The sequence below is a fragment of the Lissotriton helveticus genome, chromosome 3_1 (genome assembly GCF_964261635.1).
Source record: "Lissotriton helveticus chromosome 3_1, aLisHel1.1, whole genome shotgun sequence".
NCBI classification, from domain to species: domain Eukaryota; kingdom Metazoa; phylum Chordata; class Amphibia; order Caudata; family Salamandridae; genus Lissotriton; species Lissotriton helveticus.
In genome coordinates this window covers 1,536,201,295-1,536,449,912 of record NC_136061.1, presented here as the reverse complement: position 1 = coordinate 1,536,449,912, position 248,618 = coordinate 1,536,201,295, and the positions used below count along the sequence as shown (strand labels likewise).

The window sequence follows — 248,618 nt, the reverse complement described above, 5'->3', positions numbered from 1 at the left end:
CATGAAATTATCTCATAAGCCCCTTCCCCCTGCGCTCATTCCCGCCACTCCACTCGCCAGTCATTGTCAGAGTTCTGAAAGGGGGGCCCAACTTTAAAATATTTTGGTTTGGAGGGCCAGCCTGGAGAATATGTGGGATGAAATGTGGGTCACTAAACCACGTATGCATACTTTTCCCTTTAACCCTTTCACTCAAACGAGCCATCCTCAAACCTTCATCTAAGCTACAACTGAAGGGGGGCGTGGTCAAGATGGCAGCCGGAGCGGACGTCTAAACAAGTGTATCCTCGTCCCGGACCCCTTAACGCCCCTTACAGCTAGCTGAACGCCCCACTTGCCCTGGTGAGCGGCATTTCCTGGGGCAGCAAGTACGGGGCTCCGCCTGTGGTGTGCAGACTGCAGCAAGCGAGGCGCCTGGGACCCCCGCCGGCGACGTGTGTGCGCTGAGCTGGAGCCCGCCGACATAGACCCATCTGCGGTGTAGTGAGGAGCGGCCCCGGAGCACTAATCGAGGCCCCGGCACAGGCCTACACCCACGAGCCCTCCAGCAAGCAGCACAGCCACCCAACGATAGTGAGCCGATCGCCCAGGGGGGGCCATCACAGAGGTGAGGAGCGAGGAGTGAGGCAGTCTCGGGGGGCCGGGAGATCGTGCCCCCGGCGGGAGGAGTAGAGAGCCCCTCTAGGCGCCAGTCCTAGAGCGACTCTGCGAGTCAGTAACGGGCAGCTGGCAGCAACGGAGGTCCGCATTACCAATGAAAGAGCCCGGGAACATTGAGAGACTAGGCCACACTGGGCCTTCGCGAAGCCCCATGGCGGAGTTTGGGGCCCTGCTCGAGGGAGTAGCTCGGGGGGCATAAATCGAGCCCCCGGCGCGAGGACTAGCAGGGCCTGCCCGGCTCCGACCACCACAGGCCTAGGGCGGCGCATCGAGCCAGAACCGGGAGGCTGCAGAAGCACCAACAACAGGGGGGCCCAGAGACATTTGAGGGCCGAGGCCACACTGAGCCTCCACGGGACCCCGGGGCAGGGTTGGGAGATCTGCCCACGGGGGTAGCACGGATTCGGGGGTCGGAAATCGAGCCCCCGGCGCGAGGCATAGACAGGCATGCTCGGCCCTGATCACCAGAGCCCCACCACACACGAGGCGAGGGTACGGGAGCGGTCATGGGGCCCATTGCCAGCACAAAGGCACAGAATCCAGAGCAGTACGCCCAAGGGCGCAAGCCGCGGCCCGACGGAGAGGAGAAAGGGCTAGGGGGGTGATTGTCGAGGCCCCCCCGGGGGACTCTGCGGAGACCGGCCCGTCAGCATCAGGAAAGCTCAGACCTTTGATATAGCCGGCGACAAGGGGCGAGGTGTCCCCACATCAGCTGCAAGAGCGGAGCCTAGGGGCTGTGGAACACACCGGCGGAGCTCGCGGAGTTGCCAGATTACAAGGTTGGCGAGCACCCTGCATGGAGCCACGTGCCTCTCGCCCGGCTTAGACTCGGTCCGGGAGAGGGGCCGGGGCGGGGTTCTGCTGCCCCCTCACACACGTCGGGCCCCCCAACACCGACACTGAGCAGCCTCCTGGGCAGGGGACGCCGCGGCCATCTTGCGCAGGGGTCACGACATGGCGAACCGCAAGGGAGGACGCACAATCCCCGACATGCTGGCCAGGGGCACCCCCAAAGGGGCGAAGAGCCCGGAACAGGGGCAGCCGGCGGAACATCCCAAAACACAGCCAGAAGGGGAGATCCCCATCACGAGGGCCTTCATGGAGACCCTCTTCAGCTCCCACAGAGAAGATTCAGACATTTAAGCAGGAAATGGCCGGGGAGCACAGGGAGCTCAGGCGCGACGTTGACGGCCTTGGAGAACGTGTGGCTGCGGTGGAGGACTCGGTAAACAGGAGCGGGGAGATGGAACTCTTGCAACATGAGATCGTCAGACTACAGGACCAACAAACAGACCTGCAGGCGCACGCTGAGGACCTTGAGAACCGCTCTCGTCGCAACAACATACGGGCTCGAGGGGTGCAGTCTAAATCAGAGGGGAGCGACGTGATGGCCTTCCTGCAAGAGCTGTTCCGCGACATACTGGGGGAATCAGAAGAATTCGAAGTCCGGATAGACCGAGCACACAGGGTGGGCCTAGCTCGCCGGGCTCCTGCTCCGCCGCCTGACATCCTGGCCTTTCTGCCTGACTACCCACTAAAAGAGCGCATTCTGAAAATGTCAAGGCAGAAACAACCTCTTCAATTCCGGGGCTATGCGGTGGCGCTCTTTCAGGACTTGTCGGCTATCACATTACAGAAAAGGAAAGCGTTCAGAGTAGTCACAACCTTCTTAACGGACAAAGGGGTTCCCTACTCTTGGGGACACCCCTTCAGGCTCATCTTCAAATGGAAGGGGACCCTCCATCAACTACGATCTCGCGGGACACTTGTGCGCTGCTGGGCATCACCCTAGGGGCCGACGACGAAGAGGAGAGCCCATCCCCGCGGTCCTCCCCGGCGAATTCTCAGTCGAGGGCGAGCGACGGCTGGCAGCGTGTACGACGGCGGCGCTCCCCCAAAAGCACTCTCAAGCCGGACCCCACCACTATGGCTCAAGAACACGCGGCAGCGATCCAGGAAGTCACCAAGGACACTTCCGCTGGACCATGATGTCACACTGTTGGGGGTTCTGAATGAACGCATCTTCCCAGCATGGGGCGGGGGGGGGGGGGGAGTGGGACAGGGGCCACCGAGGTTCTCTTGGTCACACGTTTCCTCACTTCGAAAGACACCACGGGCCTGAAAAGAGACTGCACAGATCCGGGACAATGATTCCTAGTTTGGGGTTTGACTTTAGTAGGGAGTTACTGGTTGGGGTTAGGGAGGGATCCAGGTGGGACCTGGGGAGCGGGAGGGGGAACGGGAGGGGGAACGGGAGGGGGAACGGGAGGGGGAACGGGAGGGGGAACGGGAGGGGGAACGGGAGGGGGAACGGGAGGGGGAACGGGAGGGGGAAACAGGAGGGATCCGGGAGGGGGAACAGGAGGGATCCGGGAGGGGGAACAGGAGGGATCCGGGAGGGGGAACAGGAGGGATCCGGGAGGGGGAACAGGAGGGATCCGGGAGGGGGAACAGGAGGGATCCGGGAGGGGGAACAGGAGGGATCCGGGAGGGGGAACAGGAGGGATCCGGGAGGGGGAACAGGAGGGATCCGGGAGGGGGAACAGGAGGGATCCGGGAGGGGGAACAGGAGGGATCCGGGAGGGGGAACAGGAGGGATCCGGGAGGGGGAACAGGAGGGATCCGGGAGGGGGAACAGGAGGGATCCGGGAGGGGGAACAGGAGGGAGGGTGCCCTCCTTGTCCAAGGTCCTTTTCTTTTGAAGTCCTACGTACTGCCACACAAGAAGCGCCGCGTAGCACAGGCCCGACTACCCGCTTAAGATGTCCCGTCCACTGAAAATACTTTCCCTCAATGTGCGAGGGCTTAATCCCAATAAGCGCAGGGCGATACTCTACCTCCTGGAACATACCGCAGCTGAGCTATGCCTCCTACAGGAGACGCATTTGCTGCCAAAGGATCATCGCCGCCTTAAATCTCGGTCCTTCCCCCTGCAATTTTTTTCTTCGGCAGCTAAGAATGTGGCAGGAGTAGCAATCTTAGTATCCAAATCCTTTCAGGGACAGGCCCTACAGAAGGAAGCAGAGATTAAAGGCAGGCTGCTCGTACACCGCTTCATGGTTGGGGGACACACACTACTAGTGGGTTCCATTTACGCACCTAACAAGAGACAGGAGAAATTCCTCCACACAGCACTAGAGACAGCCACAGCCAACACGCACCCACACCTACTCCTGGGAGGGGATCTCAACAGTGTTCCACAACACGGCAGATCGCAATACCCAACGTTACGGGCAAGTAGGGGCACTTTCTAAAGCAGGTCACACCCATCTCTCAGACCTAGGCCTGGCTGACCTATGGAGACATTTTCATCCACAAGCCACGGCATACACCCACTACTCGGCAGCACATAAATCTTATGCACGGCTTGATTTTCTATGCTCTCCGCAACTAGTCCTCCGCGCACAAGAGGTGGACATCCTCCCGACCTCCCTGTCGGATCATTCCCCGATGCTGGCATCTTTCCTCTTCCAGAGTATGCCCGGTCCGCAACGGCATTGGCGCTTACGGGACACCCTGCTCCAGAGCCCTACTATAGTGGAGCGGATTGGGACCGCCATCACTCAATTTCTCACTCAACGCCAATACGGATACTACTAAGGCCACCCAATGGGCTGCACTCAAGGCAGTCCTCCGGGGAGAATTCATCTCCATAGCGTCGGCTAATAACAGAACGTGCTCAGAAAAGAGCAGAAATAGCCCAACATGTCAGAGCTCGAGCAGATGCATCAGCGCACGGGAGCGGCACGAGCATGGCGCCAACTCTGCCCAGAGAGGAAAATGCTGGCAGCCATAGACCAGGACGTGGAGGAGTACGCCGCCATACGTCTCCGGCATGCCTACTATACCGGGGAGATCGGTGAGGGAAGCTTTTGGCGAGTAAACTACGTGAGCAACGTCAAAGGCAGGGCATTCGCACTATTAGGTCCAATCGAGGTGAGCAGATCACGGATGATGCGGCTATTGGTGCAGCATTCGGAGACTTCTACGCCGACTTATATGCAGCGGACACTCTTGACGTACTAGCAAGCCAGGCATATTTGGAGAGTGCGTCCCTCCCGTCCCTAAACGAGGCGCAAGCAGAGTTCCTCGATCGGCCTATTGGGCTAGATGAGGTGATATCGGAGATATCCCGCCTCAAACTAGGGAAATCGCCAGGCCCTGACGGCTACTCAGCGCCTTCTACAAAACATTCTGCCACCAGGTGGCCCCGATTCTACGAGACCTCTTCAACACCTTTGACCAACCAGGTGCAATCCCTGCAGACCTATTGGAAGCGGCGATATCGGTTCTACCTAAACCGGGCCATGACCACATACAGTGTAGCTCCTACGGACCGATCTCCCTTCTAAATATTGATCTTAAGCTCTATACTGGAATTCTGGCAAACAGATTGGCATCGTACATGCAGCAGTTAGTGGAACCTGACCAGGCGGGCTTCATCCCCCAACGACAGACCAGCGACAACACCAAAGGAGTCCTCCATCTCATAGAGGTAGGGTCTCGGACGAGGCCAGGCTGCATGTTGCTCACCATCGATGCCGAGAAGGCCTTCGATAGGGTACATTGGCCCTATCTAGAACTCATGCTGCGGCGATTCGGTATAGGGGAGACTCTCTGCAACCGCATACTGAATTGCTATCGCCAGCCTAACACTACGGTTCGGGTTAACGGGCACACCTCCCCGCCTTTTCCAATAGGCAGGGGCACCAGACAAGGGTGTCCTCTCTCCCCAATCTGGTTTGCGCTCTACATGGAGCCGTTGGCGTAGCGGATCCGGCAGCATGACCTCATTAAAGGGATCAAATTCGGAGGAGACATACACAAGATTAGCTTGTATGCAGATGACATTCTGCTCTCCCGGACAGAACCGATGCAATCTCTTAGGGCCCTCTTTATTGAGCTCCGTACCTTCGCGATAGCATCCGGTTTTAAAATTAATATAGAGAAATCAGAGGCCCTGAACCTATCTTTGTCAGCGGAGGTGCTCGCCGAAGCCAAGGATGAGTTTGATCTGAAATGGTCAGACTCCACGATCCCATACCTGGGAGTCCTATTAGCCCTGACCTTGCAGGCTACCGCAGACACCAACTATACCAGGCTCCGCTCCCGCCTCAACGAGGACCTCAGGAGATGGAAGCGGCACTCACTCTCCTGGCTAGGCCGGATTGCTGCCGTCAAGATGACCCTGCTGCCGCAATTCCTTTACGTGTTCCAGACCCTCCCGCTACGCCCCCCCAATGGGTTGGCTCCAACGAGCGCAGTCTGATTTGGCACGCTTCGTCTGGAACGGTCGCCGTCCGCACTTCAGGCATGCGATCGCAACCCCCCCCCCCCCCCCGAACACGGCGGGGTAGGGGTACCTGATCTTACTTTATATTACCAAGCAACACAACTTCGCACCCTGGTAGAATGGCACCAACTAGAGTCAGGTAAAAATTGGCTCTTTCAGGACCAGGCAGTGGCTGCCAGACCCCTCCAGGTAATCCCGTTCCTGCCTCGTTGCCATAGGCCCCCCAACATATATGCGTCACAAATCACAAGCACGGTCCTGGAGGTGTGGGACAGGGTGGCGGTCAAACATGGCCTTACTTCGTTCCCCTCCCCGATGACCCCGCTCTTCGATAACCCCGATTTTTCTCCAGGCCTGGATCCCAAGGTGTTTGCAGCCTGGAGGCGCACGCCCTGCAGGGACTTGGGGGATCTGTTCGACCTGAACGGGATCCTTCCCTTTCACAAAGTGAAGGAGAACTATGGCATATCGGAAGCGGATCACCTACCCTACCTGCAAGCTAGACACTGGGCACTACAGCCAACAATCAGACCAGGCGCACAACGCTTTCTCACCTCATACGAAGAGTGGTTATGGACGCGCACCTCAGATAAGAAACTGATTTCAGACCTATACCAACAACTCCTCCTCACCAATAAATACACATACAACGCAGGGAGGGTCAGGTGGGAGAGAGACTTTGGGAGACAACTTACACATAAAGAATGGGGAGGCATATACCACAGGGCCAGGCACTCGGCCTATCACACCAGGCTCACAGAGACCCTGACCAAAGTGGCCACCTAGTGGTACCACACACCAGAACGCTTACACCACTGGGATCCCAACGTAAGTGACCGTTGCTGGAGGGGCTGTGGAGAACTCGGCACGTTAGAACACTTGTTATGGAGTTGTGACCACCTGCAGCCCTACTGGAATTCCATCCTGGATGAGATAGACTCCCATTTAGACACTCAGCTTCCCAGCCTATGTTCTCCTCGGGCTTCCCAACACACTAATGTATCCCTTAAAATCCAGGAGGGGAAGACTTATCGCGATAGCATTAGGGGCAGCTGTCCAGAACATTGTGGCGCACTGGAGGACCACACAGCCCCCCCCCCCATACTCCGGCTGGTTACACAGATTGTGGATGATACTAGGGATGGAGAAGTTATCACTGGCAAAGGCGGGACGAGGAGAGGAGTTTGCTGCACTCTGGCGGCCGTTTCTGACCTTACTCACGGGAGAATTCAGGGAACTAAGCTGTCCCCGGAAACCTGCGCTTACTGCGTCTAGCAGACGCTCCAATTGAAGAACCCAAAACTCAGCCTCGCAAGCGAAAGACCCAAACTGAGGTTTAACGTGCATCCTCACATCTGGGACCGAGGGCTGTCTTATCACACTTTGTTTTTCTTTCTTCTTGCTTTGCTTAAATGGACAAGGAGGGGGCGGGGTGGGACGGGTGGGGGGAGGAGGGGGGAGAATTCGAGACCTATATTCCCTGCGGCTGGAACCCTATCCAACGGACACTGATCACATTTCTACTGCCTCACACTTGATGGGGGTTCCTTGCAAGTGGCTCAGCACTGATGTACCGAATGACGAAAGGTCTCTTTGTTTTTCCTGTTTTGATGAAAATAATAAAAGATTTAAACCATAAGCTACAACTGAAAGTTCAGCACATGCTGAGAACTAAAGTGAGAAGACAGAAGGACAGCTGGAACAGGGCTTTGCGATGCATTGCGCCAGCAACTCAGGCTCCAAGTTAAGACTAAGTCATTTGCAAGGTACAGTCTTAATTGGTCATCACCCAAATCACTAAGGAAAATGAAAGGCTAAGACTAGAGTAACCATTATAGCCAGCTCATTTTAACAGTGTGAAGGTAAGTTCGGCAGAGTCTGACACCACATTCAGTTGCTTTTTCAAGCTGTGTATGTAAAGAGTGTAAATGAAATAAAGCACCTTGGTAAAAATACACAGAAACATGTAAGACTGTCCAGTGGGTTTTTATTGAGCAAACAATCAAATAAATTCAAGTTTTTATCATTCATTTCTGCAACTCATTCTTCACGTGGCTACCTGCTTTCAGAAGCACACAAGATGGACAAAACCCCAAAAGAAAACTCCACCACACTGGACTAAGTAGCCAATTGTTAATTAGCAGAAGGCCAATTCTTTGTTGCCAGTTTCACCCTCTCCCTTGATCCCCACCCTACCCACCCCACGACCCTTTGTTTCAGACTTGGTGTCATACCTGTACTCTTTAATGACACTGGTGGCACAGGTTATTCCCAAATGTCAGACTTATCAGTTTCATTTTACTATTATTAGGGTTGAACTTTTTTCTTTAACGTGCCAATTAGCCAAACAATTAAAAAAATGGAACAGGGCTTGTCCCAATCTGGGGTTAATGCTACTTTTGAGTTATTTCCTTCCCATACCACCCCCCAATCCCAACCCTACCCCACACAGCTGGTTAAAATACAGTGTCTGTATCTCAGTTCAATCCCCACCACCCCACCCTACCCTTAAACCTTTGCCCGCACAAAGATCCATTAGCTATCCAAGCAACTGACATTTATGGTAATCTGGATTTCAGAAATTGAATGTTAACTATTTAAGCGGCACCACAATCTTTGGCTTCCGTGGCACTAACTTTGAAAGTATGCTTTCTAGTGGGGCAAATGTTGACTACGGTCAGCTGTGCAAGTGCCCATCAAGATACAGAAAGGCCACAAAACAGGATAGGAAACCAGTCAATCCTGTTTAAAAATATGCAACTTTCGAGGAAAAGTCTAGGAATTTTAAACAGGTTTGAAATTTGGTGGCATTACTTGTCTTGATCTTCAAAAATGGTCAATAATAAAATTTGTGTATGTTCGTGTTGACCAAAGCAGAGTTCAGGCTGGTGCAGGAAAAAGCCCCTCATTAAATTTAGCCTATTACTTGAACAGTTAATTACTACTTTGTGCGAGCCCCTCCCACCAAATAAAAAGGCAGAATGAGATGATTCAACACAAACTATCCATATGCTAGTAGACTGATGTTAAAAACCACAGCTGGTCAGTTCTACAAAGCATAGATAACAAAAAACAAAAAGTAGCTGCAAAGCAAAGATGCTCCCATCTCATTCTAACATTATAAAATATAATACCCAACCACCCACCACCCTGCCAGGGCATTCGCCTAATTAGTGGAATTAGATTCCAAATTTTGAGAGGTTTTGATCAGCCATTTCAACTGTTGGTTGTAGACAGCCAACAGTTTGGAATCAAAGAACCCATTGTGAAAATCACAGATGCAATGTGTTTGACGATAATTCACATTTTTGGCCGGCACCTTCATGTACCAGTGAAAGACCAAGGTTAAACCAACTGCACTGGCCACTGGGTCCTGTAAATTAGCATTTTAAAGGGCTGAAACTGGAGAACATGAAATAAAGAGTAAATATGGCTGAACGGGAATAAAAAATAAAATAGACCAGGGTAATCCCAAGTCAGTTTAGAGCATCTTTTTGTTTGCAGCTAGAACAATTAAGACAGGCCTCGGCCCCAGAGATTCCTGCCCTCAGAATATTAAACCATTTCAATGGTGGACTGGGTTAATAACAATCGGAGGCCTAGCTAAAGTAATACTTCAATATAGTTTAGATTTCTGGTCAGTTCTGTGCTTGAAGAGCATCGGAGAATGGCACCAGATAAGCTTCAGTTCCAACAAACTGCACACAATGCCTGTTGGCAGCCTCCAATGCCTTCCCAAACAGACCATGCGCACAGTCACAAAAGGTACAACAACTTTTTAACTATGATCATTCCTCTTTGAACACCACAATTTAAATAAATCGGCCGCAGCACTAGAATATTCTAATTTTGGTCAAATAATTCACTGCTGAGAATACCCCACCCACCCTCCGGCCACACAACAAAAGATAATTTAGTACCTGCCATATTTCAATCCTGCAGCCCTACTAATGCTTGTGTACAGCTTACATTTTTACTTGAGCAGCGTTTCAGAACACATTCTTTGCACGCTGAAATGTCTTGTCAAGAGGCACCCATTATTTTGCACATTTTTTTTGAGGTCTGCATTTTTTGCGCGCCTCTTAAAATGTAAAAGGCATAAACAAAAAAAGAACAAAGGGAGAACAGAAAGAAGCATGCCTTATTAGGGTAAGTGCATACTGTGCACCAGTATTTGCAGACTGCTTTATCGAGGTGCCTCTGGAGAGACAGCAGTTGACCAGGGAAAATGGGGGAACACCAATAGAATTTTTGTCTCACTCTTGTTGCCTGTACATCAGGCCAAACTTCGAGCATGTTGGGAGGGATACAGTGTAATGCAACACAAACGCACAAAAAGCTATTTAGTATGGGAGGCAAAGCAACAACGCAGCTCAAAGAATAATGAAACTTTTGTGGAACTGCTGGTGCTGGCAGGGACAAGAGGCACACCCACTAAGTAAATCCCTGCTTCAATCAACATTTTAAAGTTTGACGAGCGTATAATGGTTGCAGTTAAGTTTAATCGAGCAAAACTTTGGTTTAAATATGCTTCGTGAATAAGCTAGAATTGGGCAGGCATGCCTCGCCACTGCAGCAAAAGGAGTTAGATGCAACTGCAGCAAATGTGTTCGCCTCACTTGTTTCAATGTAGATGCCACAACCTTGTTGCAAAGTTACCCATCTTTCGGCAGTCTGGCTTTCTCCACAAAATTGCATTTTAAGAATAAACACAGCACATACTTTAAACGTGGATTTGGGCTTCTACGTAGGACCTGCTTTCACCATTTACCAGTATGCCCCCAAACACTTCTTTGGCAGTCTCACTACCAGCCCACCCCTGGCAATAACCTTAAAAATCAAGCCACAGCTTTAAACCATGTTTTCCAATGTTGGAGAGCATTTGTGCGTCTAGTGTTGCAAAAAACTGAGCCCCTCTCATTTGGGGCTGCTGACAATCCTTTCATAATTCTCCACCCCCAACGTATACAAATCTAGGAAAAACTCAAAATGGGGGCTGGGGCAAGAAAATATAGCCAAATATTTACAAAGTTTACAAGTATACACATTGACGTTTGTTTTCTCCTGGTGGGAACTTGCCAGAAGAGGGAAAAAACGTGCCATGGCTGCATTTGAAGACTAATGCAAGTGCTTGAGCCGATAATCCAAGGCGGACGCAAGTCAGTCTTTAGTGTTCCGCATAAGGGTCCTAACAGCTCCTTCTCAAAAACAAAAAACAAAAAATTGAAAGTTATGATGTCCTTTCAGATCTGGAGTACTGTTTTAATGAGCTGAGATGTGCTGAAGTGGATTTCTGGTAATAAGTACATGAATTTATTTACACAGCACGTGCAACACGCAGCATAACATCAACTCCTCCTCAAACCGGGAGCATGGGCAGGAACAAAATTAAAAACTCCTGTTGGACAGATGTGTCAGACTAACCCTGGTCTTGGACCATTTCAGGGGAGGCAGACATGAATCTACCTGAAACGTGCAAGACAAGTTGCTGAAGCTCAAGGGAGTACATCCGTAGGGTGATCTTGCATGATATCATGGCATAAGGCACTTTGCACGAAGTAACAAGCTCTAAAGCTTTATTTAAAAATAAAATTAACCAGAGGAGAGGTTGATGCACACCAAGTTTGCTGCTTGCGAACACAGATGCTGCTTTCGCGATGAAAAGCTGTGCTGATAGTCTTTTGTCCAAGAATTTTTTCCCCCTCTTCCTTCCGGCAAATAGGTTTCCATAAAAAAGCAGTTAGTGCAACTAATGTTCAGTCAGCACACAGTGCAAACGAGAGTTGGGACAAAGCAAAGATATTCCTTCTGTGAAAAATCCAGGACTTCAGATTCATGTCCCAGATTAAAAAAAAAAAACATCTTCAAAGTTCGAAACCGACAAGGAGACTAAACCCCGCAGAGAGAAAACTGCAGTCAAAGAAACAAGGAGTCGGACAGTGAGCAAAAGACTTCAGCTTCGGTGGTATCGAATCTGCCTGCAAGATAGAAAGGTGTTGGTAAATCACCCAAATCAGATAAAATGACACAAAAATTCAACGCCATTTATAGAACAAGAATCCAGTATCAACGTCCAATATTAGCTTGCCAATTTCTTTTTTTAAACGGATAGAGGTAAGTAGTGAAAAACATAGTAACATGAAACATTTACCTTTATCGAAACTATCGCATTTAGTGAATCTTGGGACATGTTACAGCCCAATTAAAACCAACCGTTACAGCCCAACTGAAAGACAACGAGCACAATTATTTCTCACAATGGGTAGGGCTAGATCAGAAGTAAAAACTATTCAAGTAGGGTCTTTACTTGCATTGTCACATCTGTCCAAAACATTTGTAATAGGACAATACATTAGTCAGTCTTTAGAGGAGATGGGTTTAGAAAACTCCAGACCCTCCGGTCAAACGTAAGCACTACACCCACTATAAACCCTGTTCTAGCTCAGACAAGCCAACAATCTCACCTGGTGGCTATGGTTTCTCCTCATCCACAGGTTCACTATGATATTCAGCCACATACAGGCTCTTGTCTATGCTGCCGGGGATGGGCTTGATTTCTGTTCCCAGTTGCTCTTCAATACTTTTCAGGTTGAACCGATCATCATATGTGATCAAGTTGATGGCAAGCCCAAGGTGACCAAAACGACCTATAATAGAGAAAAAAATAAAAATCAAGATGGTGGAAACAGAGCACTCAGGTTGGTTCAGTGACCAAACAAGAGCAAGAATTAACGCTATGAAAAATAGATGTAATGAAAACATTCACTCTTATTCGTCGAGGGTATCCAGCCTAAAATAGTAGCATTCATGGCCTCTTCTGAAAGAAAATCTTCGGTAGTCCAAAAGGAAACATCCCAGGGCACATTGTGCAAAAGAGATTGTAAGAAGGTTTATAATTTGCAATACAAAGTTTAGGAGTTTGCGTTCACTACAGCTGTGAACCTATAGAAAAAGCTAGAGCATTTACAGGTCATTAACTTTCATCAGCAACATCTCTTTAAAGTCAAGAACGTGGGGAATGGTTAAATGCTTAATCTGGTATTTACTTGAAGCAGCATTTCGCTTCTTTTGCCTGCTATGCCACTCTAGACTGACTTGCTACATGCAAAGCAACCCCAGTAGAACACTACAGTCCAAACTGTCTGGTCATGGCATCTCCAGATGGCAACAGAAGCAATTCAAGACCAGTCTTGGACTGATTAAGCTTAGTCAGTGAGGTATAGTTCGATTCTTTTGGCACTGAATATGGGATCCAAGTCTGCATACTTACTGGAACATGGGTCCTGTGCTGCGTCATTGTAATCAAGCTATGCCTCGCTGATTAGGCCTAAATAGGCTAAAACCGGTCTGGGTCACTAGTGCCAACATCTGTAGGCAAACTGGTGAACAGTTCAGGCTGGACTTTCTACTGGGGCCGGGTTTCCACCTTCATTGTACGGATGTCCTTAATACAGTTTTATGTATAGAGGAAAGATTAATAGGAGCTTTTACATAACAGTGCTCCATCTCGAATATCTTTAGATGCAGTCGAGAGCTTCTCACTCAAGGGATCTTCAGTTATATGCTTTTAGAGAATGTGCATCACTGAGGACAGATAAGGGACCACCAGAAAAGCTGTCTGCGAATATCCAAGTAGCAAGGCCTATTTGTGAACCAGCATTCACGTTGCAGCATTTGTGAAAGATGTATATTGCTTTATGCCAGTGGAATCGTTCCATAAACAGTATGGCAGGAGCCTTTCCTCTCGCAAATTGTTAGATAACCAGTCAAATGAACAGACTCGAGAGAAGCTCCAATCAGACTGGCAAGCATTGAATATGCTACTTACCAGTATGCATCTGTTCTTGGCATGTAGGGCTGCTGACATTCATATCTATAGCATAGATCGCCGCCTAGTGTTGGGTCCGGATGATTGCACATTGTTGTCCTGGAAGAGTCTTCGAAGTATCACAAGATAGGTGGCTCCTCCCCTGGACTACAGTGCGCATGGGCATCGACTCCATCCCCAGATTGTTTTTAGCCATTGTGGCGAAGATGGAGTGTAACAGTGTGAGCGATGACCATGCTAAGAGTAAGTTTGAATTCTGCTAAGAGTAAGTTTGAATTCTGCAGCCGCTACAGGCGCCGGGGAGGAGGGCGGGCAATATGAATGTCAGCAGCCCTACATGCCAAGAACAGATGCATACTGGTAAGTAGCATATTCAGTTCGAGGCATGTGGGCTGCTGAATTCATATCTATAGCATAGAATGTATAGCAGTCCCTCCATTAACGGCGGCCGCCTGTGCCAGCTGCAGACGTTTGAAAAAGTGTCTTAAGAACAGCCTGCCCCACAGCTGCTTGCTGCTTGGAGTGCTTAGTGTTTAGTAAATGTGTGTGGTGTAGACCATGTGGCTGCTCTACAAATGTCTTCCAAAGGGATATTACCAAGGAAAGCCATGGAGGCCCCCAACTTGCGGGTGGAGTGGGCTCTGGGGGGGGACCGTTAAAGTGCGCTTAGCCTTGTGATAGCAAATTTGAATACACTTAACGATCCACCTGGCTATACCTGCTTTGGAAATGGGGTTGCCTTTGTGCTGGGCCGAAAAAGGCAACAAAGAGTTGTTGTCTTCCTAAAATCCTTGGTCCTATCGATGTAGTACATCAAAGCTCGTTTGACGTCAAGAGTGTGGAGCATTCTTTCGGCTACAGTCTCTGGGTTTTGAAAGAACGCGGGCAGTTCAATTGTCTGATTGACATGGAACTGTAAAACCACCTTAGGAAGAAATTTAGGGTTAGTGCGCAGCACCACCCTGTTCGAGTGAATTTGTATGAATGGCTCTTGGACAGTGAGCGCCTGGAGCTCACTAACACGGCGCAGAGATGTAATGGCTATTAGAAAAGCCACTTTCCATGTTAAAAACTGAACCTCGCATGAATGCAGAGGCTCAAAAGGTGGGCCCATGAGCCTGGTGAGGACCACATTAAGGTTCCATACAGGAGCTGGCGGGGTCCTGGGAGGGATGACCCGTTTCAGTCCTTCCAGGAAGGCTTTAATGGCAGGCACTGAAAACGGAGAGATGCTGCCTGTTTTGGAGATAAGCTGCTATGGCGGATAAGTGTATCCGAATGGAAGCATATGCCAGCTTGCATTTGTAAAGATGTACCAAATAACAGATGATGTTGTGAGTGGATGCATCTAGTGGGCTGATGTTGTGTTCTGTATAGTAAATGACAAACCGCTTCCATTTTGCTGCATAGCAAGCTCTGGTGGTGGGCTTTCTTGCCTCCCGTATGATATCCATGCAGTCGGGAGGCAAGTTACGGTAGCCAAATTCTAAGACTTCAGGAGCCAGATCGCCAGGTTGAGCTGTTGCGGGTCTGGGTGCTGAATGTCGCCATGGCTCTGCGTCAAAAGTCTGGGCGTGAGGTGCAGCCTTTGATGCGGTACCACGGAGAGTTCTAGAAACGTGGTGTACCATGGTTGGCGTGCCCACGTTGGAGCAACCAGGATGAGTGTTGCTTTAGCTTTCGTGCCACCAGCAGTATGAGAGGTGCTGGGGGAAAAGCGTACGCAAATCTGCCTGACCAGTTCATCCATATCGCATAGCCCATCGACTGTGGGTGAGGGAACCTGGCGGTAAAGTGTTGGCATTTTGCGTTTTCCCTTGTGGCGAACAGGTCTATCTGTGGATGACCCCACTGCTGGAAGTACGGGTGGAGTACTGATGGCTGTATCTCCCACTTGTGCATATGGTGGCTGTACCTGCTGAGCAGATCCGCCATCTGATTGTCCTTGCCCGGGAGGTGTTCCGCCATGAGGAAGATGTTTCTCTGAATGGCCCACTTCCACATGCTCTGAGCCAGATGAGACAACTGTGGAGTGTGTGTACCTCCCTGCTTCTGAATGTAGTACATGGCTGTCATGTTGTCCGTCCGGATCAACACGACTTTGTTGCACAGATGTACTCTGAATGCCTTCATCGCTATGAAGATGGCCATCAGCTCTAGGTGGTTGATGTGCATCTTTCGTTGCTGCGGTGTCGACTGAGCCGTGGCCGCCAGAGTATCTATCGTCGCGCCCAGATACTGCCGCACATGGGCTGGCTGAAGTTGCGATTTGGGATAATTCAGTGAGAATCCCAGACTGTGAAGAAGGTGAATGGTGTGGGACATGTTGGCGGCGCACAGCTGGGCCGACTTTGCTTGGACAAGCCAGTCGTCCAGATAAGGGTAAACGGGAACGTTCTGCCTTCTGAGGTGCGCAGCCACTGTCGCCAGGCATTTTGTGAACACCCTGGGCGCCGTGGTCACTCCGAAAGGAAGGACCTTGAACTGATAATGCCGACCCTGAATGGTGAATCTGAGGTATTTTCGGTGTGATGGATGCAGTGGAATGTGAAAGTATGCATCCTTGAGATCCAAGGTTGCGAGGAAGTCTCCCTGGTTGAGCAACGGAAGAACTTGCTGCAGCGTCAGCATGTGAAAGTGTTCTGAGAGAATATACTGGTCTAGGGGTCTGAGGTCCAGAATGGGTCTGAGGGACCCGTCCTTCGGGATTAAGTACAGGGAATACACTCCTGTGCCTTCTTCCTCCATCGGCACGAGCTCGATTGCCCCTTTTTGCAGCATGACAAGTACCTCCTGCTGCAATAAGTGCAAATGCTCTGTGGACATAGGACGGTGTTTTGGTGGCATGTTGGGTGGAGTGGATGTTAACTCTAGACAATAAATGAACTGGATAAGTTTCCTGACCCACCTGTCTGTGGTGATGGATTTCCAGACTGGCAGGAACTGCTGGAGTCTCCCCCCGACAGGTGTTGTGTGGTCGGGGGGCAGGGGCAGGGCGTCACTGTTTGGTGGTGGCAGAGGAACGGGAGTTGTTATTTCCACGGCCTCTGCCTTTGGCACTGTTGCCCCGATAGCCGCCTCTACTCTGCTTGGTGTAAGAGGACTGCGCCCCACTTTTAGTGTATTGCGTTTGCTGGGACATCTGGTCTCTGGAAACACCTCTATTGCCTGAGCGACGAAAAGTACTGCCCCGAAACTGTTGGGACTGGAGAGCTCCCATGGACTTTGCAGTCTCTGTATCCTTCTTTATTTTTTCCACTGAGGTATCCACCTCAGGACCAAACAACCTATCAGGGTTGACCGGCTGATTGAGGATGGTGGTTTGTATCTCCGGCTTGAAACCGGAGATTCTGAGCCATGCCTGACGTCTCAACATCACACTGGTGTTAATGGCCCTGGCCAAGGTGTCCGCCACGTCCAGTGCACATTTAATAGAAGCGTTGGAGATGAGCTTCCCGTCCTGAATGAGCATTTCCGCCGCCTCTTTATACTGATCGGGTAGATGTTGTAGCAGGGTCTCTAGTGTCATAGTGCGCCCTGTCATATCTGGCCAAAAGTGCCTGAGTGTTTGAGATATGCCAGATATTGGCTGCTTGAGCCGCCACCCTTTTCCCGGATACCTCCAGCACTTTAGATTCCTTGTCTGGGGGAGGAGTATCACCAGTGGTTTGCGAATTCGCCCTCTTCCGGGCATTAGAAACGACCAGAGAGTCCAATGGCAACTGGCCCTTGATGTAGGTCGGGTCGCCAGGTGCCGGCTTATATTCTTTTTCAATTCTAGGGTTGACCACCCTGGCACGTGTGGGTTCTTTAAAGATGTCTGCAGCATGTTTGAGAACCCCTTTCAACATTGGGAGAGTTTTGACAGTTTTTTCTGCTGTGGAAAAGGTATCAAAAAGGAAGTCCACGTCAACAGGGTCAGCGTGCAGCTGGACGTCGTGGTTTGTAGCTGCCCTCTCAATGAGAGCATTAAATGCCGCAGAATCCTCAGTAGGAGAGGTTTTGACATTATACACCTGAGTGTCCGGGGCAGTTAGCGGATCCCCCTGGGTCCCCTGCATCTGCCCAAGAGTCCTGGTGATCCGCAGGATCAGTGTTGGCAGGAAAGTTATACTGTTCGTCATCACCTTCCCAAGCCTCCACATCTGAGTAAGTGGGTGAGGGTGTAGCAACTCTTGGAGTCTGTGGAGCAAGTGGCTCAACCAGAGCCGGGTAATCCGTAGAAGGCTTTTTGCGCTTCAAAGGAATCGTGTAGGACTCCAAAGGCTGCGTCGCCGTGATCTTTCTTTTGTAGAGGGTAAGTTTACCGGTGTCGGCGTCGATAAAGTGTTCCGACTGCTACTCCATCAAGGGTTGTCGATGCTTCAAGCTCCCACGCTGCGGAGAAGGCTTCGACCCAGCAGACCCTTGCACGGGCGCGTTGGTGACCGACCGTGGTGCGAAGGCCTTCGGTGCCACCTTAGGCGGCAACGTAAACAGGAGTGGCGTGGAAGACGTTGGCGTTTTGGCAGCCTGCTTCGAAGTAGAAGCATCCTTCGGATCGACCGCGGAAGCCTTGTTCCTCGTGCGTTGCAGTGAGTCCGACACCTGCTTTGTAAAGGAAGCGTACGGTTTCGTCAACCCGACAGACGTCCTCGGTCCACCAGCGTGTGAAGACTCGAGCGTCGATGTCTTGGACTTGCCCGGGTGAGGTACAGGAGCAGCTTTCTTAGGTGCGCAGTGTCCTCCCTCCACGCCGACGGCCTTCTGCGCTGACTACTTCGGGTCGGCGGCCTTGACTCCCGGGGTTGGGGCCCCAGTCTTCGGCTTGACGCCCTTGTTCGATTTTGGATCGACGCCCTTGACCGACTTTGGCTCGACGCCCTTGGTCAATTTCACCGGGTCGACAGCCTTCTTCGGCTTCGGCTGCCCCGACATAGCGGAAGACGAGGAGGCGGCCAGAGGGACAGACGTCTTCTGTTTCGTTGGCGTTTCAATCACTTTCGGTTTCGTCGACACCGAGGGTTTCACTTTCGGTTTCATTTTGACCACCGGCGGCTCCGCAGAAGTGTCCGTAGCAGGGCCCGTAGGCGAGGCCGTGGATTTGGGTGCAAGGTCTTGGGTAAGGTCGTGTGGCGATCCCGCGACCTGAGCCTTAGTGATTGTTCGAACAGGGCATAGCTCTTCGCCTGAGCTATCTTCCACCGCCCCATAGGCCTCATTGTCGTCTCCTACCTCGTCGACGACTTCTTCTGCATCGAGCGCTTCGACGTCCGCGTCGTAGTCGATCTCCTCCGCAGGAGGTGAAATTTGCAGATTAACTTCTTGGTCGTCTGAGTCTTCTCTCTCGAAGATATCCACCGGTGCCGACTGCTGGGCCTCCAGGCGCGCCACGCGCCGAAGTCGAATCGTCTTCTTCGATCGAAAACGGGAACAAGCCATACAGTTGGCTTCCTCGTGGTCTGGTGACAGGCACTTGTTGCACACTGGGTGGACGTCGATGTGGGGATACTTCGATCCACACACGGGACATTTCTTGAACGGGCTCCGTTCCATGATGTGTCGTTGAAAGTCTTGTTGCGTCGACTGGGCCCCGAGCACCAAAGAGTCACGCGACTCCTCGGGATGTCCGACTCGGGAACTGAGCCGGAACAGAGTTGGGCACAGAGCGCAAAAATACCGACGGTATAGGAAAAGGCCTTAAGAAAAGTTTATATCGATTCCGAACTGGAGATAACGAATATACATCGAATATACATCCGAACCCAATGGCGGAAAAAAACAATCTGGGGATGGAGTCGATGCCCATGCGCACTGTAGTCCAGGGGAGGAGCCACCTATCTCTTGATACTTCGAAGACTCTTCCAGGACAACAATGTGCAATCATCCGGACCCAACACTAGGCGGCGATCTATGCTATAGATATGAATTCAGCAGCCCACATGCCTCGAACACATGTTTTCCAAAGAAAAATAAATGAGCCGTTAATATTCAGGGTTAGATATTTTACGAGAACCCGACAGAGGACATAAAGGGAAAATCTTTTGGACAGGGCCAAAAAACTGCCATAAACATTGTGCAGAAGGATGTGCAAGTTAAAGCAAAATCATGAAGTTCTGTCTTACTGCGTCGGAAACGCTGAGGACATTGTAGGAATTAGTGTGCTTAAACATAAGCATAGATTACCAGAGATGGGAAACCATGCCTTGGAGAATTGACATTCTAAAGATCACACCAAGCAAAATGACAGAGGTTCCATTAATAGTTCGTAATGTTCTTCGGCTTTAAGAGGTTTAGGGAAGTGGATTATTTGGTGTGGACAAGTGTCCACCTCAAAGGACAAGGCCACCACTTGCTGGATGTCACTATATAAATCTGTCCTCAATCCCTGGAAATGTGACAAAGCAGCCAGCAGTGCACACAGCAGAAAGAAAAAAAAAACCAGAACCAATTTAAAAATAGAGAAATTATTTATGAGTAAATGATGGTCAGAACAAAAAATCCAGAAAGAGGAACAGGCAATATACATTTTAATGATTTAAGTGAAAATCGCGACAAAAACAATGCGCAATGAGTCTGAGTCTATGGAAGCCGTAGACTGGACCAATTCAGGATTTGGGGATGACCGATTAGGCCCTGGTCTGACAAGTGAATTGGTTCAGGTGAAAGTCAAAAAATACAATTGAAAAGTTTTAGTTCAAAAGCAGAAAGCAATGGTCACTTTTTGAGAAGAAAAACCCTCCTTGCAAGAGCCGCTGTTATGGAACCAAAGGCCAAATGAGGGTTGGTCCTATTGGAGCCTTTTTGTTGAAAATTTTCCAATTCCCACACAAACCTACTTAAGTCTTTCAAAATTTACTGAAAGCCTAGACTGACTAAGCAGAAATTCAACCAAACGCAGTGGAACTGCTGGTTGAATACACCACCACCCACAAATCACTCTAGAGGAAGAAAAAAAATGTCAAGTCCCCAAACTTTCTTCTGGTGCCGTAATAGCCAAATGAGTACACTTCTAAGGCCCCAGGACTTCAGGAAAGAGCACTTAGACTCAGGGCACCAGGGAGAGGCTCACAGCAAAGTTTAGTCTAGGTCTATTTGCCATTGATCAGCTGAGCATTTCCAGGAAAAGGCCTTTTGCAGCTTATTTATTTTTATATATTTATTTATTCAAAGTTTTATATAGCGCGAACAAGATCCTTACAGATATCAGAGCGCTTCACAAAGACAGGGTAGGGGCAATAGGAATGAACAGAGAAACTGGAAGCAGTATAATAGTCACTGACGTGGTAGGATAATAGTAACATACATAATACATATCAATATACAACAGGTAAACCAGTAATATAAGACGGCACCAGTTATTGATCCCACTACAGAGGTGTTCAGGTACACCTTGGGTGTGTGGATGGCTTATACCAATGTCTTAGTGTAGAGAGAACACTGAGTGGGGGCATCGGGAGAGTGAATCAGAAAACCAAAGTGTATCGTATATTGGTCGGTATTAAGAGTAGCGTAATAGCGACCCCCATCAAGTAGAAGTATAGTGTCAGAGGACAAGGTGAACAGCGATACAGAGCAATGCAGAGTCTCTGATCCAGCACCTATAAGGTTCAGGAGATCTTGGCCAGAAGGATGGTTTTCACCTCTTTCTTGTGTCCCTGAAGCCACAGAGGTCAGCCAACTGACTGCTGGAGTCCACTTTTGTGTCCTGGGTACAAGAGGGAACAGATCCAGTCCTGCATGGCTCCTCTTCAGTCAGAAATCAGGTTAAGTTCTCTTCTGATCTTCTGCATGACCATAAAGGGTTCTGTAGAGGTGCGTTTTACCACATTTATGTTTGGCACCAGCTAGTGGATGGTGAAGACTTACAGGTACTTTAACCAATGAGGTAGAAGTTTCCGGAACAAGCTGAAGCATTTTTTCAGCAGTTCATTTGCCTTACTGTAAACACTCAGTGTCCCCTCGCTCAAAATGAAAGCTGGGAAATCCCTTCTTACGTTGCAAAGCCTGTGCCACCCAGAGATTTAACCAGGGTGAAAAGTACTCTCCTCCTAGGTGGGGACTAAACTGGTTCGGGGGTAGATTTCCTTCCACAGACTCTGGTATCAGCCAGACTACAGGGACAGAGAATGGGGCTTTCAAAGTGTCACCTAATATTTGCTTGCGACAGGGCAGCCCCCTCAACCTCGGAAGTTAATTTCTTGGAACGTCCACACTGAAGACAGTAGAAAGGACATAAGCATTTTAATGAAACAGCAGAATTGCACTAGGATCTTATGATTTACAGCACTGAGGATGCAGGCACCGAGGAATCTTCTGCAAGATACAGAATAGGCTGGAAATAATTACCAAAAGTAATTAACTTCACTGTTAAATATGAACATGACATACTTCGATTATCTCACAATCTGGTTCTAAAGTCTAATAAAATAAGCAAAGCAATAGGTTATGTACAAAACATCAAGTTGTTAAAGATTATTTGCCCAAAATAAACATGAAATTGTTAGAGCAGTCAAAGCCTTGAAACTAAAAAAACAAACATTTGAATTAAGCAGGTTCAGCTGGACAGCAGGGAATTCCTCATACACCTTTCTGGATCCTGATACACAAAGCTAGAAAAGTACCTCAGGGAGCTTCATAACAGCTAAGAATGATCAGGCTGAGCCCAAAACAGCATATTTCCATTTCACAGACTTCACCCAACAGCTGTAAAGAACAATGCACCCAGAGGTAACTGGCCCTGGTTAAAGCCAATCACTCACTCAAAGGGTATGGTGAAATGACTATCCACATACGCCATATTATGAACACATAAAAATCAGTACACCATTAGCCACATGGAAGAAACCCACTTTCCCCTACTTGTAGAATTCAAGCTCAAACATCAAAAAAGTCTTAAAGAACTAATGGAAAAACATGAAGGCTATCATACGAGTTTAATAAGAAACAAATAGTTTACCTGTCGGTGTAGTTTTGCAGCTTTAAGATCTTTCTGGATTCACTATGCTGTGCATTATTCCGCGGTTTAGTAGTTGGGTCCAGAATCGTAGTCTTTTTTTGTAGCCCAGGTGGGCGTTTACGTCCCACCTTTTGATGTACTTCCTGGGACGTCTGCACGCTTCCTGCGGAAGCTCCCACCTTTGGGCGCAATCCTTGGATTCTTTTTTCTTGTTTTAGAGTTCTGTTGGTGAATCCTTTGGCAAGGTTTTCTATTTCTTCCTTCAGTAAGTGATTTTTCCGCTTTGTCCTTTTGAGGTGTCTCTTTCCATATTGACCTTGTATTACCACCTTGTTCTCATGCCTCATTTTTCTGGCGGGGGTGGGTTCGCTAGTGAATCCAGAAAAATCTTCAAGCTGCAAAACTACACCAGGTAAGAAACTATTTGTTTTGCAGCGTGAATCTTTCTGGATTCACTATGCTGTGCATAGACTTTGTAGCGGTTTGTTATGTTTGTGGCGAATGGGTGGAAGATTAGCGTTGGTTGTTGAATATATGTTGAAGCACCTTCTGTCCTACTTGTGCTTCCTTGTTCATTTGTATATCCACACAGTAGTGCTTAGTGAACGTGTGCACTGAAGCCCATGTTGCCGCCAGGCATATGTCTTGAATGGGTGTGTTAGCCAGGAAGGCTACTGTTGCCCCTTCCTTCCTGGTAGAGTGGGCTTGTGCCCCTTCTGCTAGTTCTAGGCCTGCCGGTTTGTGGCACAACTGTATAGTTTGTGCGATCCATCGTGTGATGGTTGCCTTTGTTACTGGTCTACCCAAGAAACGGCTTGCGAAGGACACAAAAAACTGCTTTGTTTTCCTGAGCTATTTAGTTATTTCTATGTAGTGCATTACTGCTCTTCTAGCGTCCAGGGTATGCAGTGCCCTCTGCGCTTGTGGACGGTTTCTGAAAGAAGCTTGGCATTTGTACTGTTTGGATCATGTGGAACCTTGACACCACCTTTGGCATAAAGTGTGGGTCAGTTCTCATTACCACCCTGTCATTTTGTATTTGAATGTAGGGTTCTTGCAGTGTTAGCACCTGTAGTTCGCTTACCCTGTGCAGCAAGGTGATTGCCACCAGAAAGGCTGTCTTCATTTTCAGCATTTGTAGGGAGGCCTTATGGATGGGTTAAAAGGGCGCTTTCATGAGCTCTGTTAGGACTAAATTAAGGTTCCATGCCGGTGGCGGCATCCTCTTAGGTGGTGCGATCCTTTTTGCCCCTTCCAGGAATCTCTTTACTATCTGTGATGTAAAGAAGCTCTTTCCCGTCTCTCCTCTTGTGTAGGCTACTATCGCTGATAGGTGTACTCTTCGCGAGAATGAACTTAGTTTTGCTTTCAGCAGGTGTGTGAGATATCTTAGCACCGTTGATTCCCTTGTCATCTTCTAGTGACGCTTCTTCTTGCTGTACCATTGTGTGAACTTCTTCCATTTTGCCACATAGCACCTTCGTGTGCTAGGTCTCCTTGCCTCCCGTAGCACCTGCAGGGTGCTCTCAGGTAACCTTAGGTGTGCATGTCTTCATGAACAATACCGCTAGGCTGAGGCTCTCCGGCTCTGGGTGTAGTACTTCTCCGTTTTGCATGGAGAGTAAGTCTTTCCTTTTCCCGAACCTGTGGGGTGGTCCTTGTGCGATTTCCATTATCTATGAGCACCAGGTCTGCCTGGCCCACTGGAGGTGCCACCAGGATCAGTTTCATGTTGCTGGATCTGCACTTGAGTACTCTATCAGCGGTATCAGGGGGAAAAGCGTAGGCAAATGTATTCGACCAGCTTATCCATAAGGCCTTTCCCTGTGATCGCTCCTCTGGTTGCCTGGATGCGAAGTGTACGCATTTTGCATTCTGGTGTGTTGCAAATTGGTCTATTGTCGGTGTTCCCCACCTCCTGAATAGCCTTTGCGTTTCTTGTGCATTGAGCTCCACTCGTGGGATGCTGAAGTCTGTCTGCTGAGCCAGTCTGCTTCCACATTGTCCTTCCCTGGTAGGTGTATGGCTAGCAGGTCTATTTTAAGTGGGATGGTCCATCTACATATTTCCTGCGCTAGGTTGGACAGTGCGACTGATTGTGTTCCTCCCCGTTTGTTGATGTAGAACATAGTTGTTGTGTTGTCTGTATCAACACTCGATGTGTCTGACCGCATCTGCTGGAGTCAGACGCATCACTTTGACTTTGTTCATGTGTGCTCCACATCCCTTTTGGGATGAGTCTGTGGCGATGGTCACCGTTGGGGTTGGTGGTGTGAAGGGCTTCCCCCTAGTTATGTTCTCCCTGTTCCACCACGTAATCTCCTCCTGCACTGCGTGCGTTACAACCACTAGATCTTCCCAACTTCCTGTGACCATTGCTGTTGCAGCCATTCCTGGAATGGTCTCATGTGGAGCCGTATATTGGGGACCAGGTGTATGCAGGACGCCATCATCCCCATGATCTTGCTAGCCGTCCTCACTGTCAGAGCTTGCCTCTTCAGGTAGAGGTGTCTCCTTCAGCAGGGTCAGTGTTTTGTCGCTGGGGAGCACCTTGCTCTGAATGGTGTTGATCTGTGCCCCCAGGAAGATCTTCACTTGCTCTGGTTCCATTGAGGATTTTCCCCAGTGTATGGAGAATCCCAGGTCTGACCTGCTGTGCGTGTTCCTTGCATGTCCTGTGTGAACTTGCTTTTATTAGCCAGTCGTCGAGGTAAGGGAATACATGAACCCCTTCTCTGCGCAGGTACGCTGCCACGGCTGCGAGACATTTGGTGAACACCCTTGGTGCGGACTTTAGTCCAAAGGCTAGGGCTGTGAACTGGTAGTGTTCTTTGTCGATTGTAAATCTTAGCAGATGTTTGTGCTGCCTGTTCGTGGGAATGTGCAGGTAGGCATCCTTGAGGTCTATGGTGGACATGATCTGAGGAATGACCTCAGGAATGACCTTTTGGAGGGACGTCATTTTGAACTTGTGTCTTTATGTATTTGTATAGGAACCTTAGATCCATAATGGGTCTTAGCGTTTAGTCCACTTTTGGCACTAGGAAAGAGTACACTCCCTTATTCCTTTCTCTGAATGGAACTGGTTCGATGGCCTCCTTTCGGAGGAGTTCTAGTGATTCCTCTAGGAGTAGCGCTAGTTCTTTTCCTGAATGCGCCTTCCTTTTCGGTTTTCTGTTTGGTGGTTTCTATTCCAGTTCTATGCAGTATCCGAACTGTATGATGTGGAGTATCCATTTGTCTGTAGTGCTCTTCTTCCACTCCTGGAAGAAGTCTTAGCCTGCCTCCTACTGGTGTTACATGTTAGTCTAGGTTTGGTCCGTGTAACTCCCTCTTGTGCTCCACCCTCGTAGGAGTCGTGTGAGTGGGCATGCTTGGCGTGACTGAGTCACTTTGAGGTGGGTTGTTAGCAGACTCTTGTCTGCCCTCGTCCATTTGCCCTCCCGCGAAAGGACTGGCTCGAGGCTGGTACTGCCAGGTTTGCTTTTGTTGCCCCTGCAGGGATTGGTTGTCGCCATGGTGCACCTGCTGGAATGTCTGGTGTGACGTTCCCAGCTGGTTTCTTCCCCTTCTGTTTGGTCTCCGTGTCGGGGTACCCCTTCTCATCCCTCTGAATTGTAAGGCCCCCATGGACCTTGCAGTTTAATTTTCTTTCTTGAGCTGGGTGAGTTTCTCATCCACCGGTGCCCCAAACAGTCTCCATTGAAGGGAGTGCTTAGAATGTGATTCTGCACTTCCGGCTTGAAGCCTGAGATCCTAAGCCAGGCCTGCCTTCTTTCTGTGATTCCTATAATCATAAGTCTGCTGGATGTGTTAGCCCCATCCAAGGAAGTGTTCAGGCAAGCATTTGCTATATTTTTCTCCTCTTCCACCAGGTTTGATGCCCTTTGCTGGTATTCCTCTGGGAGGTGCTTGAGCAGTTGCCCCATCTCGTCCCCATGTTGGTACTGGTGTCTGTTCAGTAGGGCGTTGGAGTTCGCCATGCACCAGTGTACTGCTGCATTTCTCTATCTTTCTCCCAGTTAGGTCCATTCTCCTACTTTTTGTCTGGTGGTGGGCCTGACGTTGTTGGGACGTTTGCCCTCTTCCTGGCGGTTTCCCCAATAATGGAGTCCGCCATGACGGATCCCTGGATGTAGGGAGGATCCTGAGGAGTGTTTGTATTTATCTGTCCTAGGTGTGCCAGACCTGCAGGTTGCCGGATCTTTGAACGCCTCCCTTCCTTGGTCCATGGCACTCTGAAGCATGGGGAGGAACTGACTGAGTGGGGAGCAGGGTCTCTAAAAGGAAACATGCCTTAGGTTTTCCTCCTCCAATTGGACTCCATAGGCCGCTGCCGCGTTCTTGATGACCATGTTATAGGCCCCAATGTCATCTGGTGGCGAAGGCCTCGAAGGATAAGTCTCCACGAGCTCTTCCGGATTTTCGGAGTCGATGTCCTGCCATTCCAGGTCTTGTGTCATCGAGGATGCCGAGCCGAAAGTAGTTCGCTGGTCATAGTCTCCTTCTTCCTCATAGTATGGGCCTTCTTCCTCGAGGTGTTCCGGGGGCTCGGGAGTTTGGCAGCCCTTCGGTGTCGAACTCCTCCTCTTCTATTTTGACGATTGTAGCCGGTGGCTTCAACGGAATCGTGAACTTTTTAATTTGCTCGTCGAACTCTTTCTTCCTTTGCAGGATGTTCTCCATTTCGGCCTCGAGCCTTCTTTTTCCGCTCCATCGTGCAGGCATGCTCAGCGTAGAGTGTTTCGGCCGATCTCTTCGACTTGGTAGTAGACGAAGCGACCTTCAGGTCCTTCTCCTTCGAAGTAGAGCGGTCCTTTTCGGGGACGAGCTTAGACTACCTTGGCTTTGCGAGACTTCGCCGCCTGGGGGTCCTTTTCGAAGGATCCGCTGGGCTGTCTGTCCTTGGGTGCAGCTGCAGCCGTCGAGGTTTGGCGCCAGTGCTCCCTTCGAGGAGAGACTGTTTTTCGAGAATCCAGATCGGGCTTTCGAGAGTGTCGAGGGTTTTGGGGTAGACGTCTCTCCTACCTCTTTAGATGTCTTCGTAACGGTCTCTACGACCGTGTAGTCATCTGGTCCCTCGGCAATGTTGTCCTCTTCGTCGCTGGAGAGGCCCTGGTCCCGAAGCGACGGAGGTTGGCCATTGCCTTGCATGGTGTCATTGGCTCTCCTCTGTCTCTCTAACCCAGAGTGTCTTCGGGGTGAAGGCGGAGCAGGCGTTGCAAATCTTTGCTCTCGTGATCGACCGGTAAGCAGAGGTTGCAGACCGGGTGCTGGTCCTTCTGCGCGTATTTGTGGTGGCAGTTATGGAAGAATTTAAAGGGTTTTATCCATTCCTGCGCTCAGGGGGCCCCCTGTGTGCACATTCTCCGTTGGACGTCGAAGATCTCCAAGTTCTCCTCCTTCATCGTCCCGGCTTGGTGATCATGTTCTTTGGTATCTTCTCCAATCTTTTCTGTGAAAATTGCCTTTTTTTTCTTCTTTCCTCCCAAAACTCTGGAGCCTCTGACGATCCAGACCCAACGGCAGAAAAAAGAATCTGAAGATGGCGCCCAAAGGTGGGAGCTTCCACAGGAAGCGTGTAGACCTCACAGGAAGTACACCAAAAGGTGGGACGTCGAGGCCCACCTGGGCTACAAAAATAAAAATAAAGGACTACGATTTGAGACCCAACCACTAGACCGCGGAATAATGCACAGCATAGTGATTCCAGAAAGATTCATGCTGCAAAAATAAGTTACTTACCTGTAACTTTAGTTATCCAGTATTGCGATCTTTTTTATATATTCACATGCTCGAATGATTCCCCGAAGTGGGAGTCCCACAGTACAAAAATGAAGTAGTATGAGAAATTTATCATAGGCTATAATGACCCTAGGCCATCAGTTTAATAGCATATGTCCTTTAATGAAGTACCAAAATTCAACCATAACTTTTCACTAGCTAGCATCCTCTAGAACACTCCCAAGAGAGGCAGAGTACCTCAGATTCCAGCACAAGTCTGTGTAATATCCATGACATAAGGGATGTCTCTCCGGGGAGGAAGCTGAGTCGCATGTGAATGGCAGATACCAATACTGGATAACTGCAGTTACAGGTAAATAACTTATTTTCTTATCTAGTATTGGTGTATCTTGCATATATTCTCATGCTTGAATCAGAATAGCAAGCAGTATCATGATAAATGTAAATACCTTTAGGGGATGGTGGGTAAAATATACATTTACAGATCATGCATTTCAACAGTAAAAACAGAAATACAAATACACATCTACATATATAAACAGGTTAGAATCGTCATTATCGACAGATGAGCATTTCTATGTAAAACTTTAAATAGGCAAAAGTGAGAGAATGGTTAAGCAGTCGCATACCAACGTTTGGAAACCTTTAACTTCTCAACATAAAGCAAAACATCTACTTAAAGAAGCTCACCTTACTGGAATAAATGGTGTGAGAAAATGGGGTTGGTAGCAGTACCCCACCCCCAAACATTTTTTGCCTTGCTTCTGATGCAACTAACTGTGGAGTACTGGGTCCCTGCTACCCAGGTTTCCAGTACCAATGTTCTTTCCTTAAAACAAATCCACAATTGTCCCTTCAGGTCCCTAAGTCCCTAGTAAAAGGTACATGGGTACCTAGGGCATTGGGCCTGAAGAGGGTCCCCCTAGGGACCCCTCACCTAGGCAAGGCAGACTGCCACTGCTCAAATTCTAGGCAAGTCCCCCTTCTAGCAGGCCTTAACAGCACTAAGGCAGGGTGTACTATATCACAGGTGTGGGCACATCGGCATTAGCAGATATGCCCCTACAGTATTAGGGTCTATTCCCAAATATTTTAAGTGCCAGGGAAGCTATAGAAAGTACATTGCTCCGCCCATCATCTTATTTTATGTGCAATAAAGGTCTTAACACTCCAGTGTTAGGCCTGAGGCTGCTTGCCCACACTCCCACCAATAGAGTACTTTGGGTTTTACATTGAGCCCTGTACACTTTTGGGGAACCCCTGAACTCTGCACGGTATAACCACCTAGTGGCAAACCATATACAGAGCCAGCTTCCTATAGATTGCATAATATCACCTATCCCACGGCTGTCTCACGACGCTGCGTCTATTCCAGGCAGTAGTGCTGCGTGAAGGTGTGGGTGCTCTTCCACGTGCATATTTTCTCCAGTGGAATGCCTGCAAACAGCAGCCAGAGTGGACTGCTAATTGAATAGGCATTACCTTCTCAAAGGTTTGAATTATTTCTGAGATCCATCTTGCAATAGTTGGCTTTGTCACAGCTGTGCCTTGTTCACAGGCTACGCCTTGTTCACAGGCTACAAGTAACTGGTATGTCTTGCAAACGTTTAGTTCTTTCAAAGTAAAATTTGAGGCATTGCTTCATGTCCAAAGTGTGAAAAGCCTGTTCAGCCGGTGTGGCTGGTTAGGGGAAAAAGTTTGAAGAATGACCAGCTCATTGAGGTGAAATGGAGAACGAATAGTTTCTTACCTGTCGGTGTAGTTTTGCAGCTTGAAGACCTTTCTGGATTCACTATGCTGTGCATATTCTGCAATCTGGTGGTTGGGTCCGGAATCGTAGTTTTTTTTTGTCGTAGCCCAGGTGGGCGTCGACGTCCCACCATTTGGCGTACCTTCGGTGACGTCGGCGTGCTTCCGGCGGAAGCTACCACCCTTGGGCGCCATCTTCGGATTCTCTTTCGTCTTTTTTCTTTTCTGTCTTTGTAGTGAATCCATGGCTATGTTTGTTAATCGTTTTTTCAATGTAATTCGTTTCACGTATCTTGTAAGCTTCAACTTGCTTTCTTTTCTATGCGTTTCCACCTTCTTCTCCAGCTTCATCTTTCTGGCGGAGGCGGGTGGGTTCGCTAGTGAATCCAGAAAGATCTTCAAGCTGCAAAACTACACCGCAGGTAAGTAACTATTCGTTTTGCAGCGTGAATCTTTCTGGATTCACTATGCTGTGCATAGATTTTGTAGCGGTTTTCGTTACTTTTGTGGCGGTTGGGTGGAAGATGAGCGTTGGTTGTTGAATATATGTTGAAGCACCTTTTGTCCTACTTGTGCTTCTTTGTTCATTTGTGCACCCACGCAATAGTGCTTGGTGAAAGTGTGCACTGAAGCCCATGTTGCCGCCAGGCATATGTCCTGAATTGGTGTGTTGGCCAGAAAGGCAATTGTTGCTCCTTTCTTCCTGGTGGAGTGGGCCTGTGCCCCTCCTGTTAGCTCCTGGCCAGCTTGTTTGTGGCAGAATTGTATTGTCTGTGCGATCCATCGAGCTATGGTGGTTTTAGTCACTGGTTTGCCCATGTAACTGTTTGCGAAGGATACGAAGAACTGTTTTGTTTTCCTGTGTTCCTTCGTCCTTTCAATGTAGTGCATCACAGCCCTTCTTGCGTCTAGGGTGTGGAGCGACCTCTCAGCGCTTGTAGTGGGGTTTTGGAAGAAGCTAGGGATCTGAATACTCTGATTCATGTGGAACCTTGACACCACCTTTGGCATGAAGTGTGGGTCTGTTCTCATCACGACCCTGTCACTGTATCTGGATGTAGGGTTCCTGCAGCGTGAATGCCTGCAGTTCGCTCACCCTTCGTAGTGAGGTGATTGCTACCAGAAAGGCCGTCTTCATCGTCAGCATTTGCAGTGATGCTTTGTGGATGGGTTCGAAAGGTGCTTTCATGAGCTCCGTCAGTACCTCATTTAGGTTCCAGGCCGGTGGCGGCATTCTCTTTGGTTGCGCTATTCTTTTAGCCCCTTCTAGGAATCTTTTTACGACTTGGGACGTAAAGAAGCTTCTCCCTGTTTCTCCTCTTGTGTATGCCACAATCGCTGCCAGGTGCACCCTCAGCAAGGATGAGCTTAGCTTAGCCTTAATTAGGTGCGTGAGGTACCTTAGCACCGTGGATTCCTTGGTCAGTTTCCTATGGAGTTTTTTTCTTGCAACACCATTGAGTGAATCTTTTCCATTTCTCCCCATAGCACTTGCGTGTGCTGGGCCTTCTTGCCTCTCGCAGCACCCGCAGGGTGGTCTCTGGTAATTTTAGGTGTGCGAACTCTAAGTCGTCAGGAGCCAGGCTGAGAGGTTGAGGCTCTCCGGCTCTGGGTGTAGAACTTCTCCGTTTTCCATGGAGAGTAGGTCTCTTCTTTTTGAGAACTTGTGGGGTGGCCCCTGCGCCATCTCCATTATCTGAGAATACCAGGTCTGTCTGGCCCATTGTGGTGCCACAAGGATGAGCGTCATGTTGCTCTTCATGCATTTGTTGAGAACCCTGGGGATCAGTGGTATCGGGGGAAAAGCGTAGGCAAATGTTTTTGACCAGCTTATCCATAGGGCATTCCCCTGTGACAGTGCCTCTGGTTGCCTGGATGCAAAGTATTGTCATTTTGCATTCCAGCGTGTTGCAAACAGGTCTATTGTTGGCGTGCCCCATTTCCTGAATAGTCTCTCTGTTCCCTGACTGTTGAGTTCCCACTCGCGGGACGCTGAAGTCTGCCTACTGAGCCAATCCGCTTCTACATTGTCCTTCCCTGGCAGGTGTAAGGCTAGCAGGTCTATTTTTAGTGGTATAGCCCATTTCCAGATTTCCTGTGCCAAGCTTGACAGAGGGAACGATTGAGTTCCCCCCCTGTTTGTTAATGTAAAACATCGCTGTGGTGTTGTCTGTTTGTATTAGCACCTTCTGGTTGTACAGGTGTTTCTGAAAAGCCTTGAGGGCTAGCAACACAGTTTTCAGTTCCAGGTAATGTGTCTGACTGCATCTGTAGGGCTCCACAGACCCCTCACTCTGAGCCTGTTCATGTGTGCGCCCCATCCCTTCTGGGATGAGTCTGTGGTGATGGTCACTGTTGGGTCCGGTGGTGTTAGAGGTTTCCCTTCTGTTATTCTCTCCTTGGTCCACCACCTTATGTCTTCCTGCACCCTGTGCTTTACAACCACTAGATCCTCCTAACTTCCTGTAGCTTGTGACCATTGCTGTTGCAGCCACTCTTGGAGTGGTCTCATTTGTAGGCGTACATTGGGGACCAGGTGTATGCATGACTCCATCATCCCCAAGATCTTGCTCACAGTCCTCACTGTCAGAGCTCGCCCCTTCTGGTAGTGACGTTTCTCCCTCAGTAGGCTGAGGGTTCTCTTTTCGCTGGGTAACACCCTGCATTGGACGGTGTCGATCTGGGCTCCCAGGAAGATCTTCACTTGCTCTGGTTCCATCGAGCATTTGCCCCAGTGTATGGAGAACCCCAGGCTTGCTAGCGTTCTTGTCACTTGTTCTGCATGGTCTTTGCATGTCCTGTAAGCTTGCCTTTGCGAGCCAGTCGTCGAGGTAGGGGTACACGTGTATCCCCCTCAGATGTGCGGCCACTGCCGCGAGGCATTTGGTGAACACCTTTGGTGCGGATTTTAGTCCGAAAGCCAGGGTCGTGATTTGGTAGTGATCCTTGTTCACTGTGAATCTTAGCATGTGCTTGTGCTGCCTGTTCATGGGGATGTGCAGGTACGCATCTTTGAGGTCTATGGTGGACAAGAAGTCCCCGGCCTTTATCTGTGGGATGACCTCTTGTAGGGACGTCATTTTGAATTTTTGAGTTGACGTATTTGTTTAGGAACCGTAGGTCCGGGATGGGTCTTAGACTTTCGTCCACTTTTGGCACCAGGAAGTAGTTGGAGTACACTCCCTTGTTCCGTTCTTTGAAAGGAACCCGTTCGATGGCCGCCTTGAGGAGGAGTTCTTGAGCTTCCTCTTGCAGTAATTTCAGCTCTCTTCCAGAGTGCTCTCTTTTCTTTGGTTTTCTGTTTGGTGGTCTCTTTCCCAACTCTATGCAGTATCCGCACTGCATAATGTTGAGTATCCACTTTATTTTTTGCCACTCCCGGAGAAAAAATCTCAATCTTCCTCCTACCGGCGTCACATGTTCCTTTGTGTCTTGTCCGTGTAGCCCTCTCCTCTTTCTTTTCCCGTGCTCCTCCCCCGGAGGGTTCGAGTGGGAGAGCACCTTCTTCTGTGTGAAGTCACTTAGAGGGGGGTTGTTCACCGCCTCTCCTTCTCTGGCCCCGCCCATTTCCTCTTGACCGAAAGGACTGGCCCCTGCTCTTGGCCGAAGACGGCTGTAATGCCAGAAACCGGTCCCCGGAAGCTGGTTTCCTTTCCAGTGAAGAATTGGCTTGGTAGTTTGGTCTGCCCTGTTCCCACGATGCACTGGGCCAGGGACAGACTAATTTGCATATAGCCAGGTTCTGAACTGGGATGGTGCAGTGAGCTAAAAAACGGTGATGGATCAAGCCCTGATCTGTTGACTGGGTAGGAGTGTTCTGATTAACTCAGATGCTCTGTCCATCACCACCCCCTTTTTGTAATTATTTTGGCCACCATGAGTGTGGAAGGGTATGCTCAGACATGAGTCCCTTGCTCATTGCACCATCAGGATTCAAGCAAGCCGGGCCGAAGACGGCTGTAATGCCAGAAACCGGTCCCCGGAAGCTTGTTTCCTTTCCAGTGAAGAATTGGCTTGGTAGTTTGGTCTGCCCTGTTCCCACGATGGACTGGGCCAGGGACAGACTAATTTGCATATAGCCAGGTTCTGAACTGGGATGGTGCAGTGAGCTAAAAAACGGTGATGGATCAAGCCCTGATCTGTTGACTGGGTAGGAGTGTTCTGATTAACTCAGATGCTCTGTCCATCACCACCCCCTTTTTGTAATTATCCTGCTCTGGTAGTTTCAGCTTTACCTCTACTGGCCCTGGTGTCCTTGGTTGTCACTGTTGCCCCTGGTGGAAACTCTGGTGTGAATCTGCTCGCTGACTTCCACCTCTGCCGTTCGGCCTCCGTGTAGGAGTGCCCCTCATCCCCCTGAATTGCAGGGCCCCCATGGACCTTGCCGTCTTGTTGTCCTTCAGTTGGGTGAGCTTTTCATCAACTGGGGCTCCGAACAGTGTTTCACCGTTGAAAGGTGTGTTCAGGATGTTGTTCTGCACCTCAGCCTTGAAGCCTGAGATCCTGAGCCAGGCTTGCCTTCTCTCTGTGATGCCTATAGCCATCAGTCTGCTGGATGTTTCTGCCCCATCCAAGGCTGTCTTTAGGCACGAGTTGGCGATGCTTTTCCCCTCTTCCACAAGGTGTGATGCCCTTTCACGGTATTGTTCCGGGAGGTGCTTGAGCAATTGGCCCATCTCATCCCAATGCTGGTATTGATGTCTATTCAGGAGGGCGTTGGGAGTTCACCATCCGCCAGTGCGTTGCGGCGTTCCTCTCAATTGTCCTGCCAGTTAGATCCATCCTCCTGCTTTCCTTGTCAGGTGGAGGTCCAGATGTTGTTGGGACGTTTGCCCTTTTCCTCGCCGTTGCAGCGATTATTGAATCTGCTGTGACGGATCCCTTGATGTAAGCTGGGTCTTGGGAGGAGAATTTGTATTTCCTCTCCGTCCTCTGCGTTACTGATCTGCATGTAGCCGGGTCCTTGAAGGCTTCCTTCCCCTGGTCTGTGATACTCTGGAGCATGGGCAAGAACTGGCATCTTGTCTGTATGGGGAGCAATGTCTCGAGCACAAAGTCTGCTTTTGGCTTCTCTTCCAGCTTTACTCCATAAGCTGCTGCCGCCTTCCTGACCACCTCATTGTATGCCCCAATGTCATCCGGTGGCGAAGGCCTCGAGGGGTATGTTTCCACAGCCGCCTCCGGGTTTTCGGCCTCGATGTCCTGCCATTCCTGGTCTTGGGCCGTCGAGGAACCTGAGCCGTAGCTTGACTGCTGTTCCCCGTAATCCCCTTCTGTGTAGTAGAGGTCTTCTTCCTCTTCGTGCTCCGAGGGTTCCGGAGTTTGGCGTCTCTTCGACGTCGAACTCCTCGAGCTCCTGTACCTCAACGACGGCCGGTGCCGGCTTCGAGGGGTTCTTGTAACTTCTCATCTTTTCATCGAAGTCTTTCTTTCTCTGAAGGATGTTCTCCATTTCGGCCTCGAGCCTTCTTTTCTTTCTCTGCATCTCTGCGTCCTGCACGTCGTCGAGCTTCTCGGCTGCTCTTTTCGGCGGCGGCGGCGAAACTTTCTTCGGCTCCTTTTCCTTCGAAGTCGAAGACCCTTTTTCGGGGGCTTGCTTCGATGACCTTTGCTTTTCGCTGGTCTTCGGCCTCCGGGAGTCCTTCTCGGAGGATCCGCTGGGCTCTTTTTCGGAGGATGCAGCTTCGGACGTAGAGTTTTTCGGCGCCGGTGCTCCTTTCGAGGCTCTGGGCTCAGACTTTCGAGAGTCTGCCTCTGGCTTTCGAGACCCTGTGGGGGTTTTCGGGGTCGTAGACTCTCCTACCTTGTCAGGTGTTTTCTTATCGGTCTCTGCGACCGTGAAGTCATCTGGGCCTTCGGCGATGTTGTCCTCGTCGTCGGTGGAGAGGCCCAATTCATAAAGCGTTGGGGCTTGGCCCTTGCCCTGCATCGTGTGGTGAGCTGTCCTCTGTCTCTCTCGAACTCTGAGTGTCTTCGGCTTGAAAACGGAGCAGGCGTTGCAGTCTCTGCTCTCGTGGTCGATTGGCAGGCAGAGGCTGCAGACCGGTTGCTGGTCCTTCTGCGCGAACTTGTGGTGGCAGTTCTTGCAGAATTTAAAGGGTGTCTTGTACATCCCTGCGCTCAGGGGAGCCCCTGTGTGCGCATTCCTCCAAGGACGTCGAAGATTTCGAAGTTCTCTCCTTTCTTCGTCGTCTCTTCTCTGATGGTCTTCTCCCGATCTTCTCAGGTCTTCACCGTTGAAGAGTTGCTGTATTTCCTCCTTTTTTCCTCCAAAACTTCCGGAGCTTCACGCGACGATCCAGACCCAACGGCGGAAAAAAGAATCTGAAGAGGGCGCCCAAGGGTGGTAGCTTCCGCCGGAAGCACGCCGACGTCACCGAAGGTACAACAAATGGTGGGACGTCGACGCCCACCTGGGCTACGACAAAAAAAAAAAAAAAAATGAAAAAAAAAAACTACGATTCCGGACCCAACCACCAGATTGTGGAATATGAACAGCATAGTGAATCCAGAAAGATTCACGCAGCAAAAGGAACATTTGGAATGAATTTCGGGTCTGTTCTAAGAAGCATAAAATCATCTGTGAAGAGCAGAAAAGGTTCTTGCGTCGTAAAAGCCTGCATCTTACTGACCCTTTTAGATGCGAGTGCAAGGAAAAGAGCAACTTTCTATGTGAGAAACTTTAATTCAGCCCTATGAATAGGCTCAAAAAGCTGCTTCATTAGCTGTGAGATTACCACTTTAAGACACTATTCTGCGAGAGGAGCTCGCACCTGAGGGAAGGCCTAGAAGCACCCTTTCATTCATTGTTTTATGAGTTCTCTGGCACAGAGAAAGCTTGTGAAGTGTGTCTGTACTTGAGAGATTGTAGCAAGGTGGAATTTGGCTGATGCATATTCTAGGCCTGACTTGGCCAGGGAGAGAAGGTAAGATCTTGTCAGGAAAAGCATGTAACGGGTACAAGTTATTTTGCCGTCACAAATGACAATCTCCTCCACTTCAACTTGGTGCCTTGAGCTCTAGATCTGGCAAGAATCCCAGCATTACTGTGAGATTTTCAAATTCCGAAATTCGTAGAAATCAGGAGCCATGAGTGCAAGTGGAGTGTTGATGGCATATCTGACCTTTGTTCCATGTCAGGAGAGAGACTGTTGGTAAAAGGCGAATGACTGTCTCTGGCAGGAGAAGCTCTGAAAAGTAGTGCTGTCTGGGTCACTTCGGAGCAATCAACAGGAGACAACCGTGCTAAGACTGAATCAGTGGTATGGGGAGAAATTATGCATAAATTCCAGACCAGCTAATTGATCCTGGGAGAGAAAATCAACCGATGTAGAACTGCCATTTGGTATTGGTTTCCGTTGTGAAGATACAGCGCTGGTTTCACCCACAATGAGAATATCCTGATCCGTTGCTGTAGGTCGAGTTCCCACTTGTGGAAGCTGTCTTTGGTCATGCTTAGCATGTCAGGAAGCGGGTTCTGTCCCGGACAGATAGATGCTCAGGCTTCAAGGATATTTTGTGAGCTGTGAGGCAATCCTAAATCTCTTGGGTTTCCTGAGATAGCATGAGATTGGGTTCCTCCCGGTTTGTTGATATAATACATGCTGGATGTACTGTCATTATGAACCAGCACAGAGAATATTGCAATCTGTAGAGGAAAGCCTGCAAGATCAGAAAAATGGCTGAGCTAAATGGCTGAGTTCCAAGTTGTTGGTGTAGCAAATTGACTGGTAGACCACCTTCTCTGGATCTGAAGGTCTTATAGGTGGCCTCCCCAGCCCTCTATAGAGGCATCCGTAGTGATGATGAAATCTGGCACTAGCAGTAGAAACGTAGGGCCCTTGAGAGGGATGTGGTACGTCAGACTTCTCATCTTGAGGCGAGCCAAGGGGACCAAGTTTATAGCAGAGGAGATCATACTTATGAGCAACTGAACAGTCCCACCAACTGTTTTCCTGCAATGCCTAGTTTGTTTCGGGAGAAGGCTTTGTTCTGTAAGTTGTAGAGGTCGGCTATAAGAAACTACCGTGTGACTGGGAGTGGAGGGTGACTTTCGCCAATTGACAGTGAGGCCCAGTTTGAGAAACAGCGAGAGGCTTTTGTTGCCTTGGCAGCTTTTCCTGGCATTGAGGCTTTTAGCAGCCAGTTGTCTAGGTAAGGGAATACCCAGAAGACCATGCAGCTAGAGTGCTGCTGGTACTGGGGCCATGCACTTAGTGAATATCTGAGATGCCGAATTGAGACTTAAGGGAAGGGCCTTGATTTGGGAATGGCTACCAGCTACCATGAAAAGATATCTGCAGTGTTTGGGATGGATGGATATATGAAAGTAAGCGCTTTCCAGGTCAACAGAGGTCATGAAGGCTCCACTGTTGAGGGGGATTGAGAATGTCGCAGAGTTTTATCACCCAGGATTGCCTGCAGAGCAATTTGTTGAGCTTCCTGAGATACAGAATCTGTCTCCTCTTCCCTCAATTTCTCAATTTCTAGCCGATTAGGGGGAAAAAAAACTGGAGTAAATCTTTTTCCCTTCTGAGCCCCCAGGACCTTCACTATTGCTCTCTTGGAGAGCATTAAGAGCTTCCTTCCGGAAGAGGAGGAGAAGAGGGGCTCTTTGGCCGAGCAGTTGGTGGTCTCTGTAAACATAGGAGAGCAGTCGGAACAGTCTCAACTCATGAGTGAAGAAACCCATCAGCACACCTAATTGGGGAACCTCGTCATCTGGGTTTTGTAGCTACGAATGATGCCCGTAAGGCAACTCCTCAATTAGTTCAATGAGGGTTGTGAAGTGCGGATCATCAAACGCGCAAGAAATAAACCATCACACAGAAGACGGGTATTATGAAGAGCTGATAGGAAAAATGAATATGCTACTTACCAGTATGCATCTGTTCTTGGCATGTAGGGCTGCTAACATTCATATCTTTTGCATAGATCGCCGCCTAGTGTTGGGTCCGGATGATCGCACATTGTTGTCCTGGAAGAGTCTTCGAAGTATCCTGAGATAGGTGGCTCCTCCCCTGGACTACAGTGCGCATGGGCATCGGCTCCATCCCCAGATTGTTTTTAGCCATTGTGGCAGAGATGGAGTGAAAAGTGTAAAGGATGTCCATGCTAATGATTGAATGCAAGAGTGTATCTGCAGCTGCGACAGGCACCGGGGAGGAGGGCGGGCGATATGAATGTTAGCAGCCCTACATGCCAAGAACAGATGCATACTGGTAAGTAGCATATTCAGTTCGAGGCATGTGGGCTGCTAAATTCATATCTTTTGCATAGAATACATAGCAGTCCCTCCATTAACGGCGGTTGCCCGTGCCAGCTGCAGAAACCTGAAAAGGTGTCTTGAGAACAGCCTGTCCTACAGCTGCTTGCTGCTTGGAATGCACATCGACACAGTAGTGTTTGGTAAACGTGTGCGGTGTCACCCATGTGGCTGCTCTGCAAATGTCTTCCAAAGGAATGTTTCCCAGGAAAGCCATGGAGGCCCCCATTTTGCGTGTGGAGTGCGCTCTGGGGGGTATTGTTAAAGTGCGTTTTGCCTTTTGATAACAGATTTGAATGCACTTAACAATCCACCTGGCTATTCCTGCTTTGGAAATAGGGTTGCCTTTGTGCTGTGGTGAGAAGGCAACAAAAAGTTGTTTTGTTTTTCTAAAGTGTTGTGTCCTGTCAATATAGTACATCAACGCCCTCCTAACGTCCAAGGTATGGAGCATTCTTTCCGCTACTGATTGTGGATTTTGAAAGAATGCGGGCAGGTCAATAGTTTGGTTGAGATGAAACTGTGACACCACCTTCGGAAGGAATTTGGGGTTAGTGCGTAGTACCACCCTGTTTGGATGAATTTGTATGAATGGCTCCTGGACTGTGAGCGCTTGCAGCTCACTGACACGCCTTAGTGACGTAATAGCAATGAGAAAAGCCACTTTCCATGTGAGGAACTGGAGTTCACATGAGTGCAGTGGCTCAAAAGGTGGGCCCATCAGCCTGGTGAGGACCACGTTGAGGTTCCACACCGGAGCTGGTGGTGTTCTTGGGGGAATGACTCGTTTCAGACCCTCTAGGAAGGCTTTAATGGCAGGCACCCTGAAAACAGAGATGCTGCCTGTTCTGAAGATAAGCCGCTATGGCGGATAGATGTATCCGAATAGAAGCGTACGCTAGATTGCACTTGTAAAGATGTAACAGATAGCAAATGATGTTAGGAATAGATGCATCTAGCGGGTTGATGTTATTGGCTGTACAGTAAATGACAAAACGCTTCCATTTTGCAGCATAGCATGCTCTGGTAGTGGGCTTCCTTGCCTCTTTGATGATGTCCATGCATTCTGGAGGCAAATGAAGGTAGCCAAACTCTAGGACTTCAGGAGCCAGATCGCCAGGTTGAGCTGTTGCGGATCTGGATGCTGAATGTCGCCATGGTTCTGCGTCAAGAGCCTGGGTGTAAGGCGCAGCCTTTGATGCTGCACCACTGAGAGTTCCAGAAACGTGGTGTACCATGGTTGGCGTGCCCACGTTGGAGCAACTAGGATGAGTGTCATCGAGTGTTGCCTTAGCTTTCTTGCCACCAGCGGTATGAGAGGTGCTGGGGGAAAAGCGTACGCAAATCTGCCTGACCAGTTCATCCATATCGCATTCCCCTGCGACTGTGGGTGAGGGAACCTGGCGGCAAAGTGTTGGCATTTGCGTTTTCCTGTGTGGCAAACAGGTCTATCTCTGGATGACCCCACTGCTGGAAGTACGGGCGGAGTACTGATGGATGTAACTCCCACTCGTGCATCTGGTGGCTGTATCTGCTGAGCAGATCCGCCATCTGATTGTCCTTGCCCGGGATGTGCCCTGCCATGAGGAAAATGTTCCTTTGAATGGCCCACTTCCACATGCTCTGAGCCAGATGAGACAGCTGTGGCGAGTGGGTGCCTCCCTGTTTCTGAATGTAGTACATCGCTGTCATGTTGTCTGTCCATACTAACACGACTTTGTTGCACAGATGTACTTTGAAGGACTTGAGCGCCATGAAGATTGCCATCAGTTCTAGATAGTTGATGTGTATCTTCTGTTGCTGCGTCGTCCATAGTCCCTGCACTGTGTAATTGAGCACATGAGCTCCCCATCCCTGGAGAGATGTGTCCGTTGTTAGGATAATCTGTGGCACCGGCTCCTGGAACGGTCGGCCCTTGCAAAGGTTGTGTGGATTCCACCAATGCAGAGAGTTGTATGCCCGACCGGTAACCAACACTAGGTCTGTTAGTTGTCCCCGAGCTTGTGTCCACTGATTTGCTAAACATTCTTGGAGCGGACGCATATGCAACCTTGCGTGAGGGACTATGAAGATGCAGGAGGCCATCATGCCTATCAACTGCATGAACACTCTCGCTGGAAGGGAGTGTTGCGGTCTGAACTTTTGGATCAGAGACTGGATGCTGTCTATCCTGACCTTGTTTGGCTGAGCCATAGCAGTCAGGGTATTTATTGTTGCACCCAGAAACTGCCGCACATGTGCTGGTTGAAGGTGCGACTTTGGGTAGTTCAACGAGAAGCCCAGACTGTGAAGGAGGTGAATGGTTGCGGACATGTCCGCGGCGCACTGTTGTTCCGACTTCGCTTGAACGAGCCAGTCGTCCAGGTAGGGGTAGACATGTATGTTCTGCCTCCTGAGGTGCGCCGCCACCGTCACCAGACACTTGGTAAACACTCTGGGGGCGGTGGTCACCCCGAAGGGTAGGACTTTGAACTGATAATGCCTGCCATGGATGGTGAACCTGAGATTTTCTGTGGGACGGGTGTAGTGGTATGTGGAAATAGGCATCCTTGAGGTCTAAGGTTGCGAGAAAGTCCCCTTGGTTCAGCAAGGGAAGAATCTGTTGGAGTGTAAGCATATGGAAATGCTCTGACAGAATATACAGGTTGAGGGGGCGCAGGTCCAGAATGGGCCTTAGGGAGCCGTCTTTCTTTGGAATAAGGAAGTACAGTGAATAGACTCCTGTGCCTTCCTCCTCCACTGGCACGAGCTCGATTGCGCCTTTTTGCAGCATCACCACTACTTCCTGCTGCAATAAGTGCAAGTGCTCTGCGGACATAGGACGTTGCCTTGGTGGAATGTTGGGTGGAGTGGATGTCAACTCTAGACAATAACCGTACTGGATAAGTTGTCTTACCCACCTGTCTGTGGTGATGTTTGTCCAGACCGGCAGGAACTGCTGGAGTCTCCCCCCGACAGGTGTAGAATGATCGGGGGGCAGTGACAGGGAGTCACTGTTTGTTTGCGGCAGAGGAACGGGAGTTGTTGTTTCCTCTGCCTCGTCCCCTGGTGCTGTTTCCTCGATAACCCCCTCTATTTTGCTTGGGGTACGAGGACTGTGCGCCGCCCTTAGTGAATTGTGACTGTTGACCCATCTGTCCCCGGGTAACACCGCGTGCACCTGAGCGACGAAAAGTGTTCCCCCTGAACTGTTGTGACTGAAGGGCCCCCAGAGACTTAGCCGTCTCGTTGTCCTTCTTAATCTTCGAGGGTGGTGTCATCAGGACCAAACAGTCTATCAGGATTGACGGGCTGGTTGAGTATGGTTGTTTGAATGTCTGGTTTAAACCCTGATATGCGTAGCCACGCTTGTCGTCTTAGCATGACGCTAGTGTTAATAGCCCTAGCTGCTGTGTCTGCGGCATCAAGTGCGCACTTTATTGCTGCGTTGGAGATGAGTTTTCCCTCCTCTATGAGCAGTTTGGTACCCTCCTGAAACTGCGTAGGTAGGTGTTGAAAAAGTTGCTCTAGGGTGTCGTAATGCGCCCTATCATAATGTGCCAATAGCGCCTGTGTGTTTGCTATACGCCAGAAATTGGCAGCCTGCGCAGCCACTCTTGCCCCCTGCCTCAAGCACTTTTGACTCCTTGTCCGGGGGAGGAGCTTCACCCGTCTGGGAGTTCGCCCGTTTGCGGGCATTTGCGACCACAAGAGAGTCAAGAGGCAACTGTCCCCGAATATATGCTGGGTCTGCAGGTGCCGGCCTGTATTTCTTCTCGATGCGTGGGTTGACCACTCTCGCCCTGGTAGGCTCCTTAAAGATCTCCGCAGCATGTTTAAGGACACCTTTGAGCATAGGAAGTGTCTTAACTGTCTTTTCAGAGACAGAAAAAGTGTCAAACAGAAAATCTTCCTCCACTGGGTCAGCATGCATGTCCACGTCATGATTAGCAGCTGCCCGCTCAATTAGTGCATGAAAACCTGCAGAATCCTCTGTTGGGGATGCACGTGCACTGAAAAGCTGTGGGTCCTGCCCCACTTGTTGGCTTCCCTGGTCACCAGTGTCATCATAGGAATCCTGTTGTGCATCAGGGTCATTGATGGGGAAATTGTACTGGTCATCTTGTCCCCCCTCCTCTCCCCCTGATTGGTCGGGGGAAGGTGTTGGACTCCTCCTAGGCGGAGGCTGGATAGGTTCAACCAGGGCAGGAATGTCCTGTGCAGGCCTTTTCATTTTCAGTGGAATTACATAGGAGTCCACTGGCTGGGAAGTAATTTTCCTCTTATAAAGGGTCAATTTGCCTGTGTCCGCGTCGATATAACGCTCAGATTCTCCCTCTGAGTCGTGTTGCTGAGCCAATTTTCCACCAGACGTTGAAGATTCCGATGTCTTTGGCGCCGACCTTGGTGCAAAGGCTTTTGGTGCCTCTTTAGGTGGCAGAATGTATAGAAGCTTGGCAGCAGGCTTTGCAGGCATGTCTAGCGACTTCTGATGCGACGGCGCGGAAGCCGACGTCGCAGTTGCCTTCTCACGAATCCTTTGCAGTGAACTAGCGATTTGTGATGCGCCACCCGCCGAGGCACCTGGCGCCGACAAGGAGGCCGCCAGCGGGCCGTCGCCCCCGACGTTCTGTGGCTCTTTTGGAGGCTTAGACGTCGATGCCGCAGCTTTAGACACGGAGTCCTTGGACCTATGAGTCGAGCCTCCGCTCTTGGATCCGAGTGATTTTGTAGACTCTGCCTCGACCATGCGTCCGTCTAACGGTGCCCCTGTCGGCACCGAATGTTTGTCGACGACTTTTGTGGACTTCGCCTGCGCCGCCCCGGTCGATCCTTGACGGACGACCTTCTTTGAGGACGCATCCCCCGCCGATGACTTCGGCACTGTCGAGTCGACAGTCCTCTTCGTCTTCGGTAGCCCGGAGGTCGACGGAGCCGATGAGGTAGCAGGCTTTGAAGGTTTAGATGGAACGTCTGCCATCTTAGTCGCGCTCGAATCTGGTAGTTTCGGTTTCGATTTGGCGTCGGCCATTTTAGGCGCAGTCGATTCCGATGGTTTCAGTTTCGGTTTTGATACGTGCTGCGTAGCGCCCGCAGGTATGTCCGTGGCCGGGCCTGAAGGCGGGGCCGTGGCTTGCGGTGCAGGGTCTTGGGTAAGGCAGAGTGGCGATCCCGTGACCTGAGCCTGATCTGTGTAACTGTCGGGGCATAGCTCATCCCCTGAGCTATCTTCCGCGGCCCCATAAACTTCTTCGTCGTCGTCGTCCCCTACCTCGTCGACGTATTCTAGGTTTTGGCCTATGTCCCCGTCGTCTTCTTCGGGATCGGCCTCGACCTCCGCCGCTGGTGGTGAAATTTGAAGATGATGGCTCAGGCCCTCTTCTTCTGGGTCGTCGAAGATGTTATCGGGTGCCGGGGTTCTCGAACAACCATACATACCTAAACATGTTAGCGACATCTCACATTTCCTACTCAGAAAAGAACAGAGATGGGTTTTTAAACTTAAATGTGATACACGGGGGTTGAACGATGATATTCCTTGGGTACAACTCTAAGCCAACCCCAGAGGGTTTGATGAAACTGTCTTGATAATAAGGGTATACATATACTTTTTCTATTCTGTAAATACAATGACCCTTGCCTATAGCTTCTCTGCATAAGTATCTCATTATGAGAGAATTTGAGATACAAATTACAAAATACTAAATTGAAGCATATGTAGACAACCATATCACACTACGGTGAAATGCTTTAGTGATGACAGGTCAATACACTGTTTATCGAGATGCGATCTTTTTCTGCCTTACGCATCTATCTTTAACACACTTTTTCTCGAACAGAATATGAGTCGTTACAGAGTGTTGTAGCTTTTCGCATCTACGTAATAAGTGCTTCAGAATACGTGCCATTGCTCAACATGATAACACAACTAGTCAGAAAGGCTAGAATTAAAATACGGAGACAGTTTTCCTGCATCTGGCTAACTAATGTAACACGCTCAATCCATTGAGTGAATGCTCTTTACATTTTGAATACTTGGTCCCCGCATGAAATACGAGTGTTTATCTTCCCCGGCCGCCTTGCGGTGTCATTGGTAGTCCACTCAACCAATGAGTGAGGAACGTAATAACACACGAACCGGGACTATTTATTTCCTTTTCCGGTCTTGTGCGCCCAATCAGGTGAGCGCTAACATTACTATAGCATTGAAAATACAGCGAGGCACACAGTCCCCGTGTTCATAACTCATTACTGGCTGGGGTCTAGAACTAATGACCAATCGAAATGCAGTCGTTTTTTGCACTAGTTGCCATTTAGGTCCGCCACAGCCCCTTTTAACACGCTTACACACGCAGCCTCACCACCTTCCCCTCGGCTCAGTTAAACGACCGAGGCAACGACGGACAAGTGGGTGAGCGCTGCGCTACTATCTTTGCAAAATAGACTGTTTGGGTCTATATGGGCGGATACATTGAGTAACAGTAAGTCTCTCAATGATATCTGCAATTTGTCTTGATTTAGCTAATTCTGGTTTCATTATTTTCCAGAGACTTTTGCGCCCAGCAAATTACTATTGCTCTGAAACACTTTGTTTTTTAGAAATAGTACTTCATTTTCAGTACTGGGAATAGCATAGGGTCTTGGTAACCAGTTGATCATTCCCTAGGGGTCATATATAAGAGTCTCCTCTCACTAACGCTATGCCCCGCAGTCCTGCCTCGCTTTGTTTGCTTTTTTGCTGTTGGCTCCTCAAAAGTTATATATTCTATGCCTAGAAGTGCAAGTTTATCCCCTCTCTTTTCATTTAGAGCGTGGCCTCTTTCTTCCTGAGCGAGCGCCAGGAGAGGTGAGGCCTTTTCTCCCTTCAATGATGGGTGAGTAGATAATGTATGACTGTAATATGGTATTTACAGTGTTTGGAAATCAGTCTGTACATACTTAGATCTACTAAACTTTTGAGAGACTATTATGTATTGTATATAGACTATTTTTCTCTTTTCTCTTTTTTTGTGTTTTGATTTCACAGGAGAGTTCTTGGACTGAAGAGACCATACCACTGGTAGGTCTTTTTTCACAATTGCAGTAGTGTACTTCATAGGTCCTGACGAAAGCCCGTGAGGGCTGAAACATGTTGACCACTTTATATCTTTGATGGTTAGTAATATTTTTCAAAATACTATACCCACTCTGCTTTTAGAACATACCGTTCTGATGGTCACCCTTAATAAAATTATTTGTTAGTCATCACGACAGGTATTTTTAACCTTTTCACCACTATTGTTTTTCTTTTGGGCACTGCAATTTTTCCTATCAGCTCTTCATAATACCCGTCTTCTGTGTGATGGTTTATTTCTTGCGCGTTTGATGATCCGCACTTCACAACCCTCATTGAACTAATTGAGGAGTTGCATTACGGGCATCATTCGTAGCTACAAAACCCAGATGACGAGGTTCCACCAATTAGGTGTGCTGATGGGTTTCTTCACTCATGAGTTGAGACTGTTCCGACTGCTCTCCTATGTTTTCTCTTGTTTTCTCATATAACCACTAGGTATTAAATGTTCTCTCAGATAACCACTAGGTATCAGATATTTCGTTCTTTTATAATAAGTATTATCTATTATGAGAACTTATTAGACCTATTGTATCTTCCGTGTTTTTTGATAATTAAGTTGGGGGACAAGATACCAATTGGTCTTTAAACTTTTCCCCTAGGACCCCCCTCACTTGTTTGTTTTTTGGTCTCTGTAAACACCAACTTATGCCCATAGGTGAAACAAGTCCAATAGCCATCTGTCGGAGGTTATTTTTTGCCACTGCAGGAGGTGATGGGATATTTGCACACCCAAAAGGGGAAGGATGCCCTAGCGGATACCTGGAGAAGGTTACTGTATGTGAACAGTGTCACAGCTCGGAGGTGGAGGCAGTTTGGAGAAACTAGCCTTTGAGGATTACAGATATAACTGTTGCTGTTATCCGGTCATGTATTGTGACTGGTATTGCTGTGAGCGCTGGTATCCACTCCTATATGAAGAGACACCAGGCCCACCCACTCCTCTAAAAAGGAACCTTGCCGTATTGGGGAGTGCCCAGATATTTAGTGTCTTATTGGCAAGTAAAGCATCATTGGTGTACTTACTAAATAGCGTGTCCCCGTTGTAAGCCATGTCCAATATTTTTGACTGAAACTAGTCTAAATGAGATCACCTTTAGCCACCCTTGGTGCAACAAGACCGATGCGCCAGCTGAGGGCAGCCTGAGATGTCCATGGCACAGTCAATTTCCGCTCTCCAACAAGATCTTCCTTGCTTCAGTCCATCCATCCTCATGGATGAGGTCGATAATGGTACAGATATAAGAACATATCTGTAGTCTTAGTAACCTAGAATGGGGAGAGTTGACTGTGCACCGTAATTGCAGACATGGTTAAAATCCGGACAGCGCCCCTTCTTGTTAGGAGGCACGGAAATGTGAGTAGACTTTTTTTGACCTCCTTTGTGCTGCCTGAGAGATCACAGTTCGGCTTGGAGTGTCCAGTCAAACATGACTTCGTACTAAAGAGCTGTATTTTGTCGATGCATGGAAGGACATTTGCTACAGTGGCTGGGCTTTTCACCTTTACTCTCGAATACCAAATATAGTCTACAACCTGTATAGAGCATACCTATCTCCTGGCCTGCGCTTTGAAATTGTAGAGAAAGCAGTCAAACTGCTTCACCGACACAGGGGGATGAAATATGGCAGCCACTCTTTCCGTGAGGTTATGGAAAGCTCTGATATTTTTCAGGAGACAAACCAACCAGGTGTTGTGGAAGTGGAGACAGTTGGAAGCATGTTGTCCCATTCATCTAGATGTGGATGAATGTCTGGAATTTCACCCTCTTCCCTGACAGAATGACTGATCATCCCTAGGTGGTACTGCTACATGGGATGCAGGTGTCATTCCAGGTGTGGCAGGGGGAGGTGTGGTGAAACCAGAGGGGTAGGAGGTGCTGGAGGCGTAGCAGACTGATTCAGGGGGCTGGGGAAACCACCTCAGACAGTCAGACAGCATGGCCTGGAGATAATGTACCAAAGAAGCAGGAAGATGTGATGAGTCCCACTTAGGCGGAGGGTCGTAATAGTATCCTTTTGGCTTGTAGTACTTTGAAGGTGAAAAATAATATTGTTTGAAGTAATGTCCTTCCTCTTCATACTCTTAATCTTTCGCCTGACACTTCATTTAGCTCCGAAGGGCTATGAGCTGGGCCAAAGAGGCTGCTATCATCCCCCTCATTAATGTCCCGTAGATGGCATGGAGGCAGGGGAGAGGCCTTGCTAGGTGAAGTGGCCTCAGGACAGAGGGAGGTCCTGGAGATCTTAGAATTTTGTGTCATCGATGGAGGTGGAAGAGGCATTATGGCAGACTTAGTCAGCTGGACCACAGTCGCCAGAGCACTCGTCGTAGACGGGGCCGTCGTTGACAGGAGCGTCATCTGAACCATTGACAAAGGCAGTGAAGTAGACTGGCTGGAAGCACAGATGGCTGTTTTCCCCGCTGACAACGGTCTCGACAACAAGACTATCTTGATGTCTGAGAGGGCGTCGTCAAGAGGGATTTTGAAGCGGATTTATACAGACAGGTCAGCCGAGGAGGCATGAGGGCAGTCTCTGTCCCTGGCAGAAGGCGTTGGTGGGCCAGGTAAAAATGTCTGAGGAGAAAGGTATTTTTCTCCTTTTTCTCGAAGCTGTGAGGTTGGTGAGAAGTCTGTAGATTTTCTGTACTTCTCTGAAGCGATCTAGCCCTCTATTCAGACCAGGCAGAGGAATCATTGTCCTCATCAGGTGATGTTGGAGTCTTGGTCTTCAGTAGCAACAGGAGGAGTCTCCCTTCTCTGTCCCTCAGAGTTTGAGAGCGCAGCAAATCTTGTACTCCTTTACCTCATGTTTGGGATGGAGGCTATAAAGGCAGTCCTTGTGTGGATCATCCACATTAACTTTTCTTCCCATGTGTCTTGCAGGGACGGAAAAGGCCTTTGTCGGACTTGACCGAAATATCCAGATGAATAAAACTTTCCAAATAGGAATAGGGAGCAGAGCTAAAGACTCCCTTCACACCAATGTGTGGTGAAAATCTGAGGGACCCAGCCCCTCTTGGGAGTGTTCTAGAGGGAGCTAGAAGCAGACTTGTTATAACTGACGTTTGATCATTTTTAAAGTACATAGATCGGCTATTAAACTGCTGGCATATGGCCATTATAGCCTGATAGTTTTATCAAACTGCTTGATCATGGTACTGTGGTACTCCCACTTTGAGGATGGGAAATGATTCAAGCATGTGAATCTATGAAAGATAACCAAATAATGGATAAGGAAAATGCTACTTACCAGTATGCATCTGTTCTTCGCATGTAGGGCTGCTGACATTCATATCTTAGCATAGATCGCCGCCTAGTGTTGGGTCCGGATGTTTGCACCTTGTTGTCTTGGAAGAGTCTTCGAATTCTCACTAGATAGGAGACTCCTCCCCAGGACTACAGTGAGCATGTAGCTTCAGATGGTTTTTCACCATTGTGGCAAAGATGGTGTAGGAAATTGAATATGCTACTTACCAGTATGCATCTGTTCTTGGCATGTAGGGCTGCTAACATTCATATCTTAGCATTAGATCGCCGCCTAGTGTTGGGCTCGGATGGTTGCACATTGTTGTCCTGGAAGAGTCTTCGAAGTATCCTGAGATAGGTGGCTCCTCCCCTGGACTACAGTGCGCATGGGCATCGGCTCCATCCCCAGATTGTTTTTCGCCATTGTGGCAGGAGATGGAGTGAAAGTGTAAAGGATGTCCATGCTAATGAAATAAATACAATAGTATATCTGCAGCTGCGACAGGCACCGGGGAGGAGGGCGGGCGATATGAATGTTAGCAGCCCTACATGCCAAGAACAGATGCATACTGGTAAGTAGCATATTCAGTTCGAGGCATGTGGGCTGCTAAATTCATATCTTAGCATAGAATACATAGCAGTCCCTCCATCAGCGGCGGTTGCCTGGCCAGCTGCAGAAACCTGAAAAAGTGTCTTGAGAACAGCCTGTCCTACAGCTGCTTGCTGCTTGGAATGCACATCAACACAATAGTGTTTTGTGAAGGTATGTGGTGTGACCCACGTGGCTGCTCTGCAAATATCCTCTAAAGGAATGTTCCCTAGGAAAGCCATGGATGCCCCCAGTTTGCGTGTGGAGTGTGCTCTGGGGGGTACTGTTAAAGTGCGCTTGGCCTTTTGATAACATATCTGGATGCACTTAACAATCCATCTGGCTATGCCTGCTTTGGAAATCGGGTTGCCTTTGTGTTGTGGTGCGAAGGCAACAAAGAGTTGTTTTGTTTTTCTAAAGGGTTGTGTCCTGTCTATGTAGTACATCAACGCCCTCCGTACATCTAAGGTATGGAGCATTCTTTCCGCCACCGTTTGCGGGTTTTGAAAGAATGCTGGTAAGTCGATAGTTTGGTTAAGATGAAACTGTGACACCACCTTAGGGAGGAATTTAGGGTTAGTGCGTAGCACTACCCTATTTGGGTGAATTTGAATGAACGGCTCTTGTATGGTGAGCGCTTGCAACTCACTGACACGCCTCAGAGACGTAATAGCTATCAGAAAGGCCACTTTCCACGTAAGGAATTGGAGCTCACACGAGTGCAGTGGCTCAAATGGTGGCCCCATCAGTCTGGTGAGAACGACGTTGAGGTTCCACACCGGAGCTGGTGGAGTTCTTGGGGGAATGACTCTCTTCAGACCTTCAAGGAAGGCTTTAATGGCGGGCACTCTGAAGATAAGCCGCTATGGCTGAGAGATGTATCCTAATGGAAGTGTACGCCAGATTGCACTTGTAGAGATGTAACAGATAGCAGATGATGTTGGGAATAGATGCATCTAGCGGGTTGATGTCATTGGACGTACAATAGATGACAAAACGCTTCCACTTAGCAGCATAGCATGCTCTAGTAGTAGGTTTCCTCGCCTCCTTGATGATACTCATGCATTCTGGAGGTAGGTTAAGGTATCCAAATTCTAGGACTTCAGGAGCCAGATCGCCAGGTTGAGCTGTCGTGGATCTGGATGCTGAATGTCTCCATGGTTCTGCGTCAAAAGACTGGGTGTGAGGCGCAGTCTTTGATGCGGCACCACTGAGAGTTCGAGGAACGTGGTGTACCAAGCCTGACGTGCCCACGTTGGAGCAACCAGGACGAGAGTCATGGAGTGCTGCCTTAGCTTTCTTGCGACCAGCGGTATTAGAGGGGCTGGCGGAAAAGCGTATGCAAATTTGCCTGACCAGTTCATCCATATCGCATTCCCCTGCGACTGTGGGTGAGGGAACCTGGCGGCAAAGAGTCGGCATTTTGCGTTCTCCTTTGTTGCGAACAGGTCTATCTCCGGATGACCCCACTGCTGGAAGTACGGGTGGAGAACAGAAGAGTGTATCTCCCACTCGTGCATCTGATGGCTGTATCTGCTGAGCAGATCCGCCATCTGATTGTCCTTGCCCGGGAGGTGTTCTGCCATGAGGAAAATGTTCCTCTGAATGGCCCACTTCCACATGCTCTGAGCTAGATGAGACAGCTGTGGCGAGTGGGTGCCCCCCTGTTTCTGAATGTAGTACATCGCGGTCATGTTGTCCGTCCGGACTAGCACGACCTTGTTGCTCAGATGTACAATGAAGGACTTGAGCGCCATGAAGATTGCCATCAGTTCCAGATAGTTGATGTGCATCTTCTGTTGCTGCGTCGTCCATAGTCCCTGCACCGTGTAAGTGAGCACATGTGCTCCCCATCCCTGGAGGGATGCGTCCGTCGTCAGGACAATCTGCGGCACGGGCTCTTGGAACAGGCGGCCCTTGCAAAGGTTGTGTGGAGTCCACCAATGCAGAGAGTCATATGCCCGACTGGTAACCAACACTAGGTCTGTCAATTGCCCACGAGCCTGTGTCCACTGATTCGCTAAGCACTCCTGGAGCGGGCGCATATGTAACCGTGCGTGAGGGACTATGAAGATGCAGGAGGCCATCATGCCGATCAACTGCATGAACACTCTCGCTGGCAGGGAGTGTCTCGGTCGGAATCGTTGTATCAGTGACTGAATGCTGTCGATTCTGACTTGGTTTGGCTGAGCCATGGCTGTCAGGGTGTTGATCGTAGCACCCAAGAACTGCCGGACATGTGCCGGCTGAAGATGGGATTTTGGGTAATTTAGGGAAAAACCCAGATCGTGAAGAAGGTGAATTGTAGTCGACATGTCTGCGGCGCACTGTTGCTCTGACTTGGCTTGTACGAGCCAGTCGTCTAGGTAGGGGTAGACATGGATATTCTGCCTCCTGAGGTGCGCCGCCACTGTCGCTAGACACTTGGTGAACACCCTCGGGGCCGTAGTGACTCCGAAGGGTAGGACCTTGAACTGGTAGTGCCTGCCTTGAATAGTGAATCTTAGGTATTTCCTGTGTGACGGGTGTAGTGGAATGTGGAAATAAGCATCCTTGAGATCTAAGGTCGCTAAGAAGTCTCCCTGGTTTAGCAAGGGAAGAATCTGCTGCAGTGTAAGCATATGGAAATGCTCTGACAGTATGTACAGGTTGAGGGGACGTAGATCGAGAATGGGCCTGAGAGAACCGTCCTTCTTTGGAATAAGGAAGTACAGGGAGTATACCCCTGTGCCTTCCTCCCCCACCGGCACGAGCTCGATTGCGCCTTTTTGCAGCATCGCCACTACTTCCTGCTGCAATAAGTGCAAATGCTCTGCGGACATAGGCCTTTGCCTCGGTGGGATGTTGGGTGGAGTGGATTTCAGCTCTAGGCAATAACCATTTTGGATCAGTTGACGCACCCACCTGTCTGTGGTGATGTTTCTCCAGACGGGCAGGAACTGCTGCAGTCTCCCCCCGACAGGTGTTAGGTGGTCGGGGGGCAGTGACAGAAAGTCACTGTTTGCTTGGAGTCGAGGTGCGGGAGCTGTTGGTTCCTCTGCCGCGACCTCTGTTGCTGTTATTTCTATAACCTCCCTTGTTCTGCTTAGTGAACGAGGATTGCGCCCCACCTTTGGAGAACTGGGATTGTTGACCCATCTGTCCTCTGGTGACTCCACGTGCACCTGAGCGACGAAAATTGCTGCCACGAAACTGTTGGGACTGCAGGGCCCCCATAGACTTAGCAGTTTCCGTGTCCTTCTTTATCTTCTCTAGGGTGGTGTCAACATCCGGACCAAACAGACTATCAGGATTGACTGGCTGATTCAGGATTGTTGTCTGAATATCCTGCTTGAACCCTGAGATGCGGAGCCAGGCTTGTCTTCTCAGCATAACGCTAGTGTTGATAGCCCTAGCAGCTGTGTCCGCAGCGTCAAGTGCACACTTGATGGCTGCGTTTGATATTAGCTTTCCTTCCTCAATAAGCATCTTGGTGCCTTCTTGGAACTGTGGGGGCAGGTGTTGTATAATCTGTTCTAGGGTGTCGTAGTGCGCCCTATCATAACGCGCCAGGAGCGCCTGTGTATTTGCGATGCGCCAAAAGTTTGCCGCCTGTGCAGCCACTCTTTTGCCTCCTGCCTCAAGCACTTTGGACTCTTTATCCGGGGGAGGAGCTTCACCCGTTGTCTGGGAGTTGGCACGTTTCCTGGCATTGGCAACCACAAGAGAGTCCAGTGGCAATTGTCCCCGGATGTAGACGGGGTCCGCAGGAGCAGGCCTGTACTTCTTTTCAATGCGAGGGTTGACCACTCTAGCCCTCGTAGGCTCCTTAAAAATGTCTCCAGCATGTTTGAGAACACCTTTCAGCATAGGAAGTGTCTTTACTGTCCTTTCAGATATGGCAAAGGTGTCAAAAAGGAAGTCTTCCTCAACCGGGTCGGCATGCATGTCCACATCATGATTGGCCGCCGCCCGTTCAATTAGTGCATGAAATCCTGCTGAGTCCTCAGTCGGGGATGCACGTGGATTAAAGGTCTGCGGGTCTTGGCCCGCACCTTGGGTGTTCTGGTCACCAGTGTCGTCGTATGAATCTGGTTGGACATCAGGTTCATCGATGGGGAAATTGTACTGTTCATCCTCATCATCTTCCTCACCCACAGAGTGTTCTGGGGAGGGAGTAGGGCTCCGTCTAGGAGGAGGCTGAATCGGTTCCGTGAGGCCTAAGGCGTCAAGGGGCACCCTCTTCTTCTTCAACGGGATGACGTAGGGGTCCACCGGCTCCGAAGTGATCTTCCGTTTATAGAGTGTCAGCTTGCCAGTGGCAGCATCGATGAAATGCTCTGAATCGTCTTCCGATTCGAGTACACGACGTGGAAGAGGGTCAGGCAGCGAGGAACCCTGTTTCGGAGCCGATTTCGTCGAAAACGCTTTCGGCGCCTCCTTAGGTGGCAAGAGAAAAAGGAGTTTCCCAGAAGGCTTAGCCGGAGCGTCCTTTTGCGGCTGCGGTGATGTGATCGGAGCCGATGGAGCAAAGGCTTTCTCCCTGATTCTCTGCAGTGACTCCACAATGGGGGACGGTACACTGCCAGTGGGTTTCGTCGCCGACAAGGATGCTTTGAGCGGTCCCTCGGATCCGACGTCCTCGCGGGCCTTGTGCGGTTTGGGCGCGGAAACCTTCTTCGGCTCCTCCGAATCTTGAGGCCGGGGCGCAGACTTCTTGGGCGTAGCCTCTTTGGAGCCGACCTTGGCGGGCTTGGACGGCGTCGGAGCCGCTGATCCGTGCCGACCATCTTTCTTGGGGGCCCCTTCCTCGGGCGTCGGCTTCGATTTCGGAGCATCGGAATCGACAGACTTCCTCGGCTTCTGCGGACCGGAGGTCGACGGAGCCGACGGGGTGACGGGCACCGACTTCTTCACAGGCACGGCAGCCATCTTAGGGACACTCGAGTCCTTTGGTTTCAGTTTCGATTTCGGGTCGGCCATTTTAGGTGTTGACGACCCCGACGGTTTCAGTTTCGGTTTCGAAACATCGCGCCCAGCAAGTGAGTCCGTAGCCGGGCCCGAAGGCGGGGCTGTGGCTTGCGGCAACGGGTCCAGGGTAAGGCCGACAGGCGATCCCGTGTCCCGGTCGGTATCCTCGAAACTTTCGGGGCAGAGCTCGTCCGCAGAGCTGTCCGCCGCGGCCCCATAAATCTCATCGTCGTCTCCTACCTCTTCGACGTATTCGAGGACCTGACCCGCGACTCCGTCGTCGTCTCCCGGATCCGCCTCGACCTCCGTCTGTGACGGGGAGATTTGTAGAAGGTGACCCTGGACCTCTTCTTCCTGGTCGCCGAAGATGTTCTCCGGATCTGGGGCCGCTTGCCTAGCTTCCAAGCGCACCGCGCGCCGAAGCTTGAGAGTTTTCTTGGAGCGGAACTGTGCACAGGCCTTGCACTTTCCGTCGTCGTGGTCCGGTGAAAGGCACTTGTTACACACAGGGTGTAGATCGATGTGTGGGTACTTGGACCCACAGAGCGGGCAGTACTTGAACGGGCTCCGCTCCATGTCCGTAAAGGCTTGCAGTCGTGTCGCGATGAGAAGGCCTCAAAGTTTAGAAAGCGAAGAAAACTCCGCTTATTCCGGCTTCAAGAGACGGAAGACTCGAGACCGAGCGCAGACAATACCGACGCAAGAAAATCGAGGCCTTTTGGCCGGTAAAAGATAGTTTTACTTGGTTCCGACAGTAAGACGTCGAGACCACATCCGAACCCAATGGCGGAAAAAAACAATCTGGGGATGGAGCCGATGCCCATGCGCACTGTAGTCCAGGGGAGGAGCCACCTATCTCAGGATACTTCGAAGACTCTTCCAGGACAACAATGTGCAACCATCCGAGCCCAACACTAGGCGGCGATCTAATGCTAAGATATGAATTTAGCAGCCCACATGCCTCGAACTAAGAGATGACCATGTAAATGTATGTAAAGAAGGTAGCCATGCAGCTGTGACAGGCACTGGGGAGGAGGGTGAACAATATGAATGTCAGCAGCCCTACATGCCAAGAACAGATGCATACTGGTAAGTAGCATTTTCCGTTCGAGGCATGTGAGATGCTGAATTCATATCTTAGCATAGACTGTATAGCAGTTTCTCCTCTAGCGGTGGTTGCCTGTATCAGCTGCAGTGGCTTGAAATAGAGTTTTAAGGACAGCCTGGCCTACAGCAGCTTGTTTAGCTTGCACGTCAATACAGTAGTGTTTTGTGAAAGTGTGTATGGTAGACCATGTAGCTGCCCTACATATGTCTAAGGGAATGTTTCCTAGGAAAGCCATGGATGCCCCCATTTTACACGTTGTGTGCTTTGGGGGGGAACGGTTAAGTGCGCTTTGCTTTTTGATAGCATATTTGAATGCATTTAACTATCCATCTGGCTATCCCTGCTTTGGAAATGGGATTTCCCTTATGTTGTGGTGAAAAAGCGACAAATAGTTGCTTTGTTTTCCTGAAGGATTTGGTTCTGTCAACATAATATAAGAGCTCTCTTAATGTCTAGTGTGTGTAGAGCTCTTTCAGCTACAGGTTGCGGGTTTTGAAAGAAAACTGGCAACTCTATGGACTGATTGATGTGGAAAGTGGATATTACTTTTGGCATAAATTTAGGGTTTGAACGCAGCACTACTTTATTGTGGTGAATGTAGGAAGGTAGATCCCAGACTATGGTTGCCCCAACTTTTTGCCTGGTGTTTTGCTGGTTTTCTGACTTAGTTGACCTGGGGCCCTGCTATTCAGGACCCCAGGCCTACTGCTCTCTCTGTAAAATGGATTCCATGTACCTTAGGTACATATCTAATTGGATACTGAGTCACCTTATCAGTCCCTGTACAGTGTACCTTAGGTGCCCAGGGCATAGGTGTACCCAGGGCCTACCAGGGGCTGCAGCATGTATTATGCCACCCCTGGCTGGCCATCCAAATCTGACACAACTGGCTGCTTGACAGCTGGGGCAAAGTGGTGTACTCACCCTCTGCTGTAGATATAGTATTCCTATATCTAAACCTAAATGGGCACACAGATCTCCTATCAGTCACTCCTATGGCAGGCCTTAACAATCCTGAAGGCAGAGTGCTTGGAATCGTGTGAGATAGTGCTCTGGCATGAGCTGAGCCTGTCTGCGGCTTTCGGGATCCATCCCTTAGCCGTTTCCATGATATCGCATACCAAGTGCATTATAATCCTCGCGGTTATGTGCCAACTCTGGTATCGCTTTATCAAAACATGTCGAGTAAGGTGTCATACGAATTGGAATACTAACCCCTCGCCAATTCTGGCGACTGGGTTAGCATTCCACCCTTCTAGAGGGACACGACATGTATGTAACCTGTAACCCCGGTTAAAGTTAGACAGAGCCTTAGCTCCACAAAATGGATGCTGCCACCGAGACACAAGTCTGCCCTCCTGCTGCTGGGAGTCCTCCCAGCCCAGGAGGCAAGGACAAAGGGTTTCCTGCCAGGGGCGGTGCCAGCACCGTCCCAGACAGGATTTTGTGTATCCTAGGTAGGCAGGGCTTTAGAGGAAGGTGACTGCAAGTGGCACCCCGGTGCTCACTATGCATAGGCCGGCTTGAACCAGTTCCAGGGGCACTCCAGCCCCTGATCTGGGGAAAGCCCGCCAAAGGAGAGGGGTGTAACCACCCCCCTCCTAGTCCCACCCATAGGGCAGGACTTAGTCGCGTGCCAGCCCCTTTTTGCAGGATAAAGGTAGGAACTGGCCCCCTTCCAAATTAGATCAATCTTTGAATCCTGAACCGACCTTCTACACGAAGAACTCAAGACTCTTCCCAAGATTTCTCCCTTGTGACTAAGGAGTAGTCACCCTGCAGCAGCAGGCACCAACCAAGTATCGCGGTTTGTTGCCAGTCTCTCCTCCGGATCAAGACTGCTCCAGCACGACGAGAACCGGCTTCCCTGGCACCTCTGACCTCAACCTACATCATCAGCCCAGCTGTGATCCGTGGATGCGACGAGACCGAGGGACCGGCCATCTTCAGAACTGCACGACGCTTGTCCAGCACGACCACCGAGTGACCCTCGACTGAGTGCTTTGGGGTAAGAGAAGCCCCGACCCTGAGCAGCTCCAGCACCGAAGTTCAGCCCCCCTGCATCCACGAGATCTGCGTGGGGCCCTTCTGCTTTTTGCTGCTCACCGCGTTGTCCAGGTCACTTGCCCGTTGGCTAGTGACCCTCTGACGACGAACTCTAACGACAAACACCGCTGGTCTGGTTGCTCCAGACTGGCCCTTGCTTCCCTTCTTCAGAGAAGCACCCTGGAACCTCCTGGTCCACTCAAGACGCCATTTTAGGTCCACCGCGTGGGCCTTGCATTTGCCAAGACTTGTTGCCCCAATCCTGGGTCCAGCGACGTCGACAGCAGAGACCTTCGTGGGACAGCTCGCACCTCCATCCTGGTCGCCGACAACGCCTCCTGGTCCGAGAGACTGCAGAGCCCAGCAGCGCCCACTCACCTGGCTGAGGTGACTTCGTCCGATGCCATCCTGGTGCCCACCTAAATCACTGGCTAGTGATTCAGAACTTGGTCCCCTCTGCTTACAGGTTTCTTCTTCCCTGATCCAGGCTTGGATCACCACGAACTCCTTCACTGGCCGCCTGCCAGCAACTTCTTTCTTCAGGCTCCTGGATCTTCAACGAGGGTTTCCGACGCAACTTGAACCCTATGCAGCCGCAGCCCCTGGGCTAGGTAAACTGAGTACTCCGGTGCTCCAGCATAGTCCAACACCCTAAGTGTTCGGATCCACCCTTGTTTTCGACCCACCTAGTCGGGTTCGCCCGAGAACAGTAACTTTGTGAAGTGCTAGTATCCATAGACTTGTTCCCGCATTACGCGTGAGAGTTCCCACTCTGCACACGGCGTCCCTAGGCCTCCTGCTTCTAATCTAAGGGTTCAGCATTGTAGGCCTAGCGTTTCTACAGTCTAGAAAAGTATTACTTACCTGCTAGTAACTTCGCATTCCACTTCTTGTGTATATGGTTTTTCGTGCCCCTCGGGCATTTGTGTAAATTGTGCGACTTTCAGTAATTCTTTATGAGTTTTGTTGTGTGCTTAGCTCCCTGTCTCATAAAGAGCCAGGGTAGACTTGTTATAAATAAATATACTTTATTTTTGATAACTTGTGTGGTGTCCTTTCACTTGGTGTTCAAGGGGTAATGTGATGGTAAAACAGCTGGCTTAACACGCCCTCTAGAGTCTTAGCCTTAGACTGCTCGTATCCATGCTACTAGGATAGCTGGTCTATAAGGTTGACTTACAACCAATCAATAAGGGTTGTTTGGACTGATACAAAGTGCTCACTAGAATAGTGAACATTATATATCAGGCCAACTTCTCACAGTGAATTTGCATGAAAGGTTCCTGAATGGTTAGTGCCTGTAGCTCACTCACTCGCCTAAATGCCACCTTCCATGTTAAGAATTGCAGTTCACATGAATTAAGTGGTTCGAAGGGAGGTCCCATGAGTCTGGTAAGTACTATGTTGTTCCAGACTGGAGAAGGTGGATGCTTTGGAGGGATAATTCTTTTTAAGTCCCTCCATAAAAGCTTTGATAGGTGTGATTCTGAATAGGGACACGTGTTGTCTGTTTTGAAGATAAGCTGCTATAGCAGCGAGGTGTAACCTTATGGATGAAGATGCTAGGTTACATCTCTGAAGATGTAACAAGTAACAGATTAAGTTTTGGATGGAGGCATCCGATGGATTGATTTGGTTATTACAGTAAATAACAAATCTTTTCAATTTAGCTGCGTAACATGCGCTGGTAGTGGGACGCCTTGCTTCCTGGATAATGTTCATACAATCTGGAGGCAAGTTAAGATATCCGAACTCTAAGACCTCAGGAGCCAGATCGCTAGGTTCATCTGATTTGGGATCTGGGTGTCTGATTTCTCCATGGTTCTGTGTTGGCAGTTGTGGCGAGAGGCACAGTCTTTGGTGAGGAACTACTGAGTTCTAGAAGCGTTGTGCACCATGGCTGTCTTGCCCATGTGGGAGCAACCAGGATCATTGGGAGTGACTGTTGCCTTAGCTTGCGTGCCACTAATGGAATCATTGGGGTTGGTGGAAAAGCGTACGCAAATCTGCCTGACCAGTTCATCCATATCGCATTGCCTTGTGACAACTAGTGTGGGAACCTGGCGGCGAAGAATGGGCATTTTGAGTTTGTTTGTGGCAAACAGATATATGTCTGGATGTCCCCACTTTTGGAAGAATGGTTGGAGAACTTGAGGATGAATCTCCCATTTGTGTATTTGTTGACTGTCTGCTTAGTAGGTCTGCTATCTGGTTGTCTGTCCCTGGGAGGTGTTCTGCCAGGAGATAGATGTTCTGAGGAATCACCCACTTCCATATGCTTTGTGCTAGGTGAGATAGTTGGAGAGAGTGGGTGCCACACTGTTTCTGGATGTAGTACATTGCAGTCATGTTGTCCGTCCGGATCAACACAGTCTTGTTGCACAAGTATTTCTGAAAAGCTTTCATTGCTAGGAATACTGCCAGTAACTCCAAGTGGTTTATATGTAGAGTCTTTTGTTTGACTGTCCAGAGACCTTGGACTGTATATTGAAGGAGATGGGCTCCCCAACCTGTCAGTGATGCGTCCGCTGTTAATACTACCTGTGGAACCGAATCTTGGAACAGTCGCCCCTTGGAAAGGTTTTGTGGGTTCCAACACTGCAGAGAGCGGTAAGTCTACCAACACTAGATCTTTTAGTTGTCCTTTAGCTTGGTTCCACTGGAGTGCTAGGCATTCCTGTAAGGGACGCATTTGAAGCCGGGTATGAGGGATGATGAATAGGCAAGAGGACATTATACCTATGAGCTGCATGAACACTCGAGCTGGCAGTGAGTGCTGTGGCTGAAATTTTTGTATGAGAGATTGTATGTTGGCTATCCTGGCTGGGTTTGAATATGCTTTTGCTACAGAGTGGTCTATTGTTGCTCCCAGATATTGCTGTATGTGGAAGGGTTGCCGATGTGATTTTGGGTAATTTATTGAAAAACCAAGATTGTGCAGTAGCTGAATTGTCTGAGGTATGGCTGGCACACTATGTACGAATTGGCTTTTATGAGCAATCGTCTAGGTAGGGGAACACATGGATGTGTTGCCTTCTGATGTGTGCTGCCACTACTGCTAGGCATTTTGCAAACACCCTTGGTGCTGTAGTTACCCCGAAGCGGAGGACTTTGAATTGAAAGTGCTGACCTTCTATTGTGAACCTGAGGTATTTCCTGTGAGCTGGATCTCTGGGTATGTGAAAATATGCATTCTTGAGGTATAATGTTGCGAGAAAGTCGCCTTGCTGGAGTAGTGGGAGTACCTATTGAAGAGTGATCATATGGAAATGATCTGAGTGAATGTATTGGTTCAAAGGTCTGAGGTCCAATATTGGTCTGAGGGAGCAGTCTTTTTTGGGAATGAGGAAGTATAGAGAGTACACCCCTGTCCCTTGATGATGTAATGGGACTGCCTCTATGGCACCCTTTTCTAGCATGGATTTCACCTCCTGTTGTAACAGCGTGATGTGTTCTTTGGACATTGGATGGTGTTTGGGTGGCATATTGGGTGGAGTAGATTTGAGTTCCAGGCAGTAACCATACTGGATAATTTGTCTCACCCACCTGTCTGTAGTAATGGTATTCCAGAGTGGTAGGAATTGTGTTAATCTTCCTCCGACTGGTGTTAAATGGTCTGGAGGGAGTGTGAGAAAGTCACGGTTTGTTGGCGGTGGAGGCTCGGGTGTTACCATGTCCTCTGCCCTTGTTATTGTTTTCTCTATAAACTCCTCTATTGGAGTTTTTATTAAAGGTGCCCTGTGTAGTGCTTTCAAATGAGGAGGCTGTTTGTGATGTGTTGCCTCTGCCTGAGCCTCGAAAGGAGCGACGAAAGGAGCTCCTAGACTGTTGGAATTGAAGTGCACCCATGGACTTAGCAGTGTCAGTGTCTTTTTTCATTTTTTCTAAGATGGTATCCACTGCAGGTCCAAATCAGAAATCTTGATTAATAGGTTGATTAAGTATGGTAGATTGCACTTTATTTTTAAAACCTGACATGCGAAGCCAGGCATGGCGGCGTAGCAACACACTAGTGTTGACAGACCTAGCGGCTCTATCAGCTACATCAAGGGCGTATTTAATGGATGAGTTACTAATGAATTTCCCTTTTTGTATTAGGTCATTAGCCTTTGCTTTATAGGGTTAATCCTTCCAGTTCTTCATAGTGCGCTCTGTCATATCGTGCTAGGAGAGCTTGTGTATTAGCAATCCTCCAGGTATTTGCTGCCTGAGAGGCCACTCTTACCTGATGCTTCTAGAATTTTTGACTTTGTCAGTAGGGGGAGCATCACCGTTTTTTGAGTTTGCGCTCTTCCTAGCGTTAGACACGACTAGGGAGTCTAGTGGCAGTTGAGACCTGATGTAAGAGGGGTCTGTAGGGGCCGGTTTATATTCCTTTTCAATCCTTGGGTTGAGGACACATGCCCTGGCTGGGTCTTTAAAGAAGTCTGGTGCGTGCTTTAGTACCCCTTTTAGCATAGGGAGTACATGTAGACTTTTCTCAATGTCCGGAAGGTGTTAAATAGGAAATCCTCCTCTATAGGTCAGTGTGCATGTGTACACCATGATACTGAGCTGTTCTGTCCACTAGTTGGTTAAAAGCGACAGTGTCAGTAGGAGACTGCTTTGTGGGGTATGGTGTGGGATCGGGTATGGGCTGTGTGTAATCTGTGTCATCAGGGTCATTATGATCACTCCATGTGTCATCTGGGTTCCCTGGATCGTCAGGTGGTATAAAATTATCCCGAGGATCTTCCCCCATGTTTTCTTCCTGATCATAATCTACAATTGAAGGAGAATATGGCACATAAGGCATGTTGGGAGCAAAAGGAGGATTGTAAGGTCTTGAAGGGGATGACCCAAAGTACTTTTTCTTAGGAGGAACAGAAGGGCCTTCAGTGTCCAGTCTTTTATGTTTATTATAGACTATATGTCCTGTTTCAGGGTCTATATACAGTCTTTGTTGTGGATCTGGGTGAAAGTTCTTCCTCCTCTGTCCTTGGCTGTGGCGCTGAAGATTTTGCTTTTTTCGGGTCGAGTGTCTCTTTAGGCTGGACTTTATGCTGTGAAGCCTCCTTCGGCTCGACGGCCTCCTTCGGCTCGACTACTTTACTGGGGTCGACGACCTTTTGAGGTTGGGTGGCTTTGTTCGGTCCTGGGGTACCAGAAGACTTGGGTGTGGTCTTCGGAGCCGAGCTGGAAGGCGGGGCTTCTGAAGCGGCGTTTCGGTCATGGCTAAGGCTTTTAGGCGGTGCTTTGACCGGAGCCTTGTGTGGAGGCGGGGAGGGGCTTTGGTACTCACGGTTTGCCCTGGTGTGATCTGGTCATCGGAGTACGACTGGTCCTCTACGGTGACTATTTCAAGATCTGAGCCTTCCGCCTCTGGGAGTTCATGTTAGTCGTCGAAAAGGTTTCCTGGTTCTGGTGCCTGCCGCTGCATTTCTAGACTAGCAGCTCTTCGGTTCCGGATAGTCTTTCTGGACCGGAACAGAGCACACGCTGGACAGTTTTCTTCGTTGTGCTCCGGAGATAGGCACCTGTTGCATACTCTATGCTTGTCGCTGTGTGGAAATTTGGCTCCACACTCTGGGCATTTTTTAAACGGGGTCCTTTCCATCAGTAGAAGGTCCACGTGGCGTCAAAAAGGCCCAACGGCCCGCGTCGACGACCAGAGAGAAAAGGAAGTTTTGTCGAGTCTAGGAATACCGAGCGGAAACAATACCGTCGAAAGTATAAAGTTTTAGCGTTCGAAAGTTGGAAAACTTCGGTCTCGAAGTTGGAGTTGTCGAAGTGCATCCAAACCCAATGGCGGAAAAAAACAACCTGAAGATGCCCATGCGCACTGTAGTCCTGGGGAGGAGTCACCTATCTCGGGAGACTTCGAAGACTCTTCCAAGACAACAAGGTGCAAACATCCGGACCCAACACTAGGTGGCGATCTATGCAAAGATATGAATTCAGCAGCCCACATGCCTTGAACGTATGGTTTCAAAATAAACCTCACCCCACCACCACCGCAAGGACACCACAGGATTCACTGGAACAAATGTAAATGACTGATTTGGACAGGTTTTTTTCCTTACCGGATCTGCCAATACGATGGAGATAAGTCTCTGCAAGCTTTGGGAAGTCAAAGTTGATCACCACATTCACAGCTTGGATATCAATACCTCTGGTAAACAGATCTGCAAAGGAGAATCACAGTTCAAGGTGGAGAAACACCATGCTACACAACTGGTGGAACTACATTCACCAATGGTTGATTTAATTATATGCTTGTGATTTGCAAAAAAAATAAAGACGATAATAAATTAAAGTTTAAGCCACATAACCTAACAAATAGGGCTAGGCAGCCTTTGTACATAGCTCTCTTCGCATTACAAACCTATGAACTACTCCTGGGGAGTTGGGTGGGGCAGACATCTGATATGTGAAGTGTGGAAGGCAAAAGTTAGACTAAATCTCTTCACCAGTCAGCATTTCTCACATGTAAAGTTTCAACGTGGCTCTTGCCTGGAAACACCCAACACATCGGGTAAAAGACCCAACCAACATTCTACTCACTTGACCAGGCATGCTGTTGCCTGCAAGCTGTTGATCGCTTAGCCAGGTAGATCAGACTGAATGGTACAAAGGGCACAGCTGCAAGGAGCTTAGCCAGCTAATATGATCTGGAAGTAGCACTTAGAATGCAAGGCTAGTGAAAGTTGTGGCCACAAAAAGTGTATTGTACAAACTTTAGGTAATTAGTGTTTAAATGCTCACTGACATTGATGGACTGGGCAGGCATACCTGCAAAAACACCTTGTATGAGTTAATCTGAGCTTACGGTACACATGAAGCACACAAAGGCTGGGGTTTAGCGTTTGCATTGGTTCTGCAATGCAAGCAGGTTTGCGGTTAGTCTATTTTTCTGCCACCTGAGGTTTTCTGTTAGGCGATCCAGTTGTAGATTTACACCCCTGACAAGAGGGAAATAAGAGTCAGAACTAAACTGTACAAGCCTTCAAGTGTACATAAGAGGGAATCATCCCTCACCTGGTTTGTGAACATAGAAGACCAGGCTAACTATTAAATGCAACAATGCAGTAAAGAGGTTAGGGAGCTGGCTCTGTATATGGTATTCCCCCATAAGTGTAAAGGTCTCCATGCAAACCCCAAAGTGCTCTATTTATGGTAGTGTGGGTGAGCAGCCTTAGGCCTAACAGAAGAGTACAAGACATTTGTTGTGCCCACAATTTCCAATACATGACAACTCAAAAATATATCCACACCAATTTTAGAAAAATAAGCTTTGCTCAATGTAGTAAAGTGTCTTTTTGCAAGGTTGCCCCAGCCCCCCTTCCCCCCCCCCTGAAACTTCAATGAACAAAGTGAAGTTTCGGCATGAGCCCTGTACCCCTACCCCCTGCAACATGTATTCAAGAGTTGGAACCGGTGAAGACTGACGTGTGGCTGATGTGAAGTCTCAACAGTTGAGGGGCATCGTATGTCCTGATGAAATGCCATTGGGCTTCCTGTGAAATTGATGCCTTGATTAAACAATCATATTATGGGGATAGAGTGAAGATTTAGTGCCACCTGAGATGAGCAGAAGGAATATGCTACTTACCAGTATGCATCTGTTCTTGGCATAGAGGGCTGCAGAGTGGTACATTTATGAATAGATCGCCATCTGGTGTTGGGCTCGGATGATTGCACTTGTTTTTCTTCTGGAGAAGTCTTTGTCGTCATCGATGACTCCTCCTCTAGGTGTTAGTGCGCATGGGCATCGGCTCCAACCTTAGATTGTTTTGCCATAGTAGGGTTAGATGGAGTAGTGTAGTATAATACATAAAGATATGCCCATGTAAGTGTATCTAAATAAGATAATGTTGGGACAGACACTGGTTTCCGGGGAGGCAGGGAGGGCATGTACCACTCTGCAGCCCTCTATGCCAAGAACAGATGCATACTGGTAAGTAGCATATTCCGTTCGAGGCATATGGGCTGCAGAGGGTACATTTATGAATAGATTATACAGCAGTTACCTCCCTAGCGGTGGTCACCCGTGTCTGTCGCAACTGTTTGAAATAGAGTTTTTAATACAGCTTGGCCCACTCTGGCTTGTTGTGTAGCCTGCACATCAACACAGTAGTGCTTTGTAAAGGTATGTGGTGTAGACCAAGTTGCTGCTCTACATATGTCATCTAGGGGAATGTTTCCTAAGAATGCCATAGATGCTCCTAGCTTACGTGTAGAATGAGCTCTAGGAGGAACAGTTAATGTTCTTTGCTTTTATGTAACATATTTGTATACATCTTACAATCCATCTAGCGATGCCTGCTTTAGAGATAGGATTGCCCTTATGTGTTGGGGAAAATGCTACAAATAGTTGTTTAGTTTTCCTGAAATTTTGTGTCCTTTCTATGTAGTACAAAATGGCCCTTTTGACATCTAGTGTATGTAGGGCCCTTTCTGCTACCGTCTGTGGCTTTGGGAAAAAGACTGGTAGTTCCACCGGTTGATTGATGTGAAATGCTGAAATTACTTTAGGCAAGAACTTTGGGTTTGTTCTAAGAACCACTTTATTCTGATGTAATTGTAGGAATGGTTCTTGTATTGTCAGTGCCTGTAATTCACTTACTCTCCTGAGTGAGGTAATGGCTATAAGAAAGGCCACCTTCCATGTAAGGAATTGTATTTCACACCTATGCATAGGTTCGAAAGGTGGTCCCATTAGTCTGGTGAGTACTACGTTGAGGTTCCAGACCGGGGAAGGTGGTAATCTTGGTGGAATGACTCTTAAGGCCTTCCATGAAGGCTTTTATCGCTGGCACTCTAAACAGGGATATGTGCTGCCTGTTTTGTAGGTACGCTGCTATAGCTGCTAGATGTACTCTGATAGATGTGTACGCGAGATTACATTGCTGTAAGTGTAGTAAGTAGCAAATAATCTCCTTTGTTGATACGTCCAGAGGGTTGATATTATTAGTGGTACAGTATATAGCAAACCTCTTCCACTTAGCTGCGTAGCATGCTCTGGTGGTGGGACGTCGCGCTTGCTTAATTATCTCCATGCAATTTGGGGGTAGATCCAAGTACCCAAATTCTAGGATTTCAGGAGCCAGATCGCTAGGTTCAGTTGTGTGGGATCTGGGTGCATTATTTCTCCATGGTTCTGTGTAAGGTGCATGGGTAGAATTCTTAGCTTTTGGTGTGGCACTTGTGAGAGTTGCAAGAGCGTGGTGAACCACGGTTGTCGTGCCCACGTGGGTGCTACTAGTATCATGGTCATTGAGTGTTGTTGCAGCTTTCTGACCACTAATGGGATTAGTGGGAGAGGGGGAAAAGCGTATGCAAATTTGTTGGACCAATTTATCCATAACGCATTGCCCTGCGACAGGTGGTGTGGGTACCTGGACACGAAGCTTTGGCATTTTGCGTTCTGATGAGTGGCAAAGAGGTCTATGTCTGGTTGTCCCCATCTTTGGAAGAATGGTTGCAGTATTTGTTGGTGCAGTTCCCATTCGTGTATTTGTTCCGACTGTCTGCTATCTGGTTTTGAACTCCTGGTAGGTGTTCTGCTAACAGATAGATGTTTTGAGGAATGGCCCATCTCCAAATTTCCTGTGCTAGTCTGGATAGTTGGAGAGAGTGCGTCCCCCCCCTGTTTTTGAATATAATACATTGCTGTCATGTTGTCTGTTCTGATCAGGACTGCTTTGTTGGTAACATGCATTTGAAAGGCTTTCAATGCTAGAAACACTGCTAGTAGTTCTGGATGATTGATGTGCAGCCTTCTTTCCTGCACACTCCATCTTCCTTGTACTGTATATTTCTCCATATGCGCTCCCCATCCCGTGAGCGATGCGTCCGCTGTTATCGTCACCTGTGGAATTGGTTCTAGGAACGACCGCCCCTTGGCAATGTTTGTTGTGTTCCACCACTTCAGAGAGCGGTGTGTGCGGTCGTCTACCAACACCAGATCTGTAATCTGTCCTTGAGCCTGATTCCACTGTGTCGCTAAACATTCTTGTAGCGGACGCATTTGTAGTTTGGCATATGGTATTAGCAGTATGCAGGATGACATCATCCCTAATAGCTGCATGAACACTCTTGCTGTTAATGAGTGTTGTGGCTGAAAATTTTTAATGATTGTAAGCATTGTCTGGATCCTGACTGGATTGGGGTATACTTTGGCTTTTTCTGTGTCTATAGTAGCCCCTAAATATTGTTGAACCTTGCTTGGTTGCAGGTGTGACTTTGTGTAGTTCACAGTGAACCCTAGTTGGTGCAGCATGTGAATTGTCTTCTGTGTGTTCTGAAGACATTCTTCTTGTGACTTGGCCTTTATTAGCCAGTCGTCCAAGTATGGGAAGACATGTATTTGTTGTCTTCTTAGGTGGGCTGCAACCACTGCTAGGCATTTTGTGAACACCCTTGGTGCCGTCGTGACACCAAACGGAAGGACTTTGAACTGATATTGTTGTCCTTCTACCACAAACCTTAGATATTTCCTGTGGGCTTTGTGAATCGGGATATGAAAGTAAGCGTCTTTTAGATCCAGTGTAGAAAGAAAGTCCCCTTTCTTCAGTAAAGGAAGTACTTGTTGGAGCGTGACCATGTGGAAATGTTCCGAATTTATGTATGCGTTGAGAGGTCTTAGGTCTAGTATTGGCCTTAGAGACCCATCCTTTTTGGGAATTAGGAAGTATAGGGCGTATACTCGTTCCTTGTTGCTTTGGAACCTTCTCTATGGCATGCTTTTGTAGCAGAGATAGTACTTCTTGTTTTAACAGTTAAGTGATCTTGTTTCATTGGACGCTGTTTGGGGGGGATGTTTGGTGGGGTAGATGTGAGTTCCAGGCAATAACCATGTTGGATAATGAATATGCTACTTACCAGTATGCATCTGTTCTTGGCATGTAGGGCTGCTAACATTCATATCTTAGCATTAGATCGCCGCCTAGTGTTGGGTCCGGATGATCGCACATTGTTGTCCTGGAAGAGTCTTCGAAGTATCCTGAGATAGGTGGCTCCTCCCCTGGACTACAGTGCGCATGGGCATCGGCTCCATCCCCAGATTGTTTTTCGCCATTGTGGCAGAAGATGGAGTGAAAAGTGTAAAGGATGTCCATGCTAATGACTGAATACAATAGTATATCTGCAGCTGCGACAGGCACCGGGGAGGAGGGTGGGCGATATGAATGTTAGCAGCCCTACATGCCAAGAACAGATGCATACTGGTAAGTAGCATATTCAGTTCGAGGCATGTGGGCTGCTAAATTCATATCTTAGCATAGAATACATAGCAGTCCCTCCATCAGCGGCGATTGCCCGTGCCAGCTGCAGAAACCTGAAAGAGTGTCTTGAGAACAGCCTGTCCTACAGCAGCTTGCTGCTTGGAATGTACATCAACACAGTAGTGTTTGGTAAAGGTATGTGGTGTAACCCACGTGGCTGCTCTGCAAATGTCCTCTAAAGGAATGTTCCCTAGGAAAGCCATGGATGCCCCCAATTTGCGTGTGGAGTGCGCCCTTGGGGGTATGGTTAGAGTGCGCTTGGCCTTTTGATAACATATTTGGATGCACTTAACAATCCACCTGGCTATTCCTGCTTTTGAAATGGGGTTGCCTTTGTGTTGTGGTGCGAAGGCAACAAAAAGTTGTTTTGTCTTTCTAAAGGGTTGTGTCCTGTCTATGTAGTACATCAACGCCCTCCGTACATCTAATGTATGGAGCATTCTTTCCGCTACCGTTTGTGGGTTTTGGAAGAATGCCGGCAAGTCAATAGTTTGGTTGAGATGAAACTGTGACACCACCTTCGGAAGGAATTTGGGGTTAGTGCGTAGCACTACCCTATTTGGATGAATCTGAATGAAAGGCTCTTGGATTGTGAGCGCTTGTAGCTCACTAACACGCCTCAGTGACGTAATAGCTATTAGGAAAGCTACTTTCCACGTTAGGAACTGGAGTTCACACGAGTGCAGTGGCTCAAAAGGTGGTCCCATCAGTCTGGTGAGGACCACATTGAGGTTCCACACCGGAGCTGGTGGTGTTCTTGGGGGAATGACTCGTTTCAGACCTTCAAGGAAAGCTTTAATGGCAGGCACTCTGAAGACAGAGATGCTGCCTGTTTTGAAGATAAGCCGCTATGGCGGATAGATGTATCCGAATGAAAGTGTACGCTAGATTGCACTTGTAAAGATGCAACAGATAACAAATGATGTTAGGGATAGATGCGTCTAGCGGGTTGATGTCATTAGCAGTACAGTAAATGACAAAACGCTTCCATTTTGCAGCATAGCATGCTCTGGTAGTTGGCTTTCTTGCCTCCTTGATGATGTTCATGCATTCTGGAGGCAGGTTAAGGTATCCGAACTCTAGGACTTCAGGAGCCAGATCGCCAGGTTGAGCTGTTGCGGATCTGGATGCTGAATTTCTCCATGGTTCTGCGTCAAAAGTCTGGGCGTGAGGCGCAGTCTTTGATGCGGCACCACTGAGAGTTCGAGGAACGTGGTGTACCATGCTTGGCGCGCCCACGTTGGAGCAACCAGGATGAGAGTCATCGCGTGCTGCCTTAGCTTTCTTGCCACCAGCGGTATCAGAGGGGCTGGCGGAAAAGCGTACGCAAATTTGCCTGACCAGTTCATCCATATCGCATTCCCCTGCGACTGTGGGTGAGGGAACCTGGCGGCAAAGTATTGGCATTTTGCGTTTTCTTTTGTTGCAAACAGGTCTATCTCCGGATGACCCCACTGCTGGAAGTACGGGTGGAGTACAGATGGGTGTAACTCCCACTCGTGCATTTGATGGCTGTATCTGCTGAGCAGATCCGCCATCTGATTGTCCTTGCCCGGGAGGTGTTCTGCCATGAGGAAAATGTTCCTTTGAATGGCCCACTTCCACCTGCTCTGAGCCAGATGAGACAGCTGTGGCGAGTGGGTGCCTCCCTGCTTTTGAATGTAGTACATCGCGGTCATGTTGTCCGTCCGGACTAACACTACCTTGTTGCACAGATGTACAATGAAGGACTTGATCGCCATGAAGATTGCCATCAGTTCCAGATAGTTGATGTGCATCTTCTGTTGCTGCGTCGTCCATAGTCCCTGCACTGTGTAAGTGAGCAGATGAGCTCCCCAACCCTGGAGAGATGCGTCCGTCGTCAGGATAATCTGTGGCACTGGCTCCTGGAACAGTCAGCCCTTGCAAAGGTTGTGTGGAGTCCACCAATGCAGAGAGTCGTATGCCCGACTGGTAACCAACACTAGGTCTGTTAAATTTCCCTGAGCCTGTGTCCACTGATTTGCTAAGCACTCTTGGAGCGGGCGCATATGTAACCGTGCGTGAGGGACTATGAAGATGCAGGAGGCCATCATGCCTATCAACTGCATGAACACTCTGGCTGGAAGCGAGTGTTGTGGTCTGAACTTCTGGATTAGAGACTGCATGCTGTCTATCCTGACTTGGTTTGGTTGAGCCATGGCCGTCAGGGTATTGATCGTCGCACCTAGAAACTGCCGGACATGTGCCGGCTGAAGATGCGACTTTGGGTAGTTCAACGAGAAACCTAGATTGTGAAGGAGGTGAATGGTAGTCGACATATCCGCGGCGCACTGTAGTTCCGACTTGGCTTGAACGAGCCAGTCGTCCAGGTAGGGGTAGACATGGATGTTCTGCCTCCTGAGGTGCGCTGCTACTGTCGCCAGACACTTGGTAAACATCCTCGGGGCTGTGGTGACTCCGAAGGGTAGGACCTTGAACTGGTAATGCTTGCCTTGGATAGTGAACCTGAGGTATTTCCTGTGGGACGGGTGTAGTGGAATGTGGAAATAAGCATCCTTGAGATCTAAGGTTGCTAAGAAGTCCCCTTGGTTTAACAAGGGAAGAATCTGTTGCAGTGTAAGCATATGGAAATGTTCCGACAGTATGTACAGGTTGAGGGGACGTAGATCTAGAATGGGCCTGAGAGATCCGTCCTTCTTTGGAATAAGGAAGTACAGGGAATATACCCCTGTTCCTTCCTCTCCCACTGGCACGAGCTCGATTGCGCCTTTTTGCAGCATCGCCACTACTTCCTGCTGCAATAAGTGCAAATGCTCTGCGGACATAGGCCGTTGCCTTGGTGGAATGTTGGGTGGAGTGGACTTTAACTCTAGACAATAACCGTACTGGACAAGTTGTAGCACCCACCTGTCTGTGGTGATGTTTCTCCAGACGGGCAGGAACTGCTGCAGTCTCCCCCCGACAGGTGTTAAGTGGTCGGGGGGCAGTGACAGAGAGTCACTGTTTGCTTGGGGTAGAGGAGCGGGAGTTGTTGTTTGCTCTGCCGCGACCTCTGTTGCTGTTATTTCTGTAACCTCCCTTGTTCTGTTTTGTGAACGAGGATTGTGCTCCACCTCTTGAGAATTGCGATTGCTGACCCATTTGTCCTCTGGTGACTCCACATGCACCTGAGCGACGAAAATTATTGCCACGAAACTGTTGTGATTGTAGGGCCCCCATAGATTTAGCAGTTTCCGTGTCCTTCTTTATCTTTGAGGGTGGTGTCAACATCTGGACCAAACAGTCTATCAGGATTGACTGGCTGATTAAGTATGGTTGTCTGAATATCAGGTTTAAACCCTGATATGCGGAGCCAAGCTTGTCGTCTCAGCATGACGCTAGTGTTGATCGCCCTAGCTGCTGTGTCTGCGGCGTCAAGTGCACACTTGATGGCTGCGTTGGAGATCAGTTTCCCTTCCTCAATAAGCAGTTTGGTGCCTTCTTGAAACTGTGGAGGCAGGTGTTGTACAATCTGCTCTAGGGTGTCGTAATGCGCCCTATCGTAACGTGCTAAGAGTGCTTGTGTATTTGCAATACGCCAAAAGTTGGCAGCTTGTGCCGCCACTCTTTTGCCCCCTGCCTCTAGCACTTTGGACTCCTTGTCTGGGGGAGGAGCTTCGCCCGTTGTCTGGGAGTTGGCCCGTTTCCTGGCATTTGCGACCACAAGAGAGTCTAGTGGCAACTGTCCCCGAATGTATGCAGGGTCTGCAGGTGCTGGTCTGTACTTTTTCTCGATACGTGGATTGACCACTCTCGCTCTGGTAGGTTCTTTAAAGATGTCAGCTGCATGCTTGAGGACTCCCTTGAGCATAGGCAGCGTTTTCACAGTTCTTTCAGAGACTGAAAAAGTGTCAAAAAGAAAGTCCTCTTCTACTGGGTCAGCATGCATGTCCACATCATGATTAGCAGCTGCCCTCTCAATGAGTGCATGAAAACCTGCAGAATCCTCTGTTGGGGATGCACGTGCACTGAAAGGCTGTGGGTCTTGCCCCACACTTTGGGTGCCTTGGTCACCAATGTCATCATATGCATCTGGATGTGCATCTGGTTCATTGATGGGGAAGGTGTATTGGTCCTCCTCATGATATCCCTCACCCTCAGAGTGTTCTGGTGAGGGAGTAGGGCTTCTTCTTGGAGGAGGCTGGATAGGTTCTATGAGGCCAGAAGCGTCCAGAGGAACCCTTTTTTTCTTTAGTGGGATGACATATGAGTCCAGAGGCTCAGAAGTAATCCTCCTTTTGTATAGGGTTAATTTGCCAGTGTTGGCGTCGATGAAATGCTCAGAATCGTCCTCTGATTCGGGTTCTCCACCTGAAGGTACCCCCGCCGTAGAAGAATCCGACTTCTTTGGCGTCGATTTCGTCGAAAAGGCCTTCGGAGCCTCTTTCGGCGGCAGAAGGAAGAGAAGCTTACTCTTAGGCTTTGCCGGCGTGTCCTTTGGCGTCTGAGGCGACGGTAACGGAGCCGACGTAGCAGCGGCCTTGTCCCTGATTCTCTGCAGCGAAGCGGCGATGGGGGACACTTCACTCACAGTGGCTTTTGGCGCTGACGAGGATGTCTTGACCTTCCCCTCGGATCCGACGTCATGGTGGCCTTTCGGAGTCTTGGACGCCGATGCAGTTGCCGTTGACCCAGAGTCCTTGGATCGATGCGCAGATGTGCCAACCTCCGACTCCACTACGCGTCCGACGGACGGAGTCCCAGTCGGAACCGGAGCCGTGCCGCTGGCCTTGGCGTGCTTAGACGTTGTCGCAGCGGTTAATCCTTGCCGACCACCCTTCTTAGAGGATCCCTCCTCTGGCGCCGATTTTGACCCTGTGGAATCGACCGACTTCTTAGACTTCTGCGGGCCGGAGGTCGACGGAGCCGATGCGGCGGCGGGTGCAGTAGCTTTCTGTTGGCCGGCCGCCATTTTAGGGACGCTCGAGTCCTTAAGTTTGTTTCGTTTTCGGGTCGGCCATTTTAGGCCGAGTCGATACCGTCGGTTTCGATCCGGCCTGCCCAGCAAGTATGTCCGTGGCCGGGCCTGAAGGCGGGGCCGTGGCTTGCGGTACGGGGTCTTGGGTAAGGCCAACTGGCGATCCCGTGACCCGATCGTGATCTTCGAAACCTTCGGGGCATAGCTCGTCCCCTGAGCTATCTGCCGCGGCCCCATAAATCTCTTCGACGTCCCCTACCTCGTCGACGTATTCAAGGCCTTGATCCACGACTCCGTCGTCGTCTTCCGGATCCGCCTCGACCTCCGTTTCGGGTGGGGATATTTGGAGATGATGACCCTGTTCATCTTCTTCTTGGTCGCCGAAGATGTTTTCTGGATCGGGGGCCGCTTGTCTGGCCTCCAGGCGCACCGCGCGCCGAAGCTTGAGAGTCTTTTTCGACCTGAATTGAGCGCAAGCCTTACACTTGCCGTCGTCATGGTCCGGTGAAAGGCATTTGTTACAGACCGGGTGCAGGTCTATATGTGGGTACTTGGACCCACAGAGCGGACAGTACTTAAACGGACTCCGCTCCATGCTGGAAATTCGTGGTCGTGTCGCGATGAGAAGGCCTCGATGTCCGAAGAGTGAAAAAACTCCGCTGAATCCGACTTCAAGAGTTGGAAGAACTCGAGACCGTGCGCAAACAATACCGACGCTATAAATACAAGGCCTTTTGGCCTTAAAAAGTTAGTGTTACTCGGTTCCGACAGAGAGAAGCCGAGACCGCATCCGAACCCAATGGCGGAAAAAAACAATCTGGGGATGGAGCCGATGCCCATGCGCACTGTAGTCCAGGGGAGGAGCCACCTATCTCAGGATACTTCGAAGACTCTTCCAGGACAACAATGTGCGATCATCCGGACCCAACACTAGGCGGCGATCTAATGCGAAGATATGAATTTAGCAGCCCACATGCCTCGAACTTTGTCTCACCCACCTGTCTGATGTGATGTTTTCCCAGACAGGTAGGAACTGTGATAGGCGTCCCCCGACCGGTGTTATATGGTCTGGGGGGAGCTGTATGAAGTCACTGCTTTGGGGTTGGAGAGTTGCGGTTGTTGTTTCCGCGTCCTCTACCCTTGCTGTTACCTCTGTAACTACCTCTAGAATTACCTCTGGGTGATGTCGGTGTAAAAGAGGTTTGTTGCTGGCTTGTACCTGTATTTTTGGATCCTCCTCCATAGGTGGACCTACGAAAGGAACCTCTTTGGGTCGGCTGTTGCAATGCTCCCATTGATTTAGCCGTTTCCGTATCCTTTTTCATCTTTTCTAAGGCCTCATCTGTCCCTCTGCCGAAAAGTGTTTTCTCATCAAAAGGTTGGTTCAGTAATGAAGTTTGCACCTCTTGTTTGAACCCTGAAACCCTGAGCCATGCATGTCTCCTTAACATGATGCTTGTGTTTATGGATCTTGCTGCAGTGTCTGCCGCGTCTAGGGCGCACTTGATTGAAGTGTTAGTAATTAACTTCCCTTACTGTATGAGTTGATCTGCCCTCTTTTGATGTTCTTTAGGGAGATGTGTGATGAGTTTTTCTAACTCATCATAATGCGCTCTGTCATACCTTGCAAGTAGTGCTTGTGTATTAGCTATGCGCCAGCTGTTTGCCGCTTGAGATGCTACTCTCTTGCCAGAGGCATCTATTAGCTTAGACTCTTTGTCAGGAGGTGGAGCTTCTCCTGTAGATAAAGAGTTTGCTCTCTTACGAGCGTTTGTGACCACTAGTGAGTCTAGAGGAATTTGTCCCTTGATGAATATTGGGTCTTTTGGAGCTGCCCTATATTTCTTATCAATTCTTGGGTTCAGTACCCTAGCTCTTACCGTGTCTTTGAATATCTCTGATGTGTGATTGAGAAGGCCCTTAAGCATTGGTAGTGTTCCTGATGTTCTTTGTGCAGCAGGTAGTGTTTCTAATAGGAAATCCTCTATTTGAGGTTCTGCATGTAGTTCTACCTTGTGGTATTTTGCTGCTCTATTAATGAGTTGCGCACAACCAGTATTATCATCAGGAGGTGAAGGTTTTGACGGATACAATTCAGGGTCGTTATCGTTATCTGACCCTACATTGTACTGTTCCCATGGGTCTGCCTCCTCTGGGATTGTGTCTTCATCATCCCCAGGATGTTCTCCCTCCCCTGTGTCACTTTCTACATCTGTTGTAGGTGTAGATGGTCGTGTGGGAGGAATAGTTGGCCTATTGTGAGGAATAGGAGAAGAGGGTGTGTCTCTAGGATGTGGAGAAGGGGGAGGAGTTGTATTTGTCCCCATTGTTCTCTTCTTCGGAGGAGTTTTGTCGTCCGATTGTTCACTTTTCCTCTTTTTGGGTAGTTCTGTGACTACCTTGCCAGTTTGTGGATCAATAAACAGAGTCTTTTGTTTAGGATCGGTTTTATATTCCTGTGGCGGTACCGCAGTTTTCGGGTCCGAAAGGTGTTTTTTCTTTTGACTGTCCATTTGTATTTTCGGCACCGAGATTTTATTCGGATCCAATGTTTTCGGTGTCGAGGGTGTCTTCGGTGTCGAGGTTGTTTGACGTCGAAGCGTGTTTCGGTGTCGACATGGACTGTTTCGACTTCAAGCTTTCCTTGATATGGAGCTTGATTGTCGATGTCGGGGTGGGTCGTTTATCGGAACCACCATGATGGGAGACCGAGGGTTTCGGTGCCGGGCCCGAAGGCGGGGTGTCGGAAACTTTTTTCGGTTGTCTGACCGGGCTCGAGGGCGGGGTCGACACCGTGCGGGGTCTGTTCTTTGGTAAAGGGACGTCGTCACTCATGGTTTGTTGGACGTCGATTTCCTCGACGTCGGACTCGTCCACTTGTGACCCCGCCTCGTCGCCCTCTTCTTACTCTTCTGGGTGCTGGTCCTCGAACAGCTCCGGGATTGCTTGTGAGTGTATTCTCGATACCTCGTGTCTTCGGGCTCGACGGTTTTTTTAATCGTCGATTTTGAGAAAAATGCTGCACAGGCCTCACAGTCCCTGGATTCGTGTTCAGGGGACAAGCAGAGGTTGCACACCTCATGTAGGTCCTTGTGTGGGAACTTAGCACCACACGATGGACATTTTTTGAATGGAGTCCTTTCCATGGACTCCGGGCTGGACTACGTCGAGCTGGTCTTCTCGTAGTCGTCGTTCTTCGAAACGCGTCGAGATGGAAGTGTAGTCGCGTTCGATAACCAATACCGTCGAATTGGAAAGGGTTACGCGCCGAATATAACTTTCATTATCGAAGTCGATCCGGAGCGCTTCGATCCTCATCCGAACCCGATGGCGGAAAAAAACAATCTAAGGATGGAGCCGATGCCCATGCGCACTAACACCTAGAGGAGGAGTCATCGATGACGACAAAGACTTCTCCAGAAGAAAAACAAGTGCAATCATCCGAGCCCAACACCAGATGGCGATCTATTCATAAATGTACCATCTGCAGCCCATATGCCTCGAACACTACTGCATGCATTTCTTAGAAGGTTCTGGGAGTGGACTGACTTTGGGCCGAATGGAATGACTTGGTATTGATAATAGTCCTGCTCCACTACAGACCAAGACCTTTTTCTTCATGATGGGCACCTGAAAATAAGAGTCTTCGAGGTCTATGGAAGAGACAATTCCCTGATGTAGTTGGCGATAGATCTGTGTAATGTAATGCCAGCATCCGAAACTTCTTGCCGAATCCAGTTGCTGGCTACTTTAAAGTTGAGAATGGGTCTGAAATGGTCTTTTGTTTTCTTCACCAGAAAGTAACTGGAGTAAAAGCCTGTATCCTGTTTGTGGGAGACTACCTCGACTTTATGCTTCTGTAGCAAGATTTTGACTTCTACCCAAAGCATGTGCTGATTGGTTTTGGTGGAATGGTTGGAGGACTGGCGAGTCAGAAAGCCATTTTAAATAATATTCAGAACCCAGGCATCTTGTGAATTTTTGCCACTGCCAGAAAGTGTGTAAGGCTTTCTCCTACCGGAACGGGTAACAGAAAGGAGGCATGGGTAATTCAGGGTTTTGCACCAGTTGTGAGTTTGCCCTTGGGTGGATTGTTGGGAAGAGCACTTTAGATTGTGGTCGCTGCTGTTACAGCGGTTGATGCCTGGCACCAATAAGGGGTTGAACACTCAAGAGTAAAACCAGCGCTGGAATGGCTTGAAGGAACGCCTTTGCTCTTTTGGTCTTTCTGGGCAGACAGCTTCAAGATTCTCAATTTCAGACTTCATGTAAGCAATCTGTCAGTGTGGCTGCCGATGAACGTAGACCTGAAACACTTAAAATCCTTTGCTGTGACTCTTGCTCCAGAGACTAGGCGAAGCCAGGAGTGCCACCTTAAGGCAATGCCATGGCAATATTCATGTGAATCAATCGTCGGGGTCCGGTTGTGAGGATAAGCTAGGTGCTAATGCGGGCAGCGAACGTTGAGGGCGATGTGCCAGTTACGTTCCTACCCCCCTCCCGAGACCCATGGTGCAGTTAGCGCCAAAAATTTAAGTGCAGAAACTCTCCTAATTTAGGAGTCATGGAATGAGCAATCAGCTCTTCCTTTTTTTGTTTTGCACTTTCACGTTTAAATCTTTTTTCACTTTCACGTCCCCAGGCCAGGGTGGACGATTAGAGAGTCCATACCGCCGGGGTTACACTAGTCCTGATGAATGCCTAGGTAAACTAACACCAATTAAAAGGCTGAAACATGTTGACTGACTTAACTCTATTGCTGAATTAACCCAAAACATTACCTTTGGCTGTAATAATTCAGACACATAGTACTCTTTTAACAGTGTCATAGGGATCTACGAATAAAAAAAAATTCAGATACTCTTTAGACACTTTTTAGTTATACCCCTCACTACACACCTATTCACACAACCAGCTCCGCAGTCTTGTGGCGTCGCAGCACACCACAGAGGCATTCGGCCTCTGCGGTGGGGCCCAGTGATGAAGCATGACACTGATAGGTCGGTGTGTGAGGGCCTTCTTACGCACCCAAGTCGGGTGTTAAAAAATGAAAAATTTTCTCTGACATAGCTCCCTCTCTGTGGCTATTGAGATATAAGTAACCTCTCTTTCTTTGGTTTTTTGTGATTGATTTGGGGACGAAGAGAGGGTTCCTCACTTTCCCTGCCTCTCCCTTTGATTTATCAATATTCATGTGAAGCCAACAGGAAGGAGTCTGCTGCGGTGCTGAGGACTTGAAATGAGGCCTTCGTTCAAATCTCTAGAAGTCCTCCCTTTTGTCTCTTGGAAGGTAGTCTACTAAGCACTGGATAAAGATCCAGAGTGCACCATCATATCTACCCAGGAGGCAGTAGCACGGATCACTTTCATGGTGGTTGTGACCGTTTAACAAACTTTGCAACCCAGAGTCCAGTTTTTTGCTCTATCAGGAGGGGCTGAAGCAGGGGGTGGTAGCATGATGCTTCTAGACAGCCAGATTAACAGTCAGGAGGCATATCTGCTCTGAGAAAAAGAGGATATTGCTCAGGAAGTTAATATTTTTCTGTAGCCTCTAAAGAAAGGTTTTGGTTGAGCCTGAAATAAGAAATAGTTCCATCGATTGCTCCAAAAGGCCGGTAACCAATGGAAGCAGACGTCTTGAAGGTGACCGCAGGTGTAGTGTTTCAAAGATGACATATGTGGTAGGTGTGTGGACCAGAACCTGAATATTTAGCTTTACAGCAGCTCTCACCACAACCTGCAGGAACGTAGTGATGTCATCCACCGGAGAGATGAGGTGGTTGAGAATCAGATCGGGTTGGTGAATGCCATCCTGTTGATAAAGGATGTTGTGTGCTTTGGTCGATGTCTGGGTGACATACATGTCCAGGACTGATTTATGGCTCCAATGCGAGAGCACCTAGAGGATGAATGCCTTGAATGATGCCTGTGATGGCATAACCGATGAAGCACTCTAGAGCGTGATCTAAGCCTTGCCGGTGCTACAGGAGGCAAGGGTGATAGAAGAGCAGGTGCCGAAGGAGGCAGAGCTGGAGAATCTGGAAGTACTATCTGGGAAGCAGGGGAGTAAGCTCTGTAGTACTTCAAATCAGGTGACAGATTTGCATCCTTTTTCTCCTCTTTTTATGTGTCCAACGTAGAGTTGGATTTCGCAATCTACCTTAGGCTGATCGTTTCACACTTCGACATCAAACCACTTCTTGGAGTCAATGATCACCACACCGTCTATATGCTCCTAGATGTCTATGTTACAGGACGCGTTAATAGTACATGAAATCTACCTTGCACAGACGCCTATCTGCATCTCTTCGACAGTGATACAGTCCTGTAAGGTGAGCAAGTCTGAACCATACTTGATCTCAAAGTGGAGGCGCTTGACATTGACGTGAAAATATGCTGTTTTCTGGCTGGCACTCTGTTTGTACCAAACTAATTTCAATAAACCCACACCGATTCCAGTATGGGATTTATTGTACCATGTAACCGGAGGGCACCTCAGATGTGCCCCCCTGAATCCTTACCAACCCTAGTGTGGTCTGACCAGCTGTAGGCAGCTAGCGATCACTAGACAGGTTTCTCGTCACCTGGGTAGAAAGTGCCTGCTCTGAGACCACAAACATTGCACATCCTGGGCAGAGGTGTCATGTCTCCTCCCCCAGGATGGACCAGTGCTCGAAGAAGGGAAGCTTAAAATGCCTGCCACCTTTGCAATGCAACCCCAGCCTCTGTTGCCAAAAGCAGATGGCAGCCCCTGGTTTACACCCCACTTTGGGCGGGAAAACTTGGATAGGTGTATCCAACTCTGCCAACACCACCCCTAAGGTGGGGGAAGAGAGGTGAAGCACAACTTTGTAGATGCCATCTTAAAGACAGGGAACCCCTCCAATCAGGACTAGGTCTATGCCCACTCCCATAGGAGGGTGGCATAATAGAGGGTGTAGCTACCCCAGGTTAGATGCCCTTTGGCCCTACCTGCTACGTCCCTAAAATGACTCAAATTTAGTATTTAGGTGGCTGCCCAGATCACAGATATGAGATTGAAGGACAACCTGCAGCAGAAGCCAGAAGACAACTTCCTTGGCCCCAGCCCTACCGGCTGGTCTCTAGCTTCAATGACCCTGCGACCGGTTTTGCAACAATCTCCAAAACCCATGGGAGGACTGTTTCTTTTAATGAAGACTCCAATCTGAGGACTGTGGACCTGTCCAGGAGAAACAGACTCCAAATCCAGGCAGATCCGCATCACCTGCCCACTCTGCACCAGACATCCACGGCCAGAGTCAGAGTGGCTCACCTGTGCAGTAAAGACCGCCTGGCAATCCTAACCTAGTGTCCAGCGCTGGCTGACCTACCCTGCCGCCCACAGCGGCACCTGCAGTGTGAATACAGAGGCTGCCCCCAGCTGCAACTGGTTTTGGTGAGAAGATTCCCACATCCAAAGGCACCGGGTGAGCTGAACCGACAACTGACCCCTACGATCCTCTACATCCCAACTTACTTCGGTTGGTTTTCCTCCGACCTCTGGTGCCACGCCTGCAGTCAAGTAAAAAAAAAAAAATATATATATATATATAAAAATTGAAAAGCATTGGGCGCCCGATGTCGAATTTGCACCATGCTGCCCCTGTGCTGCACGTAGTGCACGTTTGATGCTGCTTTGTGCCCCGTGCTTGTTCAATCCCCCAAAGCTTGGTCCCTGTCACGGATTCTTAGCTGTAAGCAGTGTGGCTCCAGGCACCCACTGCTTCCATTGGAAAGCATTGGGTCGAACTCGGATTTTGAAGGCGCTGGTGGTGCAGTTTTGGTACCTACCTGACCCCTGCCGACTCTTGGCTCCCAAAACTAAAACATAAGTTCCATACTTACCCGTTGTAAGAAAGTGCCCTCTTTTTGCATGGTTTCCCCCACTTTTTCCTACCTGTTTATGGACTTTGACAGTGTGCCCTGGGCTCCTGCCAAACAGGGAACCAGGGCCTATGTTCTTTACCTGAACAGCGTTCAAAACAAATTGGCACTCTTTGGCCAGAGGTCAGTCCTTTGTAAATGGTCCCACAGGTACCAAGGGCATTGTGGACAGGGAGAGCCTCAAAGAGATGCAGCACTTATTGTGTCACTCAGAGGTCCTGCATCTTTACACACACTGCCTTTGCTGGCTGCATATTGGTGCATAAAGTGAAGAGTCCACATGGCACATCCCTGTGTACCATGCCTACACCCCACTGCCCTGGCATAGGTCAGCCACCACTCTAGCTGGGTGCACTATACCAGTAATGAGTACAGGTGCATGAGCCTTGTACCCCTACAGTGTCTAAGCCAATTCTTATACATAAGTGCAGTAATGCCATTAAAAGTATATGGTGCTGGGAGTCTGTCATTACAAACTCCACAGTACCATAATGGCTTTACTGAAAACTGGGAAGTTTGGTATCAAACTTCACAGCACAATAAACCCACACTGTGTGCATTTTTCATTAAATCCCACACTGATGTCAGAGTACATCTTAGAGATGCCCCCTGAAATACAATCCAACACTAGTGGCCAGGATGAGCGGCTTCCCGCCAGCTGCCACCACCAGACATTTATGGACCCCTGGGTTGAGAGCCTGCTCCTCTCGAGCGTCTAAAACAATCCACATCTTGGGATGAGGTGCCAAGCCTCCTCCCCCAGTATAGGCAGGATCCACGAAGGGGAAGGCTTGCTGCCTTAGTGAGCATCCCCAGGCCTTTGCTGCTTCCACTAACTGGCCCCCACCGGTTCGGACACCCACTGTGGGTGGGAGAATCTGCAGGAAAACCAGGTGAGGAAGGGAGGTGCACCCACCTTTGCCAACCCCACCCCTCAAGTGGGAAAGGCGATGTGAACCACAACTCAGTCCCAGCCATCTTGCAGATGAGGGGACCCAGCCAAACAGGGAGGCATATGTCCCCCCCCCTCCCAAAGGAGGGTTGTATAATAGGGGGTGTACCCACCCCAATGAAGGGACCCGTTGGTCCCAACCTTTACTTACCTGTAATGCCCCTAAATTTAGTATTTAGGGGCAACCCTGAACCTTGCCTCCTCAAACCAGAACCAACCAAGATGATAAGGACCGAAGAAGCTGTGCTAAAGCTAAGGAGGAGGACACCAAATAACTAAGCCCCAACCCTACCAGCCTGTCCCCACCTCAAACCTGCATAAGTGAAATCCCAGTGTTTCCTGCAGCCAGCAACCAAGAACCCATAGGACCTGCCCTGTCGTCCACAAGTAAGACTTTGTCTCCCATGTTCACTGGATTTGTTTACCTAGAGACTGGCTTAGACCAAATCTGTGCGTCTTCAACACACTGCACCAGACGCCTATGGCCTGAGTGGCCCACCACAAAAAGGTCAGCGAAACTGACTTGAGATCTGGGACCTGCCTCAAATCTCCAAGCAAAGCCTGCAGCCTCTTTCTGGAGGATCTCCCAGACCAGAGTTGGTAAGGAAAACCAGATGCCTAAAGACAACTGTGCACCGAAAGTCCCACGACCTGAGGATTCCTAGCCGATGGTGTCCCAGCATCCCAACTTGCCTCTCCAACCTGTGGTCAACTCCAGAAGATCTTCGTACCCAGAGCCTGCAGTCTTTGTTGTAACTGGAAAAATCACCACTGAAAACAGGCCACACAATGTCAAAACAGCAGCTGCACCCAGCTGCCCCTGCGCTGCTGCGGGTGTACTTTGGGTGCTAACTCGGATCCCCTTTGCCATGAGCCTAACACCAGGAGCTTTGCTCCCACAACCCTGTTGCCTGCTCGCGAGTAGCCACCAACCAGAGGCACCCTAACATCCATTGGATAACATTGGGCCTCAGCACCCTGCACCCGACCGCCCTAGTGCCTGAGAGGGTGTTTCAAGGGTGCATCCTTGACCACGGAAGAACCCTGGTTCTTACCCCAGAATACTAACTCCCACAAATAACTACATACCTGTAAACAGAGAACTATTTTTCTCCATAGGATTGCATTGGCTGCTTTTTTCCTAAAACCTGGTGTGTGGAGTTGGTTTGTATGAAACATTGACAAAACTGCAATTGTACTAAAAGTGATTTACTGACCTTTTGTCTAGGAGATGTCTGTGCGATATCTAGGCATATCACACTGATTAGCAAAAGTAATCTGAAAAGAAATCCAGAATGTAAAGTAATTTACAAAGTAACTGAAAGTAATTTCAAAACAGTAACCTACCTGTAATTCATTCAACTGCATTTGAACCTGTATTTAATAGTAAAACAGTGCATAAGATTTTGCAAAGCATTTATTTCACTTACCTGCACCAGACTTGGTTCTAGAAATAAAATAACTAAATATTTGTATACAAATCAAATAAGTCGGAGTTCAGTCTGAGTGTGACATTTGCTGATTGTGTACAACAAATGCTGAAACGTTCTCTCTACTTTTACCTCTGCCTACATTTGGTGTTCCACTGGACTCTGTATATAAAATACCAACATAAGGTAGTGTGCAGAGCCAGCTTTCTACACCTGTTTAACCACAAATGTTGTTTTCCGCTGAGGAGAACATTGGGCAGATCGAAAAAGTTTCCAAGTGTCGATTTTTGAAAGTAGGTTTTTAATTTAAATCCTTCTTATCGGATAACAAAGACCTGGGTCTTAAAATAAAGTACAAAGTAAAATGTTATAAAATTGGTCTGCATCTCCTCAAGTTGTGCGTCCTTTATTGATCGTGTGTGTGCAATAAATGTCACACTCCTTTGTGTTGGTCCTAAGGCTGCTCTCACACACTACCACTAATAGAGCACTTTGTGTTTTGCATTGAGCCCTGTACACTTGGGGAACCCCTGGACTGTGCACGGAATGACCACCTAGTGAGAATAGACAGAACCAGCTTCCAACAGATTTATTCATCTCCATAAATTCAAATGGTTTTTAAACATGGAATTGGAGTGTAAAAAATGGATTTGCCTTTGCCAAGCCCAAGAAGTTATTAACGTTTGCTCTATACTGAAGTGGAGCTTCAACTGGGGCACCTGCTGTGTTTATATTTGTAAGTTCTTACCGTTGAAGTTTAACTTCTGTGAAATGCACACCAGGGCCAGATTAGAACCTCATTCCTCCATTCCATACCCCCCTCCCTAGTGACCAGTTTTGCTGAAAATCTCTGCACAACTAGAGTATTTTCAGCTGGTTAATTAGTAAGAGCTACCTCGTTGGGAAAATCCCTTGCATATTCTGCACTACAGCTGCGTAAAGGATCACAGGGTAACGTCTCAGTGACCTTGTGTGCATGCAATTTCAATGAGATTGTTCCTCAAGCATCTTCAGCAAAATATCTGATAGTGGGAACCCTCGTCAAGAGAAGACAGAACCGAACTAGATTTTGCAGGGGTCAATGCCAGACCACCCGAGCGCATCTAATCCTTCTGATTAGAGGGTATATCTCACAGTCATCAAGGCTAAGCTGGATGATGCCCCCCAAGCGACTTCTGATGGCACGGCTGGCCGCCTTTCTAGCACAAATGGGATGTGATCTCACTCCACGGTAAAAGAGACCGTACAATACCCCTCACATATGAGTTTTCCCCTCCCGCTGCTGGCCAGATTGTGCTTACCCTTTCGAACACGGATATAAATACACCAGGTATATATGGACCCATCCAACACAAACCCCTAGCAGCTGTTTGATATGAATTGTGGCAATTTAACTGCAATACAGGACATGCAAAGCTGGTTAAAGCAGAGACTACACCCTCATTGTTATTTTTCCTTATTGTTAATGTCTTTTTCTGTTATTACTTGGGTTTCTCTTAAGTAGGGCGCCGAATGTAACTAGTACTCAAGTCTGAGATCCAAAAACAGTTTGCAGAGATGCTACACATTGTACAGTAATTGTATTAGTAATTTGTACAGATGTAACTTGAAACAGTATGCTGAGTTGATGTGATCTATTCCTAAGTCTCACTGAAAGTATATTGTACCAGTTGTATCTTGCAGAACTCCTAGAAATAACCCCCCCCTTTTACCCCCATCCCCCAAAAATAAACAGACTACAAAGAGATTAATCTCTACCAAAGAGGGGTACTTCTTGAATAAATGAAGTGTTTATTTGGTGAAGAGGTCTTCGTATTATCCGGCATCAATAATGTATCACCAAAATCGACTGGCAATGCACTGTAAGACCTTTTGTTAAGTGGTCAATCAAAGTGGGAAAAGGCAGGGTGACCTTTGCATACTACCAAGTAAAATGGGGAGGGGGCAAATTTTGGGCCCAGAGCTCCCATCACCCTGGGTGCTCTGGTCCCAGTTGGCTCTTCGCCTCCTTCAGGAGCCGGAATTGCTCTTGCACAGAGGGAGCTGCTGGATATGCAGCTTCCCATGTGAGTGTAATACTTTAATCTTTCCCTGACTGCATATCTGTGGGGGAGGGGCCCTCGCCGTATTTAAACAAGCATTGGGATAGCCAATAGGTCTCGCCTTTGGAACCTTGTAAGTGTTTAGTTATCCAGCACAATATCCTTGGTGTAACATTAACTGTTGCATGGCTAAACACTTATTAGGTCCTGAAGGAGAGACCTATCTTCACATTCACGTTGTTTTCATACTAAACTACAAGTCCCAGAGTGCTAAGCGGTTTGGTGAGCAATGCATGCTTCTCTAGCTACAAATCATACTTCTAAATGTTCTAATGCTTATATGAGTGTTAAAGATGTTTTTCGGGCAGTACAGTGACCCGGTATTGCACTTTGTTTTTAGATTGGTGTGGAGGGGGGGGGGTCACAGGCAAAGCACACGGTAGCACAACTGCACTGCTCCCGAAAGCCAGAATTATCACCAATATCGGAAACAAAACTTGAGACGATGAGGCATTACGATCGAGCTATTGAGAACTGTGGAGCCAGGCTCAAGTCTCAGCGCGGGTCTACAGCCTGTGATTCTGGTCACATCATATAATTTCAACGTTACAGCCAAGACAAGAGCATGAACACTGGGATAGGTGCATACATTTCACGTGCAGGTAGGAAGGGGGCGCACACACCTCGTGAACAGCTAAAGTGGAACCACACAGTGCTGTGATGTATTCCTATAGGTTCTGTATCGATCCCCCTATTCCTGACCCTATTCTGGTTAACAAACTAACAAGTTAACTAGCAGCCATCCCATGAGGCAGAAAAACCCCCATGATGCAGGAACCGTTATCTGATAAAGCCACACTACGGCACAGGAGCGTGTTATCTGATTAGGTCATAACACTTGCCATCTAATTAGACAAGCGATATTCCTCCAGCCCCTGATAAGGCATACGGAGTTCTCAAAACAAATCAAACCTATGACAACCTGGGAAAAACCCTGCGGCCATTGTTTTGATTTCACCGAGAACTTCAGCAAAAGAATGTGCTAACGACCTGGTCGTATGACATCCTTATTGACGTATCTATGTCCATCCTTACGTCAATCTCGGCACCTTAAAGGTATAAATATTACCGATATTGCCCTATGCAAACACACGCGGTGGTGACGAGATCGGAGCAGCCAGACTTGCCGAAGCCCAGAGCAGAGCAGACCCCGCTGGCGCAGCCCCGCCTTTCCTGACGCGCTGAGAACGAGACGCTGCTTTCTCCTGCCGAGAAATCCAGCTCCGGCGCTTCCGGGTAGCCCTCGCAGGCAGCCTGGAATATCGAGACCAGAGACGAGAGATACCATCCCTCATCCATCCTAGATTCCAGGTACAGAACTGAATAACCCCTCACAGAGAATTCTTTAGTCAGTCACTTGGCAAAACAAACTTAACTTAAACTGTAACTTTCTATTCCCGCCCACGCATTAGACTTAGGTCAGGTACACGGGGTAGGCGTAGTTAGAAACACCAGTTGAGTACGATTAGTCAAATGTATATGTGTATGTAATATATCTTATTCATTTTAAACCTTCATATGGCTTAGAAACCATATCAATGTTTTTACAGTATTATTTTATACTTCTGCTTTTAATGTATGCACTTTACTTAACCATAAGTATTGCAATAATATCGATCCATTTCTCTTGTATGAGAAAAGAGACTGATCAATAAATAACATCTTTTATTGAACACGCCCGTCTCTTCCTTTTCTCTACAATCTGATGAGACTAAGAATGCACGTACTGACTGAGTAAAATAAATTGCCTTTTGTTTTCACACGACTCTCGAGATACACTCTTGATTAGGGTAGAGCAAAGTTGTCATGTTCTATGGTTGTCAGAAACTAAATCCCTTCTTGTCTATCCAGGGAGGTTCAACTCCTCCTTGCCTATTCGAGAAAGTTTCTAGTGAACTCTGAGCTAGCTGGCAAACCCAAAACTTTAAGTCTAATATCGACAGTAGTAGACCTAGTTAACGTCTGGTCTAGGCCTATACTATTGAAGGTATTATTCCAATGCGCAGAGCCTATTGGGATAATAGGAACTACACTACATGGCGCCCAACGCATTTGGAAGGGCGATAAAATTAACGTAAGACATTTAGAGTAACTCAGTCGTGCTTTCTCACTCAGACCCCTTTTCCCATAATACTCCAAAGACGTCTGGAGTGGGCGAAAGGTAATATCCGCCAAACCTCGCAGGAGGAAACTCCTATGTATGGTACTTGGTTTAGTCAACGTTGAAGGATAAACCGTTCCAAAATATTGTGCATCTAATCTTTGTTTCCACAAGAAACCTGATCTGCAAACAAACAAAGTAACCATCCTGTCGGTAAAATGGTAGACAGTGATGATAAAGAGGCAGTTAGATTAGCAACTGAACTCGCAGCAGATGATACTGCCCTGCAAGAAGCAGACCAGGATATAATACTCATCCCGGTCATCAAAAGGAAATCTATAACCTTAAAACTTATAGAAAATGGACTGACACCTAGAGGTGGTACAGTCATATTCGTAATTGAGGCACACGAATATCGGCAGACAGAGGTATACTATTCATGGATACATTTTCCAGCAGCAAATGCTGTAACAAAGTACTTCCACTATTACAAAACAGAGGAACCTCCTAATGAGTACACTCCTTTCGAGGAGGTGGCAGTACCACTTAAATTTCAAGAGCACCTGCTCTTATTTAATGGCGCCCTAAAACATAATAATCACATCACCAGGCTCGGTCCCTTAGGGAGACCAGGAGCAACGTGGCCGGTCCTAGCAGGATACACACCACATCCAGAGTTCGAAAGAATGCCTGCAGCAGATCTTTTAGTACACCTAAAACAATTAATAAAGATAGACAATTAGTCCAATATGTGATGCGGACTTCAACCAGCAATTAAAATTCCACAGCTGACCCCTCACCAGGGGAACACAAATAAAATTACACCACAGAACATACAATCCTGCCTAGGTAAAGTACCAGCTAAACGGGAACAAATACCATTCTGGTTAGCACAAAAAAATCACCCAAATAGAGGCTGTGTTTCCAGACACCACCCAGTTAGAAAAACACAGGATTCTGACTATCTGTCTTCCAATGGGAATCGCACCACACATTGAGGACTGTGACACTTGGGGTACAGTCTTTGCTTCCATCTACACAAAAACGCACGGTGTTCCATCCATTTCGGTAACACCAGAGGTGCTAAAACAAATTCAAGACGAATATGGTCCAGAGCCCGCTTTAACTCTTGGTATGAAATTACTAAAAGACTTCAAGCAGGTCTCGGCTATATTATTAGCCAACATAAAGGGAGAAGCAGCAAACGTGGCGATCCGCCAGAGGTTAAAGGAGACAGATATAGCAGACCAACCAGCTGAAATTGGCAGAATTATAGAAAAATCCTATGAGGAACTAGGTAGAGATAGTTTAGGTGGAATACCAGTAAAACCACAACTGATTGAAAGTCCTGAAAAAATATTTTTTAATAATAATTCATCACAAAAAAAGAGCTGGGATGGAAACAAACAATCCAATCCTAAAGAAAAGAAATTCCAGTCCAGAGGAAGGTCTCCTAGGCGAAGAGAAAAATCTCCGAACCAAAGACACAGGTCACCCCAAAGTGACCCCTCTGGGAAAAGATATAACCTTAGAAATAGGGATAATATAAAGAAGCCTGATAGATATCAAGACATTGATACACGTCCCTCTCAATCTTTTCAGACTTCCTCGCAGAAATCGGAAAGAGGACGATCAGAACAAAGAGAAGAGCACGCCAAGTCCAAAGACAAGGAACCTGCTCAGCTAAAAAAGAAATTACAATTTCCAAAAAAGAAGGTAGCTAGTATCAAGGTAGTCAACAATGCCGAGAATACTGAGGACACAACTGAAAAACGGAGAATGGGCTCAGACAATGCTAGACAGCGCAGCAGAAGTGAGCATAGCTCGCAAAGTCCTTATGAATCATCTGGAGACAGTGGACACGAATGAATATCTTCAAGTGGAAACTGCAGACACCAGAGTTAGCAAACCTCACAAAATATATGAAATAACTTTACGTATAGAAGGGGATAAGACTAGAAAAATAAGGGGACTATTTTGGGATAATCTCTCCAAGGGCTATGACCTCCTTCTAGCTGAAAAAGACTGGCCACCAGAGTTGGTCAGGGAGTGCCCTCATGGCGAAGAAATAATTATGCCTGCCTTCTCAAATCATATCCCAATTCATAAAAAATACACACTTGCCAGAAAGTGGGCAGTAGCTCAAGCTCCTGCTTTATATAAAAATCATGTAGGATGGGATGAGGACTCTCCTCCTCACAAAATCCAGTTAAAATCGCAACCTACTGCACAAAGGCAGTACCCAATTAAGCAAGAAGCTAAAAAACAGGTAAAAGAAATCCTAGATCAGCTAGAATACCAGGGGGTGATTGAAACTTGCACCTCACAAATGAACAACCCTTTGTTTCCGGTCTCCAAACCAGACAATTCATATCGTCTAGTTTTGGATTACCGACACCTTAACTCATGTTGCAAAACTTTTGCAGTGCAAAACTCGCATAGTGCTGCACTAATGAATAACGGTGCGCAAAAAATACAAAACAACATTAGACATCTCTAATGGATTCTTTTGTCAAAACATAGCACCAGAGAGCAGATATTTGTCTGCATTCTCAATAAATGGCACTCAAAAACAATTCTGTCGGTTAGCCCAGGGGTACAAGAACAGCCCGGGAGTATTCTCAGCGAGAGTAACAGAATTACTACAAACATATGACGACGAAGCATTATCTTATGTCGACGACATATACTTAACAGATGATGACTTGGAGACTCACTTGAAGAGAGTGAACACCATAATACTTGGGTTCGCAGCAGAGGGTTACAAATTCAACTTTAAAAAATCCAGAATTGCCCATCTGACAGTCCTGTTCTTAGGATATGAATTATCAAGTGAAGGCAAAAGCCTGGCTGACAATTTCCTAGAGAAATGTGCCGTACTCCAAGCACCTAGAACACTAAAAAACCTACAGTCAATTCTAGGCTTCCTAAATTTCGGAAGAACATACATTGCAAATTACGCAGAAAGGGTCAAACCCCTTTATGATCTAATAAAACCAGATTGAAAAAAAAAACCAATTGGACTCAAATACACAGAAATTTTGAGATCCTTACAAACAGACATGTTAATTAAAACAAAATTAGAAACACATAACACACGCAATCTTGTGATTCGAGTCATCCCAGGAAGATGCGGATTCACATACCTGACCTCTAATGAGGGAGAAAAGGTACCAATTGCATTCAAATCACACTTGTACACAGAAGCTGAACAGAAATTCAGCATTAAAGAAAAAATTATTCATGCAGTTCAAACCGCAATAGCTAGAGAAAAAGATCAAGCGGACGGTAGACACATCACAGTCAGAACAGCGGAATCAGCCTTTGAGGCATTAACAACACCGTGTAATTTACCAACAACAACATTGAATCTGGAATGGATACAATGGGTGAATTCAATTACAACGGACAAAGTATACTACTACTTTGATCCAGAACTAAAGGAATTGAAAAATCTAGAATATGAAAAAACATTCCCTCTGCCTATCGACATTCTGCCCTTACGACAATACGCTTGTGTAATCTATACAGACTGACATGCTCAACCCTCCGTTTGGGGAGAACAAGCATACAACCCCACATGTGAGATTACAAAAGAAGTGTGGCGCGGAGGTAAACTAAGACCTCTATTAACAAAAACACACTCAGTAGAAACTAATTCAGAACAGACTGAAATAATAGCATTGAAAATGGCGCTAGATAATGCGGATCGCGAATTGCCGACACTTATAGTGTCCGATTCATATTACTGCGTCAAATCATATAACAACGATTTGCAGACATGGATTCAAAACGGTTACAAAGATGACACAGGTGCAACAATAAACCAGAAACTGCTCTGGGAACAAATAGCTCTTTTACAAAAAGAACTACCAAAGACTCACGTGACACTCACTGAGTCATCAGCGTGATGGCGTTCACGTTGCAGGGAATTCATTGGCTGAAACAGCCACAGCGGTAGCAACTAAATCGGCTTCCGTAGCTCGAAAAAAGCGTACAGTGAAGTATATTGACGGTGAAACAGTGCTGGCAGTGAAAACGTCATCAAAAGGCGACTCCTCAGCGCTACCGATCAACTTTCCACTCAATTATACATACATAATCGATGCAAACTCCGTCCCTTTTGCTCGAATCCCTGGAGTGGGGGATAGAGTGATTCCAAACATGGACAGGAGAAACTTGTTAATCGCAGACGCACATATGGGCGAGGGTCTCAGACACCTCAAACTAAAAGATTCTCTGGAAGAATTACAATCAAGGTACTGGTGGCCAGGCATGAGCCTGCATCACACCATGTTTGTAAAAAAGTGCCCAAACTGCAACAGGAATCGCAGTGGTGAGAGAAACGGTGTAATACAGTGTTATTTCACTCCAGAAAAATCAACAGTAAAAAGCAAGGCTTGCGATTAACATACAGGCTAGTTTCCACTTATAATGTAGATCACCAGCACTCGGCTGACGTCTGGACTGTTATACAAAGATTTGCGAGTCTAAATGGCATATACGCTAAGAGCATGCTACGTTTGACCATTGTTTTCACTCAAGCCCTCCAGCCTGAGGGGAAACATGGCCAAATGAGCATAGCACAGCGGGAATCTTCTCACTTCCTTCCTGAGGGATACGGGATGGTGTAAAGAAAAAACCAAGGCATAAAGCAATCTATAACGGAAAGGTATTAGGTTCGGGAGCTGGGTGGGTCAAACATCTAATAAGTGTCCAACGTAGTCTAAATAACCTGCCAAGAAATTCTCTGAAGGGATTCAGTCCGCACAAATTATTATTTGGAACTAGGATGTTAATCTCTGACCTTGACAGTCAGACTTCAGTGGTAAAGGAAAAAAGCTTTGATATCAAAGATCGTTTGGCTATTTTACAGGACTTAAACGAAACAAGAAAAGACCTGAGCAACATAAAGTTGAAACAGCAGCCAACAACCACTGAAGAACCACCACCTGTCCCAGCAAGACCTGTCTGGATTCCAAAAGTCTGGGATCTAGTCAGAGAAAAGATCGCGGTAAAGAAGGAATTTGGGCCTTCTTACAGAAAAGCAGTTCCTGTCTTGTCTGTCAACGGGACAAGATCAGTTGTACTACCGCCGCTTGCTGGTAAAAAGGAGAACCGAGTTGTATCCATCGACCTGGTAAAACCACAATCATGTGGCCGATAACAAATAGTAGGCCAAGTGGACTCCCCATAAGTAGCAGAACACCAAGGTTTGCTACCAGTACAGAGGTCCTAACAAAGAGGCTAATCACATTCGAAACGCCTAAAGAAGAACGACAAGGACTATGCAACAATGCAATGGAACTTCGACCTCTGAAAACCCAAATAAAAACATTTAGCAGAGACACACCAACCTATAATGAAGTAACAAACGACTATGCAAGAAACAGTAATCCTGAAGCAATTGGAACAATTGACAGAACTGCATCCGGCTACTTCATAAACTTTGATGATTCCTCCGAGGACTTCACTGAATCAAAAACACAGCCATCAACAAAAACCTTTAAAGATAAAGCTAAAGAACTTTTGAAACAACTGAAAGAAACATATCTAATTTCTCCATGGATTGAATTTTGGGTGGGTTTTGGTGCATTTATCCTCATACTTTGGCTCATCATGATACTAACTTTGGGACGCTTCATTGAGGGAAAATATGCTAAAATGGACACAGCAAGTCAGAAAATCAACTTGATCCTCAAACCACACACATCTTCACACGTCGAGAAAAGAGAACTTTCTTCAGTCAACTTCACAGCCAATCCTATACCGGGTGGGGTAGCATGGGACAACACGGACTACGAAATCTATGGTCCGGTTGAAATCCTGAAATATCCACACCAAATTAAAATCTCATTGAGTGACTTCATAAAACCAAGCACATTTGCTGATGATTGGGACTTTGAAAGTATAAACAATATGATGTCTGACTTAGTGATGTCTGCTAAATTTACCAAACATGATTATTTGCAGGGTTCGACAAATTATGATAGTATGTACTGTTATAACCACTATGGTAACCATTTTCTACATAGATCTGCACAACCTAGAAATGTTTTAAATTATAATCAATGGGAACATTGTGCAACCCCTCCAAAAGGAAGCTCAAGAACCGTTTACGACAAATATTCATACTTTTCAGGTTTTAACATAAGTAATGCTGAAACATTTTATTTCAAATTGTCAAATAAGACAGGGACAAAGACCATGATAACCAACACAAAATTGATATATTCAGACTCATTCTTTGAACAAATGAATACTTTTGGTTTTGATTATTGGGACAAAAATGTTGAATTGAAAAGTGTTTGGGGCACAAAAGAATGGCAAGTACAGGGTATAGAATCTTTGTTTAGAGCCTGCATGATCCCAGAACAAATTATTTGTAAATGACACTGTTCAACAAACTACCTGTCTTGGCTTAGCCAAAATCAAAGACTTAAATAAACCGTCTATTCCAAAACCAACATTGAACAGCAATAGCTCCACAGACGAAGAGATAGACGTAAATTATGTATTAAAGCAAAACAGAACACATCCTGATTGGAAACAGTGGTTGATCTGGCCCACAGATACCAATAACTGTCAAGACAGATTCCTGAACAAAACACAGGGGTTCAAAATGACCAGGCCAGACCCTAGATATTCCCAGGGACAACACCCAGGAATAATAACCACCTACAGTGTGGGCAAATTATGCCTTCAATGGCTACAGACTTCCACACTGGCAGAAATTAAGCAACACCTAACTTTACTTACTGATGGTGCTGACTTGCGTGATTTCATTATGGGACCGCGCAAACAGCGTCAGAAACGTTTCATAGCAGCCTCTGTATATGCAGCATACAACGAGGCCTGGAAGGTTACTCAAATTGAGACAGCAGAAAGAATACGGGAAATTGACCGTATTAATTTGGAAAAATCACTTTCTGTAGTGGACAATGGGTTAATGACTGTCCTCCAGAATTTTTTCTCTGGACAGCATTGTGTCTTCAGCAATCGACATAATATCGCAAGACTTACTGTTGTTACAACACGGTCAGTCAATTGCGTTCTATTGTACAGTTTGGCTGGACGTTACAAAATCTGCGTTCAGGCTAGGTGCCTTGGCGTTTAATCAACACAACGTCACTTTTCAATATCTTTAACCTTACTGATAAACAAATCAGTATGGCCCAGAAGGGTGCTGATTATACAATCCTGAGCATTGAGAAACTCGAAAGATTACCAGTGACAATGTCAGAACGACCCGTCAGTGAATGGATAATACATGGGATAATTAATATTCCAATCTCAACCTTCAGGTTTCAATACTGCCAAAAATATATACAGGCTGGCATGTACGAAAAATTGGGAAAAGGGTACATTAAAACAACATGGAACCTGCCCTATTCACATGCATGTGTCAGTAATAAAGGACAGAAAGTGTTCCTTAGTGGCGATAATTGTGCGATGTCACTAAGCGGTACACTTCTGTGTAACGGAATTAGTTTGCATGGAGCCTGTGAAGGGAACTCAAATAACCTTTCAAGTCACCAGCTAGGCACACCTGCTACAGAGATAGAACCATTCTTTCAAAGACTCTATAATGGGAGTTACATTCTAATTGTGGACCGCAGATGCTGTAGTCTTATGCCCGGGACTCCTTATCTCGTAACTACGACGGCGAAGGTCAAGTGCTGTGGACGCTTATTGTTCCCCAGCTCCTTTCCAGACAGGGAGGCAAGGGCATGGCCCAACTTGAAAATTACTTCTATTCGAATAGATACTTTAAGCAGAATAAAAACAGGGCTTCTTCAGACGCCGACAAGGCTCACGTCATCAAAAGAAACGTATGATCTCCTAGTCGCAAGGACGACTGCAGAGATACATTCATTGTTATCGACTAATTCCCCCATACATTTCGCAGAAATCCTGAATGAAATCTTAAATATTTCTGATACCAGTGGAGTCTCAAAAGTATTTAAGACAGTATTTTCGATGGCATTAACACCATTCAAAGCCATACTGGGTATTTTTCCAGATTTCGTCCATTCGATTTTTGGCGGACTTCCCCTCATTTTAGGACTAATTGCAGGAATCCTATTCTTAGTCCTTATATTTCGTTATGGCAAACCATGTCACAGACAAAACACCTGCGACAAGGGAAGAAACAATCCTAGCCATTGGATACCGGGACCGGATATCAAAAATCCTGGGACTACCCCGGCTTAGAGACCTGAACATGACTTGGTTTCTTTCATTTCGACCAATGTGGCATCGATGTGTTTTACCTGTATTAAGGTGCCTGCTATGCGGAGAAGAATGCGTGTTAGACACCTGTCTGACGCTACAATCTGATGCGCCAATGGATGCAGAAACATTGTTGAGTCCAACAAAGGCTCATGCTTTGTGCTGCCCTCAACGGCTACCAATCCTGATGACGGCATTCGTGGAAGCTTCACCACTACGATTAAGGGGTAGTGAGGTTCAAAATGAAAGCAGCATCGATCAGGTACGACCTGTCAGCAATCCAAATCAAAATGTCAATGGAGACAATCATTCGCACGAATGCATGGTTACACCTATTTCCGAGTTAGTGGAACTCTCCCAGGAAGCTGTTGACAACTTTTTCGAGAGTCTAAATGATATGATGTTCTCACCAGAGCAGAAATAGAGACTTTTGAGCAAGCTCGTACACGGCGTTCCCTGAATGTGGCCTTCAACTAGAATAGCAAAATACCATGAACAATTTTCCCTCCAGTTCACGGACAGCAAAAATATTTTCACCAGCCCCAAAATATTTTTACACATTTTTCGGGACACCATCTGCTTAAAGTAAGAACTATTCTTAGAGAACTAAGATTTCTACTTTTAGATAGCTTATAGACATTAGCTGCCCGCTGGTATGTTCATAATTATTTTATTCTGTGATGGAATGGTCTCAAACCTTTTTTCTGTATTAAGAGCCATTTCATGTGTAAATTCTCGTATACGAATTAGTGATAATGTATAGATATGCGTGATTACTTTAGCATTATTCTACAGCTTGAGTGCATATATTACATGACTTTTTTCCGTATCTTTGATAATTTCAAAATGCATTTATGTATTTTGGGGTGGTAAGGTATACACGATACTCTACAGTATGTTTTACTATGCATAGATTAGTAAATATGTCCATAGTTAGCGTGGAGTGGGTGTGATGTATTCCTATAGGTTCTGTATCGATCCCCCTATTCCTGACCCTATTCTGGTTAACAAACTAACAAGTTAACTAGCAGCCATCCCATGAGGCAGAAAAACCCCCATGGAACCGTTATCTGATAGCCACACTACGGCACAGGAGCGTGTTATCTGATTAGGTCATAACGCTTGCCATCTAATTAGACAAGCGATATTCCTCCAGCCCCTGATAAGGCATACGGAGTTCTCAAAACAAATCAAACCTATGACAACCTGGGAAAAACCCTGCGGCCATTGTTTTGATTTCACCGAGAACTTCAGCAAAAGAATGTGCTAACGACTTGGTCGTATGACATCCTTATTGACGTATCTATGTCCATCCTTACGTCAATCTCGGCACCTTAAAGGTATAAATATTACCGATATTGCCCTATGCAAACACACGCGGTGGTGACGAGATCGGAGCAGCCAGACTTGCCGAAGCCCAGAGCAGACCCCGCTGGCGCAGCCCCGCCTTTCCTGACGCGCTGAGAACGAGACGCTGCTTTCTCCTGCCGAGAAATCCAGCTCCGGCGCTTCCGGGTAGCCCTCGCAGGCAGCCTGGAATATCGAGACCAGAGACGAGAGATACCATCCCTCATCCATCCTAGATTCCAGGTACAGAACTGAATAACCCCTCACAGAGCATTCTTTAGTCAGTCACTTGGCAAAACAAACTTAACTTAAACTGTAACTTTCTATTCCCGCCCACGCTTTAGACTTAGGTCAGGTACACGGGGTAGGCGTAGTTAGAAACACCAGTTGAGTACGATTAGTCAAATGTATATGTGTATGTAATATATCTTATTCATTTTAAACCTTCATATGGCTTAGAAACCATATCAATGTTTTTACAGTATTATTTTATACTTCTGCTTTTAATGTATGCACTTTACTTAACCATAAGTATTGCAATAATATCGATCCATTTCTCTTGTATGAGAAAAGAGACTGATCAATAAATAACATCTTTTATTGAACACGCCCGTCTCTTCCTTTTCTCTACAATCTGATGAGACTAAGAATGCACGTACTGACTGAGTAAAATAAATTGCCTTTTGTTTTCACACGACTCTCGAGATACACTCTTGATTAGGGGAGAGCAAAGTTGTCATGTTCTATGGTTGTCAGAAACTAAATCCCTTCTTGTCTATCCAGGGAGGTTCAACTCCTCCTTGCCTATTCGAGAAAGTTTCTAGTGAACTCTGAGCTAGCTGGCAAACCCAAAACTTTAAGTCTAATATCGACAGTAGTAGACCTAGTTAACGTCTGGTCTAGGCCTATACTATTGAAGGTATTATTCCAATGCGCAGAGCCTATTGGGATAATAGGAACTACACTACAGTGCATGAGCAGCAACAGTAAAGTATCTCAGTGCCGGCCAATGGGGCATGAAGGTGTTCATAATCTGCGCTTGTGCAGATGGCACTGAGCGCTGGTCCCAATTGGCAGTGATGATTGTTATTTTAGCAAAAGTGTGTGGGGGAGGGGAAGCCTGAGGGGGGGGGGCTCAGAAGAACAGGGAAGGCTGCAAGAGTGGGGGAAAGAGGGGTGTATAGGAGAAAGATATGAAGAGATGATGGCAATGAGTGAAATGAAATGGAGGGATGGAGGAAAGAAATGTACAAGGAAGAGCTAGGCGAGAGAAGAAACCACAGGACACCGTTAAACAGAAGGGATGAGCACAGAAAGCAAGGACCTTGGCAGAGCAGGGTAACGGGGGACATATGTTCTTGGGAGGGTATACCGGCAACCTGGGGCAGTCTGGAGTGAGGACCATTTATTATTTATTTATTTGAAAGTTTTATATAGCGCGGACAAGATCCTTGCGGATATCAGAGCGCTTTACATAGAAGGGATACATGAGGGATCATAGTTCAGAGGGGTAAATCAGATGAGAAAACAATATATCGTCAATCAGAAGAAGCAATCAGTACAATCAGGTAAATCATGCATAGGGTGCAATGTGATCTAACGATCTGTGCATTAAAAACAAGTAGAGGTATAATACTGCAATAAAAGGCATACATTCACTAGTTGATAATAATCTAAATAGGCCATTTCTTAGGGTGCTATATGAGCTAACGATCGGTGCATTATAAACAGATAGAAGTATAGTACTGCAATAAAAGGCATTCACTCGCTAATTAATAGTAGCATTTGCAGCCAGAACGGGAACGCCAGGTTCTCCCAAAACCACACGGGTGAATGCCAGGACAGGAGAGAATAGCAGCTGGCTGTAGAGCAGTAGGCCTTTGCCAAGATAGCTCCCTGTGCGAAAAGAAAGTTGGCACCCTCTCTGCTGGTGCCTAAAACAAGGCAGCAGAGAGCAGCTTTTGTGCTCAGAAGTCAGCCCATGGCTGCCTCAGAGTAGTGACTAGCCTCGGACACCCCCCTGTACCTCCTCCCACCTGATTATGCAGCTTAGTAACTCACGCTGCCGCCAAGAGGTTTGTTGGAGGGATAATAGTGTGAGGCAGCAGGGGGTGAGAGGGGATGGAGAGGCAAGAAAGCAGGCTGATGGAAGTGTTAAAAACAGCGCCCAGAAGGACCACTGAAGCAGGGTGACAGGGACGCTGTCTGCATGACCTGAATGCATCCAGCTCCTAACGCTCCTCTGAAAAATGGCACCCTGAGCATGGGCCTAGTTCAACAGCCAGCCCTGCTGTCAAGCAATGGTTTATGGGGTGGAAGAAGAAACAAGCATTTGCAATGCAATAGGTCTCGCATTAGGAAAGTTTGTGCTATTCTTGTAAATGACAATTTTTTTATTTATGTGTTGGTTTTGAAAATAGCTAAATTAATATCTTTGTCATTTACAATGCCGATAGTTATAACTTTCGCAAATGTGACACCTATAACCTGGGGTGATGCTGGGGTGGCGCCGGGTGATGCTGGGGTGGCGCCGGGTGATGCTGGGGTGGCGCCGGGTGATGCTGGGGTGGCGCCGGGTGATGCTGGGGTGGCGCCGGGTGATGCTGGGGTGGCGCCGGGTGATGCTGGGGTGGCGCCGGGTGATGCTGGGGTGGTGCTGAGTGATAATGTGGTGGTGCTGAGTAATAATGTGGTGGTGCTGAGTAATAATGTGGTGATGCAGAGGGCAGAAAGGCACAAAAAACTAGTCTAAGAGGGCAGAAGGGCAGAAAAACAAGGGAAAAACGAGTCTAACAGAGGGCAGAAAGGCACAAAAAACCGAGTCTTTGATTTAAAAAAAAACTCAGCCATCAGACCAAACCACAAAATGTACCTTCGACTAACATGACAGATGTAGTCTCGATTGAGTGACCTATAATCAGTGTAGCTTCAGCGTCAAATCTTAAGACGTCACCAAGATAGCTTAAACCGAAGCCCAGAAAACCCATCACTGCTGTTGTAGCAGGCTCTTGCGCTGGCTTCACCACAGGAACTGGCCGCAGGAACTCACTTCTTCCGTTAGGAAACTCCATTAAGGATTAGACATCTATGCTCCTGACGTGTCAGATCATCACCCGGGAGGAAGATGTACAAGCCTGACGTTTGTATAGCGAAAAGTTATTGTGAGTTTTCACAGATAGTCACGTAAGCATAAGGCAAATACCAGGTGAAGGAGAGTGCATTTCTGAAGACCTTCTCCAAGTACTTGGGGACAAAAGCGGCAGGCTCACAGTCTCGACACATGCAAAACACAGAGGCACAAAGGCACACAGGAATAAACTTCTTGGCTGCACTGAAGCTGCATGGGACGCTCTGTTACAGCGGTCACAGGAAGCGGGCATTACTGCAGAGATCTGTAGTAAACCCGCAGGCCGCTGGTTGTAACCCATGAAGCAGACATGGCTGCAAGCGCTGCCGTGGGGAATTGTGTAAGGCGCCATCACAGCACGAGTTTGCTTTGTGTGTCTGTTCACTAGCAGAAGTACTACTGTGCTGCACGCTGTAAAAATGAGCAAACATGTTTGCTTTAAGTTTATTGTACGCATGTGAGTGGCTGCACACTCCTGAATCCAGCTCGGGAGGCTCCCACCAAGCAAGTAATGTGGCGGGAGGGGTGAGGAACAGGGCAGGAGCACCGGGCACAAGGGAGTGGGAGGGGCTGTGATGCCTCATGGCTCCACGGAAACCAGGAACAACGTACTATAAAAAGCCGAACAATGTCTAATTAAACTTCGGTGAAAAAATGGGGATGGTTAGAAACAAAAGGACTCATATTAAACAAGCCTGGAGTGCTGCGGGAATGAAGGAGTGCAGTAGCAGCAGGATGCCGAACTTTAGTTACATTTTGATAAGAGCGTCTGTCGCACGGCCCGGCGGCCGTGAAAGTGAAAGTACGGCCGGCCGGCCGTGGGCAGTGAATAATTAGGGGAGGAGAAATGCCTGAGGCAGAGCGCACGCTGGGGGATGCCTGTGGGAGGGAGGCAGATGGCTTTGATGTGCCCGTGCTTTTCACGGGCACTGCATGAAATCGCCCGATTGTTAAGCTCTGGTTAAGCCCCGATATCTCTCGCAAGCTCAATGCGCAAGCGCATTGACAGGCGAGACCTAAAAAGGTGTGGTCGTACAGTTAGAACAGCCGAACAGCAAGGAATTATGGTACGAAAGAAGATGGGATGAGTGGCCTGCAGTGCAGTAAGGGTTTCTGGGATGAAAGTAAAACGGAGGGCAATGCATTCTGAGATGAAACTAGGGAAAAGAGACGGTGGCCCAGCAAGTGATCCTGGAATGCAAGAAGTGGAGAATAGAGGCCGAAATATAAGAAGGGTTTTGGGGATGAAAAAATAAAAATTGAGGTAATTGGTAATACAGCACGGTTTTCTGAGTGGGTGATGGTTCAGAAAATGATTCTGGGATATGAGAAAGGGAAAGGGGCTGGCAGGACAACAAGGGTTTCTGGCTGGGATGAAAGCGTTTGGGATAGGAAAGGAGGTTAAGAGGGAACGGCTGCTGCAGATGACCAATGGCCCCTGCGCGCGCCGCTGTTTAAAACCAACCTAATAGTGGTGCGTGCGCAGTATGCTCTTTTTGGAAGCACATACTCATGCTTGTGGCGCGCTCCTGCTCTCTTGCAAGGTGGACACCGCCACAAACACTAGTATGTGCTTCCAAAAAGAGCAGAGCGACTGCTAAAGGTCCTCCTATGCAGCGCATGCGCGGTGCGTAGGAGACACCTAGAAACAAAGCCCTGGGGACCTTGCCCACAAAGAAGTGCAGGGGCCAGCTATTTTTTATTTTTGCAACAGATTCGTGATGTCATCCAGAACTGGGGGATTAGCGTATCCCTTCCCCGATTGTTTTTTTTTTTTACTTTTAGGGGCTTGGCTGAAGCAGAGTCCCAAGAGGGCTGCCAACACTTCCTGGTTTAAGTGTTGGCAGCCAATCAGATTTCAGCATGGGAACCGTCAGATTCTCTGAGGATTTATTTTAATATCTCAAAAACTACAGTACGGATTTACACCACATCACCAAAAGGTCACTTTCTAGACAAACCGCTACCTTTCTGCCAAATTTGCTGTAATTCACTTCAGCGGTTCAGGCTGTGATGACTACAATTCATAGGAGAAGTAACCTGGGAAATAACATTTTGTTTACCATCCTGCCCCTCCTTTTTCCTCGGCCCCCGCATGCAGGATGGCCAGACACTTACAAAGCACAACTAGAATCACTGGTGCTCTTTCTTGGGAAAATTGCATGTAGATTTATCAAATGGCACCAGAGATATAAGCAAGTCAAAACACGCTCTATAGAAACTAGGTCCTACCCATACCTACTTGCTGGCGACTGCCACATACGCACACAAGCCCATCTCTATAAAATTACTAAAATTGCTGTTTCAACCTGAAAGTGTCCACCATTTAATTTACCCTCTCCTCTCCAGGAAAGTCAAAGAGTTTGGCATGTACTGATTCTAACTGCTACTAAATCACAGAACAAACCATCCCTGACAGGAAGCATTCTGGGAGTGTGGGAGGGGTTGAATGGCTGGGGATTACTAGCCTTTTGACGATAGGGCACAAAAAGAAAAAGATTTGCCTTATGATTGCAGCAAACATGCTAGAGAAACTGAACACCAAATTTCTGCAAGATTGTCGGAGCATTACATAATTAAAGGAAGATGGAAACTTTTGGATACCAAAAAGAAAAACTTTTAACAAAATAACTTAGACAGTACTCACCAGTGCAAACAAGATTTCGGCACAAGCCATTTCTGAAATCATGGAATACGCGATTTCGATGCTCCTAAAGAAAGTTAGAGGTGTAAGAAAGTGTCAAACATCTTCAACTGCACTACAAACATTCCGCAGCAGGAAATACTCAGCATTTTTCAAAATCTCAAATTTCAGACAGTTAAGCTAGAATACATCTTACTATGTTTTCTATAAATATGCCAAGTCCAACCAATATCGAAGGTTCAACGTTTAATGAGTCTTGAAGATTGCTATAGACTGCTATTAATGATTTTTTGATATTAACAAAAATAAAATTAAACTTGAAACTTACCTGTCTCATTTTAGCGTGGATATAGAAGCATGAATATCCAAGCTGTGAGATTTTCTTTGCAAGAAGTTCCACTCGCTGAGAAGAGTTGCAGAAAATGATGGACTGGTTAATCTGGAGCTGCAGACAAACAATTGGTAACGTCATGGGCAATTTCAATTTAACGTTAATCTATTCTCAAACATCACTACTCAAATGTCATAGCTCAATATATTATAAGACATTTACCACTTGACCATACCTATATAGTGCGCATGCACCTTTCAGAAATGTATTCCACTTTACCGCCCAGTTCTCTGCTACATAGAACTACAAAGCGGCGGAAAATCCTCAAAGCCACTTAAGAATCCAAAGACAGCACATGTTAAACACCGTATCAGGAGCCATAGTACTGACCAGACAAGCTGGTCTCCTTACCCTGGAAAAAAGCGTGTTGAGGCAGTGCACTTTCTGGCGCTCAGTCACATATGCGTAGTATTGAGTCACTCCTTTCAATGTCAGCTCCTCCATTAGGTTGATCTCATAAGGTTTCTGCAAATGGGAACTCTGATTTTTGGAAGAGATTGAAAAGAAGGAATTGGTGTTTCACTCCACACGTGCAGATAATAAAAGCTTAGTTTCATACACAAATGTTGCAAACAAACAAACTAAAAGAATGCACATAGGCCTATACCCAACATTGGAAAAACGAAAACTGAATATATATCTTTCTGTAAGCAGAAGTGAACAATTACTGTGTGGCTCAGTTAGGTCACTTTGTAGAAGGGGGTGCAGCAGAAAAGTTTCAAAATTTGAAATGACTAATGAGACAAACCTGTATGTATGCAAAACTTGCTTACAAGAACTCCAGTCAGATCCATGCGACATTCCAGATAAGCCCTGGCAAAGTAAATAGGTCTCATCTTTTGGATCGATTGCCTTTGCCAATTGTGGTTCATGAGGGAAGCACACAAAGGCAAGTGCAACACAAAGCGCAGTGGAGGGCAAGTACATAGAGAAACAGGTATCACATGTAGGTGGGGAAACACGTGTGAGGGGAACACAAATGTGGGTGGAAGAAAACAAGGGAGTAAACAACAGTGTTAAGGTGGTGTTTGGGCAAGCACATGAACACCGGCATTGTGTGGGGTGTTTTGCAGGTGGAAGCAAAAGAAGAAACAATACGGAGCAGGGGAACACAAGGGTTAGCAATACTGAGAACAAGGGGGCATGGCGAGTTTCAAGAGTTCCTAAGCACATGACAGGAAGAGCAACAATAAAGGGACGGGGGTCTGGTCTGTATGAGGAAGAAATGAGAGCAACAGAGAAAGAGGGTAGCAATATTTTGCAGAGAAGTACACAATAGGAGACAACATGAAGCGTCTGGGTAAGAAGCACATGACAGCAACACGGGGGTGGGGTGTTTTGCAGGGGACGCACGAGGGACATCAGAACAGTACTGAATAGGGGATATGGTGGGGAAAGCACACAAGAAGGAATTTTACAACATGCACTCATGTAAGGGTATCACATAAGGAAGAAAAACAATGAGGAGTGATAGCTAATGAATAGAGCAACATGGATCACATGGGTAGAGGCTTGCAAGGGAAGCACATGAGTGATAGCAACACAACAAGGAGGCAGAGTAATTTTCAGGAAAAAAGCCAGAGCAAAGTGAGCGGCCTGGGGTTTGCAGGAGACAAATGCAGCAAAGGGAAAGGAATGTTTTACAGAAGAGAACGATCCAAGCAGAATGCAACACGCACAGGGGCAAGAAAAACCACACAAATGAGCAACAAGGACCAAAGTGTGTTAAGCACACATGCAACACAGAGCAAGGGGTGTTGACACAAACAATTTACAGGGGGCGCACACAATGAGGAGAAACAAATATGAGCGAGAGCAACACGGAGCTGTGTGTTTTGGGGAGAAGCACACAAGGGAGATATGGAGAGGGTAAGCAAACCAGGGAGATGGAAAGCACATGTAGTGAGTGCTTAGCTGGAAAAAAGCACTGGCAAAGGACCTGTAGGCTTTGACAATTCATTTTGGTGATCTCCTACAGTATTAGCAAGGTGCTGTGCAGAATGCCTATAGGCTAAATAAAATCAAGCGTCTAATGACAATATGTCTGGCTTAAAAGGAATGTTTTATAGTAATGGAGCATTACCAGTAAATAGTATGGAAATGGATGAGTAGAAGCTAATAACTTTAGAATACTGATTTAACTTAAAATGTGGGTGACATTTGCACTGTCGAACAACTTACTTACCTTCGGTAACAATATGTCTATAAGAGACAGATCAGTTATTGATTCCCCACCTTAGAATTACTGCCACGCGTCAGACTGGAGCCGGAGATTTTTTTCCTCAGTAGTACCCCTGCGCATAGATAGGTGGCTTCGGGTGACTGCGTTAGTCATTGGCATCGTGGTTGCCCGAATGACGTCACGTTATCTACTCAGATGCCGCCCTTGCGCGCTGAAGTTCTTTACACGACATTCCACGCCAGAAGTGCAGAGCCATGCAAGACACTGACAACTGGTGCACAAACACTAGGGCCCTGAAAGGGAAGTAGCTTACCCTAGAAGTCAGTTCGCAGAACGGGGAGGATGGGTGGTGTGGTGAGGAATCCATAACTAATCTATGACTTACAGATATATCATTAATACTTTAAACAGAGCACAACACCAAAGTACAATTTCAACTGACTTATCTCCCCAAATGCACAAGTTGTCACACAAGCATGGCACTCCTGCAGATTAAAGACTGGATTACTCGTTATAGTAGACTAGAAGAGGCAAAAAGTGAAACCTATGGAGACGGATGTATTTTTGTGACAGTCCGAATAGAAGCTGCTCCCTTTCGTTGAAGTTCAACGAAGGATAGCAGGGAGCATTTGGGAGATAAAACTGGTGCTCACTGGACAAACTTGAAACAGAGTGACATCCTTAAACTCTAGGACTAAAAAGAAAGAGGTGCCTGAATGAATTACTTTTTCTTACATGGATATTCTTACGATTTGAGCCTTGAGAAAGTTGTCTTACGACACGTGTCGGCTGTATGAATGTACACAACTATGTCAAAAAAACAAGAACGGGTCCATTTATGTTATACTTTTACGGAAGTAATTACACCATTTGTTCTATAGCTGCAATTTTTCTAATTAAATGTTACTGACAAAGTCAGTTGAAATTGTACTTTGGAGTTGTGCTCTGTTTAAAGTATTAATGAGTAAGGATTTGGAGAAATTGTTCTCCATTTACTGAGTAACACTGTGGGTGGCAGTGTTTACATTGAGCACGCCCTTACATTAAGTGAATTAATATTGGCAAACAGAACGGAGGTGCTAACTATTTTTCTACCACTGCCATCATTTGTTGTATGTGACATACAGATATATTATTAGCGAAGGTAAGTAACTTGTGCATTTGAAAGGGACAGTTATGGATTCGTCGCCTTTGAATAGATACCCCAGCAATACAGATACCGGTGGTGGGTCTGCAAACCAAGTTCACACCAGAAAGTCCTGGAGAACTGAACGGCCGAAGCAGTCTCTCCGGACTTGGCGGTCCGTTTGGTAAACATGTACAGTGAAGCCCACGTGTACAGTAAGCCCACGTAGCTGCCTGGCTGATGTCAAGGGGGACTTCATGTCCCGACGCATTAGTAGCTGCCGTCGCCCTGGTGGACTGGGTAGGCAACCCCACTGGAAGTTCTTTTTGCGCCAAGGAATAACAGATTTTAATGCAAAGAAAGACCCATCGGGCGATGGTTTGTTTTTGCACAGCCAGACCTTTCTTGGCGCCCACATAACCAACAAAGAGCTGGTCACCCACCTGGAATTGTTTTGTGTGATCCAGATAGAACGAAAGCACACGTTTTGGATCCACACTGTAGGGCCTCTTCTTTAGAAGGATATGCAATGAAGGTGGGCAAAGTGATGGTCTGTCCTATATGGAAAGAGGTAACCACTTTGGGAAGGAAAGGTGGCTTAGTGCGGAGGACAACTTTGTCCGGATGAACAGCCAAGAAAGGAGGCTTAGAAAAAAGGGCTTGTAGCTCATTCACCCTGCGAGCAGAGGTGATGACAACCAGAAAGGCAGTTTTAAGGGTCAGGTGTCTAAGAGGACAGTTGTGTAGCAGTTTGAAAGGAGCACACAAGATAAGAACCAGGTTATAGTCCCACTGGGGCACCACGTAAGGAGTTGGAGGAAACAAGTGAGTAATGCCTTTAAAGAAACGATTTACAATAGGGGACTTGAAGAGAAGGCTGGTCAGGCAGCCGAAGGAAGGCCGAAAGATAGCCTTTGTAAGTGGCCAGAGCAGTACCCTGCAGGGCCAAAAAGAATGGAGGAGAGAACTTCTGAAAAGGGGGGCAGAAAGGGGATCCACAGCCTTTGCTGCACACCATGCCACAAACTTTTCCATCTACAGGCTTATACAGTTTTGGGTGGAAGAACGCCTTGCTGCCAAGATGACATTACAGACTTCGGGAGGAAGGTTGAAAGCTGTCAACGGACGCTGCTCAATCTCCATGCAAGGAGGTGGAGGCTGGACAGGTTCGGGTGGAGTACCGTCCTCTGCTGCTGTGACAAAAGATCCCCACAAAGAGGCAGACTGTTCGGCGGATCGATGGTCATAGCTTGGGATACCAGACTCTTCATGCCCAATCTGGGGCCCCAATAAGAACTTTGGCCTGGTCATGCTTGATCTACAGTACTCTGGGTAGAGGTGGTATAGGAGGAAAGGCATATAGAAGACTGCAACTCCACTCGCGACGAAAAGCGTCGCCTATTGAGGGCCGCCTTGGAAATTCCAATGCGCAGAACTGCTGACATTGTGCGTTCTCTTCTGTGGCGAATAGATCTAACCAAGACTCTACCCACTGCTGAAAGAGACCTTGCACTACCTCAGAGTGAAGACGCCATTAGAACTCTATCATGCACCTGCATCGGAGCTCGTCCGCCCTGGTGTTCAGAGAACCTGCAAGGTGTTTAACCACCTGAGATATGCCCAGATGTTCCAGCCATGTCCAAAGGCTGAGAGCCTCTTGACTTGGGGTCCACACCCCCATCCCGCCCTGTTTGTTGCAGTACCACATGGCGGAGGTGTTGCCTTTTCCCCTGGCAGAGGGAAGGAATGCCTTAGTGCAAGACGCATCGCCCGAAGCTCCAGGAGGTTGATATGGAATCTGGACTCCGCCGGAGACCAGAGGCCTCTGATCTCCACCTCTCCCATGTGGCCACTCCGCCCCAGCAGTGATGCATCTGTCACCGGTGAACTCTGGCTGAGGAAGGGAGATGGATCTGCCGTTTACCCAATCCCAGTTAGTTAGCCACCACTGCAAGTGACCTGCAGTGCCTTCCGAGATCTGGATGCAATCGGAAAGATTCCTCGGATGCTGTGCCCACTGGAACTTCAGGCTCCACAGCAGAGCCTGCATATGCCACCTGGCATAGTTCACCAACAGGATGCAGGAGGCCATGAGGCCCAGAAGACTCAAGGTCATTCTGACCGAAATCTGGGATAGAGGCTGAAAGATTGGAATCATAGCCCGAATATTCCAGACTCAATGCTCGGAAGGATATGCCCGAAACGGCCCTGTGTCCAGAACCGCTCCGATGAAAAGGAGCTTCTGAGAGGGAATAGGTTGTCACTTCAGCACATTGGTGAAACCCAGCAAATGCAAGAGGTCAGCCGCAGTCTGGAGGTGGGAGACAACTGCCTGGGGCGAGCCTGCCTTCAATAGCCAGTCGTCGAGATAGGCGAAGACTGGAACCCCTGATCAATGCAGATGACCACCACCGCCACCACTTTTGTGAACACCCAGCAAGATAAACAAAGTGCTTGTGGCCTACCATGAACCGTAGATAACGTCAATGGGCCAGCAGGACGGGGATGTGAAAATCAGCGTCCTACAAGTCCAACGCTACCACCCAGTCTCGAAGGCCGAGGGCAGACAGAACCTTAGCCAGGGTCAACATTTTGAATGTCTCCTTCCAACACTAGGTCTTTTAGTTGTCCTCGAGCTTGGTTCCATTGCCATGCTAGGCATTCTTGTAATGGGCGCATCTGGAGTCTGGCATGGGGGACAATGAATATGCAGGAGGCAATCATGCCTATGAGCTGCATAAAGATTCGAGCTGGCAGAGTGTTGTGGCAGGAATTTACGAATGAGTATCTGCATGCTGGCTGTCCTTGCTGAGTTTGGATATGCTTTTGCCACTGAGGTATTTATAGTGGCTCCCAGGTACTGCTGTGCGTGGGATGGTTGCAGATGCGATTCTGGGTAGTTGATGGAAAACCCTAGACTGTAGCAACTGAAGTGTTTGAGATGTGTGTGCTGCGCACTGTTGGTACGATTTCGCTTGTATTAGTCAATCATCCAGATAGGGGTACACATGGATGTGTTGCGTTCTGAGATGTGCTACCACCGTCGCTAAGCATTTTGTAAACACTCTTGGAGCCGTGGTAACCCCGAAGGGCAAAACCTTGAATTGGTAGTGTTGACCTATTGTGAACCGGAGGTATTTTCTGTGGGCTGGATGGATGGGTATGTGAAAATACGCATCCTTGAGGTCCAGTGTTGCTAGGAAATCTCCTTGTTGGAGCAACGGGAGCACTTGCTGTAGTGTGATCATATGGAAGTGTTTCGATAGTTATCTTTGATTTAGGGGTCCGAGGTCCAATATTGGACTGAGGGAGCCGTCCTTCTTGGGCATAAGGGAAGTATAGGGAGTATACTCCTGTTCCTTGCTGGTGGAAAGGGACTAGCTCTATGGCCCCCTTTTCCGGCATGCATTTCACCTCTTGTAGGAGCAGGGTGATGTGTTCTGTGGACATAGGACGATGTCTGGGTGGTATGCTTGGTGGTGTAGAAGTCAGTTCTAGGCAATAACCAAACTGGATAACTTCTCTCACCCACCTGTCCGTGGTAATTGCGTGCCAGACAGGTAGGAACTGTTGGAGTCTGCCTCCGACCGGTGTTATGTGGTCTGGAGGCAGCGTAATGAAGTCACTGTTTTGTGGCAGTGGAGGCTCTGGTGTTATTGCCTCCACGTCCTCTTCCCTTATTACTGTTGCCCCTATAACCGCCTCTGTTTGTGTTCTTGTTGAAGGAACCTTGTGTGTTACTTTTGTATGAGGCAGATGTTTGCGAGGTATTTCCTCGTGTAGTTGCCCTGTATGAGGAGCGCCGAAAGGAGCCTCTGTGTTGCTGAAATTGCAATGCCCCCATTGATTTTGCGGTTTGTGTCTTTTTTCATTTTATCCAAAATGGTGTCGACAGCAGGGCCAAATAGAAAATCTTGATTGACAGGTTGGTTAAGAATGGTGGGACTGCACCTCATTCTTAAAACCGGAAATACGCAGCCATACATGGCTGCGTAATAAGGCGCTAGTGTTAATTGACCTAGCTGCGGTGTCTGCTGCGTCAAGCGCGCATTTGATGGAAGCATTTGTTATACATTTTCCCTCTTGTATGAGGTCATCAGCTTGTGCTTTAAAGGGCTCAGGCAGGTGTTGCATTAGGCTTTCGAGTTGATCATAATGCGCCCTGTCGTAACAAGCCAGTAGGGCTTGTGTATTAGCAATCCTCCATGAGTTGGAGGCTTGTGCTGCTAGCCTTTTGCCTGATGCCTCCAGTATTTTTGACTCTTTATCGGGGGGAGGTGCTTCCCCTGTTTGGGAGTCGGCCCGTTTACGTGCATTAGCCACTACCAGTGAGTCTAGTGGTAACTGTCCCCTGATGCAAGTAGGGTCTGTAGGAGCTGCACTATACTTCTTTTCTATTCTGGGGTTGATAACCCGTGCCCTGGCTGTATCCTTAAATATGTCAGGTGCATGTTTCAGAACTCCTTTAAAATGGGAAGTGTTCTAACACTTTTTTCTGAAGTGGGGAAGGTGTCAAATAAGAAGACTTCCTTAACAGGGTCATTATGCATATCTACATTGTGGAATTGTGCTGCCCTGTCTATGAGTTGATTGAAGACTATGGTGTCATCTGTAGGTGACGGCTTAGTAGGATAAGAGGGTACATCAGGGATGGGGTGGGTGTTGTAAGGGTCTGTTGGCTCCTCCCATGGTTCCTCTTGTGGTTGAGGATCTTGTGGGAAATCATATTGAGGTTGTGGCTCATCCCCCATGTTTCCCTCATTGTCCCCGTGGTGAGAAGGAGAGTAAGGAATGTAAGGATTAAAGGGTGTAGTAGGCATGATAGGCTGAAAAGGAATGAAGGGTCTAGAGGGAGAAGTCCCAAAGTCCTTTTTCTTTAATGGAATAGGGGAATGTGAGCCAGAGTCCAAAGGCCTCTTCTTTCTGTGCAGGATGGTAACTTTACCAGTGTCTGGATTGATGTATATTTTAGCTTGGTCGTCTGATGGATCTGGGTGGAAGAGTTCTTCCTCTACAGTCCTGGGTTGAGTGTTAGACTTCTTTGGGTCGGTAATACTTTCCTTTGACAACTTTTGGTGTTTTTTGCTTTTTTTCGGCTCGGGTCCTTGTTCGGGGTAGACGAGAGCTTTCGGGTCGATACGTTTTTTGTGCTCCGTAGCCTTTTTGTGATGAGTGTTCTTTTCAGAGTCGACGTTCTTCTTCAGATCGACTGGTGTCTTTGGAGCACTTAACTTTGGGTTGACAGGTTTTTCCGGCCGTGCTACGGGCTTCGGTACGGCCCCCTTTTTGTCGGCGACCTTTGACGGGTCGATGGATTTTGGACCGTTAGGCTTATTTGGGTCGGCGACCTTCTTCGGTACGGCGCCCTTAGGCTGCGTGCCCCTGTTCGGTTCGACTACCTCTTTGGGGTCGACGTTTTTTGGCTGAGCGGCATTCTTGTGGTAGACAGTCTTTGTGCTCGACGCTTTTTGGCTGTACGGCCTTTTTTGGTTCGACGCCCTTCGGGTCGACGACCTTTTTTGGCTCAGGAACCTTCTTTGGGACGATGTTACTGGGCCCTGGGGTCTCTGAAGGTTTCTGTTTCGATTTCGGAGCCAAGCCAGATGGCCGGGCTGGCAAAACTTTATGATCTTGGCTAAGGCCTTTTGGCGATGCCTTGACCGGAGCCTTCGGTAACGGTCTTATTGGTGTCGGGGGCTGTGTACTCACGATTTGCCCCGGTGGGATCTCGTCATCGGAGTCAGAGTAGTCCTCGACGGTGACGATCTCTAGGTCAGAGTCTTGAGTGTCCGGTAGTTCCTGGTCATCGAAGATGTTGTCCGGTTCAGGTGCCTGTCGCTGCATTTCTTGCCTAAAGGCCCGTCGGATCCGTATGATTTTCTTCGACCGAAACTGGGCGCAGGCCGGGCAGGTTTCTTCCCTATGGTCTGGGGAAAGGCACTTGTTCCATACTGAGTGTTTGTCAGTATGTGGGAACTTGGAGTGGCATTGTGGGCACCTTTTAAAAGGGCTTCTTTCCATCGACGGTCGGCTCACGTGGCGTCGAAAAGGCCCAACGGCCCACGTCGACGACCAATGGGAGATGGAAAGCTGGATCGAGTAGAGAGGTACCGAACGAGAACAATACCGTCGAAGTCGAGGGCCTTTTGGCCTTTAGAAAGTTTTTTTTTTTCGATTCCGAAGTTAGTTTTGGAGTTAGCATCCGAACCCAATGGTGGAAAAAAACAATCTGAGGATGGAGAAGATTCCCATGCGCACTGTAGTCTAGGGGAGGAGTCACCTATCTCGTGATACTTCAAAGACTTCCAAGACAACAAAGTGCAATGATCCGGACCCAACACTAGGCGGCGATCTATGCACAGATATGAATTCAGCAGCCCACATGCCTTGAACAACATCTTCCCAAGATGGTCCAGGTTCTTGGATTCTCGATCAGGTGGTGCGTTAGGTAATGCACCCTTGGAAGTTGAGGCTTGGACTACCAAGCTCTCAGGGTGGGGTGGTGGGAGGAAAATGGGGTAGGTCGGGCAGTGGCTTCTGGCAATCATCCTATCCACAGGAGCCCCTGTGTTGGGCTTGAACCAAGGGCCCAAAAGGATGTCCATGAGGGCATCATTGATGTCCATGAGGGCATCATTGAACGGCAGCAGGGGCTCCGAGGAGGCCACTGCCGGCTGAAGCAAATCAGTCAGAAGGTTAGTCCGAACTGCCACCGTAGGAAGCTAGAGGTTTAAGTCCTCGGCTTCCCTACGCAACACCACTGCATAAGATGCACCCTCCTCCGTAGCCACAGTAGGGGGAGAAAGCATGCGAAGGTCTGGGGAGGTGTCCAGACCCCTGGCATCACCCAACTCTCCTCTCCAGTCCGGTTCCCCTAACTGGTCTGCAAGAGGGTCCACAGACCCCTCCCAGTCCTCATCAGCCTCTCCTGGTAGCCACTCAGGGTGGTAGGTAACATCAGGGGAGAACTGGGGTACAAAAGTACCGATTGGCGCCAGTCCAGACATCGTCCTGCTCAGTGTCCTCATCGAGGGGGAGGCCAGGCCGATGCCGGCTGGGAACACAACTGGGGCGGAGGTGTCGTCACTGGATTTGGCGCTCGAGGAAGTGTCATGAGGTCGACCAGCGCCAATCTGGATCCAGACCTGGATCCTTTGGGGCTCTGCGGCGCCAGAGCAGAAGACGCCGGCATCAAAGGCCTAGAGCTCACAATTGAGTCTGCGGGACCAGAGGGCACGCCGGGCAGCCCCAAGATGAAATGCAAGGCTTTGTAAAAGTTACGAAGCTGGGGAGGGGGCATCCCATAAGATGAAATGCAAGGCTTTGTAAAAGTTACGAAGCTGGGGGATCGCACTGGCTCCAAGAAAGGCTCCACGGGCAGAGGCGGAAGAACACCTTCCACTTCCCGTGCCGGCCGACAGACAGAATGCGAAGAGCGACGATTCGTCACCTACTTGTGCTTAGACTTACCGAAGACTTTGATGACGAGTGGTGGTGATGGTGGCTCCGTGACTGGTCCCGCGACCTCACTCTTGACCGAAGCCTCGAACGGCGGGGAGCAGAGTGCCAGGCCTCGAGAAGCTTTCAGGTCCGCTCCCTCCAAGACTTCGGGTTCACGGCCCAGGACTTGGAGCAAGAATTCAGGTCGTGGTCACACTAAGCACCAAAGGCCCACGAGGTGCGGGTCCGTGACAGACATCAATTTGTGACAGGAATCGCAAGTCTTGAAGCCGGTCTGAAGAGACATCCCTCCGTGCACCAGGGGTCTAACACTTCAAACAAAGAGGTCGACACGTCACAAAAACGGAGTACAAAAAGTGACTCGAGGTACCGCTCTCTCCAGATCTGCACTGGCTGGCGCGGAAAGAGAAAGAACCGACATCACCGCAAAAGGGCGGCATTTAAGTAGATACTGCAACGTCATTCCGGCAACCACGACGCCGACAACTAACGTGGAGTCAACCAACGCCACCTATTGACGCGCAGGGGTACTGAGGAGGAAAAATTCTCTGGATCCAGACTGACGCCTGGGAGTAATTCTAAGGTGAGGAATCCATAACCAATTGTCTCAGATAAGCCAGACCTAAACATTCATGTAGGTTAATGACTGCCCTACTTTCAACTGTGTTGCTGCCAGAGAAAAACACCATAAAATATTTAGCTATCCAAGACATTTTAATAGCATTAAAATGTCATGTGTGCACCCCCAATAGTTCATGCTTAGGCAGCTCGATAAACCAAATGATCAGCTATGTGGCAGGCAAGCACTTTCTTGTGGAAGGATGAAACTACAGCTGAACGAAACATGTACTACTGAATCCCAACGTGGGTGGGTCCAAAGCCCCTCTCTAATGATACTCATTTAATTGTGTGGCGACAGCTGTGCTGCTAGGCCAGACCATAAAAAGCAAACCAGCATTTGCAACCGAATAGGTCCCGCCTTTATAAGAGTTTGAGCTATTGGCATTTTAAATGAAAATACCTTAACTTTTCGCAAATGAGAGACCTATCACATTGCAATTTTTTTTTGTTTATATGCGGCCCTTGCCGCACTCATGTTAGAGGCCGCGCATCTTTTAGAAAAGCCATGTCTAAAGACAGGGGTGCGGTCGCCATTAAAGAGAAAGCTCAGTATGGGGCGCATTTACTAGAAAAAAAAAAAAAGCACTTGGTCAAGTTGGCAATTTTTTTTTGTAAAAGCGCCCCATGCCTCAGTTTCACTTTAATAGCAGCAGCGGACCTTTCTTTAGAAGCAGTTAGACTAAAGAAAGGGGTGTGGACTCCAAAGTAAAAGTGCGGTATGGAGGCTTGCAAACAAAACAATGAATAGCAGAACACAAAAGCATGCGGCTGGGTTAGGCGCTGCAATTGAACTAAAGGCGTGGTCTCCAGTGGGAGTGCTGTGCTATAAAAAAAAGCATTAGGAGAGAACATGTCATTCCAGCAATACCAGGCAGGTGGAAACATTTAAGGAAATCGTGCTTGGAGGCTGTAATTAAAGCCTACCAAGTAACACGTAGGAGGGCCAGTCCTTATGGGAGGTTACAAAATGAGAAAACTTTGCTAAGGAGGGAAAATTGAACAATGAAAAGCTATAGTCTACAAAGGACTGACAACCCAATGAAAACTATGGGCAGCGTTCAAAGAGCAGCACATGCACTGCCCAGGCTAGACCAAAAAAGTAATGTGACATGCCCATGGCACACGCATTACGCATGCCTAGAAAGCAATGCAACACTTTATTTAGCAATTCATGATGAATTTGTAAATAATTTAAAAATGTTGTGCAAATTTTTTTTTTTTTTTTTAGGCAGATGGGCCATACCAATTTGCTAACTGCCCAGATTTTTAAAAAAGTGGGCATGGGGCCAACAAAGAAGCAGCGAGGGAGAAACAATGGGGAGTGGGCCAAAGAAGAGTTTGCAACACCACTAAGGAAACTGCAACACTGAGCACAACAGAAAATGAATATGCTACTTACCAGTATGCATCTGTTCTTGGCATGTAGGGCTGCTGACATTCATATCTATAGCATAGATCGCCGCCTAGTGTTAGGTCCGGATGATTGCACATTGTTGTCCTGGAAGAGTCTTCGAAGTATCACGAGATAGGTGGCTCCTCCCCTGGACTACAGTGCGCATGGGCATCGACTCCATCCTCAGATTGTTTTTAGCCATTGTGGCAAAGATGGAGTGTAACAGTGTAAGCGATGGCCATGCTAAGAGTAAGTGTAAAAAAGTCTGCAGCCGCTACAGGCGCCGGGGAGGAGGGCGGGCGATATGAATGTCAGCAGCCCTACATGCCAAGAACAGATGCATACTGGTAAGTAGCATATTCAGTTCGAGGCATGTGGGCTGCTGAATTCATATCTATAGCATAGAATACATAGCAGTCCCTCCATTAACGGCGGCCGTCTGTGCCAGCTGCAGAAGTCTGAAAAAGTGTTTTAAGAACAGCCTGCCCTACAGCTGCCTGCTGCTTGGAGTGCACATCTGCACAGTAATGTTTAGTAAATGTGTGTGGTGTAGACCATGTGGCTGCTCTACAAATATCTTCCAAAGGGATATTACCAAGGAAAGCCATAGAGGCCCCCAACTTGCGAGTGGAGTGGGCTCTGGGAGGGACCGTCAAAGTGCGCTTAGCCTTGTGATAACAAATCTGAATGCACTTAATCCACCTGGCTATACCTGCTTTGGAAATGGGGTTGCCTTTGTGCTGGGCTGAAAAGGCAACAAAGAGTTGTTGTGTTTTCCTAAAGTCTTTGGTCCTATCGATGTAGTACATACAGCTCGTTTGACATCAAGAGTGTGGAGCATTCTTTCGGCCACTGTCTCTGGGTTTTGAAAGAACGCGGGCAGTTCAATGGTCTGATTGACATGGAACCGCGAAACCACTTTAGGAAGAAATTTAGGGTTAGTGCGCAGCACCACCCTGTTTGAGTGAATCTGTATGAATGGCTCTTGTACAGTGAGCGCCTGCAGCTCACTAACACGTCGTAGAGACGTAATAGCAATGAGAAAAGCCACTTTCCACGTTAAGAACCGAATCTCACATGAATGTAGAGGCTCAAAAGGTGGGCCCATCAACCTGGTGAGGACCACATTGAGGTTCCATACAGGAGCTGGCGGGGTCCTGGGAGAGATGACCCGCTTCAGCCCTTCTAGGAAGGCTTTAATGGCAGGCACCCTGAAAACGGAGAGATGCTGCCTGTTTTGGAGATAAGCCGCTATGGCGGATAAGTGTATCCGAATGGAAGCATATGCAAGATTGCATTTGTAAAGATGCAACAAACATATGATGTTGGGAATGGACGCATCAAGCGGGTTGATGTGGCGTTCAGTACAGTAAATGACAAACCGCTTCCATTTTGCTGCATAGCAGGCTCTAGTGGTGGGCTTTCTTGCCTCCCGAATGATATCCATGCATTCAGGAGGCAAGTCAAGGTAGCCAAACTTTAAGACCTCAGGAGCCAGATCGCCAGATTGAGCTGTTGCGGATCTGGATGCTGAATGTTGCCATGGTTCTGCGTCAAAAGCCTGGGTGTGAGGTGCAGCCGTTGATGCGGTACCACGGAGAGTTCTAGAAACGTGGTGTACCATGGCTGGCGTGCCCACGTTGGAGCAACCAGGATGAGTGTCATCGAGTGTTGCATCAGCTTTCTTGCCACCAGCAGTATGAGAGTTGCTGGGGGAAAAGCATACGCAAATCTGCCTGACCAGTTCATCCATATCGCATTGCCCTGCGACTGTGGGTGAGGGAACCTGGCGGCAAAGCTTTGGCAATTTGCGTTTTCCCTCGTTGCGAATAGGTCTATCTCTGGATGACCCCACTGCTGGAAGTACGGGTGGAGTACTGATGGATGTATCTCCCACTCATGCATTTGGTGGCTATACTTGCTGAGCAGGCCCGCCATCTGATTGTTCGTGCCCGGGAGGTGTTCCGCCATGAGGAAGACGTTCCTCTGAATTGCCCACTTCCACATGCTCTGAGCCAGATGAGACAACTGTGGAGTGTGTGTACCTCCCTGCTTTTGGATGTAGTACATGGCAGTCATGTTGGCCGTCATGTTGTCCGTCATGTTGTCCGTCCGGATCAACACGACCTTGTTGCACAGATGTACTTTGAATGCCTTCAGCGCCATGAAGATTGCCATCAGTTCTAAGTAGTTGATGTGCATCTTCCGTTGCTGCGTTGTCCATAGTCCCTGCACCGTGTAGTGGAGTACATGAGCTCCCCATCCCTGGAGAGATGCGTCCGTCGTCAGGATAATCTGTGGCACAGGCTCCTGGAACGGTCGGCCCTTGCAAAGGTAGTGTGGATTCCACCAATGCAGAGAGTTGTATGCCCGACCGGCCACCAACACTAGGTCGTTCAACTGTCCCTGAGCCCGAGTCCACTGATGCGCCAAGCATTCTTGGAGCGGACGCATATGTAACCTCGCGTACGGGACTATGAAGATGCAGGAGGCCATCATGCCTATCAACTGCATGAACACTCTCGCAGGAAGCGAGTGTTGCAGTCTGAACTTTTGGATTAGCGACTGGATGTTGTTGATCCTCACTGAAGTTGGCTGAGCCGTGGCCGCCAGGGTATCTATCGTCGCGCCGAGATACTGCCGCACATGGGCCGGCTGAAGGTGCGACTTTGGATAGTTTAGTGAGAAGCCCAGGCCGTGAAGAAGGTGAATGGTGTGGAACATGTCGGCGGCGCACTGCTGGGCTGACTTTGCCTGAACCAGCCAGTCGTCCAGATAAGGGTAGACATGTACGTTCTGTCTCCTGAGGTGCGCCGCCACTGTCGCCAGACATTTGGTGAACACTCTGGGGGCCGTGGTCACTCCGAAAGGAAGGACCATGAATTGATAATGCCGATGCTGAATGGTGAATCTGAGGTATTTTTTGTGTGATGGATGGAGTGGAATGTGGAAGTAAGCATCCTTGAGGTCCAGGGTTGCCAGGAAGTCTCCCTGATTGAGTAACGGAAGAACTTGCTGCAGCGTTAGCATGTGGAAGTGTTCTGAGAGAATGTACTGGTTTAGGGGCCTGCGGTCCAGAATAGGCCTGAGGGACCCGTCCTTCGGGATTAAGAAGTACAGGGAGTACACTCCTGTGCCTTCTTCCTCCACTGGCACGAGCTCTATAGCGCCTTTTTGCAGCATGACAAGAACCTCCTGCTGCAATAAGTGCAAATGCTCTGTGGACATAGGACGGTGTTTTGGTGGTATGTTGGGTGGAGTGGATGTGAGCTCCAAACAATAACCGAACTGGATAAGTTTCCTGACCCACCTGTCTGTGGTGATGGATTTCCAGACTGGCAGGAACTGCTGGAGTCTCCCCCCGACAGGTGTGGAATGGTCAAGGGCAGTGACGGGGCGGTGTTTTGGTGGTATGTTGGGTGGAGTGGATGTGAGCTCCAAACAATAACCGAACTGGATAAGTTTCCCGACCCACCTGTCTGTGGTGATGGATTTCCAGACTGGCAGGAACTGCTGGAGTCTCCCCCCGACAGGTGTGGAATGGTCGGGGGCAGTGACAGGGCGGTGTTTTGGTGGTTGGTTGGAGTGGATGTGAGCTCCAAACAATAACCGAACTGGATAAGTTTCCTGACCCACCTGTCTGTGGTGATGGATTTCCAGACTGGCAGGAACTGCTGGAGTCTCCCCCAGACAGGTGTGGAATGGTCGGGGGACAGTGACAGGGCGTCACTGTTTGTTGGAGGCGGAGGAACGGGAGTTGTTGCCCCTGCCTCTGCCCTTGGCGCTGTTTCCCCGATAACCTCCTCTACTTTGCTTGGGGTAAGATTGCGCCCCACCTTTATTGAATTGTGTTTGCTGGGACATCTGGCCTCTGGAAACACCTCTATTGCCTGAGCGACGAAAAGTGCTCCCCCTAAACTGTTGGGACTGGAGTGCTCCCATGGACTTAGCAGTCTCGGTATCTTCTTTATTTTTTCCAAGGTGGTATCCACCTCAGGACCAAATAATCTGTCCGGGTTTACCGGCTGGTTGAGGATGGTAGTTTGGATCTCAGGCTTAAACCCGGAGATTCTGAGCCATGCCTGACGTCTCAACATCACACTGGTGTTAGTAGCCCTGGCTGCAGTGTCCGCAACGTCTAGTGCACACTTAATTGAAGCGTTGGAGATGAGCTTCCCTTCCTGGATAAGCATCTCCGCTGCCTCTTTATATTGGTCTGGGAGATGTTGCAACAGGGTCTCTAGCGTATCGTAGTGTGCCCTGTCGTACCGAGCCAAGAGTGCCTGCGTTTTAGAGATACGCCAGATATTGGCCGCCTGAGCTGCTACTCTTTCCTGATGCCTCCAGCACTTTGGATTCTTTGTCCGGGGGAGGAGCTTCACCAGTGGTCTGCGAATTCGCCCTTTTGCGGGCATTAGAATCGACCAGGGAGTCCAATGGCAACTGGCCCTTGATGTAGGTTGGATCGCCAGGTGCCGGTCGGTATTTTTTTTCAATTCTAGGGTTGGCCACCCTTGATCGCGTGGGTTCCTTAAAGATGTCCGCAGCATGTTTCAGGACCCCCTTTAGCATCGGGAGAGTCTTCACAGTCTTTTCAGCTGTTGAAAAAGTGTCAAAGAGGAAGTCCACCTCCACAGGGTCAGCATGCAGCTCAACGTCGTGGTTCTTTGCCGCCCTCTCGATCAAGGCATTGAATGCCGCAGAATCCTCAGTGGGAGAGGTCTTGACGTTGTAGACCTGAGGATCAAGGGCGGGTTGCTGATCCCCTTGGACTCCTGCCTCCACCCATGAGTCCTGTTCATCAGGATCTGTGTTGGCAGGAAAGTTGTATTCCTCGTCCACATCCCCAGCATCCTCAACATCCGAATAAGTTGGTGAGGATGTGGCAACTCTCGGAGTCCGAGGAGCCAGTGGTTCGACCAAGACCGGTGAATCCGAAGCAGGCTTTTTGCGCTTTAGAGGAATTGTGTATGACTCCAAAGGCTTCGTCGCCGTAATCTTCCGTTTGTAAAGCGTAAGCTTCCCGATGTCTGCATCGATGAAACGCTCCGACTGCTCCTCTACCAATGGTGGTCGATGCTTCAAGCCCCCAGCCGGGTGAGTAGGCTTCGAACCCGCAGAACCCTGAAAGTTCGCTTCGGGCACAGACCGTGGTGCGAAGGCCTTCGGTGCCACCTTCGGCGGCAACGTGAAGAGGATCGGCGTCGATGACTTCGACGTGGGGACTGACTGCTTCGGGGCGGAAGGTGTCTTGGGGTCTTCCGCCGAAGCCTTGTCCCTAATACGTTTCAGGGAGTCCGAGACCTGCTTCGTAAAGGAAGCGGATGGCTTCGTCGACACGACAGATGATCTCGGTCCACCAACGTGTGAAGACTCGAGTGATGACTTGGTCTGTTCCGGCCGAGGCTTTATCGGGTCGGCGGCCTGGGTAACCGTTTTTGGGGCCCCAGTCTTCGGCTCGACGCCCTTGCTGGTCTTCGGCTCGACGCTATTCTTGGACTTCGGCTCAACGCCTTTGCTTGGCTCTGGCTCGACGCCCGTCTTGGACTTCGGCTCGACGCCTTTGCTTGGCTCTGGCTCGACGCCCGTCTTGGACTCTGGCTCGACGCCCTTTCTTGACTCCGGCTCGACGCCCTTCTTGGACTTCTGCTCGACGCCTTTGGTCAATTTTGGCTGGACGCTCTTGCCAGACTTCACCGGGTCGACAGCTTTCTTCGGCCTGGGTTGTCCCGACACCTCGGAAGACGAGGGTGTCGACAGGGGATCAGACGTCTTCGGTTTCAATGGCTTTTCAGCCACTTTCGGTTGTGTTGACACCGAAGGTTTCACTTTCGGTTTCGACAATGGCAGCTCCGCCGAAGTGTCCGTAGCCGGACCTGGAGGCGGGGCCGTGGATCCTGGTGGAAGGTCTTGGGTAAGGCCGAGAGGCGATCCCTCGACCTGAGCCTTTGTAATTGTTCGAACGGGGCATAGCTCTTCCTCTGAGCTATCTTCCATGGCCCCATAGGCCTCATTGTCGTCTCCTACCTCGTCGACGACTTCTTCTACGTCTAGGCCTTCGACATCCACCTTATAGTCGTAGTCGATTTCCTCCGCTGGAGGTGAAATCTGCAGCTGAACTTAGTGTTCGTCTGCTTCCTCGCTGTCGAAGATGACCACCGGTGCCGGGGCCGACTGCCGGGCCTCCATGCGCGCCACGTGCCGAAGCCGAATCGTCTTCTTCGAACGAAACCGTGAACAAGCCATACAGTTGGCTTCATCGTGGTCCGGCGACAGGCACTTGTTGCACACCGGGTGGACGTCAATGTGTGGGTACTTCGATCCGCACATGGGACACTTCTTGAACGGGCTCCGTTCCATGTTGCGTCGTCGAAGGTCTTGCTGCGTTGACTGGGCCTTGATCACCGAAGTCACGCGACTCCCTGGATGTCCAACTCGAGAAGCGAGTGAACAGAACTGGGCACCGAATGCAAACAATACCGACGGTACGAAAAAGGCCTTTTGGCCTCGAAAAAGTTTGTTGATTCCGAACTGGAGATAACGAAATTACATCCGAACCCAATGGCGGAAAAAAACAATCTGAGGATGGAGTTGATGCCCATGCGCACTGTAGTCCAGGGGAGGAGCCACCTATCTCATGATACTTCGAAGAATCTTCCAGGACAACAATGTGCAATCATCCGGACCCAACACTAGGCGGCGATCTATGCTATAGATATGAATTCAGCAGCCCACATGCCTCGAACGTAAACACAGGAGAGCTGGAAAACACAGTACGTGGTTAAGCAAGATGGTAAGCAGTTCCCTAGAAGGGATCAGTGGAAGGATAAACGCAAGCCAATCAGATGATAAAGAGGCTATGCTACAGGGAATGCCAAATATAAGATGGACAAGGATAGTTGCTGTAAAACAAGCCAGCCGATAAGTGAAAGCTGGCCAATACTGAGCAATGGGTAGACTAAGTCGCCGCAAGTTCTTCACAATAGGTATTTCGCAAACAAGACAGTTTGTGCTGTGTGGTATGCTTGGCCTAAAAAAGTTCACTAAAAGTGAATAGTGAAAGAATAAAAGACATCCAAGTAAAAGGACTGAAAAAACGATTGGAATAGCCAATACATTTTGCTTTTGGTACCTTACACGTGCTTAGCCATGCAGCAAATTATCCTGGGAGCTATCCCGCCAGGGATTGAAGAGGCTCCATATAATTGCTACACACTAGGTTATGCAGTCTGATTTTGAAAAATATGCTTGCCTTAGTTAACATTATGGACGCATTCTACGGCTTTAACGCACAGACCGAAAGATAAGTGCATCAATGCAATTAAACAGTACTATTAACATTGTGTGTGGCCATGTTTAAGCAGTTTAAAAAAAGTTTGTTTTAAAAACAGCCATTATAACCTAATTGGGTAACCTAAACGTAGTCCGCGGACCTGTGTATCTAGTGTTATAGAAAAGAGTTGGTCCTAGACTTATTTATCACGCACTAGAGTTGTAGTGATGTTTAGGACTAAAAGTACAAATTAGGCATACATATGATCAGCAAGAGGTAACAAATTCATACAAAGTTCTCAAATGTGCACCTTCACATAAAAATAAACTAGCATTGGCATAGCCAATAGGTCTCACATTTGGGACCTTATAAGTCAGTTAGGTTTTGTTGCACCAAGGCTAGTCTGCTGCATAACTACATACTTATAGGGCCCAAAAAGCGAGACCTATTGGCTAAGCCAATGCTTGATTGTTTTGTTTAAGTTGCCAGATCTACAATAGCTGAACATGGTTTTTGTTAACAGTTCTTTGCATCAAATGAATTGGTTTTCAGTGCTCTGAATGTTGTTTCCATTCTGGTTGTAGGAAGCAGTCATTCCCGGGGGCGTGGGGGCTGCCTAGCTGTGCACATGCGTAGAACTTTGCAAATGAGATAAAGCCTCGTACAGGCGCAATTGGAGTGAGTGAGCCCCAGGCAGCATGACTCACTCACACAGGAGTTCATGCACTGCACCTGCATACTCCGCATGGAGCAAGGAAACTCAACCCACTACTGACTGCTGGTGGTGGTGTGTGTGCCCGGAGGAAGCGTGCACCGACGGCTGGTGGTGTCTGTGCATGGTGGAAGCATGCACTGACAGCTGGTGGTGTGTGTGCATGGTGAAAGCGTGCACTGACGGCTAGTGGGGTGTGCATGCATGGTGAAAGCGTGCACTGAGAGCTCGTGGGGTGTGCATGCATGGTGAAAGCGTGCACTGACGGCTGGTGGGGTGTGCATGTATGGTGAAAGCGTGCACTGACGGCTGGTGGGGTGTGCATGCATGGTGAAAGCGTGCACTGACGGCTGGTGGGGTGTGCATGCATGGTGAAAGCGTGCACTGACGGCTGGTGGTGTGCGTGCATGGTGAAAGCGTGCACTGACGGCTGGTGGTGTGCGTGCATGGTGAAAGCGTGCACTGACGGCTGGTGGTGTGTGTGCATGGTGAAAGCGTGCACTGACGGCTGGTGGTGTGTGTGCATGGTGAAAGCGTGCACTGACGGCTGGTGGTGTGTGTGCATGGTGAAAGCGTGCACTGACGGCTGGTGGTGTGTGCGCATGGTGAAAGCGTGCACTGACGGCTGGTGGTGTGTGCCTGGTGAAAGCGTGCACGGATGACAATGTGTGTGTGCCTGGTGGAAGCAGGAGCATTCACAGTGATCGAAGACAAACAAAACTGACGGAAGGGGAGGAGGAGAATGGAGGGGGTGGGGTGAAGAGTGCGAGCAGAGGAGCAGGATTCACAGCTAGAAGACCCATATGAAGCTGACCAGGAGGGAGGGGGAAAAGGGAGGGAGAAGTGCAAGCAGAGGAGCCAGATTAGAGCAATAAAAACACACATGGCAGCTGTGCACGAGCTCGTGAACGCAAGCTGTAGGCCAGCAAAAGCCTCTGGTGGCACTTTTAAAAGCCACTTACTAAATGTCTAAGAGACAGCACACATGCCATACCACACTCATACATGACACATTACCATACTCCAAGATAGGAGGTTGCTCCAAAAGGCGGTGAAAAGAATTGTGCTTATTTGTAGAATAGTTAAAGTGGAAAAAGAGGGTTTTCAGAGTGAAGATTGGTTCAAAATAAAGAATGATTACATTTATTACACACAGACCTGGTTATAAGTAGCATCAAGATCAGTTAATCAAGACCTGTCCCTCATGAAACTTTTCTATTGTCGTTCGATCATTTAAGAAAACAGAAATATCATCTGTAGGCTGGACAGGGCAGAGGAGGCATAGGGTACTTTTTATACAAAGGGCAGGGGAAACAAAAAATGCTTATCCAGTAATTAAAGGCCACAGTATCATGCCGCAAGTAGACCCAGTCCAGGTGGGCGGGGCCAAAAGTGGACAAGGCGGCAACAGGGAGGGACTAAAAAGCCTCCTTAACAATAGAATTCCAGCGTTTTGCCTAAGCAATGACAAGCCAATGGGAAGAAGGGGAGGGGCCAGGGACATCTTAAGGATTTTGGGGGCCCCTGTTCAGAGCATCTTTCAATTTCTGATCCAATTTGAACCCTTTCCCATGAAGTTTCTGCTTCCTCAGCTGCGCTAGCAATCCATTTTGCATAAGCATTAGCCTATATATTCCCGATGAAATTGGTTTTTAATGCTTTTTAAATGTTATATGTTTGGCTCAATTACTCTGCTTTTTAACATCTTCTCCTACCTATGCACACTTGCACTTTACTTGATTCTCCTTGCCTACACCTCCTTGGCTGCTTCGATTCGCATCTCGCTTTTCCTCCAGTCCTGGTCTGCCGCGGCTGATACGGCAGAGGACTGGGGCTACTATAGGGCTCCTCACTTCCGCCCAGTTTCTGCTTCCTCAGCTGCGTTAGCGACTTAGTTTGCATCATAGGCATTAGCCTATATATTCCTGATGCAAACTGATGCGGGCATGCTGCTGGTATGCCAAAGACAAGCCTGTCTGCGCCCGGAGGCATGCGGCACCGACCATGCTGCAGAGTTCCCCTCCGGTGAGTTTCTTTCACTATAGTACAATAGGAAAAAACTGCTTAGCTAAGTCAGTGTACAGCGGCTGATCTGATCTTGGAGGTAGACTTTCGATGCAATAAGTGCAACTGGTCTCTCCTCCAGCCCAGGAAACTCACACCCAAGACCCTCCAACGCAACAATGTGTAAAAACAAGGAAACAGAGGACTTAAAAGGTCACCCTTTTAAATTGTCACTCTATGCAAAAGCATGAACCACACATTTATGGCCTACTTTTAGACGAACCGCTGGACCTTTATTTCTCTGAGACCTGGCTGTCTGAAGCCTCTAAACCTACTATCACCTCGGCCATCCCTATGGGTTAAAAAATCCATAGGAGGGACCGACCGAGTGGGAAGGGTGGAGGTGTTGCCATAATTTACAATCAAAAACTAGACTGCCCTCCCATCCTGATGGAAAACATAAAGGGTGCAGAGTCCTTAGGCTTCCACTGTACCTTATCCCCCATCATAACATAGCTGTTTTTCTGATTTACAGACTTCCCCATGCAATTGGAAATTTTACTACGCTTAATACAGCCACCACCTCCCTGGCCTTAAAATACAACAACTGCCTTATTCTGGAAGATTTCAATATACATATGGACAATGGAAAAGACCCTCAAACAATTTCCTTGTTGGAGACGCTGCAGGCCTGCAACATGTTACCATCTATTTCTTCGGCCACCCATGAGAAGAGCCATACCCAAGACCAAATCTTTCACAGCTTTGACATATCAGTAAGCCTACCTCTTCCCAATATCTGGTCTGACCACCTCCTATTAAATTTCGCCATTCCCAACTCTGCCACAGCCCCTCTAACGCAGGGCGGAGGGTAATTACAGAACGTTCCATAAAATATCCATCCCGATGTAAGCAGACGCCCTTGGTCGTTCCTCACTGGAGCTGTCTGGCTGCCCTGACTCAGACACCCTCTAAATAGATTCATTGTTCGGAACCAACATTGGTGCAGCGGTACCGGTTGTCTCCCGCTTCTCAGAGTTCAGCCCCACCAGCTCCATAGTTTAACGACGCCCTCAGATCTAGCAAAAGAAATTGTAGAAAAATGGAACGGAAATGGCGTAAATCCTATCTACCGGAGACAGGAAGGTGTATAAAAAAACAACTAAAAAGCTCATTACACTCTCGGGAAGGCAGACAAGAAAAACTGGTTTCAAACCAAGATAGAAAATGCCCAAAATAAGAGTAAGGAATTCTTTAGCATAGTTAAATCTTTACCGCCCCGGCACAAAGGAAGGGCCATGCACAGATGAATGGTCCAAGCAAATCGCTCAATTCTTCCACAAAAAGATCTGTGATGCAACAAGCCTTCACTAACATCTGAGGAAGAACGGACCTTCTACCTTGGTTCTAATAGCAAATTTCACCTCTTGGATCCTCCATCTTTACTAGCATTCCCGGAGTGTCAGCTTTTAGAGTCACTGGCCCTGTCGTGTATTTCTATAGGTTCTGAATCGATCCCCCTATTCCTGACCCTATTCTGGTTAAACTACCTAGCTAGTCAACTAACAGTCAGCCCATGAGGCAAGAAATCCCCCATGATGCAGATACCGTTATCTGACGCAGTCACACTACGGCACAGGAACGTGTTATCTGATTAGGTCATAACGCTTGAGATCTAATTAGACAAGCGACATTCCTCCAGCCCCTGATAAGGCATACGACGTTCTCATAACAAATCAAACCTATGACAACCTGGATAATCCGTGCGGCCATTGTTTTGATTTCACAGAGAACTTTAGTAAAGAATGTGCTAACGAGCAAGTCGTATGACATCTTTATTGACGTACCTATGTCCATCCTTACGTCAATCCCGGCACCTTTAAGGTATAAATATTGCCGACCTTGCCCTATGCAAAGACACGCGTGGTGACAAGACGGAGCAGCCATACTTGCCGAAGCCGAGAGCAGAAGCAGACCCCGCAGGCAGCAGCCCCGCCTTCCTGACGCGCTGAGAGACGCGCTGCTATCTCAAGCCGAGAGACCCAGCACCGGCGCTTCCGGGTAGCCCTCGCAGGCAGCCTGGAATATCGAGAGCAGAGAAAGAGATACCATTCCTCATTCATCCTAACTTCCAGGTACAGAACTGAATCACCCCTCCTAGAGAATTCTTTAGTTATTCACTTGGCAAAAACAAACTTAACTTAAACTGTAACTTTCTATTCCCGCCCACGCATTAGACTTAGGTCAGGTACACGGGGTAGGCGTATTTAGAAACACCAGTTGAGTGCGTTTAGTCAAATGTATATGTGTATGTAAATATATTTTAATCATTTTAAACATCATATGGCTCAGAAACCATATCAATGTTTTTACAGTATTATTTTATACTATTGCTTCTAATGTATGCACTTTACTTAACTATAAGTATCGCAATAATATCGATCCATTTCTCTTGTACGAGAAAAGAGACTGATCAATAAATAACATCTTTTATTGAACACGCCCGTCTCTTCCTTTTCTCTACATTCTGATGAGACTAAGAATGCACGTACTGACTGAGTAAAATAATTGCCTTGTGCTCACACGACTCTTGAGATTGACTCTTGATTAGGGGAGAGCAAAGTTGTCATGTTCTATGGTTGTCAGAAACTAAATCCCTTCTTGTCTAATCAGGGGAGTTAATTCCTTCCTTGAACATTCGAGAAAGTTTCTAGCGAACTCTGAGCTTAGCTGGCAAACCCAAAAATTAAGTCTAGTATCGACAGTAGTAGACCTAGTTAACGTCTGGCCTAGGCCTTTACTGCTGTAGGTACTATTCCAATGCGCAGAGCCTATTGGGAAAATAGGAGCTACACTACATGGCGCCCAACGCGTTTGGAAAGGGCGATAAAACTAACGTAAGACATTTAGAGTAACTCAGTCGTGCTTTCTCACTCAGACCCCTTTTCCCAAATACTCCAAAGACGTCTGGAGTGGGTGAAAGGTTATAATATCCTCCAAAACCTCGCAGGAGGGAACTCCTATGTATGGTTCTTGGTCTAGTCAACGTTGAAGGATAAAACAGTTCCAAAATATTGTGCATCTAATCTCTGTTTCCATAAAGAAACCTGATCTGCAAATAAACATAATACCATCCTGTCAGCAAAATGGACAGCGATGAAGAACGAGAGGTTACTAGATTAGCTACTGAAATAGCAGATGCTGATGCTACCATGCAAGCAGCAGACGCGGATATAATACTCATTCCGGTCGCCAAAAGAAGATCTATAACCTTAAAACTTATAGAAAATGGACTGACACCTAGAGGTGGCACAGTCATATTCGTAATCGAGGCACACGAATATCGGCAGACAGAGGTATACTATACATGGATACATTTTCCAGCAGCTAATACTATAACAAAGTACTTCCACTATTACAAAGTAGAGGAACCTCCTAATGAGTACACTCCTTTCGAGGAAGTGGAAGTACCACTCAAATTCCAAGAGCATTTGCTCTTATTTGATGGCGCCCTAAAACATAATCATCACATTACAAGGCTCGGTCCTTTAGGAAGACCAGGAGCAACGTGGCCGGTCCTAGCCGGATACACACCATATCCAGACATCGAAAGAATGCCTGCAGCAGAGCTGTTAATACAGCTAAAACAACTACTAAAAATTCACAGACAATTAGTTGAGTATGTAATGCGGACTTCAACAATTCAGCCAGCGATTAAACTCCCACAGCTGACCCCTCACCAGGGGAACACAAATAAAATTACACCACAGAACATCCAATCCTGCCTAGGTAAAGTTCCAGCTAAACGGGAACAGATACCATTCTGGTTGGCACAGAAAATTACCCAAATAGAGGCGGTGTTTCCTGACACCACCCCATTAGAAAAACACAGAATTCTGACTATATGTCTCCCAATGGGAATCGCACCACACATTGAGGACTGTGACACTTGGGGTACAGTCTTTGCTTCCATCTACACAAAAACGCACGGTGTTCCATCCATTTCGGTAATACCAGATGTGCTAAAACAAATTCAAGATGAATACGGTCCAGAACCTGCTTTAACTCTTGGTATGAAATTACTAAAAGACTTCAAGCAGGTCTCGGCTATATTACTAGCCAACATAAAGGGTGAAGCAGCAAACGTGGCGATCCGCCAGAGGTTAAAAGAGACAGATATAGCAGACCAACCAGCTGAAATTGCCAGAATCATAGAAAAATCCTATGAAGAACTAGGCAGAGATAGTCTAGGTGGAATACCAGTAAAACCGCAACTGACTACAAGTCCAGAAAAAATATTTTTTAATAATAATAATTCACCAAAAAAGAACTGGGATGGAAACAAACAATCCAATCCTAAAGAAAAGAAATTCCAGTCCAGAGGAAGGTCTCCTAGGCGAAGAGAGAAATCTCCAAACCCGAGACAAAGGTCACCTCAGAGTGAACCCTCTGGGAATAGATATAACCTTAGAAATAGGGATAATATTAAAAAACCTGATAGATATCAAGACATTGATACACGTCCTTCTCAATCTTTTCAGACTTCCTCGCAGAAATCGGAAAGAAGAGGACGATCAGAAGAGCACGCCAAGTCCAAAGACAAGGAACCTGCTCAACTGAAAAAGAAATTACAATTTCCCAAAAAGAAGGTAGCCAGTATCAAGGTAGTTAACAATGCCGAGAATACTGAGGACACAACTGAAAAACGGAGAATGGGCTCAGACAATGCTAGACAGCGCAGCAGAGGTGAGCATAGCTCGCAAAGTCCTGATGGATCATCTGGAGACAGTGGACACAAATGAATACCTTCAAGTGGAAACTGCAGATACCAGAGTTAGCAAGCCCCACAAAATATACGAGATAACATTACGTATAGAGGGAGATAAGACTAGGAAAATAAGGGGACTATTTTGGGATAACCTATCCAAAGGCTATGACATCCTTCTAGCTGAAAAAGACTGGCCACCAGAGTTTGTCAGGGAGTGCCCTCATGGCGAAGAAGTAATTATGCCTGCCTTCTCGAATCAAATACCGATTCATAAAAAATATACACTTGCTAGAAAGTGGGCAGTGGCCTTAGCACCTGCTTTATATAAAAATCATGTAGGATGGGGTGAGGATTCTCCTCCTCACAAAATCCAGTTAAAATCACAACCTACTGCACAAAGGCAGTACCCAATTAAGCAAGAAGCTAAAAAACAAGTAAATGAAATACTAGATCAGCTAGAATACCAGGGGGTGATTGAAACTTGCACCTCACAAATGAACAATCCTTTGTTTCCGGTCTCCAAACCAGACAATTCGTACCGTCTAGTTTTGGATTACCGACACCTTAACACATGTTGCAAAACTTTTGCAGTGCAAAACTCACACAGTGCTGCACTAATGAATAACATAGTGCGCAAAAAATACAAAACAACCTTGGACATCTCCAACGGATTCTTTTGTCAAAACATAGCACCAGAAAGCAGATATTTAACTGCATTCTCAGTAAATGGCACTCAAAAACAATTCTGTCGGTTAGCCCAGGGGTACAAGAACAGCCCGGGGGTATTCTCAGCAAGAGTAACAGAATTACTACAACTATATGATGATGAAGCATTATCTTATGTCGATGACATTTACTTAACAGATGATGACTTGGAAACTCACTTGAAAAGAGTGAACACCATAATACTTGGTTTCGCTGCAGAGGGTTACAAATTCAACTTCAAAAAATCCAGAATTGCCCATCTGAAAATCCAGTACGGAGGATATGAATTATCAAGTATTGCCTGGTTGACAGTCTTTTAAGAACTAGAAGAATTGAAAAATCTAAAATATGAAAAGACGTATCCTCTGCCAATCGACATTCTGCCTCTACGACATTACGCCTGTGTAATATATACAGACGGACATGCTCAACCCTCAGTTTGGGGAGAACATGCATACAATCCCACATGTGAGATTACAAAAGAAGTGTGGCACGGAGGTAAACTAAGACCTCTATTAACAAAATCACACTCAGTAGAAACTAATTCAGAACTACAAACTGAAATATTAGCTTTGAAAATGGCGCTAGATAATGCGGATCGCGAATTCCCGACACTTATAGTGTCAGATTCATATTTCTGCGTCAAAGCATATAACAAGGATTTGCAGACCTGGATTCAGAACGGTTACAAAGATGACACGGATGCACCAATAAAGCAGAGACTGCTCTGGGAACAGGTAGCTCTTTTGAAAAAAGAACTACCAAAGACTCACGTGACACACTCACTGAGTCACCAGCGTGATGGCGTTCACGTTGTAGGGAATTCATTGGCTGAAACAGCCGCAGCGGCAGCCAGTAAACCGGCTCCCGTAGATCGAAAAAAGCGTACATTAAAATACATTGACGGCGAAACATTGCTGGCGGTGAAAACGTCATCAAAAGGCGACTGCTCAGCGTTACCGATCAACTATCCACTCAATTACACATACATCATAGATGCAAACTCCATTCCTTTTGCTCGAATCCCTGGAGTGGGGGATAGAGTGATTCCAAACATGGACAGGAGAAACTTGTTAATCGCAGACGCACACATGGGCGAGGGTCTCAGACACCATAAATTAAAAGATTCTCTGGAAGAATTACAATCACGGTACTGGTGGCCAGGCATGAGCCTGCACTACACCATGTTTGTAAAAAACTGCCCAAACTGCAACAGAGATCGCAGTGGGGAGAGAAGCAGTTTAATACCTTGTCGTAGCAAGGCGGATAATATTACCAACAAAAAGAATGGCTTGCGATTAACATATACAGGCTAGTTTCCACTTATAGTGTAGATCAACAGCACTCGGCTGACGTCCGGACTGTTATACAAGATTTGCGAGTCTAAATGGCATATACGCTAAGAGCATGCTACGTTCGACCATTTTTTTTCTTTTTCTCAGGCAATCCAGCCTGGGGGGGGGAAAGAATGGCCAAATGAGCACAGCCCAGCGGGAATCTTTTCACTTCCTTCCTGAGGGTATGGGATGGTGTAAAGAAAAAACCAAGACAGAAAGCAATCTATAATAGAAAGGATATTAGGTTCGGGAGCTGGGTGGGTCAAACATCTAATAAGTGTCCAACGTAGTCTAAATAACTTGCCAAGAAATTCTCTGAAGGGATTCAGTCCGTACGAATTATTATTCGGAACTAGGATGTTGATCTCTGACCTTGATAGTCAGACTTCAGTGGTAACAGAAAAAAGCTTTGATGTCAAAGACCGTTTGGCTATTTTACAGGACTTAAACAAAACAAGAAAAGACCTGAGCAACATACAGTTGAAACAACAGCCAACGACCACTGAAGATTCACCACCTGTCCCAGCAAGACCTGTCTGGATTCCAAAAGTCGGGGATCTAGTCAGGGAGAAGATCGCGGTAAAGAAGGAATTTGGGCCTTCTTACAGAAAAGCAGTTCCTGTATTGTCTGTCAACGGGACAAGATCAGTTGTACTACCGCCACTTGCTGGAAAAAAGGAGAACCGAGTTGTATCCATCGACCTGGTAAAACCACAACATGTGGCCGATAACCAACGGTAGGCCAAGTGGACTCCCAATAAGTAGCAGAACACCAAGGTTTGCTACCAGTACAGAGGTCCTATCAAAGAGGCTCATCACATTCGAAACGCCTACAGAAGAACAACAAGGACTATGCAACAATGCAATAGAACTAAGACCTCTGAAAACCCAAATAAAGACATTTAGCAGAGACACACCAATCTATACAGAAGTACCAAGTGAAAATGCAAGAAACAAAAATCCTGAACCAATTGGAACAATTGATAGAACTGCATCTGGTTACTTCATCAACTTCGATGATTCCTCTGACGGCTTCAGTGAACAAAAGACACAGCCATCACCAAAATCCTTTAAAGACAAAGCAAAGGAACTTTTGAAACAACTAAAAGAAACATATCTGATTTCTCCATGGATTGAATTTTGGGTGGGTTTTGGTGCATTTATCCTCATACTTTGGCTCATCATGGTATTTACCTTGGGACGCTTCATTGAGGGAAAATATGCTAAAATGGACACAGCAAGTCAGAACATCAACTTGGTCCTCAAACCACACACATCTTCACACGTCGAGAAACGAGAACTTTCTTCAGAACTTTCTTCAGCCAACTTCACAGCAATTCCAATACCTGGTGGGGTAGCCTGGGACAACACTGACTATGAAATTTATGGTCCGGTCGAGATCCTGAAATATCCACACCAAATCAAGATCTCCTTGAGTGACTTTGCAAAACCAAACTCATTTGCTGATGATTGGGACTTTGAAAGTATTAACAATATGATGTCTGACTTAGTAATGTCTGCTAAATTTACAAAACATGATTATTTGCAGGGTTCTACAAATTATGACAGCATGTACTGCTATAACCATTATGGTAACCATTTCTTGCATAAATCTGCACAACCTAGAAATGTTTTAAATTTTAATCAATGGGAACATTGTGCTACACCTCCAAAAGGGAGCTCAAGAACCGTGTATGGCAAATATTCATATTTTTCAGGTTTTAACACAAGTAATGCGGAAACATTTTATTTTAAATTGTCAAACAAGACAGGGACCAAAACCATGATAACCAACACAAAATTGATTTATTCTGACTTATTCTTTGAACAAATGAATACTTTTGGATTTAATTATTGGGACAAAAATGTTGATTTGAAAAGTGTTTGGGGTACATAAGAATGGCAAGTACAGGGTATAGAAGCTTTGTTTAGAGCCTGCATGATCCCAGAACAAATGATATTTTTAAATGACACTGTTCAACAAACCACCTGTCTTGGCTTAGCCAAAATCAAAGATTTAAATAACCTGTCTATTCCAAAGCCAACAATGTTTAGCAATAACTCTGATACAGATGAAGAAATAGACATAAACCATATACTTAACCAAAACAGAACACATCCTGATTGGAAACAATGGTTGATCTGGCCCACAGATACAAATAACTGTCAAGATAGATTCCTGAATAAAACACAGGGTTTCAAAATGACCAGGCCAGACCCTAGATATCCCCAAAGACATCACCCAGGGATAATAACAACCTACAGTGTGGGCAAATTATGCCTTCAATGGCTACAAACTTCCACACTGCCTGAAATTAAGCAACACCTAACTTTACTTACTGATGGTGCTGACTTGCGTGATTTCATACTGGGACCACGCAAACAGCGTCAAAAGCGTTTCATAGCAGCCTCTGTATATGCAGCATACAATGAGGCCTGGAAGGTTACTCAAATTGAGACAGCAGAAAGAATACGGGAAATTGACCGTATTAATTTGGAAAAATCACTTTCTGTAGTGGACAATGGGTTAATGACTCTGTCCTCCAGAATTTTTTCATTGGACAGCATTGTGTCTTCAGCAATCGATATATTATCGCAAGACTTACTGTTATTACAACATGGTCAGTCACAATTGCGTTCTATTGTACAGCTTGGCTGGACGTTACAAAATCTGCGTTCAGGCTACGTGCCTTGGCGTTTAATCAACACAACGTCACTATTCCAAATCTTTAACCTTACTGATAGACAAATCGGTATGGCGCAGAAGGGTGCTGATTATACAATCTTGAGCATTGAAAAACTAGAAAGATTACCAATGACAATGTCAGAACGACCTGTCAGTGAATGGATAATCCGCGGAATCATAAATATTCCAATCTCAACCTTCAGGTTTCAATACTGCCAAAAATATATACAGGCTGGCATGTACGAGAAATTGGGAAAGGGGTACCTTAAAACAACATGGAACCTGCCCTATTCACATGCATGTGTCAGTAATAAAGGACAGAAAGTGTTTCTTAGTGGCAACAATTGTGCTATGTCACTAAGCGGCACGCTTCTATGTAACGGTATTAGTTTGCACGGAGCCTGTGAAGGGAATTCATAGAACCTTTCATGTCACCAGCAAGGCGCACCTGCAACTGAAATAGAACCATTCTTTCAAAGACTCTATAATGGGAGTTACATTCTTATTGTAGACCGCAGATGTTGCAGTCTTATGCCCGGGACTCCTTATCTAGTAACTACAACAGCGAAGGTCAAGTGCTGTGGACGTTCTTTGTTCCCCAGCTCCTTTCCAGACAGGGAGGCGAGGGCATGGCCCAGTTTGAAAATTACTTCTATTCGAATAGACACTTTAAGCAGAATGAAAACAGTGCTTCTTCAGACGCCTACAAGGCTCACGTCATCAAAAGAAACGTATGATCTACAAGTCGCAAGGACGACTGCAGAGATACATACATTATTATCAACCAATTCCCCCGTACATTTCGCGGAAATCCTGAGCGAAATCTTAAATATTTCTGATACCACTGGGGTCTCAAAAGTATTTAAGACAGTATTTTCGATGGCATTAACACCATTCAAAGCCATACTGGGTATTTTTCCAGATTTCGTCCATTCGATTTTTGGCGGACTTCCCCTGATCCTGGGACTAATTGCAGGAATCCTATTCCTAGTCCTTATTTTTCGTTATGGCAACCCATGTCACAGACCAAACTCTGACGACAATGGAAGAAACGATCCTAGCCATTGGATACCGGGACCGGATATCAAAAATCCTGGGACTCTCCCGGCTTAGAGACCTGAACATGACTTGGTTTCTATCATTTCGACCAATGTGGCAAAGGTGTGTTTTACCTGTACTAAGGTGTCTGCTATGCGGAGAAGAATGCGTGTTAGACACCTGTCTGACGCTACAATCGGATGCGCCGGTGGATGCAGATACACTGCTGGTTCCTACCAAGGTTCACGCACTGTGCTGCCCTCAAAGGCTGCCAATTCTGATGACGGCATTCCTGGAATCTTCACCACTGCGATTGAAGAGTAGTGAAGTTCAAGATGAAAGCAGCATCGAACAGGTACGACCTTCTGTCAGCGATGCAAATCAGAATGTCAATGGAGACAATCATGCGCACGAATGCATGGTTACCCCTATTTCCGACTTAGTGGAACTTTCCCATGAAGCTGTAGACAGTTTTTTCGAAAGCCTGAATGATATGATGTTCTCCCTGGAACAGAAATAGAGACTTTTGAGTAAACTCGCACACGGCGTTCCCTGAATTCGGCCTTCAACTTTAACAATAAAGTCACATGAACAATTACAATCCAGTTCACGGACAGCAACTTTTTTCAGCAAGCCCCTAAAATATTTTTCTATATATTTTTTCCCGGGACACTGATCTTCTGCTTAGAGTAAGAAACTATTCCTAGAGAACTAAGATTTCTATTTTTTTAGATACTTTATAGACTTTATATAGACTTTAGCTGCCCGCTGGTATGTTCACAATATATTTTATGTGATGGAATGGTTTCGACTTTTTTTCTGTATAGCCATATTAAGAGCCATTTCATGTGTATTTCTCATATACCAACAAGCAATAATGCATAAAATGCGTGTTTACTTTTGCATTTAATTCATAGCTTAAGTGCATACAATATATATGACTGCAATTTTTCAGTATATTTGAAAATTTCGAAATGCATTTATGTATTTTGGGGTGGTAAGGTATACACTATACTCTATAGTATGTTGTACTATGTTATACTATGCATAGATTAGTAGATATGACCATAGTTAGCGTGGAGTGGGTGTCGTGTATTTCTATAGGTTCTGAATCGATCCCCTATTCCTGACCCTATTCTGGTTAAACTACCTAGCTAGTCAACTAACAGTCAGCCCATGAGGCAAGAAATCCCCCATGATGCAGATACCGTTATCTGACGCAGTCACACTACGGCACAGGAACGTGTTATCTGATTAGGTCATAACGCTTGAGATCTAATTAGACAAGCGACATTCCTCCAGCCCCTGATAAGGCATACGACGTTCTCATAACAAATCAAACCTATGACAACCTGCATAATCCGTGCGGCCATTGTTTTGATTTCACAGAGAACTTTAGTAAAGAATGTGCTAACGAGCAAGTCGTATGACATCTTTATTGACGTACCTATGTCCATCCTTACGTCAATCCCGGCACCTTTAAGGTATAAATATTGCCGACCTTGCCCTATGCAAAGACACGCGTGGTGACAAGACGGAGCAGCCATACTTGCCGAAGCCGAGAGCAGAAGCAGACCCCGCAGGCAGCAGCCCCGCCTTCCTGACGCGCTGAGAGACGCGCTGCTATCTCAAGCCGAGAGACCCAGCACCGGCGCTTCCGGGTAGCCCTCGCAGGCAGCCTGGAATATCGAGAGCAGAGAAAGATACCATTCCTCATTCATCCTAACTTCCAGGTACAGAACTGAATCACCCCTCCTAGAGAATTCTTTAGTTATTCACTTGGCAAAAACAAACTTAACTTAAACTGTAACTTTCTATTCCCGCCCACGCATTAGACTCAGGTCAGGTACACGGGGTAGGCGTATTTAGAAACACCAGTTGAGTGCGTTTAGTCAAATGTATATGTGTATGTAAATATATTTTAATCATTTTAAACATCATATGGCTCAGAAACCATATCAATGTTTTTACAGTATTATTTTATACTATTGCTTCTAATGTATGCACTTTACTTAACTATAAGTATCGCAATAATATCGATCCATTTCTCTTGTACGAGAAAAGAGACTGATCAATAAATAACATCTTTTATTGAACACGCCCGTCTCTTCCTTTTCTCTACATTCTGATGAGACTAAGAATGCACGTACTGACTGAGTAAAATAATTGCCTTGTGCTCACACGACTCTTGAGATTGACTCTTGATTAGGGGAGAGCAAAGTTGTCATGTTCTATGGTTGTCAGAAACTAAATCCCTTCTTGTCTAATCAGGGGAGTTAATTCCTTCCTTGAACATTCGAGAAAGTTTCTAGCGAACTCTGAGCTTAGCTGGCAAACCCAAAAATTAAGTCTAGTATCGACAGTAGTAGACCTAGTTAACGTCTGGCCTAGGCCTTTACTGCTGTAGGTACTATTCCAATGCGCAGAGCCTATTGGGAAAATAGGAGCTACACTACAGCCCTTCTCCAAAGCATTAAGTCTGAATCTCCTACAGACCCATGTCCAGTGAATTGAATATGCTACTTACCAGTATGCATCTGTTCTTGGCATGTAGGGCTGCTAACATTCATATCTTAGCATTAGATCGCCGCCTAGTGTTGGGTCCGGATGATCGCACATTGTTGTCCTGGAAGAGTCTTCGAAGTATCCTGAGATAGGTGGCTCCTCCCCTGGACTACAGTGCGCATGGGCATCGGCTCCATCCCCAGATTGTTTTTCGCCATTGTGGCAGAAGATGGAGTGAAAAGTGTAAAGGATGTCCATGCTAATAAGTGAATACAATAGTATATCTGCAGCTGCGACAGGCACCGGGGAGGAGGGTGGGCGATATGAATGTTAGCAGCCCTACATGCCAAGAACAGATGCATACTGGTAAGTAGCATATTCAGTTCGAGGCATGTGGGCTGCTAAATTCATATCTTAGCATAGAATACATAGCAGTCCCTCCATTAGCGGCGGTTGCCCGTGCCAGCTGCAGAAACCTGAAAGAGTGTCTTGAGAACAGCCTGTCCTACAGCAGCTTGCTGCTTGGAATGTACGTCAACACAGTAGTGTTTTGTAAAGGTATGTGGTGTAACCCACGTGGCTGCTCTGCAAATATCCTCTAAAGGAATGTTCCCTAGGAAAGCCATGGATGCCCCCAGTTTGCATGTGGAGTGCGCCCTTGGGGGTATCGTTAAAGTGCGCTTGGCCTTTTGATAACATATTTGGATGCACTTAACAATCCACCTGGCTATTCCTGCTTTGGAAATAGGGTTGCCTTTGTGTTGTGGTGCGAAGGCAACAAAAAGTTGTTTTGTCTTTCTAAAGGGTTGTGTCCTGTCCATGTAGTACATCAACGCCCTCCGTACGTCTAACGTATGGAGCATTCTTTCCGCCACCGTTTGTGGGTTTTGGAAGAATGCCGGTAAGTCAATAGTTTGGTTGAGATGAAACTGTGACACCACCTTCGGAAGGAATTTGGGGTTAGTACGTAGCACTACCCTATTTGGATGAATCTGAATGAATGGCTCTTGGATTGTGAGCGCTTGCAGCTCACTAACACGCCGTAGCGACGTGATAGCGATTAGGAAAGCTACTTTCCACGTTAGGAACTGGAGTTCACACGAGTGCAGTGGCTCAAAAGGTGGTCCCATTAGTCTGGTGAGGACCACATTGAGGTGCCACACCGGAGCTGGTGGTGTTCTTGGGGGAATGACTCGCTTCAGACCTTCAAGGAAAGCCTTAATGGCAGGCACTCTGAAGACAGAGAGAAGCTGCCTGTTCTGAAGATAAGCCGCTATGGCGGATAGATGTATCCGAATGGAAGTGTACGCTAGATTGCACTTGTAAAGATGCAACAGATAGCAAATGATGTTAGGGATAGATGCATCTAGCGGGTTGATGTCATTGGCTGTACAGTAAATGACAAAACGCTTCCATTTCGCAGCATAGCATGCTCTGGTAGAAGGCTTCCTAGCCTCCTTGATGATGTCCATGCATTCCGGAGGTAGGTTAAGGTAGCCAAACTCTAGGACTTCAGGAGCCAGATTGCCAGGTTGAGCTGTTGCGGATCTGGATGCTGAATTTCTCCATGGTTCTGCGTCAAAAGACTGGGCGTGAGGCGCAGTCTTTGATGCGGCATCACAGAGTTCGAGGAACGTGGTGTACCATGCTTGGCGCGCCCACGTTGGAGCAACTAGGATGAGAGTCATCGCGTGCTGCCTTAGCTTTCTCGCGACCAGCGGCATCAGAGGGGCTGGTGGAAAAGCGTACGCAAATTTGCCTGACCAGTTCATCCATATCGCATTGCCCTGCGACTGTGGGTGAGGGAACCTGGCGGCAAAGTGTTGGCATTTTGCGTTTTCTTTTGTGGCAAACAGGTCTATCCCCGGATGACCCCACTGCTGGAAGTACGGGTGGAGTACAGATGGGTGTAACTCCCACTCGTGCATTTGATGGCTGTATCTGCTGAGCAGATCCGCCATCTGATTGTCCTTGCCCGGGAGGTGTTCCGCCATGAGGAAAATGTTCCTCTGAATGGCCCACTTCCACATGCCCTGAGCCAGATGAGACAGCTGTGGCGAGTGGGTGCCCCCCTGTTTTTGAATGTAGTACATCGCGGTCATGTTGTCCGTCCGGACTAACACTACCTTGTTGCACAGATGTACAATGAAGGACTTGAGCGCCATGAAGATTGCCATCAGTTCCAGATAGTTGATGTGCATCTTCTGTTGCTGCGTCGTCCATAGTCCCTGCACTGTGTAAGTGAGCAGATGAGCTCCCCATCCCTGGAGAGATGCGTCCGTTGTCAGGACAATTTGTGGCACTGGCTCCTGGAACAGTCGGCCCTTGCAAAGGTTGTGTGGAGTCCACCAATGCAGAGAGTCGTATGCCCGACTGGTAACCAACACTAGGTCTGTCAATTGTCCCTGAGCCTGTGTCCACTGATTTGCTAAGCATTCCTGGAGCGGACACACATGCAACCGTGCGTGAGGGACTATGAAGATGCAGGAGGCCATCATGCCAATCAACTGCATGAACACTCTCGCTGGAAGTGAGTGTTGTGGTCTGAACCTTTGGATTAGAGACTGCATGCTGTCTATCCTGACTTGGTTTGGCTGAGCCATGGCCGTCAGGGTATTGATCGTCGCACCTAGAAACTGCCGGACATGTGCCGGCTGAAGATGCGACTTTGGGTAGTTCAACGAGAAGGCCAGATCGTGAAGGAGGTGAATGGTAGTTGACATGTCCGCGGCGCACTGTTGTTCCGACTTGGCCTGAACGAGCCAGTCGTCTAGGTAGGGGTAGACATGAATGTTCTGCCTCCTGAGGTGCGCTGCTACTGTCGCCAGACACTTGGTAAACACTCTTGGGGCTGTGGTCACTCCGAAGGGTAGGACCTTGAACTGATAATGCTTGCCTTGGATAGTGAATCTGAGGTATTTCCTGTGGGACGGGTGTAGTGGAATGTGGAAATAAGCATCCTTGAGATCTAAGGTTGCTAAGAAGTCCCCTTGGTTTAACAAGGGAAGTATTTGTTGCAGTGTAAGCATATGGAAGTGTTCTGATAGTATGTACAGGTTGAGGGGACGTAGATCTAGAATGGGTCTGAGAGATCCGTCCTTCTTTGGAATAAGGAAGTACAGGGAATACACCCCTGTGCCTTCCTCTCCCACCGGCACGAGCTCGATTGCGCCTTTTTGCAGCATCACCACTACTTCCTGCTGCAATAAGTGCAAGTGCTCTGCGGACATAGGCCTTTGCCTTGGCGGGATGTTGGGTGGAGTGGATTTCAACTCTAGGCAATAACCATACTGGACTAGTTGTCGCACCCACCTGTCTGTGGTGATGTTTCTCCAGACGGGCAGGAATTGCTGCAGTCTCCCCCCGACAGGTGTTAAGTGGTCGGGGGGCAGCGACAGAGAGTCACTGTTTGCTTGGGGTAGAGGAGCGGGAGCTGTTGTTTCCTCTGCCGCGACCTCTGTTGCTGTTATTCCTGTAACCTCCCTTGTTCTGTTTTGTGAACGAGGATTGTGCTCCACCTTTTGAGAACTGAGATTGTTGACCCATTTGTCCTCTGGTGACTCCACGTACACCTGAGCGACGAAAATTGCTGCCACGAAACTGTTGTGACTGTAGGGCCCCCATGGACTTAGCAGTTTCTGTGTCTTTTTTTATTTTTTCTAGGGTGGTGTCAACATCTGGACCAAACAGACTATCAGGATTGACTGGCTGATTAAGAATGGTTGTCTGAATATCTGGTTTAAACCCCGAGATGCGGAGCCACGCCTGTCGTCTCAGCATAACGCTAGTGTTGATAGCTCTAGCAGCTGTGTCTGCGGCGTCAAGTGCACACTTGATGGCTGCGTTTGAGATTAGCTTCCCTTCCTCAATAAGCAGTTTGGTGCCTTCTTGGAACTTTGGAGGCAGGTGTTGTATAACCTGTTCTAGGGTGTCGTAATGCGCCCTATCGTAACGTGCTAAGAGTGCTTGTGTATTGGCAATGCGCCAAAAGTTTGCGGCCTGTGCAGCTACTCTTTTGCCCCCTGCCTCTAGCTCTTTGGACTCCTTATCCGGGGGAGGAGCTTCACCCGTCGTCTGGGAGTTGGCACGTTTCCTGGCATTGGCGACCACAAGAGAGTCCAGTGGCAACTGTCCCCGAATGTATGCGGGGTCTGCAGGTGCAGGTCTGTACTTCTTTTCAATGCGTGGATTGACCACTCGTGCTCTGGTAGGCTCCTTAAATATATCCCCAGCATGCTTGAGGACTCCTTTAAGCATAGGCAGCGTCTTTACTGTCCTTTCAGAGACTGAAAATGTGTCGAAAAGGAAGTCTTCTTCTATCGGGTCAGCATGCATGTCCACATCATGATTGGCTGCTGCCCTCTCAATTAGCGCATGAAAACCTGCTGAATCCTCAGTTGGGGATGCACGTGCATTAAAAAGCTGCGGGTCCTGCCCCACACTTTGGGTGCCCTGGTCACCAGTGTCATCATATGAATCCGGTTGCGCATCTGGTTCATTGATAGGGAAATTGTATTGCTCGTCCTCATCATACCCCTCACCCGCAGAGTGTTCTGGTGAGGGAGTAGGGCTCCGTCTCGGAGGAGGCTGGATTGGTTCCATGACGCCTGAAGCGTCAAGGGGCACCCTTTTCTTTTTCAGTGGGATAACATATGAGTCCACTGACTCTGAAGTGATTTTTCTCTTATAGAGGGTCAATTTGCCTGTGTCAGCGTCGATGAAATGCTCTGAATCATCCTCTGATTCGAGTACCCGACGTGGAAGTGGGCCAGCCGTTGAAGAAACCGTCTTCTTCGGTGCCGATTTGGTGGAAAAGGCTTTCGGCGCCTCCTTTGGCGGCAAAATAAAGAGAAGTTTGCCAGAAGGCTTTGCTGGATTGTCCTTTTGCGCCTGCGGCGATGATATCGGAGCCGACGGAGCAGAGGCCTTCTCCCTGATTCTCTGTAGTGATTCGGCGATGAGGGACGTCTCACTCCCAGTGGGTTTTGGCGTCGACGAGGATGTTTTGACCTTTCCCTCGGATCCGACGTCTTTGTGGGCCTTGTGCGCTTTCGACGCGGATCCCGCTGTCACCGACCCCGAGTCCTGGGACCGGTGCGCAGACGTGCCAGTCTTCGATCCGTGCGCCTGCGTAGCCTCCGTGGAGCCGGCTTTGGCGTGCTTGGACGGCGGCGCCGCTGTTGACCTGTGCCGACCATCTTTCTTAGAGGACCCCTCCTCTGGCGTCGATTTTGATTGTGCAGCAGCGGAATCGACGGACTTCTTCGACTTCTGCGGACCGGAGGTCGACGGAGTCGATGGAGTAGCGGGTACAGTCGTTTTCGCCGGCACGGCAGCCATCTTAGGGACACTCGAGTCCTTAAGTTTCGGTTTCGTTTTCGGGTCGGCCATCTTAGATGTAGTCGATCCCGATGCTTTCGGTTTCGGTTTCGATACAGTCTGCTCAGCAAGTAAGTCCGTGGCCGGGCCAGAAGGCGGGGCTGTGGCTTGCGGCATTGGGTCTTGGGTAAGGCCTACAGGCGATCCCGTGACCCGGTCGGTATCCTCGAAACCTTCGGGGCAGAGCTCGTCCCCTGAGCTATCCGCCGCGGCCCCATAAATCTCTTCGTCGTCTCCTACCTCGTCGACGTATTCAAGGCCTTGACCCACGACTCCGTCGTCTACCGGATCCGCCTCGACCTCCGTCTCGGGTGGGGAGATTTGAAGATGATGACCCTGGTCCTCTTCATCTTGGTCGCCGAAGATGTTTTCCGGATCCGGGGCCGCTTGTCTAGCTTCCATGCGCACCGCGCGCCGAAGCTTGAGAGTCTTCTTAGACCGGAACTGTGCACAGGCTTTGCACTTGCCGTCGTCGTGGTCAGGCGAAAGACATTTGTTACAGACGGGGTGTAGATCGATGTGTGGGTACTTGGACCCACAGAGCGGGCAGTACTTAAACGGGCTCCGCTCCATGTTCAGAAAAGTTTTGCAGTCGTGTCGCGATGAGAAGGCCTCAAAGTCCGAAGAGCGAAAGAAAACTCCGCTTATTCCGGCTCCAAGAGACGGAAGACTCAAGACCGTGCGCAGACAATACCGACGCAAAAAAAAGCGAGGCCTTTTGGCCGCTAAAAGTTAGTTTTTCTCGGTTTCGACAGAAAGACGTCGAGACCACATCCGAACCCAATGGCGGAAAAAAACAATCTGGGGATGGAGCCGATGCCCATGCGCACTGTAGTCCAGGGGAGGAGCCACCTATCTCAGGATACTTCGAAGACTCTTCCAGGACAACAATGTGAGATCATCCGGACCCAACACTAGGCGGCGATCTAATGCTAAGATATGAATTTAGCAGCCCACATGCCTCGAACATCCTGTACCTATTAGCTCCCACCATAAACTCCACGATAAACCAGCTCTTTAATGCTACCCTCTCCTCTGGCAACATGTCGAAATTATGGAAGAATGTTAAGATTCTTCCACTGATAAAAATGGCTAACGCCAAACCGACGATCCCTCCCAACTACAGGCTAACCTCCCTTCTCCGGGGCACTCCAAAGTATTAGAGAAGCATGTACACAAGGCCCTCCAAAAACACATTGAAGATTGGAAGCTCCTTCGTGAGTACCAATCTGGTTTTAGGGTTAACTACAGTACGGAGTCCGCTCTGCTGGGAGGGACTAATTTCTCAAGGGTAAGCTGGACCAGAGAGGCAAGGCTGTTCGGATACTGCTTGCTCTGTCGGAGGCCTTTGATACTGTCCCACATGAAAGGCTCCTGGAGAAACTTGCTAACATTGGTCCGGGGGTGGGGGTAGGGGGACGACTGCCCTAACATGGATGTCATCCTTCTTGGCAAATCGATTTCAGGACATCTGGCTCCCCCCTTTCTCATCCCCAGTTCTGGCCATGAATGTAGGTGTCCCTCAGGGCTCCATTCTCAGTCCTACCCTTTTTAATATATATCTATTCCCCCTTACATTTCTGGTAGAGTAAGAGGGCGCCAAAATGGTTTCCTTTGCCGATGACTCGGCTGATTTTTACGTGTGAAAAAGGAACAGACTTTGACAAGGCAATGATTAGGTCTTGCCTCACAAAGTTTTTTAACTGGCTTAAGATTAATCAGGTTAAGTGCAATCCTGACAAAACTGAAGTGGTTTTCTTTGGTAATACAGAAACTCCTGACTGGAGCTCTTGGTGGCCAAAAAATCTGCCGCCCCCACTTGTGGAAAAGAAAAAAAATCGAAAACTTAGGAATGGTCATAGACCGGACAGGACACTCCATGAGATTTCAAATCCAAAATCTAACTGGCGCTTGCTTTGGCATACTCGGATGCTAAAAAATCCTGCCACTGTTACCGCTTGAGAGCAAAAAGATTGTGGTGCAGGCTCTGGGGACATCAAAGCTAGACTTTTGACTATTTCAACAACTTGTACCTCAGTCTTCCCAAATCCATTATCCAGCGCCTACAAGTGGTACAAAACACGGCAGCTAGAGCCATCTTGAGATCTAAACCCAGATCTAGTATGACCCCTATTCTTAAGTCTCGACACTGGCTCTGCATAAAAGACCGGATCGACTTCAAATCGATGACCATCTTCTTTAAAGCTTTCCACGGCTTAGGAGCCAGCTACCTAAATATGCATGTTAATCAATACACAACATCTAGACCCATAAGATCTTAGTATGCCAACCTGGCCATCGTGCCTAAAATATGCTGTGCCCGCACTAGAGGCAGATACCTCGGCTTTCTAGGTGCAAAATTGTGGAATAGCCTACCTTAGTCTGATGCTAACCACAGACCTACTCTTTCAGGAAGAACTTTTAAACCTGGCTTTTTAATAACTGATGGTACTTTTATGCACGTTGTCCTCCCGCTGTCACGCCCCAGGAAACTAGTCCGAGTAGCTGCGCGCTTTATTAAATACACCATTTCATTAGGTCCCTGACAGTGCAAAGGAACACTTTCTAATGGCGTTATTTAGGAGGCCTTGCTTTACTTTTATGCCGCCAGTACATCACTTTGTGTGACGCACCAGCAGCGTAAAAAATGTGCCATGTTACGAACCTATTTACAAAGCATCGCATCTAGGCATATGTGTCACTTTGAAAACCCCTGCACCAAATTATACCTGCCCCAAGTATAATGTATGCAGGGTGTGTGTTGCACCGCAAAAAGCCTTGTAGAAGTGGTGCATTGAAATCTCAGAGTACTCATGCGCCACAAATCTATGAGAACTTATGCGCCACTTCTAGGACGCCATTGAGTCAATATCTTACACCTACCTCACAGCACGTGTAAGACTGATGCAGGCAAACCCGATGTCAAAGTACACATTGCTGGAGTTGCGCCTATTTCCAGACACACCCAAGCAATGCATCACTTTTGCGCCTACGAATCTGTAACTCCTTGCAACATGATGTGTCATACAGTTATATGATGCTTCCATCATGTCGCAAGGAGGGCACACTAAGAAGTGGCGCATCCTTGTTTTCACACAGCGATGCATCACTTATCCTAAATAAGGCCCTAAATGTGTTTACATCTAATATTTAGGGATAGTTGTGTGTTTACAATATTAGAACAGCAGCAGATCACCAATATTACTGCACATAGTGTACATAGCACTGCCTAACCTACATTAGCTTGTTGGTGTGCTAGAACTTCCACACTAATGTTTAGTGAAAGAGTAGACCATGTAACTGCTTTGCATATATCAGCTAGTGGGATGTTATTTAGGAAAGCCACCATAGAAGTTCCTATTTTGCGATTAGTGTGCTTTCGGGGGGGGGGGGGAGGGGGGTGAAGTCCTTTTGGCTCTAACGTAACATGTCTGTATAACTGTATCTGTTCACCTGGCGATGCTCAATTTGGATATGGGTTCGTCTTTATGAAGGGTGAAAAAACAGCAAAGCTAAAGTCTTTAGTACGGTCGTACAAGTTACTTACCTTCGGTAGCGGTGTATCTGGTAGAGACTATTCTAGCCGCAGGTTCCTGAACGTAGAATTATCCATAGGCGTGAGACTGAATCCGGAAAATTCTTTGCCACAGCATCTCCGCGTGTCGGGGTGCAGTACCACGTGACTCCGCCCTGACGCCCAGCAAGGTCACATAAGCCCCACCAGGGCCGGACTGGCCGTTGCAGGCACCAGGCAATCCCTCGGCACGCCACAAGGGTGGGGGCTGGTTTTGGGCCCTGTAACAAAATCTGCCGAAAACCAGCCCGGCGGCACCCCCAACGCTCCCCCCCCCGGTGGCCGAGCACTTTGCCAGGGCCGGTTTTCGTTCCTAGTCCGCCCTGAGCCTCACCCCGGCGCGCTGACAGCAGTTTTCTTTGGAGAACTTTTCCGCGCCACAGCGTGGCGCCATCACAAACAAAAACAGGAATATGGGAACAGTGTGCGAAAAAAATCAGATAAACAAAGGAAAGAAGTGAATGGAGAGTAACAGCGCCATTCGGGGAAGTGCCAGGCACTGTGGCACTGAAAGTCAGAAGGGAAGAGCAGAGCACAGCCACTGCAAAACAATCTTGCAAGCAAATAAGATATCCTCACTGGAGGCAGAGAAGCAGGTAAAAAAAAGTCACAGCAGGCGAAAGAAGCCTGCAACCACAGTATTAACAGTGAAGGACAACAAGGCCAGAAGAGTAACAAATTTCCCCAAGACAACGCCAGCAAGGAGAGGCGCATACCCTGTAAAGAGCTAAGGGCTGAGTCACAGCCAAGAGACCCCAACTCAGAGGACTGCAGAGGAGTCAGAAATTTCAAGCAATGAAAAAGGGTAGAAGATCATGAGTAGGTCCCACACTGAAGACCAGAATGCAGGGATGCAGAAGTACCCATGAACCCACCAACCAATTACCAGAAAGGAAGGAGTGGATCAAACAAAACAAATGCATCCCGCCAGGGAGGAAGTGAAAGAGGGCACTCGCAGAAGACAAAACCATCCAGAGGTAGGCAAGTGCAGAAGACCAAGCTGAAGGTCCTCACAGAACAGGGAGGAAGGACGGGTCGTGAAGAAAACTGCAGCTTGAATTGTCTCTACCAGATGCACAAGTTACTACTTGTGTAACGATATATCTGTAAGAGACATTAGTTCGTGATAGATTCCTTACCTTAGAATATCCCCAGGCGTCAGACTGGATCCGGATATTTTTGCGTAGCAGTACCCTTGCGCGTCGGTAGGCGTCGTCTGAGGCTCCGCGTCCGTCGTCGGCGTCGTGATGACGTCAGTTCTTAGACACAGCTTTTCCGCACCAGAAGCACTGAGCCATGTTAAAAACCAACACTGGTGCCATTGAAACTAGGGCCCTAAAAGGGGATAACCCTAACCGTAGATATGGGTTCGCAGAACGGGTGGGTCGGTAAGGAATCTATCCCTAACTAATGTGTCTTACATAAATATCGTTACACAAGTAGTAACTTGTGCATCTGAAACACACGTTAGTGATAGATTCCTTACCTTAGAATAGATACCCCAGCAATACCAACCCCGGTGGTGGGTCTGCGAACCAATAATCACACCAGAAAGTCCTGGAGGACAGAACGGCCAAAGAAGCCATCCCTCCGGACTTGGCTGTCCAGGCAGTAGTGTCTTGCAAACGTGTGCAGTGATGCCCACGTAGCTGCCTGACAGATGTCTTGTAGGGGCACTCCCCGGCCCAGGGCAGTTGTAGTCGCCGTGGCTCGGGTGGAATGAGCCCGCAATCCAACAGGGGGCTCCTTTTTAGCCGAGGAGTAACATGCCTGGATACACAAGATTATCCACCGGGAGATGGTCCTCTTGTGCACCGCTTTCCCCTTCTTAGCGCCCACGTAACCAACAAAGAGTTGGTCATCCACCCGGAACTGGCGTGTGCGATCCAAGTAAAATGAGAGCGCACGTTTTGGGTCCAGACGGTGGAGCCGCTCTTCCTCTTTAGAGGGGTGCGGAGGCGGAAAGAAGGTTGGCAAGGTGATGGACTGCCCGATGTGGAAGGCTGTGACAACCTTGGGCAGGAAAGATGGCTTAGTACGCAACACAATCTTGTCCGGATGGACAGAAAGGAAAGGAAGAGTACAAGAAAGGGCCTGGAGCTCACTCACTCTCCTGGCATAGGTGATGGCAACCAGGAAAGCAGTCTTCAGAGTTAGAAGGCGGAGAGGACAGTTGTGAAGCGGCTCAAAGGGAGCGCACATCAGAAATGTAAGAACAAGGTTCAAGTCCCACTGAGGCATCACAATCGGAACAGGAGGGAACGTGTGTGTGATGCCCTTTAGAAATCGGTTTACAATAGGGGACTTGAACAAAGAAGGTTGATCAGGCAGCCTCAAAGGCTGAAAGGGCAGAAAGGTAGTCCTTGATAGTGCCCAGAGCAGAGCCCTGCTGGGCAAGAGAAAGAAGGAAGAGAAGAACCTCAGAGAGGGGCAGCAAGAGGATCCACAGCCTTTGCTGTGCACCATGCCACAAATCTGTTCCACCTGCAGTCGTATACAGACTTTGTGGAGGGACGCCTGGCTGCCAGAATGATATTACAGACTTCAGGAGGCAAGTCAAATGGCCTCAACTGTCGCCGCTCAATGTCCAAGCATGGAGGTGGAGACTGGACAGGTTCGGGTGGAGGACCGTCCCCTGCTGCTGCGACAGAATGTCCTCCTGAAGAGGGGGATCGACTGACATACTGAGTAGCTCTGGATACCAGTACCTTCGTGCCCAGTCCGGAGCCACAAGGATGACTTGGGCCCGGTCGCGCTTGATCTTCAGCACCCTGGGCAGAAGTGGTATAGGCGGAAAGGCGTACAACAGACCACAACTCCACTCGCGACGAAAGGCGTCTCCGAGCGAGTGCCGCCTTGGAAATTCCAACGTGCAGAACTGATGACACTGCGCGTTCTCTTCGGTGGCAAATAGATCTTACCAAGGCTCTCCCCATCGCTGAAAGAGGCCTTGCGCCACGTCCGAGTTCAGACGCCATTCGTGATCCATCATGCACCGACTGCTGAGCTCGTCCGCCCAGGCGTTCAGAGAACCTGCCAGGTGTTGAGCCACGAGGGTGAGGGTCACGCCCTGGCGTTCCAGCCACTGCCAGAGGCGCAGAGCCTCCTGGCAAAGGGTCCACGACCCCACCCCACCTTGTTTGTTGCAGTACCACATGGCGGTGGTGTTGTCCGTGAACACCTGCGCTACACTCCCCCGGACAGAGGGGAGGAATGCTTTCAGTGCTAGATGAATAGCCCGCAACTCCAAAAGTTGATGTGGAGCCGGGCCTCCGCCGGAGACCAGAGGCCTCTGATCTCCGCCTCTCCCATGTGGCCTCCCCAGCCCTGGAGGGACGCGTCAGTCACAACTACGTGCTCCGGTTGGGGAAGGGAGAGGGATCTGCCGCTGACACAATCGCGGTCCGTGAGCCACCACTGCAGCTGTCTTGAAGTGCCCTCCGAGATCAGGACGTGGTCGGACAGGTTGCCCTGATGCTGGGCCCACTGAAACTTCAGGTGCCACTGCAGAGCCCGCATCCGCCACCTGGCGTGATGCACCAGTAGGATGCAGGAGGCCATCAGCCCCAGAAGCCGCAGCGTCAACCTGACAGACCCGGGAGAAAGGCTGAAAAATCGGAATCAGAGCCTGAATATCCCAGACCCGCTGTTCGGGTGGATAAACCCGAAACCGCGCCGAGTCTAGAACCGCTCCGATGAAGAGGAGCTTCTGAGAGGGGCACAGGTGTGACTTTGGCACATTGATGGAGAACCCCAGCTGGTGCAGGAGGTCTGCCGTTGTCTGACGACTGTTTGGGGCGAGCCCGCCTTCAACAACCAGTCGTCGAGGTAGGGGAAGACTGAAACCCCTAGCCTGCGCAGATGAGCTGCGACCACCGCCATCACCTTTGTGAACACCCGTGGGGCGCTGGTAAGGCCGAAGGGGAGCACAGTGTACTGCAAGTGCCCGTGGCCAACCGTGAACCGCAGGTAGCGCCGGTGGGCCGGCAGGACAGGGATGTGGAAATAAGCGTCCTGCAAGTTCAACGCTACCATCCAGTCTCCTGGGTCCAGGGCAGCTAAGACCTGAGCCAGAGTCAGCATTTTGAACTTCTCCTTCCGGAGGAATCCGTTGACGTTCCATAGGTCCAAGATAGGGCGTAGGCCCCTTTTGCCCATCTTGGGTACCAGAAAGTAGTGGGAGTAGCAACCACACCCTACTTCTGGCCCAGGAACACGCTCGATGGCCCCCTTGACCAAGAGGGCCGTAACTTCCTCCTGCAGAAGTCGCAAATGATCCCCCGATACACGGTGGTTCTGCGGTGGCATGGCTGGAGTCGCCGCCTCGAAGGGGAGGGAGTAGCCCCTTCAGACGATCTGCAGCACCCACCTGTCCGACGTGACAGTGCGACAGTGGAGGTGGTGATGGCGAACCCTGCCCCCCACTGGCGTCACATGGGCCTGAAAGCATGGACTAGGAGGGTTTTGAGGCGGATGCTGCCGGGGAAGGTGTGGACTGACCTCGCCGTTGACACCGACCGCCGACACGGCGGTTTCCACGGCCGCCACTGCGTTGGGTATTACCCTGCGGAGCGTGGCTGGCAGGACGTGTGGGTACACACCCCTTCCGTGGCCACGAAAGGAGTGAAAGGCAGCCGATTGCTGGCGCGGGGCCGAGAGGCCCAAGGACTTGGCCATAGCCCAGGAGTCCTTAAAGCGCTCAAGCGCATGGTCTGCCTTGTCGCCAAGAAGGCGACGGCCATCAAACGGCATGTCCAGTGTGTTTTGGACATCGGCCGAAAAGTTGGCGGACCTCAACCAGGCGTGACGTCTGACCGCCACTGTCGTTGCCATCGCTCTACCTAGTGAGTCGGTGGTATCCAGCCCACACCGGATAGAATATCTGGCTGCATCCCGGCCCTCCACAAGGGCTTGGCCAAGTTTGGCCCGTACCTCCAACGGACACTCTGGCAGCACTTCCGCAACCGTATCCCACAGAGAGTGGGTGTAGCGGCCCAAGAGGCATGCGGTGTTGGAAGACCGCAGTCCCAGACAAAGGGAGGAGAAGATCTTTTTACCGTACTGCTCGTACCTCTTGGATTCCCTGTCCGGCGGAGCAGACGGGAATGCGTTCTGGGAATTGGAGGCCTGGATGACCAGGCTCTCGGGGGGTGGGGTGGGTGGACAGGAAACATGGGTCACCCGGAGCCGGGCGGTGGCGTCAGGCCACGTTCCTATCTACAGGCGAACCTGTAGCAGGCTTGGACCAAGTGCCCAAAAGAACGTCGGTCAAGGCCTTGTTAAACGGCAGCAGAGGCTCAGCTGAGCATGACTGCGGCTTAAGGACCTCAGTGAGGAGGTTAGTCCTCACGGCCGAGACAGGGAGCTAAAGGCCCAAGGCCTTGGCTGCCCTCAACACAACACAACACTATATGTTGCCCCCTCCTCCGTAGCCACAGTAGGAGGAGAGACAAAGCCAGTGTCGGGTGAAGTGTCCAGACCACTGGCATCCCCAAGTTCACCTGTCCAGTCCTCCTGGGACTGACATTCACATGTCAGAGGGTCCTCAGACCCCTCCCAATACTCCTCATCACCCATCTCCTAATACTCAGGCTCAGAAAATGATGGGGCTGGTTCATGGAAAGTAAACTCTCCGAACGGCGTCTAAAGCGGCGCCGGGTCGAGGGAGGCATCGGGGACGGCGCCTCCCGAGGGCGGCGCCGGGGGTGACACCTTGGGGGGTCGGCGCCGGGGAGGTATTTAAGTCCACCGGCGGCGACCCGGAAGCGGATCCAGTGGGGCCCTGCGGCGTCGGAGCCGAAGCACCCGACTGCGTCGGGACCGAAGCCCCTGACCTGCTAGGCCCACCCAGATGGGTCCGCTGGGCCCGGAGGCGCCGCGGAGCCTCGGAGGGGAGAGGGACCTCATGGCCATGAGGAACCGCTCGATCTCCTCCGGCGCCGCGTTAGGCCCAGGGGCCGGAGGGTATGAGGCCGGATGCAGCGCCTGCGACAGGCGGTGTCACCAGAAGCGACAGGCGGTGTCACCAGAAGCGACAGGCGGTGTCACCAGAAGCGACAGGCGGTGTCACCAGAAGCGACAGGCGGTGTCACCAGAAGCGACAGGCGGTGTCACCAGAAGCGACAGGCGGTGTCACCAGAAGCGACAGGCGGTGTCACCAGAAGCGACAGGCGGTGTCACCAGAAGCGACAGGCGGTGTCACCAGAAGCGACAGGCCGCGTCGCGCGAGCGTCGGGGGGGAGACTTCTTGTGCTTACCTGACGACTTCGACCCGGAGGAGTGATGTCGACTCCCGGAGCTCCGATGGCTCCTCTCCCGCGACCGGTCCCTCGACCTCCGTCCGGACCGGGACCGTTCTCGGCGCGGGGCCGACTGCCGGAGTTAGAGCCGGAGTTAGAGCCGCTTACGGGACCGCTCCCGCCTAGCTTTCGAAGTCAGGGCCCGACAGTCGGAGCAGGTCTTGTCGTCGTGATAGACGCCGAGGCAATGGAGACACCGACTGTGAGGGTCAGTGACCTACAGTCAGTCGCAATCCTCACAGGGCTTGAAACCTGGCATCCCTACCGGCACCGTTCGGAGTCGGAGACTTCGAAAAAGGACAATCAAAAGATCAAAAAAGAAGGTTAGTCAAAAAGTGACTAAGGTACCACTTTTTCCGGATCTGCGCTGCTGGCGCGGAAAAAAGAAGAACTGACGTCAGCACGCGGAGGCCTCGTCTAAGTACTCAGACGACGTCATCACGGCGCCCACGACGCTGACGACGGACGCGGAGCCGCAGACAACCCCTACCGACGCGCAAGGGTACTGCCACGCAAAAAGTTCCGGATCCAGTCTGACGCCTGGGGATATTCTAAGGTAAGGAATCTATCACTAAAGTTGTCTCTTTCAGATACAGTTACCGAAGGCAAGTAACTTGTACATCTGAGAGACTACTAACCGCAGATTGCTTAGCATAGAATAGATACCCTAGCCGTACCCAGAGGGGAGGAGGGCCTGCAAGAGAACTCCCTCTGTAGGAAAAAACACAGCCCCAGCAGGGGACGTGTAAAGGCGACAAGGGCGGGACAGCCCCACCCTCCCCACACGAGCTGAAGCAAGCAAGAAAAAGGCAAAGTGAGGCCAGAAGACCCCAAGCCCAAACAAGGTACCAGGGACATAGCCAGAAGACCCCAGAGTCACAGATAACGCCAGAGGATTACCAAGAAATAAAGAGCCACCTCAAACTCCAAGGAGAAAACAGAGGCAGAGCTCACTGCAGGAGAACACAGTGAAGTGAAAGCTGAACAGGCATCAGCCTTGAGGCAGCGGACAAGTCAGCAACAGCTCCACAAAGCAGGTGGGAGAAGAAAGACAGCCGCACAAAGCTCCAGGATATTAAAAGGCAGGAGCGCAAGGGTAAACGGCAAGGCCCACAGTGGCGAACCAGAAAGAGAGGCATGCGCAGGTGGCAAACACCCTAAAACAGCATGCCCAAAACAAGCCAAGCACAAGACTATGGAAAGGGCACGGGAAATCCAGAACGACCCCAAAGGAAGATCATTCCAGCCACAAACCGACCCACGAAAAGGAGTGGGACCAGCCAGAAGAGAAATACGTAGGACAGACCTAAGCAGTCAGCCAGCAGGCCGAAGCGCCGTGCAAAAAGGCAGAAATACCTCAACGCAAAGCTGTAGACAGCATGCCAAAGCCGGTCCAGCGACATAGCGGATACTGAAAATAACAGAACATGGAGCAGAGCAAGTTGCGCCCAGACAAAGACCAAATAGATCACACAAGTTCCATACTGTGACACCAGGAAAGGCGAGGAACTCGAAAAAGGGGGTCCACACCCTCCCAGCATAGGACAGAGCTATACAATAGCTACAAGTAACCCACTTAGGATATGACACGTCACAAAGAAAACATGGGAACCACTCTTAGGGAAAAATCCCACAGAGGACAAAAACATGAAGGACCTGCGGGTAGAACCACAGACGTCTTATCAATTAGCAAAAAAATACACAATTGCCAGAGGGGCTGTACCAGCAGCCAACAGGAGAGGTGCCAACCTAAGGATCCTGAAGGCACGTCAAACCATACAGAACACAGATGGGCCAACCGAAACACTAAATTCCAGAAAAAAGGTGGGCTAACGCCTCCCATAAAGCACCGGAGGGCCAGCAAGGCATGCTTACGGAGCTGTTGAATGGCGGAGTCCATGTGGGTGTTAAACAAAAGAAACCTATCAAATGGCAGGTCAACCAGACACTCCCTAATATTCTCTGGAAAAACGCTGTCCCGCAACCAATGACAGAACCACAGAGCAGGCCATAGCACGGCCGACAGAATCAGCAACATCAAAGGCCGCACGGAAAATAAATTTGGCCAACTCTCAGCCATCCAACACATGGTGCCACAGATCAGCGCGGGCACCACAAGACAGAAGGTACTCCACGGAATCCCACAGGCTCGAGGTAGCCCTGGCCAACACACAAAGTGTGTTGAGCACTTGCAAAGCAGCACTAGAGGAAGCGAAGAGGTTACGCCCCCATGAATCAAACAACCGGGCCTCCCGCGACGGAGGAAATACTGACGGCAAGGAAGGAAAGGCAGTATGCAGAAGAGGGCCCTGGGTAGAAGGGCAGAAAGAAAGGCAGGCTGGATCGTGCGGAGCAGGACGCCCCCAGAAGAGAATTGTGGAGCAAAGCTTCGAATGGAAGAGGCAGCTTCCGTCCACCAGAGCCCTGGTGGAGAACTTCCAACAGATGATCCGGAATTAATAGGGTGACTGGGTCACCGATTCGCAAAATGCCAGCGGCCGTGGAAATGGCCTGAACAAAAGGTTACACTCTCCTCCGCAGGGCGTCGCGGGGAGTAAGCAATTCCTCTGTGGGCGGCAGCTGTAAACTAAGCTGTCCATCCCCAAGTCCAGCTGGAGGAATAAACGGCAAGCCCCTGAAAAGTGGAAGATCTGCGAACGAGTGGGGGACCTGAGGGGCCTCCGGGAAAGGCAGAGAAGCCGGCGGAGCAACCAACAACGAGCTGCAGAAGGGAGGGTCCAAGGGTTGAGGCTGCAGGGACGGCAAGGAGCCCTCCCTGGAAGACGCCGGTGAAAAAGCAAAGACCCAGCATCCAGTCTCCGGTGAAAAGGAGATGACAAACCTCCGGCGAAGGACATCTGGAGAAGTCTACGACCTGACGCAGGGACGGCGCTGTGGAGTCCGCCACAGGCATCCACGTGCTCCCTAGGAGAATGGAGCGGGCTGGAGCCAGGTAGGCTAAGGAAGGGCGCTGTAAAGGTGACCTCACACGAGGCAGACGCCTGCGAAGAGGACCGAGAGGGACTTGGGAAGGAGCTCCAGGCCCCGGGGCCCGGCTTCCACCCGTGGCACCTCCAGGGGCGGGGAGGAAAGCAGTAGGCGCCAGAAAGGCATTGGCCCAGCCTCTGGTAAGGCAGCTGCCTGCACAGAGGATCGAGGGGGACTTGGGGACGAGCTCAGAGTTCCGGCGATCTCCTGTGACTGTACAGGGAACCCCGCAGAGATTTACGGCGAGGCAAGGACGCTGTGGGTCGAAGAGAAGAACCCCACAGGGCCACACCTAGACACCACACCCCCACAACCTGAAGCCAAACTCGTCGGTGCCGAAGCTCCTAGCGACTCCGCGGAAGGCCCCATGCAAGGCAAGGGATCTGCGGACGTCTCAGGCGGGCCGAAGAAGCCTGCAGAGCCATAGGGTAGGCTTTCATTTGGGCCCTAGTTGCTCCAACCCCAGGAAACGGCAGGTAGGGTGGCGACGGGCAAGAGCGTACGTCCCGAGGGGAACCCGCGCCCTCTGCAGAACGAGGACAAGGCCTCAGAGACAAGGTGCAGGACCTATCGGCTGGCGAGCGATGCCCTTGGAGCTGCAGCAAAGGGCAATGCCGCAGTCTGAATTGGCGGCTCCTGGCTTCAGAGGTAGGGGACGGACACTGTGACAAGACCGACCTGGACAAGCAGGCCAACAGCAATTTCATCCGGCGCTCCAGCTGGGACTTCGGTTTGTGGTGCTGACAAGCATCGGTCTGTAGAGTCATGGTGTTCGCCCAAACACCACGTACAGGTCGGGTGAGGGTATGTCGCCGACATCTGACGCGCACAAGTACACGTCTTGAAGCCTGAAGGCATTTGCACACTGTTCCTCAACGCAAAAGCGTAAAAAGAAGGCCTTAAACAGGTGAGGGACACTATTCGGTTCCTTTAGGGCTGTTACGTGGTAACGCCCCCGGCACGCAGAGATGCTGTGGCAAAGAACATTTTCTGGATCCAGTCTCACGCCTGGGGATAATTCTACGTTAAGGAATCTGCAGCTAGTAGTCTATCAGATAATGTAGTACATAAGATCGCTTAACATCTAATGTATGAAGAACCCTCTCTGCAACAGTCTGAGGAAAGACCGGTAACTCAAACGGATTACGTTGGAAATGAGACCTTTGGAAGGAATTTTGGGCTGGTGCGAAGGACCACCTTATCCTTGTAGAACTGCAAGAAAGGCTAGTGCCTATCTTGAAGCTCTAGGTTCTTGATGGTGAGACCCTGGTGTTTTGGCATCCCAGAGATCCTGGACTGAGATTCTGTAAGTGTGCACCCCAACTTGTCACCGATGCATCTGTTGTCCAGATGATGTGGGAGTAACAGGGTCTAGAAAGGCCGCCCCTTTAAGAGGTTGTTGGTGTTCCACCACTACAGAGAGCAATGAATGCTGCGGTCTATCAACACTAGATCCTCTAAATTACCCTGTGACTGAGACCACTGTTGTGCAAGCAAATCCAGTAATGGACCCTTGTGTAGTCATGCATGGGCCACAAAGGCGATTCATGACAGTTCTGACTGAGCTGTTGACTAGATACATGGTAGTAGCATTGGGAAATTTGGGATTCTTGCTGTATTAGGATAGGCTAATGCTAGTTGTACGTTTTATAGGATAGCCCCCCATATACGGTTGAAACTGTAAAGGTTGAGGATGAGGTTTCTGAAAATTGAGTGTTGCTAGCAGAGGAAGAGTGCTGGCTCTGATAAGGCAGTTGTCGAGTTATGGGAAGATCGGGATGCTTTGTCTGCATAAATGCGCTGCTACCACTGCTAGGCATTTGGTGAACTCATGGCGCAGTTGTCACCCTGACTGAGAGGACTTTGAATTGGTAACGTTTGCCTATCACAAATCTGAGGTATTGGTGATGTGCTAAATGTATGGGAATGCAAAGCAGGCGTTCTTCAAGTCTTTCGCTTTGCTGGAGAAGCGGGATCACATCTTTGAGTGACCATATGGAAATGCTCTGACAGGATGTAATGATTTAAGGGCCATAACTCAGAGTGGCTTAAAGATCATTCAGTTTTGGAGATTAGGAATTACAGGGAGTTTACACCCGATCCCAGATGTTGTAGAGAGATGGGTTCTATAGCTCCTTTAGGCAAGAGAGCTTGAACTTCCTGTTTGAGTAGTGTTTGGTTTTCCAGAGAGCACCACTGAGCGCTAGGTGGAATGTTTGGAGGTGTGGTAATAAGATCCAGATAGTAATCATGTTGGATAATGTCCAACACCCCCTGGTCTGAGATTATCGATTGTCTTATGAGCAGAAAATCCTGTAATCGCCCCCAACCGGTGTTAAATGTTCAGTGAGATGGAAATCAGGTTGGTGCTGGGTGTGGCACCACATGGAAACCCCCTTTTCCTCCATCTTTGGCATTGTTGCCTCTATAGTATCCTCGGGGCGAAGAGTGGTGATCCTGCCCACGTTGGTACAAGGCAGAGTAATCTGAAGAGCTTTTTTTTAACCTGCTCCATAGGTGAAGCAGCAAAAGGAACCACAAGGACTGGCTGTTTGAAGTAAAAAGGAAGTGTCCTTTTTCATTTTTCTAGGGCCAGTTTAATCTGGGGACCGAAAAGATCTTTGTCAAAAGGGACAACAGACTTTGTTGGACCTCTGGCTTCAAGCCAAATATGTGGAGAAAGGCATGGAGCTGCAACACGATACTGGTATCTGCTGAATCTAAGGCACAGAGATGTATTTGAAATAAACTTTCCTACTGATACAAGCCACTGACGCCTTTTCTTATGCTCCTCTGGGAGATATTGGAGAACTTCCCCCATGTCATCCCAGTGGGCATGGCCATACCTTACCAGCAAACCAATTGAATTCGCAATACACCAATAGTTGACAGACTGAGCTGCAACCCTTTTAGCAGAGGTGTCAATTTGTTTACTTTCCTTGCCAGGAGGTGGAGCATTGCTGGCAGCTTGGGAATTAAGTCACTTGCAAGAATTGACTAAGAACAAGCAAGTCCAAAGGAATCGGTCTCCTGACGTAAATGGGTCGGATGGAGGAGCTTTATATTTGTACCCACCCTGGATGCTCAAGCAGGATCTTTGAAAACATCCGAATGAAGTAACATACCCATAACCTTATGGAGGTATTGAGTGGCCCTGTGTGTGGAAGAGCGTGTCAAAGAGGAAATCATTTTCCAGAGGTTTGTGTAGCTCGACCTCATGAAACCGTTGCTATACCAGTAAGGTCCTGGTACGACATGGAGTCATCAGGAAATGGAAGAGTGGGATAGAGATCTGGGTCAGTGTCCACTGGAGGGTCTATATCATGCTGAACAGGTCGTGGTGGTGTATCAAAAGTATCCCTGTCTCATTGCAAAATGGGGATCTCGTTGAGGTATTCTATTTAAGGGGTCCCCATCAGAGGGAGGTGGAGATGATGAATGTGGGGGGAGATGGTGAATGTGGTGGAGATGGTGGTGGAGGAGGCGGGTTGGAGGTGGTGTTGATGGCAGTGGAGCTATAGATGGAAGAGGCAAAGGACTGGTGATTTTGTGCGCCGGTTTCTATTTGGCAGGGACTGGAATAGCAATAGCCGTTCCGAAGGAGAGTGGTCTCTGATGTTGGTGGAGTCGGAACCTAAAGTTTAGCAAAAACACATCCTGTACGTGGCTGGGTGTGCATTTGCTTTTGACAAGCATCCAGTTTCTCTTGTACCTAGTGGAGAATAAGTTTCACAGGTGTGCCAGGATCAGATTTGGGGCTGGTTTCAGAGCCAAGAAGTGTTTGTTTCAGCACGAAGGTCAGTCAGAGCTGAAGATGGAACGGATTGGCTCAGTACTGAAGGTAGACTCAGCACATAAATGAATAATGTAGCTGGCTTAGGTTGGTCTTTCGGTACCAGGCCCGAGGGCAGGCATTAGTCAGTCTTTCGGTGCAGACTATGGCCTAAAGGCAGGGGTGGTCACAGGGTTTTTTGTTCAGGATGAAAGGAATGTCTTGGGTGTTTAGAGACAGGGCTCAGGACCAGAGGCTACAGTACTCAGATTGTTTATGAGTTTGTGTGGGAGAACGATGCAGCAAAATTGATGAAAAGCAATGCATGAACACACTGTTACAATTGGTGTAATGCTGTACTGTTGACACTAATCACCCATCTGTAACATTGGACCTATAGTCATGTCTTATCACAATTATTAACAGTGCACTAGGTATAACACAAGTTTTAAGAAAAGTACACATAACAAAGTGCAGAGTATGCTTATCTAGCTAAGTCCGAATGGCAATATACTACAATGACAATAAATGTGGCAAGGAACCTCTTAACAGAGGCTTGCATAATAAAATAAGTAACCAGACAGCCAACAGCAATGCACTTACCATGAATTTCTGTACACTAAGGGGGAAGGTTGCAGAGTACAGCAGAATCTGCCGGTACTTAGGTAGCGTGTAGATGATTTCTTCCATTATCTGCATGAAATCCTGAGACAGCAGCTTGTCTGCCTATGGAGAAAAATAATTAATTTGGAATTCCTATTCACTACAGCACTTTCTATCAGGAGAGTTTGTTGATGGCTATGAAATTCATAACAGGACGCAGGATACCCACTTGCTCTTTTGTAGGACAAGGCATGGATAGAATTGCTTGGGTTTAAACCTGGAGAATTTGAGCCACAATAAAGTTTGACCATAGATGCACTGGGATAGAAGGCATTGAAGAACCACTTAAACTTCTCAAAGCTGATGGAAGTGGTAAATGGGTGCACTACGTGCAAGGCTCCCACAAAGCACATTACTTCTACCACCAATATGAAAAAGGAATCTGAAAGCACTTGTTTCCGCATGCCAACAGCTTGCTTGTTAAAACCCTGCACAAAGTGAATACCCTTGTGAGCAATGCCCTTGGTTGCCTGTGTCAAAAAATTGCTACAGCAAAACCAGTGTAAATTAAGGTGTGACCCATTACAAAGTGATCTCTACACAAAGTTCTACCCAAACCAACACTACTCTTAGACCAGCTCATTTTGTTCCGTCTAAAAGTAAGTTTTAGAGCTAGCAAAGAAAGTCCTGAACACCTCAGAATATGCCACCTCTGAAAGTCTAGAGGCAGCAGCAAAAAATAACAGCAGTCGATCACCCTGCTCCAATAGCCACCAAGTGCCAGTAGCATATGGAAACTGCACAAGATGCTACCACAATAGAAGTAAAGAATAGAGATGTTACCTCATCCAATACGATCATCTGGGTGTGGTCAACCTTTGCCACTCCCTTCTTTATCAGATCCAGGATTCTCCCAGGGGTTGCAATCACGACATGCACTGAAAAAACAGAATAAAAGCAAATTACAATGAAGACAAAAACACTGCCATGCCTCTTATGTACAATCCTCAGTGACATAGCAAAATGCAGTTTCTTTCAATCGTAATAGTCTGCATACAAACCAACTGCTACAGATAGCTAAAAATAAATCCATATTATGGGAGACCTTTTCATCATTAACCCGTTTGCTGCTTCGAACTTCAGCGCCAGTGCTGAACGTTCGAAGAAACAGGTGCGTTGGACGTGCGCAGCACCAGGGAGGTAGCTCGCGCGGCAGCGAAGGGGTTAGTTAAACAAAGGTTTTTTAAAGACTGCCCCAATATTCCACTATAAATGTATACTCAAATCAAAGCACTGAATTTAAATGTGTTTGGCTTTACATGGAACAAGAGTATTTTGCATTCTGAAATATTCTACTTCGTAAAATATTTAGCAAGATCAGATATGCAAATGAGACTTCAAACCAACACGAAAGCATGAATCCAGGCTCTGCAAAATTAATAGAAAGCAAACGTGTACCTTCCACAATCCAACAAATGCATACCACAAGTATGCGTTAAGAGATTTCTAGGCATTCATGTTGTGTGAAATTTGACAATGTTGGAAAAAATAGAGGTTCTACGGCTTCTAGAAAGCAACACTCTCTAATCCCAATGGCAGGTTCACTATTGGGAAAACAAGTAAATATGTAGTGTGCACTCTTGTTTAAACTTTCTTTAAAAAATATTTATCAGAGTTAACACAATTTGTGCGATACTGAAGCATATGCTGGCAACATATGTAAATTATAAACATCAAACTTAGCCAAGTACCACTGCTTCCTTGGACTCCGTACACTGCTGGAAATTTTATCCTAGAGTATAATTAGGGCTCCCGGTTTCATGGTATTTTTTTGCCATGTCGGTCTGTATTTATCCATATTTATATTTTGCTAACAACATCTGTATATATCCAGATTTATTTTGGATTTTGTGCAAAAATTAAGCTGAAATTAGAATACTTCCACATTTAACTGATAAATATGCACTCATGCTTTAATGTCTGTCAGGTTTCAGTGTTGTGAACACCCGCAGAAAGATAAATCAGGGCATGGATATGAAAATATGCAAATTTCAGTACCAACCATGTGCAAATCTATTGCTGTTGAAGCCTCTTTACTAAAATTCCCTATAACCCCCTTATCAATCCACACAGCTATTGGCCTGGCCGTCATGAAAAGACAGTATTTAAAATTACTCAAAAAGCATAAAATAAATAGGACAAGAAAATTAATGTTTTTGGTTCTGTGTTTATCTGTAAAAATCAGTAAAAACGGAAAACAGAGCCTTAATTATAATACAATATTGCTAGAAATTCTGATTATGACATTTTATATGTATTATGTTATCATTAAATGATGTATTTTTCCTGTAAAATGTTAAACACTTGTTGAACATTTTACAGGATCAATAGTTCCACCAACTTATTAGTGAGTTCATAATGATCATGAAAACGATTGGCACTGTTCATATTAATTGGTGTTTGATGCCTTTATAGTGAGAAGCTTGAGTCCCTATTTTGAACCAAGGTATCCCCCTGTGTGCCCTGAAAAATGAAAGGTGAAGGAAAGAATTAAACAAAATTATAGCTCAAGAATAGACTAACAAAATCATCATGTTGCTTGGAAGGACTCCATGATAGTGCGCTGATAGTGGTCATGCTAGCCAAATTAACAGCTGGAAAAAATGTGAATAAAACCACACTATACATTAAAAACACTCACCGAGCAGAGATAGTGTTAAACTAAATTCCTACAAGTTTAACCTGAAAAACCGCAAAGAAAACATGGTGATTATCGCAACAAGCATGAAGTACTGTATAACACCCATCATATAATAATAATAATAATCCACATTTGTAAAGCGCACAATCACCCGTAAGGGTCTCTAGGCACTGGGGGCCGTCGGGAAGATTAAGCAAGCTATTGCCCAGAGTCACATGGTGCTGGGCTAACCTGCCGCCGGAGCCGGGGATCGAACCCTGATCCCCAGATTCCAGCGTCAGTCGCCCTGGCCGCGGCGCCACACCTCTCCCACCATATACAGTATTTCAATTAAAATTTAGAGTCTCATACCTCCAGGAGTCACCCGGCACCTCAAAGGAACACATCTGCTGTTTTAATCTGTCCCTTACAGACACCATATTCTCCCAACTTCAAAAGTGTATAAGAAAAGTCTGTTAAACTTCATCTGAGCGTTTATGAAGCAAGCAGTGCAACGCTACAATGAAATAATCTACAATTTCCTTACCTTTCAACTAAAAGTTTTTTTTTTAAACTAAGCAATAATCCATTTAGTAGCGAGCAACAATGATTCAAAACTGCAGCTTGATCCGTCTAACTCCTGTGAACAGCAATTCCTGTTAAGCTATAGGCTCCAAGTATCTGTGCTCTGTTGTCCATGTTTTAATGGAGTCTTCTGTATTAGTAACATAGGACTAACGCTCTCAACTCATTCCGTTATGCCCGCCATCTTACAACTGCTAAATAAACAAACTTCTATTGGAGAAATTGCCAGATTTATACAAGAGACTATTCAAACCAAAAATAAAGACCAAGATGAAACCTTTCCAGATTCTTAGGTCGTTGAACTAAAAAATAATGAAAGAATCATAGATTTAGAAAGAAAACATCCCCAGTCACCCCTGTGTATGTACAAACATACAGATATTAACTTTATTCTTGAGGACCTGAATTCTCATTGTGGCTATGTGTGTGTGTAGGCGACAGCTGGTGTTAATAACATGTATTCAAGGTGTGATGTTAAATATGATATATGTAAGGAAGCTATGTACATCTCATGAGAATATAACACTGAATAAATGTTACCAGGTGTTGCATACACAGCCAGAACGAGAATTCAGATACTCAACAATATAGTTAAGTTCCGGATGGTAGTACAGACACATTAGGGGTGATTGGGTATGTGATCTTACTACATCTAGGATGCTTTCATTAGTAATTTAGATCAACCTAATTGTGAAATTTGTTTCATATTGGCCTTTATTTTTATTTTGAATACAGTCTTGTATATATCTGGCAATTTCTCGAATACAGACTTTGGTTTATTTAGCAATTGTAATATGGAGGGCATAACTGAATGAGTTGAGAGCGTTTGTCCTATGTATATTACTAACACAGAAGAAGTCATTAAAACCTGGACAACCATGCACGGAGGTGCAAGGAGCCTATAGCTTAATGGGAATTGTCATTCACGGAAGTTGGACAGATCAATCTGCGGTTTGGAGTCCTGGTTACTCTACTAAATGGAATATTGCGTTTTTTCAAATTCTTTTCTCGAACAATGAAATCGAGAAAGGTAAGGGAAGAAGTGTAGTTTTTCGTTGTAGCGTTGAACTGCTAGCTTCGTAAATGCACAGATGAGGTCGAACATCACGGTCATTTTAGACACTTATGCAGTCTGAGAATACGGTGTCAGTGACTGCATTTATTTGTAGTGCCGGTTGACTCCAGGAGGTGTGAGACTACATTTTAATTGAAAAACTGTATACAATGGTATGAGTTATACACTACTTAATACTTGTTGCGATCACCATGTTTTCTTTGTAGTGTTTCATGTTTAACTTGTAGGTATTTAGTTTACCAGGATCTTTACTTGGTAAGTGATTTTAATGTATAGTGTGGTTTATTCACACTTTTTTCCCCACTTGTTGTAACAATGTAGCTAGCATGGACACGGTTTCAACACAATATTATTGAGTAATTCCAAGCAAAACAATTTAGTTTTTTCCTGAGCAATTATATTTCACTCTTTCCTTCACCTTTCATTTCTCAGGGAGCACAGGGGGATACATTGGTTCAAAACAGGGACTCCAGCATCTCACTAACACATCACACACTAATATTAAGAGTGAACATCATTTTCATGATCATTACGAACTCACTAAGTTGTTGGAACTATCGATTGTGGCTGTAAAATAATAAACGAGCATTTTTGCTTTCATGTGTTCAGAGAAGCCCCTGAAATGCATTGGGCATAACATTCTTGAATGGAACATTATCCAAAGGAGTAATTTTTTTATTGAAGTTTTGTAGTTTATTTTGAGGAGGTGTCTTTGTATTCGAAAAGGAGATGCGTCATTTAATGTTAACAAATCTAAAATGTGAAAATGAAAAAATTTCACAATATTGTATTATACTGTAGGATTAAAATAGTCTGCAGTGCGTACAGAGTCTAAGGAAGTCGGTGGTACTTGCCTAAGTTGGAGGTTCATTCTAGTGCCATAATTTGTCAGTGCCCTACAAGCAGACAACTTGCGGACTCCACTATGCCACCCAGTTCCTTGACATGCACCCCAACCACTACTCCATATTTAGTACAAACAAATACCCAATATTATGACAGGGAAAGTAGGGTTACTCAAAACCCCAGTCGAGACTTCCATCCAGTTTTCCCCCTCACGAATCCTTGCTGTAAGATCGGTCATTCAGTGTCGGAGGTCAACAAAGATATGAGTGCTGAATTATAGGGTTCCGTTATTTGCTGGTAAAACCTCAACACTAAGGGGATACGGTGGCACTGGTTAGTTTACCACTACCACCTTGCTCAAAAATCAAATAGAAGGGGATCCTTTAGGACATCACAAGGTATGAATACAAATGGGGTATACATGGAGTGCAGGGACTTTATATAGACCAGTGAATGTCTCACCTGTATCGTCCAGCCTCATGATGTCATCACGCAGGTTGGTTCCACCTGTGGTTGCCATAACCTTCACTCCACCCATGTGCTTGCTGACCTGGATGCAAATCTGGCTGACCTGCAGGGCAAGTTCTCGAGTGGGTACAATTACCATTGCTGAGAAAGAAGAAAAGGACTTGAAAAAAGTATCAACATTTTCCCCTCACACCCACCTTAAGGCGCAAACACTTGTGTAAATATAGTGCAGTAGTCATGGAGGCGAAAAGCACTACAAATAGAGCACTGCTAGTGTACCTAGTCACAATCCGTAGGTCAAAAGAACACCTACACAGGCTAACCAGGTTGCTACTGCTCACCAGCCAGGAATCGAAGCAGCTCAACTAAGACTAGGCTATATCCAATAGAAATTAGCATGATTGACGTTTTTCTTCAACATAAAGGACAATTTATGAGGTGGCTACACTTAAAGCTGGAAAACATCTACCACACATGCTAAGAAAAGCCTTCATCCACCAAGGCACCTCAGCAACTCCATACCACCATAAAGCCATTTACTTAAAAAGAACCTTCTCTGACCTACCCACTCAACACCTCTGGTGGTAGAAGTAGTTTCTGGGACCCCCAACAAAAACTTGTACATAAAGATAAGGAAGGCCGCCCAAAGACTGAAAAGCTGTGCCCTTCTTCCGAAAGCAGATGCTAGCAGAGGTGGTTTTAAACAAGGCTTTAAGCGTTTGCCTTATGTGTGCTTCTTCCTAGGCATGAATGTCCACACAATGCTTGGTAAACAAGTTGATGATACATGCTCACGTGTCTGCAAGTGGGATTTTACCTAGGAAAGCCATAGCGGCTTTATTTTCATAGGTGGAATACATTCTAGGCAAGGAATGTAGTATGCGTTTGGCGTGGCAAATGTTACAACAATTAGCCCATCTAGCAAAGCTAGAAAATAGGTTCTCAAGTGGGGCTTGCCAAAAGCTACAAAGAGTTACTTTGTCTTTGTAAAGGATTTAGTACGGTCAACATGATAAAGGAAGGCTCTTGACATCTAATGCATACAAGGCTCTTTCCACAACAGATTAAGGGGGAAGAAAGTGGGTAAATCAATTGTATGATCGACATGGAACAGACTACCTTAGTCAGAAAAGGAGGGTTTGTTGTAAGGACAATCCAATTTTTGTTGACTTGAATTAAATGCTTTTGTAAAGTCAGAGCTTGCAGATTACCTTCTACAACATAAAATGATGGTTGTGGGGAAAAGTGAGATTTTTTGGCATTGATCGAACTTATTTGTGGAGGAGAGACCGCTTGTTGAGTGTAAGCAAGGCCCTGCACAGATGCGGTTCTTTACCAGCTAGTAATGCAAGGATTGCATGGCATGAATGGCACTGCAGTAAAGTTGTCCTACCACCACGGCCAGAATTTGTGAATACCAGTGGGGTGGTTGTCCTCCCAAAGGGTAGTACTTTAAACATTGCTTTCCACTATGGGGTAAAAGGTGCAGTCAGTTAGCAGGTACATTAAAGGTGGTGCTGGACTTCGTGATTGGAATCAAGAGATTAAGCCAGGGATTCCACAGGACAACACTGGTGGCAGTTTCACCGGAGACCGTACCTGTACACTTGGCATGTCTAAAGTGGACATTTGATATGACTCACCTTCTGGACAACCTCCTTCCCACTTTCGAGTAAGCATACAGAACACGTTTTACCAGTAGCTCCATCTGCACCCACCGATACCTGTAGTATTGTAAAAGTAGGCATATGAGTTTGCTAATTGCCATTGAGTAGCAGCACTCTTAGCTAGCCTTTGAATAGGAGCATAAATGATGCATTTGTTCCATCAGGCAGTGGGGCACAGTCTGTGCAAAATATTTGCCATATGCACTACCAGCGTGTATGGAGGAACATGGCCCTTGATTTATAAGGAATTCTTAACCACATACTGTGGATTCTTGGTGCAGCCACACTGGTCTTGACAGGGTCCTCAAATGCTTTTAAGAATGGGTAGGTAGTGAACTGAGCACTATGTTAAGAGCTTTTCAATAAGAAAGGGTCTCCCCTTACCTCACAACATGCAGTGTGACCATGGGAAAGTCTACCACACGCTTGACTACTTCAGAATATGCTAGGTGTTATCAGGAAGGAAAAGCTTGACTGGATAAGGTTTTAAGTTCAGGCCTTCTTGGGAATCTACATAGTCTTCTGTCACCATAGGCTCCTCAGTGTTGGGAAAGTCCTAGGTAGAATCAAAACACAAACCCAAAATACATAGTGCGTGAAGGATACAGGAATGTGGAGGTGAATGTGCTGGTGGTTGGCTGTGCTCCCATGGCCTAATATTTTTGGCAAGGAGGCACAGGCTGTGCAGGTCGACTAGTCGTGTTCTGGCGAGAGAGAGGTTGCAAACCTCGTGATGGTCGCTATGAGGGAATTTTGCTCGACATACCAGGCATCTTTTGAATGGAGTTCTGTCCACGAGGCGTAGGCTGTACGGCGCCAATAGGCCCAACGGCCCGCGTCGACGCACCGGGATGTAGCTGGTGATGTCGAAAAGTCTATTCGATGTCAAAAAAGTTTATATAAAGTTTCACGCTTCGAAAATGCAGAAAAAGTGTTTTCTAGCCAGAGCGGAAAACTTTCATCCGAACTAAGTGGTGGAAAAAAACAATGAGGATGGAGTTGATGACCATGCGCAGTATTGTCCAAGGGAGGAGTCACTTATCTCGTGACTACAAAGACTTCTTCCAAGAAGACAACAGCCTGCAATCATCCGAGCCCAACACCAGGTGGCGATCTATTGCTAAGTGTACAATCTGCAGCTCATATGCCTCGAACGCATCTTTTCTTGGTTCGGGGTTGCAGCTACAATGCGCACAATGAATGGGTCTATGCATATCTTCAAGATATCAGGATAATGGTGGGGTCCAACATATGGGCCGATCCCAGGGCTGGTTTCATGGTAGACTTTGGAGTCTACCTCTCCTCTGAAGAAGGCCACTCAGACTCGGTGTAAAAACAGTCTCAACTTCAAGTCTGTCATGTGAAAGGTTTTTTTCTAGGGGCAAAGGACTGCATTCCAATACAGAGCTGGCTCTGGAACAGTGGTTGGTGCAGACTGTAAACGCCTTTTCAGTGGTGGTTTGAGGCTTGAGAGAAGGCAGTTTCTTGACCCGAAGCAGACACTCTGCTTAAGGACAACACCCAGATGGAAGATCCCAAGAAGAGGTTGGATGGGAAACAAAAGGCATAATCTTTGCCCTGGGTGTGGGTTTCATTGGTAGGCCCTGGAGAACAACTGTCTTCAAAGTCAGTCATTAGAAGGAACATTCTCTGGATTCTGCTCCATCAATGCGCCCAAAATACAGGAGGGCCCCCCCCAGAGTGTACCCTGAACATTAGACGCTGGGTATGGAAGGTCTGGAGAACCTTGGCACTGCATTCTGTAAGCTAGCCACCTCCATTCTCGTTGAGAAGAAATGAGTTACTTACCTGTAACCTCTACTTCTCCAATATTGATATCGTTTATATATTCACATGCTTGAATCATCACCTGTTGTCAGGATGGGAGTACCTGGAACATTAAAATAACAGTACACAGAGAAAAATGAGCATACACTCCTACTCCCCAAAGAGGTCACCATAGCTCTGAATTCAAAATACAAGTGCAAACTGAATACAATGAGCTTCTCAGAAGGAGGTAACATCAGCTGACTGAGGGTTGTATTAAGCTCCCATGGAACTGGATGATGGCGAAGAGGTGGAAAAGCTCTGAAAAGACCTTTCATAAACTAATGATTCATTGGGAAAACAGACTAATAGTCCTAAATCTGGAGATAGTAGCCAGATGGACCCGGACTGAATAATATTGGAGACCACTTTCAGTCAAACTTAATATGGCAGATCTGAGAAGGCTTCTTTGATGTGGCTGATAACCATTATTCCTGCGAAAGACAGAAAAGCTTCAACTAAGTGTTTAAAGTTGTATTAGTCGCTGGAGCACGAGCCTGCACCAGAATAGGTTTACACTCCCGTTGGAGAGCCCAATAGCCAGATTCTAATGTGGGTCAGGTACCATGCTGTCAAGTTCAGCAACTTTGGAACGTGGTGAAGAATCTTTCCTTGATGTCAGGACAATATTCTGGAATGCACCTTCAATAGAATGGCTGGATGTACAGTCAAATGCAGCAGCTCGCTGTACAAATTCTGGTGAGGACACGCTGGAGGAATAAGAATCAAAATGCAATGGTCTATCTACTCCCTAAACACCCGGGAGACCAGGGGAAACTCTGGAAAGGAGTAGGCAAATATCTTGACCAACCAATCAAAAAAACATAACATATATAAAATTGGCACTTCTGTCCCATGTAAGTCCCTAATAAGTGATACCATGGGTACCTAGGACCTGGAAGCTGAAGACGGTTCCCTGGGAGCCCCTCATGATCATGGCACTAATTTATGAGGTGAAAAACAGTAGACATGGCACCCTGCCTTGGTGCCATGCCAAGCAGCACTGCCTATAGGTATAGTGAAGTCATTCCTCTAGCAGGCTTTACAGCCCTAAGGAAGGGTGCACTATATCACAGGTGAGGGCATATCTGCATGAGTAGATATAACCCTACAATACTAAAGTCGATTATTAATTATTGTAAGTGCCAGAGGAGCCTTAAAGAGTACATGGGCTGGAAACTCAACTAGTTGCCCAGCACCGTCAAGGCTTCACGGAAACCAGGAGAGTTTGGTACCAAACAGCTCCTTGTAATAAAGCCACACTGGTGCCAGTGTGCGCTTTATTAAAACATGTACTCGGAGGGCACCTCAGAGGTGGCCCCTGATAGCCTAACAACCTTGATGTAGTTACGGACTGGCTTTAGGCAACTTGCCACACAGATGTTTCTGGACTCCCTGGGAGGAGAGGCTCTGCTCGGAGACCAGAAAGAATGCACATCTTGGGTGGAGGAGACGCACCTCCCCCAGGACAGGCCCAGTTCTCGAAGGGAAAGTTTCAAAGGTCTGCCGCCTTTGTAATGCTACCCACAGCCTCTGATACTATCGTCAGATGGCACCCACTCAATCCCCTCCCAAAAACACCACCCGTCCTGTGGCTTGCAACTTCCAGAAACCAGAGGAAGACTGCCTGCACTTCAAAGACCAGATCTCCCAAGGACAGCAGCCCTGTCCTGAAAAATCCACCTACAAAGACGCCGGATCCAGCTGGAACCAGGACTCCTGCCAACTCTGCACTTTACACCCCACAGCCAAACTGAGCAGCTCACCTGTCCAGTGAAGTCTCAACAGGTTTCCTGAGCTAGAGTCCAGCGTTGGCAAACCCCACTCATGGACTCCACGACTACATCTGCAGTCGTAATCCAGAGGCTCCCCTGGCAGCGGATGGAACCAGCAAGGAGACTCCTTAGTCTAACGCCACCCCTGCACCTGCAGCCACTGCACCTTGGTGAGTTGAATACAGTGCCCCTATGATGCCCTACATCTCTACTTACCTTTGCTGTCGCTGGTCACTCTCCTGCAACCTAAGGTGCGGTGCCCGTTTGTTGAAAGCAGAATCCTCATTGAACAGCATTGGGCGCCTTACGCTGAATTTGCATCCAGCCACCTGTCGTGGATGCAGTTTTGGTACTCACCTGACCCTTGCTGACCTTTGGTACCAAAAACTGGAACATTAAGTGTGATTCTTACCTGTATAAACGCATAGTTATCCTCCATAGGTAACATTGAACCACTCAGAAATTTGTCGACGTTTGAAAGTAGAGTAATTTAATTTCAAAACCTACTTACCTTACTGTGAAGATCTTGGTCTTAAAATAAACAAGCTTATTTTTCTAAAATTGGAGGGGGGAGGGATCTCCTTTTTGAGTCGTGTCCCTCGTTGGTCAATGTTGGGCATTAATTGTCTTACCCTCGGTCAGGCCCAAGGCTGCTCACCCACACTACAACTAATAAAGCACTTTGGGTTTTACATTGAGCTCTGTACAATTTTGGGGAACTCTTGAACTCTAAGAAGCTGGCTCTGTATATGGTATGTCACAAAGTGGTTATACCGTGCACAACCACGGATTGAAAAATGCAACCTGCCAGTTTGTTTAATTTCCACGTGTGAACGTCATTTGTTGGAAGAATGAAACTGCCAGATCATTCTGGCATCCACAGCAATATCTATATTGTGAGAAAAGGCCCAGTTCCACTGTAGCTGAGATTCTGTAGGAAGGATCTTGGACCACATCCCTCCCAGTTTGGCTGACTACCCCAGCAATGGTACTCACCGGGCAGCACGGAACGGAAGGCCTCGGACGGGACTGGACTACGACGACGAACTTCGGACTTCGGACTTCAGTTACGGGTGGACCTCCGGATACCTCGGACCTTGGACTCTCGGCTTGGGCTCTGGTCGGGACTCGCCGCGTTCCTCCACCGTCTCGTTCGGATGCTGGACCGCCTCCTCCGTCTCCTCCGTGGGCCTGAGGGATACTTGAAGCAGAAATATCTGCACTTGGCCAGAAGAGTTCCGTCACGACTGCAGGGGGTCAGGGGGTCGGCGTGCTTCACCGACGCGTGGGGAAAGGGCAAGTCCCCTGTTCGGGCGCCATTATGTGGTAAATAAATAAATAATACCCTATTTTTGAGTGCATGAATGAATGAATAACAGATAGCTCAATAAATAAGAGTCAAGATTCGAGGTAGTAGGAGTTTCTGCAGGTTTATTACAGCATAAGGACAGGATCAGGACAACCTGCATAGGGTGACCCAGCAGAACAAAAGGATCCCAGCAGGACAACTGGGACCCAGCAGGGGAAAAAAGGCCCAGCAGCTGCTGGGGCTAGGTCTGGGATGAGCGCGCTAACATTCAATAATAAAACACAGGCATATATACATAGCGCAAACACATAGCATTACATTGCAGTAGGCGTAACAGTGGGTGGAATAGAAGGCGTAACGTGTAACAGTCGCGAGAGATAACAGTAAAAGTGGGTGTAACTGGGAGTTTACATAGACATGTGATGCAAACGTAACAGAATATGTCATGAATGGGCGGAAACATAGGAGGGGGCTACCTAAGGAGCCGGGACCTCTAACCTAATGGTGCGCGAAAACTGGCAATGACGTGTTACTAGGAGAAGCTGGGGGCTACGAACTCTGTGCTAGGAGCAGAGACTAGAGTCTGGAGGGTCGGAGCGACATGTACCTAAACCCTATCTGGTATCTAATGTTTAGGGAACATGTTGATATGAACTAGAAGTCATGAGGGGAAAAGCTAACCTGATTCTAAGACTGGACCATGCATTATTCTACATGTAGTGCGTGAAGAATATTAAATGACCATTAAATACAGTATTTCTCTAACATGGAGACGAGAAGGCTAGACAATGACGGGAACTATTGATGCAGTTCAGTAGCTTAGGAATGCAGAGGAGGAGGACTGAACTGATAGCTGGAACTATAACATACTTTTGGCAGACTCAGAGGCAGAGCCGGGGTGCACCGGGCACTGCAAGGCAGGAAGTAAGTGAAGGGTCGAGGATACAGGTGGGGGCTGTATCGCTCCTCAGCGAGGCTTTCAGGAGACAGGAGCTGAATCTGTGGTCCGGGCCCTTTTGAGGCCTAGAAACGGGGACTTTATAATTGAATAACGTGCACACTGAGAAACGTGGCAACATTACTTACATAGGCCTGATATTCGTAGTATTCACGAGGACTGGAAAATAGCATACCAGAGGTGGACACAACTGTAATTGCGTCTTTAATCAGAAATGGGGAATAACATATGCATATTGGTCATGCATACATAACATATGATGGATGAGGCGTAGGGACACAGAACATGGCAAAATTTACTTTTCCACAAGAACATGGCCATTGTGTGGTCTGTTCCAATTAGGACTGGATGACCTGCCAAGTTGGAGGAATGCTTGTAACCTAGTTTTATGGCACAGAGTTAAAGTGTGGAGTTCAAACACATTGTTGTGGAGCTTTTTCTCTGCATCTTAACAAAGGCCTCCGGTAGAAAAGCAGCAACTGAAGCGAGACATATGAATGTCAGCAGCCCTACATGCCAAGAACGGATGCATACTGGTAAGTAGTATTTTCCGTTCGAGGCATGTGGGCTGCAGAATTCATATCTTTGCATAGACTGTATAGCAGTACCTCCTTTAGCGGTAGTCGCCTGCCCCAGCTGCAGCTGTTTGAAAGAGTTTTGAGGATAGCTTGGCCTACAGCAGCTTGCTGCTTTGATTGCACATCTACACAATACTGTTTAGTGAAAGTGTGTATGGTAGACCATGTAGCTGCTCTACAGATGTCTTCTAGTGGAATGTTTCTCAGGAAAGCCATGGATGCACCCATTTCGCACGTAGAGTGAGCTCTTGGGGGGACGGTTAGAGTGTGTTTAGCTTTGTAGAAGCATATTTGAATGCATTTAACTATCCATCTTGCTATTCCTGATTTTGAGATAGGGTTACCCTTATGTTGTGGTGAAAAGGCGACAAACAACTGTTTGGTTTTCCTGAATGTTTTGGTTCTGTCAACATAGTATAACAGAGCCCTTCTCACATCTAGTGTGTGTAAGCTCTCTCAGCTACTGACAGTTTTGGAAGAAAACTGGCAGTTCAATGGACTGATTGATATGAAAAGTGGATATGACCTTTGGCATGAACTTAGGGTTAGTACGTAGTACCACTTTACTTGCATGTATTTGCATTTAAGGTTCCTGAATTGTTAGAGCCTGTAGCTCACTTACTCGTCTGAGTGAAGTGATGGCGATTAAAAATGCCACCTTCCATGTTAGAAGTTGCAGTTCACATGAGTGGAGTGGTTCAAAAGGAGGTCCCATAAGTCTGGTAAGTACTATATTTAAGTTCCTGACTGGTGAAAGTGGATGTTTGGGAAGGATTATCCTTTTAAGCCCTTCCATGAAAGCCTTGATTGCTGGAACTCTGAACAGAGACAGGTGTTGTCTGTTTTGTAGGTATGCTGCTATAGCTGCAAGTTGAAGTCTTATTGAAGAGTATGCTAGAATGCATCTTTGAAGATGCAACATGTAACAGATAATGTTTTGTATTGAAGCGTCTAATGGATTGATGTGGTTATTGTTGCAATAGATTACAAATATTTTCCATTTGGCTGCATAGCATGCTCTAGTAGTTAGACGTCTCGCCTCTGATAATGCTCATACAATCAGGAGGCAAATTGAGTTATCCAAATGCTAAGACTTCAGGAGCCAGATCGCTAGGTTCAGTTGATTGGGATCTGGGTGCCTGATTTCTCCATGGTTCTGAGTTAGAAGATGTGGCGACAGACGCAGTCTTTGGTGTGGAACAACGGAGAGTTCTAGGAATGTTGTGTACCATGGTCATCTCGCCCATGTTGGAGCAACCAGGATCATTGTCAGTGACTGCTGACGTAGTTTGCGTGCCACAAGTGGAATCAGTGGGGCTGGTGGAAAAGCATACACAAATATGCCTGACCAGTTCATCCATATCGCATTGCCCTGTGACAACGGATGTGGGAACCTGGCGGCAAAGTACTGGCATTGAGTTTGTTTGGGGCAAACAGATCCATGTCTGGATGCCCCCATTTTTGGAAGAATGGCTGGAGAGCTTGAGGGTGAATCTCCCATTCGTGTATCTGTTGGCTGTGTCTACTTAACAGATCCGCTATTGGATTGTCTTTTCCTGGCAGGTGTTGTGCTAGGAGAAATATGTTCTTTGGTATTGCCCATCTCCATATGCTCTGCGCTAGGTGAGAAAGCTGTAAAGAGTGAGTCCCTCCCTGTTTCTGGATGTAATACATGGCTGTCATGTTGTCCGTCTGGATCAACACAGCTTTGTTGTATATATGTTTTTGGAATGCTTTCAGTGCCAGAAATACTGCTAGCAACTCTAAGTGGTTGATATGCAGTTTCTTTTGCTTGGCTGTCCAGAGCCCTTGGACAGTGTATTGATGTAGGTGGGCTCCCCAGCCTGTCAGTGATGCGTCCGCTGTCAATACTACTTGTGGAACTTGCTCTTGGAACAGTCGCCCCTTGGAAAGGTTTTGTGGATTCCACCACTGCAGAGAGTTGCAAGTGCGACGTCTACCAACACTAGGTCTTTTAGTTGTCCTTGAGCTTGGTTCCACTGCCTTGCTAGGCATTCTTGTAATGAACGCATTTGAAGTCTGGCGTGGGTGACAATGAATATGCAGGAGGCCATCATGAACACTCGCGCTGGTAAGGAGTGTTGTGGCTGAAACCTTTGAATCAGAGTCTGCATATTGGCTATCCGGACTGGATTTGGATATGCCTTTGCCACTGATGTATTTATTGTAGCTCCCAGATATTGCTGTATGTGGGAGGGTTGCAGATGAGATTTTGGGTAATTTATGGAAAAACCCAGACTGTGCAGCAGCTGGAGTGTTTGAGACGTGTGACTTGCACATTGGGTGTGTGACTTGGCTTTTATGAGCCAATCGTCGAGATAAGTAAATACGTGAATGTGTTGCCTGCTGAGGTGTGCTGCCACTACAGCTAGGCACTTGGTGAACACCCTTGGAGCTGTAGTTACTCCAAAAGGGAGAACTTTGAACTGGTAGTGTTGTCCTTCTATTGTGAACCTGAGATATTGCCTGTGAGCTGGGTGAATAGGAATGTGGAAGTATGCGTCCTTGAGGTCTAGTGTGGCAAGGAAGTCACCTTGCTGAAGCAATGGGAGTACCTGTTGTAAGGTTATCATATGGAAGGGCTCTGAAAGTATGTATTGGTTCAGAGGTCTGAGGTCTAATATGGGTCTGAGCGACCAGTCCTTTTTGGGAATTAGGAAGTATAGAGAATATACTCCTGTTCCTTGGTGTTCAAAAGGGACTGGCTCTATAGCGATCTTTTGTAGCATGGATTGGACCTCTTGCTGTAACAGTGTTATATGTTCCTTGGACATAGGACGGTGTTTGGGTGGTATGTTGGGTGAAGTAGAAGTGAGTTCCAGGCAATAACCATACTGGATAATTTGTCTCACCCACCTGTCTGTGGTAATTGCGTTCCAGACAGGTAGGAATTTGTTGATTCTGCCTCCGACTGGTGTTATATGGTCTGGAGGGAGAGTGGTGAAGTCACTGTTTGGTGGCAGTGGAGGCTCTGGTGTTATCGCCTCCACATCCTCTGCCCTTATTATTTTTTCCCCTGTAACCTCCTCTATTGGAGCCTTTGTTAAAAGTGCTCTGGGTATTTGACTTGAAGGTAGAGGAGTTTTGCGATGTGTTGCCCCTTCCTGTACCTCTATATGCGGAGCGACGAAAAGACCCCCGGTGTTGTTGGTACTGAAGCGTCCCCATTGACTTGCAGTTTCAGTGTCTTTATTTTATCTAAAATGGTGTCAACTACAGGGCGAAACAGAAAGTCTTGGTTTAATGGCTGATTGAGGATGGTGGATAGCACCTCAGTTTTAAATCCAGATATGCGTAACCATGCGTGTCTGCGCAATAGAACGCTGGTATTGATAGATCTGGCCGATGTATTGGCTGCGTCTAGCGCACATTTAATGGAGGCATTGGTTATGAACTTGCCTTCCTGAATGAGGTCGTTGGCCTGTGCCTTAAAGGGTTCTGGTAGGTGTTGCATTAGAGTTTCGATCTGGTTGTAGTGTGCTCTATCATATATCGCTAATAGGGCTTGTGTATTGCGATCCTCCATGAATTAGCGGCCTGTGAAGCTACTCTTTTTCCCGAGGCTTCTAGGATTTTAGATTCTTTATCAGGAGGGGGAGCATCTCCTGTTGTCTGTGAATTGGCTCTTTTACGAGCATTTGCAACGACTAAAGAATCTAAAGGCAACTGCTGGTTTATATATGTAGGGTCTGCTGGTGCTGCCTTATATTTTCTCTCTATTCTTGGATTTATCACCCGCGCCCTAGCAGGATCTTTATATCAGGCGCGTGCTTGAGGACCCCTTTAAGCATTGGAAGAGTTCTGAAATTTTTCTCAGAAGTGGGGAAAGTTTCAAACAAAAAGTCCTCCTCTATAGGGTCAGTGTGCATATCTATGTTGTGATATTTAGCTGCCCTGTCTATTAGCTGATTAAACAAGATTGTGTCGTCTGTAGGCGACGGTTTTGTAGGGTATGGGGAGGTATCTGGGATGGGCTGCTGTTCATCAGGTCATTTTGATCATCCCATGTATTATCTTGTGGATCAGGATCCCCAGTTTCATCATAGGTGTATTGAGGATCTTCCCCCATGTCCTCTCCCTCATTGTGATCAGTGTGTGGGAGAGTAAGGAACGAAAGACATATCAGGTAGAAAAGGAGGAGGAGTGAAAGGCCTTGAGGGAAATGTGGCAAAGTCTTTTTCTTTGGAGGAACAGGAGAAGGAGTGTCTTGTGGTAAGGCCTCTTCTTTCGGTGGTAAACTACCACGTGTCCAGTTTCTGGATCAATATATAATTTAGGTTGCTCTTCAGTCACCGGATCTGGGTGGCATAGTTCTTCCTCAACAGTCCGTGGCTTTGGCATTGAGGGCTTTGGTCTATGGACTTTCTTCAGAGTTTGTGGCTCGAGGCTTTTTGGTGTTGGAGCTCCCTTGGGCTTGACAGCTTTTTTAGGTTTGATAACCTTTTTCGGTTCGATGTTCGATGTCTTTTTTGTATTTCAAGTCCTTTTTTGGGTCGGCGCCCTTTTTAGGGTTGGCAAATGGTTTTGGATCGACTGGGACTCTTGGTTCGGTATGTTTTTTGTCGGAATCCAGGTGTTTTTTCGGGTCGATTGCCTTCTTTATGTGTTCAGCAGCCTTTTCTGGTTCGTCTGTTTCGGTTGGATCGACAACCTTTTTGGGCTGATTGTTTTCCTTCGGTTCCGATGTCTTCGGTTGCGATGGCTTTTTGGGCTCGACGACACGCTTCGGTGCTAAGCTTTTTGGTGCTGGTGGTTTTTGTGGCTCGACGTGCTTCGGCGTCGAGTGTTTCGGTGTCGAGGGTTGTTTGGCGGCGACAGCCTTTGTTTTAGGGTCGATGTTTTTTGGTTGGACCACCTTTTTGGGTTCAGCACCCTTCGGGTCTACCAGTTTTTTTGGTTCGACGACCTTTGGCCTGGAAACTCGTTTTGGCTCGATGACCTTCTTCGGGCCTGGGCTAACGGAGGGCTTGTGTGTAGGCTTCAGAGCCGAGCCGTGGGGTCTCCGAAGGAATGTCTCGATCTTGGCTAAGGCCTTTCGGCGATGCTTCGACCGGAGCCTTGTTTGTTGGGCTGTGTGGAGTGGGGGGCTGAGTACTCACAGTTTACCCCGGCGTGATTTGGTCATAGGAGTCCGACTGGTCCTCGACAGTGACGATCTCGAGATCGGAGTCAGCAGCTTCGGGGAGATCTTGCTCGTCCTCGAAGATATTCTCCGGCTCAGACATCTGCATCTCTCGTCTGGCAGCCTGTCGATTCTGGATGGTTTTTTGGATCGGAATTGGGCACACGCTGGGCAATCTTCTTTGTGTTCAGGTGACAAACACTTATTGCATACTGTATGTTTGTCAGTATGCAGGAATTTTGAGTGGCATTCTGGGCACCTTCTGAATGGACTCCTTCCCATCGACGGCAGTCGCACGTGGCGTCGATAAGGCCCAACGGCCCGCGTCGACGACCGGATCAAGATGAAAAGTTGGATGGAGTCGAGTTCAAAGGCCTTTTGGCCTTAGAAAGTAGTTAGTTTCGATTCCGAATATGGAGTATTGGAAATGACATCCGAACCCAATGGCGGAAAAAAACAATCTGAGGATGGAGTGGATGCCCATGCGCACTGTAGTCAAAGGGAGGAGTCACCCATCTCGTGATACTTCGAAGACTCTTCCAAGAAAACAAGGAGCAATCATCCAGACCCAACACTAGGCGGCGAACTATGCAAAGATATGAATTCAGCAGCCCACATGCCTCAAACATACTCTTCCTGCATCAAGAGGATTTCTTGCCGAGTAAGCATCCGAAATGACTTTTCAGAAACTTGTTCAGCTCTAAGATCCATTATCAGCCTCCATTGACCTGTCTTTTTTTATTAGGAAGAACCTGGAATAAAAGCCTCAATTCTGTTGGGATTTGGGGGCATTTTCTACGGCTCCCTTGGAAAAAAGCATGAGAATTTCAATTTGCAGCTCCTTCAAATGAAGATTGTTCCTTTCTTGGTGGACAAACCGGGTGTTTGAGTGAACTTCTGTATGGCCTGACTGGACGGTTTGCGATGACTGCTGCTTAAGTGAAAACGCAGGTTGAGGAGGCAGAAGGATGGGAACAGCAGGCAAGCCTATTTTAGGGTTATTAGTTGGTTGCTGTGGTAATAACTTATCCATCATTTGTTGCAAAGTTGATAAGGCCACTGGCACTTGGACCACATCTGGCTCTCCATATTATCTAGGTGGTTGCTGCCTTAAATCCTTTTGAGGGCTTCCAGATTTGTGCTCTTGCTGAGTCACACATGCACTGTAAGACACATCGTCCATTGTGTCCTCTTCAAAATCGAGGACATCTCACATCCAATTGCGGTGGGCTGTAAGCAGTCAGTGAGGCATAATCACTATCCTCTTCTTTCTGGTCTGACTGCAATAATTGTAATGGAGCCACATTTGTGACCCTCAAAAGGTGAATAAACCTTACCTCGTGTTTTTAGTTTATTACATGGTTCCCAACAGTGATGCAGCCATTGGTATGGTCATTGTCGCCGACAGCATGCTTGACACCAGAATGCTCGGCACCAATGACAGAATGCTATGAGTCAAAAAAGTTTTTTTTCTTTTTTTTTTTTTTTTCATATATGGGTGACATTAGCACCCTTATGCAATGGTGACTTTTTGCACCCTGCATTAGGAACAGTGTCCCCTTTTTTGGTAATCAAAGGAATGTGCAACACCAACAAAGGAATGTTAGACGGTGTAGTCAACAGAATGCTCAATGTAGATGGTGTCGTCTGAATACTAGGATTGGACTGTCATCGACTGAATGCTAGACGTGGACGGTGTCGAAGTAAGTTTGATGTAGACGGTCCTGTCATCAAGGTTTCCTTCAAAGACTTTTTGCCATGGGCCAGTCTGTAGTGCTTAGACTTTGGTTTGTCAGCAGAGGAGGTGGCTCAAGTGCTGTACCAAATACACCATGCTCCGGAAACTGTAAAAGTCTTCTCTTCCCCTGAAGAGGGGGCATACAAAGGAAAATCCCTTTGGAAGAAATAATGCCAAACTAATTTCTGTCTTTAAGAGTCTTATTGGAGAATGATTTACAGCTCTTCCAATCCACTGACCTATGTTTATGATAAAGACAATCAAGACACTGAGTGTGGGTCAATGTAAACTTTGCCCCCACATGACAAACAGGTTTTATATCTCTTCTATGTCAGCCATGGTAACAGTTGGTGACAATTGCTTGTCCCACCAAAGAACTCCCTGGTCCCGAAATTGAAACCATCTTCCCCAACTCCCAGTACAGTAAAAAAGAAAGGGCTGGTACAAATCCAGGGCAGACCCAAATGGAAACCATTTCAGGTTCACTGAAAGTCCCTGCCAGAGCTCTGCTCTAACCTATCACATGACGTGCAGTAGCATTTTGAGCTATGGTGGCCTCTAGGGGGGAGATGGGGTGTTTAAGCTCACACCTCATCAGCTGAAATTTAGGTTTTTAGGTCTCGCCTGTCGATGCGCATCGAGCAAGCGAGACTATGGGGGCTTATCCACTCTTTATCCACTGCAAGGAATCGTGGCGATTCCTTGCAGTGCCCGTGACTTTTAAGCTCAATGCGCATGCGCATTGAGCTTAAAAGCGCGTGCACGTCAGTCTTGTTTTACCCGCTCCGCCCCCTCCCCTTCCCGCTGTGTACCATTTCTCCTCCCCCCTCCCCTCTCCTCCGTCCGTCTTGTTTGTTTAATTTAACCCGCTCCGCCCCCTCCCCTTCCCGCCGTGTCGCATTTCTCCTCCCCCCTCCCCTCTCTTCCCTCCGTCTCGTTTGTTTAATTTAACCCGCTCCGCCCCCTCCCCTTCCCGCCGTGTCGCATTTCTCCTCCCCCCTCCCCTCTCTTCCCTCCGTCTCGTTTGTTTATTTTACCCGCTCCGCCCCCTCCCCTGCCCGCCGTGTCGCATTTTTTTTTATTCGAAGCCTAGTTCAAACTATCGAGGTTCCTGCCATTGTGCCGAGGACCGGAGCCGCACACCGTTGCAACCTCCACGAGACTCCTAAGAGGTAAGCCCTTATCATCATGCTGAGCGCACCCTTGTGCTCCCCATGCCTTCTACCTTTCAATGGTAAAGGATGGCACCGCTGACACAACCTACACCCTTTCCCACTCCCCAGCTCCAACAGCAAGAAACCGCTAATCAGCGAGGTTAAGCTGCCCTACCAGCCACTCCGAGCAAATACGAACCATGGAACCACTTCCAAGGACCGCACTGAGCGAAGAAAAGGTAATGCTCAACCCTTGGCTATTCACATTCTTTTCTGACGCCATATGCCCGGCAACCAGCCCTGACATTCATCACTTTCTTTCAAAAGGAATGACGCAGCGCTCTATACACCTTAATCATTCGGATTCAAGCAATATTTCGCTTGAACTAGGGTAAGGCAGTCCATTTACGAAGTTCCGCCCATTCGTTCACTTTACCCTGCCGCCTTGCAAACTTCTCTTCCCACGTCTCGCCACTAAATTAATTGACCCTCCGCATACACTCGATCACCCCCATAAATCCATTAGAACATAAGTATCACCTTCTTGAACACTTGTGAAAACACTTGCACAGTATACCTCGCCACGAATAACACAAAGCTAGCAGTTTTCCTGACATGCACAAGTGCTATCTAGGAGCACACATCTCACAGGTGGCACGAGTACCCGACTCCAACATTGTTTTAACTTATGTTGTCTACAAATATGGTGGCACTTGATCCCTACACCAGTTGTTGACATATTGAAATGCAACTATTACAGTAATTCTGACAGGTCGCTGTTGTCTGTTTTTCCTCCCCCCTTTTTCCTGTTCCTTATCCCAACAGGCTCCAACGATAGACACCAGGCAATTGTATTTAAATTAGTCCTGATGATGATCCCCCTTATCTAGGAGCTAGGGATCGAAACGTCGACTGTTCTAAAACAATGCCACAAACTGACCATTGAGTGACATTATTGTGGACATTGTTTGGCAAAGCTTGCTTTACTAGATTTCAAGTGCAAGCCACCGTGGCTCCAAAGTTATTGCCTGATATTTTGTATGTTTTGCACTACTTAGTTCGTTCAGCTGTTTTGTAACTGAACAATTCTTGCCCCCTTTTGTTTGGAAAAAAAAAGTTTAGAATACAGTTATCTCGCACCGTCTTTAACTGAGTTCTTGCATTGCCTTACTTCTGGGGCACTTTAAAATAGAATTAATGGATGACTCCCAGGGTAGAAACTATATTCATTTTGCCTTCTGGTTTGATGAGCATTCTTTGCAGAGATGGCGTACTTACTCCTGCCTAGCGCCAATGTGACATGTCTGGGAGCACTATTTCGAATTACTGATTCGATTCCCTCTGTTCCAACCCAGCCTCACCTCCTTCGGAGGGCCCAACAAGTAGGGTTGAGTTTGACATAGTAAGGGGCCTTGTAAAGCTCCAGTACGCTTTATAGAAATATAATCTTCGCAGGGCCTGATACACTTTCTCTGACTGTCGCAACTATTCACCCATTTATCTACGCCCGCTGCATACTTCCTGTAAGACAACTGGAGTTCAGTTTTCGAGTGAATGCTGGGCTCACATTGGCAGGTGATCTTCCTCACTCTCACTCATCCTCACTCACCCTCAACCCCTCACCCTCACTCACCCTCAACCCCTCACCCTCACCCACTCACCCTCAACCCCTCACCCCCTCACTCACCCTCACTCTCACTCATCCTCATCCTCACTCAACCACCCTCAACCTCACTCACCCTCAACCCCTCACACTCTCACCCTCACTCACTCACCCTCAACCCCTCACCCTCACTCACTCACCCTCAACCCCTCACCCTCAACCCCTCACCCTCAACCCCTCACCCTCAACCCCTCACCCTCACTCACTCACCCTCACTCACCCTCAACCCCTCCCCCTCGACCCCTCCCCCTCAACCCCTCCCCCTCACCCTCACTCACCCTCCCCCTCAACCCCCACCCTCACTCACCCTCCCCCTCAACCCCTCACCCTCAAACCATCACTCACCCTCAACCCCTCACCCTCAACCCCTCACTCACCCTCAACCCCTCACCCTCACTCACCCTCAACCCCTCACTCTCACTCACTCACCCTCAACCCCTCACCCTCCCCTCACCCTCAACCCCTCACTCACCCTCACTCTCACTCACCCTCACTCAGCCTCAACTACTCCCCCTCACCCTCACTCACCCTCACCCTCTCACCCTCAACACCTCACTCACCCTCACCCTCACTCACCTTCACTCACCCTCAACACCTCACCCTCACCCACCCTCACCCTCAACCCCTCACCCACCCTCAACCCCTCACCCTCACTCACCCTCACTCACCCTCACTCACCCTCACCCTCACACAGTGCAATAGTTCTCAGACCATTTCAGTTAGAGCTTTTAGAAATGTTTATGGCTTTTTTTATTTGTAATACTTTAGCATTGGCTACAGGAAACAAAAATGCTAAACATTTACAAAAAAAACCCATAAACAATTCTAAAAACACTAACTCTAATGGTGCGAGACCTATTGCATTTCCAATGCTTGTTAAATAAGATGGATGCGTTAAACATACTAGGTTTCAAGCCTATGGCCATTTCAAATCTACTGTATGTTGAAGTTTTTTTTACTGTATACTTCTATTTTGATGTGCTGGCCATTGCCAGCATGATGACAGGGAAGGATTGAAGCATGTGAATATATAAAATATCCAATGTTTGAGAACAGGTGTTTTTCTTGTTTTAAGGGCCAGACAGGCCTGACAGATTAACTTCTCAATTTCCCTCAGATGACAGGTTATAGACCACAAATTATCACCTGGGAAATTGCTACAGATAGAATAGATTTGTAAGAGGCACTCTCCATAACCTTCCCCAATGGCACTTCAGTCATTCTCACAATGCTAAATATTTCCCCCACAGCCTGCTATACTTTCTCACTGAACATTGTTCATAAGCATTTAAATAATCATCAAAACAAAACAGTGACAACTATAATTATCTTATTCTTTTATGTTATGTTATCAAAACATTTATTTTCATTGTTTTATTTTATCAAAGAATTTTTTCTATTCTTTTTAAGTTCATATTTTCATTGCATCTTTTTTATATCAAAACACATTATACATATATATGTAGAGGAAAATGAGGAAAATATTTAGCATTGTGTTTACTCCTATCCCCTTTAGACTATTAATAGAGGGGGTCCCTTAACTCTTGCTTTACCTTCAGTCATTCTCATACACCTGGACCAGATATTTTTGGACTGATTCTGTTCCAAAGAGGTTGCTTGTCACAGGCAGACAAAGGTGTGTGCTGCAGATAGAACTCCACCGATCTTATGTTGAAATTTGACTATTTGGTGTGACTGCCAGAGCTCCAAAGACATACATCTGTACCAGTTGGCAAAAAAACAATCTAATGTGGATTCTATACTGTGCTGCTTTATGGGTTCCAGGGAGGGACGACCATTCACCTCAAAACAAATCTACTTTGAAGAAAAATGTGCAGGCCGGATTCCAATACTTGATAGCAACAGTGTTCTAAGCATGTGATCTCCAGCAGCATACACTGCAAACCGATCGGCTCTCCCTGCAAATCCCATAAAGGCAATCAATCCTTTGTGTAATGAAGTACATTGCATTTAAAGGGCCCCTACTGGTATGCCCACTATGGCAGCGACACCCCCATGAAGTACAGAAATCATCAAATGGGTCAACACTGAAAAAAGGAGCAACGACTGCCAGGAGGGATCCTTTTAGAGCACAAATAGGCGCGCGAAGCACACAAAATGGCATCCATTACCTTGTATTCTGTCTTTCTTCAGATCAATTCGTTCAAGTAAGGGAATGAGGTAGGCACCACTCTTGCCCGTTCCGTTCTTTGCGCGAGCCAAAATGTCTCTCCCAGACAATGCAATTGGAATACTTTCCTCCTGTAAGTCAACATGAGGGAGAAGTCAGTGGGGTGCCCAACCGATGAGAATAAAATGTTCCTGGAAATATCTTTCAGCAGATTTCCTTGCAGTGAAGCATAAACAGAGTTTAATAAATTGGATGCTTACACTCTTTCAAAAGTACGCATTTCACGTGTTCAAACACCAGTCAGATCTCCTTGTACTCTGTACTACTACTGATCACTTATTAGTTCATGAACAGATCACTCAAAAGCAGAGGACACTTGACAACATGAGCCAGGAGTTCAAACAGCTGGACATTTTTCTGAAGCTTGAGCTCGGTTTTATGTAGCCCACATGATTGCAAATACAGTAAAGAAAGGCTCTTCTAATTCCTTGTTTTCCATCACATCTACCTTTACTGAATTCATAATTATCTCCATGTAGGTGGATGCCAGAAGTGGACAGACATAACAAGCATTTATGGATTAAGATTCTGTGGTGAGAGATCATTAAAAGTGGACATTGCACAGTAAACATTCTATCACTCGTGCACAAGTTGCAGATTACACCCTGCTCTTCAATGAGAAGTATTAATTAATAATGACCGAGCACCAGACAAAGGTCTTTCTGGAATGGAAAATTGCTTAAAATCTACAAACCCGGTCATATTGGGATTAAAATGAACTTCTCTAGTTACGCCACAATACTCATCTGCCGCCATCTTACACAGAATTTGAAGTACAATACGGTTTAACTTCACAATTTAGGAGCAAAACGATTCAGTAAAATGAGTGGGAACTACTAGGACGAAGCAAATGCCATGCAGTATGCTTAATTTCAGAGCGTAAGATAATACAGAATATGTATTATCAAAGCTAGAAATGCTAGGCCTTCCTTCATTTACAGAAATCAGAACTCCCGAAAGTAATTAGAGCTGTCCCACTTAATGTTAGTCACTTCAGACCCACCTGAATCGGAGACGGTTTCTCCCAGCCCATTTCAAAAATTCCCATTAGCAACTCCCGCTTCAAACAGTAATCTTCAAATTCATTGCCTTTGGTGGAGGTGACGTCCTGTGCAGGTAGGAAAAAGAAAACATGGTTACATGGGGCTTCAGTAGATGCAAAGTCCCTGTCCTTTTCTAGAAGTATTCACCATAGCATTTAGGAACCTATCCATGGCACCATTAGTACATAAACTTATGGCTGTGGTCATAGATTGCCAGTACAGTACTGGTTACCTTACTAGCAGTAAGCAGTTTGGTGTTCTCCAACTCCTCCTTATTTAGCAACGCTAGCAGAAGTAAGCAGCCTATCATCTATTTGCCCCTGGTGAAAGCAAGCAGTCTGGTTCTGGTAAACACTGCAGCAGTTAGTACCGTCTATCTATTTTATACCAATACCAAATATCAATCTACATTACGACTTGGGAAATACACTACGCTTCAGCCAGTATTATGTTAAGCCCAATAATGTCCCTGGGGCTTGTCAAAGACCCCTGCCAGATACAAGGTTAATAACTTATTTCCCAAATAGGTCTAACTCTTTTCTCTGTCCAAGTTTTTTTTCTTAAACTCCTCATAGATGTACATATCTAGTCATTCTAGTTACCATGTCTCAATGCTAGGTTGTTTGGGCTATTTCACTGGCAACAATTGGTAAACAAGTTACTTATAGTAACTTCATTTCTAGATTGCAAGCTAGCAGAAGAGTTCTATAGCTCCCTTGTTAACCAGAGAAGCATGGTACTCCGCAACTAAGATAACTCAGTCATGTCACACTGATTATAAAAGTGAGCTTGACAACATGTGGACGAATGATTAGCATGAAATCAGAAGAAAAGTGTGACCCTTCAGTGTTCAGTAAGAAATTAAATAGGACAACACGGCATAATAGCAATCAGTAGAGCAGGTAGGAGCAGGAAAATAAATCACGATCTATTCAGATTCAGCTTATGTGCCTACCACTGTAAATTCCAGCATTAGGAGATGGAGCAGGAGAGATTTTCTTGAGTCAGACGGAAGTGCCGTTATGCATAGGAATCTCCTAGAGTGTTTAATAGAGGTACTTGTGTTACCACAGGCAGTGGCAGCTGTGAAATGTTCAGCACATACTAACGGGTAGGATTGTGTGTCTTGGGGTAATGCACTAGCTCATTGGGCAGCTAAAGATGCAGCTAGGGCACCCCCTGCCTGTACCATCAGGTTCACATGTCCCTTCTTGGGTAGCTCACACTGCCTCACCAACTGAGTCCTACTACCACAGACATCACGCTTCATTATGCGGAGACAGTGTGTTTGCATCTTAGAGAATTGCACTCCACGAGAGAGTTCTAGGCAGCTAGATGCTGCTACCAGTCAGGGGGTAACCTGATATGTAAACAAATATCTAAAAGTAAATCAGTGATGTCTCAGGCTTTACTTACAACAGTTCTTTGTCAGTTGCATTTACCAGCTCCTATTTAATTAGATCATTTGTCTATGCTAATACAAGACTAGTTGATCCCCAAATTGCAGGAGATGCTTACCATGTACTTTCATACGTTTGCCAACAATTCTCCCCCAACCAACACAGAAAGTGATAAATTCAACAATACCACGACCACAAGGTCTGTTTAAATCTCTACATATTGACTTTGTAGACATGCTAGATAGGTGCAACAATTATCAAGATCTTAGTTTGTCCTTTTTCCCGATGGGTTAAAGGACCATGTATCCAAAGTGATGCCAAGTCAGCTGCTACCGTTCTGATTGAGGTGATTCCAAGCAGGAAAATTCCAGAAGCGATAAGGTGGGAGAACAGCAATGTTAGGGATAAAACAAACTATCCTCTGTTTACCAGCAACTAAAGAATAAGATTAGTTAGCTATGTGCCACGTTGCATAGGAAGTGATAGTATTGCCTCCTGACACCTCTTCAGATAGTGACAGGGAGGCCTATGAATGTACAGATACCTGCCACTAGAAGTAATGTACAGGGAAAAAACAGCAGAATCTTAAATGAAATGCACGTTTACTACTATGAATTAATCAAGGTTCATTTTTAAACCGGTAACCAAAGGGAAGGAGAAGCACGCAACAGCTGAGGTAGACCTCCCAGTTGTGCACATAGACTATTGCCAATGTTCGCAAATGTCACAAATGGAAACGGTCCGATCGACAACTTTTACAGTGACCATGGTGACCCCCCCCCACCCCACCCACTGTCCTCAAGACAGATGGCAGTAAACTTGGATCCACCTGCCCGATCTTTGTCTGAAACCAGCATCACGCCAAGCGTCAATGACAATGTAAATGGAAGAGGGAAGAAGACTATAAAAATACCCCCCCCCCCCGCCGAACGGTCATTATGTATTTTTGTCCTTCAGATCTTAATATCTTTTCCATTACTGCTCTTCAATAGCAACACATCTCCTAGCTCTAATCTCACACACCTACGAAGGCAACTCTATTCATGCCGTGTCCCATAGTGTATATGCCAGATTAGCAGATGTATCAGCATGCTTCAAAGGTTCAGAAAGCACCACTGAATCACGCTTTGTTTGCTCTCCAATTACTCATGCTCAAGCATCAGATAGGCTATATTCAGCTGAAGATTTACCCTGAAGCACAGCTCTAGGTCTATTGCATCTCGGCTTGTGTAGGACTAAGGCCCAAATGCAACTAACATGTCAAAGTAGCAAGTTAGTTTTCCAGTCAAATCCACAAATAGGACTTCAGCAGAAGTTTTATATACCCTTACAGATAGTCAGGACATTAAGGCTCAGACAGCATGCATAAAGAAACTTCGATCAGTTTGTGCCCCTTATCATTGGCATTCGTATATTGAAATTTCATGTAGTCATGTCTTTATGCAGTGGTACGGATGTTAGTAGGGTGCAGTAAGAAATTGTGCGGATATGGCACAACAATATTGCATGTTGCACTTGGATGGATAGTACAGCGAGTCCTAAGCCAGCCATGAGACCAACGCCGTTTTTTGTGTTTCAGAGGAAATGGCGCCGTTCATGTAGGAAACAGTTAACTGTAGAGCCACAATAGATCAAGCCAGCAAGCAAAGGGGGGGGGGGGGCACCTTCAGCCTCATGGACCATTACTGGAGGTGTGGATAAGTGCTGTACACCTAGTTACCACTTAGCTGGAGAGGCCTCCATCTTGCACGCCCCGGTTTTGGTCATTTCTGGAGTTAACATATCAAGTTTACATGAACACCCCTTGAGGTGTCCAACAAGTTTTTCACATCATTGAAGGAAGAACTGCAGAGTATTATGGCACTACTACCTAAACGATGTTCCTCAAGAGTATAGGTTGTTTAATGATGCACAGCTGTTCTTTAGAAGCATTTTGTTTAGGCTAAGGCAACAGCTCGATGGTAGCAGATTACTCGTTGGGAGCTTCTTCAGTGCATCAACACTACAAAAGATAGATTTAATGCCAAAAAGGAAGAACGAGTGATCGGAGAGGGACAATGTAGCACTGTAATGTACTTGACCATATGACAGCCAGGCAAAGAGGGGTATGTGCCAAGATAGGAACTGCTGTTGTACTAATGTACCAGCAAATGATGCGGACAATGGAACTTTGTCAGAGGCCATACGAACACTGTATAATCTACAGAAGAAAATGGAAGATAATTGGCTTACCCAATGGTGTTCTTTTTTTACCATCCTAGATGTTGGCACGGTTGAGCCTTGTTGCCAGCTATTGGGGTCCTACTAGTTGTGTATTAAACTATCCAATGAGTTCTAGCAGGTTGTAGAAGGATTGGTATAACGGCAGGTGGGATGTTTCTAGTTAAGACACGTGTAGTAGATGCTCAGGGAAACACATCACTTAGTGGCAATTGTAGACCGAGGTTTAGAACCAGTAGTTGAAATAACTACAGGAGGGAATGATAATGAAGGAATGAAAAATAAAAAAAACGGCACCACAGTAATCAGTATAGAGCGTCGCACATCTATCTATACTTGTGTAAAGAGCAGTACAGTACAAAAAACTGGTGCTGATAAGTAAAAGGTGAAGAGTTCAATTGAAGACCTCTAAGGTCCTAGTTAAAGAAAATCTTATGTTTAGCAAGCTTGAAGGAATTTATGGCCTTCACATACAGGCACACCGGCACCTATTCTGTGTTTTCAATGGATTGAAACATGTTTAGACAATAGGAGCAGGAGACTGAATTATACAGAAACACAGCTTCTGATAAAGGTCTTAGGAGAAAAATGATAAAGCACATGCACAAATAAATATGCATTCACCACAAATACACATGCATTCAAAAGTAGAATACTTAGTTTGCTAAGCATCGTTAGAACTGCAATAAAGTATGTATAGAAAATGAGGTTAAAGTTTAAGGTGACGGGTAATTTCATATTTTGTAACCAGTGAGTAACTTACTTAATTTTAAAATTTTGTAATAAGCATCGTCTGACTGGGTAGTAAAAAAAGCTGCCAGTGAAGTAGCAAATTGGGGCTGGTTTACCTGTGTAGGGACAGTCGCTCTCCTTGCTGCAACAGTAAAGATCTGGTTTTACATTGCCAAGAGGAGTCTGTTTTTAAGCTACCCTGCAACAAGTGCAATTCATAAAACTGTTCAGAGCCTGCCAAGCTACCCAAGAAAAGGAGGGAATTTGGTCTGAGTAATCTTGTGACTTTCGATCCCACTTAAATCACCAATTCTTCAGTTTAATTTTCAGTGACACCTTTCATACCCCCATTTGGCTATCAAGGAAGGACACGCAGACACTTACAAAGTAAATAAGTTCCATTATTGACTTTCAAGATGGAAACTTTTCTAAAAACCCTGCTATTGGTAGAGGAAACCATGACAATGCCCACACTGAGAACTGGGTGTTTGGAAAGACTAACTAGATTTCCTAAGAAATCTGGATACCCATGTTCAATTCTCAAGTAATAGTTCTACTTGTGTATGAGAGTGAGAAACTTTGTTGGATTAATTAAAATCATTACAATCGTCCGTTTATGGGATCACAGAATATTAAAAGTGGCATTCATCTGAGATTGTTTAAAGGAAGGGAAGAAACAAAAAATTAATTCACATGGTTAAACAACTTATTTATCATACTTCTGTATGATTCTCACACTTTTAGCATCAGAGGATGCACAGGACCTGTAGTTGCAGTCTAACCTGAAGGCATATTTAAAATTTACAATTTGGCTTTGGGAATTTGAAGGAAGACAAGTTTAACATTCCTTCAAAGGTGCAACAAAATTTACCAGCTACTATCTTGGGATATCAGATACTTTATACCTACATTCCTCATCTCATTCCACTTCAGAAGAGATCCTACGCCTAGAGTTGCACTTGGAATGCTCACTGTTACAACAAAAACTATATTCTACGAGCCCTAGTTATCGACCATCTCTGCCACAAGTCACTTGCCAACCCAGGAAGCAAAAGAAGGCACAAGGACCCTTTAAAAGTCATGAATGACTCCACTTTGCACTAAGAGGCAACACAAACCTTCCTATGTGATCTAATACTGCATTTTTAAATGCAATGCTCTCTGGCTAGTTCCCTCAAAACCTTGAGCAGAACAAACATGCTAGTACACAGCAGTAGGCAGCAATTGTCTGTCTGCTATAGATATCAATATAAAACCCACAATTGTTAAGAGATCAGCAAAAAGTTAAAAAGCGTACTGTTTTGTCTGTTCTTCTCGATGTCCCTTTACTTTGGAACGTATTTAAGAGGGCACAGGCCCTTAAATTAGTAAGTTTACAAAGTATTTTACAAACCATGCATATAACTCAGACATAAAAGGTATGTTCTGATAAGTGTAATGTGCATTAGGCAGCCTGGCCTTTAGGAATGCTGGTTGAAACTAACGATTGAACATCCAGAGAGCTGCTGAGCCTATCCTTGACCAAGTGCAAAGACCAGTAAATCACCAGAGGATGAATAAATATTTTTAGTAGATCCAGCAGAAAAATACAATGCTGGGTAGCTGCTAGACCACCATACCTCTTTTAGACAAGGGCAGGTTCTGACTCTGCAGACAAACAGCTCAGCCTCCAAGCTTTTGTTCTCCTCTCAGCAGTATAAAGCTATTTTGGCTATTAATGAAAGCCTTACGAACACACCTCCATTGTCAAACTCCTGTAATTAGCAATGCAATAGGTCTCGCATTAGGAAAGTTTGAGCTATTGGTATTGTAAATGACAATTTTTTTATTTATGTGTTGGTTTTGAAAATAACGAAATTAATAGCTTTGTCATTTACAACGCAAATGTGACACCTATAGCATTTGTAATGCAATATGTGTTGTATTTACGTGACTTAGATGTATTGATATTACAAAAAACAATGGCTTTTAATTTTTTTAAATACTTAAATAAAAGTTGTTGTAATTTAGAATGGCAATAGCTTAAACTTTTGTGAAGATTATGTTCAGTGTATTTTATTATTAAGAAAATCCAAGAACAGAAGTGAAATATTAACATCTTCTTGTGACATTTGTAATAAAGCTTGAAACATTGAGAGAACATTTGAACCAGTTGTTGAATGGTTGCACAGATTGATGCTGTGGTGGCGCAGAGTGATGTGGTGGCGACGAGTGATGCTGTGGCGTTCAGTGATGCTGTGGCGTTCAGTGATGCTGTGGTAGCGTGGTGCCCCTGAGTGATGTGGTGGTGCCGAGTGAAGCTGTGGTGATGCAATAGATAGGAGTCCGATAGATAGATAGATAGGAGTCCGATAGGCGATAGATAGATAGTAGGAGGGCGATAGATAGTAGGAGGGCGATAGATAGATAGTAGGAGGGCGATAGATAGATAGTAGGAGGGCGATAGATAGAAGGAGGGCGATAGATAGATAGGAGGGCGATAGATAGATAGGAGGGCGATAGATAGATAGGAGGGCGATAGATAGATAGGAGGGCGATAGATAGATAGATAGGAGGGCGATAGATAGGAGGGCGATAGATAGAAGGAGGGCGATAGATAGATAGATAGGAGGGCGATAGATAGATAGATAGGAGGGCGATAGATAGGAGGGCGATAGATAGAAGGAGGGCGATAGATAGATAGATAGGAGGGCGATAGATAGATAGATAGGAGGGCGATAGATAGATAGATAGGAGGGCGATAGATAATAGGAGGGCGATAGATAGAAGGAGGGCGATAGATAGATAGGAGTCCGATAGGCGATAGATAGATAGAAGGAGGGCGATAGATAGATAGATAGGAGGGCGATAGATAATAGGAGGGCGATAGATAGATAGAAGGAGGGCGATAGATAGATAGGAGTCCGATAGGCGATAGATAGATGGAAGGAGGGCGATAGATAGATAGGAGTCCGATAGGCGATAGATAGATAGATAGAAGGAGGGCGATAGATAGAAGGAGGGCGATAGATAGAAGGAGGGCGATAGATGATAGATAGAAGGAGGGCGATAGATGATAGATAGAAGGAGGGCGATAGATGATAGATAGAAGGAGGGCGATAGATAGAAGGAGGGCGATAGATAGAAGGAGGGCGATAGAAGGAGGGCGATAGATAGAAGGAGGGCGATAGATAGAAGGAGGGCGATAGATAGAAGGAGGGCGATAGATAGAAGGAGGGCGATAGATAGAAGGAGGGCGATAGATAGAAGGAGGGCGATAGATAGAAGGAGGGCGATAGATAGAAGGAGGGCGATAGATGATAGATAGAAGGAGGGCGATAGATAGAAGGAGGGCGATAGATGGAGGGAGGGCGATAGAGGGAGGGCGATAGACAGAGTGAGGGCAATAGATAGACAGATAGACTGAGGGCGATAGATAGAGTAATTATGTGGCACTGAGTGGTATTTGGAGTGTAGGTTGCGTTGAGTGCAGTGTAATTGTGTAGCATAATTATGTGGCACTGAGTGGTATTGTGTGGAGTGTATGAGGTATTCAGTAGAGTGTAATTGTGTGCAGTGTAATTATGTGGCACTGATTGGAGTGTATGTTGCATTGAGTGCAGTGTAATTATGTAGCATATAGTAATGTGGCACTGAGTGGTATTTGGAGTGTATGTTGCATTGAGTGCAGTGTAATTATGTGGCGTGTAAATATTTGGCACCGAGTGGTATTTTGAGTGTATGTTGCATTGAGTGCAGTGTAATTATGTGGCGTGTAATTATGTGGCACTGAGTGGTATTGTTTGGAGTGTATGTTGCATTGAGTGTAGTGTAATTATGTAGCATATAATTATGTGGCACTGAGTGGTATTGTTTGGAGTGTATGTTGCATTGAGTGTAGTGTAATTATGTAGCATATAATTATGTGGCACTGAGTAGTATTGTGTGGAGTGTGTGTTGCATTCAGTAGAGTGTAAATATGTGGTGTGTAATTGTGTGGCACTGAGTTGGATTTGGAGTGTATGTTGCAATGAGTGCAGTGTAATTATTTGGCGTGTAATTGTGTGGCACTCCGTGGTATTTGGAGTGTATGTTGCATTGAGTGCAGTGTAATTATGTGGTGTGTAATTATGTGGCAACAGAGTGGTATTTGGAGTGTATGTTGCATTTAGAGCTGTGTAATTATGTAGCATATATTTATGTGGCACTGAGTGGTACTGTTTGGAGTGTATGGAGTGTATGTTGCATTGAGTGCAGTGTTCATTGCGCACACATAGCGCCGCTGTTTGGTAAAGTGAAAGCGCCTAGGAGATGTAAAAAGTCACGTACCAGGCGCACACAAACACACAAAGGCGAGATGGCAAGTGTAAAGGATATATATGTGTGTTGAGCACTGGAAGATTAAGTGCTGTGTCTGATTATTTACAAATGATTTATGAACATTGGGAGGCTGATAAACCAAGCGGACTAGCACAAATTTGAGCCTATGACTATTTGGTGTGGCACATATTCCTGCAGTTCGTAGGCACACTAGTACGCTCAGCTATCAAACCAGAATATAAAGCACCGCAATGTACATCATTGGGCACCCATAGCGCCGCGGTTTGGTAAAGTGAAAGCGCCAAGGAGATGTAAAAAGTCACGTACCAGGCGCACACAAACCCACCTCTTTACATTGCTGCCTCTAAAATATTGCAGAAGTGTCCGGGAACGATCGGGCAGATGTGGCCTCTGGCTGGTCCCCCCTGCGTGGTATGGTAATTATTGTATATATCTATACTAGCGCTATCATTGTGCACACATGGCGGTGCGGTTTAAGGAAGTGACCAGTGGCTTGCTCGTATTCCGTCAGAACTTGCATTCCATTTGCCTTTTTGTAGCACCTCCTAGTAAAGAGCTATAATATTTACTGGCTAGCCTATAAAACAAGCAGCGGGTATTCTCGTGCTGTCTAGTCCCAGGCTGCAAGGGCTTCCAGATCACAGTGCTCAGACGCTGGGGCTCGAGCGAGCACTAAAGTGACATGTTTCGGATAGGTGAGCAATAGCATTGAGCTGTGGGGCGCGATAACGAGACAGGGCGACAGTTTCAGCATCCGTGTGACAGACAAGGTTAAAGCAGGACAAGAGCTGCATGTAGCGCTGCATACCGTACAAAGAGCCGTTGCAGGGCATCCGATGCGTGCAGGTTGGCAGCCTAGAAGTGCTCCCAAGCACAACTCCCGGAGGCTGCCGTGGTCTAGAGCGCCACACACATACCATCCCAAGGGTGACGGCAAAGTGAGGGGCGGGTCCGCATCCTTCACTGAGCACCAAGAGTGAGAGGCATGGGATGTGGGTAGAGGGCACGCCTCGGGAGCTGGTGGGCACATGGTGGAGGAGATGCCCACCAGGAGGGATGCCCAGCTGAGGTTGCTGGCAACTGCATTTTCAAGGGGTATGAAAGGTGCTCCCCAGGGAGTTTAATACAAGTTATGCTCTGACACTAATCGTCCCCGCACTCACCTCTCAGCGCTGCCTCTTCTCCCCAGTGATGTATTTCTGAAAGGGGCACCTCGCTGCCCAAGAAGGTGGATGGAGGTGGCCCCTGATTATTCCTGCACTTCCGGTTTGCCCTCTGTGAATGATAGGAGGGAGGGGGCATGCCGCACCAACGCAATTAAAATCGATGTAAGGTTACCGTGGCACAGGGCACAAAGGGGGCATGCCGCAACAACGTGATTAAAAGCGTTTAAAGCTCCCCGGGCATAAACTTGCCTTCTGCTGGGGCGGGACTACATCCCCCAGCATTCCTACACTTCCGGTTTACCCTCAGTGGTGGGGAGGAGGGGCCACGTCGCAAAAACGTGCTTGAAAGCTCTTTAAGCTTTCCGTGGCAGGGACGCTCCTGGGACAAAGGCGGGTCGGTCTTTCGTCTTACGAAGAGATGGCAATAAAAATAAACCAGGAGTCTGGGGAGAGAAGCGGAGGGGGCTCGAGGCACATTGCAGTCGCCTGCCCCCGCCGCCTACCAATCCGTGCAGCCGCCACCACCGCGGGACGAGAGGAGCCCAAGAGACCCGGTGAGTGGGGTCGGGGGGGCTGTGAATGCGCGCGTGAGCCCGTGGGAGAGGTGGGAGTGGGTGTGTGTGTGTGTCTGTGTGCTGTGTGCTGACTTGCTGGGAATCGGAGGCAGGAGATGTGCACGGTGCCGGCCTGGACGTGCGCGTCCACAGAAACCTATCGCCGCGCGTGCCGACCCCCGTCTCAGATTCCCAGGAGACAGGCGACATAAGTTGTCGAGCTGGACGCAATGCTTTGCATTGCTATCTCCAGCTTGACCTAAAAAGGAGATTGTTGCTCGCAGTTTCACTTAAAGGCTTAAAATGGGGACCACTCTAGGGTCATTTTTTCCAACAAAGTGCATCCTATTTACTACTTCAATTCACAGCAATAAGGCAGTCTTGCTTGTTGACCAATATCAGTGTGTGCTGGATCAGAGAAAGCCTCCTCAGTGGGTTACTGAAACTCCCTGCTGGTTCATGTGAACAAAACCCAGTCTCGCTGCTATGACTAGCACCCAAGACAACATAAGAACATTTTGGCAGTGGAGTAGCAGAGTGAGGCACTGTCCAAGAGCTCATGACAAGCTATGGTATGCCAGGAACACATTTCTAGGCTAGAACATGAAGAAAATACAGTAAAGGGACTAGAGGTTTTGCAAGGGCTGTGCATCTTTATTGTAGACCATCAGCTAATTTTTCCAAGAGCTCAACTTGCAAGGTTGAAGCACACTTGCAAGGTTGAAGCACAGACTCCTGGCTTATGGCGAAGTAATCTTGCCTTAAATACTATGAGCTTCAACCTAAGGGCCAGATCAAAGTTACAGCATCCATCTGAAGGGGAGACTGCGTGGCCTTTTGAGGTTTGGGCCACTTTGAGCTGTTACCACATCTCCTCAGAACCCCTTAACCAAGCTCTCCTGCTCAAGAGAAGCCAGCCTTGAGCTATGTGCAGACTCACTTTGTGGATGACCAATGTTGGCAATACAATGTCTACAATTACAGATTTGAGGAAGGGCTAGGAAACATAGCAAGTAGATCAATATACATCAAATGATCCATTCTTCTAAATAGAATAGATTCAGTCTCCTGCCAGCTGTAAGATTGTTATGAAAACTCCACCTGTAAGACTGCAGTATGTTCAAACCTGGCATCCAGAAACAAGGAGTGGAGGCAAGGTTTTGGTCATAAAGTTTCCTATCAGAGCAAACCTATAATACAGGACAACTTCCCTGAAACAAAGCACATAGACTAACTTACTAGAGGTTCCCTATAACAAAGGAAAAGGCTACAAACTCCAGTTATAGCCTTTTTTCTCTCAAAATTACACATTAGTGGATGAATTTAGATTGTATACCAAATTCAACTGTCCATGTATGACTTTACAGCAGAGAGCAAATATAGTCCAAACATTCCACTTAACCTAATTGAGGTTGTATGCACCGAGTGAATAAGACCGGCTTAAGCAAACAATCAGGTCTTCAACTTTTGCCTAAAGACAGCAGGTGATGTGAAAAATCCAATGTTCAGTGTAGAGGTGAGAATCCAGATAGAGCTTCATCTTTTTTTTGCTAAGAGACTTGAAACAGCCTGGTAAAGAGATAATCTGGACCTTGTTGGCAAACATTTTGAAAGACATGCTACAGATCCAGTTAACTTGCGCTTTAATGAGTTGCACATGAGCATATTCACTTTTCTACCCTCCTTCATGGTCACCTGTGATTGACAGATTACCTACAGCATCATTCAAAACTTGTGAAAGCTGCCCAGCCACTGAGGAACAGAGTTATCGACCAACAAAGCCTGCCTTTTACTTTTAAGGATTAGCATCCACAAATACTTCGTGCCTGAAATAAACATATCGAACACATGATCTCCTTAGCAGATTCTTCACCCCAAAGGTAGGTATGCATGTGGCGTTTCTATAGCGCAGACCTAGCCAAAGGGCAGTGGAGTGCTGCAGAGGGGCAAACATAAGCATGAAGTCAAAGTGTGATTGAGGTAGCTGGACTGACTTTTAGTACATTATGATGTAGTGTTCTTTAAGGAGGTGCACATTCAACTCTTTCCTAAATTATAGCAGTGTTGGGGGAACTCCTGATAAATAATAACATATTCCAAACTTGGGGTGCATAGACTGAACGGCTGATTTATTTGTTTTACATTTCTTAGTCTGCAATACAATTGGTGCTCTGGCTAACGGAGAGCCACCAGAGATTGCGAGCTTATGCATAAAATAAGCTGTAATTGCCTTGAACAAGGTGAGGGCCAGCATGGGGAGCTAATGGCGTTCTATCAGGGGTGTGTAGTGATATTTTTTCATGCCTGAATAAGACTTACTGTGGCCATAAATGCCCTTAAGTGGTGCCAGTATGAAGTCTGAGACGCCAAGAAGTAGGAGTTATCACAATCCTGATGCAGAAGTAGGAGGGCTTGAACAGTAGTTCTGAAGTTACTTTCTGGGAGAAACAGTCAATTTCTTTAGAACAGAGCAGATATGTGGCAGTCTTTTGGAAAGGTGTCCCATGACGGTGAAGGCAGCGTCGAGGGGGACTCCAAGTGACTTAGTATTGTTTCTAATTTGGTGTTTGAAGCGGTCTTCGTTCAGGTCATTGAGCTAGGCTTGTTCAGTGCGCTTGGCAATCAGGAATTCATCCAGTTCTGGATGATGTGCAAGTGAAGTTTGAGGCATTGGATGTCTGGAGCACAGATTGCTTTCAAGAGTTGGGCGGTCTTGGCATATTGGTGAATCTCCATACAGGTCTTTTATGGCTCCAAGCAGATCCATGCAGAGGTTACCAGTACCAGGGAAAAGGATTGACAAATCTTTCCTCACAGACTAGATTAACAGTTGCATTTTCATGCTTTCCGCAGTCGAACGTTTTTGAAAAGAAAACCCCCTCCCCAGCCATCTATCGGCGTGCTAGAGGTTAACGCTTAGGTTTCCTACAGTGTAGACTATAGTAACTTGTTATGTTAGTCTGTGTTTCAACCAATGATAAATAGCAGCAATACAGTAAAAATTACAACTAGAAAACAGAATTTCCTGGAGAAAAAAAACGTTCCAATGTACAGTCAAAAAAGGCGAAAGATGAAAGGGAAATGTGTTTAAAGACATCTTAAATACAGGAGAAAAGAAGCCACGGTAATTTGTTTCAGAGCTGAGCTGCACAAACATTTCAATGCCGCAAGTGCGCTCAAAATGCACCTAAAGTCCAAACTGGATTCTTATGAGCCCCATTTACCTTTGTAAAAAAAATATTTCTGGTAAAAAATAATCACTTTATGCACAAAATGGAAATTTGGGCAGAAATATATCAGACTGACCATCAAGTGACTAACTGGAACATAAAATCTCCTGCTGGGGAAGAAAGCACTGATGGCACTAGCAACTTCCCTCCACACAGACAGTGGTAGCAATTACTGCTAGCCACACAGCTGTAGTACTTACACCTCATAACAATTGGTTTTAGTCACGCTTCACAGAAGACTGACATTTCACAGCAAATCCCTATATGGAAAGCTAATTTGCTCATCAAAAAACCATTCCAATGCAAACAAACTATTTTATAGGTTCACTGGTAGAGTCAGACATGAAGTTGGAAAATAGGAAATTTGTATCCACCTGCTACGCAACATTAGCAACCGTCAATTCTCCTACATCTAACACCAATTGTAAATTGTGGGACAGGCAATTTAGAAGTTAATGCACTTTGCAAGCCTTGTCCGCAGTTTATGGCTTTGGTGGAGACCCTTGTTAGAGAACAATGTAACTGCTAGTCACAGCTGCACCCTGCATCAGGTCTAAAATGGTATAAACATTAGTGACATTTTAGCCCTACCTATAGCAACATCACTAAAAGCATGAATTATTAGAAATCACTCCAACTCAATACTATGTTTACACCAAGTAGTCTTACTATATTCATAATAAACATTAAGTCTGCTCTCGGACATAGCTTAGTACCCATACACCTGGGAACAATAAACAGTCTTAGCATAGAATTCGATTCAGTAATAAACACAGATCTTCATGTACATCTGCTGCAAGCTGGTGACTTAAGATATCAACTTTCTAAACCTGATTAATAAAAAACGAGTCTAATTACGGCTTAAGCTGATCTGGCTTTGCTACACAAAAGAAAATACATTTACAAGTCAGGCAAGTGCCCCAACTATCAAAAAATAGAAAATTAACTTCACACATGCTCAATTAGACTTGGGCATGCCAAGAAACAGGTTGTAATTCAAATTCAAATAGCTGATTCCTGTGGAGAATAAAGAACTCAAATGATTTGCAGTCAGTGAAAATCTGCTCATTAACCAGCACACAGATCTTAACCATCAACCATCCATACTTACGGATGTTTTAATACGTAGATCCTTTGGAGGGAGTTTTAAAGTCCTTTTCCAATCATCACCAGGTCTGAAGAGAAAGAAAAAAAAAGTGCCAAGTCAGAAGGTGTAGAAATGTTGTATAGTCATACAAATCTATAATTTGACACCAGCGAACGAAATGTACGCTACGGAACACATTTATATTGCAACCAAAAAGCAAATTGGAGATACTCAATTTATGAACTATAATGCAAATTAAATAGGTGCAAAAAGTATACATAAGGTAAAATGGTAAAAATCAATTGGTTACTTTGCAAATCTATATTCAAAGGCAAGGTAGTTGAATTCGATGTCGGGTAAAGTTAATTTCCCCACTAACATTTTACAATTTTTTAGAGCCTTTCAATCTGAGATGGTTATGGTTCAGTTCCCAAAAACGACTGTACAAGAGGAGACATCTAAAAAGTTTAATTTTGATCAATATTTCAAAGCTACAAAATAAAATTTACAAAGCACGGTCAATTTAGAAAAATGTTTAAGAGCAAGGAATTTCACAATGGCTACACAGAAAGTGAAATAGTAAATTTTGTTTGGTACAGCCCTGTGTGTAAAACAGACACTTCCAAATGTGCCCACTGAACACACGATACAGTTGCTTTGCTGTGCATTGGTTTACCCTCTAGGGAGAGCTGTCCTCATGACCCTTCACTTGACCAGGAAATAATGAAATCAAACAGGCACTCTATGCTGACAGATTACTTGAAATCTGTCAAACTGGCATTTCTAAATAAATTCAAGATGCAGAAAAATAAACCTTGGTGAAATCATGCTTGCAATTCACAATAAAATGTTCTTATGTCTATTGGCACTGCCCAAAAGGTTACGGAGACATAGGATGGGCGTTCTGTAGCCATTCTAGGGTCTGTCCCATATCACTGCTGAATGGGATCCTCCGAGCATACGACAGGTTGCAAATAGTTGCTCCTTACCTGCTCCGAAGTGTCCATTCTTATGGGTCTTTTGTCTGGTGGTCCCAGGTGGACTAGCATAAATTACAGTTGATACGATGCATGACTGCACCTTTAAAAGTAGTGCCCACAAACTCAGGGCAGTTCTCTGTTCCATATAAGTTGCACTTTATATTTCTACATTTCAGGACACTGCAAAGAGGTTAGCCATCTGTCTGCAGAACTGGACCCATTCTCACTTGATCTACATCCACCCTTACCCACAGCTACATGTTTGCTCAACAGAACTAGAGCAGCCTTTAGTAACTGGGCCTAACACCAAAGCACTTCCCACATTGGGACACACTAGTTGTGTACTTTTCAAAAGGATCATGCATTCTAGCTCACTTTTAGACCATGCACTTCAAGGAATAGCAACAAAAGATCACAACGCTGCTCCTCTGCCATGAAGCAACACACCTATGAACTCCACTTTAGACACTCTTCTAAAGCACTGCTGCTGAGCAGCACGCTGGCCCATCTGCCAATGCGCGTTGGTGCCCTTTTCAGGGGCTATTAAGCGCTATATGCATGTGATTACAGTAAGAAAATCCTTCCATCCAGTTCCATACTTCACCATTAATTGTATTACCATTCTATATCCAATAATGCAGTCATTTCCTATTAGTGAATAAAGTCTTCTGAACCTTGAATTACCCCACTACATAACTCTCAAACGTGCTAGCCACCCATTATTAACCCCTTCCCTGGGCGCGTCCGCCATCGCGCGCACTACCTCTGTAGTGCTGTGCACGTCCGTTGGCCGACTCAGCCCCACTCACTCTTCAGAACTCCCGCACAACGGCAGAATTTGCGCAGCGGTTGGGTTAAGGACTCATGGGTTCTATGCATGAAACCAAAGCTACATTGTTAATTACACTCTTTCATTTATCTTTAGGCATATCTAATTTGCTGGTCTTCCCACTCGCATATATACTTTGATTTCACATGGTTACCTGTACTATTTCTATCAACAGTTTTATCCTTGCTGAAGAATTCATGGGGCCTCACAGTATAACCAGCAGGTTGATGGAGGGTGGAAAGGCTTTCAATGCCAATCGGATCACTCAGAGCTCCAACAGTTTGATGGGGAGTCAGGATTCCACCAGAGACCAGAGGGCTCCGATCTCACCTCTCCCAGGTGCCTTCCCAGCCCAGGTGTGACATATGTCACTAAAGTCAGATCTCATTGGAAGGGAGAGGGTCTACCACCGAAGATATTTTGCAGTGCCCTTCAAGATCTGGACCATGTCGGAGAGATTTCTGATGCTGCGCCTACCAAAACATCAGGTCCCACTGCACAGCCCGCTATGCCAGCAGTCATGTGTCACAAGCAGGATGCAGGAGGCCATGAGGACAAGCAGCCTAAGAGTCAGTCTCAATGAAATCTAGGATAGAGGCTGAAACATCTGCATCATAGCCTGAATATTCTGGACTATCTGTTCTGGAGGATAGGCCGAAACTGCACTGTCTAGAACTAATAAAATAAGTCATTTGAAAAGGAGTAAGGTGAGACTTCGGCAAGTTGACAGTAAAACACAGCAAGTGCAGGAGGTCCGCCACAGTCCGGAGGTGGGGGATAACCACTTCGGGCAAGCCCACCTTCAACAGGCAGTCCGAGATAGGGGGTCAAACTGACACCCCTGGTCTCTGCAGATTAGCTATAATCACAGCAATCACCATGGTGAACCCCGGAGAGGCACTGGTAAGGCCAAAGGGGAGCACAGTTAACTGAAAAAGCTCATGGCCTACAGTGAACAGCATGTACTGTCAATAGACAGGCAGGACAGGGAACATGGAAGTATGTGCCCGGCAAGGCCAATGCTACCATCCAGTCTCCCAGATCCTAGGCAGCCAGGACTTGAGCGAGAGGAAGCATTTTAAATGTTTCCTTTTTCAGGAATAAATTGAGGGCGCAGGTCTAGGACAGGACAAAGGCCTTTGTCCTTCTTGGGCACCAACAAGTAGCAGGAACCACCACACCATACTTTTAATGCCACTACGCTCTCCATGGAATACTTCTTGGCAGAGTAAAAACATGTGGTCCTCAATCAGCCTGTGTAGGAAGCTGGCTCTGTAGATACTATACCAAAACGAGCTATAGTGTGAAGAGTCCAGTGGAACCCCAAAGGTAGGCAGAAGTAAAAGTAGATAGCACCTTACTCTAAGATGCCCTTGGACTGCATTTTTCATTAAATCCCACACTAGCATAAGAGTGGGTTTGATGTGCTGAGAAGTTTGATACCAAACTTCCCAGTTTTCACTAAAGCTGTGGGTTCGTAATGACAAACTCCCAGCACCATATACTCTTAATGGCATTACTGCACTTACAATGTCTAAGAATTGGCTTAGACACTATAGGGGTACTGGACTCATGCACCTGTACCCTCACCACTGGTATAGTGCATCTAGCTAGAGGGGTGGCTGACCCATGCCAGGGCAGTGGGTTGTAGGCATGGAGCCCAGGGATGTGTGCCATGTCAACTTCACTTTTTCTGCACCAAAACACGAAGCCTGCAATGGCAGTGTGTGTAAAGGTACAGGGTCTCTAAGGGTGGCACAATACGTGCTGCAGTCCTTAGAGGCCTTTCTTGGCCACAGTGCCCTTGGAACCCATGGTACCTTTAACAGGGGCCTGACATGTAGCCAGGTGCCAATTGGGGGTACGAGGTACCGTTTATGCGAAACACAGGCCCTAGGTACCTGATTTGCAGGAACCCAGGGCACATCAAGTCAAAGTGCATCAGTAGTCTGGCAAAAAGTGGGGGGTTACTGCAACAGAGACCCAGCTTCCTACAGCCTGTCACAAGTGGGGGCATGGGTAGAGGGGTAGTCATGAAGGGGTGAGAGTAGCACCTTCGGACAATCTGGAAAACCCAGCAGTCGGAGGTTATTGACCTCCAGTGGTGCAGGTGATGGCGCATCCTGCAACCTAATGGATACCCATTAGGTTAGAGCAAACTAAAGGGGCTTGGAGGCGGAGGCTGCTGGGGGTTGGACTGGCCAGACCTCCGGCTACCCGACCCCCAAGGTCTGTGGGTACTGTGTCCTCTTCCCACATTCCGTTTCTTTCCTCTTAGTTTTTCACCCGTTCGGTCTCATGAGCAAAAGGAAAAAGCTGAACCTTAGGGACCCATATGCAAACCTTTTGCAATTAAAGCTCTTGAGCCATGAATGCTTTACGCTCCAAGTTGTTTGACCTGTGCATATTTATTGTGTCCCTATATGAGGCGCTAGCTCAAGACTATTGAACAGAAGTAATAGAAATTGTAGAATTTGAGGTCACTGTTTTAGATATCATCCAGGAGGCCTCTAAAATACAATCAAAATGTGAGAATTCATCAATAAGAATCAAATTACTTATGTTACATACTACTCCTCAAGTGCTAAAATTATCAAACTAAACAGAAAAAAAAAAAGTGTGATTTATAGAGAGCTTGCGGTTCAAAAGCAGTACTATGCAAAACTGAAGAAACAAACACCCAAGAGAGTGCTACTTCTTGATTAATACACCACTTTTGATTATAATTATTTTTATTTAGTTTGTGATTTCTTTTTTCGATCTGAACTGATTTTGGACATTGTTCCATTTGTTTTTATTGGCTGTATCAAACAGATTTTAAAAGTGTTAAATCACTATTTGGCCCCGATGAAGCGACATTACTTAGTAGCCAAACACATGTTGGCCTCTTTTCCAAAAGAAGAAAGATTCTGAGTTTTGAATAAAAATGTATGTTTTATAAAAAGTCTCCAGAGTGACATCTACTTAAAAACAAAGTGGTCTCGAATTTTAATGTATAGGAGGATGGAGCAGATGGGCACATTCTTTTTTAAGAGATCGGATTTGTCTGATCTAGAGCCCTTTTCTTTCTTGGTAAGCTCTCAATATAGCAGGCCTGGGGGTAGTTCGCAGAGTTTTGCAACACTGAACTCCGCGAAGTCACACAAAAACTCTGGAGTTCCGCAAGTGGCGGAGTGCAGTGCGAACGCCAATCGCGATGGTCTACCTGCCGCTCAGGTAGAAATTATACCTGAGCAGCAACTCGCGCAAACTTACCGTCGGGCGTAGGGAAAAAACTCTGCTGCATTACATGAAGCAGTTTTCTACACTCTGAACGGAGCTCACCGCCAATGCCTAGGCAGTGTTGGAGACCCCTTAGCAGACCTCCCACACCTCCTCCACAACAAACACTGCATTCCATTTTTATATTTCAGACCACTGGAAAGAGGTTAGCCATCTGTCTGCAGAACTGGACCCATTCTCACTTGATCTACATCCACCCTTACCCACAGCTACATGTTTGCTCAACAGAACTAGAGCAGCCTTCAGTAACTGGGCCGAACACCAAAGCACTTCCCACATTTCATCATTTCATTAGAAAACGGACGTTCACTACAAATTTACATTTTAGAAGTATTCAGCTATGCTGATTAAAATCTAATCCTAAGAGTTGGTCTCCCACCCAACCTTCCCCTCATTTTTTAGGGCCAGATGAGGGGCAATGCCAAACATCTCAATGTGGAGGCCTATACATTTACCACCCTATTTATTACCCTTCAACCAGAAATACTTTTGAAGTACCATTGTGTCAAAAACTAGAGCTAGTGCTGGAGTTATGTCAAATAACCTGAGCAACCAATTCAAACAGTTCTCCAAACAGACTCAACTGAGGTGCCTAAAGTGCTTATATTGTGGTGCCCCCCCAGACATAATACAACAAATTGGGTTAATGATGGGAGCCACAAGGAGGCCTAGGTCATCTTTGTCTGGGCAGGTGAAGACTTCAGCCTTTCACAAATACCCTGCACAAAAAGGTAAGTTGTCCTCAGACGGCATGTGGTATCTAAGCCTCAAGTTAGAGACTATTTAGACCAGTCCTTAACACTTCTTGGCATACCGCCTCCTCAACAATGGGTTTCTCAATCCCAGAGCACATCCCTAGCTCCGGTTAGTAAACTGGATGTGCTGTGCATGGTACGGTTCCTCCTGTGTGGCCACCAATAATCCATCCCTCTGCCCATAACACTCCTACCTACAAGTAGGGCTTCATCAATAGGATTACTCTTCATCAGCCGTGCACTTCGGTCGAGAGCAAGACTTTTCAAAATACATGAAACATCATTCAAGGGCTCATGCTAGAATACTCCCTGGGCAGGATAACTGACTGGGTTCAGCAAGGATGAAAAAACGACCAGCCAAAAGAAGACTTCAAATATTGCAGCAGCTTACTATTAAATACACAAACAGAGAAACACTAATCTTACTCTCCTTTACTCACTACCTTCAATGTGCAAGAAGCAAAGCCTTCTATTGCAGATTTCGTGTTCATTCTTTTCAGTCGGGTATACACCATCTCACCTTTCCTGTGGACTTGGAAGTTAGCAAGAAGCAAAGCATCCCCTTTGCACTGAGAAGAACATTCAGTGACAAGCTTTAAGCAAGTCAGCAGCAGCCACAACAAGCATTTGCAATGCAATAGGTCTCGCATTATGAAAGTTTGAGCTATTGGTCTTGTAAATGACAATTTTTTTTATTTGTGTTGATTTTGAAAATAGCTAAATTAATAGCTTTGTCATTTTCAATGCCAATAGTTATAACTTTCACACATGTGACGACTATAGCATTTGTAATGCAACATGTTTTGTATTTACGTGACTTAGATGTATTGATATTACAAATAGCAACAGCTTTTAATTTTTTTAAATAAATACTTAAATAAAAGTGATTGCAATTTATATTGGCAATAGCTTAAACTTTTGTAAATAACGTTTGTGAAGATTATGTTCAGTGTATTTTATTGTGATGAAAATCCAAGAACAGAAGTGAAATAACATCTTTTTGTGACATTTGTAATAAAGCTTGAAACATTGAGAGAACATAATTGAACCAGTTGTTGAATGGTTGCACAGATTGGTGCTGGGTGGTGCTGTGGTGGTGCTGCTGAGTGCACTCTGCACTTGTGAGCAAGCGCCTTAAGCCATCAGGATGCTACTTCAAGGCACGTAGACAGGGTCGTAATACCCAATGATACTCGTAAAGGTAGCTACAAAAAATGCATGTTAGGTTGTGCACACACCCTGCAAAGATGCGTGTAGCGCCTGAAGTCACAAGTTGAACCTGGTGTTGTTCGCTACAATAGACGATAGTTATCAGTGAGGTTTGTTCCACCATGAAACGAAAGTTGGCTGCCGAGAGTAACAAGGCAGTGCTGGGAGGGGGGCTGCGCACCAACTGAATTGCTCTGGTTGCACGGCCTGCCGCCGTGTGAAGTGATAAGCCTTGAACGGCCTGCGGCCGTGTGAAGTGATAAGCCTTTGAAGTATGGGAGTGTGGGAGGAGTGCTGCTACGGCCTCAGGGAAGCTGGCTGGGGAGGGGGGAGGAGAAATGAATGTAAGGCTGTGGGGAACAGAGTTTATGGCCCAAAAGCGCGTGCCTGTGGCCACGTGAACTTCAAGAAAACTGCAAGGAACGAAGCCCTTGGTTTGACGAGGATTTCGAGCACTTGAATTCTCGATCCCTCAATGCGCTTGCGCGCATTGTAGGTCACGAGACCTAAAAAGGAGGATAAAGCTCAAGGTGTGGGTGCTGCTAGGTCCTGAACTCCATGACCAACAACATGGGTGCCCAAGCAGTGCAGCAAGTCTCAACATGCACTTCGCTTATCTCCAGACAAAAGTAAACCTGAAACCATGCTCATTCTCGTGGCCTCTTCCAGATGGTCAGGTTGCATTTGCATCTTGAGTTAGAGGAACCTTGACAACAGAGTGCTATATTGGGGAAACCAACGAGGTTGCATATCTGTGGCATCTTATGCTCCTATTGATTTCAGTACAAAACTCAAAGCACATTTGGTTCAGCTGATGTCACATTAGATGATGGCCTGGATGCATTGGTCTGATGGTCTGCAGTATGCTCTTAATACCAGGAGAAGTCTCAAAGGAGACCTTCTACAGAAACTCACTGCAACCAAGAGGTGATGACATCATGAGCCCCCAAAAAATGTACAACATTCGAGAACTCACATAAGCAAATAAGCATCTAGAATGCAAAATATTTGGCAAAGTGGTGCAGACACAGCTTAACTTTCAACTTAGGTCAATTACTAATTCAACATAGCAGGACAGCTATAAAAAGCATCCACTAGAAAAGCAGCACGTCACCAGGACAAATGCAAAGGTTTACCTCAAAACACGGCACAGGTCACATGCATCAAGCAACATTTTGAAAAATCATTAGTGAACTTACTACTGACCAGGTTTACACACATTTCCCGGAAAACGTGATGTCTTCAATACAATACACCGGTTTTAGAGTTCCCACCCGCAACAGCAAAACTCAACACCGACCCAGCCGAGACCAGCCTGTCGCCATCAGGCAACCTTCAGAAACCAAAGTCATGGCAAAACCCAGCTTTCATCTGATACTCACTTGATACCGGTGGTCATGCTCTGTGCTTGCTGCTGGGTGCCATTGTTGATTGTGCTGGCGTTCTTCAGATGATTAATTTGCTGAGCGTGCATTCCACCACCTCCTGGCCCGATACTGGGCTTCATGGGGCCCCGTAACTGTCCATTCTGACTGTTCAGACCCATTATAACAGGGTTCTCGGTTCTGGCGGTAGTCATTTTCTGTATAACGTCTTTTCAGAAAGTGTTGCCAGTCCAAACGTTGAAAGTCAGTACAAAAACTGTAATAACAGTTTATTAAGCTCTTCAAAATGAAGAGATAAATAAAAGTTTCGCTCAATAATGAGTCCTTTTATTGCAATGCAGGCAAGCACACTTTTAAGTCTCTAAACGGCTAAGCAGCTCGCTCTGACAATCCGAACAACTTTTTCTTAAAACAAAAAAGCCTTCTAAACAAGAACTATATCCAAATTCAGCCGCTTCAATCTGAAAGAAAGAAAACAGATCACTAGCATCGTTAAACCAATTGTGTAACAAAACCAACAGCTCTAAACAATTTGATTTGGTCCGTAAAAAAAGTGCCACATATCGGATTATAGAGTAATTATGACCAAATAGAACATTTTCAATTAAAAAATGACCAATTTAACGAGATCAAATTTTTACCGCATTTTAGTCTCGAACTAAATTCCTCAGAAACTATTTTCTGGTTGGATCGCTGATTAACAGTAACCAGGCTCTGAATAGCTAATGTAAATATGGGTTTGAAGCCCAAATTAAAATGTGTTATAGAATATGGCATTGATAAATAAACTGTCAACATAGGCCCCCAAATCTACAAACAGATAGTCACCTTGTAGACCATTATGTGAGACCTCGACAAGGAAGCTGATTTTAGCTACTTACCAGCATTGAATATTACTGGGAAATGGTTTCCTAAAACAGTGGTGAGCACCAAAAATTACCTCTTGAAACTGGTCACAAGCCAGGCAAAAATGTACCCTGTGCATCTTGGCTAATCACTAGAAGCAGTACTCCTAAATGACTTCATACAAACTCAGTTTTATTGCCAGATAGTGACAGTCAAACTTTGCAAGATTGCCACAAATCAGCTTAAGTCTAATACTGGGCATGTTAAATACCACAACACGGGCATTTCCTATAATAAATGCCACTTGTAGCCCAAAGTAGGGAAGGGGAAGTATCGCACCACTATTAGATCAGACCGTAGGAAAAGACCAGTGACAAACATAGCACCCCAATAAAACAGAAAGAGTGCAAGCAAGAGACAGGCTGAGGTAGGCAAGATACCAGGGGATTAACAAGGGCAATATAGCAAGAAATACTCTACTTTTATCGCTACTGGTGTGTGACGTCAGCAACAGATGAAGGGGAAAATACAGACATTTGGATTTACTTTGGTCAATGAGAAAGGAAAGTTTAAACTGCCATTACCTAGGAGAAACAGATACACCATCAGATCTCCACACCAGCAGCAGAGCGAATCAACTTCAGTAGTGCTGACAAAACGTTATTTCTTTTCTAACAATTGATACAAGACTTTAGTTCATAATGTTGAAGTCACTAAACAGACAAAGATGTCAAAGTACACCTTCCCTAACTTTCGGGAACTTTTTAAAGTGCAAAAACTTAAGACTTTTTAAATAAAGCAGTGAAGAAAAAAAGTAATTGGAATGGTTTCAGGGAAAGCAAAAGTGTTTGTCTACTCAGACTTTACCGTCAGGACAGACCTGACCAAAAGCCTCCAAGATATAGGTGCACATAAGAGCAGCAGAGACTGCAAAACCTGTTCTCACAGCAGAGGTGGTATTGGAACAGACTACACTAATGTGATGAATTCTTGAAGACAATCCACTCAAAAGTGCTGGTCTGCTAAGCTCTACTCAGCTCCCCAACAAGCAAGAGCAAACTTCAGGTGCTATGAGTGTTGTAGCACTGCTTTTATAGACCAAACGCCAAATCTTTAGCTGGTCTACAAGCAGTTTACCAATTGGAGTATAGGCTGTCAGTGCACCAACGCTGGCTGTGGCACCATGGTCAGCATAACTACCAATGAGTGCCAATCTGAGCACATTAACACTGCAGTGATTCTCCCTGTGGCACTTCAATTATAAAGCACTTGTGCAACGTGGTAATGGTTTGGTAATGATTTTAAGAGTTCTCTTCATAGGTAGTTCCTGAGAGTGTGCCCGGAATTGGCAAGTACGGCCAGGATTTGATCTGCAATCTCCACTTACTATGGCGTAAGGAAGGTGCAGTAAGGGGGGGGGGGGTAAAAACAGGGACCTTCATCATTCTGAAGGCTGTCGAAGCTGAGGGGCAGTGGAAATACCAAAACATGTTGATGAACACAATATTTAGGGGAACAGGGCACTAATGAAATAGGTATACTCAGACTGACATTTTTTTTAACCTTGCCAAGAGAGGCCCAGAATAAAATTAGATGGGCATTCTAAGGTAATTTTAAGGTTTTTGTGTTTGGAGGATCCTAATTTGTAAAGCTATTTTTGCCTTCAGAATCTTTTTTTGCTCTGTGAGCGCTGGTCTGCGCCAGAGTGTTGTAGCACACCCTATGATTATTCATGGTACTATTTAGTGTGCAAGGGCATTTTTTAAAACCTTGAGTGTTTCCTATAAAGAATTGAGGTTGATTTGATTTTTCTCTTCCTTTTTGTGTGGGTTATATATGTGCTTAGGGAGGACAAAGGAAGGGTAATACCTCTCGCCCCCGTTACCGGACGCAAAAATTCAAGGTCAACAACATCCTGTCCAAACCCGTTCGAGTAACGTTAGGAGTCCTGCAAGGATCCTCCCTTTCCCAGACTTTGTTCAATTTATTCATGGAACCACTCACTGTTCTGTTGCAAGCATCCAACGTGCAATATCACATGTACGCAGACACCCAACTATACCTTAAGATACACACCCCTGAAGACATTAAACTGCTCTACGCAACTCTTGGGAACACACAGACATGGCTGGCAGAGTACCATCTCAAATTGAATGCTTTAAAAACAGAATTCTTCCTAATAGCACCACCCGCCAAAGTCCCCATCATGCAGGATTGGCTGAAACATCTTACTGCATTCAACGTTCAACCAACCATTGTGGACTCAGCAAAATCATTAGGTATAACCCTCGACTGCAACCTCAACATGCAGGAACACATTAGTATTGCAACTAAGGGAGCAAACTTCCAGATTAATACTCTGAGGAAGCTGAAACCCTTTATGCCCACCAATGACTATAAGATGGCAGTTCAAGCTCTAGTTATCCCTCGGGTGGATTATAGAAATGTCATTCTGTGGCCTCCCCAAAAAGACAACAGAACCCCTAAGAGCCTCCATCAACGCTGCGAGACTCATCACTGGCTCGGAAAGAAGCTCCCATATCTCTCCAGACTCAATTTTCATGTGAATTCTGGCTTCATATGGTAGCCAGTTCAAGGATTTCATGTATGACGCACAAGGCCATTCATCACAATGCACCCAGATACCACACACAGAAACTTACAATCTCTGGTGGTACCAGATCCACAAGAAGTGCAGACAATCTTCTACAGAAACCACAAAGATTCACCAAGAAAAAACAAACGATCCTTCTCAGGAACAGCGCCCAGAAACCAGACTTTATTTCCTCCACTGCATCCTTCAAAAAGGAAGTAAAATCTATTCTCATGGCAAAATTCACGTGAAAATAGACTAAGGAAATATTGTGAACACTCGCACTGTCGCCAGTATCCTTTCTTTGACAAGGGTCAATCAGACCACCTAGGTACTAAAGTTACCTTTGCCTCGACTCTCTGGGTCATTAGTAGGTTGCGCCGTTTTGGCTCATCGTTGCACAAAATGTTATGTTTGACCGGATCTATTTGCTTTATTGGTATTGTATAATTAACCCATTGTATGGTTAACCTCTATGTTTGTAAAGCGCTCTGATACCCGCGAGGGCCTTGTTCGCACTCTATAAAACTTTCAAAATAAAAAATAAATAAATAAAAGTCTATGGAAGGTTGCACAAATCCATATCGTCCCGAAATAAGGCAGACCAAGGATGCTCTCGTTTTGTAAAACTAATATAAATATAAAAACCCTTCTATTAAATAAATATAAACTAATTTCACCATCCATCAATCACCAAAACCATCCAGCATTACACCAAAACACACAAATCATGTCCATAAAACCTAAGCATCACACAGTACCAAAGTTGCATCACCTCTTTACCGAGAATATTTGTTTCCAAGTATTTCAAACAAAAATCACACCAAATTAATATTCCGAGCTACTAAACACCAGTTTTTACTCAGATTCCATCCTAGCCCTAACACTAACCTTTTAAATGAAACCACTGGAAAGCTTAGAGGAATCAGGGAGTTTGCTTTATGATTAAGCCTGGACAACATATTTACAGACTTGCTTACCGCAGCGCGCTTGTTGTTGCTTACTATTTTAAAAAAAACGTTATACTTATCATTTAATTGCGCCGTATATCTACGCTACATTTTAATTAGATCGCGCTGCATACTTGCGCTTGCTGTAATTCACAGGACTGTCTGGGGCAACATTAGAGCAATAGTTCTTACATGCACTATAATCGTTGGGCTCACCCTGCACTTTGCAGGACTCAGGGCAGCTGGGCACCGACATTCATCGCCTCGCGGCGTTTTAGGCCGCCATCTTGGGAGAGGGCATCTGGGGCTGCCGATTTACGGGCGCCATCTTTGTTGGGGGACTAGTTGCTTCCCTTACACTCCTCCCACGTATAAGGTTATTTAAGATGGGACAGGCAGTCAGCGCGCAGCGATGGCGCGCAGCGGGTGCGCCAGAGGTAAGCCCGTACGCGCCGGTAGGGCTGATTCTTTGCGCTGTTCCGCACCTAATTATTCTCGTGACGATCTATTAAGACTCAACTCTGGCAATATTCCTTGCCACCAGCCTTCTACCATCAGCAGACAGCGAGATTCTCTGTCCTGCGGATTACTAAATGCAAGATCTCTTAGTAAACATTCAGAAGAAATTACGCTACTCATTGAGTCTCATGAGTTAGACGTACTCTTCATGACAGAGACCTGGACTAATGCTAATAGCACGGTGGAGTTAGGACTAGCATGCCCGCCGGGCTATAAGATCAGACAATCCTCGGGTAGGGGCCAGAGGAGGAGGAGTAGGGATGATCTTTAGAAAGACAATAGGTCTTTCCCAGCTTGACATTAAGACAATTCCAGGCTGTGAATTAATGGGCTTCTCAATTAATGGTCAGGGGGGGCGCACTATTCAGGTTTGCTGTGTTATTCTCTTCCCCACTCTGCTTCCAGATGGCTTCTTTCCGAGTGACAATGTAGACGCGACATATGAGACTCTTAGCCAGCGAATCCTAGTGTCATTTGATTCACTAGCACCACTGCGAAAAACTAGAGTCAGAACAAAACATGCAATGCCGGGGTTCTCAGAAGAACTCCATCAGCTCAAACTTCGGTGCAAACGGGCTGAGCGGAACTGGAGAAAGCAGTACCTCAAGGTAGATAGAGCCCTTTTTAAACAGGCACTGGCGACTTATAAAGCCCAGATTAAACAGGCCAAGGCTAGCTTTTTGGAGGAATCATTGCTGTCAGCGGTGAATAAATCCCAGGCCCTATTTAAGATCGTCAAAGATTTGGCATCTCCCGCTTGTACTGTAAAGAACATTCCTGCCTCGCAAACTTTATGTGACTCATTGGCACAGGCCTTTGAGGATAAGATTACAACGATTTTGAACAACCTTGCTACATTGCCAGGTTCTGCCTCTCACATCTCGGGCCATCGTACCTCTACGTATACTTCTGAGAAAGATGCCAGTCTGGCGCAATTGAATAGTTTTCCCCCGCCGTCCTTTGAAGATTTTTGTGTACTGGCAGACGGGGTATCTTCGGGCTCGCCATTTGACCCCCTCCCACCTAAATTTTGGAAACTATTCCGGGAAGAGGTCTTCCCCCCCCCCCCGTTTTCTATCTGCTGTCAGTCCCTCGAGTCTGCACGGGTTCCGGACTGTTGGAAGCTGGCGGTGGTCTCCCCTCTCCTGAAAAAGGACACTTTGGATCCCACCTGTCCAGCAAACTACAGACCCATCTCGTTGCTCCCATTCCCAATTAAAATTCTGGAGAAACTGGTTACTAAACATCTTTCCAGTTTCATGGAGATCAACGCTTGCTTGGACGTGGCCCAATTTGGCTTTAGACCCGCCCATGGGACGGAGTCTGCGCTGGTGACAGTACTAGATGACCTGTGGACGCGTGCCGACCAAGGTCGAGCTGCTTTTTTAGTATTGCTCGGCATGTCGGCCGCGTTCGACACGGTCAACCACACGATCCTGATTGGGAGACTGGAGGAAATAGGGGTGTCGGGATCGGCTCTTGATTGGCTGGTGTCTTATCTTGACAACAGACACCAAATGGTGGCCCTGCCTCCTTTTAAATCCAACACTAGAAGGGATGGGCAGGGCGTGCCCCAGGGATCGGCCATCAGTCCGATCCTGTTTAATCTCTACCTCCGTGCTCTGATCCAACTGATAAAATCATTCGGCATAGCAGTCACCAACTACGCTGATGACACCCAACTTGTCTTCTCGTTTGAGGGCAAGGAGGCCATGTCACAGGAGACTTTATATCAGTGTATGTCCACCACGTCGGAATGGTTGAGCCTTAATTCTTTACAATTCAATGGCTCCAAAACTGAGGTACTACACTGTTCAAGGGATCGTACCCCTAGGCCTCTTCCATTGAACTTTTGGCCTCCGTCTTTTCAGGGTACCAGCCTGCCGGTCGAATCAGTTTGTAACTTGGGGGTGATGTTTGACTCCAGCCTGCAGTTAGACGTGTCGATCAAAACAGTGGCCACCTGTATGACACTGCTGCGGATGTTGCGGAAGATACTACCCATGTTTCCCGCACATACCAGGCCAGAGGTAGTGCGGAGTATCATCTTAAGTAGGCTTGACTACTGTAACTCACTACTTCTGGGGGCACCTATGACCCTGGTGGGAAAATTGCAACGTGTTCAAAAATTTGCCGCCAAATCGGCCCTCTCGCGCCGACGCTCTGATTCATCCACAAAAGCACTCTGGGATCTCCACTGGCTGCCAATCCCCCAGAGGATTGATTTTAAAGCCCTTTGCCTGGTACATAAGGCCCTTCACGGCCAGGGCCCTTCCTCTTTGCAGGACCTGTTTTCCTGGTATGTACCGTCTAGATCTCTCCGCTCGGCCTCAGACCGTCTGGTGGTAGTTCCCAAGATTTTGAGGACCCGGATGGGAGGCCGATCATTTAGGTTTACCACGGCGAGACCCTGGAATTCCTTACCAACATGCTTGCGCGGCATGGATGATTTTATTCCCTTTAAGGCCCTGAAAACTTATTGGTTTCCAAAAACTTTGTAAATTCTCTCTGTAAGCTGCGCAACTGCCCAAACACTGTGTTTGTATCATCCAAGTCGAAGCACCAGGATACCCGATGGGTGACAGTCATTGCGCTATACAAATACACCAATACAATACATACAGGAACATGGCCGCCTGGCAGGAGCTTCCGTGAAGAGCTCCTGGTGCTGGGGATCCCATACTGGGCTTTATCCCGGTTAGCACACTCCAGCTCGCCGGAACGTGAAGCTGAAAAGTAACTGGAGTAAAAGTAATTGGATTGGCAAGTAAGTGGATTGCCCGAGGGGTCCTCTCACGGAGGTTGGAGCCTGAAGCTGCGCCGGCCGAGCCGCCACTGGATTGAAGCCCTCGCGCACCCACCGAGACAGAGTCTGAACTGATTAAGGAGGCCAGACCCTGAGGAGCTGGGAGCCTGTTGAGCCGGCATTTTTCATTGGGGCATGACGACTGAGGAGCCCCCGCGACCTGCCGAGGGACCCGTGCCTCCGGACACCCCATCGCGGCGCAGCTGAAGCCCCGAGGAGCCTACTGAGTCGGCTCTGAGGTCTGTCCCGCGCTCGCACCACCGCAGCAGAGGACTCCAAACTAGTAAACAACAGATCACCCCAGCAGCACCGGGGCCAAAGCGGATCGAGCACCGGACCCCTCCCCCCCTCCCGATCAAAGTCAGATGCTGGCAGCTACTCGGGAACAAGGGAACAACGGTCAACACTCGGAGCACCGCGGGATAGCTGGCACCAGGACGAACACCGGACCCTGCCTCCACACACGAGGTGAAGCAGCGACCCCCCCCACCCAGAAGACGCCGGTCGCACACAGGGACGAGGCCACGACAACACCCCCCCCCCCCTCTCCCGCCCCGCAGTGAAGGAACCCCAGCGGACTGGAGGACTGAGAGGAGCGGGGGACGCCGGCTTGGTAAGCGGATGCAGACACTGGGGAGGCACATTAGCGTGCAGCAGTCACAGGCTCTAATATCAAAAGAAGGTATTTTTGTACATTTTCCCGGTTCTCAGCCCTAAATCTACATTGCACAAAATGGCGGGGGTTTGAAAAACAAAAAACTAAGGCCATAAATCACCTACTGTGCCCATGAGGTTCCCTCGGGATGGGAGTCTTCCTCACAGGGTGAAAACGAAACTGCTCTCCCTGCTCACAAAGCATGAAAATAAAAAGAGGACTAATGTCTCTTTTCCCCCTTTGTGGCGGCCATTTTGGTAAAGTCTCTCTCTCGGATCACCATCTTGGACTAGTCATTGTTGCTGGGCTATCAATTTATCTCACTATCTGGGGTGCATCAAGAACTCACCTTTTTAGGCTAAGCCCAACTACTACCACTACTGTACTCTGAACTACGGATCTGTGATCTATTGCACTCTGATGCACACCTATCTGTGTCATGTAATAGACTGCCTGCAGCTGCATTCGGCTCTACAAGTATTATACTCACTATATATTATTTATAGGTTTACCTGTAAACATAACTACTCCCCAATTGGACACTGCACTACTCTGCACAATCTCCCCTGTTACGCTACCGCATGTATTTTAGGTCTATTTTAGGTCTATAGTTTTTCAGAACTATTCCTCCAATTGTACTCTGCACTACCACTTTACACAATTCTGCAACCGCACTGCATTACCTGTATTCACCTGTATTCACTTTACCTATCCTTCATGTAATGCATCGACTGCACATATGCCTGTCGTCTCACTAGTGTATTTTCTGCCTGCTAGTGCCATCTTTGATCCTGATAACCTGTTGTGTTTGCATGTGCATCTTGCTCCGGCATATCACTAGTGTTCACCAACCCCTGCGCTATACTGCCACCATACCAACATGGAGCTCAGCGGCAAACGCACATATAAAATAAACTACCCTCCCGTGCTCACCAAAAAAGCTACTAAACGTTTTAAACACGACTTCCTTAGGTCCCACCCAGAAACCCCCTTTGCCGACACCTACTTCTCATCGGTCAATGGACCCTTGAACACCGACATCATTTTCCACACCACACGCAGAGCGCAATGGAAAAAAGTGTTCCTCACCCTATTCACCGTCTCCACCTCCAGGAAATCCGCACATGGCCTAACACTCTCCATTACATCGTCCCAACTCCTCCCAGGCAGAACCACCATCACTATATACAACAACGGGATTGTCTTAATTCAAGCGACAGACAGGAACCTGGAACTACTTGACAACATGTTCCCCTCTCTCAAAGAGCACCTTTCCAATCCTCCGACTTACACGCATATCACCCCCTGTCCTACCTCTCCTAACGTCACAGCTCCCACCCTGAACTCTCCTAACCCAGTTCAGCAGCAAGAAGACACGCACCTCACCGTCACACCCTGCTCCACTATCAATCACCTGCCCGTCTCAGCTACCCCTCCCCGCCCCTCATACACAGACATAGACCTGGTCCATCCACACACCACTCGCTTTCCCAGCCCCCCTACTAACCTTCGTACCTCCGCTCATCCTCCTGTCTCCCCCCCCACACTTTGCACTCCTGTACCTTCCCCCGCACATTTTTTCTCAGAGCACCCCTCCTCCCCCAATGGCACCCCACACAACATGACTCTCTCTCCGACTTCCGCCCCCCCCCACACTTAGCACTCCCGCCACGCCTAGCCTGCATCCCTCCTTCAACCTCCCACCCCCCTCGCTCACTCCTCAATATTCCACCTCCTCCCCCACAACAGCCAGCCATCACATCGCCCCCTTATTCCCTTCCCCCCCCAGCACGGATGCGCTTCCCAATAACACCTATCCTCTCGCTAACGCCCCCAACACCCACATCAGCTCCGCCTCTCCACCCGGACTGCCCCCTGTCAACGTAATCGCCGGTTCAGCGCCAGTACCCCCCCCCCCCCAACACCGCGCCCATCATCACCTTAGACATTATGTCCACCCTCCTCCAATTGAAAGAAGAATTTCACTCCATTAAAGAGTTGCTCTTCACACACCCCATCAGACACCCCCCCCCATCACCACCCTTACCACACCTAACACCACGTCCCCCTCACCTCCTACTCGCCCTACCACACAACACCCCACACACCGGACCTCTATCCCCCCTCGCTATACCAACAATCGCAATAACAATTGCAATCTCATTACTACCAAGCGCAATACTCCTCCTTCCTCTACACCTAACACCTCCTCCACACCTCCTACTCGCCTCATCACACATCTTTCCCCACATTGGACGTCTACCCCCTCCTGCAATACCACCAATCGCCCCAGACGCACCACCAACACGATCTCTGACCTTGACGTACACACCCTTCTCCACTCTTACGACCCGGCTCCCCAAAAGCCACTAGCTACCAACAACATGTCCATCCCAACGATTATTTCAAACCACCTCAGGCACCAAAAGGATAACAATAGAGGCGCTGTCCCCAACAACCTCACTAATGTACCCCTCGTTTTGGAATCATCCTCCACCCTTTGCACCCCTAGCCTTAAATGCATACTTCTCAACTGCAGATCGGCCCAAAGACATTCCACGGAGGTCGCCGACCTCATCATGTCCCTGGAACTGGACCTAGACATTCTGACTGAAACATGGCTGTCTGATTCCTCTACACCTCTACTGGATATCCTAGTCCCTCCCAACTACTGTATCATTAGACTTGACAGGGACAAAAAGATAGGCGGTGGAATTGCCTGCATCTACAGAAGCAACCTCTCAATCTCCAAAGTGGCCGTCTCCTCTCTTACTTCCTGTGAATACCTCTGCCTTGATATCATCAGCGAAAGCAAACCGGTATGCTCACTACACATTATATACCACCCACCTGGGGACAATCTCTCCTTCGTCCAACAACTCATGGATACAATTACAGCCAACTCAGGACGGCAGCACACCCAAATTTTCCTTGGCGACTACAATCTCCACTGGAATGACAGCAGTGACAGTGGTAAACAGCCTCAAAAGCTTTCTCAACGCACTTGATCTCAACCAAATATGCAACGGCCCGACCCATAAGAGAGGCTCTACCCTTGACCGTATCATCTCCAAAGAGGGCGCTATTCAACTGGAGTCAATCCAACCTTGTGACTGGTCAGATCACCATATTGTCTCCTTCCTCATCAAGGAAAAAACCAGACTTACCTCAGTTCAACCCCCTAAGCACAAAGTGTGGAAAAGAGACTTGAAGAAACTCAACCCAAACGCCCTACCACCCAACAGCTGCAATCGGCTACTTCCCCCTCCCGGCGATACAGACGTTCAAATTCTGACTGACCACTATCTCAATACTATGTCCACAATAATCGATGAGGTGGCGCCCATGCAACTAAAAAGAGTCTCGTCCAAGAAGACTTCCAACCCATGGTATGACGGAAGCCTCAATGAGGATAGACGGGCGATGCGAATGGCAGAGCGCACCTGGAGGTCAGCCCCCTCTGCAGTGCACCTAAAAAGTCTAAAGAAACAGAGAAACGCCTACTTCAGGAAAATAAAACGCTCAAAAAGAGACTTCTTCAGTCTCCAGCTCGCCCAAGCTAAAAACCGTCCAAGAAAACTGTTTGAGTTAGTCAGAACACAATCTAAAGAGCAAACCCAGACAATCAGCTCCATGGACGTTACTCCTTCCTGCGAAGACTTCTCTGCCTTCTTTATCCAAAAAACTGAGAGAATAAGAAGCGATCTCCTCAATGACGCTATCCTGTACTCCAACCCCCGACACACAGCAGTGCCTCACTGTGGAAAGCTCGGGTTGTCTTGACTCTTCCCAGCATGGATTCAGGAGGGAACATAGCACCGAGTCGGCCCTCACTGTCGTGCTCGATAACATCCGCACGACAGTGGATAGAGGCCAGACCACCCGTCTGGTCCTGTTAGACCCAACTGCGGCCTTTGATACCCTCTCTCCCTCAGTTCTTTCATCTCGTCTGAGGGATGTGGGGGTGAAGGGCGCAGCTCTAGATCTCCTGACTTCCTTCCTTATTGGGAGGGAACAAAGAGTCAAGATGGGTGAGTTTCTATCTCCATCCCGGCCTGTGCTATGTGGGGTCCCACAAGGGTCGGCTCTTAGCCCGACCCTATTTAACATCTATGTGACCCCACTGGCCAGATTAATAAGAACTTTCGGGATGGAGGTAGTTTCCTATGCTGACGACACCCAAATACTAGTCTCTCTCTCCCATTCAGATGTGCAGACCGTCTCCAAATTTAGATCATGTATGGAGGCGGTTGGTCACTGGATGATTCAGAACTCTCTCAAACTGAATGGGGAGAAGACTGAGGTGATGGTGTTTGGTGGGAACGTAAACATCTGGTCTTCTAGCTGGTGGCCTGACTCGCTTGGAGTGTGTTCCTCCCCCACTACATCTGCAAAAAATCTTGGGGTGATGGTAGATCCTGCCCTGGATATGGGCAGACAGGTGAGTAGGACCATTTCCACCTGTTGGGGCCTTATCCATACCCTGCGAAGGATCAGGAAATATCTTTCTGTGCAGTCCAGAAAGCAAATAGCTGTCGCGCTCATTGGCTCTCGCCTGGACTACTGCAATGCGCTGTATGAGGGGCTAAACAAGACCCTCCTGCAGCGCTTGCAGGTAGTCCAGAATGCCGCGGCCAGATTTGTCCTGGATGTTCCTAGACGTTCATCGGCCACCCTGGCCAGAAAAACGTTGCACTGGCTCCCTGTAGAGTACCGAGTACGTTTCAAGGTCTTGTGCATGACATACAGAGCCATTGCAAGAAACTGTGACTCTGGAGTGGGTTCTATTATCTCCCACTACATCCCTGGAAGGAATTTGCGTTCCTCCGGGAAATTGCTTCTGTCAGTCCCTCGTGTGCGAAGAGCTAAATGGGGTGGCAGGGCTTTTTCCACTTTAGCTCCCAAATGGTGGAACGATCTTCCTTTGGACCTTAGGTCCCTACCCTCCCTGCAGACATTCCGCGGTGCCTTAAAGACCCGCCTCTTCCTGAAGGCCTATGTGTAATGATGATTGATTCAGACTTTTGATATTATTGTTAGGCGCCTTGATACCTGCGGGTTATTGTTCTGCGCAATATAAATTTTTATCAATCAATCAATCAATCAACCTCAACCAAAGAACAATGCTACTTGGTCATCCTTTGACACTTACTCCGTAGAAGAAATTGGCAGACTGCTCAGCGCCTTGAAACCTTCCAATCACCTCTCTGACCCCCTTCCTGCTAACGCTGTAAAAGACTTTTCCCCCTGGCTTCTCCCACTCTGGTCTAAGATTATCAATAGCTCTCTTCAACAAGGATCCATCCCCAACGCCCTCAAAGTAGGGCAAGTCACACCGCTACTAAAAAAAACAACAGCAGACCCCACTGATCTAAACAATTACCGCCCTATTACAAACATTCCCACTCTCGCTAAACTGTTGGAAAAATGCGTACAACTACAATTGACTAAACACATAGATAAGTTTGATCTCCTAAACGCTCATCAGTCAGGCTTCCGAGCAGGGCACAGTACCGAAACTGCCATGACTCACATAGTGGACGATGCCCTCCAAATCCTAGACCAAAACGATACCTGTCTCCTCATCCTTCTGGACCTCTCCTCAGCATTCGATACAGTTAAACATGAGAACTTCCTCGAACTGTTAAACACAAGAATGGGCATATCTGGGACTGTTCTAAAGTGGTTCACCTCATTTCTACACAACCGGACACAAAGAATCAAAAGCAACAACCTGCTGTCCTCTCCGGTACCTGTATCGCTAGGCGTCCCTCAAGGATCCTCCCTCTCCCCAACACTGTTCAACCTAGTTATGGAACCTCTCACTACGTTGTTACAGGCTTCTAATGTGCACTTTCACATGTATGCCGACGACACCCAACTTTATCTCAAAATACAATCTCCCAAGGACATCATGCTGCTGAACACCACGATCAGAAACACCCAATCCTGGCTTGCTGAGAATCACCTCAAACTCAATGCTCTGAAGACCGAGTTCCTCCTGATCTCACCTCCCGCTAAAATATCCACGGCTCAAACATGGCTTAAGCAATTAACGGCTCTAAATGTACAGCCCATCGTAGTAGACTCAGCAAAATCTTTAGGCATTACACTTGACACCAATCTCAACATGCAGCAGCACATCAGCAAGGCAACCAAAGGAGCGAACTTCCAAATCAATACCCTGAGAAAACTTAAACCCTTCCTTCCTGCCAAAGACTTCCAAACTGCAGTACAATCTATAGTCATCCCGCACATAGAATACGGTAGCACCGCCCTCTGCGGGCTCCCCCTAACTACAACGGCACCCCTAAGAGCGTCCCTTAACGCCGCAGCGAGACTCGTCACAGGCTCAAAAAAACTCGCATATCTCCCCGGACTTTAAATCACTGAACTGGCTACCTTTTGAAGCCAGAATTCAACTGAAAATCGCATGCATGCATGACACAAGGCTGTGCATCTGAATTCACCCGCCTACCTCACTCAAAAGTTGACAATTTCGGGTGGCTCCCGAACTACTAGAAGCACAAACAACCTTTTGCTGAAACCTCGAAGATTTCGGAAGGAAAAAACGTATAAACGCTCCTTTTCAGGAATGGCACCCAGGATCTGGAACTCACTCCCTCCTGAAACAAGGCTCATCTCCTCCAACACAATCTTTAAGAAAGAAGTTAAAGCGATCCTCATGGCAAAATACACATGACCTATTACTCCGTATCACTCATGAATCTGCCCTGTAAGCCCTGCCCGACCTTGGCCTATTGTACCACCCGTATTATCGAATTACGTAATTGTATACGCTCACTCTTTGTATTTTGTTATAATGTTTGATGCACCTGGTTGATTATGTATATTGTTATATTGTTGACGCACCTGGTTGACTTTGCACACTTTACCCTCTCCACCTCAACGATCCTTACTTCCCTTCTACTGTCGCACCTGTGGGACTATACATCCTGCACACACCCACCTCAACTTGGCCCACCTTTAAACTCTAAATACTCTAAACACGCTTAAGCAAGTATATGCTCCTTGGTATTGCACTTTATGCTATTGACGCAATTGTTTGTCTATTCTCGGAGTGTACCTACACTACCACACCTGTGACCTACCTCATGTCCTTTGACCTACCTATGTAACTAGCACCTTGTACCCAACTACCTCATATATCACTTTGCATATACGCTTTATTACTTTGTATTTTTACTTGTAAAGCGCTCTGATATCTGCAAAGATCTTGTTCGCGCTGTATAAAACTCTCAAAATAAAATAAATAAATACAATACAAGAAAATCGTCTACATTGATGACATGGTAGGTCTACTCCTCAGACGTCCACAAGTAGACCGCGCTACTACGGTCTACTGAGCAGACAGTAGCAATAGACAGTAGCAATGACTTATCAGTTCAACCACAATTCCACAGGCATTCTCTCAACGATTCACTTCATTCAACTACACACCTTTTTTCAGGCATCAAGAAGTTTGGCTTAAATTCCTATCCTAAGTGCCCTTCAAAGTTTAGACACGCTTATACTGGACTGCTTAATATGTAAAAATCCTCACATTCAAACAACCTCTTATTCACGTCACATGCCACCCTTCACAGTATTCCAGCCCCGTACCATCTAACAGCTGCCACAACACCAGCAGCCCTCGCTAATGACCATCCTGCACAGAGCGGAATGCCCAGTGGCGTGCGTGTCAATGCACCTCCCCCAAACACTGCACGTCGCTGAAACGAAGAGTCGGGGGCACCAAGACTGTCAGAGATCATTAAAGGGTCAGAAAAGCCAAGCAACACTCTGAAGAACATACGGTAAAAAAAACAGGAAGGCAAGCACCTTACAGGTACTAAAGAACGGGCAATCACAGAGTTATGGTGCCTACCAGGTCGGAGCAAGTAGAACATTCATCGAAGCTCTCGAATGCAGAAATACTCATCGCATTTCACAGAAGAGGCAGTGCAAGCCCTGTAAGAACCGTAGCATGGGATGTCAAAGACACCTTTTAAACAGCTGGAGACACCTTTTGCGAACGGTCACCCCACCAACTGTAACAGCCAATGAGAGCTTGAAGGATAAAAATCTGTGTCCGCTCTTGGAAAAGAAGAACAGTCACTGTGTGCGAGGGGTGCAATTACCACAGAAGTCTGCAAAATTAAGGGTAACCACTCCTACAACTCTGTAAAAGGGAGAAAACCCTCATATGTGCCAGAAAAAAAAAATGTAAGTGCCCCCAAACAAAGCGTGCGTGAAGGTGGTACCTATCACAACGCGATAAATGGGAGGAGCATTGCAGCTCGTTAAAGGAAGGCATATCTTTCCACGTCACTGCCGGTTGGGAAGTGACAAACACCCACGTCCCAAATCTCGGGAGAGGGGAGCAAAACGTACTGCTGCCAGCCCCTAAAAGTGGGTGTGAGATTCTCCTCCTAATAGGTTTCCAAAAGTAGAGGGCAAACACTATCGAAATGACCGCCGTGGAAGAGGGCAAACTGTCTGTCAAAGCCAAAGGAGAGGGGCAAGCACCATGATAAAGGGGCGGTACGTGTCACAGGACATGATGAAGACTTGCACCCCATTAAGGGGGTACCACATACCTATCGTCGCAGATCCGAAATAGGCTGAGGACAAACATTGCCCGAAAGCTGAGCTAACACCCTGCTAACGACGAAATGAAATGAAACGCAGTAATACTTTGTTAAGTAAGGAAACCTTCATAAGCAACAAAGGGGGCGGGGTGTTTGACACCCTATAAAGCAGTCCTTAGATGGAGGTCAACATTATCACAGAAAGAACACACATCCATGTTACAGCCCAAGAGGAAGTAGGTTCCAACAGCCCCACTCACAGTCAATGTTAGGGATAAGTGGTACATGACACACCACGTCATTGAATGAATTAAGATCACAGCAATCTATTCTCTTCTACATTAGCCTTCCCCGTGGCTAGAGGCCTTACCCATCGCCCCCTTCTCCCAGAGAGATCCCTTTCTGGCCCTGACATCCGCCTTTTCGCGTCCCACCCGACTTCCACCAGCAGTCGCTCAGTGCCCACTTCAACCACCCCTCCCGGGAACTCCCTCACCGCTCCGTGAACACGGCTTCCATCCCTCTTCCCGTCTCTTTATTATTTTCTTTTCGCCCGAAATGGCCGCCTTCCTCTTCCTCCTTTAAACCCTCCCCTCTCTGGAGAACCCTCCGCCGTGAGGAGGTTGTTAGCGCACCGCGCGATCCATCCGCGTTCCGAGAGGGACTACTTTCGCGCCAGGAGCGGGGCGGCTCTGGGTGTCTGCCGCTCCCCGGCTCCTCGTCTTCCGCCCTCGCTCGCGTTGAGCCCTGAGTCTGGGGGAGTCCGAATCCTCGTCGCGCCCCATGTTTGGTCACCGATGGATTCTCGGTTGGGGGGATAGTATGTCAAGCGGGTCGGCGGGGGGACCCCGCTTTTGTTCACCTTCGTCATTGCTTCAGCGTCATACACATACTTTGCTTGTTTTCCTCTTTAACAAGTAATCGGGTTGCGTATTAAGTATGACACGTCACGGTACGCAACTCGAGCCGGAGGCCTACTGAGGGAGGGGCGGTGTAGTGACCTCAATTAGATGTAGAAACAGGAAACGGAGAGTAGTTGTAGGCAGGAGTAAGTATTTAATCGGCAGAGAGAAGAAATGCATGCAGCTCCAGTAAAGGTACATCAAGAATGAATAAAGATCTACCAGTTCCTGTTGCCCAGCACCCAAACATTCCAAATGCAAATATAACGTTCAAATTAAAGGAACATGCCATTACTACACATCCTCCTTCTTAACAAAAGAACAAAAAGAACATAAAAATAACAACATAAAAATCATTGTTAAACTATAAAGAATTCGTAACAGTCCGAACCCAACAATATGCACACTAAAAATTAATTTAATAAATTCCGCATCTTCCTAAGTGAGCAGGACAGAACATGTGAGAACAGAACAAGTGAACACACCCCAAACCATCCCCTTTCCAAAATGCAAAAGAAAAAAAAAAAAAAAAATCAATCATCAATACGTCACCAACATTTGATCATTAAAAAAAAAATCAGATTTCAATGTTCCGAATACAATTAACTTGAGCATCACTATCATCAGACTCAGAAACAGATGCATCACCTTCATATTGAACATAAGAAACTTTTTTCTTAGAAAACTTCTTATTTTTTCGATTGCAAACCCTTGAGAAATGACCCACCAATCCGCACTCTATACACTTTGCATGCTTAGCGGGGCACCTCTCAAAAGTAGCGGCATGTGAGTAACTCCCACACCTAAAACACACCACATCACTAAATTTCTTTCTTTCACCACCCTCACTAAATTTCTTCCTTTCACTGCCTTCCCATTGCTTCCTATCACGAAAATCACCATTTCCTCCCTCCAACTTATCTTTATACCCTGCTTTTTTCTCAAGTACCTTGGCCACTAATTCCTTCTCCACCATGTTATCCTGTGACAAAGTGACTTTTGCACACCGGTCCGAAAGTTCCGCCTTCTTAACCAGAGCCACTATATTTTTAAGACACTTGTCTCCCTCTACCCACAACTTATCCTGTAATACCTTATTCTTAGTATACATCACTACCTGGTCTCGTATAAAGTCATCATGTAACTGAGAAAACTCACACTTTCTGGCCAACTTTTTTAAGGCCGAGACAAATTCTTCTACCGTTTCATTCTTCCCTTGCTTCCTGTGAAAAAATGCATGTCTAGTCACAGCAATTGATACTGAGGGAGAGAAATGATCATCCAAATCCATCAAAGCACATTCAAAAACATCAGAGTCACCTTCCACTCTTTTATGTGAGTGCATATCTTGAAAAATCCGCAAACCCTCCGGACCCAGCGAATATAACAACATCCTCTTCTTTCTTTCCGGCGAGAACGTACCATTTACGTCCTCTAACTTCGCTATATAGTTCAAAAAATAAGCCTTCCAATCCAACCAAGCAATCAATGGTTCTCCAGGAATAGCTAGAAATTCTTTGGGGGAATTGATTTGTAAATTTGAAGTCAAACGTACTCCTGACGAACCCTCGTCCCCAGTACCTGCATTCCCAGCTACCACAGACATACTTAAAAAGGTAAGTTAGTGAAAACGTGAAAGGTAAGTTAGTGAATAAAACCACTTAGTGAATTATGAAACAGCAAATATAGCTACTTCGTGAATAAACTAGTCCCTCTTGAAATTAAAACATCACATGAAATTAATACACTCAAACATCTTGAAATTAAAACACCTCATGAGCTTCGTGAAATTTCTTTTGCTAGCATGACTCTAGTACTTAAAATATTGCCAAGTTAATCAAGATATAAAGAACACATTCCCATGGACATTAACTTTCAGCAAACCAGCACATCAGCACTACCAGAGAAAATTGTAACTTGAATGCTGTGCGCACCAGCGGTGAGCACTTTCCAGCTTGAAGGTTGTCCGTACCGGCGCAAAGTACTTCAGAAATAAGCAGTAAATAAAACCCACTTCAGGAAAAACAAAAGAATCTTTCCTTTTCTTCCAGTAATGTGGACTATATTGTTTGAAGATTGTGCGCACCGGCGCAAAGTACTTCACCTCCGTAGACAAATCCAATGAAAACGATGGAAAGACGGGCTTTGAAATGCTCGGCAATGGTTACTATGGTAACAGAAATGAAAACAAAATTAAGATGGCCGCCCTGCGTGAAGCTAACGTGGTGATGTCACCACGCTACCCAGCATGCCTTGCGCACTGGTGATGACGTTAACTTTGTATACGAGTAGAATCCGAAGGCTTAGGAGATTCCAGAAGCTATGGAGCCGGCGCTCTATGGCTCGAGGCAAGTGTCCACGGGAAAAAGCAGTTGGGCGGTTAAACTTCAAAGGTAAACCCTTCGTACCACCGCTTTACAATACAGTCAAAAAGCCCCGAAAATGCTTCGAAATGTTGCCAGAATTAGTCTCCGTCCCAAAACTGTCCACAAAACTTTCCTCTTCATGTAGTAAATACAAAACGTATACACTGCTTTCTCCGATCCCACAATAAAATTTCCTTTCTTTTCTCCTTCCTCAAAGGCTTCTTCACTGTCCAGTATAGTAAACACACTCCTTTTCGCAGTGAGGTGTAGAAATCACCATCGGGCTTCCATGGTTTCCATGAAAAACATGGACAGCGTCACACATCCGTTTTCTAGGTATTTCTGTGCTTCTCCAACAGGTTCTTTTTCCAATCATATGACGATATGCACACGTAGATTTCGGTAATTGGGCCACAACGATTATCTGGATGCACCAATCCAAAACGTGAATCTCTCTTAGATAGGTTTAAAATAGTCCGGTACTCACGATTGAAAATTCGGTGATTTCAACGATAAGTATTCAAATCGTAGTGTAGAATAAGCGCTGTGCCCAGGCTCGTCGTCAAATCTGTAGTGACCTCAATTAGATGTAGAAACAGGAAACGGAGAGTAGTTGTAGGCAGGAGTAAGTATTTAATCGGCAGAGAGAAGAAATGCATGCAGCTCCAGTAAAGGTACATCAAGAATGAATAAAGATCTACCAGTTCCTGTTGCCCAGCACCCAAACATTCCAAATGCAAATATAACGTTCAAATTAAAGGAACATGCCATTACTACAGGCGGCGTGGCACTGCTTGCTCTGCTGCCACCCCTCCCCCCGCACCATATATAACAAAGGCATTATGCGGGCGGGGGGGGGGTCTTCAAACTTTTTTATTTTTTTTATTTTAACAGAGAACTCCCACCAAAGTTTTTAGGGGTTGGGGCTCCCTGAGCAATATTTTTCGAAGTTGGCTCATTGGCATCACGGTAAAGGGGCCCTAATTATTGTTATTCATTGTGAGGCATCTCCAAAAGTCAGGTTTAACCTGGGGCACAATACCTCAGATGCTTCTGCACTCCCAACGAGTATAACACATGAGTTTTCTCTGATGTGTGTATCAGCCAGCTCTGCTGTTCTCCCTTAAGGAAAGTTTGTGGCGAATGGTCTCGTGTATTTGTGAACCGTCCTTCCATTTCTCGGAGAATAATAGATGCTCATTGTTACCCAAACTCAATGGTGCCCGTTTTTATTTACCCTTCGGATAATGAAGTATCCGCTCAGCCTTTCATTCTTCAAGGGTCGATAAATTCGTTTTATGACCACGGGGTCAAACACTTATCCTGCAGTACAATTGAAAAGGAGCGTCTACTATGTTCATCTATTTCCAGCCGATATTCAGGCAATACAAAAGTCCAGAAACATATCCAACATTAAAAATTCTTTCTTGTGAAAGATGAATAAAATCTGAAAACACAATGGTGTCCAATCTAACTTTTATTAATTTTTCAAAACACAACTTTTTCTTTCAATCAGCCCAGCCAATGCGTTTCGTCCCTTAGGACTTCATCAGGGTTTTATGTTCCAATACTGCAAAATTTAAATGGCGTGAATTGCAACTTCTGGTTTCATATCGTCATAAGGAAGCAGTCTCTTTTCCCGGGTGGTGAAGTACCCCCTGATTCATCTTTCTCCTTCGTGGTTCCGATCAAAATGCATTCATCCATTGAATTAATGACAGACCCATCATGCCAATCTTCACGTTTTTATTTTTTCCCTAGAAGCCTAACCTTATTTATGAGGTCCTCGTTTGTGCTAATAGGCACAATTATCAATTGAGGACCCTTTTTGTTAGGTCTCGCCTGTCAATGCACATGCGCATTGAGCAGAGCGAGACTATAGGGGCTTAAACAGAGCTTACCTAGACTGGCGATTTGATGCAGTGCATGTGTACTTTTAACTCAATGCGCAAGCGCAATTAGTTAAAATGCGCGTGCACAGCATCAAATCGTCAGCTTGGTGCCGCCAGCAGCTCTTCCTGCTCCGCCCCCTGCTGCATCAAAGGCTTTGCGCTCTGCCTCAGCCCAGCCATTCTCCTCCCCTAATTACCCCCTGCTGCATTAAAGGCTTTTTCACGGCCGGCTGGCCGTGCTTTCAGTTTCACGGCCGGCCGGCCGTGTCTTCTTTTTTTTTTTAAATTAATTGAATGCGCTCACAGCTGCAAAGGTCTGCGCCCTGCCCTCCGTCACTGGTAATCTCCCCATCTCTTGCCCACAACGAATGGATAACCAAAATGTATAAAACCGCCTCATAAGTGCTGCAAAGCCCACGGCCCCCCTCCCCTCCGACAAACTTTAAGAAATCCAGGAATGCTGCTGATTTCATCTCAGTCGTTAAGAGCCCGCAGCGTCTCAGAACCAGCTTTCTTTTTTTTTAGTCATGCCATAAGTATGCGCTATATCCACATCCACATCCACCATCACCTCCACATCCACCTCCACATCCACCACCACATCCACCATCACATCCACCGCCACATCCACCGCCACATCCGCCACCGCCACATCCACCACCACCACACCCACCACACCCACCACCACTACATCCATCACCCCATCCACCACCCCATCCACCACCACCACCGCATCCACCACCACCACCGCATCCACCATCACCACATCCACCGCATCCACCACCACCACATCCACCGCATCCACCACCACATCCACCATCACCACCACATCCACCACCACATCCACCACCACATCCACCATCACCTCCACATCCACCATGACATCAACCGCCACATCCACCACCACCACATCCACCACATGCACCACCACCGCATCCACCACCACATCCACCACCGCATCCACCACCACATCCACCACCACATCCACCACATCCACATGCACCACCACCGCATCCACCACCACATCCACCACACCCACCACCACCACATCCACCACCACCGCATCCACCACCACCACATCCACCACCACCACATCCTCCACATCCACCACCACATCTACCACCACATCCAACACATCCACCACCACTTCCACCGCATCCACCACCACCGCATCCACCACCACCACATCCACCGAATCCACCACCACATCCACCATCACCTCCACATCCACCATGACATCCAACGCCACATCCACCACCACCACATGCACCACCACCGCATCCACCACCACATCCACCACACCCACCACCACCACATCCACCACTACATCCACTGCATCCACCACCACTTCCACCACCACATCCACCACCACATCCACCACCACCACATCCACCACATGCACCACCACTGCATCCACCACCACATCCACCACCACTTCCACAACCACTTCCACCCCCACATCCACCGCATCCACCACCACATCCACCATCACCTCCACATCCACCACCACATCCACCACATGCACCACCACCACATCCACCACACCCACCACATCCACCACCACATCCACCGCATCCACCACCACCACATCCACCACATCCACATCCACCACCACTTCCACCACCACCACATGCACCACCACCGCATCCACCACCACTTCCATCACCACATCCACCACATCCACCACCACCACATCCACCGCATCCACCAATACCACCACCACCACATCCACCATCACCTCCACATCCACCTCCACATCCACCACCACATCCACCACCACATCCTCCACCACCACATCCACCGCACCCACCACCACTACATCCACCACCCCATCCACCACCACCACCCCATCCACCACCACCACCGCATCCACTATCACCACATCCACCGCATCCACCATCACCACATCCACCGCATCCATCACCACATCCACCGCATCCATCACCACTACATCCACCACCACATCCACCACCACCACATGCACCACCACCGCATCCACCACCACATTCACCACCGCATCCACCACCGCATCCACCACCGCATCCACCACCACATCCACCACCACATCCACCACCACCACATCCACCACCACATCCAACACATCCACCACCACTTCCACCACCACCGCATCCACCTCATCCACCACCATATCCACCACCACATCCACCACCACATCCACCATCACCTCCACATCCACCGCCACATCCACCACCACATCCACCACCACCACATGCACCACCACCGCATCCACCACCACATCCACCACCACATCCACCACCACCACATCCACCACCGCATCCACCACCACCACATCCACCACCACTTCCACCACCACCACCACATCCACTGCATCCACCACCACCACATCCACCACCACCACCACCACATCCACCACCACCTCCACCGCCACATCCACCGCCACATCCACCACCACATCCACCACACACACCACCACCACATCCACCACACCCACCACCACTACATCCACCACACCCACCACCACCACATCCACCACACCCACCACCACTACATCCACCACCACCGCATCCACCACCACCACCGCATCCACCATCACCGCATCCACCATCACCGCATCCACCATCACCGCATCCACCACCACCGCATCCACCACCACATCCACCATCACATCCACCACCACATCCACATCCACCACCACATCCACCATCACCTCCACATCCACCATGACATCCACCACCACATCCACCACCACCACATGCACCACCACCGCATCCACCACCACATTATTTACAAAATTAAAAGCCATTGTTATTTGTAATATCAATACATCTAAGTCACGTAAATACAACACACATTGCATTACAAATGCTATAGGTGTCACATTTGCGAAAGTTAAAACTATTGACATTGTAACTGACAAAGCTATTAATTTTGCTATTTTCAAAACCAACACATAAATAAAAAAAAGTGTCATTTACAATACCAATCGTGCAAACTTTCCTAATGCGAGACCTATTGCATTTCCAATGCTTGTTCTCTTTAGGGCTTGTGGGATACAATAGGTTCTTGACTGTGTGGGCTTTATGCAAAACTGGTTTTTAGTGAGACTAACGTTTTTACTGGGTTTTCCCAATAATTGAGTGTATTCTAGAGGTGGGTAATGGGATTGGCTAGAAAGCTACTATGACAGGCGTGATAGAATTTGCCAAGGTATCCTTCCAGTACAGTCTTTTCAAATTAATTGTGTGTGTGGGGGGGGTGGGGGGGGGGGGGGGGAGGCATGCAGGAACTGCGATTTCTTATAGGATGCTATCCCAAAATCAATTTTGATGTGTTGTGCAAATCGTCACTTTCTGTGCAAGGCTCAATACGGAATAATTCAATGTAAGTGAATAGTGAGTGGCCCATTCACTAGGGAGTAGTCAATTATGGATTTGGAGCTTGCAGGACAGTGGGTGGAGCTGGGGGGGGTTGGTCTTCATTAAAACAATCGTTGAGCATCCCTAAACCAAGAAATGTACAGTACTTGATAAATGATTTACCCAAATGGTCTATTGATTGTGTCTGTTTTCACTTGATGTGGGATGTTCCAGTGACAATTATGCGAGAACAATCTCATCGGTCAGGGGCGCTGGAAATAAGTTCAGGTTAAAATCGCCTGTGATAAGTATATTGGTATCTGGGTTTTCCATTATGGTGGAATTCATGATGGATTGTAGTTTGCGGACGTTCACTTTTTTGCTATCTAAGCAGGTTTATATAAACGTTCAGTATTTGCAGTTTGAGGTCCGGGCCATGCAATAAGTTTTCGAGCAGTACCAACAGTAGCCAAGGTTCTTCAGGTGCTAGTCTTTTAGCTTTTAGAGCAAGGTTGGACGACACATACATTGAGGTGCCTCCTTTGGGTCTACCTTTGGTCTTCTGGGCTGAAAAACCAATTAAAGCTCATTAATGGGGTTGGGTCTAGCGACCAGTCTTCTTGAAGGGTTCTTCTGCCTTTACGAGAAAATGTAACCGTCATTTAGGGGCGGTTTCAGGCCAAGGACATAACATGAACAGGTCGTCAACCCAGGCATCCCTCCATTCCTTGCCCTTCAATTTCCCTGGGTCTTTAACAGAATCGATGGAAACCACAACCAAGATGACCCAATAGGGTTAGGAGTTCTTAGTTCGGGCTCAAGGATCATTATGTGTGCCCCCTCTGGTGGTAGAGCACCTGCTCTCACCTGCTGGCCATGTGCTGCCCATTTGGGTAGCAATGACGATGTTCTTGTGTGTTTCTCCAAGTTAGTTATGCTGATTTCAGTGGTAGTATTGAACAATAATCCTCGTGCCACATCTGGGCCATCAACATCTGACTAAGAAAGGGGGTAGTGTGAAGGAATAGGAATAGATACTGCACAACTTTCAGAAGGTAGAACACAAATTCGTTCCTACTTGCAGTGTAGGATAGTAGGATCTGCTTTTTATGTTTACCCCCACTTTTTTCTGGTGTTTCACTGTTTTTCGACTTTAGTCTGGCTGGGGCCCTGCTATCCAGGACCCCAGCCTAGCTGCTTCCTCTCTAAATTGATTCCCTGTACTTTAGGTATACTCCAGTTTGGTTACTGGGGTACCCTTGTGAGTCCCTAGTATATGGTACACCAGGTACTAAGTGCATAGGACCCCAGAGGCCTACCAGGGGCTGCAGCATGTATTATGCCACCCCTGGGAAGCCTTCCAAAATGGCACCACAGGACTGGTACTGCAGACTGGGTAAGGTGGTGCATGCACCCCTTACTAAGATATAGGTTATCTATATCTATCGTAAATCACTACACATATAAACCTATCAGTCACCCCTATGGCAGGCCTTATCAATCCTGAAGGCAGGGTGCTTGGTTTTGTGTGAGAGGGTGCCCATGCATGAGCAGGGCCCCTCTGCAGCCTTCGGAACCTCTTTCTGGGGCTGTGCTGTGATGCAGCCAGACCATATACTCTTAAGTGCATTATAACCTCGCGGTAAATGCTAACTTTGGAATGGCTGCATGGAAATATGTCGTGTTTGGTGTTAAACACTTTGCAATCCTACCTCCCTGCCAGTTCTGTCGGCGAGGGTAGAATTCCACCCTTCTGGAGGGAGAGACATGTCACACCGGTATACCCGGTAACAGTTTAAAAGAGCTCTGGCATCACAAAATGGATGCTGCAGCCACAAACACGAGTCTGACCTCCTGCTGCTGGATGAAACTCCGGCAGGGGAGGCCCAGACAATAAGTTTCCTGTCACAGGGAGGTGTCACCACCTCCCAGACAGGCTTTAGTGTATTGGGGATGGGTGGGTGCACTCAGAGTGCTTTGAAGTCTGCACCGGGGGCACATTTGGTGTCCCTGTGCATAGCCCAGTTCAAACTGGTGGCAGGGGCCACCAGCCCCTGATCTGGCGCAATACTGGACAAAGGAAATGGGTGTAGCCACCCCTCTTTCCAAACCCTCCCATAGGTGGGTCCTCAGAGTAAGTCCAACCCTTTCCTTGGGTATAAGAAAGGAACCCCTGACTACAGGACTTTAGATTACACCTGGATGAAACTCTGATACTGATTCCTGGAACTTCGACAATTCTGCATGACGCTAGATGACTGAAGAATCTCCCTTGGAGTAAAGGAGTTACTCCCCTGCTTGGCAGGCACCAAAGACGCATCTGACCGGTCTGCATCTCTGAAGCTCCCAACGGATTCCGAAGTAATTGCAGCCCAGGAGGTGGACTTCCAGACTTCTCCGGGGCGGACCTGAGTCCCCAGCAAAGCTGAGAGCCGCAGCCCTCGGGAGTACCGTGGAACTGGAACCCCTGGACACGTGCACATTTGCAAGTGCATATGCTTCTTGGCGATCCTTGAGGCTGTGCTTTGGGTTACTTGTAGCCTAGACCCAGAACAGCATTTCCACTGAAGATTGTTGGCCAACACTCCACGAGTGTTCCGTAAGCCGACTGTGAGAAGTTGGCCTGATATATAATGTTCACTATTCTAGTGAGCACTTTGTATCAGTCCAAACAACCCTTATTGATGATTGGTTGTAAGTCAACCTTATAGACCAGCTATCCTAGTAGCATGGATACGAGCAGTCTAAGGCTAAGACTCTAGAGGGCGTGTTAAGCCAGCTGTTTTACCATCACATTACCCCTTGAACACCAAGTGAAAGGACACCACACAAGTTGTTATGAAAATAAACGGATATTTATTTATAACAGGACTACCCTGAACTCTTTATGAGTCAGGGAGCTAAGCACATAACAAAACTCTTAAGAAAATACTTTAAGTCGCACAATTTACACAAATGCCCGAGGGGCACGAAAAACCATATACACAAGAAGTGGAATGCGAAGTTGCTAGCAGGTAAGTAATACTTTTCTAGACTGTAGAAACGCTAGGCCTACAATGCTGAACCCTTGGATTAGAAGCAGGAGGCCTAGGGACGCCGTGTGCAGAGTGGAAACTCTCACGCGTAATGCGGGAACAAGTCTATGGATACTAGCAATCACAAAGTTACTGTTCTCGGGCGAACCCGACTAGGTGGGTCGAAAACAAGAGTGGATCCGAACACTTAGGGTGTTGGACTATGCTGGAGCACCGGAGTACTCCGTTTACCTAGCCCAGGGGCTGCGGCTGCATAGGGTTCAAGTTGCGTCGGAAACCCTTGTTGAAGAACCAGGAGCCTGAAGAAAGGAGTTGCTGGCAGGCGGCCAGTGAAGAAGTTCGTGGTGATCCAAGCCTGGATCAGGGAAGAAGAAGACCTGTAAGCAGAGGGGACCAAGTTCTGAATCACTAGCCAGTGATTTAGGTGGGCACCAGGATGGCACCGGACGAAGTCACCTCGACCAGGTGAGTGGGCGCTGCTGGGCTCTGCAGTCTCTCGGACCAGGAGGCGTTGTCGGCGACCAGGATGGAGGTGCGAGCTGTCCCACGAAGGTATCTGCTTCTGACGTCGCTGGACCCAGGATTGGGGCAACAGTCTTGGCAAATGCAAGGTCCACGCGGTGGACCTAAAATGGCGTCTGGATTGGACCAGGAGGGTCCAGGGTGCTCCTCTGTTGGAGGGGAGCAAGGGCTAGTCTGGAGCAACCAGACCAGCAGTGTTTGCCGTCGTGGAGCGTCGTAAAAAGGGCCACTAGCCAACGGGCAAGTGACCTCGACAACGTGGTGGGCAGCAAAGAGCAGAAGGGCCCCACGCAGATCTCGTGGATGCAGGGGGGCTGAACTTCGGTGCTGTAGCTGCTCAGGGTCGGGGCTTCTCTTACCCCAAAGCACTCAGTCGAGGGTCACTCGGTGGTCGTGCTGGACAAGCGTCGTGCAGTCTTCAAAGATGGCCGGTCCCTCGGGGTCTCGTCACACCCACGGATCACAGCTGGGCTGATGATGCAGGTTGAGGTCAGAGGTGCCAGGGAAGCCGGTTCTCGTCATGCTGGGCAGTCTTGATCCGGAGGAGAGACTTACAGCAGACCGCGATGCTTGGTTGGTGCCTGCTGCTGCAGGGTGACTACTCCTTAGTCACAAGGGAGAAATCTTAGGAAGAGTCTTGAGTTCCTCTCGTAGAAAGTCGGTTCAGGATTCAAAGACTGATCTAATTTGGAAGGGGGCCAGTTCCTACCTTTATCCTGCAAAAAGGGGCTGGCACGCGACTAAGTCCTGCCCTATGGGGGGGACTAGGAGGGGGGTGGTTACACCCCTCTCCTTTGGCGGGCTTTCCCCAGATCAGGGGCTGGAGTGCCCCTGGAACTGGTTCAAGCCGGCCTATGCACAGTGAGCACCGGGGTGCCACTTGCAGTCACCTTCCTCTAAAGCCCTGCCTACCTAGGATACACAAAATCCTGTCTGGGACGGTGCTGGCACCGCCCCTGGCAGGAAACCCTTTGTCCTTGCCTCCTGTGCTGGGAGGACTCCCAGCAGCAGGAGGGCAGACTTGTGTCTCGGTGGCAGCATCCATCTTGTGGAGCTGAGGCTATGTCTGACTTTAACCGGGGTTACAGGTTACATACATGTCGTGTCCCTCTAGAAGGGTGGAATGCTAACCCCGTCGCCAGAATTGGCGAGTGGTTAGTATTCCAATTCGTATGACACCTTACTCGACATGTTTTGATAAAGCGATACCAGAGTTGGCATTTAACCGCGAGGATTATAATGCACTTAAGAGTATATGGTATGCGTTATCATTGAACAGCTATTAGGACTTGGTTCCGCAAGCTGCAAACGGGCTCAGCTCATGCCAGAGCACCATTTCACCTTATCCCATGCACTCTGCCTTCAGGATTGTTAAGGCCTGCCATAGGAGTGACTGATAGGAATATAGGTGTCCATTGTAGGTTTAGATATAGGAATACTATATCTAAAGCAAAGGGTGATTACACACCTTGCCCCAGCTGTCAAGCAGCCAGTTGTGTCTGATTTAGTTAGTCAACCCAGGGGTGGCATAATACATGCTGCAGCCCCTGGGAGACTTCTGGGTGCACCTCAGCCCTGGGTACAGGGACTTGGAGAGGGCCCAGTGCCAATTCAGTACCTGGGTACAATTTGGAGTAGAGAGAACAGCTAGGCTGTGGGTCTGATTAGCAGGCCCACAGCCAGGGAAAGTCGTAAACCAGTGAAGCAAAAAGCAAAAATCTGGGTGATCATAGGATTGCAGACCCTACTCTCCTACATGACCCCCCCCCCAAACTTTGGGACAATAAGCTAACCTTGACCAGGTGAGTCTTCTTGCTCGAAGTGGAAATACCTGGAGAGCCCATCAGCATTGCCATGATCAGTACCAGGTCTATGCTCCACTGTAAAATCCATTCCCTGTAGGGAAATGGACCACCTAAGTAGTTTGCGGTTTTCACCCTTCATCTGATTTAGCCATAAGAGGGGCTTATGGTCGGTCTGAATCTTAAAGTGAGTGCCAAACAAGTATGACCTCAACGTTTTCAGGGCCCACACCACAGCAAAGTCCTCCCTCTCAATAGCTGACCAATTTTTCTCTCTGGGGGTCAGCCTTCTGCTAATAAAAGCAATAGGCTGGTCGTTACCATCAAAATTCAGCTGAGATAGAACAGCTCCCACACCCAACTCAGAAGCATCTGTTTGGACAATGAAGGTCTTGGAGTAGTCTGGACTCTTTAGGATAGGTGCTGTGCACATGGCCTGCTTTAGGTCATTGAATGCTTTCTGACAGCTTGCTGTCCACTGAACTTTCTTTGGCATCTTTTTACTTGTCAGGTCATTAAGTGGAGTCACAATGGACCCATAATTCTTGACAAATTTCCTATAGTACCCAGTCAGGCCCAAGAAAGCTCGAACCTGAGTCTGGGTGGTTGGAGGAGCCCAGTCCTTGATGGCCTGTATCTTGCTCTCCAAGGGTTGAACCTGGCCTCCACCTACAAGGTGGCCCAGGTATACAACCTGTGTCTGCCCTATCTGGCACTTAGTGGCCTTGATAGTGAGACCTGCCTTTTGCAGTGCCTCTAACACTTTCCTCAGGTGGACCAGGTGATCCTCCCAGGTGGAACTAAAGACAGCTATATCATCAAGATATGCTGCACAGAAGTCATCCAACCCAGTGAGAACTTGATTCACCAGCCTTTGGAAGGTGGCAGGTGCATTTTTCAAACCAAAGGGCATTACCACAAATTGATAATGCCCACCAGGGGTAGAAAATGCTGTCTTGGGTTTGGCCTCCTCAGCTAACCTGATTTGCCAATACCCAGCTGTCAGGTTAAATGTACTTAAGTAGTTGGCAGAAGCCAATCTATCTATAAGTTCATCTGCTCTTGGTATTGGGTGGTGTGACGGGGCGGGCGGACCGGACATGGTTGGACCTAAGGACTGGTGGTCCGTCACCCCTCTCTCACCGTGCCCATTGTCCCCACAGCTACCACAATGCACCTGGACGGCTGAGCCCGATGCCGACGGGACCGACGATGTCCAAGGCAGCGGCCCCTTTAATCAATCAATCAATCAGGAGTTTGTTAAAGCGCGACTACTCACCCGTAAGGGTCTCAAGGCGCTAGGGGTGTGGGGGGTTGGGGGGGTGCAGGTTCCATTCCATCAAGGAGGGGGTCTGTCGAAGAGCCATGTTTTGAGGTTTCTTGTGAAGATGGGGAGCGATGTTGTCTGTCTGAGGTGGAGTGGAAGGGCGTTCCATGCTTTGGCCGCGAGGAAGGAGAAGGAGCGGCCTCCCGATCTGGTCTTTCTGGTGCGGGGGACCACAGCGTAGGAAAGCTGGGCTGATCGTAGGGTCCTTTGGGGTGCGTGGAATTTGAGTCGGCTGTTCAGGTATGCTGGTCCGGTGCCGTGGAGGGCCTTGTGTGCGTGGGTGAGCATCTTAAAGGTGATTCTCGCCTCGACGGGGAGCCAGTGGAGTGTGCGCAGGTGCTGGGAGATGTGGCAGTGTTTTGGCAGGTTGAGGACCAGTCTTGCGGCGGCGTTCTGGATGTTCTGTAGCTTGCAGATGAGGTTTTTGTTTATTCCGGCGTAGAGTCTGGAGGACGAGACTCCGCCCACCGACGAGGACGGCAAGCAAAAAGCAGGAAGTGTCCGGAGCTCGGAGGAAGGCGTTTCCCTGGTGAAGACGAGTGTAGGAGAGGACGAGAGGAGAGACTTCGAGCGCGGAGAGAGCGGCAAGCCAGGAGGCCAACAACAAAACGCATCGCCCAGCCATGGTCCCACGGGAGGAGCGTGGCTCCAAGAGGTACGTGGCCGGGTAGCGGGTTGGGTCGGGCGGAGGAAACAGCCCCGTGAGTGAGGAGCACCGCCCTTACTTCCCCCTCCCTCTGCACGAGCACTGCCCTCACCCCAGACTGAGTGTAACGAGCACCTTGCATGGGAATTGTGTCTTCACCCCCGGCCCTGTAAAACATACGAAAGCGTTACGGTTATCTGACCCCCACTTTCCTTTTCTTTTGGGCTCCGGTGGAGGAAGTCTAGAGAGACGTCCCTGGGACAGCATCACCTCGCCTGTCAAGACCCCGGAAGTTTGAGCTGAAACGAAGCCAGTTATGATTTAAGCCCTGGAGTATTCTTGTTTATCAGTGGACTGCCTTTTCCGATGAAAAAGACATATATCCCTATTAAACCTTCTTTGAGACCTCTCCTGAAGGCACCTGTGTTTCTATTTTCTAAAGCATCCCAAGACAGCCTAGTGGCTGATTACCCACAAGTCCCAACCCCTCTGGGACAGGTGGGCATCAGTCTTAGTGACTGCATTGAGTCCTCTGTAGTCTACGCAAAACCTCATCTCTTTCTTACCACCCTGGGTGTGAGGCTTTGGCACTAGAACTACTGGGCTAGCCCAAGGGCTATCTGAGGGCTCAATGACTCCCAGCTCCAACATTTTCTGCACTTCTGTCTTGATGCAGTCTCTGACATGATCAGGCTGTCTGTAGATTTTACTCTTGACAGGCAGACTGTCTCCAGTGTCCACTTCATGGGTACACCAATCAGTTTGACTGGGTGTCAGAGAGAACATATGTCTAAAGGATTGCAGAACTTGTCTACAATCCTGTTGCTGATGTTCAGAGAGGCTGCCACAAAAGACAACACCATCTACTGATCCATCATCAGGATTCTGAGTGAGCAGGTCTGGGAGAGGGTCACTCTCTTCCTCCTGTCCCTCATCTGTGGCCATGAGCAAGCTCATGTCCTTCCTGTCGACATATGCATTGAGCCTGTTCACATGGAGCACCCTGAGGGGGCTCCTGGGAGTTCCAAGGTCCACCAGGTAGGTGACCTCTCCCTTTTGCTCAATGATGGTGTGGGGCCCAGACCATTTGTCTTTGAGAGCTGCTGGGGCCACTGGCTCCAGCACCCACACTTTCTGTCCAGGCTTGTACACAGTCAGGACAGCCTTCTGGTCATGCCAAGCTTTTTGGAGTTCTTGGCTGGCCTCAAGGTTTTTAGATGCCTTCTCCATGTATTCAGCCATCCTGGAGCGGAGACCAAGTACATAGTCCACTATGTTGGTTGCAGGCTTTTTGAGAGGTCTCTCCCATCCTTCCTTCACCAAACACAGGGGTCCTCTTACAGGATGCCCATACAGAAGTTCAAAAGGGCTGTAGCCAACCCCCTTCTGTGGGACCTCTCTGTAAGCAAACAAGAGGCAGGGTATCAGGACATCCCATCTACGCCTGAGCTTTTCAGGTAGTCCATGAATCATCCCTTTGAGGGTCCTGTTGAATCTTTCAACAAGCCCATTGCACTGTGGATGATAGGGTGTGGTGAACTTGTAGTTGACACCACATTCCTTCCACATTGCAGTCAGATAGCCTGACATGAAGTTTGCACCTCTGTCAGAAACAACCTCCTTAGGGAAGCCCACTCTGGAGAACACTCCAACTAGGGCTCTTGCCACTACAGGTGCTGTAGTGGTCCTAAGTGGAATAGCTTCAGGATACCTGGTGGCATGGTCCACCACCACCACCAGTATAAACTTGTGCCCTGATGCTGTCTGGGGTTCCATTGGACCAACAATGTCAATCCCCACTCTTTCAAAGGGAACCCCCACCACAGGTAGTGGTATGAGGGGGGCCTTTGTTGTGCCACCTGACTTACCACTGGCTTGGCAAGTGACACAGGAGCGACAAAACTCCTTGGTATTCTCATTCATGTGAGGCCAGTGAAAGTGTGAGACAAGCCTGTCCCAAGTCTTTGTCTGACCTAAGTGACCTGCAAGGGGAATCTCATGGGCCAAGGTGAGAAGGAACCCCCTCTGAGACAAGGGGATGACCAGCCTCCTGGTTGCACCAGGCTTGGGGTCTCTTGACTCAGAGTACAGGAGTCCATCTTCCCAGTATACCCTGTGGCCACCTGTGGCGTTCCCTGCAGCCTCAGCAGCAGCCTGCTGTCTGAGGGGTTCAAGGGAAGGGCAGTCTAACTGTGCCTTCCCCAGGTCTTCTCTGGAGGGTCCCCCTGAGCCCAGAAACTCAACTTGGTCAGGTTCAAGCTCTTTAGGCTCAGTTTCCCTCAGCTCTCTCAGATCAGCCTCCTCAGGGACTTGATCCTCAACCTGGGGCAAGGGGGAAGGCAATGCCTTAACCCTACTGCTCTTCTTCTTGGAAGGTGTCTGGTCCATTGTTCCAGGATCCAGCACCTGTTCAGTGGGGCATCTTCTGGCCTGTGACCTAGTCACAGCAAGCACATGTGCTGGCAAGCCTAACATTTCCATGTGAGTCCTCTGCTCCACTTCTGACCATAGTGATGACTCCAAATCATTGCCCAACAAACAATCCACTGGGAGGTCTGAACTAACCACAACTTTCTTTTGGCCACTTACCCCTCCCCAGGAGAAA

General features: G+C 47.4%; 1 protein-coding gene across 1 annotated transcript; it reads right to left on the bottom strand.

The window, feature by feature from the left end:
* Positions 1-7,923: 7,923 nt before the first annotated feature.
* Positions 7,924-230,817, bottom strand: DDX6 (DEAD-box helicase 6). Its single transcript, XM_078682219.1, has 14 exons — positions 230,680-230,817; positions 213,221-213,684; positions 204,808-204,871; positions 190,035-190,139; positions 188,973-189,102; positions 169,023-169,169; positions 164,218-164,312; positions 163,375-163,497; positions 105,300-105,428; positions 104,886-105,002; positions 104,561-104,624; positions 64,577-64,678; positions 12,418-12,600; positions 7,924-11,931 (listed from the first exon to the last, which is right to left on the bottom strand). Exons 2-13 carry the CDS (start codon positions 213,415-213,417, stop codon positions 12,425-12,427), a joined length of 1,449 nt encoding a protein of 482 aa, XP_078538345.1. The 5' UTR covers positions 213,418-213,684; positions 230,680-230,817; the 3' UTR covers positions 7,924-11,931; positions 12,418-12,424.
* Between the last annotated feature and the right edge of the window lie 17,801 nt (positions 230,818-248,618).

Bases quoted from the DNA above. Each gene is read 5' to 3' on its own strand.
- DDX6 (XM_078682219.1), bottom strand. From the start codon at position 213,417: ATGACTACCGCCAGAACCGAGAACCCTGTTATAATGGGTCTGAACAGT. The intron at 164,313-169,022 runs GTGAGACATTCA...CTGTTTTTTCAG, and splicing joins CATGAGGCTGGACGATACAG to TGCATGTCGTGATTGCAACC. The intron at 104,625-104,885 runs GTAAGTTTCAAG...AACTTTCTTTAG, and splicing joins TCCACGCTAAAATGAGACAG to GAGCATCGAAATCGCGTATT.